At 40.1% G+C, this 288,358-nt stretch overlaps 1 protein-coding gene and 1 long non-coding RNA gene across 3 annotated transcripts; one reads left to right on the forward strand and one right to left on the reverse strand.

The window, feature by feature from the left end:
- Positions 1-286: 286 nt before the first annotated feature.
- On the forward strand, positions 287-131,629 carry Mib1 (MIB E3 ubiquitin protein ligase 1). 2 transcript variants are annotated; one of them, XM_020163561.2, is made up of 21 exons: positions 287-524; positions 23,961-24,132; positions 25,264-25,393; positions 33,665-33,769; positions 39,391-39,457; positions 41,331-41,535; positions 45,767-45,950; positions 53,899-54,043; positions 55,781-55,914; positions 69,880-69,987; positions 77,901-78,098; positions 80,151-80,302; positions 104,654-104,786; positions 108,805-108,891; positions 110,576-110,737; positions 112,960-113,141; positions 114,553-114,745; positions 116,580-116,658; positions 118,330-118,443; positions 121,817-121,917; positions 125,898-131,629. In XM_020163561.2, exons 1-21 carry the CDS (start codon positions 296-298, stop codon positions 126,036-126,038), a joined length of 3,021 nt encoding a protein of 1,006 aa, XP_020019150.2. In that variant the 5' UTR covers positions 287-295; the 3' UTR covers positions 126,039-131,629. The 2 variants fall into 2 exon arrangements, with proteins under 2 accessions (XP_020019150.2, XP_073926245.1); XM_074070144.1 differs by lacking the exons at positions 121,817-121,917; positions 125,898-131,629 and adding an exon at positions 119,171-119,432.
- Positions 86,544-92,388, reverse strand: LOC109686305 (uncharacterized). The gene is made up of 3 exons (XR_012447090.1): positions 92,127-92,388; positions 91,486-91,656; positions 86,544-90,356 (listed from the first exon to the last, which is right to left on the reverse strand). It is a non-coding gene; the product is annotated as an uncharacterized lncRNA (long non-coding RNA).
- Positions 131,630-288,358: the final 156,729 nt, after the last annotated feature.

A 288,358-nucleotide genomic window follows, 5' to 3' on the forward strand; every position in this document is an offset into this window, starting at 1 on the left:
GCAGAGTCCCCGCCCACGGCCCCCTCCTCTCTGCTCGTTCGCCGCCGCCGCCGCCGCCGCCGCCTCCGAGCCGTCGCGGGCGGGCGGCCAGTCCGAGCGTGGGGCGCGGCGGCGACGGCTGGGCAGCGGTCTTGCGCTCCCCAGGGACCACCCCGCCGCCTCCGTGAGTTACTCCCACGTCCCCCGGGGCTCGCTGCCGCCTCCGCCGGCGCCAAGAGTCCGGCCCGGGCCCAACTCCCTCGTGGGCCCCCCGGCGGCGGCGGCGGCAGCGGCGGAGCCCACCGCCCGGGCCCCGATGAGTAACTCCCGCAATAATCGGGTGATGGTGGAAGGGGTCGGGGCCCGTGTCGTGCGCGGCCCGGATTGGAAGTGGGGGAAGCAGGACGGCGGCGAGGGCCATGTGGGCACCGTGCGGAGCTTCGAGAGCCCGGAGGAGGTGGTGGTGGTGTGGGACAACGGCACCGCCGCCAACTACCGCTGCTCCGGGGCCTATGACCTGCGCATCCTGGACAGTGCGCCCACGGGTAAGCGCGGCCACCTGGCCAGGCCTGCGCGCGTGGGAGGGAGGGCCCTCCTGGGAGAGGCCAGCTGGCGGGGTGGCAAGGAAGGGCCACCGGGGATTGTAGACTCAAAACCGGATAAAGGAAAACTTGCAGAAAGGACCCTCTGTCCCCAAGGGGAATGGTGGCGGCTCCACCACCAGGATGCTTGCCAGCCTTCAAGGCACAAAGCGCCGGGAAGACAGCAGACGGGTCCCCTCCTCCTCCTGGGAAAGGGTCTGAGAGGATGTCTAATCATGCCATTGAAATTAATCAGCCACCAAGTGACAACTAAAGGGACGCTTGTCTTGCCATATGGTGCACAGTTGCCAAGGGGCCGTTGGTGCGTTGAGGTAGCTTTTTTCTTTGTCTCCTGTGACACAGAATGACTTAAGTCCCCAAAGGCTATTTGGGAGGGAGTCTGTAAAGTGCTTTCTCATCTAAATTGTTTAATTTTATATCTTTGGATGAACAGAGGAGAAAATAGTCTGCGCTCTTGAGCCACTTCTTTGTGTTAAGTACTTTTTCCCAAGTGGAAGACAGGCATAGGAGACGCCTGTTTTTTTGGCTAGCATCCCATCTCAGTAAGGTGACGTTAGGAATACTATCCTACACCCAGGGAATTAGTGTTCTCGACTCATGGATTTATATGATTATATATTAACTCTAGAGCCTTTTTTAAAAAAATGATACACTGAGGGCTTGCATCAGATTTATTTTAATCTAAATTTTTTCACATAGATTATCCTTGATGTTTGTGTTCAGTAAAACAAAAAGTTCAAATTTAAAATAGGATACTTTCCGGAGTTTCTAAATGAGCTGCTTCTAGGACATTTGATTGAGTTTGGCAAAACCTAACAAATCTTGAAATGTGCTCATAGTTGTTGCTAGTAGCAAGAAAAAAATTAACAAGCCAATTCAGTTTTTGAGCAGATGACTCAGAAAGTTGTTTCTTAGTTTTTTAAACTGAAAAGGAGGTATGTGCATGACTCACAGAAAAGTAAAAGGGTCAGTAGTTAAAAAAAAAGGGGACGGCCATTATTACCAGATTCTGGTGTATTATTATAGACCATTCTTTGCATTGCAAGTACAGATGTGAATTTCCTGAAAATACAAATGGTAATAAGGTATATCTACTCTTTTGCACTTTTGCTTCTTTCACAATAATTCATATTGGTGATTATTTTGTATTCGTACATATGTGTAGGTTTATCTTACTCTTTCATGGCTGCATAGTGTTCCAGGTACTATATGCAGATAGTTTTTTACTTTTTTGCTAGGCATTTATATTTCAGGTCTAAATGATGCAGTGAAAAAATCCTTGTACATATATCCTTGTGCACATGTGCTGAGTACTTCTGAAGAAGTGAGATTGCTGCATCAAAGAATGCATGTTTTCAACATTTTGGTGGATGTTGCCTAACTGCTCTCTGAAGACATTTTACCACTTTACACTCCAGCAACAGTGGATGACACATATATCTGTTCTCACACTTTTAAGTTTTATTGTCCTGCTAGCTTGGGCTAAAGTCTGACCACAGCTCAATAATTTGGAGGGCTCGTTGGGATCAGTAATTGTAGGTTTATGGGGAAACTTAAATATCTTTCTAGGGTAAAAGTAAAGTGTAAGACTCTGAATTATAGTGATTTTTTTTTTTTTTTTAAATCTGAAACATCATTTCTTTGTGGTGAGAGCATTCAAAATACTTTCGTCTAGTTTGTTTTTTTTTTTTTTTTGGCGGTTCTGGGGTTTGAAATCAGGGCCTACACCTTGAGCCACTCAGTCATCCCTTTTCTTATGATGGTTTTTTTCGAGATAGGGTCTCTTGAACTATTTGGCTAGGTTGGCTTGGAACTGTGATCCTCCTGATTGCTGCCTCCTGAGTCGCTAGGATTACAGGTATGAGCCACCAGTGCCCGGCTCTATGGTGATTTTTGAAGGGATAATGTCCATATGTTTTGTAGTTTGGAGTGTATATGTCATAATTTAGCTTAATATAAAAGTATGCATTTTTCGGCGGTAACTTTTAGAATCTTAGTTTAATTTATAAGATAATTTAACACATTTATATGAGGCAGTTCATCTTGTTCATCTGATTCTTGTAGCAAAAATTTTACTTTATTTCTTTGGTGCTGGGGATTTGATCCAGAGCCTTGTGCATACTCCATCATTGTGCTGCAGCCCCAACCTGTCACAAACATTTCAAAAGCACATCTGCATTCAGGACAGGTAGCCTTCATGTGACATGCTTATTGAAATGTATTTTAGTTTCTGTGGTTTAATTTCATCCGTTAAAACTTTTTTTAAAGATTGAATAAATTATAAACTCCTGGTTCTGGTTTTACTCCTAGGACTATAATAGGACTTAGGTATTACTTAATAGTTGGTTTCCATTGATATTTTACTACATTGGGCAAGATTTACTCTATAATATGCATTACTTGATTTTTTTTTACATAATAGTTACAACTTAAAAAAAATACTCATTTTGAAATAATTTCACGCTTATGACCATATTGCAAAACTAGTAAAGAATTCTCTTTTGCCCTTTACCCTTCTTTTTTTTTTTGGCTTTTCTCATACCCATCCTCTTCAGTTGTGATGTCAGTAAGTTACTAACTGCAATTATTGAAAGCAGAAAACTAGCACTAATTCAACAGTACTAACTAGCCCATAGACCTTTACCAATTGTCCCACTAATTATTTTCCTTGCCCAAGATCATACATTGCATTTTAAGTCTCCTTAAGTCTGGGCCAGTTCCTTGGTCTTTGTCTTTCATGACCTAGACACTGGCCGATAATCATGTACTGTCCCTCAAATTGAGTTTGTCTGATGCTTCCTCATGACTAAATTCAGATTATGTATTTTGGGCATATACTATAGAAAATGTTTTGCCCTTTCTAGTACCTTATATCAGGGAAGTACATAATACCCATTTATCTCATTACTGAGGGTGTTACTTGGCTAAGTCACTGACAGTCTTTCCACTATTGCTTTTGTTCTATCTGTGCAACGCTAATATAAGAGAGGTAAATAGTATCTTACCTACTATCGTAGGTATGGTAACATGCGTTATGGGACACAAAGCCCATAAAAGGATGTTGGAGGCTTTCCTAGGGACTCAAGAACCGAACTGAAAGTTACTGCCATAGAGAAAATTTCTCATTGGGCACAAAGAGGTTTGTATATAATGTTTATAGCAGTGTTGTATGCAAAAGCAAAAACTTAGAAAAAACTTAAAGTGTATAAATAGGAGAATGAATAAATGACCTGTGTGTGTTTGTATAGTGGAGTACTAATTGTATAGAAGAGAAAGTTAATGTTAAGCAAATGAAATTGCAGAGGAGAATCTATGTTATGTGGCTGGGGTTAGGGTTGTAGCTCAGTGGTAGAGCATTGCTTGCACTGGCAAGGTCCTGGGTTTAATCACCAGGACTGGAAACAAACAAACAGAAAACAAACCCCCAACTGTGTGTTAAAATACAAAAGCAATACTATTTATTGTTTAGAGTAGAATTTTTAAACCTTGGCATTATTGACATTTTTAGGATAATTCTTTGTTGTAGCTGTGTCCTGTGCTTTGTAAGCCAGCAGTCCTGGCCTCTGCCCATTAGATGCCGTAGCACCATACCTCCTTATGATAATCCAGTCCACAAAAATCCCCAGACATTGTCAGGTGTCGCCTGGGTTGGGGGCAAAATTGTACTGATTGAGGCTTATTGTTTTAGGGATATGTATGAGTGTGGTAAAAGTATGCCAAAAATATTAATAAGACAAATTTAAGGGAGTGGATAGATTGTGAATGGACTGGAGGTACAATTGTAGAAGTCAATCAGAGGCTTTAACTATTTTGTAATGCTGTAGGTCTTAAACTGGATGGAGGGTACATTAGATATGTGTTAGATATTTATATTTTTATGTGTTGTGTGTGTAATATTTTATAGTTAATTACAAAAAAGATACGGTATTACAATGTTTATGAGAAGAATTGCAGTTGGGTTTGATTATTTGTTCTTTGTTCTCTACTTATACCCACATATGAACGGAAAATTTATTGTATATTTGGGAATTAAGAAATGGGAAACTTTCAACATAAAATTCTTTGAAACTTTTCAGAGTTAAGGGTTCTGAAGTGATTGGATTATCATGGATCTTTCTGTTCTCTTTACCACATGTTGGAGATTTTACATGGGAATTGTTTGTAGGGCTGAAATATTTTGCATGTAAACTTTATAATTTTTCTTTCAGGAGATAAGTGATATGTTTGAATTTATGTCCTAGGTTAGTCAAACCTTGAGGAGAGAAACATCTGGTACACATGTACATTTATTTGGCTAATTTGTACTCAGCAGAAAGATTGAAAATACATGGGTCATTATTTAGTTAGTTTGGAGTTAATTTTGTGAAGTTTGATCAAGTAGATTTAGTTGAGTTTGTATCATTTAGGTATTGCTTTTATACCATTTGAGGAGAAATGTGTTTTCCTTTTTGTTTTGTTTTTTTTAGACAGGGTCTCTCTTTGCACCCAGGTTGGCCTTGAACTCTCTATGTAGCCCAGGCTGGCCTTCAACTGTCAGTCTTCCTGCCTTAGCCTCCGGAGTACTAGGAGTACAGCTGTGCCTCACCACGCCCATCAAGAATATTTCTAGTAAGCTCTCAGGTGATGCACATGTTGCCAGTTTATGGACACAGTTTGAATAACAGGGTACTTACTACATGACTGTTCACTTGAGATGCTCAGGCCCTCTGTGTCTTCTCATCAGGTTTCATGTCTTGTTGGTTGGTTGTGATATATGTGTTTTAATTAGACTGGCATTTTCAGTTTGGGAGAAAAGTGTACCCAGAGAAGTAAAGAACATGTAATAGCTTTCTAATATATGTATTTTTTGCAATTGTAATGCTATGTTAATATTTATATCTGGTTCTGTACTTTATATCATATCCCTCTGATTAGGAGCCAGGGACTCTCTTCCACCCTTTTTGATTGCTAGCCAATGTAATTTCAGTACACTTTTTCTTTCATCTGTTACAGCAAGGCATACTGTATTGTAATTGTTTTTTGCACTAAATTACTAGTTTGAGGGAAAGGTGTGTGTATGATCCATGTATCTTCATCTTTTAGAGGAGCCAGGGCTATGAATAAATATTTCTGGCTAATTTTTGCTTTTCAAAGAGCTTTTGACTCAATTGATCTAAGATATGAAAAATATTTTCCTAAAATAGACAAAAGGTAACTGAGGCTCATAGAGATTAAGAAATTTGTCCAGTCAGAAAGCTGAGGAATGGCTGATAATAGGGATGAACAGCCAGTTCATTGCTTTTCCCTTTGTGATTCTCTCTTTCACTTACAGTATAGTAGTTCAGAAATGGTCACCATCTCCAATATTTTTCTATGGGAAAATTGATTATAAAATTTAAAAACTAATTTAGAAATGAAATGTATACTACCTGTTATAAATTGGCAAATGCTCTTTTTAAAAATTGTTTTCTGATTTTTATTTTTATTTAAAACAAGCCTTGCTATAGCAAAAGTGTCAATGCTCATTTAAAAATGTTGAAATAACTGAATCAGGAAAAAAAAAGTTAGATCAATAACAAGCAGTGAAATTGAAGTAACAATAGTCTCCCAAAAAAGAAAAGTTCAGGACCTGACGGATTCACTGCTGATTTCTACCAGACCTTTAAAGAAGAACTAATATCAGCACTCCTCAATCTTTTCCATGAAATAGAAAGGAAAGGAGCACTGCTAAAATCATTCTATAAAGCCAGTATCATACTCATCCCCAAACTTGACAAGGACACAACAAAAAAAGAGAATTATAGGCCAGTCTCTTTAATGAACTTAGATGCAAAAAATTCTCAATAAAATGTTGGCAAACCAAATTCAGCAACATATCAAAACGTCATGATTAAATCGGTTTCATCCTAGGGATGCAGGGATGGTTCAACGTACACAAATCATTAAATGTAATACAGCATTTTAACAGACGTGAAGAAAAAACACCACGTGATCATCTCAGTAGATGCAGAAAAAACCTTTGACAAAAGTCAGCATCATTCGATGATAAAAGCTGTAATGAAAATGGAAACAGAAGGAATGTACCTCAACATAATAAAGGCTATATACAACAAGCCTATGGCCAACATCATACTAAATGAGGAAAAGCTGAAACCATTTACTCTTAAGTCAGGAGTAAGACAAGAGTGTCCATTCTCTCCACTCTTATTCAATATAGTCTTAGAGTTCCTAGCCAGAGCAATAAGACAGGGAAAAGAAATAAAAGAAAAAAATAAGAAAGAAAAGGAAGAAGTCAATCTATCCCTATTTACAAATGATATGATCTTACACCTAAAAGACCCAGAAAAACTCCACCAAAAAACCTAGAATCATAAACACCTTAATCAAAGTAGCAGGATACAGAATCAGTAGTCTTTCTATATACCAACAATGAACAGACTGAGAAAGAATATAGGAAAACAATTCCATTTACAGTAGCCTCAAAAAAATACCTAGGAATAAACAAAGGAGGTGAAAGACCTCCTTTGAAAGACCTCTACAGTGAAAACTATGAACCATTGAAGAAAGAACTCAAAGACTACAAAGGATGGAAAGATCTCCCTTGCTCATGGATTGACAGAATCAATATTGTGGAAATGGCTATATTACCAAAAGCAATCAGCATATTCAGTGCAATCCCTATCAAAATTCCAGTGACATTCATCATAGAGATCGAAAAATCTACCTTAAAGTTCATTTGGAAGCACAAAAGACCACAAATAGCCAAGGCAACACTGAGCAAAAAAGAGCAACACTGGAGGCATCACAATACCTGACCTCAAACTATATGACAGAGCTATAGCAATAAAAACAGCATGGTACTGGCAAAAAAAAAAAAAGATACGAAGACCAGTGAAACAGAACAGGAGACTCAGATATGAATCCACATAGCTTTGTCCACCTGATTTCTGACAAAGGTACCCAAAACATACTATGGAGAAAAGACAGCCTCTTCAACAAATGTTTCTGGGAAAATTGGATATCTGCCTGCAGAAAACTGAAACTTTATCAGTGCATTTCACCTTGTACAAGTATGGACATAAAGTGGATTAAAGACCTTAATATAAGACCTAAAACTTTGAAGCTAGTGCAGGAAAGAGCAGGGAATACACTGGAACTTACAGGCATAGTCAATGACTTCTTAAATAGAAGTCGAATGGCTCAGCAACTGAGAAAGATTGACAATGGTACCACTTGAAATTAAAAAGCTTCTGTACAACAAAAAAAATGGTCACTGGTTTGAAGAGGCTGCCCACAGAATGGGAGAAAAATCCTTGCCATCTATACATCTGACAATGGATTAATAGAATATACAGGAGGCTCAAAAAAACTAAACTGGGCTGGTGGAGTGGCTTAAGCGGCAACAGCACCTGCCAAGCAAGCATGAAGGCCTAGTTCATGCTCCAGTGCTTCCAAACAACAGCAACAAAACCCAAAAAAACCAAACAGAAACCAAAAACTAAACTCCCAGGGAATTAATGACCCAATGAAGAAATGGGCAAATGAATTGAACAGAGCTTTTTCAAAGGAAGAAGTCCAAATGGCCAAAAAAAACCACATGAAGAAATGCTCAGCCATAAAGGAAATGCAAGTCAAAACCACATTAAGATTGGCTCACGCCTATAATCCTAGCTACTTAGGTGGCAGAGATCAGGAGAATCTCAGTTTGAAGCTGTCCTGGGCAAATAGTTCTGTGAGACCCTACCTTGAAAAAAAAAAAAACCCGTCACCAAAAAAGGGCTGGTGAAGTGGCTCAAGGTGTAGGCCCTGAGTACAAATCCCAGTAGTGCAAAAAAAAAAAAAAAAAAAAAAAAAAATTCCACCTGACTCCTGCTAGAATGGCTATCATCAAGAACCTAAACAACACATGTTGACAAGGATGTGGGGGAAAAGGAACACTCATACACTGATGGTGAGAATGTAAATTAGTACAACCACTCTAAAACAGAAAAATAAAATACAGAAAAATAAAAATAAGACTGTTGTATGATCCAGCAATACCACTGCTTAGGGATATACCTGAAGGAATGTAAGTCAGGTTACAATAAAGACCCTGCACATGTTTGTTGCGGCATTATTCACAATAGGTAAGCTATGGAAACAACCAAGCTTCCCCATTACTGATGAATGGATTAAGAAAATGTATTAATATATAATGGAATTTTATTCAGCCATAAAGAAGAATGAAATTTTGTCCTTCAAAATTCACTGGAGAACATCTTCAGTGAAGTTAGCCAGGTTCAGAAAGCCGAAGGACACACGTTTTCTCTCATATGTGGATTACAGACCTAATACAAATACAGTAATATTATGAAAAACAGGTCATGCTAAGGGGAGGTCACTAATGGGAGATGGAGGGTAAAAGAAGGAAGTTAAGGTGAATATGATTAATGTACTTTCTGTACAAGAATGAATATAGAATTTTTAAACCGGTTAAAATCACCATCAGAAAGGGACTACGGTAGACAGGAAAAAATAGAGGGGATAAGTTCTCTGGGCAACTTTTTTTTCTTTTTTTTAAAATTAATGTTGTACTGGAGGTACATTGTGACATTTTACCAAAGTTCTCACAGTATATCATAGTTTAATTCACCCCCTCCATTCTCCTCTATCCCCCCTCCTCTCGTTCTGGAACAGGTTCAACAGGTTTCATTTTTTCCATTTTCATACATGAGTACATAATATTTCCATCATATCCTCACCCCTCTCACTGGTGTGAACCCCAGACAGGACCAGTTTTATCTTCTTGGGAATGTGGAGCTTGTAGATATAGAAGTGCTGGTTGCACTTGTTTTTCTATTCCATTTAGCAGTTAAGTAAATTACTTAACTGCTAAATTAAATTAATTTAAGTAAATATTTATCTGGTAACTTTCCATCTTTAATGATGGTGGTCATTTCTTACAAATTAATTGGAAAGCATTTCACTTTTGTATTTTGAACAAAATCCACTGAATTTAAAATCAACTAAAATTTATCTTGAGGATGCAGACATGAAAGTTTATTGGAAATACAACCCATCTTTTAGCATTGCAAACTGTACAATGGGTGTGGTGGTGCACACCTATAATTTCAGCATTTGAGAGGCTGAGGCAAGAGGATTGTGAGTTCAAGGCTGGCCTGGGTTACATAGCAAGACCTGGTCTCAAAAACAAAACAACAACAACAACAAACAGAAACTCCCCTAACTATAAAATGATGAAGACATTTTTTTTTTGGATGGGACTGGGGTTTGAACTCAGGGCTTTGCACTTGCAAAACAGGTACTTTACTGTTTGAGCCACACCTGCAGTCCATTTTGCTCTAGTTGTTTTGAAGATGGGGTCCCTTGAAGTATTTGCCCAGGCTGGCCTGGAACTGCAATCCTCCTGATCTCACCCTCCCAAGTAGCTAGGATTACAGGCGGGAGCCACCAGCACCTGGCTGGAAACATCTTTAAAATATTTTTTTTTGGGAGCATAAATTAATTGTACAAATGGGTCTCATTGTGATATTTACCATACGTGCATATAATGTACTGTCATCAAATTCACTCATCTATTTTCTTTAACTTCCCTCCCATCTCCCCTCTCCTTTTTGTTTTAAAAGGGTCTCATTCTGCTATTTTCATACATATATGATGTACTTCGATAATATTCACCCTCCCATCACCTCCTTTTCTGTTCCCATCTCCCAGTGGTTCCCTTCTCAAACAAGTCCCCCCTTTTACAATTATGTTACAGTATTTTCTTTAGGTCTAAATTTTGCATCTGAGTGAAAAGCATGCCATATTTGTTTTTCTGAGCTTGGCTTATCTCACTTAACATGATCTCCAGTTAATGATGGAAACTTTTTTTCTTTTTTTAAAGCACTGGGGTTTGAACTCAGGGCCTTCATGCTTGCTAGGCAAGTGCTTTACCACTTGAGCCATGGCCCCAGTCCTGAAAACATCTTTCAGCATCATTTTTCACACTACTTGCTCTGGTTTATTTGAGATAGCATTAATTTTTCTCATTGTCAGACATTACCTATACCTGGAATGGGTAGATTAAATGGGTGTGAGTTAAAAAAAAATCTTCAAAGGCATCACAGAAAAGGTGTGCAATTTTAGAACACTATTACTATTTTATAAAAGAAAATATAGCACTCGTCCTTAATTTTGACTTTTCTTTTTTTTTTTTTTAAAGCTAAAAAACTTATTTATTTTAGCGGAACTGGGATTTGAACTTGGGGCTTCAAGCTTGCAAAGCAGGCGCTCTACTGCTTGAGCCACACTGCCAACCCTTGACTTTCTTAAGCATTTATCTAGAGATAGTGGCACTTTGTTTTGCATAATTAGGATATACTCTGCAAATCTTTCTAAGTAGGCACACAAAAGCTCTAGCATGTGTTAATGTGCCAGAGGCACACAGTGATGAGGGCTCTTGTTAATCTTTCCTGTTCAAACTCCTACTTACCCTCAGTATACTTTGCTTTCCTAGGGACATACTGAGGGTGCTAATGTTAGTTGATTGATTTACTATTAGTAAAACTTAGTTTCATTCTCAGATTTTTAGGGAAGAAAGTAACATAAAAATAAAAATATTTGAGACAGGGTCTCCCAATGTAGCCCAGACTGGTCCCAAACTTGTGATCCTCCTGCTTCAGCATCCCGAGTGCTGGGATTATAATGCCTGGATCAGAAGTAGAAGTTTTAATGGAAGTCTACAACTCCTTATTCAGGATGCTTGAGACTGAGTTTATACATTTACGGCTTTTAGAAAATCCATGTGGTGTGTTTGCCACATATTACATACTTTGAGGGTCATAGTAGCATTGATACGTTAATATTTCTGCTGTGATAGCTGGAGGACTGACTCAAGTGTTAGAGCACCTGCCTATTGAGTATGAGGCCCTGAGTTCAAATCCCAGTACTGCAAAAAAAAAAAAAATCTGTGGTGAAGCATATGAATAATTCTGTTAATGGGATAATGACTGTTTACTGTATGTAGTATCTTGTTTGATCAGATCAGGGTTTACCACTAAGTAAGTTTGTTCTCATTTACAAAAAACTTAGTTTTTTGGGTTTTGGAATTACACACAGGAGATTGTGGATAGATACGGGATGTGTCTTGCATTTCAGAGGATCATCTGTGTGTGCTGGGTCATGCACCTCACTTTGGAAACCATTGCTCTTAAGGCTTTACATAGGAGTTTGTGCATTGTAAGTACCTGTAGAAACTTTCTTTATTCTCCTAAACTGGTTTCTTCACTCATACTTTTGATACTGGAGTGTTCCCAAGTATGTGTACTGGTGTAGTCAATGATTGAAGACCCCAGACTAGGAATTAAGAGTTAAAGCAAGTGCATAGTTTATTGAAAAGTTAGCAAAACACCCTAACGGATGGGACTTAGTGAAAGAGCTAAGTCAAAGAATGGCTGAAGTCTAGGGATAAGGAAGGGTTCTGCCTGATATAGGCACCCCCTACTGTACTTTGAAGCTGCTTCTGTAATTAGCTGTCTAATTAACTTCTTGCTGAACCCAACTCTCTGGCCCCCCCCCCCATCCTTATTGGACTGGAGGAGTTTCCAAAAGGGTCTCTTCGTCCATCCTGTCCTTGGGACCGGTCATATACATTTTATGACTACCATTTTACCACTTGTTAATTTGGTGAGAACCCTACGCCGCCGCCCCCCCCCCCCTGTTTTGTTGTCTTGGGGAAGTTTGCTGTATTAACTTTCTCTAAGGGTTTTTTTTTTTTTTTTTTTGCCATCTCCTTAGATGTGTGGCTTTAAGAATGCTTCTTTGTCTTCCTTATCTAGGAGAAAGATCTGTGCTTTATCATCTGGGTAAGAAGCACACTCCTCACATCTCCATAGATCTTTGCTTTTAAGGATGCCTTCCTGTCTCCTTTATCTAAGACAAAGTTACTTTTGCCATTTGTTTGGTTTACATTCCCAGAGCCATTTCTACTATTTTATTTGCTCCCCTCACACTTTCATATGTCTATGTATGTTTTAGCTTGCCTATTTTACCATCATGTCTGGAGATATGGTTAGAATGATTAAACCAACACCTTGGATGGAATCTGGCAACAGTTTTACCTTTGTACAGCTATAGATTAACTCTCTTGAGTAAACAGATTCTGAGAAGTAGTGTTCCTCATTTATCTTTAAAACTTGGTTTCTAAGAGAAAGGAGTCCTGAATTCTAAGTAGCTGGCATCTAGATGAGCTGTGGAATCCAATCAAGGTAAGGTGGGGCTTGAATTAGTGAAGGAAGTAATGTCATAAATTATGGCAGATAGCAGGAGGCATTCATTTTGAGCTTTGGGATACGATTATTATTATTATTATTATAATTATTATATTTTGAAACAGAGTCTCACTGTATAGGTCAGACTGACCTCAAACTCGAGATCTTCCTGCCTCAGCCTTCTGAGTGCTGGGATTACAGATGTGTGTTGCCATGCCTGGCTTATTTGGCAGTACTGGGGTTTGAACTCAAGCAGGTTAGCCAGGCACCCTTCCACTTGAGCCATGCCTCCAGCCTGATTATTATATTTTAAAAGCAAATTTACCTCTGTAGATACTCGCTTTGGTTAGAATTACTTTATATTCTCAGAGCACATACACGAGTATTTGGTTTTCTCCAGGGGTAGATTTATCTTGATGGTAATTTTGTTTCTTAAAAACAAGAAATGGGGGCTATAGAGTGGCTCAAGTGATAGGGCACAAGCCTAGCAAGCATGAGGCCCTGAGTTTAAGTCCCAGTACTGCCAAACAACAACAAAAAACAAATCAAAACAACAAAAAACCTCAAACCAAGAAATGGGTGGGAACTTTTTCCATTAGGAGAAATCATTATTTGATTTTGAGCATTTTGCAGGGCTTGCGACAGTAAATCATGAGCTCGAAATTGTAATATTTTACATTATGGTGCCTTGTTCATCCTTCTCCCTAAGTCTCAGGGAGTAGTGGAAAACACAATAGCTTAGGACCTAGGGTATGAAGATACTTACTCACTCTTGATTTTACAAAGATAGACTGTCTATGGAGGGCGTGAATTCAAGTATAATGCCACAGTGTACCCCTACCCAGAATGACAACAATAATAATAAAAAAAGATAGCCTGTCTATCTTGGGGACTGGATTAACATTTATTGAACTCTGGTCATGTGTCAGGCACTAAGTGTTTCATATGCTTTATCTCACTTAATCCTTGTAAGAATGTAGTTTGGTAGGCCTCATTTTACTGATCAGATAAAAAGAATTTTACTTGCCCATGACTTCACAAGTAAGTTGATGGTAGATATTCAAATGTCAGTCTTCATTTTTCCATCCCCCTCACTTTGAACCTGAATTCTTCATTTAGAAAAATGAAATCGGAGTAGATCAAAGAGTACAAGTTTTTGTTTCTAAAAATCAAACAATGAGTTTTGGGCCAGTTAGCACAGTTATTGTAAAGTGGATAAGATTTTTATTGTGGTACTTGAATTTGAACTCAGGGCCTTATGCTTGATAGGCAGCTGCTCTACCACTTGAGCTATACCCCTAACCCTTTTTGCTTTAGTTATTTTTCTGGATATGGGTTCTCTCTGGCCTTGGACCAGTATCCTCCTACCACCACACCTGACTTATTTTTGTTGAGAGGGTGGTCTCACTAACTTTTTGCCTGGGTTGGGCTTGAACCTCTATCCCATCTCTGCCTCCCAAGTAGTTGCAATTATAGGCATGAGCTACCATGCCCGGCCATAAAGTGAGTAAGAGTCTTAATTTTATATTTTATTCATTAATTTTTTTTTCCTCTGTGCAATAAATGCTAAAAATAACAATTATATTATTCAAGTTTTCTACTGCACCTAGTTTGACAGCTTTTTTTTTTCAGTTTAACTGTGTGTGGCATGGTTATGATTTTATTATACATGCATGTTTTTATTTTTGTAGTACTGGGGTTTGAACTCAGGGCCTACACCTTGGGTCATTCCACCAGCCCTTTTTTGTGATGGTTTTTTTTTGAGATAGGGTCTCTTGAACTATTTGCCTGGGCTGGCTTCAAACCATGATCCTCCTGATCTTTGCCTCATAAGGTAGCTAGGATTACAGGCATGAAACACCAGTGCCCGGTTTAAAGACATTTTCTTAATAAGAGTTGGTAGGAACTGGGTATGGTGGTGCATGTCTATAATCCCAGCAATAAAGAGGCTGAGGTAGGAGGAGGATGGAATATTCCAAGGCAGTCTGAACTACATAGCAAAACTCTGTTTCAAAACAAAATAAAACAAAAAAACCAAACCAAAAAAACCCTCGTTGGTTGAAAGTAGATGGTGTCTCTCTACTAAACTATTGAAATTAATTTTAAAAGTAATCTTTTCAATATTTAAAATTACCTTTTTGAAATTTATTTGTGTGTTAGAATATGATTTAATATCTAACACTTTAAATCCAGCAGGTTGAATGGGGAACACGAAGCCCTAAGATGTAATTATCTTCAAATCAGTAGTAGGTAGTGAGAGACCTGGTGGAATGAAGCACTCAAGAGGCAAGCTGTGGCTGGTAGAGTGGCTCAAGTGGTAAGAGTGCTTGCCTTGCAAGTGTGAGACCCTGAGTTCAAACCCTAGCACTGCCAAAAACCAACAACCAAACAAAAAGTTAACTAAGAGGCAAGCTTTGTAATCAGAGCCACCTTGGTTTGAATTTGAGCCTGCTACTTACTAGTGTATGACTTCAGGCAAGTTATTTCTCTATGTCTCTGAGCCTCAGTTTCTTCATTAGAAGAAATTCCACTATAAAGTGGAAAGTCTTCGTTCACCTAGAAAATGGGGGATAATAACACCTATGTTAGGACCGATGCTCAGGTCAAGTAAAATGGATGTGGAGCACCAAGATTGGCATTAATAACTAGTAGCTAGTATTACTTATAACAACAGTCTTATCTTCATTAATTTAGTATTTCTCAAGAGAAAGGAATGCATAATATACCATCCCGTTGGCAGGTCACAAAGGCCTTCCCCTCATTAGGAATTTTAATTACAGTTGAGACTCTCAACCAGTTAAGCAGTTTGATGGTTCAAGTTGAATAAGATGGTTTCTTGAGGTGGTTAACTCTTCTTCATCTGTGTAATACTTTCCATTGCATTTGATTTGAGGTTAAAGTTGAATGAATCCATAAATTAGAAATGGAATTTCTTGGTTGGTTGAATGACATCAACAGTTATACCATAATAATTAGTTATATTTGAACAATGTTAGTGACTTATAAATTCTTTTTTTAATGTTAGGTGAAATCTTTTAATTCAGGCAAAAATTTAGTGGATTAGCTAGGTACCATAGTCTACTCAGGATGTTTGTTTTTTATTTTAAAAAAGTCTTAAAATTTATTATACGATATTTAAAATATCCAAGTAAATACATCAATAATATAACAAATACCTTCAAACTCATCTAGAAATAAAGCATTACTAATATATTTCAACATCCTATGTACTTCTTTCCTCTCCTAAGGCAGCTATCAGAGGTTAGTTTTTGTCATTCCCATGAGTTTCTTTATATTTATGCTATGTTTTTCTGTGTCTGTGAACAACCTATAGTACTTTATTTCAGCACTTCTGTATTCTGTGTTCTTCTAATTTAAAACAAATGGCATTATGATTGAAAGATTCCTCTGTGTTGAATTTCATTGCTGTTTCATTTTAGGTATTCCATTGTATACCTAATACATGTATCTGTTTTCTTAATGAACAGTTGTTTATTTTATTCTTTTGCTATTAAAAAGTGCTAATTTAGATATTTGTGTTCCATTTTGTAGCGTCCATTGAAGTACTTGTAAGAATGTTAGTTGTCACTTTTCTATCACAGGTTTAATATAATCAGTTCCTTGTGAATTTCACTTGTTTTTACTTGTTCTGTTAAAAGCTGATGGTTATTGATTTTGAGCAGTATGCTGTATTGTTTTCATAAACTTTCTTACAAAAAGACTTCATCTATGTAAATTCTCTAAGTTGTTGAATTTAGGAGAAATGCCATTAAAACTTAGAGCAGATGGTCATTTGAATTTTAGTAGAATGAGTCAAAAGCTTGTCATCAGATGGTTCATTTAATGGTGGCAGATGTCTTCATAATGCATAGCAAAGGAAAAGAGCATTAACTAACTCTTTAGGGTAATATGGCATTCTATGGCCAGAAAAAAAAAAGCATTAATAGGCTTATTAGGGAATTAAGATTTTTGAAGTGAAAGTTTTAAAAATCTCTTGTGAGGGCTAATGATTCTAGGTGAGAATGTATTGGGTGGATATAGTAAGAGAACACTTAACTGCTATAAGAAACCAGTGAAATGTTGCCTTATTATTTAATGCCCTTCCCTGGGTTTTTGTGTTTTCTTTAAATACCAACTTTTGTTTTGGAATCAATTGCATTCTCATTAAAAATTCTATAGTTCTCATTTTGGTAGTGGAGTGGGTTGCATTGTTTCCTTTTTTCTAGTTCTTAGGGCTAGTCTGTTTCACAGCTGTTCGTTTGCTTTGCTGGTATTTGAACTGTGGGAACCAAAAAAGGATTTACATGTGCTTTTGTGTGCATTAATGGTTTTCCTGAAGTATTCTTTAAATCTGTGAAATGTAGAAGGTTTTTTTTTTTAAACCATTTGTAATAATTTGTTTAAATGATTCCCTTTAAAGAAAGCCTGTATACAGATTATGAGCTCATGAATGTTACCTTTGTACTTTGTGGGAAATGAATTTAGAGATGAAAAATATGTAAATGTAGCTGTAGTTGCAAACTTTTTTTTTTTTTGTCAGATGGGGAGGTGGAGATACCTTTTTACTATCACCTTTCCTCACCTAACTCTCATCTGAAGAACTGCATGGTTCACTCAGAATAAACTTCTAAATGTATAGTAGCTAATGACTTCACTAGTACGTTTTACGTTTTTGAGAGGACAGAACTAAATTAGAGATTTAATTTAGACCATCTTGCAAATACTTACTGTTGCTGGCACTTGATATTAATTCTGATATTTTTTCCCTTGGTCAGGCAGATATGGGTATTAGACTAACTGAAGGATGTGGGTGTACTTGGGTGAAGGTATATGTCTTCTTAAGCATGCTATAACCCAGTGTAAGGTTTAGAATGTAAACACTTGTGAATAGCAGCTATATGCCTTATTACTCTAAAGTAATTAATTGAGAAGTTGGTTTCTGTAAGTATTTTCTTTGGGTCCCTCATATTTTCATTTTCAGTTTTAATTTCAGGTGACATACACAACATCTCTGATGCTTCTATTTCATTTTAGGTGTTCTTACTCAGCTGCAACTTCAGATGAATATACACTCAGTGTAGGAAATTTGGAAAAGCACAACATACTTTTTATGTTTTTACTGGATAGACTTTCCCTTTATGGATTAACATAGCTCACATGTAAATAGCCCCATGTTTTCAACATCAGTTTTTGTATATACTACTAAATTGAGTACTTTAATAAAAATTTAAAAATAGTGTAGAAGTATATTTGGGTATGTGAAACATTTTGCAAGTGTCTTCTGTGGAGGTTATTTTTCTTCTCATCAGTTTCTGACTGGCTTTCCTGACCTATCTTCAACATGAGCTGATACAGTATTTTTAATCCTTGACAGTTTGAGATAAAAATTGTTGTTTCTTGTTTTATTTTTTAAATTATAAATTTACAACATGCTTTCAATAAAAATTTAAACAATTCAGAAACAAAGAACAAAATATGAAAGTGCCCACCCCTCTCCCACCTGCGTTCCTCCAGCCATCAGTAGTTTGATGTAGGTTTTCTTCCTCCTTGTTTTTTGTTTTGGCAGTACTGGGGATTGAACACAGGGCCTCACATTCTACCACTCAAGCCATGCCTCCAGCCCTTCTTTGCTTTATTTTTCAGATACTGTGCTTTGTGCTTGGCTGGCCTAGGTGCATGGTCTTCCTACCTTCACCTCCTGAGTGGCAGGGATTACAGATATGAGCCACCACACTCAGTTTGTTTTTTGAGGTAGCATTTCACTAACTTTTTGTCTGGCTGGTGTGAAACCACGATTCTCCTATCTCTGCTTCCCTAGTAGCTGGGATTACAGGCATGAACCACCACCCTTGGCCCCTGGTGTGGGTTTTATTTCTGTTCTCTAATTATGTGTACGTGTGTGACTTCTGAGGTTTGTTTCATGCTTAGAAGGACTTCCTTAAAATTATAAAACGTGTGGTTTAACTTTTTTCTTTTTTTTGTGGTACTGGTGATCAAATAGGGCCTTGAGCTTGCTGGGTAATTGCTCTACCACTGAGCTATATACCTTCATTCCCAACCTGTTAAATTTTTTTGTGGTTACTGGGGTTTGAACTCAGGGTTTCACACTTGTTAGACAGGCACTGTCCTTCTTAAATTATGTTGCCAACTGTTTTTTGCTCTAGTTATTATGGAGAGAAGGTCTTATTTTTTGCCTAGGTCAGCCTGGATTCTGGTCCTCCTATTTCAGTCTTCCTGCCAATGCTGGGATGACAGATGCATGTCTCCATGCCCAACATTTTTTCTGTTGAGATGGGTGACTTTCATACATTTTTGCGTAGGTTTGCTTGGAACCACCTGAAACCACTCTGGTTCCTAATCTCACCCTGACATATAGTTCGGGATGATAGGTGCAGCTGTTGGTTGAGATGAAGTCTCGCTAACTTTTTGTCTGGGCTGTTTTTGAACTGTGATCCTCCTGATCTCAGTCTCCCGAGTAGCTAGGATTATAGGCACAAGACACTGGCACCTGGCTCAAGCTGTTTTAATTTTTTACTAGTACTTCTATTTTCTTTATTTTTAAAATCATATTTAGCTCTTTATTTTTCTTTTAGAAATAGTATTTTGGTCTTTTATTTTTTGGTACATTTTACCGTAGGGAAGTATGACAAACATCGTAAGATATTTTCAATTTGATTTGTCCCAGTTACTATGGTCACATGAGAAATTACCCTGTTTATATGCTGTAGATGCTCTAGGCTCCTGTGGGTCAGGAATTTGGAGACAGCCAGTGAGGAGTGCTTTGTCTCTACTACACAGTGTCTGGGGCTTCAGCTGGGACAATCAAATAGTTGGGGCAAGTGCGACCAGAGTTCCTGAGGTATTTCTTCATAGTTGTTTTGTGTCTCCATGGGGTCTTTTCTTTGACTGTTTCAGGGTAGGCAGGCTTGCTATGCATGTAGAACTCCCAGTGCATGTGGGTGTGAATCTTGAGGGGAGACATCCAGACAACCAAGAGGCATTTGCATTGGCTTTTATACTCTATTCAGAGGTTACATACTATTATTGTTACTTCTTCACTCTTTTTTTTTTTTTTTAGCAGTATTGGGGTTTGAACACAAGGCTTCACACTTGCTAGGCAGACACTCTGCCACTTAAGCCAAGTCCTCAGCCTTTTTAAAATAGGGTCTTACATTTATGCTTGGGGAAGGGGTGGTCTGGGTTGCTGTCCTCCTGTTTAGCTTCCCATGTAGCTGGGATGACAGGTGCTGACCCGCCCAGCTTTTGTTTATTGAGATGGGATCTCACAATTTTTTTTCTTTTTGCCTGGGCTAGCCTGGAACCACGATCCCTCCAATTTCTGCCTCCTGAACTCCACCTTCTGAGTAGCTAGGATTACAAAGATGAGCCCCTGTGCCCAGCTGGCCACACTCTTACTATTCAAAGCAATTACTAATGTCTACCCAGGTCCAGTGGGAGGGACGTAGACTGAACTTCTGAATGTGAAGTGTCTGTCTTTTACCAAGAGCATGTGGAATGTGTGTAGATTAGCATGGTTGTCTTTGGAAACTACATTCTGGCATACTTCTCCATTTTAAATACATGCTTAGCTTTGCAGTAATATAACTAGTGTATAATGCATGCATAAAGCAGGGTGTACATTTATTTCATTATTAAAATTTGTGAATTTTAAAAAATTTATAAAATATATTGTGATTCTTGCCATTTCTCTCTTAATTGCAGTTTTATGAAAATTCATAATTTAATTTTGATAATTATGAGTTCTTCACGATCTTTGCCGATTTTACAATTTACCTAAAATCTTGTTTTTGGGGAAACTGTAAACTTTTGGTAGTTGTTTTGGGAATAATAATTATAGAAAGAATTAAAGAATTACTCCAAAATGGACATCACGTGGAATTGATTACATACTGACTTAAAGCAAAGTATAGTAAATTCTTACTAATGATTATGAATGTTTAATATAGTTTGTGAATTATTTGGGTACTTTAATTTTTTTCCTTTTTGTGATTAAAGAAAAAAGCCAAACTCTTTTGTGTATATTCATTTATATCCCTAGAAAAGAAGAATAGATGATAGTTGCAATTCAACCCTTGATGTATACTCTAAAAGACTGAAGTATATAAAATAAAAAAAAGACTGAAGTATATAATACTTATGAACGTTGATAGCTTTGAGTTGGGTAGTTATGATTTTGTGGTTTTTTATTGTAGTTTGTGGTCTGTTTAGGCTAGAATATGGTATCTTTTGGGCCTATGGCTAATAATTTTTGTGATTAATATAGTCTGATTTAATTCACCGAAGTATAGAAAGCATTACTGTAAATTTATAATAAGTGATGAGATTTTGCCTAGCAGCTCAAGAGGGAAAACAGTTGAAAGGAACTAAGATAAGTTCCTATGAGAAGCTATAGCTTTGGGGAAAAAACTTGAGCTACAGTAGTGATAAGAGAATAGTCATGGAGAAGGTCGATCATAATTCACACCTGAATGCTTGAAAGTTCTCTGAGAAATTGAGGACTTTAAGTTCTTTGATTTCTGTATAAATATTGCAGAATTTGTCTAGGGTATGTGGTGATTCTGATCACTAAATTATCTAATTAAATGATTGGTATAGATTAAATAATCTATATTAAAATTAAATTAGCCAGGGTAGGGGCACATGCCTGTCATTCCAGCACCCAGGAGGCTGAGGCAGGAGGATCCTGAGTTGAGGCCAGCCTGGGATACATAGTGAGATCCTATCTTAAAAATAAATTAAATGCAGTATAATTTCTCATATTTGCATTTTGCTTTAAAGCCCTTCAAAGTGTGTTTACTTCTATGTCACTTTACTTCCATTTGAAATCTGAGGTAGTTTAGGTTTATTTAAAATATTATGTAACTAGTAAGTTATAGAACTAGGATCTTAAATCACATACCCTTGTTTTTATCATTTAATGTGGCAATATAAATACACAGGTCAGAAATAATGTCTGATCTTGTCATTTCTCTCTCAGCCTGACTGTAATTTTATCTTCCAAGTTTCTGATTATATTTCATGTTCCTTCTAAAACATGAAACCTCTTGGTTCATTGAACACAGTGTTCTGTTCCGTAATTTCTTCTTCCTTTCTTTGAAAGGTTTATCATTTCTGTGAAAGTTTTCCTTTTTTTGTGTGATTTAGTTTTGGTGCTAGAGATTGATCGCAGGGACTTGTGCCTGCTACCTGCTTTACCACAGTGGTACACTTCTAGTTCTAATTAGTGTGGTATTATTTGATTTTGGTTGGTGATTACCTTCTTGACTTGTTTGTTTTAATTTTGTTTGTTGTGGTGACAGGGTCTTGCTGTGTCATCTGAGCTGGCCTCACACTAACAATCCTCCTGCCTCAGCCTTCTGTGTGCTAGGATTACAGGAATGTACTACCATCACTGGCCCTTCTTGTTTTTAAGCAGAGTAGCTCTAGATTGTACCTGATTGTACTGATTAATTGCCCATTCCTAAATATTTTGAATACTTACTGTTTTCTTTTGAAATGTCTCATTTATGGTTTCTTATTTATTCCTTCTATATCTTTGTCTTCTAACCCATAGCCAGTAAGTCCTGAATCACTCTTGACTGTTTCTCTCTGCTTTTCCTGTCCTCACTTTAATTTAAATTACCATTGTCCTACTTGTACTCTTCAAATGTCTCATAACTTGACTCCCTTTCTCTAGTCACTTTTATTTTCTTTCTGTCTCTTCACATTATAGAAAAAGTGATGGGTGAGGCTCTGCTTACCCCTAGTAGGAGTGGGAAAATGGTTGTGAATCAGTAGAGACTTATGACCTCTGTCTTCTCTGCCGTGCAGTCAGAGATTCGTACAGTAGCAAATTGCAGGAGTGTGTATAAAAACATTTGGTGTTGAGGTATTATACTCTCTTTTGCAGTCCAGTAGGTATCCTAATTTCCTTTTAGTGCTCATTCCCTTCTTCCTCTTCCTCCTCTCCTTTTGTTCTTACTCCCACCCCCAGGTCAAAACACAGGCTTATACTTAAGTTTGGCTCTTTGTTTGGAATTTGGTTACCCAGATATAGAAAATGAATAATGTATGTTTTCTTCTAATCAGGAAGTAGCAGTAGTGTGTATTTCTTGTAATAATGTTACTATTTCTGTACTCTAGTTCCTGCATATGTAACATATTCTTACTTGATTTTTAGAATACATGGCCTTACCTTTAAAGAACATACTGCCTTCTCCAAAGTGGGGGAGGGGGGCTGAGGTTTTGAAAATGAAAAAGGCTCCTTTTATTTAATTATGGAAAATTTCTCATCCTAGACAAATTTGAGAATAATATAATGAATCTTCATTCACCAACAAGACAATTTCAATATGGATAATCATGCTTCATCTAAATCCCACTTTACTTTCCCTTTCCACCTCCAATTATTTTGACATAAGTACCAATATTTTTTATGCAAATGCTTCGGTTGCAGTGACTTTTTCATGGGCACAAAGATAGCTAATAACTGAGTCAGAACTTGAATCTGGGAGAGTGTCACTTTTGTGTATGTTATATAGCCCTTGCTTATTGTTGAGCATTGTGCTTGATCATCCAGTTGTATAAACTGGTGACACTGATGTTCACAAGTCACATATTAAAAAATTCTAGTTTAATTTATTGAACAAGCGATATTAATAGCACAGAATAGTAAAGAAGCATTTTCTTCATGGTACTGGGGGTTGAGCTTACACTTGCTTATACTTATACTTACAAGGGCCTTATACTTGCTAAGGCAGGTACTCTACCGCTTGAGCCACACCTCTAGCCCTTTTTCGTTTGGTTATTTTTGGGATAAGGTCTTGTTTTTGGCCCAGGCCAGGGTGCTAAAGGATTCTTACTCGTTTATCTGCATTGAACCTAAATTTCAGTTTATGGATGAGAGCAAGTTAGTGCTACTGAGTTATGTTCTTACTAATGTAAAGCGAAAGGAGAGAACATGTTTAGTTTATAACTTGTATTGGTTAAAATATTTTAAATCTGTGATCTTGAAACTATATGGTACAAGAGGTTTTCCCCCCCACATTATTAAAGCAACTTGTAAAATGCTTTTATTTTTTTCCCCCCATGGAATGCTATGCACATTAATATTTGCAAGTAATGTAAACATGAATCTCTGTTTTAATAGGTATCAAACATGATGGAACTATGTGTGATACTTGCCGCCAACAACCTATCATTGGCATTCGATGGAAGTGTGCAGAGTGTACAAATTATGACTTGTGCACGGTCTGTTATCATGGAGATAAGCATCATTTAAGGCATCGTTTTTACAGAATTACTACACCAGGAAGTGAGAGGTAAGCAGAACAATTTTTTTCTTCAGTCATGACTTCTTGTTTATATTCAAGTTTTATGCTTAGTCTTAAACATAGTATTAAGGAATAGCTTCTGACAGTTTAGATTTAGTATCAAGAGGTAACATATAGGCTAGACATGGATTGAGCTTGCTGAATAATGAGAGAGGAACTCTGAAGATGGATCTATGGTTTTGGAAGATAATCTGGGCTATTCTTTATGTAATTTGGAGACTTGGCACCACCACTCAGCATTTGGAAATACAAGTGCACTCCAGAGAGACTGATTGTTTTCTTCTCACTATGCCTTTTATTCTGTTGATTGCTATCAGATCAACCATGGGGCCTGTTGATTGAGTCAGTAGGCATTTATTAAGACCACATGGCAGCTACTGTATTTGTGATTTGAAGATAAGTAAGAGAATATTCTTAAAGAGTTGAGAAGGAAAGTGGCCCAGATAATTGAGTGTGGAATCTTTTTCAAGGTCCATAATCTTCTCAAGTATGCAGTGCTTTGGAGAAAGTTTGGAAAAGGTCAAATCTAGGTCACATTCTTTTTTACTGGTAGATTTTTTACTTTTTTACTTCAAATTTTTCAGTCATTGCTAACCTTACATAGATTCTTAAAGTGCATACCCCCCAGAAGACTTCCAACACTAGGCTTGCATTAGTTTTTTGGCAACAGATAATGAAACCCGTTAGAGCATGCTCTTGAGTTGACCAGTGTCCTGCCACTAACTCTTGTCTTTCCAAGTCTGAAGTCAAGGACTATTTGCCATTTGTCACTGTAGTGCTATTTTCTTAGACCCTGATTTTAATACTTTTGGGGCAGCTATAGAGGGCTTTGAGTTTGCCATCCCTAAAGTAGTGAAGAAATATAATGATAGCCTAAAGTGGTTAGACTAGGTTCATATTTTGACTCCATTATTTTTCAATTTTTGTGACATTGGGCAAATTATTAACTTTTTTGAGACTCAAACTTTTGAGACTTTAGTTAATTTGTTAAATGGATAAGTTTAGCATTGTCTTTCTTTTAGGGACTGTAACACACGTTATACCTATGTAAGTGCTTTTACAGATAAAGTATTATTACCTATTTTTATAAAAACTTGAAAATAAAAACTTTGTTTTTAGGGTTCTGTTAGAGTCTCGTAGAAAATCTAAGAAGATTACAGCCAGAGGAATCTTTGCAGGTGCCAGAGTGGTACGAGGAGTGGACTGGCAGTGGGAAGATCAGGATGGAGGAAATGGGCGGAGAGGAAAGGTATGGAATTTTCTTACTTCATCATATAGTCTAGGATGTATGTTAAGATTTTTTTTATTGCTACTGTAAATGAATTTGTTGGCTCATTTTTTTTCCTATGCCAATAACAATTTTTAAAATCCTTTACAATCTTTTTTTCTTTTCTGGAAGAAAATGGATTTTTCCTATTTGTTTGTAAGCCTTGGTATTCCATGAGAAGGTTATTAGATAGGTTTTACCTTCCACTCTCAGGCTTCATTCATTTTGTTGCTCATAGTGCCTTTCTGAATATCCCATTTGGGCTAGTCCTCCCTAAGAAGCATCTCATGCTCTTGATTTTCCTCATGTTAAAATTTCATTTGAGGCCCTGTCACGCCTGTAATCATCACTACTTGGGAAGCTAAGATCAGAAGGATTAGAGGTTTCAGGCTAGCCCATGCCAAAAGTTTGCAAGACCCCATCTCTGTAGAGAAAAACTGGGTGTGGTGGCAAGTGTCTGTCAACTCAGGGATGGTGGGAAACATAAAACAGGAGGACCTAGGTCTAGATCAGCCTGGCAAAAAATGAGACCCTTTCTCAAAAATCACTAACACATAAAGGGCTAGAAGTGTGGCTCAAACTGTAGAGCGCTGCCTAGTAAGTACAAAGCCCTGAGTTCAAACTTCCAATACCACACACACACACACACACACACACACACACACACACACACACACAAACACACTTTAATTTATTTTTTATTTTTTATTTTTTTATTTGAGGGACTGAGGATGCAAGTGGCTTAGTGGCAGAGTATTTTCTTAGCATGTTTGGAGCTCTTGTTCAAGACTTAGCATTGTCAAAAAAAAGTCATTTGGATTGGCTTGCTTTATGATCCATTTCTTCAAAGGCCTGTTTCTGAGGCACAGTAGGCTGTTGCTTGTTTTTGAACTAAGTGCCTCATGCATGCTAGGCAGATGTGCTGCCAGCTAGTAGGCATTTACCTGGGCAGTCTGCTATCCTCTCTACCCCTCTTGGATCATGTAGGGGCTACCAATAGCAGTTATCCTGTTTGTGGGTTTTTTTTTGGTTGTTGTTTGTTTGGTTGGTTTTTTTTGAGACAGGGTCTCGCCATGAAGCCCAGGCTAATGTTGAACTCATGATCCTCCTGCCTCAGCCTCCTGAGTGCTGGGGTTATAGACCTGCACCACCATGTCCCACTTTAGCAGTTATTCCATACAGAGTTCTGTATGGCCTATTTAGCTGGGGTGAAATATCAGTGGTGTTTGGGCAAGAGGATTGTTGGTTTGTTTTATTTTGGATCTTTTGTTCGTTTGGCTGATTATTCATTCATTACTTGACTCAAAAAATACTGAGTGTGTTTTGCTAGCTGCAAAAATGTACTAAATGAGTAGCATTTCACGTTTGAGACTTAGATGTCACACCATCAGTTTTACGTTAACCTTATTTTAGAAACTTGTTTTTAACGCTGAAGAATACCAATTTTCTCAGTCTGTGTTATCTGAGAAACTCTTCACAGGAATTTGAAAGCCTCTTTTATACAGACTTGGGGCTTTGTTTACACTTTAAATTTAAGCTTTTTAAATACTTTTTCAAATAGTTTTCTAAATTCGAATAGTTCTGTTGATTTCACTTTTTAAAAAAGTCTGTTTTTAATATTTTAAAGTCAGAAGGGTGTTTCTTAGCCATTATGTTTTAAGTACTTTATTTTTATTAAGGAAAAAGATTTTTGCTTTTTTTATTCAGTAAATTTTATTGAACACTTACATGTAGGGTTCTGTAGGCAAAAGTAAAGACAACAAAGTTCCTACCATCTCGAAGCTTATCCTTTTTTGTTTTTGTCAATTTAATCACAGTTTTATTTTGCCTGTAATAATGTTTTTTTTTTTTTTTGGCACTGGGGTGTGAACTCAGGGCCTCATACTTGCTAGGCAAGCACCCTACCACTTGAGCCACTCCACCAGTACTCTTTTTGTGTTGAGTATTTTCGAGATAGGGTCTTGCTTTCATTTTGCCCAGGTTGGCCTTGAACTGAGATCCTCCTGATCTCTGCCTCCTGAGTAGCTAGGATTATAGGGGTGAGCCACTGGTGCCTAACTGTGTTGGGTATTTTGGAGTTAGGGTCTTTTGAACTACTTCTTCAGGCTGGCCTTCAACCTCAGTCCTCCTGATCTTTGCCTCCCAGATAGCTAGGATTACAGGCGTGGGTCACTGGCGCTTGGCTACTCTAATAGTTTTTAAAAATTTTATTTTATTTTTGAATTAACATGCATTAATAGTATGAAGGGATTTTATTGTGATTAGTCCATATAGGCATACAGTGTACTTTGAACATATCCCCCACCTCTCACTATATTTCCATCTCCTACCTTCCTTGAAGCCGATATTCTAATTAGAGGAGAGAGAAAAACAAAGAAACTCTAAATTCGTGTGAATGTAGTGTGTTGTGTGAGCCAGCATTGGGTCACCTGACAGCTGTGTTAGAAATGTGATAGGTAGTAGGTGCACTTCTATCCAGACTTTCTCAATCATGATCTTCATTTTAGCAAGGTCCCTAGATCATTTATATGCACATTAAAGTTTGAGAAGCATTGCTTTAAAAAGAAAAGTAGAAAAATTAAAGATAAGGGCAAAATAGTTTCTGCCTGATACCGAGGGGGTCTGGAGGAGAGGAAGGGGGCAGGGTAGGTAAAGGAATGGGGGAAGGGGGGAGAAATGACCCAAACATTGTATGCACATAGGAATAAAAGAAAAAAATAAAGAAAGAAAAGTAGAGGAATATGAATTTGGATAAGATGCCACTACTAAATGGGGCATTCCTGACAAGCCAGTGGCAGAGTATAAGGAACCTCTTTGGGAATGGGGGAAGGAACAGCCCTATCCCAGCACATGGGTCCTGACAAAAAAAGCTCAGGCTGAATGCCAACCTCTACTCTTCCTTAGTGAGGGCTCTTGGCAGTGAACAGCATCTATAACATTCATTGCAGTCCTGCAACAGATACACCAAAGAATGTATAAAATGTATGTGTAAGTTTAAGGAATAGTAGTAAAACAAAAATGAATACCTTTGCCCTCAATATACAGATTAAGAAGTAGAATATTATGAGTACCTTAAAAACCTTTGGTGTTCCTTTGAGTGTCCTGTTCCAGTTGCAACTCTCCCACTTGCAAGGCAACCAATACTCTGATTTTTGTGTTTATCATTCCCTTGTCTTTATTGTTTTTCATTTAATGTTGTATCCTGTAACAATTCATTTTTAAGTTTTGAAAAACCAAGTATCAAGCACAAACTTAGCTGTTGTAAGGACAGTATAGAATTGGTCCTTTTAGATGAAGGCTCCCAGGAGAATGTAAGCTTAATAAAGTCAGCAGGCAGAGTCTTCCATGAGTTTTGAGCACAGGGCTCAACATACAGATGCCAGAAGTAGGTGGTGGGCATCAGATAGGAGTATTATCCCAGGGAGTATATTTTTTTGTTTATAACCTCATCATAGCCCATCTCTGAGTTTTAGAAGTAAGTTAAAGCATAACATTCACTTTGTGTATATGTTTGTGTGTCTGTGAGAGAGGGAGAGAGAGAGAGAGAGACAGACAGACAGACAGACACAGAGAGAGACATCTCAGTTGCTTTAGGTGGTAGGGTGGTAGAGGGGCTAGTGGGAATGTAATTGTTACATAGTCCAAACTAGCCAAGTGCACTTGAGATGTGAGTCAGGGTTACATGGGCAGTATGTCCTTAGGCCAGTAAAATGAGACAGTGGCAGTGGGGGATTTTGATGATAAGAGCCTTCAACTTGTCTGGATCTTGAGTCACATGGCTACAGTCTGGATGGGTTTCTCTGCGCCTGGTGCTCAGCAATCATCTTGGAGCTCCCTTTCATGTCCTTTTTCCTGACTGGATTTTATGTTTTCTGTACCCCCTTTTAGCTTACTTTGTTCTTGGTGGAGTTCATGTTCTAGTAACTTCTTTTGAAAGAGTGCATAAGAAGAACATTTTTAATGCTTTTATTCTAAAAAATGACTTTTTATTCTTCCCTATACTTCATGTGGCCAGAGGAGGCCGTCCATGCTTGTTAGGCAAGTGCTCTCCTACTTGAGCCATTCTACCAGCCCTATTTTGTGTTAGGTATTTTTGAGATAGGGCCTCAATTTTGGCCTGGGTTGGCCTTGAACTGAGATACTCCTGATTTCTGCCTCTAAGTAGTTTGGATTACAGGTATGAGCCACAGGTGCCCAGCCTGGAAGTCATCTTTCTAAGGCAGTTGTTATTAAAGTCTGAGGTGGGAGATTAAAAATAAGCATTCTTGAGGCTTTGAGTCATCAGTATTACATTCTTGGTTTGTTATGATTCAGCACATACTACATTTTAAGAACAAAATGAGAAAAATAAATGAAATCATCTTGTACATGTGACTCTGACTAAGGGATCTTGATATAAAAATCTGAGTAATATTCTGTAAGCACATATTTAAGATCAATTGTAATTTTTATGTTTTGACTTTTTTTTTTTGCCTGGGTGCTTGAATGCAGAAAGTTAGCCATCTCCCTTTCTTTTCTGTGCTATGTAGTTTATCCTAGCTGACCTATGTAACCTACATTGAATAGTGCGTTACGTATTCTTATAATAGGAATTCTCAAGCACTAGTACCCATGTCTGTACTTCAAGGCTATTTTTGTTTTATAGGTGCTTTTGAATACATGTCAGTTCAGTGTTTCATATAGGTACACTAGGTCCTGTTTACTTCTTTTTAAAGACATTCTTGCTGGAACATCATATACCAGAGTAGAAAGAATAGCACCACAAATTCTTAGGCACTCATCTCCCATCTTATCAACTTTTATTTAAAAAATGCCATTTATTTGTTGAAATCAAATTCTTTAGGTTTGACTGATTGGTTATTTGTGCTGATTTTAACTTGTACGTCTAGTCCTTGTATTTCCTATAAACTGGTTGTTAGATCTAGAGGCTTGATTAGATTCAGGTTCAATTTTATTTTGGCATGTGTACATTACAAGTGATGCTGTGCATTTTCTTTTTCTATTTTTTTCTTTTCTTCTTCTTTTTTCTCTCTTTTGAGATAGGGTCTCACTGTATAGCTCAGGCTAGCCTTAAACCTGCTATCTTCCTGCCTCAGCCTCCTCAGTGCAGAGATTATAGGTTTGTACCACTATACCCAGATTGGATTTTCTATTCTCTTCTCTCTTTTCCTTTTCTTCTTCCTCTTCCTTTTCCTTCTCCCCTCCTTTCCCCTCCCCTTTCCTCCCCTCTTCTCATCTCTCCCCCTCTTCCTCCCTGGGGCCTTTCACATGCTAGGCAAGTGTTCTGCTACTGAGCTACATCCCCAGCCCCATGCTGTCTATTTTCTGTTGTAGCATATGGGGGACACTTCAAGTCTGATTGTATTAATATTACAGATGTTACATTGATGGATGGTTGTATGTAGTATTGTCAGACCAATCCATTATAGTGTTTCTCAGAAACCTTATACCTAATGGTTTTAGTAGATATACCATACTGTTCTTTTGAGGGGCAGGGGGTAGAGGGGAGGTAGGGCAGACAGAGTCTTGCTATGTTGCCCCAGGAGACTTGAACTCCTGGGCTCAAGTGATCTTCTCACCTCAGTCTCCTGTAGCTAGGATTACAGGCGCACATTAACACACCTAGCTCCGTACATCCCTTCTCCTTTCCCTTTCCCCTCCCTTCCCCTTTCCCTTCATGGTTCTGGGATTTGAACTCAGGGTAAAGGCAAACCTCTATCACTGAGCTATATCCGCAGCCCATACAAGTTTTAAAATCAGGATTGGAAGTATAAAATAGCTGTAGTTATTTTGTTATACCTTCTACTTTGTTTCTGTCAATAGTAAATAACATCATTTTAACAAATTAAGAATTTCATCTAATGATTCAGAATTGATTAATGAACTTGGTTGTATCCCAAGTAATTTGAAATGTAGAGTGACTTTGATTTAAATAAAATTTGTCTTTGTCTTTTAGCTAGTCAAATGCTTTTTTGTCTCTTCTCTAAAAATTCAAACTTATTTATATATTTATCATATATGATACGGTGTTAAGGTGGAACTGGAGTTTGAACTCAGGGTTTCACACTTGCAAAGCAGGCACTCTGCCACTTGAGCCACACCTTCAGTCAGTTTTGTTTTGGTTATTTTGAAGATGGAGTCTTGGGAACTATTTGCCTGGGCTTGCTTTCAACCTTGATCCTCCCAATCTCAGTCTCCTGTGTAGCTAGGATTATAGGAGTGAGCCACCAGTGCCTGGCTCAGAGTATCATATTTTTTAAAATCAGGAATTTTTTTTTGCTAAAAATTGCATGTTTTATATTTCACTAAAGCATTAGAAACTTTCTTGGAAGGCTGTGTATTGAATAGTTGAGCTAAATCATAAAGCAAAGTAAGGCAGTGACAGACTCTAAATTCAGGGTGATAGTTACTTTTGTTGGAAGGCAGAAGAGTGATAGTGATGATATGCAAAAAGAAGACTTGAGAAGAATTGGTAGTATTTTTTATTTTCCTTTAGGCTGGGTAATAATTATGTGGGTATGCATTTTTTTACTCTGTAAAGTTTACATATGCTATATGTTTATAATGTATAATGTATTTGAAAATACACAAGAATAAATGGCTTTCTTTTCTAATAATTAAAAATATTTCTCAAATGATTCATTAGGTCAGAAACAAAACTTTTTCATTTCTACAAAAGCACCATACAATACCTACCTTACAAAACTATTTATTACAGAACAAAAAAAGAAAGGTTATTGTGTATTTTATTTAAAGTAATAGTAGTCTGTTTTTAAGTTTATGAAGGGTTGCTGATACATGGCAGAATGGAGAAAAATAATTTGAACTGCATGTATGCAGCTTTCTACTATTATCTGAAGACTAACTTACTTGAAAAATGCCCAAGTTTGCTTGCTGTATGTCATTTTGAGTAGTTGATACTAAACCCTTAAGCAATGACAGCTGCTTTGTGTGTGTGTGTGTGTATTATAATCATGTAAGTTTAAGCATCAGTTTGGTGATTGTGTGGAGATGGTGTCTGGATGTTCATGGACCGTTAATACAGCCATAATGCCAATCAATGCGGTCCTGCAGACTAGGAGTCAACGCTTTAGCGTTGATGGTCTGCTTATTTGGGGCTAACAGATACTTACTGCTGCAGGAAGAAATAGCTGGAGTCCTCTTTGAAGATTGACACTAAGGATTTTCAAAAGTTTTGTGCTTGGTGGTACGTGTCTGTAATTCTATTTGGAAGGTGGACATTGGAAGATCATGAGATCTGGGCCAGTTCGAGCTACATTGAAAGGCCTATCTCAGAAACAAAATACATACAAGAGAGCTGGGAGTGTGGCTTAAGTGGTAGGGTACTTGTCTAGCATGTGTGAAGTTTGGGGTTCCATTACCAATACTGCCCAAATTTGACTTTGTGCTTGTTAAATTTTAGTTGGTGAGGGAGGTTTATCTTGAATCATTTTGGATATTTGACTAAGATCTTAAATTTTGTATTGAGTAAGTGGTTGAAAAGTATATACTTTTTTTTTTTTTAACCCTTAGTGGGATTGAGGTCTGAACTCATGGCTTCATGTTTACGAAGCAGGCGCTCAAAAACAGGCACGCTACTGCTTGAACCACACCTGCAGTTCATTTTGCTCTAGTTATTTAGGAGATGGGGGTCTCGTGAACTCTTTTTGTATTTGTCCAGGCTGGCCTCAAACTGCAATTCTCCCAATCTCCATGTCCTAAGTAGTCAGGATTATAGGAGTGAGCCACCTGTGCCCTGCTATTCTTATTTTTGTTCTGTGTATGCTATTCTTAAAAGAAACTTTTAAGAATAGAAAGATTGTAAATTTTGCATCGAATTATTCATTTTCTGGTAATCTATTACTGTAATCCCCAATTTAAAATTATAACAGTAGTTTTAGAAATTACTTTGTAATTCTGATGCAAGGTGTGGGGTCACATGCCAGTAATCCCAGGAGGATTTGGGAGGGTGAGACAGAAGGATCAAGAATTCAGTGAGACCCTGGCTCTAAAATTAATCCCAAAACGGAACAAAACAAAAACCCCCCCAACAACCCCCCAAAAGCCAGCTACTTTGTAATTCTGGAAAAATGTGACTTTAATGATTTAATTATATGTTAGAAGTGACATATTTTCCTGATCCTGTTACACAGGTTGATCAAATGATTTTTAAGATTTAAATACAATAATTAAAAGAATTAACTCTGTCTTCCCCTTTTTAAAAAGTTTTCTTTTCTCCAAAACTTGTGATAGGTAACAGAAATCCAGGACTGGAGTGCATCAAGTCCACATAGCGCAGCTTATGTTCTCTGGGATAATGGTGCTAAGAACCTTTATAGAGTTGGCTTTGAAGGCATGGTAAGTAGTGAAGACCTGCAACATGTGAAAGTGTCAGATGTGTGAAAGAAGGAGAGGAATAGCCCTTATTTTGCTCTTTTATCTTTTTTCTTTTCTCATCCCCTTCTGTTAGAGAACAGCCTTCTGAATCATGAATATGCAATACAAGGGAAATCTGTAAAGTAAGGATTTAATAAACTTGCAAACCTTACTTTTTACTATTTGTCTAAACTGTTTAATAATAAATATGATTTTGCCCTTAGGAAATGTTTATATAATTATTCTGTAGAACTGATTCCTTTTTAATCTAAGTTTATTTATTAAAATTGAGCAAACATATTTAGAACCAACTATAAGACTCTCCTTGAGTAGACTTGGAGGATAGTATTATAATGAGGTTTGTGGTATATTTGTATTCTATGCTCTGGCATCTGGTAAAAGTATAAATTATAGTAGGTGTTAAAATTAAGAGGTTTTTTTTTCTGTATTTTTTCACAGTATGGAGTTGGTAATTAAGTGATTAACTTAAAAACACCTAGAATTACTTAAGTGCTCAGGAAGATTGCCCTGTATTTCTGCATTTCATGGACCATTACTCATTGACTTCACTATTTAATTTATTAAATAGTAATGCCTTTTATAGCCTTTCCATCTTGAAAATACTCCCCATTTAAAGAATTCTTTACTACAGTCCTCCACTCTACCAGCTGAACTATTGAAGGGAGCCCAAAGAATTCTTTTTTTTTTTAGGCTGAGAGTTTTTTTTTTTTTTTCATTTTTCTTTTATTATTCATATGTGCATACAAGGCTTGGTTCATTTCTCCCCCCTGTCCCCACCCCCTCCCTTACCACCCACTCCGCCCCCTCCCTCTCCCCTCACCCTCTCAATACCCAGCAGAAACTATTTTGCCCTTATTTCTAATTTTGTTGTAGAGAGAGTATAAGCAATAATAGGAAGGAACAAGGGGTTTTGCTGGTTGAGATAAGGATAGCTATACAGGGCATTGACTCACATTGATTTCCTGTGCGTGGGTGTTACCTTCTAGGTTAATTCTTTTTGATCTCACCTTTTCTCTAGTACCTATTCCCCTTTTCCTATTGGCTTCAGTTGCTTTAAGGTATCTGCTTTAGTTTCTCTGCGTTAAGGGCAACAAATGCTAGGTAGTTTTTTAGGTGTCTTACCTATCCTCACCCCTTCCTTGTGTGCTCTCGCTTTTATCATGTGCTCATAGTCCAATCCCCTTGTTGTGTTTGCCCTTGATCTAATGTCCACATATGAGGGAGAACATACGATTTTTGGTCTTTTGGGCCAGGCTAACCTCACTCAGAATGATGTTCTCCAATTCCATCCATTTACCAGCGAATGATAACATTTCGTTCTTCTTCATGGCTGCATAAAATTCCATTGTGTATAGATACCACATTTTCTTAATCCATTCGTCAGTGGTGGGGCATCTTGGCTGTTTCCATAACTTGGCTATTGTGAATAGTGCCGCAATAAACATGGTTGTGCAGGTGCCTCTGGAGTAACAGTCTTTTGGGTATATCCCCAAGAGTGGTATTGCTGGATCAAATGGTAGATCGATGTCCAGCTTTTTAAGTAGCCTCCAAATTTTTTTCCAGAGTGGTTGTACTAGTCTACATTCCCACCAACAGTGTAAGAGGGTTCCTTTTTCCCCGCATCCTCGCCAACACCTGTTGTTGGTGGTGTTGCTGATGATGGCTATTCTAACAGGGGTGAGGTGGAATCTTAGCGTGGTTTTAATTTGCATTTCATTTATTGCTAGAGATGGTGAGCATTTTTTCATGTGTTTTCTGGCCATTTGAATTTCTTCTTTTGAGAAAGTTCTGTTTAGTTCAGGAGCCCATTTCTTTATTGGTTCATTAGTTTTGGGAGAATTTAGTTTTTTAAGTTCCCTGTATATTCTGGTTATCAGTCCTTTGTCTAATGTATAGTTGGCAAATATTTTCTCCCACTCTGTGGGTGTTCTCTTCAGTTTAGAGACCATTTCTTTTGATGAACAGAAGCTTTTTAGTTTTATGAGGTCCCATTTATCTATGCTATCTCTTAGTTGCTGTGCTGCTGGGGTTTCATTGAGAAAGTTCTTACCTATACCTACTAACTCCAGAGTATTTCCTACTCTTTCTTGTATCAACTTAAGAGTTTGGGGTCTGATATTAAGATCCTTGATCCATTTTGAGTTAATGTTGGTATAGGGTGATATACATGGATCTAGTTTCAGTTTTTTGCAGACTGCTAACCAGTTTTCCCAGCAGTTTTTGTTGAAGAGGCTGCTATTTCTCCATCGTATATTTTTAGCTCCTTTGTCAAAGATAAGTTGCTTATAGTTGTGTGGCTTCATATCTGGGTCCTCTATTCTGTTCCACTGGTCTTCATGTCTGTTTTTGTGCCAGTACCATGCTGTTTTTATTGTTATTGCTTTGTAATATAGTTTGAAGTCAGGTATTGTGATACCTCCTGCATTGTTCTTTTGACTGAGTATTGCCTTGGCTATTCGTGGCCTCTTGTGTTTCCATATAAATTTAACAGATTTTTCAATCTCTTTAATGAATGTCATTGGAATTTTGATGGGAATTGGATTAAACATGTAGATTACTTTTGGGAGTATCGACATTTTTACTATGTTGATTCTACCAATCCATGAGCATGGGAGATCTCTCCACTTTCTATAGTCTTCCTCAATCTCTTTCTTCAGAAGTGTAGTTTTCCTTGTAGAGGTCTTTCACATCTTTTGTTAGGTTTACACCTAGGTATTTGCTTTTTTTGAGGCTATTGTAAATGAAATTGTTTTCATACATTCTTTTTCCGTTTGCTCATTGTTAGTGTATAGAAATGCTAATGATTTTTCTATGTTGATTTTGTATCCTGATACCTTGCTATAGCTATTGATGATGTCTAGAAGCTTCTGAGTAGAGTTTTTTGGGTCTTTACGGTATAGGATCATGTCGTCTGCAAATAGGGATATTTTGACAGTTTCTTTACCTATTTGTATTCCTTTTATTCCTTCTTCTTGCCTAATTGCTCTGGCTAGGAATTCCAGTACTATGTTAAATAGGAGTGGAGATAGTGGGCATCCTTGTCTGGTTCCTGATTTTAGAGGGAATGGTTTTAGTTTTTCTCCGTTAAGTACAATGCTGGCTGTAGGTTTGTCATATATAGCTTTTATAATGTTGAGGAACTTTCCTTTTATTCCTAGTTTTCTTAGAGCTTTTATCATGAAATGGTGTTGGATCTTATCAAAGGCTTTTTCTGCATCTATTGAGATGATCAAGTGGTTTTTGTCTTTGCTTCTGTTAATGTGGTTTATTACGTTTATTGATTTTTGTATGTTGAACCACCCCTGCATCCCTGGGATGAAGCCTACTTGGTCGTGGTGAATAATCTTTTTGATGTGCTGCTGAATTCAGTTTGGCATTATTTTGTTGAGGTTTTTTGCATCAATGTTCATTGAGGAGATTGGCCTATAGTTCTCCTTTTTGGAGGTGTCTTTGCCTGGTTTTGGGATAAGTGTAATACTGGCTTCATAAAATGTGTTTGGCAGTTTTCCTTCCCTTTCTATTTCGTGGAACAGTTTAAGGAGGGTTGGTATCAGTTCTTCTTTAAAGGTCTGATAGAATTCAGCAGAGAATCCATCAGGTCCTGGACTTTTCTTTTTGGGGAGATTCTTGATTGCTGCTTCAATTTCATTTTGTGTTATAGGTCTATTCAGGTGATTAATTTCCTCTTGGTTCAGTTTTGGATGATCATATGTATCTAGAAATCTGTACATTTCTTTTAGATTTTCAAATTTATTTGAATATAGGTTTTCAAAGTAGTCTCTGATGATTTCCTGGACTTCCATGGTGTTTGTTGTTATCTCCCCTTTTGCATTCCTAATTCTACTAATTTGGGTTTTTTCTCTCCTCATTTTAGTCAGGTTTGCCAGGGGTCTATCGATCTTGTTTATTTTTTCAAAGAACCAACTTTTTGTTTCATTAATTCTTTGTATGGTTTTTTTGGTTTCTATTTCATTGATTTCAGCTCTTATTTTTATTATTTCTCTCCTTCTCTTTGTTTTGGGATTTGCTTGTTCTTGTTTTTCTAGGAGTTTGAGATGTATCATTAGGTCATTGATTTGGGATCTTTCAATCTTTTTAATATATGCACTCATGGCTATAAACTTTCCTCTCAAGACTGCCTTAGCTGTGTCCCATAGGTTCCGGTAGGTTGTGTTTTCATTTTCATTGACTTCCAGGAACTTTTTAATTTCCTCTTTTATTTCATTGATGATCCATTCTTCATTAAGTAATGAGTTATTTAGTTTCCAGCTGTTTGCATGTTTTTTGTCTTTACTTTTGTTGTTGAGTTCTACTTTTACTGCATTTCCATGTTTTTAAATTGGTTATTGATTTGCTTCAAATGAAGGCTTAATGTGCTATATGAGCTCAGGTATTTAATAAGTATCATATGTACATTGATGACTACATAGTACTTCTCTATATGGTTATGCCATATTTACTTAATAAGATTTCTTTTGATGTGCACCCATTGCTCCCTCTACTACTGCATGCAGTGTGTCACTGAGTATCTGTCTACGTCTTGCACGTTACGGGTATATGTCCTTAAGATGTATTTCTAAAAGTGGAATCAGTGGATGAAATTATCACTTGAAAACAGTTACACCCCTTTGTCTCTTTGGCTAGGGTTGGGTGATATTAGATGTTCTGATCACAAAAGAGTCTGTGAAAGAGTTGGGGTTCTGTGTACTTATGGGGTGTGTGTATATATGTAAAAAAGGAGCTTCTTTCTTTAAAAAGAGTAAGGTGTAATAGTTACCTACTTACACACATGCCAGCTACTGTTAGGTACTTTTAACCAAATTCACTTTTAAATTTTCACATTTAAAAATAATTGCTCTTTTTCCCTATTCTTTTGTATTTTTTTTTATACCACAGATGTCTCTATTCAGGTACTTAAGTAATTTGTTTTCTTATAAAAGATAGGTGGGAAGGAACTAGTAAGATTAGGAAAAAGTAAGAACTAAAGTTGAAGAAGATAAGGAAGGAACTAGTAAGATTAGGAAAAAGTAAGAACTAAAGTTGAAGAAGATAAGGAAGTTAACTGTGCAAGAAATAAAAAAAGTCTGGATTTGGCAATTCTTTTTTTTCTGCTTTGTACTTGGCTGTCTAGTTTTGGCTGATTTCCTTTATTTTTGTCTTACTTTCCGTATTTACAAAACAAGCTAATATTTGCCTAGTATGTCTTATAAAATTGATTGGAAAGATCAAATGAGATGAGATTTTTGGTAAAAGTACCTTTAAAATTGTGTTTTGTACATTTTTAAATACTAGGTATTTGTTAGAGTTGTTTATTTAGCATGTGCTTTTTAAAAATATTGTAATATTAAAGATTCAGTTTTAATTTTGAATTTAAAATTCAAAAAGTAAAAGTAAAGCAATACCTGTCTGAAGATCAGTTTTATAGTTTTTGACAGGTGTTTTTGAAAGCAGTTTCTAATGTGATTAGTAACCCAAAACTTCTCTTGTTTTGTATGTTTCTGAATGACATTTTTGCCTATTTCAGGTATTGAGCCATATTTGAAGTTTTCTTGGGTGACTTTTCTGGTTTCTTTTCTTCTTAGTCTGATCTGAAGTGCGTGCAGGATGCCAAAGGAGGTTCTTTCTACAGAGATCATTGCCCTGTGCTAGGTGAGTGAGCAGTTAGAGAAAATTTCTAAAAAATTGCTCGGAATTCATGAAATCAGTAAAATGTTTAAGTTGGACTTAAAAAATTAATTGCCATTAAGATTATTTAGAGAAATTCTTTAGTTTTATTTTGGTTTTAAAATATTTGTTCCTTTTTATGATTTATTTAGACTCACAGTTGTCTTGGGAATTAATTTGATGTTTATGTCATAATATATATTTGAAATGTTTATTTTTATTTATTTAGTTTTTTGTTTGTTTTTTTGAGACAGACTCTTGCTAGGTAGCCCAGGCTGGCCTCAAACTCAGATCCTCCTGACTCAGCCTCCCAGATACTGGGATTGCCTGTGCCAAGTGCCATTTATCTTTTAACCCTAAACTGTATCATTGAAAAAATTTGCGTAAGATTATATCAGTGTTGTAACTCATGCACTACTGAGAATAGGATTTGACAGTTTAGTTCTTATAAATGCTATAGAGTTTCTGTAAAATTGCTTTATTAAAATAACAATCCCAAGATCAAAGTAATATAGTAAATATAATTCCATGTATAATTAAAATTTTTTTAAAAAGGGGTAAGATAACTCAAACTACACTCATTAAAAAAAATGTTGGGGCTTTTTGTCAAAAAGTGCTGTTTCCTTCCAGAATATATTAATTTCTTTTTAAAAGGGAAAATGTAGGAACGTTTAAATGAACTCATCCATTTCTCTTATTTTCATAAACTTTCTTTGCTTTGTGTCTTGCCTTCATAAGAAAAATGTGGAATCAACATGTACATTTTGGATCCTTTGCTGTAGTGTTTTATAATCATGAACCCATTATCCCAAAACTAGATTTTAAAAATAATGTAGGGACACTCAATCCGTTTGTTAAAAAATAATGCTAAGCATTTCAGAGAAAAAAAAAAATCAGGGTTTTCTTTTATATTCTACCACTCATTATTGGCTCTGGTGCAGTGATACACAACAAATGATCCAGGCAGGAAAAGTGAATATTTTCAACACAAAGAACTACATGTTCGGACTTAGACTTGAATATTCCTTTGTAGATTCTTTTCCTACTCATTCATTATGAATCATCACATTACTAAAATTGTGTTTACCTGTATGGGTTTGTTGTGTTGGGAATTGAACTTAGGACCTCAAGTTTGTTAGACAAGTGCTGTACCACTGAGCCACATCCCCAACCCACTGGATTACAGGTTTTGAATCTGATGTTTGTTTTTCTTTCTGTATTTTAAAATTTTCAGCTCTATAGTCTCATATCTAGAGTGAATTCTTTTGAACACTTAAGGTGATACCTAAAACTAAAATGTCTAGATATTTTTGTTTAAAAATAATGCAGTTGCAGGGAGAGATTGGCTAATGGGTATAAGGCAACAGCTAGATAGGAGGAATAAGTTCTTGTGTTTTATAGCACTGTAGGGTGAATAGAGTGAACAGTAATTGATTGAATATTTCAGATAGCTAGAAGAGAGAATTTTGACCACTGGGAGTAAATCTTTGAGGTGATAGGTATGCTAATTACACAGATTTGATCACTGTACATTGTATGTGCGTATATATATCTCACATTGTATTCTATGAATGTGTACAATTATTATGGATCTATTTAAAATAAAAAAAATATTCTATGAAAAAAGAAGATTGAAAGGGAATACCATGATAACTGTAGGCCAACAAGTGTGGTAACTAGATGAAATGGACAGATTCTTAGAAAGTATCAAAACTGATTAAAGAAATTGAAACTTAGAATAATCCTATAATAAGTGAAGATGTTGAGTTAGTAATCACACTCATACAATTGCAGTTGCGTACTGTTGCTGACTTTCTTTTTTCTTTCTCCCTTTTGTTAATTGCTTCTGAAATTACAGGTGAGCAAAATGGCAACAGAAATCCTGGTGGATTGCAGATTGGTGACCTGGTAAATATAGATCTTGATCTAGAAATTGTACAGTCTTTGCAACATGGTCATGGAGGATGGACTGATGGAATGTTTGAGACTTTAACTACAACTGGAACTGTTTGTGGCATTGATGAAGATCATGATATTGTAGTACAGTACCCAAGTGGCAATAGGTTGGTGATATTGCTCAATTTTTGATAATGACATAGTGTATAGAGAAAAGAGCCTTAAAGAAGCCAAATAATGTGATATCATCAAAGACTACTAAGGCTCGTTTTCTTAGGTTGTAAATAAAAATCCAGTTATGTTGGTAAGGTAGAAAGGAACAAATAATAAGTGTGTGTGTGTTGTGTATATAGATTTATATAAGTAGACTTATATTATAAATTCTATATACTTTTTATTTTTCCTTCAGAGTAGAATCATTATAGTAGAATACATTAGGTCCAAGTATAGCTAAAAAGTTCTTGGTTCATATTAGACCATATTAGTCATTTGTGAATAACAACATTAAAACTCCTCTGGCTCCAAGCTCCTCTGGCCTATATTTCTAGGGCCATAGCTCCATCAGTATTTGACCACGAAACTGTAATAATCAAGACAGTTAGAAATATAGATTGATGGAATAGAGTCAAGAAATAATCCTTTTCATTAAGTTAATTAAAGTTCAGTGGAGAAAGAATAGTTCTTTCAACAAATGGTGCTGGGCCAAAGGGAAAAGAATATAATTGGACTCCTGTTATATACCATATACAAATCTTAGCACAATTGATCATAGGACTAAATGTAAGAAATAGCTATAACACTCTTAGAACAAACAGGTAAATGTTCTTGACCTTGGATTAGACAATGTTTTTCTAGATAAGACCCTAAAAGCAAAAGCAACCAAAGAAAAAATAGATTAATTGGACTTCATCAAATTTGAAAACTTTTGTGTTTCAAAGGAGACCATAAGAAAATTTAAAGACAACCTGTGGAATGGGAGAAAATGTTTCCAAGTTATGTGATTGTTAAGGGATTTGTATCTAGAAAATGTAAAGATCTCTTGAAGATTCAACAGTGAAAGACAACTAGAAACTGAGCCAATGATTTGAGTAATATGAATTCTGTGGGAATGTAGCTCTATCTAGAACACTCTTGAAAAGATACTTGATGTTATTAGGGAAGTACGAGTCAAAACCACAATGAGATACCACTTCACACATTAGCATGTTATTAGGGAAGTATACAGATCAGAACCCCAGTGAGCTCACTGTGACTGAATCAAAAAGTGTAGGATCAGGCTAGAATCTAGAGGCTAGAATTAAAGAAAAAGTCAAGATAATAAAGTGTTGTGGAGGATGTGGACATAATGGAATTATTATACATGTTCCTGATGGCACTCTAAAATGGTGGAGCCACTTTGGAAAACAGTTTGTTAGTTCCTCAAAATGTTTATTGTAGTTAACATATGACCCAGCAGTTTCACTCTTGGTTATATATATATCCAAGAGAATTGGGAACGTGTATACACAGAAACCTGTACGTGAATGTTTGTAGAGACATTATTCATAAGAACCAAAAAGTAAAAACAACTCAAATGCCTTTTAGCTAATCAGTGGGTGAACAAAATATGATGGAGATATGCAATGGAATATTATTTGCCCATAAAATGGGATAGAGTACTGACACAGTGCAATATAGATGAATTTTGGAAGCATGCTAAGGGAAAGAATTCAGCCAGAAAAGGTCACATAGTATGTGATTTTATTTACATAAAATGTCCAAACTAAGCAAATCCAAAGAAACAAAATATATTATTGGTTATTTCGGGGTCAGGGAAAAGGGTGATCGTAGAGTGACTACTAATAGTTATGGAGTACCTTTATGAGTTGGCGAAAATGAAGTTGGGTAGTGGCGATGGTCGCACAACTCTGTTAATATACTAAAAACCACTAAAGTACCCACTTTAAGTAGGTGAATTGTACGGTATGTGAATTCTATCTCACTAAAGTTGTTTTCAAAAAAGAAAAAAACCTTAAGGACTCCCGGTTAGCATGTTCTCGTTTGTTATTTGGAAATGTTAATACAAATTAGTGTTATTACTTGCAGAATTATTTCTTGTTCAGAATTCTTTCTTGGGAGGTAGAATGTTAACAGTAAATATCACAGTTCTAGAAAGTAAGCTTTTTTTCTTTATTCAGCAGAATCTGTGAAGTACTTTTTCTGCATTAGGCCCTATGATTAATATGGTTATAAAGGCAGTTGAGATGTGGTTTCCTGCTTTGAAGGGGTTTCCCTTCAAAGCTAGAAATAACTGCAATAAAATGTTATAAGTAATGTGATAGATAAGTATTCAGAGTATCCTGAGAGCACAAAAGAAGAGAGGTTATTTTTAAATGGAGAGATAGAGAAAACTTGAGATAGAAAATTATACTTGTGAGTTTAGGAGATGAATTACATTCCACTAGACAGGGAAGCATACCAGGTAAAGGGAGTGAGTTGAGTCCATACTGTGTTTAGGCACTATAGTAAGTCTGGTAAATTTTGGGATATAATTTGGGAGCACTGTGGTTGATAAGACAGAAAATAAAATTTTACGTATCTGATTTTCTTAACTATACAGAGGCAGTGTCTCCTTGTTGTTGCCTTAGAAAAAAAAGTATGAGTCCAGGAACTTGTTTAGTTTAGTAAATGGATTTGTGTATTGTGTGACCACTCAGATTCTCTTAGATGTTAATAACTACCTGAATCAAGGACAAGAGGATAGAAGATGCCAATACTGTAGAAACTTACTTGACAAGGGAAGTTCAGTGTGGCCCTAGGGGAATTGTGTTACACATTGTGGCACATCTGTTTGGAACATTAAGTTGTTACTAAAATGATGGTTATGAAGATGATAGCTGCATGGAGAAATGCTATGTATAGTAGAAAAGTCAAATCCAAATTTGTTTTGATACAGTATTTACAATTATGAAAAATACCTATTTATCTATAAGATTGGCAGTGGTGTGGGAAATGGTGCACTCTTTTAGAGTAGCTTGGGTCTGACAGAATTGTAAATAAATATACACTATGATTAGGTAGTTATTTTAAGCATGGCTAATGAAATACTGACCCTATTAAAAAATTTTTTTTTTAGCACCTGCGTTTGAACTCAAGGCCTTGTGCTTGCTAGGCAATTGTTCTACCACTTGTGTCAGTCTTCCAGCCAATTTTTGCTTTAGTTATTTTTGGGATAGTGTCTTGTTTTTATGCCTGGACAGGCCTGAACCTCCATCCTCCTGTTTATACTTCCCACATACCTGGATCACAGGTGTGTGTCACTGCACCCAACTTTTCATTGGTTGAGATGGAATTCTGTGAACTTTGTACCCAGACTGGCCTTGAACCTTGATCCTTCCAATCTCTGCCTCCTCAGGGATGTTCTTTATAGTATTGTATATTCTTGTGAATATTTGGAAGTAGTTTAGAAAATATTCCACTGGAGAATGACTAAGTACACTAAAGTATGTCCATGCCATACTCTGTAGCTGTTAAGTTGAATTAAATAGATTTATATCTGACATTGAAAAGTAAGATACATTATCTGTGAAAAAAGAAGTCACAGAATAATGTGTGTGTGTGTGTGTGTGTGTGTGTGTAAAATGAACCCTTTTTATAGAAAAGAAAGCAATTCATTAGCTTATAAATATCACTCAGCATATTGACAGAAGATCCATAAGGATGCTAGTAGAGTATTAAAATGGTTTTTTACATAATGGGGACCTAGTTGTGTTTGTGTGCTATAGAGCTATTACTTTCACTTTTCATATTTCTGAAATGTTTGGGTTTTTCAACAATGGTCAATGTATTACTGTTTTTTTTTTTTTTTAATTTTGTTTTGTTTTTTGTCTGTTGGTACGGAGTTTGAACTCAGGGCCTTGTGTTCGCTATGCAGGTGCTCTTATCACTTGTGCCACTCTACCGCCCCATGTATTATTGTTTTAACAGTTGTAAAAACATACAGAAGAGAATCTAGATGAAAGTATTAAAATGTTAATACTGTATTAGGACAATACAAACACAGATGACTCATTTCCCAAATTTGTATGATAAAATTATAAAATTGGAACCAGCTGTGGTGATTTACACTTATAATCCCAGCACTCAGGAGGCTGAGGCAGGAGGATCATGGGTTTGAGTCCAGCCTGGGCTACTTAGCAAGTTCCAAAACAGCTTGGGCTACCTAGTGAGATCCTATCTTAAAAAAAGAAAAAATTAGAATAAAAAATACAAAAAAGAAATACAAATTATTCAGAATGTAACTGCCAAGGATTACTTTACTTATTTGAGGTGTTGCAAAGTTTTTCTTCTGTAGTGTTTAAGAATGTATTAACATTAAGTAAACTTACCAGTTTTGTGTTTTGGCTTTCCTTTTGTTAGGTGGACCTTCAATCCTGCTGTTCTCACTAAAGCGAACATTGTCCGAAGTGGGGATACTGTGCAGGGTGCAGAAGGAGGCACTTCACAGTTTCAAGTGGGTGATCTTGTGCAAGTTTGTTATGATCTGGAAAGAATTAAACTTCTACAAAGAGGACATGGCGAATGGGCCGAAGCGATGCTTCCAGTAAGTAGATAAAATAGGGTAATTAGGTTATGCTTGCATAGCTTTTTTAATTTTAGAAATCAAATTAGCATAAACCTTCCTAGATTGTACTTTCCACTGGCAGCTGGACATGCTCGTGCCTTTTGTTTTCTTATTTATTCCAGTCAAATTAGCTTGTGAAGGAATTTGGTTAATATTGATGGCACTGTTAGTAGAGAATGTGTTGTCATGTGGGGGCAGCAGAGGTCTTCCTGGCACGAGATGGGAGCATGCTCATCCAGAGTTGTTGGTCCACTGCAGTTTTCATGCTTCAGAGACCCATTTCTGTAAAACTTGAGTGTGTGTAAGAGAAGCTGAAAATGATTTTCTGAGGGTGGCTTTGCTCCCAAAGAGTACAGTTTAATTTTTTATTTTTTCATTCAATAACTTTTCCATCAAATGTTCAGCAACAGCAAACAAACTTGTTTATTCTGCTCTGCCTTTATCTATCCTACTCTTTACTCATGTAATCTCTCTTTCTGTCCTCTGTCTCTTCCTATACTACTTCCCTATTGCCTCCTCTCCTGTCCCCATCCTCTTCCACCTTGCTCTGCCCTCCAGTTCAGTGTCCACTTTGCCCCCTCCCCTCTATAGTCTCATCCAGTTCCAATTCCTATTCTGCTTGTTACCCCATTCCCAGCTTGTTCATGTTCCAGTCCTGTCCCATTGTACTTCCTGTCCATCCCATTTAGTATGCTGTCACTCTCGCACTGTGCTGTCCAGTTCTTCTTTTCTGGATAGTGCCTTCTTTTTTCTTTCCTATCCACGTAGCCTTCCTAGTCTAACTAGCCTTCACCTATCTTGTCCAGTCTCTTGTTCCTGCTCTTCCTGTTGTGTTGTCCTCCATCAGTTCGTCCATCTTTCCTGCTTCACTGCCTCAAGGTATTGTAGCACATAGAATGTACCTATAGACTGCAGGGGTACCATAGTAAACAAAACAGAAAAAAAGTCTCTTGTTACATTGCTTTCACTCAGAGACGTTTCAGTTTGCAGCTGCTGTACACACACATACCTGTATACATACATACAGGTACAAACTTTTTCTTAACAATGTTACAAGTAGTTGTTGGTATGGCATCCTAAATTTTAAAGGTAAAGAAGTCAGAGCTAAGATTCTAAACTGAAACTTTGAACCCTGATCTGTCTTACTTCAAAACCTAAGTACTCTTTCTGCCATATTAAATTGTTATGTAAACAAAATCTCTAGAAAATTCCTAGGAGGGAATTCTGAGATTCCAGTAGTGGTGATGTATATTTTGAATCCTTTTGAATCCTCTTGATAGAAATAGGCAATTATAGTGTTGCAGGAAGGCTCAGACAGAGACTGAGAGGGCACCAAAGCTTTTGGGAAGCAAGTTTATTAAGCAAGCTGGCAGCGACTCACTGGACTCTAGTCCAAAGGCTGAGAACAAAGGAGGCTTTCCTTATATACCATTTAGAGCAGTTTACAGAAATGAGGAGGGGGTAACAGCTTGTCCCATATATAATCACATGTTATTTCATTGACTGCTTTAACATCTGGGGCGAGGTGACCCTTCTCTGGTCTCCAGGTAACATATCCCAACTCTGGTTTTTCTTTGTTTCACTGTGGCTCTCCTCTCTTCCTCTTTCCTGCCTTCTTCTCCTCTTTGATTCCCAGACCCACTTCTGGGTCAAAGAGCAGCATCTTGATCTAGGGCTTATATTTTTATAGTGCCATTACATGAGCAGCTGTCTCTCTCTCTCTTTTTTTTTTTTTTTTTGAAATAGTGGGTTTTATTACAGTCCTGAAAGACCGAAGTACCAAGGAGATTTTGCAGGGTACTATCAGGCATGGTCCTAAGACAAGGAACATTGTCCTTACTAAGGTCTTGAACCCACCTAGGGTTCAACTAGCCCCTGAACAGGTCATTGGGACCCTATCCTTTTCAGGTCTGTACAAGGATATGGGCAAGTTTTTTTTTTTAATCTTGTCAATCTCTTTAATTACCTTTTTTTTTTTTTATCATTAATCTGTAAGCAGCAGTTACTCAGACTGAGATTATTCCAGGCTATTATAAACTTAGGGAAGTTAGACAGCAGGTGAGTTTGGGGCTCTTGTGTGATTGGGAGCTCCCCACCACTGAGTCTCCTGTGAAGCATCATTGTGAAACTTTTCTCCTAATCAGATCAAGTCCCCTTCCGGGGTGGAGAATTTTGGCCTTTAAAGTGGTCTTGAGGGTTTAGCTCTTTGGCCTCCCATGGCCATTGGGCTTCCATATTTGTTTCTCCATAAATATAATGCAAAGTTACCTTCAGAGTTTGTTCTATGGACTCAGCTAGTGAGAGGAACAGGTTTTTGGTTGTAACTGAGATAGGAAACTCACTTTGTATCTCCTTGTAAAAGGAGTGAAAGACCTGGTATGAGGAGCTCTCATGAGTGATCATGGTGAGTTGAAAATGCAGCAAAGTACTGGGGTCTGTTCTCTGTCCATTGATTAAAATGCCAAACCTTTCCCCAACTTTTTACCCTGTTTCATTGAGGTTGAAAATAGAGAAATTTACAGGGTTACAGACACTAAGAGTGCAGTCGGGGTTTGCTTCCCCCTTTGTAAAAGAGCGGCAGTTCCATGTGAGGTGTGGACCTCCCTTTAAAGCCAAGTTGTCTACCTTTCTCAACCCCAATAAGGGCAGTAGAGTTGTTCATACTGTGCACAACTGGATGTCTCATTGTCATCGTTTGGGCATATATACTTCTCATTTAACCTATAGTTCCTTTTCCAGGCTAACCCCCCACAGTTTTTAGCCCAGTGTTTTTTAGCTATTGTGGCACACACATCAAAGTATATGGACACAGATTTATTGAGGTCATTAACCTGGGTGTGATTAATGAGCTTCCCAGTGCTGGTGAAGCTTCGGACCTCTAGCTATTGCTTTCAAGGGGAATAGATGGGGTTAAAACAGATACACTGACCATCATGAAAGCACACTGAGTAGGTGATATGCTTATGGGTGCATGACCCAACAATGGTGCCTGCACAGGAATGGTAAGTGTGGAAAACCAGAGTTTTGGTAACAGTACTGCCCACTCAGGTAGTGCACATACATGAATCACAGTCCAAAGCCTGGGGGTCCCCAGGTAGAGAACTGACCGAAATTAGCAAGAATACATGGAACGGACTCATCTTCAAAGGTAAGATGGGCAACTTCTCAAGCTTCTGCTGTGTGTAGACTAGTCAGCTTCCAGAGGGACTACAGCAGGGCTGACGTCTCATCATCTGTGGTGTCCTGTTGTCTCCTGGGAAGTAGGGTCCTGCTGGGGAAGGGTGCTGGTGTTTTGAAGGGTGATCTTGTATGATGAGGCTGGGTCGGGGATGCATTCCTGTTCGAGGGAAGCTGGCTTCACTCGGCTGTGGGGGATCCAGGGAATGATCTCTGCTTCTTTAACTGCATGGGGATGGACAAAACAACAAACCTCCAGTGGGGCTTTAATGGTTGAACATTCCATTCCTTTACCCAGACAGCATCCCTGGTTTATAAGGGTGCGTGGGAGTTGTCAGGCTAATGGGGATTCTCTCTCTTACCTGTTTATCCAGTTACTGATTTTCAAGAGAGTCAACCCAAGGGCCTTTATCTGCTGTCTCAGACTGAGATCATCACCTGTTTCCTTAAGGTCCCCTCTTAGGCCCTTGACTAAAGGGGGTAGCTCAAAAAGAATTTTAAAAGGGGAGAGACCCGTCCATTTGGTGGGGCTTGACCTAATCTTGAGTAAGGCTGTGGGCGCTAATTGATCCCATTGTAGATGGGTCTTTTGGCATAGTTTTTTTTTTTTTTTAATTGCAGTTTTAGAGTCCTATTTATACATTTTACTTTCCCTGAACTCTGGGGGCAGTAGGTCATGTGTAGTTATTTTAGTCATGTGTAGTTATTTAGTCATCAACTGTACCACCTCAACCACAAAGGTTGGCCCATTGTTTGACCCAATAGATGCAGGCATTCTGAATTGAAGGATGATTGTCCTTAACAGACCTGGCCACTTCTCAAGCTTTCTCAGTTCGAATGGGGAAGGCTTTCATCTGTCCTGAGAAGGTGCAAACAACAACAAATATGTACATCTTGGCCCTTGTTGAGGATTGTTTCTGGCACACAAACTGCACTTCTCACATATTGTCCTACTTACTTGGAGAGCTTGGGGACAAGCTGTTCCCCGCTGAGTGAGCTCCTTCAGGAACTGCTTGACAAATGTGGGAGCTAGTGACTCAGTAAACTTCCACCATCTGTCTGTTAGAAAATTTTCTCCTTCAGTCCCAAACTAAGCCTGTTTTTGTGAAGTCTACTGTGGGGTCCCATTCAGATTAGGGGCACCCGAACAAGGCAGCTGCTAGTGAGGCTGGGGTTTGTCATCCTGTGAGGGCTGCTCGCTTAGTTTCCTTAGTCTTTTGGTTTGCCCAAACAGCTGTTGTCTCCCACTTCTGGTGCTTTTGGCAGTGCATGACCACTGTTCGCTTAGGGGCCCCTATAGCTTTTAGTAATTTTAGAATTTTTTGTCCATATTTAATACTTTTTCTCCCAAGTAGGAGGTCCCAACTGGCATTGATTGTGTTTCAGTGACAGCATCCAGAATCACTACTATGTATCTGGCAAAATGCATGCCGTCCTGGACAAAGCTGCTGCCATCTGTGAAATACTCAATGTCCGGACGACTAATGGGCTGGTTGGTCAAGTCTGGCCAGCTGGAGAACACCTCATCCATAACTCTAAACAGTTATGCTCCGGTGGGCCTGAATAATCATGGGGCTGGGTTTAGAGTCTTAACAACCTTTAGCCGGACATGCGGGTTTTCGCATATCATGCTTTGATATCTGACCATTTGGGAGTTTGTTAACCAGTAATTTCCTTTATATTCTATGAGAATCAAAACAGTGGGGAACTTGGACTGTGAGTTCTTGTCCCAAAGTAAGTTTGCTTTAGCCACCAAGATGGCAGTGGTTGCCAGGGCACACAGGCAGGGCAGCCAGCTTTGGGAAACTGCATCATGTTGCTTTGATAAATAGGCCACTAGGTGGTGGTGGCAGGAACCTAGCAGCTGGGTCAAGACTCTTACAGCTGTCACCAGTCTTTCATGTACATATAGGAAGAATGGCTTCATCACATCTGACAAACCAAGGGCAGGGTTGTTTGTGAGCTCCCTCTTAATTTCTTTAAAGGCCTTTTTTCTTTCTTTTTTATTTTTTTTTTCTCCTTTCCCCATACCATGGGTTCCTGTTCTGTCCCATTTGTGACTTCATAAAGAGTTTTTGCCAAGAGAGTAATTGGGGATCCAGATCCAGCAAAAACCTGAAGCTCCTAGGAATTCTGTAATCTGTACAGTGTTACATAAGGGGGTGGGAACTCCTTGGGAATCCCTCACTAATATGGGTGGATTTCTCTGGCTTTTTACATTTTTCCCTGCACTTGGAAGCTGCTGCCGCCCTGGCTACTATAAGCCTATATGCTTTTTCTAGGTGGAGCTTTAGCCATGTGGACTGACTGTGGACTGTATCCTGCCAGAAGTCAATATAAGGAGTCATGTTCCCCTACAGCCACTTCAAAAACTCTGTTGATTATGACCTATCTAATGACCCCTCTGAGAGCCTTCCTACACCAAAAGCAGACCAGTCTGTTTCACAGAAGGTCCTAAGCTTGCCAGGAGTCAGTTTTTAGTTTCATTTACAGGCTTGAAGCACTAGTATTTTAAATTCAAACGTTAATAGAGAGGGTAAGGGTGACACATGAATGCCTAATTCCTGTATTTCACATATTAGGGAGCTAATAGACATATACTCAAATGTGTATTTTTAAAGGGAGAAATAAGGAGATTATATATGTGTGCATATAAACGTATACATATGTGTTTATATAATGGTATTAGTGTAAACATAACTATTAGGACAATAGAAAGTTTGCATTAAGCAATGAAAGGATAAAGCTTGAAGTTAAAAAATGTTCCCTGTATGAACAGGGAGTAGGGTATAGGGGACAAAGGTTAGAAAGGGACATCTTTGAGTGTTTTATAAGTTTGATTTGAAATTACACACATTTTGTGCAATAGTAAAATAATACTAAAATTTTAAAAAGAAGACACCTAAAAGTGAAAAATAAAATAAAGCAAATTAAATGTATTCCTTGTTGGCACAACCATATAGAGAGAAAAATTCCAAGTGAACTTTTTTATTATTGGCACATATAATTATACTGAGTAATGAGTTTCATTGTGATGGTTTCATATATGTATGTAACAAGTTCTGATCATGTCCCCCTCTCTCATTATTCTTCCTTGCCCTGTAATTTGTCTTTATCCTTATAGGAATAATGTACCCTAAAGAGCTGCACAAAAAAGAAATTCTTAATTTTCAGAAATGTCATTGTGCATGTTAGGGTTGGTACTGTTGTTCTGAGATCAGTGTAAGTGGCAGAAAAACAAATGAGTACTTCTATTTATTTTTTTGGCAGTATGTAATTTGAAGTCAGGGCCTCATGTTTGCTAGGCAGGCACTGTTACCAGTTGAACCATGCCTTCAGCACTTTTGTTTTTCTTTGCCTTTGACTTATATCTTGGATAAGGGCTCACATTTTTGCCTGCCATGTACCTGGGATTACAGGAATGAACCATCATTCCTAGCTTATCTGTTGAGATGGGACCTACCCAACTTTTTGTTCATGCTGATCTCCCAGAGTAGCTAAGATTGCAGACATGAGCCACCATGCCCGGCCCCTGCAAATGAATACTTATGGGATAATTCTAATTCTGTTATCTCATTGACTTTGAGAACCAGAATTAACAGTGAGAAATGGCACTATCTTCAGATACCTTATTGTTAGAGGTACATGAAATAATACAGGAGTGGAGAATGGGTAGGGTAGATAAAATTAAGAGTCATAAGCCAATAACTGTGTGTGATTGATTGCTGGGTCCATGAGAATGCAGTATACAATTGAATACTTTTGTTGGAATTTCCTATGATAAAACATTAAAGCGGAAAAACAAAAACATTAAAATATTTTACATAGTGTTTTAATAAAGTATGTGTATATGTGCATATATATCTGGCAGAAAGTTTAGACTCTTATCCAGAAATTGAAGGAATAGTTTCAGAAAGTTGGAAACATCAATGCCAGTCTCTTTTCTGTGCTAGGAAATAGTCAAATGTCACTATTTCCACCTGTCTTCAAGTGTTGTGATTTGCTGCTCTATTGTGCCTAAGACAATGAGTTTTGGACCTGAGTTTGAAATGAGGTTGTAATAGTTCCTGTTTCAGTAGTATATGTATTAGGTAAGTCAAGTTCTTAGAATAGTATCTGCCACTATTTTTTTTTGTGGGACTGGGGTTTGAACTCAGGACCTCATACTTTCCAGACAAGCACTCTTACCACTGGGCCATGCCCTTAGCCCCTTTTGCTTTTGTTTCTTCCTCAGAGGTCTCTTTTTTTGCCCAGGCTGGCGTTGACTACAATTATCCTATCTTTGTCTTCTGTGTTGCTGGAATTACAGGTGTACACTATTATGCCTGGCTTATGCATGTCATTTCTACACTGACTTCTATTTTGGAATCAAGTGTGATTCAAAAAACAATTTAAACTGAGAGCCTTTTTGTGATTAAGTAGTTTTTGTTTTTAGAAATAAGATTTCCCTTTATAGGCCATATTGGTAGATTTTAGACTTGCTTTGAGTTGCAAGTTCTCAAGATATATCTTACGGGTTCAATAAGGAGGGTCGAGACTCAAAACAAATTTTCATGAGCATTTATTAGTAAGATAAGCTTTATCATGATTTATCTTTTATATTCTTGTGGAAGTATACTATTAAAATGTCTTTAAAAGTTACTCTTTTTAAATTGAGAACAAGTAAAACTGATAATTTAAAATATAAGAACTGGTGATTTTATGATTATATAATTTATACTTGGAAACATGAATCTAATTTTTCTTTAAGACTTTAGGTAAAGTTGGCCGAGTGCAACAGATTTATTCAGACAGTGATTTAAAGGTGGAAGTTTGCGGAACATCTTGGACGTATAATCCAGCGGCAGTTTCCAAGGTGGCGTCTGCAGGATCAGCCATTAGCAATGCATCTGGTGGTATGTTTGTATTGCGTGTCTTTAAAGATAATGTGCTTTACCTGATTCCTCTGTTCTCATGCACATGTCATCTCCTATGTGTATGTTGCTTTCTCCCACGTTACGTTGGCTTGCTTGACTATTAACCACCTTGTAAACGTTCACTAATAGTTTTTTTTCTGTCTCTCTGTCTCTTTTTTTGGGGAGTGGTATGGTACTGGGGTTTGATCTCAGGGCTGGGCAGGCACTCTACGGCTTGAGCCACTCTACCAGCCCTTTTTTTGTGTTGTTTTTAAATAGGGTCTCTTTTTTTGCCATCGTTGGTCCCGAGGTGTGGTCTTTCTCATCTCTCCCTCCCAAGTAGCTAGGATTACAGGCATGAACCTGGCTTTTTTCTTTTATTATGGGATGAATAACTTTCATTCTGGTTGAGGAACCCCCTGGAAATGTTCCATTAATATGTGCTTTTCCTTGGGTATATGAGCAGCCTTCTCTATACTCAATTTGAGATTCCTGAAACTTAACATACTGTTCTGTAGTCAGACCTTTCGTTTTCTGCCAAAGACCCATCACTTTCTTAGGCTGCTTTATTTTTTATTCCCATCATTATTGCTAGCAGATGTCTTTTTTCTGTATATCTTTATATATCAGCCATATTTTTTCTCTTACCTAATAAGAGTTATGATACATGCCATACCAAGTTGAAAACCATGTTAAGATGTGAACTTGCTGGGTGCCTGCCCCAATAGACTTGTTCCCAAATTCTTTCCTTCCTGTGACCCAGCTTTATACAGACTCAGTTCATTGCACAACATAAGCTACTGTATACATATTGTTGTCATCCAGGAATAAAGGTAGAACCATACTGTAAATGGAAAGATACTAAAGAAAAGCATTAGATTTATTTTTGTACTACCTTCTACTTTCTGTGTTGCCTATTCTTTCAGAAGAGTAATTTGCTAGTGCACTTAAAGTTTAAATGAAGTAATGTTTTTTTTACTTTGAGCCTAGATGGCATCACAATAGGTTGAACCCATGTAAAAAACAAGAATGAAGGATAATTAATATCCTAATCTCAAATAATGTGGTCTTGGCTTCTTTGGTGATTTGTCTCTAATTTGTAATTTCTCTGCTTTTCAGTAAATAGTCCAATAATAAAAGAGTAGATCTTGGTACTTCTATTTTGATTGATAAAATTGAGAAAAAAAAATCTTATAAAAGGGCTAAATATACAGTACTTACTTTTCTCAAAAATAGTCGATTGGAACTTAACAAAGTATATTATTGCCATTTAGATCTTCATCATTTTCAACTGAAAATTGATTTGCCCCTAACGCCTGTCCCCAGACACTACAGATACTGCATTATTTTTGAATCATAACCATCGATATCGTAAGGTCTGTAGTACTGACTTCTGAGAGTCTCTGGTGTGCTTAAAACCTAAAGGAAGTTTATATCATCCCAGTGTGGTCATTCATGATATCTTTGGTATGACTTCTAAATCTTGAATTATTTTTAATATGTAACTACTTTTCCCACAATTATAACTTAAAATACATGAATTGGAGAAAATTTAGAACACTTATGGGCTCAAATTTCATGCAACTTGCTATAGTAGTGATTATAACTTTCCTGGGTAAGTATCTGCAGCACAGTACAAATATAACATTGGCGAAAGAAATAATTAGGTAGAAAAAGATTATAGTAGTTAAAATTTGAGACCCTCCTATATTAGCAGCTTATGTTGATGCTTTGCAGAAAGACTCTCACAACTCCTGAAGAAATTATTTGAAACTCAAGAATCTGGTGACCTCAATGAAGAATTAGTTAAGGCTGCTGCCAATGGAGATGTTGCTAAAGTGGAAGATTTGCTAAAAAGGCCAGATGTGGACGTGAGCATTTTGAAAATTATTTTGAAGCATGTAAACAATAGAATAGCATAATTAACTTTATACTCAGCAGTTGCTAAGATTGTGCCACATGTGTTTCATCTGTTCCTTCTTTCTTGTTTTTCTGAGGTACTTTAAAGCAGATACCAGCCATTATCCTTCAGTGTATATTTAAAAAAAACTGACATTTTCTTATTTAACATTATCGCCTTTTTATAGTATTGTGTATTTCATATATTTTCAGTATTTTATGACTGACAAAACTTACATTTAGGTTTTTAAGTGGTTCATGTTCTTTTGGGAAATTGAGAATATCTTTCCCATGTAAATGTCATTGTATGAATCCTTTAAATGATTTTAGTAAATTTTATGAGCAATTTTTAAACTTTTTAAAACATTTAGGCTTTTTGCCCTCCACTCCTATGAAAGTTGGCCATTTCACAATTTATAATGTGTGTGTTGTCACATGTTTTGTAACTCCTCATAGCTTATGCTGTACACTGTATTATAAGCCCTTTTTTTTTTTTGGCCAGACCTTTTATGTATGTTTGTTTTTCAGTATGCTGAAGTTGTATCTATAATTTTAAGATGTCAATGTCTCATTCTTCCTGTAAGCTCATATGACATTTTAGCTTTATCAGGGTGATTATCAATTGCAGCAACCCAACACAGGAATTTCTGGATTGGTTCAGTCACAAATAATTTGTCTCTGATATTGAAATACTTTTTTTTTTTTTTTGGCAGTGGTAGGGATCAAATCCAGGGCCTTGCACATACTTGGCAAGTGGTTTACCACTGAATGCACATCCCTAGCCCTGGTTTTTTTTTTTTTTTGAGACAGGATCTTGCTATGTAGCTCAAGCTAGCTTTGAACTCGCTATGTTCCTCTGACTAGCCTTGAACTTGTGATCTTCCTGCCTTAACCTCTTAAGTGCTAGGATTGCAGGTGTGCACCCCCATGCCTGACTTCAAATGTTTTTTGTGTTTGAAAGATAGTCAGACTTTCTTTGTATTCAGTTTCTTCAGTTAAGCAGATTTAAATTTCATTGCATTTAATCTTGTTTTTGCATTTAATTGCTAGTTTATTTAAAGGTTTAAAATTTCCTTTTTTTTTTTTTTTTTGCCTGACCCCTAGTTTTAATTTTTTGAAGAACCCCTGTACTGTTTTCCACTGGCTGTACTAATTTACATTCCCACAATGTATAAGGGTTACTTTTGTTCCACATCCTCTCCAGTACTTTTGGTTTTTTTTTGGTGCTGAGACTTGAACCCAGAACCACGCATATGCTAGGCACTCTGCCCCTGAGCTATGTCTCCACTCTAGGACTTGTTATCTTTAGTCTTTTTGGTAATAGCTGTTCTTACTAGGGTGAGGTCATCTCGTTGTGGTTTTGATTTGCGTTTGCCTGATGATTAGTGGTGATGTGCATTTTTTCATTTACCTCTTGGCCATTTGTATGAGTTATTTAGAAACATTTTTTAAGTCTATTGTCCATTTTTTTTTTTTTTGTGGTACTGGGGTTTGAACTCAGAGCCTCACACTTGCTAACCAAGCGCTGTACCACTTGAGCCACTCCACCAGTTCTTTTTTATCTTGGGTATTTTAAGATAGGGTCTCTCAAACTGTTTGCCCAGGTTGGATTCAAACTATGGTCCTCCTGATCTCTGCCTCCTGAGTAGTTAGGATTACAGCAGGGAGCCACCAGCGCCTAGCCATTTTTAAATTTTTTGCCATTTAGTTTTTGGACTTTATATGTTCTGGACATTAACCCCTTCTCAGATGTATGCAAATATTTCCCCCCATTCTGGAGGTTCTTTTATTTCTGTTGATTGTTTCATTGCTGTGCAGAAGCTTTTTAGTTTGATGTAATTCCATTTATCTCTTTTTGCTTTCATTTCCTCTGCTTTTGGGGTCTTGTTTAAAAACCTTGTCCATTCCAAAGTCCTGAGCTGTTTCCTATATGTTTTTCCTAATAGTTTCATAATTTTTTGTCTTAAATTTAAGTCTTTAATCAATTTTGAGTTGATTTTTATAACTGATAAGAAACATAGGGTCTAGTCTCATTCTTTTACATGTGTTGATCCAGTTATTCCAGCCCTGTTTGAAAAGACTGTCCTTTTTCCAGTGTGCATTCTTAGCTCCTTAGTTCAGCATCAATTGGGTGTAGATGTAGGAGTTTACTTCTAGGCTCTCTCTCCTGTTCCATTGGCCTTTGTGTCTGTTTTTGTGTCAATACCTTGCTGTTTTAATTTTTGTAGCTTTATAGCGTATTTTGAAGTCAAGTAGTATAATGCCTCCTGCTTTGTTCTTTTTGTTCAAAGATGGCTCTGCTTATTTCGGTTTTTTTTTTTTTTTTTGGGAGGGGTTGGTTGGTTTGGGTTTTTTTTTTGATGAGTCTATGTAATTTTTAGGATTGCTTTTTTCTTGTTTTGTGACGAATGTCATTGCACTTGAATGTAGATTGCTTTGGGTAGTGTGGACATTTTCACAATATTTATTGTTCCAATTTGTGAATATAGGATATCGTTCCATATTTTTGTGTTCTCTTTACTTTTTTTCTTAATGTGAGCAGTATAGACACTGTTCACTTCTTTGATTAAATTTATTCCTAAGTACTTTATTTATGTTTGTACCCATTAGAGTAGAATGGCTTTCTTGATTGCTATTTCAGATAATTTGCTATTGGTATATAGCAATGCTACTGATGTTTGTATGTTCATTTTGTATCCTGCTACTTTGCTTACTACATTTATTAATTCCAGTAGTTTTTTGTGGACTTTTCAGGATTATATATATAGATGTGTGTGTGTGTGTGTATATGTGTGTAAGATCATGTCATTTGTATACAGTGACAGCTTCCTCTTTTCTAAATTGGATGCCCTTTATTTCTTTGCCTTTACCTGATTGCTCTGACTATGACTTCCAATACTGTGTTAAATAAATGTGGTGAAAGATTTGTCCTAAATCTTTGTCTAAATCCTAAATTTTTAGCTTTCCCCCATTTTAGCATAATGCTAGTTGTTGCTTATTGTATATTTTCTACTTTGTGTTGTGGTACATTTTTTCTGTACTCAGTTTTTTCAGAGTTTTCATCATGAAGAGATGTTGAATTTGATAAAATTCTTTTTCTGCAACTATTGAGATAATTATTTGATTTTTCTCTCCTTGTAGTGTATCATATTTATCAATTTGTGTATTTAAATTATCCTTGCATTCCTGAGATGAAGTCTATTTGATTTTGGTAAATAATGTTTTTAATATGCTGTTGGATTTGATTTGCTAGTATTTTGTTGAGGATTTTTACATCTATGCTCATCAAGGAAATTGATCTGTAGTTTTCTTCTTTGGTGTGTCTGTCTGGTTTTCATATCAGGGTAATGATTGCTGTGTAAAAAGAATTTGGATGAATTCTCTCCTCTCCAATTTTTTGGATAATTTAATAACTGCTATTAATTCTTCTGTGAGTATTTTGGTACAGTTCAGCAGTGAAGCAGGCTGTTCTTGGGCATTTCTTTGATGGTAGTCTTTGTTACTGATCAGTCTTACTACATGTTTTCTATCTTGTGAAGTTTAAATCTTGGTGGGGTGTGTGTGCCCAGGACTGTGTCCATCTTATCCTAGGTGATCACTTTGTGGACATGTAGTTCATAACCACTGTAATGACCCTTTGTGTTTCTGTGGTGTTGGTTGCAATGTCTTCTTTTTTGGCTCTGATTTTGTTTGAGTCTTCTCTCTTTTTCTTAGTCTAGCTAAGGATCTTTCATCTCCTATATCCCACCCGACTACAACCACACACACTGCAGCGTTCTTCTGTGATTTTAGTGCACTGAACCAGTTATTTTTTTCCTTGATCTTTTGTATCTTTTTTTTTTTTTTCTTTTTTAAGTTTCTATTTCATTTATTTCTGCTTTGGTCTTCTTTCAGCTTGCTATATATGCCCCAGGCTGGCCTTGAACTCATGATCCTTCTGCCTCTGCCTCCCGAGTCCTAGGATTACAGGTATGTACCACCACTCCTGGCTTCTGCTGCCTTTTTTTTTTTTTTAAATAATATTTTATTTTTACTGCGCTAAGGATTGAACCCAGTACTTTGTGCATGCTAGGCAAGAGCTCCCAACACTGAGCTATATTCCAAGCATCTGCTTTTTTTGGTATAGACTTTCATTGCTATAAACTTTACTGTAGAAGCGCTTTTGCTCTGTCCCGTAGGTGTTTGGTATATTGCGTTTTACATTTTCATTTGTTTTAAGAGCTTTAAATTTCCTTGATTTTTTTTCCCTTGATCCATTGGTTTTTCAAGAGTAAATTGCTTAATTTCTACAGATTTGTATAGTTTCCAGCTTTTTCTTGCTATTGATTCTAGTTTTATTGCATTGTGGTCAGAGAAGAAGAAATTGAAGATGATTTCAGTTTTTAAAAATTTGTTGAGGCTTCGTTGTGTCCTATCACATTATCTGTCCTGGAGAATGTTCTATGTGCTGTTATGAAGGCTGTGTATTCTGCACTTGTTGGGTGAAATATTCTATAAGTGTCTCATAGGTCCATTTTGTCTAAAGTTCTTTTTATTGCACTTTCTTTGTTGATTTTCTGTCCAGATGATCTGCCCTTTGCTTACAGTGGGGTGTTAAATTTCCCTGCTGTTACTGTATCAGAGTCTTACTCTGCCTTTAGATTGACTTAATATTTACTCTGGTGCTCTAATATAAGTGCATGTATATTTATAATTGTTATTTCCTTTTACTGAATTAACCCTCTCATCATTATATAATGACTTTCCTTATCTCTTTTTACTGCTTTTGATTTAAAGTCTGTTTTATCTTACATAAATATGGCTGCTTCTGGTTTCCATTTGCATGAAATAGCTCATTCTGTCTCTTCACTTTCAGTCTGTATATGTCTTTAGAGGTGAAGTAAATTTCTTATAAGCAACATATAGATGGGTACTCTTTTTCAATCTATTGGTCATTCTGTCTTTTAATTAGAGAATTTAATCTACTTGTTTTAAAATTGTGTTTTAACAGTATCAGATATACTAAAATTTTAAAGCAAAAAATACTTCTAAAAGGTTTATTAAAAAAATCCTTTTCTCATTTTTATTTTCTTATTTTTCAGAGGAATTTGTTGTTTTTTCTTTTACTTTTTATTTTGGAGACTGGATCATCCTATACTGGCCAGTCTGGCCTTAACCTTGCTTTAGCCCAACTGACCTTGAACTCATGATACTCCTGCCTCTGCCTTCTGACTGCTGGAATTACTGGCATGACCCATCACACCTGGTCCTTTATTGTTATTTCTTGATTTTCTTTTATTCTGTGAGTTACCTTTTTTTGGGAGGTACTGGGGTTTGAACTCAGGGCCTTACTCTGCCACTTGAGCCACATCACCAGCCTTGTGAATTGTCTTTTGATTTTACTCTGGAAAGTGAGGAATCACCTTCTATTAGCATAACCATACACACACTCTGTACAACTTCTTAATGAGGTTATAGTGGTTTGTAATTTTGTATGCTGTGTAAGTGATTCATATCTGAACTGTAGAGTGTGCTAGATTATATTTTCTATGCAACTTCTTGTTTCCATTATAGTTTATAATCATCCCTTTCAAGAAATTGAGGTATAATTTCCATGCAGTGAAATACTTGTGTTAGTCAATTTTGATAAATGTATGTACTCACATAATCCACACCCATATTAAAATGGAGTGTATTTCTTCTTTTTTTTAATTTTTTTTTTGTGACAGATTTTTTTTTTATTTTTTTAATTTTTTAATTTTTTATTATTCATATGTGCATACAAGGCTTGGTTCATTTCTCCCCCCTGCTCCCACCCCCTCCCTTACCACCCACTCCGCCCCCTCCCTCTCCCCCCCCCTCAATACCCAGCAGAAACTATTTTGCCCTTATTTCTAATTTTGTTGTAGAGAGAGTATAAGCAATAATAGGAAGGAACAAGGGTTTTTGCTGGTTGAGATAAGGATAGCTATACAGGGCATTGACTCACATTGATTTCCTGTGCGTGGGTGTTACCTTCTAGGTTAATTCTTTTTGATCTAACCTTTTCTCTTCATTTCTTAAAGTTCACTTGTGGTCTTTTCCAGCCCTCATTAATCCCACACATAATTTTTTTCATTTATTAGTCATCTGTATTCATATGATTAATTCCTCCCCAAATTCCTCTCTTATTATCTAACCTCTCAAGACGTTCCTTCTTCTTGGACAAATCTCTGTCAGTGCTTTCTCCCATTCTGCATCTGAACAGGTTGCCCTCTGTACCTAATGCCCATTTGTACTGTCTCCTCTTCCATTGGCTCTGAGACTTCCCTTCTTATTTCTCCTATGTTAGATGTGTTCTTTTCACTATCTTCTGTCTTTCTTTTTCCATGTTTAATTTCTCTTTGGTTAAGTACAGTTTTTATTGGCTTCTGAGAAAGTATGCATGGAAAATAGACCCTTTATGTATGATTTTTTTTGGCCTTACAATTAAGTTTTAGTTGAGAATAGAATTCTATGTTAGGCCATTCTGATTCCTCATTCTATGCGTGAGCTGTTTTTTTTTGTTTGTTTGTTTTTTAAATCTTTCTCAAGCTTGAGGATCCTTCTGTTGTCAAAATTCTGAAATTGCACAATGATGTGCCTTGAGGTGGACCTCTTGTCATCTGGTGTTATAAAAGTTTGACCTTTTCAATCTAGAAATTATGTCTTCCTTATCTATCTGGAACTTTTCTGTAAATTTATTAATTGGTGATTTCTTCCATTTTATTTTTCTCTGATCTGTACTATTTCTTGAATGTTATGTATTTTTTTCTCCCCCACTTCCTTCAACTTAATATTCCATTCTTTCTCTTGAAGTTTTCATTCTATTTGTTTTGAATTACAAAGTTTGTTTTTGGTTGGTGGTTTTACTTTTTATGGTATCATGTTGGTATTTAAAGGATGCAGTATTATTCTTCTCTTCACTGAGTGTACTAATGGTAGGTCTCTTCTGTTTCTTGTTTGTTGGTACTGGGGGTTGAACTGAGGGCCTCGTGCTTGTTGGGGAAGGCGCTCTACCACTTAAGTCACAATCCTAGCCTGGTTTGCTTTGGTTATTTTTGAAATAGGGTCTCTCTTTATGCCCTGGCCAGCCTACACTGTGATATACTATTGTTGCTTCACCACATAGCTGGGATGACAGATGTTTGCCACACTGCCATTGGTGAAGTTGGGGTCTTTTGGACTTTTTGCTCAGGCTGGCCTTAAACTGATCCTCCTGATCTCCACCTCCTGAGTAGTTAGAATTACAGGCTTGGGCCACTCCATCTGACCTAGTCTTCATCTTCTGAGTTACTCTTTTCTGTTTGCTTTGCGTTCTGGTTTTCATGTTAAAGTCTATCCTCGCATGTCTGGTGATCCTTGGTTGTCCCATTGTCTGTTTATCTTTAAGAGTAGACAGTAAAAAAAGCTCATTTGTAGGCTTCTGTGTCTGTCAGTGCTAGACCTTACTGTGGGTCAGATGTTTCCTTGTGCTATGCATCCATTTTTCAGTCTTTTCTCTGGGATTGGTTGTGCTGGGTGTACATTGTAGCATTTACAAAGGTTCTTACAATGTATCAGATATATTATACTTGAATTCTACCTTCTTCTCTCCCTCATCCCCCCTCCCCTGATTCCAGGAACAGTTTCAACAGGTATCATTTTTGCATTTACATATATGTGTATACATTGTTTGCATCATATTCATCCTCCTACCCCTTTCCCACTATCTCCCCCCGACTGGTGCCACCCCCAACCCCCGCCGATTTTGTAGAAGGAAAAAAAAAAACCATAAAAGATAAAACGAGAAACATGATGTTTTGCTAGTCTGAGATGAAGATATCTACACAGGGAATTTCCTTGTGTTGTTCCCATGCACTTGTATATTACAGCTCCAGTTGATTCCTCTCTCCAGTTCTCTTCATTCCTCTTTAGTCCACTTCCCATGGCGATCCCAACCAGTTTAAAATTTCTGTGTTCATTACTGTACAGTGAACACATCAGTCTCATTCAAATTTTTGGTTTCCTTCCCTTGTCTTATCCCTCCCTTGCACAGTCTCACTTTAGTGTGACCCGTGTCCCATAATTGGCTGCATTTGTTATAGGTCTGCAATCCACATATGAGGGAGAACGTGCAGTTTTTGGCCTTCTGAGCCTGGCTAACTTCACATAAGATGATGTTCTCCAGTTCCATCCATTTACCGGCAAATGACAAAATTTCATTCTTTTTTGTGGCTGAGTAAAATTCCATTGTGTATAAATACCACATTTTCTTAATCCATTCGTCAGTAGTGGGGCATTTTGGCTGTTTCCATAACTTGGCTATTGTGAATAGCGCTGCAATGAACATGGGTGTGCAGGTGCCTTTGTTATAATCTGACTCATATTCCTTTGGGTATATCCCTAGGAGTGGTATTGCTGGATTGTATAGCAGGTCAATTTCTAGTTTTTTAAGAAGCCTCCATACTGTTTTTCATAGTGGTTGTACTAGCTTACATTCCCATGAGAATTCCTTTTTCCTCCTGCGTCCTCACCAGTATTAGTTGGTGGTGGTGGTTTGTTTTTTTTTTTTTTTTTGGTGGTACTGGGGTTTGAACTCAGGGCCTCATGCTTTCTTAGCAGGCACTCTATCACTTGAGCCACTCCACCAAGCCCGTTGGTTGTGTTCTTGATAATAGCTATTCTAACAGGGGTGAGGTGCAATCTCAGTGTGGTTTTGATTTGCATTTCCTTTATGGCCAGAGATGGTGAGCATTTTTTCATGTGTTTTTTAGCCAATTCAGAGCTGCTCTGAGTGTTTGTCTGTTCTTTTCCTGAGGTTTAATACTTCCCGTCCTTTCGTGATTATGTTTGGTTTTGTCTTCTGCGTGTAAGATTCCTTTCAGAGTCTTCTGTAGTGGTGGCTTGGTGGTCATATATTGTTTTAATTTCTGTTTATTGTGGGAGGCTTTTATTCCTCCATCAATTTTGAATGATAGTTTTGCTGGGTAGAGTATCCTAAGACTGAAACGGTTTTGTTTCTGTGCTCAAAATACCTCTCTCTGTGCCCTTCTTGCTTTTAAAGTTTCAGTTGACAAGTCTGCTGTTTGTCTGATGGGTTTACCTTTATGTGTTATTTGTTTTTTCTCTCTTACAGCCTTCAGTATTCTTCCTCTGTTCTCTGTGCTTGATGTTTTAACAATAATATGCTGTGGAGAGGTTCTGTTTTGGTCAAGCCTGTTTGGTGTCCTGGAGGCTTCCTTTACCTGAATGGACAGCTCTTTCTCTAGATTTGGGAAATTTTCTGCTATGATTTTGTTAAATATATTATGTATCCTTTTGGCTTGAACCTCTTCTCCTTTCTCTAAGCCCATGATTCTCAGGTTTGGTCTTTAGGTGGAGTTTTTGAGTTCTTGTGTATTCTTTTCACAGCTTTTGTGAGTCTTTTGTCTAAGAGTTCTTCTGTTTTTTTTTTTTTTAATATCTGTTTCATCTTCAAGTCCTGAGAGTCTATCTTCCACTTGTTCTAGTCTGCTGGAGTGGCTTTCCCCTGGTTGTTTTTTTTTTTTTTTTTTTTTTTTTTGATTTAAGGAACTTTCTATTTTCAGGGTTTCTGTTTGATTCTTTTTTTCTGAGGTTTTCTGTATCTTTGTTCGTCTCCTCTTTCATATCTTGTATTATCTTCTTTATTTCATATCTCTCTTTTTTTATAGTCTCCTTTGTTTCACTTTGGAGTTTGTTGATGTCCTTTCTGAGTTCATTTAGTTGTTTTTGTGTCTCTCAAATTTTTTATTTGTGGTGTCTTCATATTTCTTGAGTATATCTTGTACTTTCTGGTTACTCATGTCTTTTAGCTTCTCCATGAGTTTCTCAGTGATCTCATCCATAATTTCCTCTGTGAGAGATTTTTTTATGGACATCACTGAGCTCAGTGGTGATACTTGTCATTGTTCTGTTGGGGTCAGGAACTGGGCATTCATTTTCTTCTTTTCCTACTATCGAATTGTTGGTCTTCTGGGAGGTAGGATATCCTGGCCTCTTTCTCCTCCCCATGCTTCTATGATGTGCTGTGCTCCTATGTTGTTGAGTGGTTAGTTGGGGATTTTAATCAACTGTTATCTTCCCTTGACTTCCTGTGCTATCACTGGTTTAGTTGTTAGCTAGGTAGTTCTGCTATTTCTGTTCCCTGACTAGGTGGTATAAATTAGCAATAACAAATTCACTGATTCAATGACAGACCAGTTATTTACAAAATATCTAGTAAGCCCCTTGGTGATATTATCTATAAGTCATGGAGATTAGGGGGATACTGGTTGTTTGAGTAGAGATGGATACTTAGGTATTAAAAGAACTGGTGGTGGAGGAAGGGGCAGGAAGGGGGGATAAGGTGAGAGGGAAGGGGTATAAGGCATGGAGGTTCTAGGGTACTAAGTCCCTAGTGTGTGTGTTGAGGTGTAGTTCAGTTGTTGTAGAAGAGGGTGCTATTGTCAGGGATTGCCAGGGGATAGAAAGGATGGGGTAAAGTGTAAAGTTGATATCCTAGACTATTCAGTGGGTAGTGTGTTTTGAGAAGGTTGAGGTAGTGGGGGGAGAGGAAGATGAAAAGAGATGAGAAAGAAAAAATTGGGGTAGAGAAAGGAAAGTGGGGGAATAGAGGGCTGAGTGAGTTAGTATTAGGACAGAATGGAGAAGGTAACAGTAAGATAGAAGAAAAAATAAGTTAATATTAAAAATTAAAAAAATACAAAACAAAAGTAAAATAAAAAGATGTGTGTGTGTGTGTGTGTGTGTATCTTTAAAAAGCAGTTCATTGAATGTTCTGGACTCTATCCTCTGATTTCAGGTTGAGGTGGTGACACTTTTATGTAGGGGCTTTGGCCAAGATTGTCCCTTTTTAAGGTTGGTATGTTAGGTTGCATGGCAGTGAGTGTTGCTCTTCCCTACTGGACAGCTTTGGGGGTCTCAGCTCTAGGTATTTGAGCCTGGGCTTCCTTAGTGGAGTGGGTCTCTGGAGCAGACAGGTTCTTAGAAGTGGTCCCATGAGGGGTTGGTAAATGAGCAGTCGCCAGTCTGTTCCACTCACAGGTCAAGCTTGTGAGTGAGAAATGAGCCTTTCTCTTAGTGAGACTGTCAGTTTCAGCTTGCTCCCAGTTTCCCCAAGGCAGTTCATTGCTTGGCCTTCCCCACAGGGACTGCTGAGTAGCTCCACCTCCACAAGAGCTTTTTCTGCCCCTCTCCCCCATCCCAGGCAGAGGGCAAATATTCCCTCTGTGTATTTGGCCATCAGTTTTGTCCAGAAGGGGTGCATTTGGCTCCCCAGCTGTGCTAGAATATGTGGGTTCCCTCCCAAACAGTGTGTGTGCTCACCTGGTGGGTTATCAGATTTGCTTGGTTGAAAACGGATCACAGGGCAGCGCAGGCAGGTGGCAGACAGACGTTTTGTGTCCACTTGTGTTTGGCAGGTCCCCATTTTCGCAGCAACTCTCTTTCTGCAGTTGTTGTGTTATTGTTGGCGAGGTTGCAGACACACTAAGGCAGAAAGAAATCTGAGCCAGTGGGTGGCAGTTGGAAGTTCTGTGTCTGCACATATTATGGCAGGTCCAGGTACTCCCAGATGCTTGCAGGTATCTGCCGTTCTCTGCATTGTGTTTTAGCTTTACCAACCCAGGCGGGAGGGAATTAAGAGAGAGAGAAAAAGAAAAGAAAAAGACAAAAAGAAAAAAAGTGGCCAATTGGCTGGGTCTATCTGACCCTGTTCCCAGCTGTTTCCAGCCCGCGAATTGATAGGCAGGCTGCCGCAGCTGCCTGACCCTGTGCCAGGCTGTATGTGCTTTAAAAAGTTAGTTTAAGGGCCCGGTCAATGAATTTTATGTGCCCCCTGTGTGTTGGCGGTATCCTGGTTGGCAGAAAAAAGCAGTATTACCCAATCCTTGTTGCCACGAAAATCTGCAGTAATTATTTGAAATCATGCGGGTCAAGGTCTAAACTTTTAGGTTCCTGGTTGGTGTAGGGGAGGAACAGTGGGGAAACCCAGGGATCTAAATGCTCTTTAAACACTTACAGTCAGTGCATTTGTGATTAGTACACACCACCACATTTATTCACATTCAGAGGTGTTCAACCAATCAGTTTTGAGACTTTTGGGGTTCACTGGTGAATGGATTGCTTCTAAGTGTTTCTTGTGGCAGGTTTAGGCTTGCTTTCTTTGGTCTGCTAAATTGGTTCTATTTGTTCCATCTGCTTTCAAGCTTCCAGTGTATATGAGAGTGTGTGTGTGTGTGTGTGTGTGTGTGTGTGTGTGTGTGTGTGTGTGTGTCCATAGTTTTAATTTTCTTCGTGTTTGAGGCTTAAAAGGAAAAAAAAAAACTTCAGTAAGATGTCAGGAAATAATGAGGATAAAGGTGATTCTTCTTTTAATTAAAATACTAATATAAGAAGGATATATTTTTATGATACTGAAAAACCATGGTCTCTTGCCTCATATCTACAAATCTTACACCTTTTCTAGTGTTTTTTTTTATTTTTCACTTTAGTTTTCCTAGCATGTTCGTCTTGATTTTTAGATGAAAAATATTTGTGAACAACTCTAAGGGAAATTTTTCCCTCAAGTTTTCTTTTTTATTTGTTTCTTCCAGAGTAACTTCTTTCTTTTTTGTTGGGAATTATTTACTATATTTTGTCTTCTTTTTTTGTGTTTGAGTCTTCTGCAAATCTCTGATCCTTAGTTATTTACTTGTATCTGAATGAGACTTTAAAAAGGCAATTGGTAATTCTGTTTATATGGGTGGGACTTGACTAACTTTGCATTGTGGTGATTGAGTGTATGGAGCTTCAGAGGCTCTCTAAATGCTCTCTCCAACTTCTCACTTGTTTTGGGTAAGAAGCCTCCTTTTTTCTGCCTGGAGACAACCAGCAGCTAAATGCAGACAATACAGCAGCTAATCCTCTGTCCTTCATTCAGGGACTGGGCCTGAAGAATGGCTGTTGCACATTAGATTTACACCTGGAGTCCATCTTATAGCACTCTGATATGCTTATTTTTATAGAGTTTCAGTTTGGAGTACCTTATGCTCTTTGACTTTGGCTTCCTCTGCCCTACGAAGTTAATTAACACTTTCCCCTCTGTTTACTTTCTTTCAAAAATGTGTTGGTTTTTCTTTTTACTGATGTTAGTTCTTTCTTTCCCTTTGTTTTTATGGGTTTTTACATCTTAAATTATTTTACTGTAATTTTAGTATGGTCTCAGGCTACCACCCTTAGCCATCGTTTATGTTTGTATGGATGAGAGTGGAAGGGATAGAATTAAAGAATTACACTTCACTTTTTGGGTTTGTCTTTAGGTAAGTTATGTGTATACACAATATCTGAAATGAAAAAGTTGGAAGGTGCTACTTTTATAATATAATATGTATAATATGTATTATATATTACTTATGTATATACAAGTAATATATATTATAAGTAATATATATTATTTATAGTAGTTATATTATTGCTAACTCATTTATGTATCCTTCATGGTAGTTTGCCTATAGTTGGTAGTTGGAATATTTGTTGAATCAAATTTATTTAAACTGTACTGGCTAATACATTTCTGAGTTTTTTACTTACCTCAGTTTTTTTTCTTTTTCACTTAACTATGGTCTCTCAGATTTAATAAACTAAAAAATACACTGTATATACAAAATTGATGTAACTTCCTTGACTCTTTCCTTTGTTCTGTCAGCTCTACAGATTGGTTAAACAGTTCTTTCACAGCTCTCAATAATGAAGGTTTCTTTCTTTTTTTTTTTTTTTTTACAATGCCTGTCTCCTTTAAGTCGAGTTTTTGTGATCTATACTGTATTATATGGCACATCAACTTAAGTTATTCTTGTAGAACCATACACTATGCTAAATTTAAGCCTATACTGTATATTTGTCGACTGTTTCTCATTTGTGATATTTGTTCATTTTTTACTTACTTATTTTTAATTTAGGTAAATGGGCAATGTGCTGGCCACACAGCTATGCAAGCTGCTAGTCAAAATGGACATGTTGATATTTTGAAGTTACTTTTGAAGCAAAATGTGGATGTAGAAGCAGAGGTAACTAAACTAAGCTTGAAAAACATCTTAAGTAAAAATTCATGCTCTGGAAATGATTTATCATTATTGTTGTTGTTGTTAGTGTTGCAGTGCTGGGGATTGAACTGCAGGTCCTTGTGGATGCTAAGCAAACATTCTACCACTGAACTATGTCCCCTGCCCTTTAGAAATAATTCTGTATGAGTTTGGTTTTATTCTTGAAATTTAAAATTACCTGATGCTTTTCTTATTGAAAATGAAAATTTGATAAAAGACAGCATAAAGCATTTCTTGTTTTTTCTATGTTCCCTCAATATTTTAAGGCTAGTCAGGAGAAGGTAGGTTTTGAGTTTCCTGCCACAGTGGAAGAACCACTATGCTGTTGGGAGCATAGTAGGGCTCACCTAAAAGTTAAGCTTGGAATGTTGAAGGAAGGGTACCATACATACTCTGCATCAAAGTCTTTCCTGGTCTCTTTGACACTCAGAAGCTTTTCTTGGTTTTTTCTTCTTTTTTTTAAATCTTAACTTAATTTGCATTTGTTAGGTCTTATTTTTTCTTGACCTTAATGTGGGTCTTTGAAGAGTTCACAGTACATGCTTATCACTCTGCATATACTTACATATAAATGTAATGTATATATGTATGTATATATTTAACTTGACTTAGTGTTTATATATATACACGTGTGTACTGAGGTTTGAACTCAGGGCCTACACCTTGAGCCACTCCACCAGCCCTTTTTAATGATGAGTTTTTTTGAGGTAGGATCTTGCAAACTATTTGCCCCAGCTGGCTTTAAACCTCAATCCTCCTGATCTCTGCCTCCTGAGTAGCTAGGATTACAGGTTTGAGCCACTGGTGCCTGGCTAAAACATATTCTTATAAAAGGGAAATAAATATTTCTTGTTGTCACTGGAGTTTCAATTTGGAATCTGTAAATGTGGTTTGAAGGGTGGTTTGCCTCATTACTAAAAATATATTAGGATTGTATTTACTTTAGTCCTAGTGCTAGATTACTTAGTATAAATCAGAATCTAGCAAATTTGGACTAGGCAGGATGTTGCAATTTGTCCAAAAGGCTCTCCTGTCTGGGGAGTTTGAAGACTTGAATTGATGAGGATTAAGTTGGCAGGCCAGACTTTTTTTTTTTTTTTGTTACTATTTAAGAAATGTTAAGACACATATTTTAAAAGGAAGTCCTTTTTTTTGACTGTACGGTGGTTTGAACTCAGGGCCTCATGCTTGCTAGACAGTCTTTCTATCACTTCAGCCACTACCCTAGCCCTTTTTATTTTTTCATTCCAGGTTTATTTTCTGATTCACCTTCAGATTCTGTTTTCCTTAGCAGGTTACCTACCTTCACTGCAGTAAAAAATAAATAAGTGTAAGGTACTGCTGAATAAAGACCACTCCACGTGTGGAAAAGAAAGGTTTATTGGTCCAGGCCACAGGGCCGTCACTCTTTTTGGGTTCAGAATGAGGTGGCTTGGCTGAAAATGGGTAGTGGGCTTTATAGGAGGGGCCAAGCCATGGGGGAGGGAGAGAGTCTCTGGTCTCTGATTATCTGCGATCACCAGATAGAATAGGTCGACATGCCTGGCTAGTTGAGTAACTGGAAGTTCCTGAGTTGTTTTGGAAGCTGAGAAACAATCAGGCGGGGAGAAACAAGTGGTCCTAAATCAGGGGGTCTGGTTTCGGTGCTAGCCTTGGGACCTTCCACCTGCCCCAAAAATGCGAGGGACCTAACAGTAAGTAGGGGCGAGTGTGGTGGTATACATCTGTAATTCCAGCTATTGAGGAGGAGATAGAAGGATCAGGCTCTGAGGTGAATGGTACAAAGTGAGTGATAAACCCTTTCTTTAAAAACAAACTGAAGGTAAAAGGACTTGGGGCGTGGCTCAAGTGGTAGAGCATTTGCTAGCAAGTATGAGGCTCTGAGTTCAACCCCTGCCCCCAGCACCAATAAAAAAACGAGTTAAGTAAGCTCTGATGCTCTCATATTTTTTCCTTGCAGGAATAGGAATCAAATCCAGGCTCTTGCACATGCTAGGCAAGTGTTGTACCTCTGAGCTACATCCCCAGGCACTTACTCTTACATAGTTCTAAAACAATGATTGCAAGTGAAAATGCAGATCCTTTCTCCCATAATTAGCCCTTTTTTTGTTGGGCATTTTTGAGATAGGGTCTCTTGAACTGTTTGCCTGGGCTGGCTTCAAACCTTGATCCTTGTAATCTCTGCTTCCTAAGTAGTTGGGATTATAGGCATGAGCTACCAGAGCCCTATTAAAGGGAAGTCTTTTCTAGTTTTGTGTTAATTATTTTTCCCGTTCTATACTTGTATGTACTTTGAGCTGTTGGACAGCTTCTAAAGAGCCTATGGTATCTCAGTGGTAAATAATTCATCTTTGATGTTGGACTTTTCTATTACCCAGAAATTAGCATCTTAGACATCTAGGAACCATATGATAGTTTTGTAACTAATGTTTTTAATGAATGAGATACATAACTTGATTTTTCTTTTGCAATAGTAATTTTTAAATTGCATCTTTCTTAGTTGTGAATTTAGGAACTCATATGTATGTTAAAAAGTTAGTATGATTATGCCAAAAAGACATCTTAATTTTACATTTTGTAAATGGAAGACAATTTTGTTATTGTTTTAATTGGGTTTGAGGGAATGGAGTAAAATTTGCTGACTGAATACCTCACTTTTTTATTTAATGAATCCAGAAACTACAATAGTAACACTACTGAAATATCAAGGCCCTTCTATTATAAATAGTAAGGAAAGAGACTGAAAAGCCTTTTTTTTTTCTTGGCAATTCTGGAGTCTGAACTCAGGGCTTTGAGCTTGCTGAGCAGGCACTCTACTGCTTGAGCTACATCTTCAGCCCTGCCTGTTTTTAAAAGGCCTGATTTTTGACTTTATTCACTAAAACTGGCAACATGAGACTACCCATATGTTTGTGTATGTAGAGATTTTTGTTCACATGAGTAGCTCTGCAGAATGGGATATACCCATGAAGTTTGGAATAAAGTTGGTAGTGTTTTTCATGAGTAGATTTTTCTCTTTTTTCCCTACTTAATTGAATTCAAATGTAAAGCAAATGGTTAGTTGATACTATAAACACAGAAGATTGAAGATGAAGAGAGCCTCAGTAGGCCAGATGTTTGTTAAATAACTTGTTATTTAGAGTACAAAGTCTGTTAACTAGAACAGTATGACTCAAAAAGAATTTTGCCATGTTCCTCATTTATATTTCAATTTTCTCCATTTTCTGTTTTAAACCATTGTACAGAATAGTAATCATCAAGAAAGGATGCAGGGTGTGGGGAGAAGGAGTCTTCTACATTATTGGTGGAAATGTAAATTAGTGTGACCACTATGGAAATCAGTGTGGAGGTTAAAAAACTAAAAATAGAACTGCCACATGATCTTGCTGTAGTGCTCCTGGGTATAAATCTAAAGGAATGAAGGTGTGCCTATAATAGAGATACCTGTACACCCATTCTTATAGCAACATTATCCATGATAGCCCAGCTATGGACACCTACCAGCATAGGTTAAAGAAAATGTGGTACATATTTATAATGAAAGAAAAATGAAATTCTGCCATTTGCAGGAGAATGGGTAGAACTGGAAATCATTATGTTAAATAAAATAAGCTAGACTCATACAAATATTGCATGTTTTCTCTCGTGAAATCTAGGACTTTAAAAAAAAAACAAAGAATGACACTAATGTAAAATGGCAGAACTGTTTAGGGAGAGGAGCCAGGGGTGAATATGATTAAAGTACTTTATACGAATGTATGAAAATAGAATAAGGACATTCACTGAAGATTGTTTAAAAAGGAAGGAAGAGAGGAATAAGAAAGAATAGTAGAGGGGATGAATTTGATTATAGAGTGCATTATATGCATGTATTGAAACACCACAAGGGAATCCCTTTGTACAATTAATATATGGTAATAAAAAAGAAAAAAAACCCATTGTAAACATATGTAGTTTGTCTAAGTAGTGTGAAAAGAGGGATGTTTACATGACAGGTTAACTCAGTTGTTAAAGGAAAAATTGCACTTAAAAATTGAATTAAAATATAACTACAGCTTATGGCCCAACATTGACATAAAAATTCATCAGTTTTATTATTTTTAGGATATAAAAATTAACATTGTCTATTAAACAACAGTATAGTGCTGGTGGAGTGGCTCAAATGGTAGAGCACCTGCTTAGCAAGTATGAGGCCCTGAGTTCAAACTCCGATACAATCAATCAATCAGTCAATCAAATAAATAAATAAATTGATAGATAAATAAATAAAACAGCAATATAGTTGTTGGGAGCCTTTTTTCCCATCTGAGGACTTTTGGAAATGCCTGGAGATGTGTTTGATTGTTATACTGTTTGACTAAAGAGGGGCTTATACTGACATCTATTGAGTAGAAGGTAAGAATACTACTAAATACCCTAAAGTGGACAGGACAGCTCTCACAATTACTTGGCCTAAAATGTCAACACTGTTGAAGTTAGAAAAATAGCTATTTTGCCAATGCACTTAAATTTGTGATTCATCATTTGCCAGCTCTTTAAATGATTTGTTTTTATTAATCTTTTTATTTTTGGAAATTTTAAACATTTACTAAAGTAGAGAGCATAGTATAATGAATCCAGTACCCTTCACTCCACTTCAATGATTATTCATGACCTGTTATATTTGTACCCTTTACTTCCCATTCCCTGCATTGAATTATTTTGAAGTAGATCCAAATATCATATTATAATGTTAGTAAACACTTTAGTATGTATTCTAAAAGATAAGGGCTCTTTAAAAATTTTATTATACTTTTTTATCACACCTAAAATGATAATAGGTTGTCTTTTAAAAATCCAGAATTTTTAGTAAAAATTTGGGGTTGGTTGAATAGCTCATTCTGTAACCTTTTTTCCATCTGCATTAGGAAGTAGACTCAAAATGATATGGATCAGAGGTCTTCAAACTGTAACCAGAAGGCCAAATCCAGGCCTCCTCTGTGTCTGTAATGTATTATTGGAGAACAGTACACCCATTTACTTACATACTGTCTGACTGCTTTTCTGCAACACCTGCAGATTTAAGTCATTGTATAGTTTGATAAGAGACTATATGGCCTGCAGAACCTAAAAATACTCTCTGGCTTTTCACAGAAAAGTCTGCTAACTTCATGCATAGATGACTATTGCAGATTTTTCAGTTGATTTAAGATGTTATTGAACTAAATTATGCAGAATACCTGAGATCACATTTTTCCCTTATTTCTTTTTCTTAGGGAGAACTCAGCTATTTTGTAGAGTTGGTTGTCTCCAGGTATAACCTACTGAATACAGTAGAATTACATTTTCTTTCCTCCTTAATATATAAGTCAAGGCATTGAAGATTGTGAGAGCTTAGGTATGTGGCTATAGGTGAGCTAATTTTTGGATCTACCAGGGACTCAGTATTTTTTTCTTGCTGATGAAGTATAATAGTAAAGGTATAGAAGTTTAGATGGATGACTGCTTTCTTTTTTCTTTGGCAGTATTGGAGTTTGAACTCAGGGCCTCATACTTGCTGAACAGAACCTCTTCCGCTGAACCACATCCCCAGGATGACCACTTCAGAAACATATGCCCTTTACAGTGTTTTCAAACAGTGCCAAATATGCCTAAATTATCAGGAAACATGGGATGATTTTATCATTTAAATTTAATGAAAACTACTTTGAGTGGAGAGAATTGGTAGGAGAGAGCAATACTAGACTTTGTCATATAATACAAGTTTTAATGGTATTTTTGCTGTTAGAATGGTACTGGATAGAAGTTTAATTGGTAAAAGATTCAGTTTCCCCAGTAATTTAAGGGGTTGGAATATGGAATAAGGATATAAGTAAGGCACCATTTAGAGTATATGACACCCTAGGAATTTAAGGTGTTGGTTTTACCCGTGTTTGTTCTTATTAAACACTTCTTTCCAACTGGTGGAAGTGAACAGTACAGTTTCAAGAAACATACTTCTTCTGTTTGATTCGGCTTACCTCATTAATGAAAATAAAACAGTAGAATTTTTTTCTAACTGTTAAAATGAAAAGGAAAGGGCAAGTGGGCTTCAAGATTGTTCACTATAAAGGGATTCTTTTGTGAAATACAAATCAATACTCAAAATAATAACCACCAAAATGGCTATAGGTATACATAATTCTCAGGACGGCAGGTGCTGTTAGAGGCCTTCTCATCCATATTGGGTGTGACTCAGTGGTAGAGGGCTTGCCTAGTAAGCAAGAGGTCCCAAGTTAAAACCCTAATGCCACCACCCCCCATCCAAAAAAATGATGCTGTTAAAAATATGGAGTGTCAAACTAAAAAATAGGAGGGAGAGAGAGAAGTGTGTCACATGAGAGGAAGCAAGATACCCTGAAGGAAGCCAGGCTTGCTCTTTTATAGTTAACCTAAACTTACTCTCTTGAGAATTAACCCTCTGCTGTGAAATCTGAACTAATCCCTTCAGCAGGGTGGTGCCCATGACCTATCACCTTCCATTAGGCCCCCACCTCTCAATACTTCATGTTGGGGACCAGTCTAGCATGGTGAACCTTTGGGGGACAAACCACAAGCAGTCAAATTCTCAGTAGATTTGAAAAGATAAACATGATACAAAATATTTTCTCTGACCACAATGGGATGAAGTTAGAAATCAAAAACAGAAGGAAAACAGAAGTAAATCTATAAAGAGGTTTGTTTTTATATAGTAAAGAGAGACTTTGAGGTGTTTGAGACGTAAAATTTGTGTTTTACAGAGTTCTGTCTTTGGTGTGAAAAATTGTTTAGGTTAAGAATGAAGTAAAGACAGGGTGAGCTATGGTAACATTTCAGGAAGCCTAAATTGGTGGAAGAGTTGGAGAAGGGGGAATAGGTTTGAGCATTGTTTGAAGAGTAAAAGCTATGGACTTTGGTGAAGCATACAGATATTCATAGAGTGGAACTAGATGAGTATGACTTATGGTCTGTGGTTCCATCAGCTTATACAGGGGAGACTGGAACAAGAGCAGATTTTGGAGGGTTAAGAGGAGAGAAAAGGGGGTAGGAGAGTAGAAATCAGTTTTATATTTAATTTGAGGCTCCTTTACAAATGGTTTGATAGCACCTTGTAGAAGTGGGTTATAACCTTCTCTATTGAAATTCACATTTGTTATTAGTTGCAGAGACTGGTCATGTGGTAGGTTTATTTGGATTATTTAAAGTCAGATTCAGAAGAAAGCAACAAAAAATTAAGATTGTGGCACAACCATGTGGTTTTCTAGTTTAGAAGAGAAACCTAGAAATAATTTTATTGTATTCATATATATATATATATATATGTATATATATATATTCCATAATCTTTAATTTTTTAAAAATGTTTTTCCTTTTGACATACATACATAGTGCAGTATCAAGTTTTTTAATGTTTGTTTTACATAACTAAACTGGTGATGGAACCTGCATAAAAGTGTTTCAGTTAGTGGTTTTCTAACAACTGTATATATGATGTTCTTTATAAACAGTTCCTATTTTTATTCAGTCAGTAATCTTGAATTGGTGTTTTATTATAGTTTTGGGTTTTGTCTTTTTTTTTTTTTTTTCCTTATCCTCTCCTCTCCCCTCCCCTCTTCTGTCCTCTCCCCCTCCCTCCCTGCCTCCCTCCCTCCTTTCCTTCCTTCCTTCCCCTCTGTTCTGTTGTCTCTCTTATAAACTCATCTCTTCTCTTCCTCTTCCTCATCTTCTCTTCTTAACTCTTCTCTTTGGCAGGGTCTCACTGTGTAGCCCAGGCTAGCCTTGAAACTCCTGCAAGTGCTGGGACAGACATATGCTACCATGCCCATCTCTATTTTTTTTCTTAGCTATTCACTAATTCAGATTTAAATGCTAACATTTAGGATAAAGATGGAGATAGAGCAGTGCACCACGCAGCTTTTGGAGATGAAGGTGCTGTTATAGAAGTATTACACCGAGGCAGTGCTGATTTGAATGCTCGCAACAAGCGCCGACAGACGCCACTTCATATTGCTGTCAATAAAGGTCATCTTCAAGTTGTGAAGACTTTATTGGACTTTGGTTGTCATCCCAGTCTCCAGGTAAGGTTTTTAAGGGAACATACTGAACAGGTATTGCTGGGATCCTGTTTAAAGGGAAGCACTAAATTCTGTGATAAGCATTCCTTTGTGAGGTTTTTTTGGGGGCAGGAGAGTGGGGAGGGTCTGAACAGTCATAGTAAAGGATACCAAAGGTATAGGATGTTATAAAATTGGCAGCTATTTTTCTTAGAAAAGCCCTTTTAAAGAAAATGTCAACAGATTGGGTTTAGATTGAAGGGTAGAAGTGAGGGCTTCTTACAAAAATATCAGCTTATGAATTTACTTGATTTAATTTTATTGATTGTGACAATGAATTTCAGTAGCTTAAAGAATAGGGTGAGCCTGGGATATGTAGTGTGTTCCAGGTCAGCCTGACATGAGACCTTGTCTCCAAAAAAAAGAAAATGAAGTATTAAATAAAAATGGTCCTTGAAACATCATTTAGATATATAATACCTTATTTAAATTGGAAACTCAGTAGTGATTAAAATAAAAAGGTGAGGATCATTATGATATTATGATCTTAATCTGCTTGTAGTTTAGAGAATTCAGAGCAGCCAAAGAATTCATATCTTAGATAATGAAGAAGACTGAGAATAGTACGAGTGCATACTGCAGAAGCACTGAAGGAACAGGAGACTTTTCAGCTATATGGTTGTTATTAGAAAATAATGTTTCTGAATTAAAGCCATTTTGGAACTGATGGAATCTAGGATATGACCTTGTAAGTAGGTGGCAGATTGGAGGATGGAGAAGGAATCAAGGATGTTAATCTATTGAAAGAACAGAAATTTTTATCTATTGACCATTTTTGTTTGCAGTGGGAGGCAAGGCTTTGTGTTGAGAGTATGAGTTGAGGTTGAGGTAGACAAGGGTAATTGAAAACAGTGTTAATGATTTGGACTAGCTACTGTGGGGACCAGAAGGCAGAACAGACCAGGGGCCTGTGGAAGGGTATTCCAGTCATATTAAGAGCTCATCTCAAGTTGAACACTACACATTTTTAGTGCTATCAGGTACAGAAGGATAGAAAATAGATGGTTGGGTTGAACTTGGGTTAGGAATTCCTTATATGGAGGGATGAAGATATACCTGTGATTGGCAAACTTTTTCAGTAAAGGGCCGGACAATGTAGGTTTTCATGTATTTTCTATCACAACTACATAGCTTTGGCAGTATAGAATGAAGTAGTCATAGGTGATACATAAATGAATGAGTATGGCAGTGTTCCAGTAAAATGTAATTTATAAAAATAGGTGACAAGCAGAATTTGGCAACTGTGATATATTGCCAAAAGGATAGATGGTATATGGCATGACTGAGAATTTGTGAAGCTATGAGTGAGGTCTAAATTATTCATTTATGCAGATGACTGGTAATGAATGACTAATAATTAACTTATTACTGAATCAATAGCTTGAAAAAAATAGTTTGAGACTATTAAGTTTTTGTTTACTTTGAGCTAAGTAGCCGTTTACCTGCCCTTTGAAAACACTTAGGCTGTTGGCTCTCATCTGTGGTTGCTTAATATATTCATCTGGGGAAGTCTGAAAAACTACTGAAGCTTGCCTGATATCTCCAGAGATTAAGTTGGTCTGCAGAACAGCCTAAGTATCAAGAATTTTATGAGCCCCCCCCCCAGTGGATTCTAATGTGTAGCTAAGGTTGAAAACCACTGAATTTGAATTCATTGTCCTAGGGCCTGAGAATGACAGAGATTTTGGTGCAGAATTTGGGGTATAATAATTAATGGTATGACTTCATTTACTTTAAAGCATCTGTTGTTTCTTGCCTGCAGTTTTTTTTTTCTTTTTTTTTTTTTGTGGTACTGGGGTTTGAACTCAGGGCTTTGTGCTTGTTAGCTTGAGCCACTCCACCAGCCCTCTTGCTTGCATTTTTGTATTTAACACAGAACATGATCACTTATTGACAGTTATTGGATATGGCCTCTTTTACTTTGTTTAGTAGTTCTGTGTAAGCATTGCTGTTAGCTGTGATGGTTAATTGAAGGAGGAGTAATGAAAGTCTCTTTAAATTTAAAAAAACAAAAAGGATTCTGAAGGTGATACCCCTCTTCATGATGCTATAAGTAAGAAACGTGATGATATTCTGGCAGTTCTGTTGGAAGCTGGAGCAGATGTTACCATTACAAACAACAATGGATTCAATGCTCTCCATCATGCTGCACTGAGAGGAAACCCCAGGTAAAAGTGCTGTCTCTTGGTACTTTAGGTGCGCTTTGAAAACACCTTACTGATGGCTCTCTTCCTGATATTGATAATGAAATCACTTGAGTTAATCTTCATATCTTAAATCATTTTAAAGGTCTGGAGATTATGCCATCATTCTGTAGACTCATTTTATATGATTTTTTTGTTTGTTAAATTAACACAAATATTATGAAGTTATTATTATATATTAAATATAGGTATAAAATATCAGGAATACTGGCTTCTATCTAAAATTTTAATTAAAATAAATTCCATTGTAAGATTTTTGTTTCTTCAAGATCATTCTTAGGGTATCTTCTAATCCCATGTTACCATTTGCATTGTAATTGTTTTTTTAACTTGTGGCTAAATATAAAGTTACCCAATTCCTCACCAATAATGTAGTTACTTAACATAAACTTCCAGAGTTAGGTGAACCCTAGTCACTGTTACAGTAATAGTTTTGAAAAAAATGGTTTGGTGTATAAAGACTGCTTTAGGAGAGGAGAGTTGTATTATTCGTAAAGGATCTGCAAAGTTCCCAGAACAGGAAAATGTTTAGCTTTGTTTAATGTTAAGATTTTTATGAACTTACTTTTGGGAATAATTTTAACCTTATGATATATTTGAGGAAGTTCTGTCTTAGGTGTCTTCTCTTTATAGTTCAACCAAGTCTACATACCTTGACAGAGGAAATTTTCACTTTGATGTTTATTTTGATCGTTATATCTGTCCTGAATTCTTATTCTTTGATTCCTTATTGTATTTTTATATCATGTTTCCTTCTAACTTTCTGCTATTTTTAAAAACTTCTTAGGATCACCACTAGAGGGTGATCTCAGAAAACAAAATGATCTTATTGTTCTGGCTTGTTGGTACCCTTAACAATGTAGAAGGAAATATAATGTAACATGAAATGATACTAATATCCTAGTAATAATAATAGTATCTAAATATTTTAGATCATGTCTTGAATTTTTTTCAATTACAAATATTTAAATACTCCATACATTGTGCATTGTGAAGGAGACAGAGTAGTATTATGTATTTTCTGCCCTGCAAATAGAAGATGATGGTGATGATAGCACTCGCCACTTGATAACCCTTTGTGTATATTATCTCACTTAATCCTTTCAAACAGCCTTTTGTTTGCTTCTGTGCTAAGAATTAAACCTGGGTCTGTGTACCTGCTAGACAAACACTTAGCCGTCGGGCTATATCCCAGACCTTTCAACAGCTTTTGAGGCAGGTATTAAGACCCTCATTTTATAGGTGAAGAATATGAGGCTTATAAGAGATGAATTTACTTATCTGATTAGAGGAGCAACTGAATTTTAGCAAGTTCTGTGTGCCTAGATTCATAGCTCTTAACTACTTTATATTGCTATTCATGTGTTATGGTCTATATGGGAGGCAAGACACATGAACAGTGAGTGATTTATCTGAGCATTAGCAGTGAGTGATTTGGCTGAGAAAGATGTATCAGTGCATTGTTCCCATTGCTGCCTCATTGTTTACACATGTCTTTGACTGCTTTTTCACTCATGTTGAATCCAATTAGTTCTAAAATTCTGCTTATTTTAATATTTCCAGTCCATTCCATTCTTTCCCTTCCCATTGTTGCTGACCTAATTAAGTACTCACCATTTTTACCTAGACTATTACAGTATCTTTCTAATCGCTCTGATTTAACTTTCATACGGTTATTTTTCTAAATGTACAAATCTAATGGCTCCCCTGTTCTGTTCCAAAACCTTCAGTTGTTTCTTGTTGCACATAGTAAAATGCCACTTTGGTGTGGCATTGGAGCCCTTTTCCCTCCCCTCTCCTTCTGTCACCTCCCTTTTCTTCCCTTCCCTCCCCTTCCTTTTCCTTCTTTCGACAGGGACTCAGGCTTTGAACACAGGATCCTCTGGCCTTAGCCTACCAAATACTGAGACTATAGGTGTGTACCACCACGCCCGGCTCAAAGCCCATTTGGATTTGTCCTGAGCCTTTCTTTCTAACTTTTACCTATCACTAATTAAAATCTCTCTGCATGCCTTGCCCTTCAGCTACCATTATACTGCTCTCCTTCCCTAAAATCTGCTTTCTTCCTCTAATTTTTTGAACATTGTCATTCACAGGATGCTCTGTCCCCTACTTTATCTTCACTATCTTTCTTCGAAAGCCTCCTGTGTCTCATTACTGGAATTATTTCCTGTTTGCTGTGTTTCCCCTTGTTCTGTGTACTTTGTATTGCCTGTACTAGAATCTGCTTAATGCTGTCTTGTTAGCATGTGCATTACTGTTTTTCTTTTCATCATGGGTACCTTTCACAATGCTCTGAATATAGTAAGCACTCAAATGTTAGTCTAAATTTGACAGTAAGATCAAGATTTCACAAGCTATTATTTGATTAATTACAGAATGAATTCAATGGAGGAAACTATGTTAGGAGTTCTAATAGAACAATTACTCAGATTAGAATGGTCTGTGATTGACTTAAGGAGTTTATGTTACATAAATCATAAAGTTTAAGATAAACTGGAAGGTGAGGGGTTTAGGAAGCAACATCTTTTAAATATTTTGAATTATTTCATTTTAATTAGGAGTAGACATAGTATAGTCAATAATACTAAATCTATATAGGAGGAGAGAATTTTCTGCTTCTGTTTAACTCTTGAGGAGTCCTCAGAAAATGTGTGACTTCTTCAACCAGGTAATTTGTGTCAGGTGACAGTTTGAAAAAAGGAAAAAAAAATCCACTTTTATTGTACAACAAAGTTGTGTTTTAGTTAAAGGTACTCAACTTTTTTTTTCTTCCTAATACATTTTAGGCAGTTGTGACTGCAGGTTGGCAGATAAAGCATGATTTAATTGAACATTAAAGAGTGTCAAAAGATGATACAATTTATATATAAATCATAATTGCAAGTAGAGATGTTCTGAGTTTTTTCATGTCAAATTTTTTTATCCTTTAAAGTTGACTTTTCTTTCTTATACTGAACTAACCACTAGTATCAAAAGACTGAAGAACCATTTTTAATGTACTCAGAATTAAAAAAAAGACAAAACAAGAACACAGTAAACCTCTTTAGCTTATGCTCTTGTTTTAGAAAATCAGATATGGCACATTATTATTTCCAGAACCTAATGAATTTACCAGTTTGGATAAAAAATCAAATATGATTAACAAATATGATAATACTTTTTCCTTATAACATTTTATAGTTTTATATTTTAGTGAATTTACCTTGAATTGTGTCATTTCAGCTTGTTCTTTGTTTTATGCTGCAGTTATACTAACTTAATATACTTGGCTTCACTGTTAGACTTTCTGTAGAGTCCATTTTAATTGTAATTGATTATATTTAGTTAGTATGATCTTAGCTATTTTGGGGTTTTTCTTTTTATTAGAGTGTGTATGTGTGTATTCTACAGTAAATTACTTCCAATTGTTACTCTAACCTAGCACCAGGTTATACTTGTATTTGCTTAAAATTATTTTCATTTACTATGATTAAAAATGTTGGAAAATATTTCTAAAATTTGCATGTACATATGTATTTTTGTGGAATTTAAGTTTCATTCTATTCAGTGGTTTTACTTTTAGTTAGCAATAATAATTTTCCAGCAATGATTCAACAACACGATAGAGTTAATAATTACTCGGTGTGCTTTTCTGAAAGAAAAGTCAGTATCCTGGTCCTCAAAATATGTCCAGATGTCCTATATTTTTGAAGAATGTACTTGGAAATGCAGATTTCAAAGGTTCAAATCAATATAGATTCTAGATCTCAAAGCTGATGTTTCCTCATCTATGACAGTAACTGAAATAAAGACATTAAGAGAAAAAATTATTTGTTATACAGGAATTTGTTTTCTTTTAGAATATAAGTTGTGAAATATTGTATACTTTGGTCATGCTTTATAAAGTTTGCAGCATTTTAAAGTAGCTGCTACAACATGTTTTAATACAGTAAGGTTGTTTTTGGGGGGTGGGGAGAGGGAATTCTAGAACTTTGGACTTGGTAGGCTGAAGCTCTTCTGCCTGAGCCATGCATCCAACCCTTTTTGCTCTGGTTATTTTTGAAATAGGGTGTCACTTTTTGCCTAGCCTGGGCTGCAAGCCTCTTATTATAAGCTTACTGTCTTAGCTGGGATGACAGACATGCACCACCACACCCAGCTATTGACTGAGATAGGATTTTGTCAATTTTTTACCTGGCCTTGAATCTTTCATCCGCCCAAGTTGTTAGGACTAGAAGTGAGCCACTGGTACGCAGCTTTTTTTCTGTTTTTAAGAGATTTTAACTAAGAATAATACCTTTGGGCTGGTGGAGTGGCTCAAGTGGTAGAGTGCCTACCTCACAAGTGCGAAGCCCTAAGTTCAAACCCCATTACTACCAAAAGAACAAAAAAATCACAGAAGAATACTCTGTATGTATTCTGGTATGGTGTTTATTTACTTGTTTGGTGGTATTAGGGATCAAACCCAAGGTCTTGTACATGCTAAGCAAGGGCTTTACCACTGAACTATCCTCAGTCTAAAATTTGATGTTCATAGAGATGTTTTCCCCTAGAGTTTAGCCATATTGTCTGACCTCTTTTCTATACAGGTAAAATTTCAAATTTAAATCAACAGCAGGAAATTATTTCTGCTGATAAAAATAAAAACTCAATTTCCTCAGGTAAGCATGAACAAGCTTGTTACTTAGGTACTTTCTATGAGGATATTGCATTTTTAGCTGTCTTTAAGTTTTTAGATTGTCTCACAGTCATAAAAATAAATTAGGTAGCAGTATTCTTTACAACACTGGCAAAAAAATAATTGAGAGGTATTTGGTGGGTAGTAATAACAATATAAAATCATTTTATACATCATTATGGTTTTTCTCTAAAATAAATTGAATGTTAAAAGTAATAATAAAATATGAGTGGACCATGCAATGTGATATACTTATATATTCCAGGCATTTTATTAATTAATTAATTAATTTATTTATTTAGTCGGCACTGGTGTTTGAACTTGGCCTCATGCTTGCTAGGCAGGCGCTCTTACTTCTTGAGCCACTCCACCAGCCAACAGGCATTTTTTATTTACTTGTTTCTTTATTCCCACAAATTCATGTGGTAATATTACTGAATATGTGAGCAACTCAGTTTGAAATATGGTCTGGTTAGTGAGACTGTTGAATATAGGAAGTTTTGATAATCTAGACCCCACTTTGGTATTCTGTATTTTTCTTTCTTTATTATTTTGAACATGCTGAGTGCTGTGCAAAAAAAAGAAAGATTATTAAATGGTAGCATACTTAAAGTATGTCTATTTTCTCTGTTGTGTGCTCATGCATCTCCTCTCAAACATCATGTACATATTATATATGTGTACTTACTGGGCTGGCTGATATATAATTAATATGAACATGAACGCCTGTTTGCAGTGATGAGATTTTTATACACACACACACACACACACACACACACACACACACACACACACACACAACCCCCCCCCCCCCTTTTGCCTGGTTTTTCACTTTGAAATAGAGGAGTGATCAGGACTTGAACATTTGGGTTTTTAAACTACTGCCAGTAACCTTTATTAATTGCTGAACTGTTTTTCTCTGTTTATTAAAGAACATTAAATTATCTAGTTTTATTGTAGTTACTAGGAAAATTGGGTGGATGTTGGATCACTTTCTGCTTTTTGTTTCTCTACACTGAGAGACTTACATGTAAATTTTTTGTAAAGGACAAAGAAAACTGTAGAGAGTAACAGAATGTTATATTAGTGGAGAACTTCATTTTACAACAAAGACAGGAATGGAGAAAAAAGTGGTGAGTAAAAGTAGTGATGCTTAGCATTTTGAGCAGTAAAAACCTTTGGTTCAGAGACAGAGTAGATGTTTACTTTAAGTCTCTCCCCATGATAGTCCATAGTGTTATCTCCTTTTTTCACTTTTCGTGCTAACATTCAGTTGAATAGCGGTAAAATCAAATGCTAATACTGTGGGAGGTATTTACTCAGCCTTTCAAGAGTGTTGCTTTTATATATTGTTACAGTTTTCCTTATTTTAAAATGTGCACATACATGTGAACCACATTACAGTGTCCCATTTCCATCAAATTTTTGGGTGGGCTTTAGGTGAATTTCCCAGATATTTCTTCCTTTGAAGGAAGTTGATTTTTATTACGAAATATACTCTACATTTCATTATTATTTTCTGAAGAATAAGTTTAATACCGAGACTATAAGTAAATAAAACCATTTTATTTGAAATCCTTAAGTCATCCATATGTATTTTCATAAAGCTTTTTATAAACATCTTTAGCCACTGTAGTTCTTCCAAATAAAAGTAACAGTAGAAAGTTATGTGATTTTAATTGCAATCTGAAGAGCTTAAGTAAATCTAAACTAGCTTGCATGTAATGGTGCTCCTGTAGTGATCAATGCATAGCTACAGCTGGTTGAAGGGGACCAAATCCATTGAAGAGGCGATTTGGTTCCATTTTACCAGCTTTAGCACAGCATTGCAGTGCTGCTAGTTTGGAATCCAAGATAGTTAAACGCATTTCCTTAAATTGTAAAAGTACTTCTAGAGGTATTAAAAATTCTTGTATCAGTACTTTAGTCACTCAGTGTAAAATTTCAATTTTGAAGGCACTCTTCCTTCTATTTCCTACTCTTATAAGTTCAGAAATTTTTTTTCCTTTAATGTTAATGCATTAAGGAATTATCAGTGTACATACTTGTTTTCAACATCTTTGCTTAATTCTTAAATGTTAACAACAACCTTTTCTAAACCCAATAGCATTTTAAAAGAACAAACAGACCTGGATATTTTTCAGAGATTATTTAAGTAGTTAACTAAAAGTTGGAGAAGAGCAATGTTAGCCACACATTTCTGCTACTGTTGCTTCTTTTGTATTATAGCTGAGGGCTGATAACAAGTTGCTGACAGGGATGGAGGAATATGAGTGGCCTTAGGAAAATACCTCTACCCTTTGGTTTACAAATAGCTCACACGTGTATTCGGTGTATTGCTTGGACATGTGTTGAGAGGAACTACCATGTATGCTAGATTATTTTTCTTTGTTTTTGCTGTAGGTTTACCAGTCCTTTTAAAAGTGTTTTTTTCCATGACTGAATTCTCTTTTTGTGTTTAGATTGCCTAGTTACATCTCATTAGTAGCTTAATACACTGACTTGTGGTTAACCATATTCTGTGAATTTTGAGTATTAAAAATCTACCACAGACTACATTAAATATCAGTCCCTTAGTTTTTGTTATAATGTGGTTTTACTGTTGGTTTCAATTTTGGGGGATGGATATCTTCTCAAAAATACTTGCATAAAATCCAAGTCTAATAAATTATAGTTTGTATGTAAAGTAAGAGCTCTCAGTAAAACACAAAAAGTAAGATATTCTGTATAGTTACTGTTTTGAACTGAACTGGGAGGTCAACACTAATATGGGCAATATGCAAACAATTCTTATATTAAGTATATTCTGCATCTGTTGGTTGGTAAGTGTCATGCTGCTGATAAATTAATGTAACTACCATTTTTTCCATCATTTATTCTAATGGAAGTGAAACAGGTGTTAAATTGCCTCAACTTAAGTGCTGAAGATAGCAGTACCACTGCTTCTATTTTTACTAGTTATATGGGAGTCATTTAGCAGATCCAGTTGCTCAAGTGTGCTTTTGGATGGCAGCTAAGTTTCATATACTGGCCATATCGGGGCAGGGAGAGGCCATGGGAAAAAATAGTACAGCATTTGATAATGTCAGCATCTGTTATCCCTGTCAGGGAGACAGTTGAAATGTTTGAGTTACACCAGTGTCAGCAGATGCCCAGAGTGTAACATGTACTCAGTTAAAAATGAACAGCTGATCTAAGTGATAGATGTGACATTTTAGAGTGTTTGAAAATATTCTTAGGTATGTTAAACTGAACTTGTAAGCATCTGAATTAATTTATAATTTTACTTTATAAAAGGATAGCCTATCATTTCATTTTCTAAGGATTACACATTCTTAATATTATAGCAAAGAAACTGAGTTGCTGGAATATTTAAAAAGAATTATTAAAACCTTTTATATCTATAAAACAACTAATACAATTGTTCATTACAAAATGTGAGTAGAATAATACCCTGAGTAATTTTATAGAGCAGCTTATACTTTTGAGGACTATATTTTTAGTTTTTGGTATTTAGGATGTGTACAGATAAACGTAACAAATGGAACATGAAGCACTGTTATTCTGCTTTGGGGATGATCAGACAGGCTATGCTTAAATAAATTAAGATTTGAACTCATTTCTTTGAAAAACATAGAATGTTAAAATTGTGCTTCTTATAATTTCCAGTAAACATGCAAGAATGTGCTACTATATGAGTAATTCTCTCATTCTTAATAATTAAATAAATGAAAATAACCCTTCTATTTAACTATATCATCAGACAGAGAATTGAATATAGGTAAACTTGTAGTCATTTCTATTCAACTTCTGACACACAAAAATAAAATATTACTATTTTTATATGTGTATAAATATTGTAGTTCAAACAGTATCTTAGTAAGAAATGAGAGTATATCAATACTAGTATCAGTTTTTTAAAACTTTATAATATAGTAGCTTAAATTAGGTACTATTTATCAGTTGTTGCTAAGAATTTTATAACTTATAAATAGGTTATATAAAATAGACCATATGAAATAAAAACATTTTGATATCTGTAACATGCTATATATAGCAGATCTATTATGTCTATAAAAACTAAATTTTAATTGCATAGTACTTATAAAATGGTTATTCTTTCTGTATAAATTAGTTCTTGACCATGTGCAGTTTTCATTTATATGCCCCTACTTCCTTTGGAAAAAGCAGATTCAAAGATAAATACAGTCCTTTAAATATTGTTGATTCCAGCATTTTGTCATTTGTCATTGTTTATTCTTATTGTTTTAATTAATTTTAAGTACTAACATAGTATTTAAAGTAGAGATTGTGTTAAAGACATGACAGACTTGAGAAGATCAGGGGCCACTTGTTTTCAATGTGCACAGTAGGATTTCACTTAAAAAGATAGTCTTTTAGAATTATGACTATTTCTGTCAAAAAAAGAAAACTTAAAAGAATGAAACTTTTGGTTTAGAAGTTCCTCTGATTATAAATATACAAATGTAAAGGATAGTTATTAAACTATGAGTGAAATCAGCTTTTATTGTATATCACTTTTCTTACCATATCATTTGGCCCTATTAATGTAATACACTTAAGATCAAATTATGGAGACAGAAAATGGGTCATATTTATGTCTCATTCTTTTGTGCTAGTAATATTATTTTCTGTGTTTGAGTGAAATTTTAATTATGTGAGTACTCAAAAATGTAAAATGTAGTGTTTAAAACATAAATGTTTAAAAGAATTCATGATAATTTGAAATCTATTTCTATAAAATTTTTCCTTCACAAAGTATAAATCTTAGAAATATTTAGTTTCTAATTATGAGTAGTGGATACTTTTTTTGGGTGAGTTAGTATTGCCAAAGGTCACATACTTGATACTAGGTTAATTTACCATCCGAAGGTCATCCACGTAGGAAGAAGCAGTGGCTTCCTTTAGCTGCAGTTTAGTTACCTCTCGGTGGCTTAGTACCTACCAAAAATACATACTTCTTTACATTCCATAGCATTATATGTTCATATGGGTACATAAAGAAGTATGTACTCTGAGTAGGTTGTTAGCTGTAAAACACAAAATATCTTATTTTCCTCTTTGTTAATAGAACTTTCAGCTTATTGATGTAGAGCAGAAATTTTTATCACAGGCTAAACTTTGTAACACATTTACCTGATCATGCCATTAATGATTCCTTGTTCTTGATGGACATAAGCCTTCCTAAACTTTGCCCTGGTTTAGGTGTTTTTGCAAGAGATTCATAAGCCAGTGGAGTTTTGCATTATATTTTAGAAATTGCTAAAATCAGCCTAGTGTTTCTTCATAGTCTTCAAAGAGTTTTTCTTCTTTATTATAGTAGTTTGCTTCTAGATCCTACAAAAGATAATAATTGTTTTAAACACCTTTACAAACCAGATACTTTATTCAAAATTGAACTGATTAAGTTGTACTTCTAGAACTGACTATATAGTTGAAACAAGGAGAAAACCCCCATTTTTTCAGTATGTGAGGGAAATGAATTTTTTTTTAAATGGTAAATTTTTCTGTAGCCTTTTTAAGGTTACAGATAAGATCTCATGATCATTTGAAATTTTTTTTGTTGTTCCTTTATCTACATCACTTCCTTACTTGAATTTTGTACTTCTGTCCTTCTGTTTGGGTTGAATACAAATTCATGTAGATGTATAAATGTCTAATTTTGGTGAGTTTAGTTCTTTTTATTTTTAAAACCTTTTTAATAATATAAAGGAAAACTATTAAGACAGTCAGCTTGTCCAAAGTCTTGCATAGAAGAACTGAAAGGTCTATGAACACCTGGATTTTAGCTTGATCATTTAGCATGAGAAAAAGTATAATTGACAAGTAGCCTTTAATTATTATGGTATGAAAGGCTTAATTTAAAAGGAAACCTCTAGGAAATTTCAGATTTGGCAAAGGAGGGAGGGGGGGAAAAGCAGGGGTAGTAGAATTTTTGCAGCTTGTGGTAGAATACTAGCACAACTCGTAGGGAGCAAATCAGAGCATCACAGCAGCCAGCCCAGTTCCTACAGCAGTCCATAATACAGCATTGGAATGACACCATGCACTTTCTGATTTATTTTTATGGCTAATTAATGTTAAGCATAAAAAGTATTTTGTAATCTGCCAAATTTCTTGGTTGACCAAATCTTTAAATAGTTCTTAAAAAATAGTATACTTTGGAGTTAGAGGATGCAGATTTACCTGAGGATTCAAAACCATCAATTAACCCGAAACAGTAAAACCTAAATCTTTAATACTGTTAATGTCAGTTGTGGATTTGTACATTTTTAGATTGAGTTATCTGCTATGATATTTGAACAAAATCCCTTTTTTATACTACCTAAGCCATCAATTTGAACTGTGAAATTAGGCTGTACCAAGAGAGAATTTAGTTTACTAAGAACATGTATTAAGTCAATAATAGATATGCATGCAGAAGGTCATAAGCATCCTTAAGAGAACAGGCCTGGTGCTCTGTTACCTGTGAACTCAGTGCCATGCAGTATTTGCAGTGGGAGAGAGGAAATGGTCTGGAGAGTCACAGCGGCAGCAGCTGGCTATCCTGAGTGTTTCTTCACTCCATCAGCTGATTCAGCACTTCTTTTATGAGCTGGGTGACGAAGGGGGTCTATCAGTAAACACAGAACCTCACCTTTTAAAATAAATTGGAAAAATAAATAAATAAGAAACAACCTACTTTTCTCCCCTCATCCCCTTATTAAAAAAAAAACCCAATAAAACAATCAGTGTTGTTCATTTGATTTGTAATGTCATAAATCAGTTATTTCATTTAATGTAGAAAAAGTTAAGTAACCAAGAATGGTTGCTACACCAGTCAAAAAAGTGTACCTAGCTTTTTTGTTGAATGGAAGAGGGGGAAAAGTTGCAGCAGAAGTTAATTTTATAATCTAAAAATATTAAAAAACAAACAAAAAACCCACATCAAAACACACCTCACATCCCTCCAAGTAACTGTAAACATTCACCCTGTTTTCCTTTGCCCACCAGAGTGCTTTAGGTTCTTCTGACTCCTCAGGAAATATTCTGCATCTTTCTTGTTTTGAGATTTTTTTTTTTGGTTTTGAGCTTCCAGATTAAATTGTAGATCTGTAGTGTAGCTACCTTGTCATATCCAGAGGTCAAGTCTGCAAGCAAGGTCAGGACTTCTACATGGTCACTACAGAGGCTAACTTATTTTCTTCTTCAGTGACCACAGGCTAAACTGTTAAAGCTTTATAGGCAGCTAAGCATTTGAAACATGCACTCCCAGGCAAACAGGCTCTCTTGTGCCTCTCTCTTCCCTGACCATATTTAGTCAACCATAGCAAAAAATAGTCTCTCAGTTGTCGATTGTCGATGCAAAAGCTGAGGAAGCCTCTATCTTGCTTTCGGCCTATTGATTGTTCATCCTGCGGTCCAAACACTGCTTTGCCATTTGTCCTGCTCTTTTTTTTTTTTTTTTTAAAGTGCTGCCAAATAAAGCGGTCTCTCATGTTTCCACTTACATTTCCCAGATTTTCACTGAGCTTGTGCTGAGACTAGGAAAGCCTCATGCGGCTGTCACTATACTTAGAAGCACTGCAGAGAAAGAAAGAGAAAAAAAATCACCCAAGACACTCTTTAGACAGATATGGAGCAAGTGAAATCCCTCCACTGCCAAAAAATATTTTATAACTTCACTTTTTTGTTGGTAAAAAAATGTTTTGGCTGTAATATGTTACACAGCTGAAGACCTGAAGGGATTATATAGGGTTTCATTTAGGGATGGTTATCAATATCTCTGCCTTTTAAATTTATTGCAGAGTATTTGGATGAAAATAGAAATGGTAAGTAAAACCTGTATATTGATGGAGGAGAAAGATCACTAAGAAGATAGTAGTGTGTAAGTGAAATCTTGGAAATGCTGCTTAAAACTTGTAGCTTAATGTCAATTTTAGTTAATTTTTTTCTTAGTGTTTAGTGCAAAACAGGGTCCAGAAGTACCAAAATGCACTTTATTGTGAATTAAATTCTATTTTATATTCAAATGTGAAGTGTTTTTCTCTCCTATAATGCCATGGGTCTCTGATTTTCTGAAATAGCATTTAGGTTTTATCATTGCACACTTTACCACAGACTTAAATCATCACGAACCTGTCTATAACTTTGCTACATGGTGTATTTTTCAAAGAAAAAGTACTTCTCTAAATTTTAATAGTATATTTACAATAAATTTTAATATAGAAAATTATTTTCTAACCAAGGACAAAAGAAGTATTAAAGCATTAAATCCATCAACCTCTGCAGGTGTACTTTCAAATGTCATAAACCTAAAAATGCCCAAGAGAAAACAGCCATAACCTATTCTTAATTCAAATATATTCTCTTAAGTGTTGATTGAGTTAATAATCAAGGAAAACCTTATGAGTATTCAGAGCTCATTCTCCTACAGGAGAAGTTGTCCCTGACATTCTTTTTGTCTTTAATGCTTAGTACCCTAGCAATTCAGTTATTTTGGATAGCTATTTTAAAATAATGACATAAGGAATGCTTCTGTAGATTTTTGGCAGTTTTAGAGAACCAGCTTTCCTAGATAAAAAATAATTTTACACATAATGTGAGATAACACACCTCAGATTATAAAATAGTTTCAGTTTCTAACTCCCAAATTATCCCATTTTTGCTATTTTGTAGCAATGAAAATATTTTTTTAGCAAACATATAATGTATTATCTGCCAGATGCTCTTCTAAGCCTTTTTAAAAAATAAATAATAACTCCTTTAATTTTCGTAACAACCCTGTGAGGTATGACCTGTGATTTTCTCACATTTTACAGATGAGGAAACTGAGTCATAGTTAAATAATTCTGGCTATGGCTAGAGTTAGAATTTGAGCCTATGGTAATTTGGTGTCATTCTGGAAGTTCTTCACGTCATGCCATGCTGCTGTTCTGGTTTGTAATAAATGAAATGAGTTAGAGAATTACCAAGCCTGGGGACTCAACAGTCTACCTGAAATATAGTGAATTACTAATATTCCTACCTCAGCAGGGATATCAGTAAGGTGATTGCTTATTCACTTGTTTGTTTCTTCATTATTTACATTCAAGGGAACTTTGATTTGTATAAGTAGGTAAGTAAAGTATACTTCTTTGAAAGAAATATGTTTAAGTTTTGGAGTCACCTTTTCGCATGCCCCAAATAACTTCTGCTTGGTCACCTTTCTTAGTAAGTTCCTTTATGGATTCTGGACTAACCTGCTTTACCTGTTATTTCAGGGATTTTTCATTATCTTAACTTCCAGTTAACTTTATTGAACACCTAGTATGTGCCATAGTGCTATTCTAATTTCTTTTTCCATTGAATAATACCAATATGTAAGGCCTCCATAGTTTACCTGCTATGATTTGTTTGGAAAAATATCCCCTGTCTTTGAAAAAAAGACAGCAGAGACAGTGCCATTTGAATATTACATACCAATGTAGACAGCTGCTTGTCCCGTCTACTTCTTAGAACTCATTTGTTCATTATTCAGCAAACATTGTGAGTACTACTATGTGCCAGGGATTATGCTAGGCACCACTGTTAGTTGTTCTGCAACTTAATGCTTCTTTGGCACTGTTCACAAATGCCTGCTTAACTGGTAGTAAGATCTTATCTTTAAAACATCCATGTCCTTAACAGTTCAGAATTGAAGAAGTGTTTGAGCATTAGGGAAAATATCACCAAATCTCCACAGGGGAGAGTTTGTTGGCTTAATCAGATCATTAATTTATTGAGCTAGTAATACCTTTATTACTGTAACTCTGTGGTCCCTGGCGCTTGCAGTATAACAACTAGCTGAAGGGAACTGCTTGCAGTGCCTTTTTGGTTATGTTGTGTGTTCCTAAAATCAGCTGCCCTATGGAAGGAAAGGAGGCAGACTGTTTTGAGCCACTGTGGGTGCAAGAGAGGACAAACCAGGGACTTTTGCTTCACTTACCCTTTGTTTAGCTTTCAGGCTGGGCCCAAAGACAGGCTCTTTTCTTGAGGTTCTGTGTTGTTTTGTTTAGTTTTTGAGGGGGTAGGCAATTTCTAATTAAGCTAAAGGGGTCAGAAATTAATCCACCTCAAAACTCCAGTACAGAAGAATTCCAAATAGTTTATGTTGATACCCTCCCTGCTCTCAAGGAAGTAGCACATAACTTCCACTCCTTAAGTGTGGGGCTATGCAGTCACTTACTTGGGAAGAATGTAGTATAACAATAGGGAAAAAGAGAAACTTCACAGCAGAGAAATCTGACAAACACTACCTCATCCATGTGATCAGGGTCAAGATCAAGAGTAATAAGCCATGTTGATAGTATGTACCCATGGTATACTGTGCTGAAAGTTTACTTTACCTATGTGACCTCTTCCAAGAACCCAAACTCCAGTGTAACCATGAGAAGAACATCAGATGAATTCCAGCTGAGGAACATTCTATAAAATATCCAGTTAGTGCCCCTCAAATCTAGAGTCATCAAAAACAAGGAAAGTCTGAGAAACTGTCACAGCCAAAGGGAACCTAAGAAGAAATCACAAATATAATGTATTCTGAAATAGAGAAGGAACATTAAGAAAAACTGATTTTTTGTAAATCTAAAATTGTTCTCAAACAGGGGTAGCTCAGAGCTAGAGCACTTGCCCTAATGTGGACAGGGCCCTGGTTTGATTCCAAGCACTACAACCAATCAATCCGTCAATCAATAACAAAAAATGAATCTACCTATTCTTGGTTAGTTAACCCTTGCAGGTTTTTGTTTGTTTTATGAACAGGGTCTTGCTGTGCAGCCCAGGCTGACCTTGAATTTGTGATCTTCCTGCCCAACCTTCTGAACGTTAGTAGTACAGGCTTGTATAACCATCATGTCTGACTTCGTCATGTCTGACTTGCATTAGTTTTGACTGGAGGCTCTCTGCAACATTGCTTTTCAAGTCACACGAGCAAATGGAGTTGATTTTGCTATCTCTGTTTTAAACAAAACATTAAGTAGAGTCTCATTTTCTTTTAAAAGTATGTCAAGTACTAGATATACTTGATAAAATATACCGGAAAGTATATTTTAGACTTTTTAAAATCAATATTAGTGTTATATTTTAAAGATTTAACTTTTGGGAAGTCTTTTTTAGATGAATGTTGATAATGCTGCGGGAACAAATGAATCTATGAGAAACTTAAAGGAAATCAGTAAGTCAGATGGTTGGATGATTTTAAAGTCATTGTCATTAACCTGTGATAATTTACACATGAAGATGTACTGATTATGGGGATAGCATTTTACTGGAGGACAGTGAATTGCCTGTCATGAACTCTTTCAAATAATTCTGGCGTATACTTACAGACTTTTCTCATTCTTTCTCCAGGCTTCCCACAAACCATTTTTTTCCTTTTCTTTTAACCAACCATTATTATCTGACAAAGACACATAATTTTCGTCTTTTTGTTACATTTCCATTCTGGTACCCAACTAAACATCTGGATTTCTTTTTCTACAAATCTTTTTCTCTGTCTGTTACTGCACGTTAATTTACTTAACTGTTGTCTGATTTACTTACCTCATTTACCAATATAACACTTTCTATGGGAAATCCGAAATTACCATTTCTATTAAAAACACCTCATTAGTATTATTAGAATTTTAGATCAGTTTAAAATGAGGCACTTGGTCTAAATAGTGCCACGTTTCTTTGAAATTTTAATTTTATTACATATTTCTTATTCTGTCAGTATTGAGAGGGAAGCAAAGCTTATACCTGTCAGGGATTGGCTCTAGGAACCCCCATACTAAAATCTACAGATGCTTAAGTCCCTTATATAAAATGGCAAATTTGCATATAATCTATGCATATTCCTGTGTACTTGAAATCATTTCTAGATTGCTCATACACTGAATACAGTGCATATGCTGTATAAATAGTTGTTACATGGTATCACTTATGGAAAATGGCAAATAAAAAAAAGTCTTCTTGTATATTCAGTGTAGATGCAGTGTTTCTTCCTGAATATTTTCAGTCCACAGTTAGTTGAATCCTCAAGTTTGGAATCCATGGATAATGGAGGGCCAACTGTATTTTAATTGTGGTTACATTTTAGTATAATTTACAATGTTTATGTAAGTGGGATTTACTAACATAATAGATTATTCTGAAATGAAAACTTGGGCTTTCTGGAAATCTGAATTTTGTGGCACATGCCTGGAATCTCAGCACTAGGAAGGCTGAGGCAAGAGAATTGTGAGCTCCAGGACAGCCTGGCCTACAATTTCCCCCAATCCTCCAAAAAAAAAAATCTGAACTTTGTGTTTTAATGTTGGGATTTTACTTATTTTGTAGAATGCAATCCAGAAGGGAATAGGATAATTTTTGTTCAAAGATAACCTTGGGATTACTATCTGTCCCTTCTCACAATTCAGTTATACACTAAGAGAGGAAAAACCAAAAAGGTACAACATATGGAGAGAGCCCAGAGATAGTAGGCTTCCAAGAGTATGTATCATTTATGGCTGAGTGCCTAAGTAACATTGTGAACCAATGGCTCTTCTTTTCTAGGGACTTGAGCTCTTCTTGCTTATTTACTCATGAAGTGCAAGGCCAGAAGAACATGTAAATGATGGCTCCATCTCAGCAGATGGCCTATGTCAAGACTTAGCCAGGTGCAGGGGTACACAGCTGTAATCTTAGCAGTTAGAAGGCTGAGGCTGGAGGATTGACAGTATGGTATACTTGATGAAGCTGACATGGATTGTACTTTACTACTTAAAATTTATCGTCAGTTTTAAACTTACCATTTGAAACAGAGTGTGTATGTCGGCTAAAAGGAAGAAAGGTACAAATTAAAATGTACCTAGTTAAGTGGTACTATTTTGTTTATAATGAAAGGTAACTGTTTTCTGCTTCATCTCTCTTTACTCCTTTGTTCTCCTCATCAGTAATTTGGAGCTACTCATTCAGTTTCTTAATTAATGTATCAATTAAAGACATCTGGGGATTTTGAGTTATGGAAAATGAAGATTTAAAACTATCAACACCCTCCGTTATTACCATTTTTTTCAATATAGTTATATTACAGTTTAAATTTAAATCAACAAGTTGTTTTTCGTGATGGCATTTTGTTTTTAATAAAACTTTTTTTTTCACATGACTTAATACTTGTGTCTTCTAGAAAAACTGTTTCTTATACAGTCTGATGTGTAGGCCAATAGATAATGTATGGCATTATCATCTGGATTATCCAGACATCAGAAATACAGCATGGCACTAATAATTTTCTCTATTAAGGATCTGCGTTAAGGTGTACATAGTATTTTATTTTAACCCATGGAATGAGGAAGATTAAAATGCTCATTAGTGACTGAAAACAAACTGCTGTAATACAAACAATTTTAGTCTAGTATGAGGTCCATGAATGGGATTTTAGGGGTTGTCATAAAATTGTAGGTAAAGATTTTGATGTGTATGTCTCTGGAGGAAAGTCCATAGCTTTCCAAAAATGTCTGCTACACTTGAACAGTAGTTAGAACTCAGTAATAGCTACAGAAGGGGATCTTTAAGCTACGATACTCAGGATGCTTTGAGCCATAAATCTGTTTCCAAATCTGGGTTAAAAAAAAAAAAGCTGGGTTTGGTGGTACATGAGTGGTGTGTGGTCCTGGCACTTAGGAGGCTAAGGAAGATACCAAGTTGAAGACAAGCCTGGGCTACATAGCAAGACCCTGTCTCAAAAAAAAAAAAAAATCCGATAAAAGTTATAAACTTCTTAACATAAGTTCAATTTTAGAGCTTCTTGGATCCTCCCAACCCTATTCTTGGAACTCTTGAAGTTCCTACATGGGATTCATAGACTGCTGCCATCCTAGCTATTCAGGAGGCAGAGATCAGGAGGATCACGATTTGAATCCAGCCCTGGGCAAATACTTTGTGAGACACTCTCTTGGGTGGGGGAGGGAGGGACAGCCTAAAAGGGCTGGCAGAGTGGCTCAAGTGATAGAGTGCCTGCCTAGCAAGTGTGCATGAGATCCTAAGTTCAAACCCCAGTGCTGCCAAATGAAAAAAAAAAAAAGAAGAAGAAAAGAAACATTCTGGACTGGCAGAGTATCTCAAGTGGTCAAGTACTTGCCTACCATGTATAAGGCCCCAAGTTCAAACCCCAGTACTGCCAAAAAAAAAAAAAAAGAAAAATTCCGAGTCATTTGAGGGAGGCTTTGGTCTCATTATTTTAGAGACTCTCAGTTTCATTTGTGTATATTCTTATCCTGCATCTTCATTTATATCTCCATATGTATATAACATTTCTCCATTTCAGATTTTTATGTCTCACCTGTATCATCTTAGGAAAATCTATCCCAATTATTATACATTTCTTATCCTTTTGTATTTTTGGCATACTTGCCAAAATTTTCTGTTCTTACTGCTTTTTTTTTTCAAAGTGGAGTATGAAAATTAAAGAGTTAATATGCATCACATGCACAATCATATATGCACACAGACATGTCTGTTTATGCAATCATTGTTGTAACATATGTATCAACGCTGTCCATGCCAAGTTTAGCATTCTCTCTGGGTTGTTTTTGGCAGTACTGGGGTTTAAACTCAGGGCCTCATACATGGTAGGCCGTGCTGTAGCACTTGAGCCACACCTTCAGCAACTAGCACTCTTTTTTTTTTTTTTTTTTTTCATTTTTCTTTTATTATTCATATGTGCATACAAGGCTTGGTTCATTTCTCCCCCCTGCCCCCACCCCCTCCCTTACCACCCACTCCGCCCCCTCCCTCTCCCCCCCACCTCAATACCCAGCAGAAACTATTTTGCCCTTATTTCTAATTTTGTTTTAGAGAGTATAAGCAATAATAGGAAGGAACAAGGTTTTTTGCTGGTTGAGATAAGGATAGCTATACAGGGCATTGACTCACATTGATTTCCTGTGCGTGGGTGTTACCTTCTAGGTTAATTCTTTTTGATCTCACCTTTTCTCTAGTACCTGTTCCCCTTTTCCTATTGGCCTCAGTTGCTTTAAGGTATCTGCTTTAGTTTCTCTGCGTTAAGGGCAACAAATGCTAGGTAGTTTTTTAGGTGTCTTACCTATCCTCACCCCTCCCTTGTGTGCTCTCGCTTTTATCATGTGCTCATAGTCCAATCCCCTTGTTGTGTTTGCCCTTGATCTAATGTCCACATATGAGGGAGAACATACGATTTTTGGTCTTTTGGGCCAGGCTAACCTCACTCAGAATGATGTTCTCCAATTCCATCCATTTACCAGCGAATGATAACATTTCGTTCTTCTTCGTGGCTGCATAAAATTCCATTGTGTATAGATACCACATTTTCTTAATCCATTCGTCAGTGGTGGGGCATCTTGGCTGTTTCCATAACTTGGCTATTGTGAATAGTGCCGCAATAAACATGGATGTGCAGGTGCCTCTGGAGTAACAGTCTTTTGGGTATATCCCCAAGAGTGGTATTGCTGGATCAAATGGTAGATCGATGTCCAGCTTTTTAAGTAGCCTCCAAATTTTTTTCCGGAGTGGTTGTACTAGTCTACATTCCCACCAACAGTGTAAGAGGGTTCCTTTTTCCCCGCATCCTCGCCAACACCTGTTGTTGGTGGTGTTGCTGATGATGGCTATTCTAACAGGGGTGAGGTGGAATCTTAGCGTGGTTTTAATTTGCATTTCATTTATTGCTAGAGATGGTGAGCATTTTTTCATGTGTTTTCTGGCCATTTGAATTTCTTCTTTTGAGAAAGTTCTGTTTAGTTCACGTGCCCATTTCTTTATTGGTTCATTAGTTTTGGGAGAATTTAGTTTTTTAAGTTCCCTGTATATTCTGGTTATCAGTCCTTTGTCTAATGTATAGTTGGCAAATATTTTCTCCCACTCTGTGGGTGTTCTCTTCAGTTTAGAGACCATTTCTTTGGTTGAGCAGAAGCTTTTTAGTTTTATGAGGTCCCATTTATCTATGCTATCTCTTAGTTGCTGTGCTGCTGGGGTTTCATTGAGAAAGTTCTTACCTATACCTACTAACTCCAGAGTATTTCCTACTCTTTCTTGTATCAACTTAAGAGTTTGGGGTCTGATATTAAGATCCTTGATCCATTTTGAGTTAATGTTGGTATAGGGTGATATACATGGATCTAGTTTCAGTTTTTTGCAGACTGCTAACCAGTTTTCCCAGCAGTTTTTGTTGAAGAGGCTGCTATTTCTCCATCGTATATTTTTAGCTCCTTTGTCAAAGATAAGTTGCTTATAGTTGTGTGGCTTCATATCTGGGTCCTCTATTCTGTTCCACTGGTCTTCATGTCTGTTTTTGTGCCAGTACCATGCTGTTTTTATTGTTACTGCTTTGTAATATAGTTTGAAGTCAGGTATTGTGATACCTCCTGCATTGTTCTTTTGACTGAGTATTGCCTTGGCTATTCGTGGCCTCTTGTGTTTCCATATAAATTTAACAGCAGATTTTTCAATCTCTTTAATGAATGTCATTGGAATTTTGATGGGAATTGGATTAAACATGTAGATTACTTTTGGGAGTATCGACATTTTTACTATGTTGATTCTACCAATTCATGAGCATGGGAGATCTCTCCACTTTCTATAGTCTTTCTCAATCTCTTTCTTCAGAAGTGTGTAGTTTTCCTTGTAGAGGTCTTTCACATCTTTTGTTAGGTTTACACCTAGGTATTTGATTTTTTTGAGGCTATTGTAAATGGAATAGTTTTCATACATTCTTTTTCCGTTTGCTCATTGTTAGTGTATAGAAATGCTAATGATTTTTCTATGTTGATTTTATATCCTGCTACCTTGCTATAGCTATTGATGATGTCTAGAAGCTTCTGAGTAGAGTTTTTTGGGTCTTTACGGTATAGGATCATGTCGTCTGCAAATAGGGATATTTTGACAGTTTCTTTACCTATTTGTATTCCTTTTATTCCTTCTTGCCTAATTGCTCTGGCTAGGAATTCCAGTACTATGTTGAATAGGAGTGGAGATAGTGGGCATCCTTGTCTGGTTCCTGATTTTAGAGGGAATGGTTTCAGTTTTTCTCTGTTAAGTATAATGCTGGCTGTAGGTTTGTCATATATAGCTTTTATAATGTTGAGGAACTTTCCTTCTATTCCTAGTTTTCTTAGAGCTTTTATCATGAAATGGTGTTGGATCTTATCAAAGGCTTTTTCTGCATTTATTGAGATGATCAAGTGGTTTTTGTCTTTGCTTCAGCAACTAGCACTCTTTACATGAGCAGTTATTTTAAGTGTCTTAAATCTTAAGACACTTAAGAGAGTTTCCCCCAAAAGAACATTTTAGGTTTTCCACATGAAATCTTTTAAGAAAAGTTGCCTCTAATTTTACTTTTCTCTTTTGGGGAGGGAGTAGGCTAGCTTTTTCTTTAAGGAGCATCTTTTCTTTTTCTATTTCTTTCTCTTTTTCATTCTTTTTCTTTATAGGAATCCTTAATAATACAAGGGAGTTTTACTGTGAAAATTTCATAGACACACAGTATACTCTGAACAGGTTCACTTCTTCCATTATGTTCCCTTAGTCCCACTCTCCCCTCCCCCTTAAGCAGTATTTGATGGTTTTCATTATGCTAGCTTCATATATCTAGATGTAATAGACTTGGAACCTCTTCACTCCTGGTACCCTTTGTTTATTTCCCTCCTCCCCCACTGATTCCACTCTCCCTGTAGTCCTTTTACATTCATGTCCCATTTTCATTATTGTCATTACCATTTTAGACCTAGATTCCACATATAAGCAAAAAACATGTGATAGCTGGCTCTTTGAGCTTGGCTTATTTCCCTCAGAATGATGGTCTCCAGTTTCATTCATTTTTCTGAAACAACATAATTCCATTCTTCTTTTTGGCTGGATAATACTCCATTGTGTGTATATATCACATTTTCTTTATCCACTCATCAGTTGTTGGGCACTTAGGTTGATCCCACAGCTTAGCTATTGTATATTGTACTGTAGTGAGCATGGGTGTGCAGGTATCTTTCTTGTATATTGATGTACATGCATCCTTTGGACATATGCCTAAGAGTGGTATAGCACAGTTATAAGGCAGGTCTATTTTTAGCTTTCTGATGAACTTTCAAGCTGATTTTCATAGAGATTGTACTAATTTATGTTCTCATCAACAGTGTACGAGGGTTCCTTTTCCCAGCACCCTCACCAGCATTTATTGTTGTTTGTTTTCTTGATGGTGGCCATTCTGACTGGGGTGAGATGGGCTCTCACTGTAGTTTTGATTTGCATTTCCTTTATAGCTAAGTATGTTGAACATTTCTTCATGTTTATTAAGCCATTTGTACTGCTTTTGAAAACTGTTTAATTCATGTGCCCATTTATTAACAATTAAAATCAGACAGCGACAAAAACAAACATAAAAAAAATCAGAATTTTCAGTTGCATTATTGAACAGTGATCTATATATTCCTCCCCCACCCCCATCCCAGTCCAAATCTTTCAGACCACTCTCTTGAGACTTGACTTTGCAATAGTATCTTTTTGTACTCCTTTTCCAGTATAGGGGCAGAGGCTTTGGAAATCTGAATGCGATCTGCAGTGAAGGCTTTTGAAGTCTGGGTCTTCAAAACCCACCTCCCGCCCAGTCTCACACATTTCTCCCAAAGTCCCAGTGAACTCTAGTGGCAGTCCCGTGTGGAAAGCTGCTGAGCTGTGATCCCCTGAATCTGCTTTGCCTGCAGTTACTGGTGTACTCAAGGGCCGTTGATGGACCAAAACTCTTTGCCAGCTAGCACTCACTTTCTTAGCAGTTCTGCCGGGACTTAGGTGAGAGAAATGTGGTTTAATAGGGTACATCTGTGTGGAAGACGGCAGGTGATGTCACTCTGTCACCATCTTGCCATCTTCTCAGTTCTCAGTATGTACCTCAGGCTGACCCCAAACTCACCTCTTCTGCCTCAGCCTCCCTAGAGCGAGGATTACAGGCATGTGCCACTACTTGGGGGAGAGCATTCATTTCTTGATAGTTCTGCTGCTCTTAAATGCTTGTACTTTTAAATCTTTGAAGCTTTTTAGCTTGTCTTTTTTCTTTTTTTTTTTAATTGGCTTTAGAAACCCTCTATTGCCAATTTGTATATTTTAAATACTACATTATAGTTGCCATTTTATGCATTTTGTTCTAAACTGAATTTAGTACTTATAAATATATATATCAGACTTTTAACTCTGCCATTCATGATAATCTGAATTAATTATCACTCTTTTTTCTTCTTTTTTTGTGGTTGTTGTTGCCTAACTGTTTTTTAACTCTTTCATTGATATGAACTACTGAAATTGAGCCTGAGAGATTTCACAAAGCCAAAATTGTGTTCTCATTATAGTATATTCCTTTCCTCTTTGGACATTTTTCCTCTTATGTTTTCTCTTTGTAGCCTCTCATTCTATTTTGCTTTTATTCTCCAAATAGTGATAGTTTGTTTACCTCTCAAAATATCAGAAGCTTTACATTTGAGAATTAGAATAGTTCAATTTCTCGTTGTTTCTAAGGACATGATTTTCTATAGAAAGGAATATCTTCATTTGATTTCAAGTTTCAAGTATATTTTTTCTAAAGAACATACTGAAAAACAAACACTGAAAATACCAAACTATGAATATAAAAATAATACGAACTTTACTTTCAGTGCGATGCGTGTTTTGCTGTCAAAATTACCAAGGCCATGGATTGTGGATGAGAAGAAAGATGATGGTTATACTGCTTTGCATCTGGCTGCTCTGAATAATCATGTAGAAGTTGCCGAACTATTGGTACATCAGGTAGGGAAAGTGGTTCAATAATTTTTTAAGAATTTTGGAACATTCTCATTCATTAATTTATTAATTCTTCAAATACTTACTTACTAAATTCAGCTATAATTCACATTCTGTTTTCTAATAATTGTCTTTGTTTATTTTCTTGTTTTGAGATAGGGGTTTGCTATGTACCCCAGGCTGATCTTGAACCAATCAATCCTTCTGCCCCTCTGCCTCCTGAGTGGTGAGATTATAGGCATATACCAATATACCCTGCTAACATTGGTTCTTAGATATAAGGTGTGTGCGTCTATGTGTGTGTAAATCACTCAGTTCACAGCGTTCTTTTTGCACAGCCTTCCTGGATTGGTCTGATGAAGTGGACATCAAGTAACAGAGATTTCCCAGAATTGCTGCTACTGTTACGGAAGTATCAGTCAACCATAGCCCCAAGAAATGTCCAATTGATATTTAAGTTAGTGTGGCCAGTTGTCATCAGACTTAAAACTGTGGCCAAGATTGGGGGATTGGGTTGCTAACTGTCGATGGACCGATGGAATTTTTGGCTGGACAACAATACCTTAGTCATTTCATTAATCTCTAAATAAGCTAATTCTTTGTTTTGTGAGATTAGATTGTGGGGTGGGAGTAACCTGTTTACTGCAGTTTTATAATGTTTTAGCATATACAACAATTTTTAAATGCTTCAGAAAAGCATATTCCCTGTAGATACACTGAAGTTACCAAAGAATTAGTTATAGTTCCTGTTTTCAAGGAACTGTCTAGTTAAGATGAAACAATTAGTAAATAGAACATTACAGTAATTAAGTATCAGATTATAAGATGTATACCCCAAAACTCCAGTAATTTAAAGTAGTTCAAATGTTAAATTCCTTCTCTCACCACCCCCCCCCATTTTAAGTCCTTATTGTTAAATTTAGTGCTGTTAGTGATGGTAACCCTTTTTCATTTACATCTAAATGACTGTCCAATACCACACTGCACTGCCTTGGGTATTACTGCTTTGTACTAAGTTGTTTTTGTTTTTGTTTTTTTCATTTTTATTAGGATATATTCATTGTACGGGGGGAATTCATTGTTCCAATTCCAAATAGCCTTACATTGTACATTGGTTAGATTTCTCCCACCATCCCCCCACTTGGCCCCCTCTTCACCCCACTTAAAACAGTTGCATGAGGTTTCATCATTCTATTTCATATATTATCTCCTCCATTCACCCCCCTCACAATTACCCGCCTACACTGTACCTATTTTACAGTCCTGTCGTTCACTGAAATCAGGTAGAATAAATCCTCCAACTTTTTTCTTCTTTTGCAGATTTCTTTTATAAGTCTAGATCTTTTTCATACCAATTTTAGAATCAATTTATTTCTGTTGAAAGGCTGTTGGGAGTTTGCTCTTGCAGGTATTACTTTTTGGATGCTATTGTAAATTGTGTCATTTTTACATTTGTTTCCAATTGTATATTGCTAGTATATACAAATACAATTTTATTTTACATTTTGCCCAAGTTTCTGTGACTTTGCTTAAACTTACTCATAAGTTCTAGTAGATTATTTATAGATTTCTTAGTATTTTCTGTATAGATAATCATACAGATCAAAAGAATAGAGAATGAAGTAGAAGAACCACAAGTGTATAGTCAATTAGTTTTGATGGAGTGTCAAAGTAATTCAGTAAGGGAAAGTAATGTTAGAACAAGTAGATGTCCATATATATATGAAAAAATACAACCTCCAAACATAAATCTTTGACCTTTACTTCATATCTTATAGAAAAATTAAATGAGTCACAGACCTGCCCAGAAAAGCTCAAGCCATAAAACTTTAGAGGAAAACTAAGAATATATTTTCATATGATGTGGAGGCACATAGGTTTTTTTTTTGTTTGTTTTTAAAGGAGGCAGAAAGCCATAATCATAAAGGAAAAAATTGATAAATTGGACTTCATCAAAAATTAAAGACCAACAAATCAGGCACTAGTAGCACACTTATGTGATCCCAGCTATTTGGGAGGCTGAGGTAGGAGGATTAAAAGTTCAAGACCAGTGTGAGCTACATAGTGAGACTCCCTGCCCGCCCCCCCAAACAATACCAGGTATTGATTAGAATATGGAACAATTAGAATTCACATACATTGTTGGTGGGTTTTTTTTTTTTGATGGTAATGGGTTTTGAACTTAGGGCTTTCACACTTGCAAAGCAGAGGCCCTACCACTTGAGCCATACCTCCAGTCCATTTTGCTCTGGTTGTTTTGAGATAGGGGTTTGCTTTTTGCCCAGGCTGGCCTTGAATGGAGATTTTTCTGATGCCAGCCTTCTAAGAAGCTCTGATTAGCATGAACAAGCCACCTATGCTTGGCTTTTGTATTCTCTATTAGTGTTCTGTAGCTACATAACAAATTATTACAAACTTAAAAAGAACACATTCATTATCTAACAGTTTATGTGGATTAGAAGTCCAGGCACAGCTTACCTGGGTCCTTTGCTCAGGATGTCATGAGGCTGAAGTAGATTGTTGTCAAGTTTGTTTTCATCTGGAGACTTGGCTGGGAAAGAATCTGCTTCCAAGTTCATCGATATTGTTGGCAGAATTCATCTCCTTGTAGTTATAAACCCAGGCATGTTTTTAAAGCAACTACTTTGAAAAACAATTGGGTGGTTTCTCACAAAGGTGGGCATGTGCTCACTGTGTGACCCCCTAGTCATACTATTAGGTATGTACTGAGAAGACATATTGCCACATAGATACTTGTACTAAATGTTTGTGGCAGCTTTATTTAGAATAGCTCCTTGCTGGAGCAAAATCTGTGTGATAGAGAAAATTCACTACTGTTTATATTTATATGAGAACAGACATGAAGTAAACTGAGATCAAGTGTCTTGTAACCACAAAGAAACATAAATACTATAACAAAAACAAATCAGAAGCCCCATCTTCCAGAATATAGCATACCATTACTGGAGTTTCAGCTCTACCTGACAGCCCAAACAAACAAACAAAGAACAGGTGACAGATGGAGTTGTAATCAGAGGACATGAAGGTTTTAAGACCTAAACAAGAGTGTATCTTTTGAATCTTTAGCTTTTTTCTTAATTTCATTAAAAAAATTGTGCTAGATATTGTGCTGGGCCATTTTCATGTTATTTTTCTTAAGTCTTACATAAATCTCTGGAATAAGTTGTACTGTCACCATTTTGGAACTGAGTAGATGGGCATGAAATGGCGTAATGCTTGCTAAAAGTCACATAGCTTATAATGGGAGAGTTGAAGCAAGGTCCTCTGAGTCCAAGGTCAGTTCTTGTGCGCCTCAGTCCCTTGTCCCTGTACTTAGGTGTCAGCTGTTCTTGTGTAGTCCGTGGCTCTTTTAGGACTCTACATGTGACTTTCTGCTCTTCATTTAATAGCTATTTTCTTTTCTTTCCTTAATGTTTCCACATTTTTTAGCAGTACTTGGATTTGAACTCAGGGCCTCACACTTGGTAGGCAGGTACTCTACCATTGAGCCAAACCTCCAGCCCAATAACTATTTTCATGTACTAAGTAAACATCACCTTCTTTTTACCTCAAGCAAAGTTTTCTTTCCATTGAATGAGGAAGAGTTCAATTATATAAGGAGAGAAAGTGACCTTACCAGGTTGTGAAAGTAAATCTAAATCTAGTATGAAGACTCAGTAGCTTTTCAGAGACACTTACAATTCAAAAGAATTGATTCTCTCAGTGGAGATTGAGAGTTGTGTTGGAGCTCTGCACTGTGCTTTGTCCTTGCACTACTCCTAGATGGACTTACTGAAATAGAAGCAAGTTTTTTAAACTTGGTGCTTTGCTTTAGAAAGTTTGCTTCCTCATCCATTTTTCTCTGCATCAACAACACTTGTTACTGTGTTACCATGTAAGAATAACGTCATAGCATCTTCAGAGGAGGAGAAAGTTCTCAGTAGTATCCAGTGTTACTCCTCATGAATAGTTTTCATGTTCTTTGTTGTCAAAATTTAACCATTTAAAATTTGTTCTTGTTCAGGGTAATGCAAACCTGGATATCCAGAATGTGAACCAACAAACTGCACTACACCTTGCTGTTGAACGACAGCACACCCAAATTGTTAGGGTAAAGTATTTATTAACATAAATTTTAGCTTGCAGTAATTTCTATTTTTTTGTCTCTCTGTCTTGGTTTTTTTATTGGTGTTTCTGGGGTTTGAACTCTGGACCTTGAGCTTGAGCTTACTAGACAAGCACTCTTGAGCCCAAGCCCCCCTTATAGTATTTTCTTTTTTTAAAATTTTTTATTACTCATTTATTCACTTGTGTGTACATAGTATTTTCTTAACCAGGCTGAGTTTAAGACTTTTTTGAAATTGAAATAAAAGTGTTAGAGTTCTCAAAAAAAAATAGTTCAATGCAAAACTTATTTTTTATATTGTATATTGGTATATTTTAGGCTAATATTTTGTATCAGTTGGGTAAAGAGTTTTAATTTTTTTTTTTCTTTTTTGCAATACTAGGGTTTGAACTCAGGGCTTCATGCTTTGCATACAGACGATGTACCACTTGAGCCACATCACCAGTCCAAGTGTTTTAGTTTCTGATAGCAAAAATCTTGAAATTTTGTGTTTAAGTCTTTATCTTGTTGTTCCTAGATTTGTGAATTCCCATATTAAATGAGGAAAAATTTAAAGTAATGTTTAGTTTTAAAAAGTACATCCCCTCCCAGTGTGTATAATTGAGAGTAAACTATAAATTAAAAACTTGGCTGGACATTCATTGCAGATTCCAAAAGGATCAAAGTATGTATTTGTATTTTACTAATCTGATGATTTTTAAACAAAATAGCTAAAAGAGAGTTGTTTTAATTATTTTTGGAGAGCATTCAATTTTTAAATTGAGGCTGAAGCAGCAGCAGCAGTATCACTCAGAAACTTGGTAGAAAAGTTAATTCTGTACCCTGCTTCAAACCTAAATCAGAAAATCCCTGGTTTACGAGTCACCCAGGTAATTCTGAAACTTGTTCAAATTTGAGAAATACTGTCCTAAGTAACATTTTATAAACATTTTTGGAGCAAAGAAGTAAAAGAAACCCTAATTTGCCAAAGCAAGTAAGACCATATGCTTGTGATTGATTTTATAGATGATATTTTTTTCAGAGCTCCTTGATGGTATTTGCAGAAAAGATAAGGAAATCTGTTAAAGCACCATCAACAAAATCTTAAACTTAACATTTACTGCTTAAGTCATCTATTGAAATATGTCATTTATATATTTTATATAAGAGATTGTAGTTCAGCAGACATTTTTTACATTTATTGTTATTTGATATCCCCTAGCTAAAAATTCTTCATTTACTTTCTTCTAACCATATATTTGGAGAAAATTGGCTAAAGAGAATGAAATTAATAATAACTTTTGCTTATTTGTTTAAATAGTAGGAGAATTTTGAACACTATTATGTGGTCATGGTAAAAAAGTTTTAACTCTCAATTCAGTGTCTATAATTAAAAGGAGAAAAAGACGTCTTATAGTAGATGAATTAAACAACATATTTATTCTCATTTCTTTCTGTTTTCTTGTAATTCAGTATATTTAAGTAACCAGGAACACATCACTTTTTGTAAGGAGCCATCATTCTTTGTAAGGAAGCCACAGGGGTATAGAAGAGTAGGAAGCAAAGATATCAAAATCATTAGCTTTAGTGGCAACTCCTTGTAGTAGGTATAGGATGCTACTTTAGATATGTTATCATTTTTTATGGGTGTGGATACTTTACCAAAGTAAAGCATCTCTTCCTCTTTTAGCTTTTGGTCCGTGCAGGTGCAAAGCTAGACATTCAGGATAAGGATGGAGATACTCCTTTGCATGAAGCTCTAAGGCATCACACTTTGTCTCAGCTACGTCAGCTTCAAGATATGCAAGATGTGGGGAAAGTAGATGCTGCCTGGGAACCATCGAAAAACACAGTGAGTCAAACTCCTTTGAAAAATGAATATGAACTTAAAAATGAAGGATAGGATTGTAAAACAGGTCCTGTGGGAGGTGATAAATGAAGGGGATCAAGGAGGGTGAATATGTTCAGTGTATTTTAAATACTTATATGAAATAGAATCATATAAGTTGCAGTCATTTTAAGTAGCAGATATTTCTCCACATTCTTAGCAAAGTTGTGCAGTTCTTTTTAGCCTCAGCCATTCAAATAGGTGTGCAGTGTGTCTTTTGATTTGAATTTGGATTTCCCTGTTGACTACTGGTAATGAGCATCTCTCATTTGCTTGTCATCACATATATTTGATGAAATATCTGCTCAATTCTTTTTTCATTATTTTTTTGAGCTCTTTGTTTTCTTTTGGTTTTATTTTTTTGAGGTGCTAGAGGTTTGACTCAGGGCCTCATACTTGCTAGGCAAGTGCTATACTACTGAGCTCTGTTCTCTTACTGTTTTTTCAAATTTTTAAATATAATCTGAATATAAATTCATATCACATGTGGTTTGCACATTTTCTCCTTGTCTGTGGCTTGTCTTTCCCTTCTAATTCTTTTTTGAACCATTTTTTGGGTCATTATAATTGACAAAGTGCTGTCTTTTTTGTATAGAAGTGATAGCTTAGTCAACAATGTTCTGGCACACTTTTCAAGAATTAGTACATGTTCTGTAGTTTTCAGGCACTAGAGACATCTTCTCCAAGCACAGTTCTAAGAGGTGTAGGTAAGGCACAGCTGCAAATGCATCAGCTGGATATATGACTAATTCTGATGGATACAGTTATTCTCTTCTTCAGTAGGGGGTGCTCCAAAGTAAATGCTCATCCTTATCACCTTCTCCACAAACACAGACCCCATTCTTAGAAAGCTCTAAGAGACAGTGCTTCAGTTCATCCAGGGTTTCCCAATATACTGGATCTAAATAGTTTTGGAAGTTGAAGTCAAGTGGCTGTATGTGGTGATGTCTTTCTTGTAGGCAGAATCCTGGAATGGTTCAGGGCATGGCAAGAGTGAGAAGTGCTCATGTGTGCATCATCTTTTCCTTCCCTCACTCCTCCCTTCTTACCTCCCTCCCTCCCCTCCTTCCTTCTTTTTGAACTCAGTGCCTCACACTTGCTAGACAGATGTTCAACCACTGTACGCACCCGCCAGCCCTTTTTGTGTTGATTATTTTTGAGATAGGGTCTTGATTTATGTCCCTGCTGGCCTTGACTGTATCCTCCTATTTGTCCTCCCCATGTAGCTGGAATGACAGGCACATGCCTCTGAACCCAACCATTGGTTGAGAATGGGGTTTTCACTAATTTTTTGACCAAGACTGGCCTCAAACCTCTTTCTTCCCAATCTCTGCCTCCCAAGTAGCTAGGATTATAGGGTTGAGCCACCACACCCAGCCTTTATCCTTTCATTTTAACTATGTTTTTCGTTTTTTTTGAGATGAGGTATTGCTATGTTGCCCAGGTTGGCCTCAAAGTCTCGATTTTCATTCTTCATTCTCTTCAGTAGCTAAGATTACAGGCATGTGTCACTATCCAAGCATTTTAACAGTGTTTGGGAAGAGCAGAATTTCTTAATTTTGATGAAGTATAATTTTAACCAAACTATTTTTTATTATTTCTGCTTTTCATGTCCCATCTGAGAAATCTTTCCCAAACCCAGGATCTGTAGGGTTTTCTCTTATTTTGTACTAAAAATTTATCAAGTTTTAGCTGTTGCATTTAGGTATGTGGTTTTCAGTTAATTTTATGTGCACTATGACATATGGATCAAAGTTCATTTTCTCACTTGTGGATGTTCAGTTGTTCCTGCACCATTTGTTGAAAAGACTTAAACCTTTTTCCACTGAATTGCCTGTATGCCTTTATCCAATTAACCATATAGATGAAGGTCTCTTTCTGGATCTTGTATTTTGTGTTTTTGGTTTGTTTTTAGCATCATGATGCCACATCAACTTTCTTGTGTCCATCCCTAAACTGATCACTTAGGTGAGGTAGACATCTGATTGTGCTGAGCCACTTCTCATCCTCTGGAGAATGAGTCAGGTCTCAAACCAAATGCTTGAGAAAATTGAAGAAAGGGAAGAAGAGGAGTAGGTATTAGGACTGAAATTCATAATTATTCACACACACACACACACACACAGGGTAAAAATTGATTGCAGATTGTTAAAGGGAAAATCATGGCTGTTTTCATTTGGTTTCAGTTAATAATGGGACTTGGTACCCAGGGGGCAGAGAAGAAGAGTGCAGCATCTATTGCCTGTTTCTTGGCAGCTAATGGTGCTGACCTTAGCATTCGAAATAAGAAGGGGCAATCACCACTTGATCTCTGTCCTGATCCAAGTCTCTGCAAAGCACTGGCAAAGTGTCATAAGGAAAAAGTCAGGTTTGTAGTTTTTACTGTCTTAATATTCTGTCTTTGTCTTTGCAGTTCCTGTATCTTTGTGTTTCCTCTTTCTTCCCTGAAAAATTTCCTCCAGTCAGAATGTCTGTTATTTTGTGTTATGAGTCCCACATTATTAAGTACACTGCTTTAAGTCTGGTTGTCCAAAAATCCTACATGTGATAGGAATTTCTAAGAAAAGTTTACTAGTAAAATTGCTGTGACTGATAATATAGGTATTTGACTTTTTAGTTCTATATCTCACACTGAAAGCCTGGAGGAGCTCAATAAGTATCAGTGAAGTATTGAAAGAATGAACAAATGAGGAAACTAATTCTGTTGTGGAGTATTCCCTAACCATGAGGGTTTCACATTTGTCTTTTTTTTTGTCAGTGATTTTTATCATTTATGACATAGTTTTCTTAATATAAGATATTGTAGACATACAAAACAGTATAAATCTCCACCTTTTTATCTGAACAGTGCTGTCCTACTGTTACTGTCATTTACAGTCGTTTCTTATCACTGAATATCTCAGTAGCTGTTCCTTGACCTTTGTATTCTTTCATTTCTCTCATAACTTCTGCAGTAATGAAATGACACCACTTTGGAGTTCATGCATGAGCTGTATTATAGGTGACATTAATATAAATGATGTATGTACATTTTTAAGTATATCCCTAAGGAGCATAATATCATTACAGAAAGACAGAATGCATCTGTAAGTAGATATAAGGCACTATAATTATTGCAGTAGTAACAGTGGAATGTAAGATGGAACATTTATGTGTGTTCATGAGTTTCTGAAGCTTGTAGTAGAAACAGTATCTGTTTTCTATAGCTGTAATTAGTCACATAAATGTATGTATTTTATACCTTGTATCTCTATAGTTATAGATATATTCGGTATTTCTGCAATAGAATTTTATACTTCTTAAGGATACACTTATTGAAATGTTAGAACAGCAGGTGAAGTGTCATATTTTTCCGAAGTGTCCTCTTTGTGGTCTCTGAAGATGCTTAGTTTTGTCTTTAAGTTAGTATAACGAACATCGTTGCTCCTTAGGATTTGTGTTTTATTCCTGTGCTGCCTTTGCTTATTCTCTGAAGATAGAACTGTTTGAGTTAAATTTCATTTATTAAATTATTTTTACCTTTAATTTTGATTTCTTTTTTAAAACATTCACCCTTTTCTATCAGTGAGAATTCATTCAGTAAAGATGCAGAGGTATATATAAATAGGAAAATACAGTTTACAGGGTTTCATATAAAGCTGTTAACAAATTTTTAAAATAAAACCATAGTTGTTTTATGTATATTAATGACACTGTGAATTTTTTAAAAACATTTTAATTAATGAATTTGTTGTGGAAATATTTGAATGGGTTTGGTTTGAAATACTTTCTTTTATTAGTGGTCAGGTGGGTTCTCGGAGTCCGTCTATGATAAATAATGATTCTGAAACCTTAGAAGAGTGTATGGTGTGCTCAGACATGAAAAGAGACACTCTTTTCGGTCCGTGTGGACACATTGCAACCTGTTCTTTATGCTCTCCACGCGTCAAGAAATGCCTCATCTGTAAAGAACAAGTTCAGTCCAGAACAAAGGTAATGCATTTGTAATGTAGTGTTGTATCATTTTATAAAGTTCTTTGAGACTGTAATTAATAACAAATCAGAATTTTGTTCCAAATAATTTTTAAATGGGTATATGTTTTATGCATTTATTTATCAATTCAGAATTCCTGAATTTATTGTTTAATCTTACAAATTTATTTTGTGAAGCTCATTATTATCTGGATTTAACTATATTCTATTTTAACCCAAAAGTTTTTTAGCTTTTGTATGTTTCCTTCTTTATAGTAGTTAGGAATAAATTATCTACTGTTTTTCTTTCAAAACCTTTTAAAAATATAGTTAATTCTACTTTATTGTATACTATTAAATTTTCAAACCTACAGAAAGGTACAGAAACTAACGTGCCCATCCAATACATATGCTGAGTTGATTGCAGAGCCTTTGATTATAAAGAAATAGTGACCCCAAGTGGTTAAAGAATAATGAACATCTTCATTGATGAAAAGCAAGTTATAAAACTAGTATTTGGACAACAATAAATAAGAATTTTTTTCTTAGAAGAATCATGTGAATTCTTCGACAATTAGAGAAATACAAATAAATTAAAAATTAAACTGTTTCTGTTGAATTACCAAACACTTAAGTTTTGAAAAAGTGCTAACAAGGAAAGTAAGAAATAGTCACTTTTCTAAACACTGCTGGAGCTGGGAGGCCATCCTGATATCTAAACCTTTATCATAACCACACACTGTGATTTAGAAATTCCACTCCTGGGAGTATAACCTGTGGACATAATCCAGATGGAGAAAAGTTACAGTTAACAAATTATTTTTAACTAGGAGCATAATAAATAAGTTGTTATTAGATCCATTTGCTGTATCACTCTAAACTGTTTAAAAACAATGTTACGTAATTTGTTAGTGTGGAGGTAGATTTTGAATTCAGGAATATTAGAGTAACCATGTTTTATTGCATTATATTACTGCAACTATATAAATCATACATCAATATGTGTACTGATGTATAAGTTGTGAAATTGGAAAGAGTGGGAGGGAGAGAGAGACAAAGAGTGAGCAAGTATGCGGTGTTTGTTCAGGTGGTTTTATAGGTGAAAGATGGTCATCAGTATAATTTTCAATGGCATAAGAGGTGACTAAATATCATAGCGTGTTAGGGAGAACCAGGTGGGAGATAAATGTGAAGCAAGGGTAATGTGGTACAGGTAGAAAGAAGTCATAGTTAGTTTCACATTCAAAGCTCAGATTTAGTGGAGGTGAAGAGAGGAGGTAAAGGTGAGGGAAGTCGTGAACAAGTGTAGAAGATGTGTGGCTCCAGAGACCAGGGGAAGAACTAGGTCAAGGTTCCGGGCCCTGAACATCATGGGAGTTGACTGAGCTCTGCAGTGGGGTGTTTTCATAAAGCATCCCTTACATTAGGCAACAGAAAATTCCCTCTTTGACCTTAACAATCTGATTTAATCTGGCTAGATTTTTATTAATACTAGAAATCTGTCTCTTCTCATTTGTTTCATTTGTTCATTGTCTTTTTAGTTCTCTTTCAAAAGTAAGTTTTTTAAAAAAAGAAAATTGAAGTCTAACCCTATCTCCTTAACCTCAGAGAAATGGGTTTTTTTTTTTTTTTCTGTAGAATTGTTTAGGATACGTAGGGAGACTGAGTACAGAAATAGAACCTGTTAAGGTAGGGGACATAAATATATGAAAATGAGCAACCAGGAGGGAAAGTGTATGGAATTTCTCTGCACCTGGAGAGTTTCCTTACAGATGAAACACACTTGGATATTAAAGTTGCTAGGTGAGAGTTGTTTCTCTGTAATGGTTCACTTTCCTTTCCTTCTCTATTATAGATTGAAGAGTGTGTGGTATGCTCTGACAAGAAAGCAGCTGTTCTTTTCCAACCTTGTGGACATATGTGTGCTTGTGAGAGTAAGTGTCTGTGAAAATTCCTCCACATTGGTAGAAAAATATGAAGTGAAGCAAAAATTATGTCTTTGAGGGCTTTTGTTTTTTTTTCTATTGTTGTTTTCAGATAACCCACAAACAGAAGAGTTGGTTGAGCCTCTAGTGCCTTCCATTTATTTCTACAACAATATCAACTATTTCCTTTGATGCTTCTGAGCACTGGAGAGCACTGGGATTTTTATATCAGTCATGCTAACCCAAAATGATCTCTTTTCACACACAATAGAAACTTTTTTCCAGAAACAAACATGGAAACCTTTGATGTAGCCTTTTTTTTGAAGCATATAAAAATCTGTTCATATTTATTTGTCTTCACCTCATCATTGCCTCTTCCATATACTTTCCCCACTCCTAAAAAACTCACAGCAACCATGTGGGCTACAATTTCTGGCCTTCCATTAACTGTTACATCGAGAGAACTTAAATTGTTCTTTCTGAGGATACTGTTGAAATTTAAGAGAGATTTTTAAATTTCTCCTAAACATACCTTCTTGAAGGCCTTTACTTTTTATATCTCGCTTGTTCAAGTCCTTACATTAATATTCTTTTCTTTGCATTTTTCATTTTATCAATAAAAGATTTAAACAAGTTTGACATCTTATACCTTATTTAAGGTAAACATGATATTTCATATTATAAAATAGTTCAGTCAACAGGTATTGATTTTTAATATGCTATCTGACTGGAATAATATACAGATTGTGTGCTGGTTTAATCTTATTGGCATAGATTTTCTTTAAACCTTAGTTTTTTGGTTTTTTTTTCCTCTTCCTATTCTGGTAGAAAGCTGGTCAAGTAAAGAAAGGGTCAAAGGTTTTTGCTATCCTTGAAGTAACTGTTTCTATTTACCCACAATTGTAATGGCTATCATCAACTGCCAAAAGGGCACAGAGAAGGAGAATTCTGACTTGAGTAAAAGGGATTTAGATTGCTTATATTTTCAAAAACTAGAGGTTGGTAAACTTTGCCTGAAGAAAGATCAAATAGTAAATATTTTTGATTTTGCAGGCCACCTGACTTCTGTATTTACCATTCAACTCTTTCCAACTGCTCAGCTCTGCCCTCTTAGTGTAAAAACAGCCAGGGAAAATATGTAACTATGTTCCAATAAAATTTTTTTTACAAAAAATTGACAACTAGTCATATTTGGTCTTTAGACCATAATTTGCTGACTCCAACCATAGACCAAAGCAATACCTACATGGAACTTTGAAGATGCTTGCAATTACTAGTTGGTAACAATCCCTTGAGCCTGAATGTAATATTTTCCCCAGGAGTCTCCAAAGTTTTTACATGGTATTTTATTTAAAATATTGCAAAGTAATGACTTTTATTGAATTTTTAACTCTGTACTAGACATTTATCTACTCTCATTTATCTTCAAGACAATCCTGAGAAGGAGATGTTTTTCTTCATTTCATAAACATTTGTTTTATTTTTCTGGTGCTTGGATTGAACACAGGGCCTCTCACCGGCTAGGTGAGCACTCTACCACTGAGCAGAATTGTGTGTTGGTATAACTTGTGCATGCTTATGTCAGTGCTATTAAGTTGTAGAAGTTAGCAGAGAAAGAAAGGCAGTACTTTTTTAAATTCATGTTGTCTTGTAAGAAGTGTGTGTGTTGCTGTTTTTCAGACTGTGCTAGCCTAATGAAAAAGTGTGTGCAGTGTCGGGCAGTCGTTGAACGAAGAGTGCCTTTCATTATGTGCTGTGGAGGGAAAAGTTCAGAAGAAGCCACTGATGATATCTGTAAGTGAATTTTCTGAAACCTTTTCTTATTTTGCTTTCTTGCTGGGACTTATATGGTATATTGCTCATTTATATAGCACAGAGATATGTGACTTCCATCAGCAGAGAACAAGAATGGTTTTCTGCTGCTTTTGTTACAGCTTATGTTGTGTTCTTTCTCTTCTTTTCTTTGTTTTGGTATTAGGGTTTGAACTTAGGGCCCGTGCTTGCTAGGCAAGTGCTCTAGGTTGAGCCATGTCCCCAGCCTTTTATGCTTTAGTTGTTTTTCAAATAAGGTCTTGTGTTTTTGCCCAGGGTAGCCTTGGACTGGGGTCCTCCTGCCTTTGCCTCCCAAGTGGGGTCACGGGTGTGTACCACCATGCCTGTTCCAAGAACGTTGTGTTCTTGCCTAAAGAATATTTGCTGTTTATTATTTTTAAGATGAAATTTAGTGTATCTTTTTTTCTTTTCATTTTTTTTCCCCTGGGGATCGAATCCAGGGTTCCGTGCATGCTAAGCATACACTCTACTACTGAGCTATACCCAGCCCAGTTTAGTGTATCTCAAGAGGACCATTATATGCCACATTAGTTTTTCCAATTTGTGAAAGTATTGAATTGGTTTCTTTATGTAGCAGTTTTATAAACTTATTTAAGTAGCTTATATTTTATAGGATAGTAGTTTTTTGGGACAGAGTAACAGGTAGAAAAATGAAGAATAATTTACCTTCAACCTTCCTTTTTTGCAGTGCTGGAGATCAGACCTGGGGCATTGCTCATGCTAGCCAAGCACACTACTACTGAGCTACATCCCTAGTCCCTACCTTCAATCTTTTTAATAGTATAGCTATTTAAAAATATTTTTGTCTTGGTCAGCCATGGTGGCATAAGCCAGTAGCCCTAGCTACTGGGGAGGATCATGATTCCAGGCTAGCCTAGGCAAAAAGATAGTGAGACCTCATCTGAACAAGCAAGCTGAGCATGGTGGTACATGTCTGTGATCCCAGCTGCTTGGGAAGCATGGGTAGAAGGATTGTGGTCCCAGACCTGCTTGGTCAAAAATGGAAGATCTACTGAAAAATAACCTAAAAGAAAAACAGGCTACTCTCAAGTAGAAGAGTACAAGTCCCGGAATTCAAACCCCAGTATGTCCAAAAAAATTTTTTTTGTTGTTTTTATACTAAATTTTGGCTATTGTTTTTTCTTTTTTGGTGGGACTAGAGTTTGAACTCAGGGCTTCACCCTTGCAAACCCTTGTGCTGCTTGAGCCACACCTCCAGCAGCTTTTTGGAGAAACCCCTCTAGGTGGTTTCTTCGATATCGTTGTTCTGTAAATTTTTTGTAAACAGATGAGAAGGGACATTATTGTACTCAACCTCTGTCCCAAGGCTTTGTCTTTTTCACAAATGCAGCAGAATAAAAATCCCAGGGTCAAAGGAAATGCAAATTAAAACCACGCTAAGATTCCACCTCACCCCTTTAGAATAGCCATCATCAGCAACACCAACAACAACAAGTGTTGGCGAGGATGCGGGGAAAAAAGGAACCCTCTTACACTGTTGGTGGGAATGTAGACTAGTACAACCACTCTGGAAAAAAATTTGGAAGCTACTTAAAAAGCTGGACATCGATCTACCATTTGATCCAGCAATACCACTCTTGGGGATATACCCAAAAGACTGTGACACAGGTTACTCCAGAGGCACCTGCACACCCATGTTTATTGCGGCACTATTCACAATAGCCAAGTTATGGAAACAGCCAAGATGCCCCACCACTGACGAATGGATTAAGAAAATGTGGTATCTATACACAATGGAATTTTATGCAGCCATGAAGAAGAACGAAATATTATCATTCGCTGGTAAATGGATGGAATTGGAGAACATCATTCTGAGTGAGGTTAGCCTGGCCCAAAAGACCAAAAATCGTATGTTCTCCCTCATATGTGGACATTAGATCAAGGGCAAACACAACAATGGGATTGGACTTTGAGCACATGATAAAAGCAAGAGCACACAAGGGAGGGGTGAGGATAGGTAAGACACCTAAAAAACTAGCTAGCATTTGTTGCCCTTAACACAGAGAAACTAAAGCAGATACCTTTAAAGCAACTGAGGCCAATAGGAAAAGGGGACCAGGAACTAGAGAAAAGGTGAGATCAAAAAGAATTAACCTAGAAGGTAACATACACGTGCAGGAAATCAATGTGAGTCAATGCCCTGTATAGCTATCCTTATCTCACCCAGCAAAAACCCTTGTTCCTTCCTATTATAGCTTATACTCTCTCTACAACAAAATTAGAAATAAGGGCAAAATAGTTTCTGTTGGGCATTGAGAGGGTGGGGGGGAGAGGCAGGGGGCGGAGTGGGTGGTAAGGGAGGGGGTGGGGGCAAGGGGGAGAAATGACCCAAGCCTTGTATGCACATATGAATAATAAAAGAAAAAATAAATAAATAAAAAAAATAAAAATCCCAGGGTCAGACTAACTAGAATAAAAAAGGCCAAGAATGTAGAGGGTAGGAAACATGACATAAAAAATTTGCTCCCATTTTTGTAGACTGCTGATTATAGCCTTTCTTAAGTTCCTCATTTCCAGTCAGTAACAAGAATATTTGGGCATACCAGCAGGGAGGTCATGGCCCCAGGTCTCTTCATAAGTTGCCTTAGCTCTTAGCTTCTATGGGGCAACCTTTGTTTTTTTCAGAGGTTATATTTCAGGTTCAAAAAGACACATGGCAAAGGCCAGAAGAGTAACTGTACTGGTTTTTATCATCTGCAAAAATGTTAGTGTTCTGAAGATTCCAAATGTCTATATGTGAGTCTCTGATTTTATAATAAGAAACAATTTCATTAAAACATGATACTCTTTCATAAAATTGATAGGTTTTAAGAAAGGCTATCATTCATTTATTGGGTAAATCAAATAATGGAGTTCTCACCATATTTCATTGAATTAGTGCAAAATATACCAAACAAATAAATACAGTATACACAGCTCAGAAAGAAAGAAAGAAAAGAAAATTTGGGCATTAAAATCATCTAAAAGACTTCAGCTGCTAAACCTGTGTTCCTATGGTGTGGGAGCAGAGGAGATAAGCATAAAATGTGTTTGTGAGTTTGTCAAATGAAGTAGGGGAACCTTGGAAAAATCAGAAGTTTCAAAACTATAATTGGAAATTAGTATGCAAACCTATTTGTTTTTGAAGATTACAAATGAAAAAGTTGTAGTAGAAATGTCATTACTATATCTATAGTTGTGGTCTGAAAAAAATTTTTAAAGAGGACCCTAATAATAATCTTGTTTTTAATAAGCAAAATATAGCAGTCTCTTTAGAAGCAAAAAACCAATATGTCAATAACAGTAATAACTAAAAATTTTATCTGTGTTATAGCAAGTGGGAATATTCCAGTGTTACAAAAAGATAAGGATAACACCAATGTCAATGCAGATGTGCAAAAGCTGCAGCAGCAGTTACAGGACATTAAGGAGCAGGTAAGGATTCTGTCATATCAAACAATGATTCTCATAATGCACTTAATATTTTTCTGTAAAGCTAGTAGTGTTTTTTTCTATAATCATGGTGGATAGTAACAAATCTGTTATAGTTCTTGAATGTTTGCAGTGAGTAATAATCTGACTGGGAGATTTAGTTGGGTATTTTTAAAACTAGGAAACAAATGAGCAATAAACATGAAAAAAAATGCTCAACCACATTAGTGTCTGGGAAATAAAAGTTAAAACTACAATGAGGTGACTTTTCAAACCTGCCAGCTCAAGGAAAGTTTTCAGTACTATTAGGATGCAGTGTAAGGCAGAATATGTAGCAGCCATCACTCCTACGCTGCTGGTAAAAACACTAAAAAACTAAGCAGGACGTTGTAAATAAAATCATCTAGACAGAGTTTAACATCAAGGGTAGTGGTTTTCTTGACTGGGAAATGCTGGGAAGGGGGCACAAGGGAAGTTTCTAGAGCTAATTATGGGTTTGGTCAGGTTGTGAACTTTTATGATTTAGTACATTTCTATATAAATGTGATACTGTAATAGAATGGAAAATGTAGGGAAAAATACAAAATTCAGAATGGTATTTATGATGGTGAGAGGTGGACAGAAGGGATTGGTAAGGAACTTTTGGTGGCGGGGGCGGGGTGAGTTTCAGAAGTGAGAATAGCATTCCATACTGGGTATCAGTTATTTAACTGAAGCAACTGAAGCAACAAGATAAAAAGAAACTGGCTGAAACTTACAGGTATACAGTAAGTAAGGCAGTGAGTCTTGAGCCCTTTGTGATGGCACATGCCTAAAGTCCCAACCCTCAGGAGACAGAGGGAGGAGGCAGAGACAGGAGGATTATGTGTTCAGGTCAGCCTGGGATACATAGTGAAATCCTATTTAAACCAATAACAACAACAACAACAAACAAACAAGTCTTTTTTGGCTGTACCTTACCATTTGGCCTAGTGACTTAATTGATTGAAAGAACTGAGCAGCAAGAGTGTGGTTTCTGTGGTTGGCAGTCACCTTAGTATTGTCAGGCACTTGTTGGCGTCATCAAGTCTGAGTTTATAAGAAAGTAAGAACAGCTGGTGACCCAGGGTGACTAATGACTGCTATTACAACTCATTTAGAATTGAATGTATGTATTTATTAGACCTTTAAACTCCCATCTGAAGAGATGAAAGCCTTATGATTGGGCTGGTTTTTCTTTTGAAATCCAGCACCTAACAATTACTTGTTCTATAGGGAATAAGTATGTGTGGCTCAAGTGGTAGAGTGCCTGCATGGGAAGCATAAGGCCCTGAGTTCAAACTCCAATACCACCAAAGCAGTTTCAGTGGTGACTAAGGAGAGACAGATCAGGATTTAAAGGTTCTTAATGTAGATGGAAGCATAGCTGGCTTGTTTTAATAAAAGGTAAAGTGTTTTAAAATTTTTAAAGCTCCTTAGTCTCAGTTCATTTCCCACGAGGCACTTAAAAAAGATGAAGCTGAGTTTTTAACATGTCTTCTATGAAAAGCATTTTATCTTCTGTGTCTGGCTTTGACAAGTATCACACATTTTCTCTCATCTGGATTCTAAAAAGAGAAGGAAAGAGAGACACATGAAAGCAGAATGGTGTCTGTTAGGGAAGAAGTGGGGAGGGGGAGATAACTATATCGATGGGGTGATAAATGCAATCAAAGCATCTTATATACCCGTTATGAATACGTCAGGACAACCCCCACTAATCCACTATTTTATGCAGTTAGTATGCATTAACAAAAAATGTAATGACATCTTTTAAAAAAAGCATTTGGGGGCTGGAGGAATTGCTCAAGTGGCTCCTGGCCTCAGATTGTCCTTAGGATGAGACTGACTGAAGTTTTACTTGGGATCCTAAAAGAATAACTCAGCTGTATTTATATTCAAAGTTTAGCATTTCAAAGAAGTTTATTCTTCCTTAAAACCCAGCATCATCACCAGCCACCAGTGGCTCACGCCTGTAGTCCTAGCTACTCGGAAGGCTGAGTTGGTAGGATTATGGTTTGAGGCCAGCCCAAGCAAATAGTTCAGAAGACCCCATCTCCAAAACAACCAGAGCAAAGTGAACTGGAGGGGTGGCTCAAGTGGTAGAGTGCCTGCTTTGCAAGTACGAATCCCTGAGTTCAAACCCCATTCCTGCTGAAAAGCAACAATGACAAAAATCCCCACATTGTTGAGCTATTCATTGGTAGAACACTTGCCTAGCATGGAGCAAGGCAAGAAACTAACCAACCAACAAACAAAATCCATGCTACTGTAGTTCATTGCTGAAGTATTTAAGCAGTTATAACAAAACTCCTTTTCTGAAGAATGAGTGGGATTTTTTGTAGGGACTTCCTTCAGGATTACCAAAACTGGAGAAAACATCTGAGTAACTCTCTTCACTTAAATTCCCAAACTATCATCCCTGTTTAAGAGACAGTCTCACTTGCTATTAAGGACACATGATCTTTAGGTAACAATGGCACAGGCTGCACAGATGTACTTACTTTTGGAAAAAAGAGTTATTAATTATATTGAGCTCTTCAAAATTTAATGGAAATAAAACTTTTAATGACACTAAAATGGTGGCTTGGCTTTTTAAAAAAAATCCAAAATTATGTAATTTTCTACAGCTTTGCTTCTTAAAACTTTAAGATAGGCAAATGTGACAGTTTGCCTTGGAAGGGACAGCTAACAACTTAGACTACAAATTCCTTTTTTTAAACAATTATCTCTGGTATTATAAATGTTAGTGGTTACATTTCATACAGCCTCCAGGCCTAGGTTTTTGTTTTTTTTTTAATGTTTTGTTTTTTGATTTTTTGAGACACAGTCTCACTATGTAGCCCAGGCTGGCATCAAACTCCTGTCTCAGCCTCTCAAGTGCTAGGATTACAAGAGTACACCACCATGCCCAGTTTAGGCCTACTTTATTAATCTAGACATTCTCATTTATTTTATTTCTATGTTATTTGAGAAAGATATAATTCAGAGTGAAATATTATATTAGGTAAAATGTTTTTATATATACAAAGTGTGTTTAGTGAGTAAATATGACTTCCTAGAGTGTTTTCACAAAAGTACAACTAACATACTTATAAATTCTTTGAGTTCATGAAATTTACACATTAATACGTAACTAGGGCTAAATGTTTTTAGCTCCAAGGATCTGCAGTGACGGTTGAGCAGTGCAGCCCAGTGTTCAAAAGCCATAGGACCTAAGTTGACATTCTGGCTTGCTTCCTTGTGCTTGCTAGGCAACTTGAGCCAGGCCCTCAGCCCTTTTTGGCTTTTGTTATTTTTCCAATAGGGTGTTAGGTTTTTGCTAAAGGCTGGCCTTGGTCAGCCATCCTCCTACCTATGCCTCCTGCATTGCTGGGATTACAGAGATGAGCCACCATGCTCAGCATTTTTGTTGAGATGGGATTTTGCTAATTTTTGCCTGAAAGTTCAGAAAGTCTTGAATGGTAATCCTCCTCCTTTGCCTCTTGAGTGGCTGGGATTATAGCTGTGAGCCACTGTGCCTGGACCCAATTTCCTCATTTTTACAGTGGAAGTAATAAAAGGATTGAGGTTGTGTCATATCTAGCCATAGTGCCTCGTACATCTTTATGATGCCCAGTACATCTGATGCCTGTTGTGGTTCTTGTGCAATAGCAGCTATGCATCTAGAGCTGAGAAATCTGAGTCAGACTGAGCGGGGCTGTTTTCATCCATTTCCCACTCTTGTTTCTTGTTTGCATCTTTGTTTTATATAGTATTTATTTTATGTTGTATTTGTTATACAATCCTGAAAGAGCAACCAATATCCATTTTATAGGCATGATATTTTAATTATTTAAAAATTTTAAGATTAAGAGTATTTGGCTAAAATGACCAAAAAAAATTAATGATATAACAGAGTTGTCACATTACACTTTGAAAATATAAAATGTCTCGCTTTTACTGTTTTGTTATTTGCATTATAGACAATGTGCCCTGTGTGTTTGGATCGCCTAAAGAACATGATTTTCCTCTGTGGCCATGGAACATGCCAGCTCTGTGGAGACCGCATGAGTGAATGCCCCATTTGTCGCAAGGCAATCGAACGGAGAATTCTTTTGTATTGACTGAGAAACAGAGTGTTTTGTTAGCTGAAGTATATGGTGATGAGGTCTTCATAAGCTTTTAAGCCTGTTCAAGGTTCTGATGAATTAAAATTTGTAATTTTGTAGTTTCTTTACTGGAGTGTAATTACATTGTAAATGTACTAGAGCGAAAGAAAAAACCATACAGTGTTTAAAATCATAAAGTTATAAATTTTCTTTTTCTTCCTTTTTTTGCTTGGGAATGTCAGATCCATGGTAACTCATAGGTAATTTACTTTTGGCTTCTAGGGGGAAAGTCCTTTAAAGATCTCCTTTTATTTTCGTTTTTATTGCATTTTCTCTCATAATTTATAAATTTGTTAAACCTCAAAAGACATACTTCCAGGTGATCAATTATCCTTCAGTTTTTCATGATTTTATACAGTGAAGTGACACAGGGGCAAGTCAAACTATTGTGTCACGTGTGTTAAATGATAAAATTACACAGATTCCACAAGTTAAGGAAGTATTGAAGGGAAGATTCTATGTTTAAGATAACAGAAAGTTACCCAAATGCTTGTTTCTGAATTCTTAGCTAAATGGAAGCATAAACTAAGAGAATAATAGCTTTGCATTTAGTTTGTTTTAAGATTTAAAAGGAAAATTGTTTAACTTAATTTATCAGTTTCAGATGACTGATAGGAATGTAAAGGAAAAACTAGTGAGAAACAAGGTGATAGAGGGGAGATAAAAGTTAGCTTAGCATTCGCAGTTGCATTTCTTATATTAAGTTGTACACTGTTTAGTGCAGCCAGCCTTTTAAAAAGATCTTCATCTTCCTGTGATGACTTACCTGGGATTGATCTAATCAGTGCAAAGATTTGGCCCTATTTGGGCCACTAAGGTTCTACTCTGCTAGGATGATGCTTTGTCCAAAGGCAGCAGTCTTGTCTTCTCGGTACTAATGAGTCTGACAGTGTTACCAATTCTACCTTCATCAAAGGCCTTACCTCTGTTCTCTCTCAGATAGTAGCTCTTACTAGAAAGAATAGTCTTTCTTTATACCTACAAATGAAGATTATTTAAACTGCCAACAATATCCGAGATGCAGTAATAACCTAATAATACAGAAAAAAGTTCCAGGACATTTGTAGAAGAATGTCTTTAGATTTTTTGGGAGGATATGGGAATCACACTTTGTCTCTAGAGCATCTAATCATTTTCTCTCCTTTGAGTAATCTTTTGCATATTGGTTAAATGTACACATAAGTGGGATTTCTTGCTGCTTGGTTTATGAGAAACGTCAGCTGATTATAGCACTGTCTACATGTACTGTGTAAAAGCTTACTTTTAAGCATGGTGATCTTTTTTGTAGCTTCTCCCCCTTGAAATCTGGCTAGCTTTTCTTGTTTCGGTTTTTCTGCTGTAACAGCTAAATGTGAAAGTAGGAAGTATCTCGCCCTCATACTGTGTGGCTGGATGTTTATGTGCTACTGCCTTTGCCAGGCCTGGTAAAAGTGGTGAGCTTTACTGGCTGCTTTTGTAGTAAGCAATTTCATGATGAGATGAGATGAGTAACTTTTATCACCTTAACTTTATAAATTTGAAATTTGTAACTTTATTTTGTGATTCTAGTTATCTACTAGGGGCCACTGAGGCTATTTTTAAAGTATATTTTGAAGTTAAAGATAGAACATCTGACCAATGCTGTTTACATAAAGAGATAGACTGTCTTCTTGCAAATTTGAAAACAGAAGTCAGAATTTTCTTTTCCTTCCAATCCTGTAAGCCACCTGTCCCTTTCTACTCTAGTAACTGGTGAAGAGGGAGCACCTGGTTGACTAGCGTGGTTTGGCCAATCCAGGAACCTTGTGGACTAACAGCTGTATTTCACTTAAATCCTTTTAATTTGTCTTCTGAGCTACAGTGCTAAAACTTACATCCCTCAAAGGCAATATCATTTTCCAGACTAGTTTAATTGTTTTCTCCCCATTAAAAATATAACTTACTATTACAGAAGTTGTGTAGTCTCTAATTTTAGTATTAAGTGCTTGAGGGTTTTCTCTATTTGTCTCACTTTGAAACTTGTTTGGTGAATAGAAAATGCTCCTCTTCATGTGTTCAAGCACCTAAAATTATTTTAAATTTGTTTTTGGTTTGTGAGAGAGAATATGATTAAGAACTTAAGTGACTTTCCTTCAACTCTCTGAAACTGCTACCTCTTATTACATGTCTCTTTGCAGTACTTTGCAAAATGGGTATATTTCCTCTTCATAATCTAAACCTCTTTATCCTGTGCCTCAATAGAGATCTTTCTTTTCCTAGAATAATTTTTTTTAAAAAATTACATGCATTCATTAAAACGTGTTTGTTGGACTTCAGGGCTAGATACACAATATTGGGAAAAGAAAGGTCAGCCTCTCTTTTTCAGTATTCCATTGAAAAAAAAGGTCAGCCTTTCTTTTTCAATATTTCAATAGATATACAACTGCCACACAAATTCTGCACACTCAGAATTTTTGTGTGGCAGTTGTATATTTGAAGTCATCTGTGGACAGGAAAAGGGATCCAAAGGTACTGGTAACATTTCTTCCTAATGTTTCAGAAAGATTGCATTCCCTCTCTGTACTGCCTACCCGATCACATTTTTTCTCGTATTCTTCATCTGTCATCTTTGTAACTCTGAGCACACAACTTATCAGATGGTGCTATCCTCACATGATTTAACATTCTTGCTTGTACTATATACATAATTAAGGGTTTCAAGAGAAGGTAATTTTGTATTAGTGTAAGAATATTATATTAGACAAGGGTTTAGATTAGCTGGCTGAGTTGTGCTTAAGGTAATTGTAATTTTAAATTTTACAAATTAACCAACTAGCTACCAAAGCATAAAATTAATTGATAATATTAGAAATAACTTTCTTAAATTTTAATTTTGGATAGCTATAGCCTGTCAGAGCTTTTTTGAATATTGAAATACATGCTGCTTATTTTGTTCAGTTCAAATTTCAAAGCTTGCTGGGTCATTTTTACACACCAGAAACATCCTGTGTAGTTATGTGTTGCCCGGTGGATGTTCCTTGTTTATTCTGAGTTTTGGATGCTTTTTGGACTAGAAGTTAGTAAAACTTATTAACTAAGAGAATTAGGGATGGGCTAGGATAGAGTCAGGACATTGGTGTTGCAACAAATAGGAAACAGAAAAGCAAGTGTTTGAAAATAGAGGAAGAAAGGGTAATGTAGAGTGCATCAGCACATTAGTGGGAAGAGTGTTTAAATTTAGTAATAAAAGGGGTCTGTTAAGTCAGATCTTAGTATAATTTAATTGACAGTATTCTAAATTACAGATTTTAATACAGCTTGCTTTTTTTTCAATCCAAAAGGAAAATCACTTATCCTCTTAGAGTGTCTGAAATGTTTTATAGTAATAATTTATGTAAAAATTGAATTTTGGAATAGACTTTTTTTGCATTTTTCTTGTGGTAAAAAAATAAACATAAAATGTGCTCTCAACTATTTGTAAGTACACTTCTGTAGTTAAGTTGTGTCAAGTACATTCACTTTGTTGTAGAACAGGTCTCTAGAACTTTTATCTTGCAAACTGAAACTTTGTATCCACTAAAGAACTCCCTTTTTCTTCCTTCTTTTGTGGAATAGAATTTTGGCCATATATAAATCAAACACTTGAATTACTTAGAAGAAGTTCCTTTGTGCGTATAAGATCTAAAGTCATGGTAAAGGTCAAGTTGCTAAAATTTAGAAGAGTGGCAGCACTTCTCCCTCTCCCTAAATTGTTAGTAATAATTGGGAGGGTTTTTTCTTTTTATTAGCATACATTAATTGTGCAAAGGGGTTTCACGGTGATAGTTCCGTACATGAATAGAATATACTTTGATTTGGGTTGGATTTACATGTCTGTTAGTTGGAAAAGTTTATATTTCATTTTGAGTCAAAGGGGAGAAACATTTTAAATATCAGAATTAGGTTAGCTTTGAATTTGTACTTAATTGGGAAGGTAATAGATTTTCACAAATTCTATGTGCCTTGTAGCTAAAAATGTCAATTGTCTTTAACTCTACTTGTCAAAATTTTAGAATATGTTTTTCTCTCAAAATGGCAACCTACCTTAACTTGCTTGAATATTATGATAGGAATGCTAACTCATTACTTGATAGTCATATATACATATATACATATATATATAAATATATATATATATATATATATGTACACACACACAACAATAGCAGTATTAGTAATTACAGTTGTACTTCTCTAAAACATTAAATTTGAGGAAACTGTTTAGTGTCGTCTCATCCATGTTACTTTACTACAGTGAAGGGGAAATTCTTTAGACTGAGCATCAGTGTAATGGTAAAAGGCTAGTAGTGGGTGAAACGATGTGTAAAATACAGGCTAGATAGTGGAGCTGATGATGTAAAGTTGTAAGTTGCTACATTGGCATTTTCTACCTCCTTTTCTGTCAGAGTATTACTTTTTCCAGCATTATTATATTTTGTGGGTGAAGTGGAAATGGGAAGCGGGGATTAAAATTGAGATTTTTTTTGTTTTTTGAGAATTTAAGCAATAGGTACAGGAAATGTGACTCGTCACATTAATTTAGTGCCTAAATCTATAAGTTATAATTGACATGTACAAAATGTCTAAGAAAGATGATATTGCTGAATATTTTTTCCTGCATCGTTCTCTTGATTTTTATTTCATAAAATGACTTCTTCCAAAAAGCAAAATGGTCTTGTCATCTTTTCTAAAATAAGCTAACATGCCATTTTGTCTGAGATCCATAACTTCAAGAAGCTATTGAAAGTTCTGACTCAGGGCTTTTTAACAGTTTAAGCAATTGTTAAGTATATTTTAGAAACTCCATCCACATAATTCTTCAGTGCCTTGAAAGAATTAACTTGGCAGCACTATTAAAACTTCATAGAAGGTGGTCTTTAGTGTCAATGTGGTCTTATAGACTCACATCTAAGTCATATTGCTAAGCTCCTGTAATAGCAATACTGTACATGTGCTGGGTTTGCGTAATTTTTAAAGGAAGTTTTCTAGATTTGCACTTGATACTTGCTTTTAAAATAAGTGATTATTAATGCCATGACACTGTTGCAAGAAAAGTGATTCTGTGTTGACATTATGCAAAGTCACCTATAAGTAGCTTCTGGGAAGAGGAGAGAGAACTTAACACAGTTTGCTATTAAGTGTGAAAGCAGGATCAGTTTAGGAAACACCGTCTTCCCCTCAAATGAAAAAAAAAAAAAACCTTTATTCACATGATTCAGTTTAAACATTTTTTAAAAGGCAACCACAAATTGCATGTCATTCTGGATGCTAGTCGTAAATCCATTTAAGTTCAGTGCGCTTATGGCAGTCTTAACTGCAATATAGTCAAATGATAGAATGCAGTTTCATTAGTTCAAAAGTGTTTTGCTCTGTATTTTTTCCAGTGTTTTTGGTCTTCAGTGTTGGATTAAATTCTTGTTTGTGGATATAGTTTCTGTCTGGCAAATGATTCTTGTATTAGCCTTTGTGATAAGAATGCTTAGTAAGAGCTAAGTTTTTAGAAATAAATGCAAACATTTACCATTAATAAAATCTGTGGTGTAATATCATATGTTTTTCTCTGATTTTTTGAAAGCTATTCTTTATAGTAATATACATGATTTTTTTATTTTTAAGGCATTTGAAAGTAAATCTCAATACATCAAAAAAAATCTGTTGTTGGAAAGGCAAGTACCATATCTTTGAGAAATAAGGACATCCATCTCCATAAGAAGTAAGCATCCCCATGGAGGAGGCTCCCACTGCACTTGTTTACACTTCAGACCTCTGTCTAAGGGCCAGAGAAGCTTTGTTTACTTTAGTGTCTCTGCAGTCTTCAGGATTAAGGAGTATTATGAAAATAGCCTGAATAGGAAGAACTTGATAAAAAGTAAATCAACTAGTCAGGAAGACTCAAATTTTTCTATATATAAAAATCTTATTTCTTTTCACAATTCAAATGTATGTATCATTTTTTAAAGGTAGACATTTTACAGCAATGATTTAGTTGGATTTCTTAGTGTTTTATATCAGTCATTGACTAGCTTGAGGGGCTATTTTATTTTTCAAGTTAATAGAAGTACTTGTTTGTGAAGTTATTCAGAGGTTTTCTAATTTTTCAAAAGATGTGTATCTCAGATGTTTAAGAAAAAAACCATCTGAAACAATCTTTTGTTTATTTGAAAAAAAGCATGTATTCCAACTTTAAAATTGTGAATTTATTTTGGATAACCTCCAATTAACTGTATTTTTGTTTATTTCTGTATAATTAGATATTTTATGGTAATATTTTTATTGAATTGAAATTGTATAGGTTTTTAAAATAAAGACATTTTAGAAAATCTGCTTTATATTTTTATCATTGAAAGCTACTCATCCTTCACAGAGGTTTGATTAGTTATAGTCTTACAGCATAGCATTTTCCAAACTTAACTTTTAAATGGTGCATTGTAGGGCAGCCAGTAGGAGTGTATAAGATAATAATGAGTTAAAATGATATGAGATGTAATGATGTAAGGTGTATATGACATAAATATAAGATGTGAGTTAACATGATATGAGATATATGGGTTAAAATAAAATTTCAAAAATGATCTGTCACAAATTGCTGAAGAATGACCATTTGGCTAATTGTTTCTTCCTTTAGAACAAAACTAGTTGATAAGTTCATTTCTGTTTTCTTGGGGAAAGTGGACGACATGTGAAGGAGACTGTTAGGCATGTGCACGATGCTCTGATCCGATGAGTGAATCCGTGCTCTGTGCCCCTTCACACTAGGCCTTGGCATTCACAGACATAGCAACTTCTTGTAAACATTTATTATTTTCATGTAGTTACGAACATTGCCCTTCTTTCGTCTCTCTCACCAGTTAGCATCTTGAATGGAACATTGACCAATAGTTTGAGAAATGCTGTTAGAGGTGAAGTTAACCTGGTTTAGTAAAGAGAAATCACCAGAGAGCCTTTGCCTATTGACCCTAGTCACAGGGCAAACCACTGCTCCAAAAGCTGTAGATAAAGATGAATGCAGAGAATCACAGCTGACTGGAGTGGACACCCAGGAGCAGACACTGCCACAGGAGCCACTGCCAGGGTAGGAAAACCCAAACTGTAACTCATGAATTACTGGAGACTCATTGTGGACAAACTCAAGAGTTAAAAACTAACTGATCAACAGGATCACGGTTTGAAGCCAGCCCAGGCAAATAGTTTGTGAGATGGTATCTTGAAAATACCCATTACAAAACAGCTGGAGTAGTAGCTCAGTGGTAGAGTACCTGCCTAGCAAACGTTCATGAGGTCCTAAGTTTATACCCCAGTGCTAAAAAAACCAGCCAAACAAGGGAGGGCCAGGTGCCAGTGGCTTACTCTTGGAATCCCAACTACTTGGGAGGCTGAGATTAGGAGGATTGCAGTTTCAGGCCAGCCCAGGCAAAAAAAGTTTGCCAGACACCATCTCAATAGAAAAAGCTGGACATGGTGGCACACACCTGTCATTCCAGCAATGGCAGGAAACTAAAAATAGGATGATCATGAAAAAAAAGTCCCTATCTCCAAAATAGCCAAAACAAAAAATGCTGAAGGTGTGGCTCAAATTCAAAACCCAGAACAACAACAACAACAAAAGACCTCAAGGGAGGGCCTTACATAATTGAAGCAAAAGCATGGTTAGCCAACTGGATCTGACCTGATATATCTATAAAATAATCCATTCAACATAGAGCATTCACTAAGAACACATTCTGAGTCATAAAAAAACATCTTCATGAATTTTATTTTACTAGTAATTATAATTTTTTCTTTCTTTTTTTATTACATTCATATGTGCATACAATGTTTGGGTCATTTCTCCCCCTTTTCCCCCAATCCCATACCCCCCCCATACCTCCACCACCACCCCCACTCCCTTCCTTTACATCTCTTAACCCCTCGCTATCAGGCAGAAACTATTTTGCCCTTATCTCTAATTTTGTTGAAGAGAGAGTATAAGCAATAATAGGAAGGACCAAGGGTCTTTGCTGGTTGAGATGAGGATAGCTATACAGGGAGTTGACTCACATTAATTTCCTATGCGTGTGTGTTACCTTCTAAGTTAATTCTTCTCAAACTAACCTTTTCTCTAGTTCCAGGTCCCCTTCTCCTACTCGCCTCAGTTACTTTAAAGTATCTGCTTTAGTTTCTCTGCGCTGAGGGCAACAAATGCTATCTAGTTTTTTGGGTGTTTTACCTATCCTCATACCTTCCTTGTGTGTTCTCGATTTATCATGTGATTAAAGTCCAATCCCCTTGTTGTGTTTGCCTTTGATCTAATGTCCGCATATGAGGGAGAACATACAATTTTTGGTCTTTTGGGCCAGGCTAACCTCACTCAGAATGATGTTCTCCAGTTCCATCCATTTACCTGCTAATGATAATATTTTGTTCTTCATGGTTGCATAAAATTCCATTGTGTATAGATACCACATTTTCTTAATCCATTCATCAGTAGTGGGGCATCTTGGCTGTTTCCATAACTTGGCTATTGTGAATAGTGCTGCAATAAACATGGGTGTGCAGGTGCCTCTGGAGTAACCTGAGTCTCATTCTTTTTGGTATATCCCCAAGAGTGGTATTGCTGGATCATATGGTAGATCAATGTTTAGATTTTTAAGTAGCCTCCAAATTTTTTTCCAGAGTGGTTGTACTAGTTTACATTCCCACCAACAATATAAGAGGGTTCCTTTTCCCCCACATCCTCACCAACACCTGTTGTTAGTGGTGTTGCTAATGATGGCTATTCTAACAGGGGTGAGGTGGAATCTTAGTGTGGTTTTAATTTGCATTTTCTTTATTGCTAGGAATGGTGAGCATTTTTTTATTTGTTTTTTGGCCATTTGAATTTCTTCTTTTGAGAAAGTTCTGTTTAGTTCACTTGCCCATTTCTTTATTGGTTCATTAATTTTGGGAGAATTTAGTTTTTTAAGTTCCCTATATATTCTGGTTATCAGTCCTTTGTCTGATGTGTAGCTGGCAAATATTTTCTCCTACCCTGTGGGTGGTCTCTTTGTTTAGAGACCATTTCTTTGGTTGAGCAGAAGCTTTTTAGTTTTATGAAGTCCCATTTATCTATGCTATCTATTAGTTGCTGAGCTGCTGGGGTTTCATTGAGAAAGTTCTTGCCTACACTTATTAATTCCAAGGTATTTCCTACTCTTTCCTGTACCAACTTTAGAGCTTGGGGTCTGATACTAAGATCCTTGATCATTTTGAATTAATATTGGTATAGGTGATAAACATGGATCTAGTTTCAGTTTTTTGCAGACTGCTAACCAGTTTTCCCAGCAGTTTTTGTTGAAGAGGCTGTCTTTTCTCTATCGTATATTTTTAGCACCTTTGTCAAAAATAAGTTGGTTATAGTTGTGTGGCTTCATATTCGGGTCCTCTATTCTGTTCCACTGGTCTTCATGTCTGTTTTTGTGCCAGTACCATGCTGTTTTTATTGCTATTGCTTTGTAATATAGTTTGAAGTCAGGTATTGTGATACCTCCAGGGTTGTTCTTTTGACTGAGTATTGCCTTGGCTATTCGTGGCCTCTTGTGTTTCCATATAAATTTAACGGTAGATTTTTCAATCTCTTTAATGAATGTCATTGGGATTTTGATGGGAATTGCATTAAACATGTAGATTACTTTTGGGAGTATAGACATTTTTACTATGTTGATTCTACCAATCCATGAGCATGGGAGATCTCTCCACTTTCTATAGTCTTCCTCAATCTCTTTCTTCAGAGGTTTGTAGTTTTTCTTGTAGAGGTCGTTCACATCCTTTATTAAGTTTACACCTAGGTATTTGATTTTTTTTGAGGCTATTGTAAATGGAATTGTTTTCATATATTCTTTCTCAGTTTGTTCATTGTTAGTGTATAGAAATGGTAATGATTTTTCTATGTTGATTTTATATTCTGCTACCTTGCTATAGCTGTTGATGGTGTCTAGGAGCTTTTGAGTAGAGTTTTTTGGGTTTTTAAGGTATAGGATCATGTTGTCTGCAAATAGGGATATTTTGACAGTTTCTTTACCTATTTGTATTCCTTTTATTTCTTCTGCTTGCCTAATTGCTCTGGCTAGAAATTCCAGTACTATGTTGAATAGGAGTGGAGATAGTAGGCATCCTTGTCTGGTTCCTGATTTTAGAGGGAATGGTTTCAGTTTTTCACTGTTACATATAATGCCGCTGTAGGTTTGTCCTATATAGCTTTTATAATGTTGAGGTACTTTCCTTCTATTCCTAGTTTTCTTAGAGCTTTTATCATGAAATGGTGTTGGATCTTATCAAAGGCTTTTTCTGCATCTATTGAGATGATCAAGTGGTTTTTGTCTTTGCTTCTGTTAATGTGGTTTATTACGTTTATTGATTTTCGTATGTTGAACCACCCTTGCATTCCTGGGATGAAGCCTACTTGGTCATGGTGAATGATCTTTTTGATGTGCTGTTGAATTCGGTTTGCCATTATTTTATTGAGGATTTTTGCATCAGTGTTCATTAAGGAGATTGGCCTATAGTTCTCCTTTTTGGAGGTGTCTTTGCCTGGTTTTGGGATAAGTGTAATACTGTCTTCATAAAATGTGTTAGGCAGTTTTCCTTCCCTTCCTATTTCATGGAACAGTTTAAGGAGGGTTGGTATCAGTTCTTCTTTAAAGGTCTGATAGAATTCAGCAGAGAATCCATCAGGTCCTGGACTTTTCTTTTTAGGGAGACTCTTAATTGCTGCTTCAATTTCATTTTGTGTTATAGATCTATTCAGGTGACTAATGTCCTCTTGGTTCAGTTTTGGATGATCATAAGTATCTAGAAATCTGTCCATTTCTTTAAGATTTTTGAATTTATTTGAATATATGTTCTCAAAGTAGTGTCTGATGATTTCCAGGAGTTCCATGGTGTTTGTTGTTATCTCCCCTTTTGCATGCCTGATTTTACTAATTTGGGTTTTTTCTCTCCTCATTTTAGTCAGGTTTGCCAGGGGTCTGTCCATCTTGTTTATTTTTTCAAAGAACCAACTTTTTGTTTCATTAATTCTTTGTATGGTTCTTTTGGTTTCTATTTCATTGATTTCAGCTCTTATTATTTCTCTCCTGCTTGTTTTGGGATTTGCTTGTTCTTGTTTTACTAGGAGTTTGAGATGTAGCATTAGGTCATTGATTTGGGATCTTTCAGTCCTTTTAATATATGCACTCATGGCTATAAACTTGCCTCTCAGGGCTGCCTTTGCTGTGTCCCATAGGTTCCGGTAGGTTGTGTTTTCATTTTCATTGACTTCCAGGAACTTTTTAATTTCCTCTTTTATTTCATCAATGACCCGTTGTTCATTAAGTAATGAGTTATTCAGTTTCCAGCTGTTTGCATGTTTTTTGTCTTTACTTTTGTTGTTGAGTTCTAGTTTTATTGCATTGTGATCAGATAGTATTCATGGTATAATTTCTATTTTCTTATATTTGCTGAGGCTTGCTTGTGCCCTAGGATATGATCTATTTTGGAGAAGGTTCTGTGGGCTGCTGAGAAAAATGTATATTGTGTAGAAGTTGGATGAAATGTTCTGTAGACATCAAGTAGGTCCATTTGATCTATTGTATATTTTAGATCTTGAATTTCTTTATTGATTTTTTGTTTGGATGACCTATCTGTTGATGATAATGGGGTGTTGAAGTCTCCCACAACCACTATGTTGGCGTTAATATATGCTTTTAGGTCTTTCGGGGTATGTTTGATGACATTGGGTGTATATAGGTTGATAATTGTTATTTCCTTTTGGTCTATATCCCCTTTTATTAGTATGGAATGTCTTTCTTTATCTCGTTTGATCAATGTAGGTTTGAAGTCTACTTTGTCAGAGATAAGTATTGCTACTCCTGCCTTTTTTCAAGGGCCATTGGCTTAGTAAATCTTCCAGCCTTTCATCCTATGCCTATGCTTATTTCCATCAGTGAAATGGGTCTCCTGTAAGGAACAAATTGTTGGATCTTCCTTTTTAATCCAGTTCGTCAAACGGTGCCTTTTGATGGGGGAATTAAGTCCATTAACGTTAAGTGTTAGTACTGATAGGTATGTGGTGATTCCTGTCAGTTAGTTGTCTTAATTGTTTGAAGGTGTGATTGTGTGTACCTAATTTGAGGTTGCTCTCTACTTTCTTGCTTTTTCTTTTCCTGTAGTTTGGTACTGCCTGCCCTTTCATGGTTATGTTGGGTTTCACTTTCTGTGTGCAGAATCCCTTGAAGAATCTTTTGTAGTGGTGGCTTTGTGGTTACATATTGTTTTAGTTTCTGCTTATCATGGAAGACTTTTTTTGCTCCATCTATTTTGAATGATAGTTTTGCTGGTTAGAGTATCCTATGGTTGAAGTTATTTTCATTCAGTGCCCAGAAGACCTCACCCCAAGCTCTTCTTGCTTTTAGTGTTTCTGTTGAGAAGTCTGCTGTGATTTTGATGGGTTTATCTTTGTTATTTGTTTTTTCTCTCTTACAGCCTTCAGTATTCTATCTTGAGTCTCTGTACTTGTTGTTTTAATGATAATATGCCATGGGGTATTTCTATTTTGGTCAGGTCTGTTTGGTGTTCTGGAGGCCTCTTGCACATGTATGGGCATAGATTTCTCTAGATTTGGGAAATTTTCTGTAATTATTTTATTGAATATATTACACATTCCCTTTGCTTGCACTTCTTCAATGCCCATGATTCTCAGGTTTGGCCTTGGAGTCAGTGAGTTCTTGCATTTTCTTTTCACAGGTCTTGAGTTGTTTAACTAATAGTTCTTTGGTTTTCCTTTAATTACCATTTCATCTTTGAGTTCTGAGATTCTGTCTTCTGCTTGTTCTAGTCTGCTGGATTTGCCCTCCATTTTGTTTTGCATTTCTGTTTCGTTCTTTTTTCTGAGGTTTTCCATATCCTGAGTAATTTTCTCTTTAATATTGTCTATTTTCATCCTGAGTTCATTTATCTCTTTATTTATCGTGTTCTTTGTTTTACTTTGGTGTTTATACAGTGCTTCTATTGTTTATGTGTTCTTGTGCTTTCTCAAATTCTCTATTTTTGTTGTCTTGGAATTTCTTGAGTGTCTCCTGTCAATTTTGGTTGACCATATCCAGTATCATCTCTATAAAATTCTCATTGATTACTTGCAGGATTTCTTTTTTCAGGTTGTTCTTGTGGGCTTCATTGGGTTCTTTGGCATAGTTTATCTTTGTTTTGCTGGAGTCTGGATCTGAGTATCTGTTTTATTCATTTTCCTCTGGTTCCTGTTTTAATTTATTACTGGGGGAAACTGATTTCCCTCTTTTTTCTGTCTTCCCTTCATTGCCCTTGCTATTGTTACTGTCCCTGTACTGTGTGCAATTAAGTATTTTCTAGTTTGCAATAATCACAATGGTGATACCTAGAATGGAAGGGTGAGAGGAGAGGGAAAGCAAAAAAGGTAAAGAAAAAGGGAAACAAGTAAAAAAAAAGCAAAACAAACAAACAACAAAAAAGCCTCCAGTGTCGAAGAAATAAACAGAGAGAGATAGTGTACTAATCAACAGTAAGCTAAACAGGCATTAGAGAGACAGGGAGAGGATTAAAAAAAAATCCCCAAGTTCAAATGCAATAAAGTTTCAGTCTTAATAATTTTGGTGTTAGTCCCTCAGCCTCCAATCCTGGAGATGGTGTCTCCGAGGTAGTTCTGTCATTGTCTCATCAAAGGGGAAAAATACCAACAAAACAAAACAAACAAAAGAGAACAAAATATCCCAAGTTCAAATGTTGTAGAGTTTCAGTAAGTCAGCATGAGGCTGTAGTTCAGTCATTGTCTCATCAAAGGGAGATAAAAGGAAAAAAAAAAAGGGTCTGGAGACAGTTCTGTGAATGTCCATCTGAGGCTGTCGCTCACCTGCCTGCTACTGTCAGCCTGCTGTTGCTGGAGGCTTTATTGATCGCAGATCTCAGGAGTGAGCATAACAGTCACCTAGCCCCGCAGGTTTTGTTTATTTAGAGTTCTCCTGGGCGCGACAGCCACCGTTACAAGCTTCCCCCTTTCCAAGCACACTGGGGGAGGTGGCGCTACACCCGCATTCTCTGGCCAGCTTGTTTATTTCCAGTTCACGTGGGAAGTGTCCCTTCCCCCCTCTCCAGTGGGGCTTTCCTCACAACAGCCACTGTTACAAGCTTTCCTGCTCCTGGATGCTGGGCGGGCCCGCCGTTCCTGCCTTCTCTGGCCGGCTTGTTTATTTACAGTTCCGGGACGGATTCCCCTCCCGCCCTTGGTGCTCAAGGTGCCTCGCCCTCTTTGCTACATGTCTTTTTTTGTTATTATTCAGTTTGGTTTTTTTTTCTCTTTTTTCCCTGGGTGGGGTCAGTCTTTCCAGGGGGCTATGCTGATCAGGCCTTGGGTTGTTTGTAGGAGTGCCGTGTGCCACTTAGCTCACCTGGTGGTCTGTTTCTCTCGAGCTCGTAGGAGCTGGTGTCTGGTGGAGTGGGAGCCCTCCTGGTTTCTCCATTTAACATGGAGTGGGGGCGCTGTGTGTGGGCTGGGGGTATGGAGGAGTCGGAGTTCTGCCTCTTCTTGGTGGTTTTTCCTGCAAGGTGTGTCTCCAGCGTCTCTCCAAGATTTTACTTTAGGAAGCACGCTTTCTGCCTCTAGTTGCCATCTTAGAATCTCCTCATGAATTTTAAAAGAGGATAAGTCTCAGTAGTCTCACAGACCACAATGGAATTAACTAGAAACCAGCAACAGAAAGATAGCAGGAAAACTCTTTGATGTGGGTCAAAGAAATCTTAGGAAAACACTTTGGTTGCTGGGTGTGGTGGCACACACTTGTAATTCTAGCATTTGGGAGGCAGAGTCAGGAGGGTTATGAGTTTGAGGCCAGCCTGGGCTACATAGCAAGACCCTATTACCTCAAAGTAATTTAAAAAAATACTTTGGACTACATGAGAATAAAAACTCAAGTGATCAAAGTTTGTAGGCTTTTCCAGGAGTGATAGTGCATACCCTGTAATCCCGGCACTCAGGAGACTAAGGCAGGAGAATGGAAAGTTGAAGGCCAGCCTTGGCGGTAGTGAGACCCTGTCTCAGAAAATAATTCTAACATGCAGCAAAAGCAGCCCCTTGGAGGGAAATTTACAGCATTGACTACACAATAGAAAAGAAGTTCTAAAATCACTAAGGAAACTAGAAGAAGAAAATTAAATCCAAAGTACAGTAAGTCTGCCTTATTTGGGTACTTATTACAGGTGGTTTTGGCCAAGCACAGTCAAAAAAAAAAAAAAGTTTCAAAGGCAAAAAAAAAAAAAAAAAAAACCCACATGCATTTTGCAGCTCAAAAAACTAAACTCACAAAGAACCAATGACCAAATGAAGAAATGGACAAATGAACTGAAAAATGCACACTGTCCCTGGCCATAAAGCAAATGCAAATCAAAACCATGTTAAGATTCCAATTCACTCCTGTTAGAATGGCTATCATCAAGAACACAAACAAGAAAAAATGCTGGCAAGGATGTGGGGAAAAAGTAACCCTCATACACTGCTGGTGTGAATGTAAGTTAGTACAACCACTATTGGAAACAGTATGGAGGCTCCTCAAAAAAACCTGAAAATAGAACTGCCATATAATCAAACAATACCACTCTTAGGGCTATACCCAAAGGAATGTGACTCAGGTTACAATAAAGGCACCACACACCCATTTTTATTGTAACATTATTCACAATAGCTAAGTTATGGAAGCAGCCAAGATGCCCTATTACTGATGAATGGATTAAGAAAATGTGGTATTTATACACAATGGAATTTTACTCGGCCATGAAGAAGCATGAAATTTTGTCATTCTCAGGTAAATGGATGGAGCTGGAGAACATCATGTTAAGTGAATTAAGTCAGGTTCAGAAAACAAAGATTGCATGTTTTCTCTCATATATGGAAGATAGACCCAAATACAAATTTTATATATATATATATGTCCAGTGGAACTCTTACAGGAGACTGGGGTAGGAGGGAAGGAAGAAAAGAATGATAGAGAGTGAATAATACTGAAATCCCTCACATAAATGGAGAAACAAAACAATGAAACATACTGAAAGCTGTGGAACCATGTGGGGTAGGGAGAAAGGGCAAGAAGACTCAGAGGAGTTTAGACTGATTACCAAGGCGAAACCCCACTAACAACGAGCAGGTTCTTTAACAATGTATGACGGGAATTTGAACAGGTCATGTGCAAGGATAAATGAAGGGAGGATGAATATGGAACATTGAAACCAAAGTCATGTTAAGAAGGGAGGTTGGGAAAGCGGGAGAATAGTGGAAGGGATGAACCAAACTAGGTTACCTTGTACACATATGGAAATGTCACAACAAAACCCCATGTGCAACTTTAATGTATTAACGAAAATTTAAACAACAACAATACACAGAGGAAAAGTAAATAAAAGGCATACAGATTGGGAAGAAAGAAAACTTTGTTTTTTCGTAGATTTCTACATAGAAAATTCTAAAGAACTGACAAAAAAAAATGCTTCCTAAAACTAACCAACATAGCAAGGTGGCAAGATAAAATGTTAGTATACAGCTGGAGACATGGCTCAGGTGATAGAATACAAATGCAAGACCCTATGTTCACACCCCAGTACCACCAAAAACAAAGCAAAACAAATACGATGTTAATGTACAAAAGTCATCTGCTTTAAACCAGCAATGAAGAATTAGAACTTTTTTTTGGTAGTACTGGGATTTGAACTCAGGGATTTGTGCTTGTTGGGAAGGTGCTCTATCATTTGATCATACCCACAGCCCTTTTTGCTGAGTTAATTTTTGAATAGGGTCTTGTGTTTATGTTTGGGCCGATCTGGACCGTGATCCTCCTACTTATATTTCCCATTCCTATTTTAGCATAGGAATGACCTCAACCATGGAAATGGAGATCATCCGGTGGCTGACCAGGGACAGTGTTCCAAGCCAGAGACGTGATCACCACTGACAAGGCCACCAGCTTATATTTGTTGAGATGGGATCCCATTACTTTTTTTCCCTGGTTGGCCTCAAATCAGATCCTCCTGATCTCCACCTCCCTGGTAGTTCCAGAAGCATACAGGATAGGGATGGTGATACATGCTTGTAATCCTGGCACTTGAGGCAGAGGCAGGAGGATTGGGAGTTCAAGCCACCCTGGACTACATAGTGAGTTCCAGGCCAGCCTGGGCTACATAGCAAGACCCTGACTCACAAAACTGCTGTCTGTATGTGAACTGAATAACAGAACAGAGCTGATAGACTTTGCAAATTGTGTGCAAACTGAAAGATGTGCCTACAGGAACTGCCTGTAGTTTTTAATCCAGTTTGACGATTTGCTCTTTTACTGAGAATGGCTAGCCATTTACATTTACTGTAACAAAGATATAGTTGGATTTCTATCTACCATTTTACTCGTTGCTTTCTGTTTAGTCTACATGTATAACATTCGATTCTCTTTCTTGCCTTCTTGCATTAATCCAACATTTTCACCCCATCTTCTGTACCATGAATTTGTTAAGCATTTTTCTCTTATCTTCAGTGTTACCCTAAATATTATAATATGCATTTCTGAACTTTTGAAGTCTAGTGTAACTAATTACTGAAATAACTACAAACTTAGAAACTTAAAATTCATTTCCTTTCTGGATTAATCCATTGTCTGCTTTAGTTCATTTGTTACAGCTATCACCTGAAGCAAGATCTCTGGAGACAGAGGCACTGATGCAGGCCTTCGGCCACTCCATCCATGTCCCCTCAAGGAGGTCAAGATCATTGAAGGCGAGGTGCTGGAGAGCCCTATGGCCCAGCTGGTGACAGGGACAGGCTCCATGGTGGCAAGCTGACCTCAACCATGGAAATGGAGATCATCCAGTGGCTGACTAGGGACAAGGTTCCAAGCCAGAGACGTGATCACCACTGACAAGGCCACCAGCGAGATCTACAAGCTCAGCTGCTCCTACATGCATGTTGTGACTATGACACCAGGGGCTCCGGGATCAAGTTCAGGCAGTACCCAGATGCAGCTCTCTAGAAACACCAGAAGGTGGTACCCATTGTGTCCCTGCATGATATGGTCACCAACTCCCACACCCAGGGCTTCCTGACTCTCTTCTCGGCCAACACAAAGTGTTATGTCTCAACTTGACATCACCAGGCCATGTTAAACTGCTTGACCCAGAGTGTTTGGGTCCTGTAGAGATAGGATCCCATGAGAAATGTCTTATTTCCCAACACCTGTGCCAGAACACAAGACCTAGCTCCTTGACTACTCCCAGCAGTGTCCGTTCTTGCCATGGGTCTGTGACTGAAACATCCTGTTTCCTAGCCTGTAGCAGAACACGAGGCCCACTTCCTTGACCACCCCTAGCAAGGGACAATGGACAAGCCACAATGGAAAAATTCCCCATCCCTTGCCAAGTCCTTCCTGTCCTATAAAACCCAGTCTGTAAGCGACAGTGGGCTGTAGTTCTCTTGCTGGAGACCCCCCTTCAGGTTTCTTCTCCTGAATAAACCTGTGCTGATGGTGAGCCGTCTCTGTGTCTAACACAGAGGAGATCAAGTCAGAAGCCCAAGAGCAGATCAATGTCAAGATGGTCGAGTGGCCCAAAGAGAACAAGGCAGAGATTGTCCCCAGATCCACGTGCTGGTATTGAGAATGCTGGGATCAAAAGGGTCCTAAACCTGAAAAGGGCTCGGGATAGGAATGAACAGACAAGACACATAATTGAGAGGACCAGAAGGCTGATGACCAACTGGCAAATTTTTTTTTTCTCAGCAAGCTTTATACAAAAGGGGAAGAGACTTAAACATCAAAAATACTCCGACCTAGTTACAACCTTTCTGTTTTGGCCACCCTGCATTCTTACTGCCAGTGTCCTTGACTAAGTATAAACTTCTTTTCAGTCAAGGGAAACCATGTAACATTCCTTCCCACCATGATAGAGACACGGTGCACCTGCAGATTCCGATCTTGTCAGAATGCTGCTAAGCCACAGTGACCTTGTCAGACTGTGGCTTTTGGTTCCCAACATTTCCTCTCTATATTTTTTTAATCAAATGTGGTGAAGGTCCGCTTTTAATTTGAAGAGCTGGTACAAGCCAGTTTGGCAGGTGACTGAAAATAAACACAGAATAAGTAAGATTAGAAGAGCCATTCCAAGCATAATCCAAAATGAGTGTCTTAATATGTTAAAGGTGTTAAAACTCTTTAAAGTGTCTAACACCTGGGCGGCCACATCTGCAGGTTGAATGATAGGCAAATCACTGTTTTGTATGTCTGATATTTCCTGGTGCAAAGCAATTAAATCTAAACTCAGGTCAATATGAGACCATACTCCTTCCAGATGCTGTTTAATACGTTCCCAGCTCCATTGAGACTCATATGGTTTAGCTGTGACACAAATCCATTGGTAGATGAGTGACACGGTTTTTATGGCTTGTACCTCATCCCCAAGCAACACAACTACTGATTCTAAGACATCAAGTCGTGTCTCAGTCTTTTTGTCAATAGCTTCTTGAGATATTAGTATTAAAGACACATTTTTAGTCAAATGATTAACATAATGAGCTGTTTGGAAACTTTGTGACTACAGTGGATGCCACAGCAGAAGCAATAAGTGACACCAGAGCCAATACTCCAGCAATAATAAGGCCAATGACTCTTTTGTACCTGGTTAAAACTTTTTCAACTTCCAGTAAAGCCTGTACTCCTGGATTGTCATACCGAGTACCATTTATCTGTACAGGCAGCATAGCAAAGACAGGCTGTTTCACTATCAGTATCCTTTTTTGATCTAAAGGTCTTGAGTTATTAATAATTAGTTAAAAGACAATGCTCACAGGTAATGTCGTAGTAAGGGTAAGGGGTTCTGTTACTACGTTCAGCTATCATGACATGACCTGTTAGTAAAAGATAAGGTGGAGAGATACAAGCAGTTATATTATGATATACAATCTGATAGTGCTGTGTTGATGACACTGTCACAGGACCCATAGCTGCTACCAACCGCCAAATAGCCTTTTGTATCACTCCATCCTGCAGTTGTGACCCAGTTCCCCTCATGGGCAGACATAGGTTGCCTTTGAGACCAGTCCCAGAGATGTTCATTTGTCCCGTACCTATCCAAGGATCACTTAACAGGTGTTGGGTACGCACAATCCAACCAAGGAGGAGTTCCATAAAACTTCTCATCCAGATCAGGACAAGGAGGAAGGCCCCCAGGTGACCCTTGTTGATTAAGAGAATAATGACCAGGAGATTCCATCTTAATAATGGTATGCCAATGTAATTCAATAAAATCATCTTGTGAGCCCAAGGCACTGGAAATTTGAGTAGTTAATTGAACATCCAAACACACAATGTCATTATTCCAGGATAAACACAGAGGAGGAGAAAATGACCTTGCAGAATAACTGAAGGAGGCCCATTGATAAGGAATATGGGAAGAGTCAGAGCCCCCCAATAAAGCAGTATCATTAGTAGAAATCTTGATGCTGGATGAGAATGGGGGATGGGGGAAGCATGCCCAATAAGTTTCTCCAGAAGTCCCACACTCCTGACAGGAGAATATGGTGACCATGGCCAGAAACAAGGTCTCCGATGTCTGAGGTTGTGATATATCGCAGCAACCCCTTGCCCTCTGTGGCCAACTTTTTGACTTGACCCCAAGTAGGCAGAGGAGAGGCATGGGTATTACGTGCCTTCTTTATAGGACGAGGGGGCAATCTCTAAGTTACTCTAATCCTTTTCACTCCTTGGTTGATCTTGTCCACTGCTTTGGGCATCACCGGAGAACTCATGATGTCTCACCAATTTTTTTGGAATCCAACGAGGAGAATCAGTATCCCTGGGGAAAATACAAAGAAAGCCTCCACCCCACATTAACACAGGGTTGGGGCCCATCCATTGATTTGTCAGTGGATCCTTCCACATGACCAGAGGATGAGTTTGTTTAAAAGGGCCCCAAAATCTTTCTGCTGCTGATCGTCCCTATCTATCTACATTAAAAAAATTTAAAACAAAAAGAATGTGATTACATCTATTAGCAGGAGTGGCATACTCTATTCTCCCTTTTTGTTTTAATAATTGAGCTTTAAGTGTCTGGTGTGTAGGCTCAACAATAAATACCTTGACCTTGAGGATTATAGGGAATGCCTGTTTTAAGATTAATACCAAAACATAAACAGAAAGAAAAAAAAGATTTGGAGGTAAAGGCAGGAACATTATCTGTTTTTATGTATTTTGGAATTTCTAAAATAGAGAAAGTGTGAGGACAATGGACATCCTTGACGGCCTCTCCAGTTTGTGCAATAGCTACAAGGAATTGAGAAAACATATCTAAGATAATATGTACAAATTGCAGCCGGCCAAACTCATGGATGTAAGTAACGTCCATCTGCCATAAATGGCCAGGTAACAAACCTCGAGGGTTGATGCCAAAAGTTGGAACAGAAAACTGCTGTGGGCACGAAGTGCAGCTGCAAACAATCTGGCATGCTGCTTCCCTGGAAAGACCAAATTGTTTTTTTGAGTGCATCAGCGTTTTGGTGATGACGGGCATGAGAATCCTGGGCCTGTTGTAAAACAAATACCTGCTGTGTAGCAGCATCTGTGATGGCATTTCCCTGTGTCAAGGGGCCAGGTAAATTAGTATGTGCACGGAGGTGACCTACAAAACAGGGAGCAGAATGGTGATGAATAAAGGCTTGTAACTGGAGGAACAGGTGAAATAATTCTTCATCTGCAGTATGGGAGATCAGTGCAGTTTCAATAATGCATAATACCTGATAAAGATATTGACTGTGAAAAGAGTAAAAGCATCATTAGAAAGGATTTCAAAAGCAAGCAAAATAGCATGTAGTTCAACATGCTGTGCAGACATAGGAGGGCAGTTCCTAGTGTGAACTCATCCATCAATGACAGCAGCAGCTGCTCCTTTGGCAAGAGCCGTCAGTAAATACCAATTTAGCCTGAGGAATATGAGTTTTGCAAATAATCTGAGGAAAAATGAAAGTTATTTTTGTAAAAATGGATTAATTTGTTTGCTGGATAGTTAGAAGAAATTTGTCCTGGAAAATCAGCCAGTGCTACCTGCCAGTCTTCTGACAATTAAAAAAGCCAGGATACCTGTGTTTTAGTAAATGGAACAACAATAATATCAGGGTCAAGACCAAAAAGATGGCGGGTGTGAAGACGGCCTTTTACAATAAGAGAAGAAATGAGGGTATGGAAAGGTATAAGTGTACAAGACCCAGAAACAGGTAAATGCTGCCATTCCAAGGAGCCATGTTTCTGCCACAGTAGCAGTTGGGGTATGTTCTGTGGCCATTAAGAGCAAATGAAGAGGTTCTGCAAGATCAATCCGGGTGACTTGTGCCAGACGAAGGGCTTTAGAAATCATCTGTATGGCCTCCTTAGCTGGAGGTGTCAGAACCTGTGGAGAGGAGGGGTCAGAGTCTCCCTTGTGGACATCAAAAAGAGGCTTTAGATCTCCAGTAGTTAGCTTTAAGGTAGGATGAAGCCAATTAATGTCACCTGAAAGTTTTTGAAAGTCACTAAATGTTTTAAAATCGTCAAATCTAAGTTGAGGGAGTGTTGGTTTTATCAGGGAACCATTAATAATATGTCCTAAATACGAATAGGGGGCTTGCTTTTGAACCTTTTCTGTGCCAATGCATAACCCAAAAGCAACCAAGGCATGGCGAGTATTATCAAAGATAAGATGTAATTGACTCTCCTCTGAAGAAGCGAGGAGGATATCATGCATATAACGAATGCTGTAAGCATCAGGGAACTGCAATCGGGCAGGAGCAAGAGCCTGAGCACGAGTTTTTGACACAGAGTAGGACTATTAGCTGTACCTTGGGGTAATACCTTCCATTGAAATCTATGCATGGGTTCCTGGAAGTTAATGGCTGGCAGGCTGAAAGCAAACCTGGGAGAGTCATTAGGATGTAAAGGTATAGTGAAAAAAACAATCTTTCAAATCTGTAGCAACTAAATGAAAACGTGAAGGAATGGCAGTAGGGGAAGGAAGGCCTGGCTGCAGAGAACCCATAATCTGCATAGTTTTGTTAATAGCTCGCAGATCCTGCAAGAGCCTCCATTACCTCACTTCTTTTTTATTACAAATATGGGAGTATTCCAGGGGCTAGCAGTAGGTTCCATATGCCCTTCCTGTAACTGTTCCTGCACTAACTGGTGAGCAGCAGCTAATTTCTCCTTAGTAAGGGGCCACTGATCCCCCCCCAGACAGGCTCATCTGACAGCCAAGTAATTGCATCAGCAGTCTGCAGTGGAGGAGTCATCAGAGCCCCTGTAAAAAATGTTTAAACCCCAAACATGTCGATTATTTTTTTGGAGGGGCTTGATGGGCTGAGTTATATACCCTGATGGATGATGACACCCAGTTCTGCCCATGGGTCAAAACCTTGATTTAACATAATTTGAGTGACTTGGGTATTAGGACTAACAAGTAATAGCCCCATATCCTTTAGTACATCACGTTCCCATAAATTAATAGGGAGACGTGATAGGATACATGGCTGAAAGTAGCCAGTATTTCCATCTGGATCCTCCCACTGAAGAAGTGAAGAACTTTGATAAGGAGACTGGTTCTGTCCTATGCCACAGGCTGAGTTATGGCTGGCTGCAAGGGCCAGGCATCAGGCCAATGAAACAAAGAAAGCACTGAAACATCTGCTCCAGTATCAATTAACCCTTTAAATGTTTTACCATTAATTTTAAGCTCTAACTCTGATGAGAGTCTCTGATCTGTTGAATCCGATAAGCTTTATTGGAGGACCCAAACCCTTTTGTACCCCCAGATTGATTGGTTAATACCCTATCCGAGCCCAAAAGATAAGGAATTAGAATTAGCTCCACTAAGTTTTGCTCAGGAGTGAGGGTAACAATGGTGGAGAGAGTACAAGCCATGACTTTAATTTCCCCCTGAAAGTTGGAATCAATCACCCCTGGAAAGACATGAAGTCCCTTCATGGTCATACCACCTCGTCCTAAAAGCAAGCCAACACTACCTACAGGCAGTGGCCCATAAATCCCTGTAGGAATGGCTCGAGTGCCCATTTCAGGGGTTAATACGACTCTGGAGGCGGGGCTGAGGTCCAGTCCTGCACTTCCAGGGGTTGCTCCTTGAAGATCAGAAATCCCCCGTTTGGATTCTGAGCTGGTTTGAATGTTATTGCTGCCATTGTCTGAAGGGGCTGGCAGCCGGGCTCCTGAGGGAGTTTCCCTGCTGTGCATTAGATTGACTGAATAGCTGTGATGGGCTGGTCCTCAGCAGTATACCGAGAGTGACATTGATTTGCCCAATGCCATCCTCTCCAGCATCTCGGACAAAGTGCAGGAGGAAGCAGCATTTGTCCTCCAGTTTCAGAAGGAATAGGCTTGGAGGTACCTCCTGACTTCTGAGGACACTGCTTAGCCAAATGTCCAGGTTTTCCACAATTAAAACAATTTCCTCGAGACTGCTTGCTGGATTGATGAGTTGTTTTCCATAACTGCGGTGGCGTCATTCCCCTCACTGCAGCGGCCATAGCCACACCTTGCGAATGGGAAGGTCCTGTATCAGTGCACAATCTAATGTCATGTGCCAAAGTTCCCTTTTTTCTATAGTGCCAAATGGTCATTTGACAAGCAGCATTAGCATTTTCAAAAGCCAGTTGCTTTACTAAGATCATCCCTGCTTCTCCCTCTACCACCAATCTTCCTACAGCTTGCCACAAATGGGAAACAAAATCCTGATAGGGTTCATCTGGCCCTTGCCTGATTCTACTTAGCTCCTCTCTAAACCCAAAGAAGGAAGTCGCCTCCAGGCCTGCTCAGCCAAAGTATTTACCTGCCTATAGCATTCCTCGGAGAAATCCAGCTGCTGCTGCACACTTCCCCATTGGCCTTCTCCTGCCAGTTGATCAGCAGTTAAGGAGATCTGGGTGCCTGATTCCTATCGGCTTGACCAAGGCATCTATCTTGAAACTCAGATCTCCATAGCAGATAATCACCTCCGAAAGACAAGCCTTGGCTATGGCCTTCCACTCCGCGTGAGGCAAAGGCTCGCTCACCAATGTTTCAACTATTCCCAGAGTGAAAGGAGCAGTAGGTCCATACTGCATCACTGCCACTTTCAGTTCCTTTAAAATTTTAAAGGACAAAGCCTCATAGACCTTCTGACTCCCCCGTAACTGAATAGGGAAGTAATGGAATCCCTTCATAATCTTTTCGCTGCTGCCTAGCCTCCCACATGGCCCCTTGTAAAGGGGACAGATCAAAAGTCTCACAGCCACTTACCACAGGGCCATTATGAGGTGGCTTAAAAGAAACCACTTTTGGGGCCTTGGAGACAGATAATTTTTTAAGGAGGTGCATTAGAGTAGGAGAGTCATGATACCGAGCAGCCTCCTCTTCCGATCCGGCCTCTTCCTCCAGGGACAAGATATCAGAGTCAGATCAAACTCATCCTCTGGAGGATGGCCACGGGGCTCATCAGGGGGTGGCAAACTTAGATCCGAAAGAGAGATGAGGGCAAGTTTGTATTTCAATTTTTCTCTCTGGAATCTCCTCCCGGTCACACCTCAGCAGTGGAATAGTGGTGACCTCGGGCAGTGGGTCAAGGCAATCACTAATCAGGTTCCATAAAGAGAAGGCATCTAGAAGGACTCGAGTAGGTCCCTTGCACTATAATGATCTTTTATTCGCTCCCCCACCCTCTCCCATGTTTTCAAGTTAATAGTTCTCTTATCAGGAAACCAAGGACACACATTTGGAACATAAGACAAAAACCTCTCTAGTTGACTTTTAGACACTTTACAGCCTCTACTACACAACACTGAACATCAAATTTTTGTAAAGAGAACCTGCTCCTTACTTTCTTGTTGGCCCATTTCTCTCTCGATGTTGCTCCATATCCTTGAAAATGAAACTAAAATTGTGTTTGAGCCTTCTCTGGAGCCGTCCTTACCTTAAGCCTCTGTTCAGGTCCCTGTTCGGGCGCCATGTGCTGGTATCACAAGGGTCCTAAACCTGAAAAGGGCTCGGGATAGGAATGAACAGATAAGACACATATTGAGAGGACCAGAAGGCTGATGACCAACTGGCAAAATTTTATTTTTCTCAGAAAGCTTTATACAAAAGAGGAAGAGACTTAAACATCAAAAACACCCTGACGTGGTTGCAACCTTTCTGTTTTGGCCACCCTACATTCTTACTGCCAGTGTCCTTAACTAAGTGTAAACGTCTTTTCAGTCAAGGGAAATCATTTAACATTCCTTCCCACCATGATAGAGACATGGTGCACCTGCAGATTCCGACCTTGTCGGAATGCTGCTAAGCCACCCCAACCTCATCAGACCGTGGATTTTGGTTCCCAACAGAGAGCTTCTCCTTCCTCCACTGGGCCCTGGAGGCTAGCAAGTATGGAGTCCAGCTATGACCTGCAGAAAGGATTCTCCAATTAATTCTCATCCTCTCCTCTTTCCTATTATTCCTCCTTCTCCCTCTCCCTACCCCCTCCTTTGGTTCATTCTTTTACTATTATTACTTTCACCTTTATTTTAACTTCATAGCTTATTCTAATTATTTTTGCCACTTCTTTGCTGTGGTTATTGGTAGTAGAGCAGGTACTTGTCTTTCACTGGTTTTAGTGTATTTCTATGTCTGGTTGGGTTTTGGTGTTGCTCCTCTGTTCCCACTGGCCAGGGTGGTGTGTGAGCTGAGGACTGGGCCAGTCAAGAGTGTGCTGTCAGTGTCAGGGCTGCATTCACTTCAAAAGCATACTAGGAGCCATTCTGTCTCCACAAGCTTTGCAGCTGGAGGGCCTGGTGGGTGGGTTTCCACTTGCTCCAGAGACCTCCCCAGTTTGTGCATCTAAGCCAAGAGGCATCCCCAGAGTGTGTCAGAGAGTGGGAGAAGCAAACAGAGCACTGAGTTCTGCCCAGGAAGGGGGCTTCAAAGAGAATGGGGTATACTGCCTGCCTATCTAGTGCTTTCAGACCCTGCCCAGCAGTGAATCACCCTGTGGGAAACCTAGGCATTCCTTGGACCTGGGCTCAGAGGTCTCCATTCTGTGTGGCAGCAAATCTCAAGGGACAGTGAGGCAGCTCTGGAAGCTGAGCAATGAGCTATCAATGGCCACGTGCTCAGAGCCCTTGGTCTCCATGGTAATCCACCAGCAGTGGAGCTCCATCCTCACCACAGAGGGTAGGGCCCCCACCACTGTCCCCTCTATGTTCCCTGTTTCTTAAATCTCTCAGAGGGTCCACATCTGTCCCTCCCCCTGTCCATGACTGCTGCTTATGATGGGCTCTCCCTCACACACTGTGGCAGGGTGTCCCCAGGGTCCCTGACTTCTGACCAATCCTTGCTTTTTGGTTCCCAGAGGAGCTCAGTCTCAAACAATAGGCCCCTCTTGAGATGGCACCTGGCTGTAGCACTCAGATTTCTCTCCAATGCTGGCTGCAAGTAGGGGGAGTGACTGTCACACCAAATTGCTACAATGGATTTAAGGGTTCTGACAACTGTGGATTTCTCCAGAGGCTAGGTCTGCCAGTCTGTTGTCACCAGGGCTACCTGGCTTACCTGCTGGGTGTGCCTTTAGCTTCCGCTTCCCCTACCCCAGCCAGGGTTGGAGCTGCAGGCTATGTCCTACTTTTCTCTGTGTCACCTTTCTGTTTCTCTGTGCTTTTTAGTGGTTCTGTCACTCCTTTCTTGATTCTTCTTTTTTTTTTTTTTTTGGTGGTACTGGGGTTTGAACTTAGGGTTTCAAGTGTGCTAGGCAGATGCTCTACCACTTGAGCCACACCTCCAGACTGATGGCTGATACTCTTCTCTTTCTGTCCTTGGAATATAGTTTCTCCTTTGTTTTGTTTCCCTATTGTTTTGCAATGTCTCCCAAAGGCTCATGGCTTTTTGTGTTTTTGTTTTTGGGGCTTTTTTTTGGGGTGGGAGGAGGCTGTTCTGAGGGTTGAAATAGGGATCCTTTTTTTTTTTTAGTTTGCTTTTCAGTTAGGGTGTTGTGCAGGCCAGACTTGAACAGTGATCTTCTTCTGCCTCCTTAGTAACTGGGATTGCAGATGCATGCCACCACCCCGGCCCCAAAGCTCATGTTTTAAAGGTTTGTTTTCCAGCCTGTAGCATAATTGTGAGGCTATGGAGCCTTTAGGAGGTGGGGCCTAGTGGGAGGAAGTCTGGTCATTGGAGGTGTGCCCTTGAAGGTGGTATTGGGACCCTGGCCCTTTCCCATCTCTCCTAGCCATTGTGAAGGGACCAACTTGCTTCAGTGCCTGCTCCCCCCATAACATGCTGTCTTGTCACAGGCCCAAAAGCAATGGAGCCAACTGACCATGGACTGAAACCTTTAAAACTGTGAGCCAAAATATAGACCTTTCCTCTTAATAAGTAGTTTGTCTTAGGTATTTTCCTACAGACTAACACAGAGACAAAGAAAAGTCTTGGGAGTTTTAAGGGCAAGATCAAGGAGGTCACGGTCCCTGGCTGCCCTGGTTTGGTGAGCTGGGAGGTTAGGGGTGCCCTGAATCTATGGGCATCAGGGCTGGGGTCCAAGACTGGCAGTTTTTTTTTCTTTTAAAAAATCTACTGGTTTCTTCAGTTTAGCTCTGTGTTTGTTATTCAGTCCACATTTCCCTCCTTGGGAAGAAGCAGCCTTTTGGGCTGCTTGCTGCCAGAGGCAGCAAGTCAGGCTGGTACACTTGCCTAGCACCCTTGTCCCATCTTGTCACAGCACCTCCCTGCCTGTAGAACCCTCTTGGGAAACAGAGGACTTCTTATGCCAGTGTTAGGACCTCAAACCACAGGCTGGGAAAATGGGAGCTGTCTCCTCCCGGTCACAGCAAAGAATATTTACTTCTGAGTAGGATTGGAGGCATTTCCTCTGTGAAGATAAGTGAAGACACACATCAGAGCCAGGGCCGTCCTGCTGGCTGTTCTGGGGACAGGCGCTGCTCTCTGGGCCCCCACTCCCAGCCCCCTCTGGAATTTTGCTTGCACAAGGGATCCCAAACTTTCTAGGCAAGAAATGGTTCCCACCTATGTATATTATCAGACTGTCAAACTTGGGGTCAACCAAAGAAAATTGTTCATTTAACTTCTGTTCTGTGTCTCTTTCTAAAGATGTTCCATATGAGTGTGGAATAACAATAAATATCATGATACCTGGTGAATATGACATATCACATTTAATGATAGTTACATGAACGCCTATCCAGCACCTAGTACGTGCCAACAATTCAATCAACACTGTGGGTTTCATTTACCTATGAGGATCAGGAGGCTCAGAGATTAAACAAATTCTTTACAGGATTCCATTTGTCAGGAGCTGTGCTAAGACCCCAAATTGGTTTTCTTTTCTCTTTCCTCCTCTGCTTCTCTCCTTTCTTTTTTTCAAATATCTCAAGGCTATATTCCTGACATCACACACACCTTCTGTCTTTGATGAGAGCACTGAAGTGTCAGGAAATGAGGTGGTCTGAGAAGTTACTGGAAGTAAAAGTTTCAAGCTGAATGTGAAGACTCAGGCAGTTATAACCTGACTCACTTTCCTGTACTTGGAGTTTTCCTATGGCAGGGTTCCCTGAACTGGGACTCTTGGTGAGGTGAACCAACCCTTCTGTACCACAAGGGGTCAGTAAAACCCTCTCAGTGAATTAGAGTCCTGTGCCTGTCTTGACCATGCCAGGCTCCCTCTAGAGGCCAGGAGGTATTGCATTGGTGAAGGACCTCAACCTTCACCATTCTCTTCTCCATCACGCTGCTTTATTCAAGCTGTACTCGCCCTGCACCTGCACTCCATCTTCATGTTACCATGTGGTGAGAAACAAATAGAAGGAGGAGCACAGTTCCAATTCATGCTTTACTTTTAGTTTAAGTAGAGTTTTAGTTAAAAAATGCTGAACATGAAATGTGGTTATCAGCAGGGTGTGGTGGAACACTCTGTAATCCCAGCCAGTCATGAGGCTGAGACAGGAAGATTGAGAGTTCAAGGTATGTTTGGGCTACGTAGGAAGACCCTGTCTCAAAATAAAACAAAATAAGGTTACAATTGATTTCTTAAAGTTCCTTATCTTGCTAAGCATGGTGGTGTACACCTGTAATCCCAGCACTCAGGAGGCTGAGGCAGAAGGAACTCCAAGAGTTCCAGGCCAGCCAAAGCTACATATCAAGAGCCTATTTCAATGCCCACCTTCCCCACCCCTCAGAAAAAATTACACATTTTGCAATTACTGTGTCTGAGCAAGAAATAATATGTCTAAGGCAGTAACACCATGAGCACGTGTGAAGTGGCTTCTGAGTGACAGGCACCATGAGTCATGCTTTCTGTGGCATTTGAGCTCCGGCAGCCTGGCCCCAGGGTCTCTCCCTTGTGGATTGTGAAATACTTCTCTCTACCAGAGAAACCAAAACCAGTGTCTTCCACAGTTCTGGAAGGATGGCTTTCAGTTGTGTAAGCTAACATGGACATTTAGGAGGTGGAGTTTGATTTTGTGGGGCCAGGAGTTCAAATCATTTCAGTCCTTTCTTTAAGAAAACGACAAATATAAATGTAGATATGAATGTATAATTTTATTTAGATCAGGAAAATAAACCACAACAAATCACAGCAAAAGGAGTACACATATCTCCAAATCCCAGAAAAAAGGCATATTTTTATTAATAAGCTCCCTGACATCCCTAATGTTCCCTCCCTCATGTCTTTGGCTTTAAACCGTTTAATTATCTTTCAGCATTTCGGCGATTTTGCAAACTCTTTTTTTTAAATAAGCAAAATAGATAATTTAGCTATTCTTTCAGCATGACTGTGTGATAATTATTATTGGTATAGGATGCTTACTGCATGGGATTTTACACAGAGTCACGGCTTGCAATTTGGGGTGCTGCTACAGTTTTATCCCATACAAATGCAGGAATTCTGAAAATTCTATTTCATGCAGCCCCCTTTAAAAAGAAGGAAAATGAAGTTATTCATAATTGTACCTGCCATATTATCAAATATAGTCTTGGCAGGAGAGGACTTCAGTTTGACCAGGTGCTAGTGGAATCCTTTATGTGTCTGACAGTTAAAAGAAATTGTCAAGCTCACTTCTTGAACTGCCTTTGTCCTGCACACTTCTGGAGTCAGGCACCATGGGACACAGAGTCATGCAATACCCCCACTCCTTTCCAGAATACGGCCAGGAGGGAGAGTGTTCTCCAGGCTGTCTTCATCAGAATGGCTTCTAAATAGCTTAGGTACTCACATGCAGAAGTAACTGTGAGTCACATTAATGCACAGTCTAACTCAACTTCAAATTAATGTAGTCTCATCTAAAAATCCCCTTGATTCCTCCATCACCACCTCACAGAAGTAGAAAGCAGGAGTAGAAAGAGAAGGGTCTTCACTGATTTCTGCTCTGTTTTGTAATTGTTGCCTCTTTTACAAACCACATGCCCATATGAACTCCCTGCTGGGAGGGACCCTGCACCTTTGACTTCATTGGCTCTAGAGCAACCCCTGTGTCCACCCTCAGACAGCCAATTCGCCTACCAGCCCTAGAGGCTGTTCAGAGAGTGCCACCAGACATGCTCACCACTGCCAACAAGGACATGTTGTCTGTCTACCGTTAGGACTGCTCCAACGGCAAGCAAACAAGTCACAAGACTTCCTGATACCCACTAATACTGCAGCCTCCACCTTGGGTAAAATGGCATGATTGTGGCCATGGGTCACTGTTGTAAGAAAGGTCAGGGACAACTGTAGTGAAGATGAATGTTCAATTGGGAAGGATATATGACCTCCTTGGTTGGCTCAGAACTGCCCACTTTTCCCAGGGGTCAGAGATGTTAAAAGCTTCTCATATTTTAATCGACACAATAATTGTACAGATTTACAAAGGTACAGTATGTACTGTGACAAAATAAATGGACAGAGAGCAAGTCAGGCAATTTATCACCTCAAATACTTATGATTTCTTTATGTTGGAAATTTTCAAAATCCTTTCTTCTGGCTGTTTTGAAATACGCAATAAATTACTTTTAACTGTAGTTACCCTCGTGGGCTACAGAACACTGGAACCTAGTCTTCTTGTCTGACTGTATTTTTGTATCCAGTAACCAATCCTTCTCTTCCCTCCCGTCTCCTATCCTGTAGTAAACACTATTCTGCTCTCTCTATTTCTATGAAATCAACTTTTTAGCTTCTCCATATCAGTGAGAACATGCAATATTTGTCTTTCTCTGCTTGGCTTATTTATTATTTCACTTAACACAATGTCCTCTATTGTTCATCCACGTTTCCACAAGTGGCAAGATTTCTTTATTTTTTTTATGGCTCCATCGTGTACATATACCACATTTTCTTCATCCATCCATTTACTGATGGACACATAAGTGTCCATAATACCTTGGCTAATGTAAAATGGGAGTGCACATGTCTCTTTGGCACACTGATTTTCTTCCATTTGGATAAATCCCCAGCAGTGGGATTGCCAATCATAGGTAGCTCTATTTTCAGCTTTTTTGAGTAGCCTCCCCACTGTTCTCCAGAATGGCTATACTGATTTGCATTCCCACCAACTGTGTCTAAGTTTCCTTTTCTCCTCATTCTCACCAGCACTTGTTAGTTAGCTTTTGGCTTTTTGCTAGTAACCATTCTTACTGGGGTAAGGTGGATCTTGTGGTTTTGATTTGCATTTCTGTGATGGTTTCTGATGCAGAGCATTTTTTATACACTCATGTCCATTTGTGTGTTTCCTTTTGAGAACTGTCTAGTTTGGATCATTTGCTCATCTCCTGGATTATTTGGTTTTTTGCTGTTATTTGAGTTCCTTCTATATTCTGGGTATTACTCCCTTGTTGGATGAATAGTTTGCACATATTTTCTTCCAAGGGATGATCAAAGCCTTGCTTATGCTTTGCTTCTTGGCCTACAGTCTCCCCCACCCCCCTCACCCCACCACATTCCCATCCCAGCCAGAGCCTTCCCGCCAGATCCAGGCCCAAGCTCTCTCCTCTATCTGAACTTCTTCTACAAGTCTGCAAAAACAATTTTTGCAACAAATATTTGTTAAGTACCCATTCTGGCCTAGCCTGCGGTTAGGTTGCATCTCAGTGAGTTGCTTACAAAGCATTTTATGTGAGTAGATCTCTGTTTAGTCAGATTATAAACAAATTGGTGACAAGGAGCAGGATCTCCCTCCGGCCTATCGCAGTTGTGGGCATGTCAGCACTGAATAAATACTTCTTTGATTGATGTGGTCCTGTCTTCTCTCTGAGGACCAAACCTCTTGGCAGCTTCCTCCTAAGCAGCCTGGAGACCCCCTAGCTGGGTGGAGACGGTGGGCTATCGCCTCCAGAAATTCTCATGGACTTCTCCCCAAACCTTGCTGAAGGGCTTTTGGCCACTCTGCAGCCCAGCTTTGAAGTAACTTTTCTTCTTGAGTGAGCTGGTTAGAAGTCCTGATTTTTAACAAGGTGGTAATCCAAACTTAGTCACTGGCTCCCCCACCCCCACCCCAAATTCCTTCCTTAGCGAAGTAGTAAAGCTGGAGGGCGCTTGGAACCAGATCAAAGTCAATATCCCAGAATGCAAAGCAGCCATGCCAGTGTGCCTGGTTTGTCTGACCTTCCAGTCCTGCTGCTGTCCCGGGAGCCAGCATGTGGAGCAAGGGAAGAGCGGGTCATCCCTGAGCTGGGCTCTTAGCCCCCTCTGCTGTACCAAGCTGAGTGAGACCTTGGCCAAGTCACATCACCTCCCAGCCCTGCTGCTTCCTCTGGGAACTGGGGGCACTAACAGAACCCAGCGCCTCTGGCAGTCATGGGATTCTGATTGTGGAAGACAGGGGTGACTTGGTGCCAGGTAGCGTGGATCTCCTCTCTCGTTCCCTCCATCCCAGTTCCATAGGTTTCCTTGTCCTAATGCACCCAACTGCAAATGCAGAGGGCTTATGCTCCAAGCTCCAGAACCCCAAACATTCTCTTTCATCCTGCCTGTGGGCCTTTGGTAGCCAGGGCTGGTGTAAAGATGTAGGAACAGGCTTGGGATTTTTAGGAAGAGCTCAGAGAATTCTGTTCCCATGAGCAAAGTGTGGCCCTGTGACATCAGAAGGTCTTAGAACATTACCTTGCTTCCCACGCAGGTGGACATCTAACAGCAGTGAGAAACCTTCAGACAAAGAGGACCAGTATCTGATTTTGTCAAACTTAGATTTTTTTGCTATGCTAATTTAATTTCAGGCCTGGGCTTATGAGGCCTGTGATTTGTTGCCCCGAAAGGTGTTACGGGATCTTTATCTAGGTCTTAAGCCAGCAAAAATCTTTTATCTGGGGCTGATCAAGCAACCTCTGTCTCAGCTTCCTCATCTGTCAAATGGGCACATTAGTGACACCTGCCTTACAGGGGAGTTTTTTTAAATTTGTGGCCCTGGAGTTTGAACTCAGGGCCTACACCTTGAGCCATTCCACCATCCCTTTTTTGTGATGAGTTTTTTCAAGACAGGATCTCGCAAACTATTTCGCCCGGGCTGGCTTCAAGCCTCAATCATCCTGATCTCTGCCTCCCCAGTAGCTAGGATGATAGGCTTGAACCACCGATGCCCAGCAACAGAGGAGTTTTGTGTAAATGTCTCCCTCATCACCATAAATGGATCTAAGCTTAGTGTCTATATTTCCTTTTCCTCCTCCCTTAAACCCAACCCATTCGCAAATCCTGTCAATCTGTCTTGAAGAAGGGTCTAGAATCTGACCACTGCTCATTGCCTCCAATCCTAGCCTGGCCCAAGCCATCTTCTCTTGCCTTCTTTAGGCAATGACCTCCAAGAGTAATGTGTTTATCACGTACGTCAGATTAAATCTCTCCCCCCGCCCCTCTGAAGGCTTTGATCCAGCCCCACAGTGTCCTCCCTCCCTAGTCTCTCAGCATTTTGCCGGCCTGCTAGGCCCATTCAACTTCTTTTCATTTCTTGAACATTCCAGGCACCCTCTTACCTCAGAGTCCTTCAGTTGCTGCCCCTTCTACCCAGAATGCCTTTCCTGTGGATACCCACAGGGCTCACTCCCTGGTCACTCCTTCCCTAACTCCCCCGGCCCCTTCCTCTTATCGCAGTTTCCTATTTGCTATTTCTCTCACCCAACTAGAAGGCCAGTCCTGTGTGGAGAGGGGCTTTGTCTCTTTTGATTGCAATTATTTCTGCAGACCTCTGAACAGTGTGGGCATATCATCACAGACCTTCATTAAATATGTGTTAGAGACCCGGGTAAGTGCGGCCACACGAACTCCCTTCAGAAACTAAAGGGAACTTCACGTGAGGGTGCCTGTCACCATTTCTTGCTTGTTTACTATGGCCAGTGCCCTTGGCAAGGGTTTACCATACGTTATTACTATTCCACCCAGCCCTCACAGCAGGAGAGTGACAGGTGCTTAGTGCAACCTTTCTTCTACCTAGTATCATTTATTATTTTTTGATAAAAGAAATTATCTTCTTAATAACCGAGGTATCAATGAGAAAGAAGGAGCATGGTGGATTAAAATGTTACAAGAGTACCCAGAGCAACTGCTGACGTCCTAAAAACGTGACATGTGGTAGCGGCCTTGTGTCTGTTTCCCCAAACCAACTTCAACAAACCGGGCTGCACAAGACATTGTGTAAGGCCAATGGTCCCCTCTGAGGTGCGCTGGCCTCTGGTTCCCTTGTCCTTCCTCTCTCCTAAACTTCTAGCAACTTCATTGCTGGGAAAAAGGCCAACAGAGGAAAACCCCACAGACAGCCTGAGAGTCCTTGATCTGAGAGGGCCTTCAGGATCATGCTTCCTGCCCCTCCTCCTTGCTGAGGGGACAGCTTCTTCCTCCCTTCCCTCCTGCCTCCCTGTCTTCCTCCCTTCCCTCCTGCCTCCCTGTCTTCCTTCCTTTCTCCCTCCTTCCTCCCTGTCTTCCTTCCTTTCTCCCTCCTTCTGTCCTTACTTCCTTTCTTTCTCTCTTTTGAGATGAAGTCTCCCTACATTACCCAGGTTGGCTCCACACTCCTGGGCTCAAGTGAGCCTCCTGCTTCAGCCTCCTGAGCAGCGGGACTACAGGTGTGTGCCACTGTGCCGGTGTATCTATGTATCTTGAACTTTGTAAACGATCTGAAGGTTTTAAGGAACAAAGAGTCACACTAGCTCTATTTTTTTGCTGACTTCTTCCTGCAAAGCTGAGCTTGGGGATTTTACTTGGATTCTTGAACACAAACCTTTGAGGTCTTATTATTCTCTTGTGATACACGGGCATTTGTTCTGATGACAGCAAAATAACAGCACACTTGGTTACATGAAGTGCTGGATTTCCACTGCCCAGTACAGTGACATCTCTTCTGAAAGCTGGCTGTCAGAGTCTCTTAGCCTCAGTCAGAAATCCCAGTCTGGGGTGGAAAATATTCTTGAAAAGATTTGCAAGCAGGAGGTAAGACAACTTTGTTCAGAAGGGTAGTAAAGAAGAATGAAAAAGAAAAGAAAAGAAGGGTAGTGAGATTTTCCTTCATCCTCATTTGGAAACTACTTAAGAAAGCAAGAAAGGAAAGAGAGAAAGAGTGAAAATGTTATAGGAACTTTTTTCCTTCTTTGTTTTATTTGTCCACGAAATACAGTTTCATTTCAAAATACGTGCTTGCTATTGTTTTCACCAAAGAAGTGAAAGCACTTGTAAAACATTGTGTCTTTTCAGAATTCTTTCTGATTGCCAGAAACAGGAAAAAATCCTAATTTCCTATGAAATGCCAGTATTGGTATAACGTACCAGTACCAGGCAGTGCGGTTGTGCTCTGCACTTCCTGGGCGTCTGGCTCGAATATTATTTTAAGAAGACATGGAGGACGCTCTGGTGCCAGGTAGGTGCTGCCTGGACGCTTCGTGATGAAGATGAACAGCCTGTAAGTGCGTGTACTGGGCTTAAGGAACATCACACCACAGCACGTAAAATCCCGTGCCAGATCTCACACAGCTGCCAGAGCACATCCGCCCCTGTCTCCCTGGACGATCCTTCCCCAAAATCGAGGCCTGGCACCTTGCCCTGGACGCTGGCCAACTGGACATGAGCAGACCAGCATGGAGAGGGAAATCCAGATATGTTCCCCTATAAATCTCAACCCAAGCCAAACCCTGATGGTGTGTGTTTGTGGGCAGTGGAGGAAGGGCGCATTGAGTGGAATTTGCAGATAAACTCCAACCTTATTTTAGACAACCAGAGGGGGGAAAATCGTTTGCAAGTCTCTGCTTTTAAATGCACCGGTGAAGGAGGCAAGCAGCTTACAACTAACTAGAGTACTTGGAGTCTTTTCAGTCTTACTGGTCTGCTTTCTAGGTGAGGAGTGAATGAAGGGTGAAATGGCCAAAAATGGGTGCCTAGTGGAGCTGGAAAAGCAGAAAGAACCCGGCATTTTCAACTGGAAAATGAATTTCTGTACAATCCATACTTAGCCATAGTTGTGATTTCCTTCATAATTTCTATGCATTAGCATCTAACTGTGCAAAACGCAGAGGTGCTTGAATTAATATTTTAAGTGCCTCATGTTAAATGCCTTAATCCTTCAGATAGAAATTGTATATCTAAGAGTCAGATACTGTATACATCCCTGTAAGTAAACACTCAGACATGGCATAGTAAGACACACACCACATAGCTATTAGGGGTTTCCCTGGGAAGGCAGGGAGGGCTGGGTGGGAGGAAGAGGCAGGAGAAGGGGAGAGAGGGGGCAAAAGGGGGCCCTTTAAACAGTTTTTTTGTTTAAATTTTAAAGTGAGACTACAGATGTTCCTTGATGGATGATGGGGTTATGTCACAATAAACCTGCTGTAATTTGTAAGTATTGTAAGTGGAAAACCCACCCACTATCCCTACCCGACGGTGCCATGAGCTTGGCCCTTGTGGTCACAGGTTCAGTGAGGCCTTGCACAGGCTAGGCAGGCAATTCTACCACCAAACTACGTCTCAGCCCTATGTGATTCTTACATTGCGACAGTGCTTTAAAATTTCCTTGTGTTTCAGTAGTCTTGAAAGTTAGGTGCACAGGCTTTCCTCTGTTTTACAAGTGAAGAATTGTGATAGAAAGATGAAAGGTATTTTTTTGATGTCTTGGGACAGCAAATAGTCAGCAAAGGGTAGAAACTTGTTATGTTTTCAGTTTTTCATTGATGAATTCCTTTTTGGTCTGACTCATGATTGTTACAGCTTCTGACTAGATCGCCATAATTTTTTTGTTCCTAATGTTCAAGAATCTTCGAGTAAAATCTCTTTGCTAGTCAGCACTAGTAGGGAAGTATACCTTCCATCCTTCCAGAGTCTTCTGAAAAGGTTTTCTGTGAACTTCTCAAAGTTCATCCCCTAGAGGCTGACTGGGGCCCTTGACACCAGCCACGAGGATGGTGTTTGGGACCAGAGTGAGTGTTCTCAGTCACTTCTCATGGGTAACAGAAGGTGACAATACAAAGGGAAATGATGCACTGTGTGTGTGGGGGGAGGTGCAAATTGATACATCTCCTTTCTTGACAATGTGGACGTGGCTTTTCTCTGTCTTACCCATTTCAAACCTCATAAATTCAAAGACTGATAATGTTGGAGAAAATTGAATTGGCTTCCCTTAGAACAAACAGTCTATATTTTCTCTTTGCTATGAATTGGGATTTGGAAGAAACATAGCAATATTTATAGTATAGAAGAAATCATGCCAGTCAAATGAAGAAGATACATTTTCTGAAGGCTGCCCCATTGGAGAAGGGGTGAAAATGTCAGTGGAGAGAGAACTTGACAGGTACAGTACAACTTATCAGGCCTTAAAGTAACTGGCTGAGGTTAGCCTCAGTTCAGACATGTCAGAGCTGTCAGAAGCCAGCCCTGAAATCTGTAAGACATTACAGACTGAGAACCCAGAGAAGATGGGGGGAAGGCCTCCATGGGAATCACACACACACACACACACACACACACACAACCACGAGCACACGCGCACACAGACATGCACACACACACGAGCACGCACACACACACACATAGGAGTCTTGAGTGCCTCTGTGCTTTTGGCCTGACTCTTGGTAATACTTGGAGTTTGCTTTTTTGTTGTTGCAGGGTTACTAAATTTGCTGAGTTTTTGTTCTTTGGTTCCTGAACTTGGTCCATTGCACTCCTGGGACAATTCATCAGTGTGCAGCGGGGAGCCGTGGGTCAGCTCTGTAGACAGAGCCAGCACAACCCTCCATGTTGGCCGGGGACAGCACGAGTGCACACAACACTTTCAGAGGCTTGAGGTCGTTAGGACTGCGATTGGGATGTCAGTGGGAGCCAGCAGATGGAACAAGCCAGCTCAAATGTGGCATCTTTCTCTGACCTGCTCACTTCCAGGTGAGAGAGAAAATGCAATTACCATCCACCCCAAGAGGCCGTATAAAACGCCATATTGCAAAGAGATGGAACTTAGGCTTGGAACTTAGTGCCAAGCTTGCCTGTGGCCTTCAGTAATCTACTTAACTACTTTGACCCTTGGTTTCACTGCAGGTCACCTGTTCATAACAGGAATAATTAATTCCTAAGGCTTCTACGAGATCAAGTGGGATAATGGAGGGAAATTAGTTGTAGTCTACAAAGTGAAGTCCCGGTGTTATCATCATTAATAGGAGCAGAGCAGAGTGACCGAGGGATGGGACTGCTGGTGGCTTCCCCGGAGGACTGCAGGGGACGGTGAGATAGAAAGAATTCTGACTGCACAGAAGACAGCAGAAGAAACACAAGTCCCTAATTGAAAAAGGGTCTTCCAGGGCGCATATTTTGGTCTCCTCCTCTCCACTCTTGCCTTGAAGGGGGTCTTACACCCTTATAAAGAGTTGTCTAACAAATCAAGAAATGCTCACCTGTGTGATCCAGGCTGGTGGCGGGGAGGAGGGAGGTTTGGGATTCCCTGGTATAAGTCTTGATAGAGAATTTTTATCCGAAAAAAGAAAATCCTATGGTGTGACATGATGGGTTTATTTCCTGCTTGTGTAGTCTTGGCTTCCTGACAGTTGCTCTTTCTAACTAACGCCCCAGTTCACGTAACTTCTCTTAGACAGGATGACTCGCAATGCAAGAGGCCATGTTTCTATTTTATTTTTAAGATTTATAATCTAATAACCTCTCCCTCTGATTCAGTTCTCTTTGTTTCCGTCTCTGCCTCTCTCTCTCTCTGTCATGTCCTTTCATTTTTTTATCCCCAAATCAAAATTTAGATTCCAAAGTACTGCTTCCTGGCTGGCCCCTGAGAACCCACTGCTGGTTCTGTAGGGGACACAGGTGAGATCAGGAGTCAAGAAGGGCAGAGTGGGAGGAGTTTGCGAGATGGACTCTTGTTTTATTTTCCATGGAGTTCCACGGTGGCTTGCGTTATGGATATAGTCAGTTACACAAAGCCCCATGAAGTGAGGATGTAGTTGACTGGCTTATTTATGCCTAGAAAGCTATACATTTTGTAGCTTAAGATTAAAAATGTTTTGGTCAGGCATGTTGGGGGTGCATCTGTTCAAGAAGATCAAAGTTCAAGACCAGCCCAGGCAAACGGTTAGTGAAATCCTCATCAGGTGTGCACACCTGTGGTCCTGGCCTGGGCGGAAGCAGAAGACCCTATAAAAAGTAAGTAAACAAAAGAAAAAAAGTAAAAATTTCCCCTTTTTTGGGGGGAAGAATGTTCTCTTTCAGTAATATCAACAGACTACAGAGGACATGTGAACCATACAGAAAATGAAACCAATTTGCTTTACTTCTAAAAGTAAATTTGTTCTTTCTTCTATGTGGCCCCAAACCAAAAGGGTACACTACTTCTAGTACGGACATTTTTCTCCTTTGTGCATTGACAGGCCCTCTTTCTCCTCTCTATCTGAACCTCACCATCCTTCAAAGTCCAAGCTCTGGTTCTTCCTTTGTGAAGCCAGTGTGGGTCAAATCAACTCATGAGACTCTGATACCTGGTACACAGTAAGCACTCAGAAAAGCCTGGCTGCCACTCCATCACGGAGTGCTGCAAAGGATTCACCCTTACACACGTACCACTCTTGGCATGTAAACACCTCTTTTATCAAGATTCTGTGTTGGCTACTTTACCCCTGGAAAAGTCTCACTTTGTATGCCTGCTTTTTTTTTTTTTTAAAGCAATAGTAATATACAGTCAGGATTACAAAGCACTGAGTTTTAAAAAGTACTTGTGCTTTTCTTTTCAAATTGTGAATGTCTTTTCTCCTACACTCCCTGTAAAATCCTTAAGAGGCAGATTTACAAGGTCTATGCTTCTGCTAGAGTTTGGGTCTTAAACGTCACCCACAAACTTAAATATTAAAGGCTTGAAACTATCAATAGGTACCAATAAGTTAGGTACCAGTGTCTCATGCCTATAATCCTAGCTACTCAAAAGGCAGAAATCAGGAGGATTGTGGTTAGAGGCTAGTCCAGGCAAATAGTTTGTGAGACTCTATTTTGAAAAAACTAACACACAAAAAAAGAGGGTTGGTGGAGTGGCTCAAGTGGTAGAGCACTTGCCTAGCAAGCGTGAGGGCCTGAGTTCAAACCCCAGTACTACCAAAAAAATCAAAAAAAGGTAAGAAAAACACCTTGATGCCGCTATTGGGGGAGGTTAGAACCTCTAATAAGTAGGGGGGGGGTCTTTAGATCACTGGGGATGTGCCCTTGAAGGTGATGGTGGGATCCTGGCCTCTTTCTCATTCTCTCTTTTTTGCTCCTTGGTCATGAGGTGAATGCTTTTGCTCTGTCAGGTGCTTTAACCACGATGTGCTGGCTTGCCACAGGCCCAAACATAATGGGATTGCTTGATTATGGATTGAAACCTTCAAAACTAAGCCAAAATGAGCCTTTTTTTTTTAAAAAAAGAAAAAGTCTATTTATTTTTCCTTTTTTTGTGACAGTACTAAGGTTTGAACTCAGAGCTTGCTTGAGCCATACACACAGCCCAACTTTTTCACTTTATAAGTTGATTATCTCAAATATTTTGCTACAGTTAAGGAAAACTGACTAACACAGCTTTCAAATGTTCTCCCAGCATCCTGCATTCATAGCTACTTAGTGAGCTGAATGAATGAGGTGAGCATTTTATGTACTGAACTACATCTATAGGGAGACAAGCCACTCTTCATTCCATGGTGAAGTCAGAAATGGGCAGCTGTTGTTATCACAATAAAACATACATAGCACTTTCTCTGCGCCAAGTACTTTACATAGATTGACTTGTTTAATACAACAATCTGATATGATAGTTGCTTTTTTATCCCCATTTGATGGATTAGCAAAATAGGAACTCAGAGAAGCTAAGTCTGCACTCAAGATGAGGCCAGCATTCAAATCTGAATCTATGCATCTCTGTACTTACCAGCAGCTCCTGAGGAGGCTGTAGATACTATAGAGCCTGCCATAGCAGGTGCTCAACAAACATTCACTGGAGGAAAAAGAGGAATAAGATTGATAATAGTCCAAACCTGGACACAACAATTTTTCATAGAAAAAGAGGCAAATCTGGGAAGACAATCCAGGTTGAGTTGTGTGGGATATGTATCTGAGGGACAAGAATGACTGCTACATGGTCCTTTGGGTGTGTAGAGAGAGCCATTCTAAGTCCTGCTTTCCTGGACCAGGCTCTGTTGATGCCTGATGTAATTACAGAGTCTTCTTTTTCACATACCCTGTTTGGTGATAAATTCTATGGTCACCCTGAGTCTAGACATGGTGTGGAAAGAGGCAGGCTCTCTGAGGGCGAAGCAGCACAAGGAATTGTACTGGATTATCTGGTATGCCCTGGAGTATTCCTTTATGGTGTTTAACTAGTACCATGGCTCAGGCTGAGTGGAGACCTGGTCTCTGGCTCGCTCTGCCCCATGGATCCCAGGGGCTCTTCCCTTCTTGGGGCTTCCCAGGAACTCTTCTAAGTTCAGTGACTACATAGATTGTTCTAGAGAATTGGGGTTTCAGTTACTCTGTCTTATTGCCCTCAAAATCACATTTAGCTACATTGTGCTGATGTGTGTAAGGTTGTGTTGTCAACCATAAAACCAGAATCCTTGCCTCAGTACTCTTTAGTTTTGTCATGTTGCACTGGGCATGGTGGTATGAACCTGTAATCCTGGTACTTGGGAGGCTGAGGTAGGAGAATCATGAATTTGAGGCCAGGTCTGGGCTACATAGCAAGATCCTGTTTCAAAACAATCTAAAGCAACTGTCCAAACCCACATGTGAATGAGTTTTGTCACTTTGCTTGCTCTATTTACATGCATAGATCCCCTTCTTTATGAAAAAAAAAAGTCAAATAGCATCAAGTATAATGTTGTACAGATGTGGACGCATGGTAAAGTCACCTTACAGATACAGAATCCCGTGTGGAAGTTCAGAAGGAATTGTGGTAAGGAGCATATGCCAGGGACAGCCCAAAACTTGGGTGATTATCCTCAAATCTAGTTTCCCTAGAGCTAATTTGCTTCCCATGCATCCCTGGGTCAGAAGAGCTTGATGTCTTTTGCAAACTCATCTGAAGGTACAAGTCCCTGAGCACCACAGAGGCCAGGTGTTTTCCACAGAAAGTGGAATTTCCCAGATGTGAAACTTCCTTCCATTTCTGCCCTGCCAAAGTTCTAGACACCCGACCTCCAGAGGTGCCTGACCTCCAGGAAGGCATCTTAGGGCTCGGACTTTGCCCCCTTTCGCACGTCCAATGAGGGAAGGGAGAAAAGGGAAATTTTATTGTCGTGTGTGTCAGAGATTATTATTAAAATCTATAGCTTGCTGATGTAAGAAGTAATATAACTATTATTTGTCCTGACTTATAAGGTAGCAAATAGTGGTAATTAAATTTTATTTTAAAAAATTGCATCAGGGACTGGGTGCTGGTGGCTCATGCCTGCAATCTTAGCTACCCAGGAGGCAGAGATCAGGACGATCGCAGATCAAGGCCAGCCTGGGCAAATAGTTTGCAAGACCCTATGTTGAAAATACCCATCACAAAAAAGGGCTGGTAGAGCATCTCAAGCAGTAGAGCAACTGCCTAGGAAGTGTGAGGCTTTGAGTTCAAACCCCAGCACTGCTAAAAAAAAATATATGAAAAATGGGCTTGCATTCAGTCACTTGACCTAATTTAAATTTAAAAAAATGTATATGTTTAAGGTGTACAGCATGACTTATTGACATACATGTACGTAGTTTGATGGTTACTATGGTAAGCCAATTAATATCTCCATCATCTTAGAAAGTTATTGTTTTAAAAAATCATTTAATTTTAGACTTTCTTTTGTATTTAATTTTTTTCTTTTAGCAATATTGGCTATATTGAACTCAGGACCTCAAGCCAGCACACTAGACAAGTGCTCTACCACTTGAACCACACCTCTAGCCCTTTGTCTGTACAGTATTTTGTTTTTGAGATAGGCTCTCCCTATCTTTGCCCAGGCTGTCCTTGAACTTGTGATCCTCTTACCTCCCTCCATCTGCCAAGTAGCTGGGATTACAAGCACATACCACCATGCCTGGCTTAATTTTAGACTTGTGATCCTTCAAATCTAATTGTCTCTTTTTTCATTTGAAGAAGCTGAGGCCCCAAAATGTCCTGTTCTTGAGGGTTTCCAGTGGATCAGGGTGGGTTAGGGCTACAACCTTGAGCTCCAGAATGAGAAGTGGGTCTTCAGCTGCCTGCACTGTGGGTATGACCCCCAGCCTCCTCCATCAGTGGCATTGACTTCTGTAGCCTGTGGGGGGCACTGTGGACTATCGATTGGGAAGATTGGAGGAGTGGACAGGATTTGAAGAACCCAGCAGTGACTGGAAACAGTTAGGGCCCCTGGGTGTGTGTGAGAGCAAAAAGAAAAAGACTAGAAGAGTCAGCTTTAAGAAGACTTGAAAACTCCATGTCTCCCCCTCCTTTAAAGCCGTCTGCAGTGCTCATTTATGACACTGGTAGAAAGAAAACCAGAGCTGGCCATCCCCAAATCCTTGACAAGGGCCCCTCCCCAGCAATCCCCTTGCAGATGTAAACGCTGCAGGTCACCAGGGTTTAAAGCACCCTTTTCTGCTCCAGTCATTTCCTCCTCCCAGAAGCCCCAAGATGGTTCTGAAGAAAGTGTTTCCAGAGGCTCTGAGAAAGCCAGGGGACCTGCCTGCTCCCCTCTTCACAACCCATCCCCATCTTCACCCCCAGAAGCACCAGCTCCCTGGAGCTTTCGGTTGTTTGCAGCTCCCTGTGCCTAAAGGGCTCCACTTTAGGGGTTGGAGAGGTCTGTTTCCCAGCGTTGCTAGGGCCTCTGCTGCCTCCAGGCCTGTTATCAGGAGGAGGACATTTAAACAGGCCTTATCGCTGTGTATTCAATCAAGGTTTATGAGGGCTGATAAAGATGTCACCTAGCTGCTTCGTGGGTTCATTAAAACTCTATTCCCTGGTGGGATGGAAATGCAAAGGTGTTTGTTTAAAATTTTTAACAAAATTTTTGGAATAAATACATGTTGTTCTTTTGTTAAGGAAGGCCCTTGGAGACAGCTGTCTGTGTGGCCAAAGTCCACTTACAGGGCGTGGGAAGGCAAGGATGGTCCTCCCTGCAGTTCTGGGCATAGCGCATTAGGCCTCTGGCTTCACTGGTGACACACCTCTGTCTTCAATATCGTAGGTTATCATAATTGCTTATTTAATAATTCAATGCACAGCACCCTTGGCTTCAGGGCAGCAATAAGCTATTGTGTGCTTTTAATTTTGTGTCCTTTGATATTACTGGGTCATTATAACAAAAAGGTATTTGCTTTCATCTTTAGTTTTAATAAGAGATTTCTAACTAAATTTGTTTGGCATACTCCTTCTTTCTATGAGTTTCTTTTATTAGAAAGGAAAAAATTAAGCAAAATGGTCCATGTTACCTTCACTAACCCGTTTGTGTGTGTGTGTGTGTGTGTGTGTGTGTGTGTGTGTGTGATGAGAGCTGTAGGGAACTCCGCAAGCCCCGTTCTGAGGGCCTTTGTGTCCTGGAAGCCATATTTATTACTGCTTCATAACGAGACTTAACGTTGGCCTTGAGCTTGTACGTAAAGTACCTCAGTGGGTCTTTTAATGTATTTTCTCTTTACTGCAGAATATAGGGTAAAAAAAGACTTAGCTTTACAGGGTCACCCTCCTCCCCAGTCCAAAGGTGCTACTGCTTGACACCTTCTGTCTTCATACCTCTTGATAATACAGCTCAGCCAGGTAAGGAGACAGAACTGCTACGGGCTCCATGCACGAGGGGACATCCTGGTCATCTCTGATGTATGTTGACCATTAAATATAAGTCTTAGGGGATCAAATTACTTGTTCATTTGATATTACTTAACCAAATTCAATGGCTTGTTTTTGTTTTTTTTTTTCTTTTAATTTGGGGGCACAACTCTCTTCCACCACAGGGGGTCAGGCTCAGTAGAGAGAATTTTCTGCTCATCACATCCCCCTAGGACAATGAGGAGCAAGGGGAAAGGGGAAGCCGAGCTGAGAGTTGGGGGTGGGGGTGGGGAGGCTAGGCATGGACTGCTCAACATTCAGGAGGCAACATTCAGGTTTAAGAAGAGTCCTGACGTGGACTGGAGAGATCCTTATGGCTTTTTGTGTCAGATGATGGCCAAATGCTACCAGGGCCTTGAGTCAAATGTGCTCCCTGTCAGATGCACACACTGAAACCGGATTTGAGTGCTAGTTTATTTGGGAGGAGATTTCTAGAAGCATTTAGAAAGGATATGAGGAAGGAGAGGAATCTATGAAAGGTGGTGTCTTTGAGCAGGCTACTGTGTGGACAGTGAGCCTCACACCAACTGGAGGACTGCCGTTGAAGGGGGAGGAAGCTGGGGTGTTTCTCATAATTTATTTAGGAAAATAAATTAATATTTAATGTATTCATCAATTCTAAAATGCTCTCCCCCCACCCTCCACACACATTTAACACTTCTAAAATTAGACCTCCTCTTACAATCCACAAGACATCTTTCAATTGCTCTGGACCAGCAGTGGCTGTGACAGAGTTTGCCTTGCTTGTGTATGAACGATCATGGATATTATTCATGCTGGCAACCTCTTCATGCTTCCAGTCAAAAAGTACTTAAAATCATTTGGAAGAATAATGTCCTGGCCATTGTCTCCAAAAGGTCTTCCTTTGATAACTTCTGGAAGGAACAAGAAAGTGTTAGTATCAAAACATGGAGGAGAATTATAACAAAAGAACAGTCTTTTTTTTAATGTTGAACCACATGGAATTGCCATTCTGGCTGTGTGTGGTAGTGGGGGTCTGTAGTCCCAGCTACTTGGGGGGGCTGATGGCTTTAGACTATAAGTAGGACCAGCCTGAGCAACCAGCATTGCAGACTTGTCTGAAAGAAGGAAAGAAAAAAGAGGAGAGAGTAAGGGGGAGAGAGAGGAAGAGAAGAGGGAGAGGGAGATAGAGAAAGAAAAAGAAAAAGAAAGCAGAAAAAAAAACTGCATCAGTAACATTCTTGAGAGGACTGTGCCTAGAGATGGGGGTATTGATATGTTTGTCTTTTTGTCTTAAAACCTGATCCAGTCTGTGGGCATGGCTCAAGTGGTAGAGTAATTGCCTAATGAATATAAGGCCCTGAGTTCAAACCCCAAACCACCAAAAAAAAAAAAAGTAATCCAGAAGAACTGGATTCTGAATATAAAAAAGCTAACTGTACGTGGCTGTAGAACTGTAATCCCAGCATCTGGGAGACTGAGGCAGGAGGATCTCAAGTTCTCAGCCAGCCTGGGCTACATAGTGAGACCTTGCCTCACAATAAGAAAGTGACGTTGCAGATATCTTCTACCATTTTACCTTTCTTTTAACTTTGTCTATGCAATCTTTTGTTGAACAGAAATCCCTAATTTTGATGTATTTGAGTTTTTTGTTCTTGTTACCTGATAGCTCATGCTTTAAAGTTGTGTTAAAGAGCTCTGCTTCTAAGTAACAAAAATTTCCCTTTTTTTACTGCATTGTTTTGCTCCTGGGTTCATAATCCATTTTAAGTTCATCTTTGTGGCGCTAAGCGGGGATTGAGTTTTGTTTTTCTCCATAGTGCGAACAAGTTTTCTCCTGGCCACTACTGATCAGACTTTCCACCATTGAATTTTGATACCATCCTTATCAAATGGCAAGTTCCCGTGCACGCAGTCTAACTCTGAAGTCCCTTTCTGTCTGTCTGTTTATGAATACATTACCACACTGTTTCTATTATTGTAATTTTTTCCAGTTTTTTTGAGAAAGGGTCTCATTCTGTAGCCCAGGTTGGCCTGGAACTTACAATCCTCTTGCCTCTCCTGAGTGCTGAGATTAACAGCACATTTTCATATCTTCCTTTTTGATTCTTTTGCTTTTCTTTTTTTTCTTCTAGGGTTGGCAGGGCCTCTGCTCTAGTGTTCAACAGACATGGCAATAGTGGAAAACTTTATCTTGCTTTACCTTCAAGGGAATTCATCTGGAGTTCATTTCTCCAGTGTAATGTTTATTAAAGGCTTTGATATGTTACCTTTACAAAGTTAAGACAGTTTCCTTCTAGTCTGTGTTTGCTAGGAATTTCTTAAGAAAAATAATGAAGTTGTGAATTTTATCTGAAACCTTTTCTTTATCATTTGGGATGATGCAATTTTCCTCTTGTATTGTTCTGATGGTCCATTTGATAGGTGATCACATATTGAACCATCCTTGCATTTTTTTAGATAAATCTTATCTGGTTAAGATCCAATTAGCTATTGTTTTAAGGTTTTATATCTACATTCATAAGTGAAAGTGGCCTGTAATTTTCTTTTCTTATCATGTTCTTATCTGATACTGGAATCAAGATTACACAGGTCTCATAAAATGAACTGGGAAGTAGCTACTTTTTCCCTTTTTTTGAAACAGGGTCTTGCTATATAGCCTAGGCTAGCCTTGAATTCATAATTCTTCTGCCTCAGCCTACTGAGTGCTGGGATTACAGGTGTGTACCACCATCTTTTTCATTTTCTAGAACAACTTGTGCAATATAAGAATTAACTGTGAGCTGGAGGAGTGGCTGAAGTGGTAGGATGCCTGCTTTGCTGGCATGAGCTCTGTGCTACCCACCTCCAAAAAAATCTGTAAGTAATTAACTGTGAAAAAATAATTAACTATGCTTTCAAAGTTTGGTAGACTTCATCTGTAAATCATTTAAAGTCAAGCCTTTTTGTTAGGAGGAGTTTTGTTGACTTTTTAATTTCTTTCTCTTTTTTTGTTTTTTGGGTTTTTGTTGGTGGAACTGAGGTTTAAACTCAGAGCTTGGCACTTGCAAAGCAGGTGTTCTACTGCCTGAGCCTCCAGGTCATTTTGCTCTAGTTATTTTGGAGATGAAATTATCTTGAACTATTTACCTGTATTGGCCTCAAACCATGATCCTCCCAATGGCAGCCTCTCACATAGTTAGGATTAAAGGGTGAGCAACCAACTCTTAGGCTTTTTAATTTTTTTAATGCTTATTGGCTTATTTAAGTTTTCTATTTTTTCTTGTACGAATGTTATCATTTTCTAGGAACTTATCCATTTCATCTGATCATATTTAATGATCATGTTTATAATACTCCTGTTAATATATTCTAACCTATTATGGCTATTACCTATTCTTTCCATTTTATTCATCCTTTTTCCTTCAGCAATCTTGTAAGAGGTTTGCAAGTCTTAAAAGACAACAGCTTTCGGTTTTGTTAGGGTCCCTTATCTTTGATCTCTACTTGATGGATTTCTTCCTTTATCTTTATAATAATTTCCTTCCTTCTTTGGCTGGTGGAGTGGCTCAAATGGCAGAGCACCTGCCTAGCAAGTACAAAACCCTGAGTTCAAACCCCAGTACTGCCAAAATAATAACAATAACTTCCTTCCTTCTTGCTTTTTAAAAAAAAAATGTTAACCACACAGCTTTATCTTTATTTTTTATTTGTTTTTTGTAGTACTGAGGATTAAACTCAGGGCCTCATGAGGCCCCAGTCCCAAGTCCCAGACCTCTTCTTGCTTTTTTGAATTTGCTTCCCTTCAATTTTTTGAGTTGATTTCTTCTTCTTTTCTCCTCCTCCTCCTCCCCCTATCTACATGGTGGTACTGGGTTTTGTACTCAGAACCTCAAGCTCTCTAGGCAGGTGCTTTACCACTTGAGCCATGCCACTAGCCCTTACTGCTTCACTTATTTTTCAGAAAGAGTCTGGTGTTTTTGCCTGGGGTGGGCCTCAGACCATGATCCTCCTACCTGTTCCCTCCTCATAGGTGGGATTACAGACATGTGGCACCACTGCCTGTCTTGTTTGTTGAGATGTGGCTGAGCTCTTGTTGATTTGTGTTTAGCAGGCAAGCTGTACCAAAAAACCAGACCAGAATCATAGTAAGGGATGTATTCTCATTATGAGTTACTACGTAGTACTTAAGGCAAAGCTAAGAGAACAGAAGCTTCTGGACTGCCTGATCATTATCACTTGAAGCATAACTGAAATCTTTTTTCAGCCAAGTGCATGCTCATAAATTCCATGTACATTGTATGTGACTACTGTTGGTGTCCTCACCATAGCGATAGCTGCCTGCACAAACGTATGATTCATCACAAAATCATTTTTACGGTGGTACTGGGGTTTGAACTCAGGGCCTCACACTTGCTAGGCAGGCACTCTAACACTTGAGCCACTCTGCCAGCCCAGTGTTGGGTATTTTTGAGTTAGGAGCTCGTGAACTATTTGCCTGAGCTGGCTTGGAACCTTGATCTCTGCCTCCTGAGTGGTTAGGATTATAGGCGGGAGCTACCGGTGCCGGCTCCAACTCTGATTGTTAATTTGTCTGTTTTCCCTCAGAATTTGGTCTTGACATTGTATTGTTAGATGCATAGACGTTTCTGATAGTTAGATGTTCTTTCAATTTTCCTCTTTTCAGTATATACGATTCTTCTTTTTATCCTTAAAAAGGATATTCTTAGTATTAAGATAGCTACATCAGCTTTCTTTATGTGTTCATCCATTCCTTCCAATGTTTCTGTGTCTTTTTCAGCCTCTGTATTGTGGACAACACAGTTTTTACTCTTATTTGTAAAATCAGCCTTAGAATCTCTGTCTCTTAATAGATTTTTTTGAAATTCTAGGATATCCATCTTCATAATTTGTTCACATACTCCCTGCTTCTCCCTAAAAACAAAATCAAAACAAAAAAACCCAAAAGAACAACAACAATAACAACAAACCCCAAAAACCTTCTCTGGGACATAAGATAGAGATATTTTTCTGTAATTCTTTTAACTTTTAGACACTTTTAACATTAATATGCCTTCATCCTTTCCTGTTGCCTACTGGAGTGTTTCTTTATCTTATTTTGCTAATTTTTCTTCAGTTAATTTTTCTATCAGGTTTCTTATTTCAAAATTTTACATATTTCATATTTATCTTTTCTGCTTTTTTCTTATGATTTTTAATGCTTATTTTTGTCTCAAATACAACTTATTGTTTCCTTATGTTTATGTTAATGTCTATTTAAAATTCTTGGCCCATCTGTATGAAGTTTTCTTTGGATAGTGTGTATTGTTTATTTATTGTTTGTCTGCTGGGCAGTTCTCTGGTATTGGGTTATTTGTGGCTGTGAGTTCATGTCCACCTGGGAACAACAGCTCCTCTCTCTGGTGACGTAGTTGGAGACGGGCTGACGGCCAGGCCCTGGGCTGTGTTCCTTTGTCTGAGCATCAGGGAGAGGGGACAGTGAACTCTGGTGCAGAGCGAGCCAGGCACCATAGAACCATCTCTACCAGGCAACTCTGTTTCAGAGATTTTTCTTTAGACTCTAGGAAATACACAGCACTGGAAGAAGCCAGCTTCCTACTCTGGACCCAGGAGGATGGTGTGGGATGGGTTGCTAGCACGCCTGGTTTTTATCAGAACCTCACTCCAGCAGGATTTCTGTTTTGCTTTTTGTTTTGACACAGGTCTCACCATGTAGCACAGGCTGGCCTTGAACTGGTGATCCTCCTGCCTCAGCCTCCCAAGTGTTGGGATTATAGGTGCTGCCACCACCCCTGACTCCAGCAGGACTTTTGTGCTGTCCCAACATTGTGACATGGATAGGCGGGGCTATTGCTGTCAAGTCCTCTGGAGATGAGGGAGATACTAATGTTGATTTTAATTTGGATTTCTTGATAACAAATGAGGTTGAGATATATATACACACTATATGATATGTATGTATGTACATACAATTTTCCAGTACTATTCATAACCTTTGCTCAGCTTTTTATTTATGTATTTGTATTTTCATTATTTATAAAACCTCTTTGTATGTCAGAAATATTCTTTCTTATACACCCTGCATATTTTCTTTCAATGAATAGCCTTTCGAACTTTCTTTATGGTTTTTATTTATTTGCTTTTTTTGCTAACCAACATTCTTAATTTTTATATAGCTAAATATGTCTTTTTAAAAATTTCTTTTATTCATATGTGCATACAATGTTTGGATCATTTCTTCCCCCCTTCCCCCACCCCCTCCCTTACCCCCCCAACTACTAGGCAGAAACTATTTTGCCCTTATCTCTAATTTTGTAGAAGAGAGAGTATAAGCAGTAATAGCAAGGACTAAGGGTTTTTGCTAGTTGAGATAAGGATAGCTATACAGGGAGTTGACTAACATTGATTTCCTGTGCATGTGTGCCACCTTCTAAATTAATTCTTCTCAAACTAACCTTTTCTCTAGTTCCTGGTCCCCTTCTCCTATTGGCCTCTGTTGCTTTAAAGTTTCTGCATTAGTTCCTTTGTATTGAGGACATCAAATGCTATCTTGTTTTTTTTTTGAGTTTCCTGCCTATCCCTGTACCTCCCTTGTGTGCTCTCACCTCATCATGTGATCAAAGTCCAATCCCCTTGTTGTGTTTGCCCTTGATCTAATGTCCGCATATGAGGGAGAACATACGATTTCTGGTCTTCTGGGCCTGGCTACGCTCACTCAGAATGATGTTCTCCAATTCCATCCATTTATCAGCGAATGATAACATTTCGTTCTTCTTCATGGCTGAGTAAAATTCCATTGTATATAAATACCACATTTTCTTGATCCATTTGTCAGTAGTGGGGCATCTGGGCTGTTTCCATAACTTGGCTATCGTGAATAGTGCTGCAATAAACATGGGTGTGCAGGTGCCTCTGGAGTAACCTGTGTCACAGTCTTTTGGGTATATCCCCAAGAGTGGTATTGCTGGATCATATGGTAGATCTATGTTTAGATTTTTAAGAAGCCTCCAAATATTTTTTCCAGAGTGGTTGTACTAGTTTACATTCCCACCAGCAGTGTACGAGGGTTCCTTTTTCCCCATATCCTCGCCAACACCTTAAACATGTCTTTTATTTGTCAATTGTGGCCCTGGGTTTTATGCCTCTACTTATCTTCAGTATTACAAATAACAAAGCCTCAAGCACCAAGACAAGTAAGAATTTTAAATAAATTTGTCATTGCACTTTCAAATTTTAAAAGTTCCCACCTGCTGATTTCAACAAAGTAAGCAGTTTCAGATCCCTGTAAAGTTCATAGTCTTTTCCTTCTCCAACCTCAGCTTCAAATATATGCACTCAGAGAAAGGTCTAAATTCTCAAATCACTATTGCATAACTTGCTTTGTGAAGAAAACATAGTATTCATAGCTATCCACCTAGGACAATATTTATAACCAAATTCATGCTTTTACACGGATAAATAATATTTTGTGAGATGGATGGCCCAGAATCTTCTATTGATAATATGCCAGTTTGTTTATTTGGAGACAGGGTCTCGCTTTGTTGCTGACAATGGCCTGGAACTTACTCTGTAGTCCAGGCTGGCTCCTCCTACCTCAGCCTCCCAAGTGCTGGGATTACAGGCACATACACCATGTGCGGCAGCCCTCCAGTTCAGCTGATACCCTTGGACCAGCTGAAATGGATGGAATCCAGAAACAGTTCAAAGAATACATAGCAACTTGATATGTCATAAAAATATTTCATTTTAGTGGGAAAAAGATGATTTACTTATAAAAGAATGCAGACATAACTACCCTGCCTCTGTGGGACAAACAGCTCCTTTCTTATACCATGTATAGAAATAAACTCCAGACAGTAAGACTTCAATGTAAAAAACTAAAATATGAGGAGAAAATGTAGTAGACTACTTTTATAGTCTTAGAGTTGACAAGTTTTTAAAGATTTTTTTTTTGAAACCTGGAAATCAGAAAGACTTGCATGGTTAAAAACTAAATGTTTTATGTGTCCATCTGACACAGTTAATTCTAAAAGTTTTTTCTATAGGCAATCTACTTTTACTATTTTTTATTAGCACACATTAATAATACAAGGTGGTTTCATTGCGATAATTCCACAGATACAGAAAATGTACTTTGCGAATGTCACCTTTTTTTTTTTTTGCAGCACTGGGATTTGAACTCAGGGTCTTGCTTTTGCTAAGATAGGTGCTCTTACCACTTGAGCCACTCTGTATGCCCTGATCTGTGATGGATTTTTTGAGATAGGGTCTCACAAATTATTTGCTACGTCTGGCTTCAAACAGTCATCCTCCTGATCTCTGCCTCTTGAGTAGCTAGGATTACAGGCATGAGCCACCGGCACCCACCTTCTATATGCCACCTTAAGGACAAATAAATGTTCACATCCTGGATTTTGTCCAGTATGGATTGGCAAAATTTTATTATAAAGTCTGCATTGCCAGGCGCTGGTGGCTCACGCCTGTAATCCTAGCTACTCAGGAAGCAGAGATCAGGAGTCTTGTGGTTCTAAGCCAGCCCAGGCTAGTAGTTCACAAGACCCTTTCTTGAAAAAACCCAATACACACACACAAAAGGGCTCGTGGAGTGGCTTAAGGTGTAAGCCCTGAGTTCAAACTCCAGTACTACAAAATAAATAAATAAATAAAGTCTGCACAACTATCTCTGTGTCTAACTAAGCCAAACTATGTACTAGTCCCTGCATAACTATATCTGATTTGTTGTAATGGGATTCATTGCAATGGTTATATCTCTCAAAATTATACTTCTAAAATCTGGAAATGGATCAGGCCCAATAAAGTAATTCTTTTTTATTCTCTTTTTCTTTTTCTTTTTGTGGTGCCAGAGTTTGAACTCGGGGCTTTATGCTTGCTAGGCAGGTGCTCTGCAACTTGAGTCACACCTCCAGTCCAATAAAGTAATTCTTTGTTGGAGGTTACTGTGAGGAAAAGAGTTACAGAGTTCTAGAACTTTAGGTTCTAGGACGTCTCTGTCTGTGTGTGTTGAAGTTTCTTTTAGAAGGGATTTTGAAAAAAATCCTTAAGTATCATTGACAGCATAAGAGAATTTAAGAGTAATTAGAGTTCTGTTGTTGGCTTTTAGGTAGCAAAATGTTTAGCGACTGCTGAGGACACATAGACAATTGGATATTTCTTTTTGAGTAAACTGTTAACAGACATCAGATTTTTCCTCTTTTGTTCTAGATGATGAGTTGTAAGTGGAGCAACACTAGTATCGATTTGCCCCACTGACACAATAAAGAAAGGCTCACTCTTTTAAAGCTTTAGAACGACATTTACTGCTGTGATCACTAAAATCAGTGATTGTAAATTACGGTGTTTCTGCCAAAGGTAAGTTTATAACCAGATTTTTGTTTAACCAGGAACCTGAAAGATGATTTCGTTTTGGCTCAATCTCATCTGTAAAATGAGGACACTGGGGCCAGAGGGATTAAGTGACTTCTCAGAGTTAATGAAGAACAAACCTGGATCTAGAACCTTCCCTCTATTGTTAAGTATTCTTAATAGTGAACCAGGGCTGCCAGCAACAGGAGGCAGAAAAATACCAGTGCCAAAGGCCTTGTCTCAAAGGCCCTAAGACTGGAGATGTAACCTACCTAAAGATGTCCTGTGTTCTAGCAAGATCCTCTTCTGGACACTTCTGGGGCAGAAAGCAGATGTTTGCAAGGAAACTTCGCGACTATATACGCCCCAGTCCTGACCGAATGTCAGTGTTTGTGTGTGTTTGGAGGATTGTTGAATGGACAGATAAGGGAAGGGAAAAATGACTTACAGGACTTGACTGGTCAGTGTATTAGCCAGCTTCCATCACTGTGACAAAACAACTTAAAGTTGAGAAAAACAACTTAAAGGAGGAAAGGTTTATTTTGGCTCACATTTTCAAAGGTTGCAGTCCATGACCACTTGGCCCTGTAGCTTTGGGCTTAGTGAGGCAGGGCATCATGGCAGGTTTTATGTGTAGAGCAGAGCTGCTGGCCACATGGCAGGCAGGAGAGAAAGCGGGGGAAAAGGGAGAGAGAGAGAGAGAGAAACACCCTAGTAACCTTCTTCTTCCCCAGCTGGGGCTAAGACTTTAGCACATGGTGCTGTGGGGGTGTTTCAGATCCAGACCATAATAAGCAGAATGAAAGAGGGGATTACTTACTATACATTCATACCGAAGCCATCCTAAACAGACCATTGTACCGCCTACTGAATTTCAATAACGTAATTATCTTAGCAGAATGTACTTAAGTTTCTGATTCAAAGAGACTGTGACTGATTTGCACATAAATTCAAAAGGTATAAAATGGAGCTGAACAAGTGGACACTTAGCGATTTGTGAAGTCCCACAGTGTGGGGTGGAGGTGACTAGGAAGAGGTGTGGCATTGTTTGCATGGGGCAGGGCAGGGAGGAAGAATTTTATTATGTACATTGGCTCGTCCCTGAAATACTATCATTGGTTTGATATTTCACAAGTCCCACTGTATTGGGGCCCAATGACATCCTGTCACCTCATGAACACCACTGGAATCTGACTCTTGCTTTCTATTCCCGTTGTTCTTCTGTATTTCAGTCACTCACCATCTCTTGCTCTCCATTAGTCTCAGCACCAACGTGTCACCTCTCTTCCTCCCCATTTTCCATGCTACCTCTGGTATGATAGAGGAGAGAAATCACTGGGCATGAGCATCTGTGCCAGCCGGATGTTCTTGTAGAGACTTCTGGTCTCTATAAGAACTTAGTAGAGCAAGCTCGAGTCACACACTTTCATGTCATAACTTAACATCATCTGAGGTGAAAAGATTTTTGTTTAACACGGCTAAGGGAATAAGGAAACCCCAAAACAGGAAGAAGCAAAACTAGCCCTCTATCTCCATGGACTCTATCCGGTAGATTCAACCAATGATGGGTTAAAATTATTTGAAAAAAAATTGGGTCTCTTCTGAACATACACAGACTTCTCTTCTTCTTCTCCTTCTCCTTCTTCCCCTTCCCTCTCACCTTCTTCCTCCTCCTCCTCCTCCTCCTTCTTCTTTGGAATAATACAGTAGAACAAGTATTCACCTAACACTTCTACTACCTTGTACGTTGTAAGTAATCCAGAGATGTCTGAAATTATACAGAGGAGGAGTGGAGGCTACATACAAAGCCTACACCATTTTGCCATTTTATATGAGCCATTTGAATGTATCCAGATTTTGGCATCTTGGCGGGGCAATGTCCTAAAGCTGACACCGCATAGACATTGAGGGACAGCTGAATTTGCAAATCCTGCCAGGTGTGGTGGCACATGCATGTCATCCCAGCATTTGTGAGGCTGAGCCGGGAGGATTGGAAGTTCCAGGCCTGGGCTACATAGCAAGACCCCGTCTCAAAAAAAAAAAGAGCAAAAGATTTGAATAGACACTTCATCAATGAAGACAGGTGACTGGCAAATGAGCAGATGTTTGTCTTCCTCAATCATTAGGGAAATGCAAATTAAAACCATGGTGAGAGAGACTACACACATATTAAAATGGTTAAAATTAGAAAACAACCCCCTCCAGCACACCCCCCCAAAATCCCCACAAAACCTTAGCAACACTAAACTCTGGTGCAGAGGTGAGCAACTGGAACTGTCTTATATCTCTGGAAAGCAACGCAACACTGCAGATGCTTTGTAAAATAGTTCAACAGTTCTTACAAAGTGAAACTCATTTACTGGACAACCCAACAATCGCTCGTCTGGATGTTCCCCCAACTGAAGTAAAAACTTAGTTCACACAATAACCTCTATGCAAGTGTTTACAACGGCTTCGCCATGGTTATCCCACACTGGAAACAACTCAAACACTCTTTGCTTTGTGAATGGTTATACAAACTGTATGTCCACCCCGAGGAACACTACTCAGCCATGAAAAGAAATGAACTCCCGGACTGGAGGTGTGGCTCAAGCTTTAGAGTGCCTGCTTCCAAGCATGAAGCCCTGAGTTCAAATCCCAGCGCCACTGAAAAAAAAAAAAAAGAAAGTCACTTCCAACACCTGCAGCAATGAAGGGAGCTCAGACACATTAGGATGAGTGAAAAAAAGTCAGGCTCTAAAAGCTAGGTACCATATGATTCCATTTTGTGACTTTCTGGAAAAGGTAAAACTACAGGCAAAGAATACAGCAATGGTTGCCTATAGTAGGGTGGTAACAGAAAAGTGGTTGAGTACAACAAAGTGTGGGGAAATATTCTGGGTTGATGGAATTGTTTTATATTTGGGCTGTGGGAGTTGTTATATGACTACATATGTGTCAAAAGTCACAGAAGACGATCACTTGAGGCCAGGAATTTGAGATCAGCTTGGGCTAAATAGTAAGACCCCATCTCAAAAAAGATATGTGTGTGTGTGTATTGAGATTGGGTCTTGCTTTGTAGCCCAGGCTGACCTGGAATTCTCTATGTAGCCCAGGCTGGTCTTGAACTGGTGGTGATCCTCCTGCCTCAATTTCCCCAGTGCTGGGATTACAAGCATGTACCACCATGCCTGGCTTGCATTAGTTTTGATTGAGGGCTGTCTATAGCATTGCTCCACAAGTTATGCCAGTAAATCAGGAGTTGATTTTTCTATAATTGATTTCACTCTGTGCTAAAAAGGGTCAATTTTAATCTATGCAAATTAATCTCAATGAAAAACGATCCTTGTTTAGCTACAATAATCAGTGAGATATACATGGACTTTCAGTTTCTTGTCTGTCTCCCTGTGCCATTCTGCATGGAACTGTGTTGTAGAGATGGGAAAATCTTGGGCTGAGGGGTTTTTAGAAGTTATTACTCCTTCCGTGGTGTGTGTGGGTGCAGCACACTTGGCCTATTGACAGACACATTCAAAGGGAGCCCACCTATTCCTACCCAACTTCCATCCACTGACCCCTGTCTCCTGCAGGCTTGGGAGTGTGTTAAGTTATTTGATGGGTCATTTCTTAAACTTGAATCGTAAATTAATTGATTGCCTTTTTTCCCTTTAGTTCTATCAGTTAATAATTCAGATGTGTTTTAGGGATTATATTTTCTTTCAGGCAGAAGCTTTTTCTTCAAGAGAAATTAACTTTTCCTGGGCCTGAGCCTAGGACATCTTTCATGCCCTTGCTGGGTTGCCTGGCTCTTCTTTGAGATTTGGTCTCTACTGAAGACTCCAGAGGATAGACCTTACTGTCTGCTGTTTGAGGATGGCTCTGGTTAGGCCCTCAGGATGCATGGCCACTCTATCCTTAACCTCCCGGGGGTGTGGAGCAGGCAATGGCATTCCAGCGGCGTTCCAAGCACATCTTGATTCTGAGAGAGCAGCCGATCTGTTTTTTCCTTGAGCGCCATCCTATTTCCTGGTGACAGATTTGAATATGGAGGTGTTAGGAATCCGGTACTAAATGAACACACATGTGATTACATTAAATGCTAGGCAGTTAGGGTTGTTTTTTCTGAACACTTTCTTGATTAAAATGAAAAGAGAAGGGTTCTAGTACTTAAACTCTAATTATTATTATTTTTAAGCTTTAATTTTCTCACTTTAATCAAGTATCATGTTAATCCCTTGTCTCTGAGCTGACTTTTACAGTTTCCCAGGATGCATCTGGATTTGGAGCCACTGAAACAAACTATTTCCAATCTTAATTGTTGCGACATTAAAATAGAGTGAAGACTTTTCTGTGAGAGGAAACAAGAGTGCTCCCTGTCCCCAGTACTGCCTCAGAGAAGGCAGAGTGACCTCCTCCCACCCCCTCCGGTTTAATGACACAGTGGAAGGGGAGGCGTAGAGGCCCAGACACAGTATTTCCTGGAGCCCCAAGCCCTGGCTGAAGCTGCCTGCGAGCACTTTCCCTTCCTGTGTGGAAGGCCAGCATTCTTTCACAATTCCACAGCTGACCCTGCTGCACACATTAATTCATTTTTCCTGAATCTGTCTTGTCAAAAAATTCCAGGGTCAGGACTCTCCAAGCCAACCCTTCACCTCTGTGCTTCCCAGGGAATCTTCAGGAAGTGAGGAGTTGTGGGTTGGTTCAGACTAGCTGACTGCATCCACCCAGGACAGGTTGCCGGTTGCTCTCCTGCCACTACTGTCTGATGGGCCACTCTGGGAGCCTAAGGATTGATTGTCAATTAAGCCACTGAGCTGTAGCTGCAAAGGTGTCCACCAGGGCCTACCTGGGTGCTACCGCTGGTCTTCCCAGGCTCCCAAAGCTAGGGTCGCCCATCTCACCAGGTTTTCCCCAAGCGCTGGCTCTCCTGGGTGGTGACATGTTTGCCCTTTAAGATTTAAGCTCCTGGTTGTGTTTCTTTGAAACTTCACCTGATGCCTAGTCTGAGCCATAGCCTGCACACTTGCTCACACGTATCTGGGATTCTTCTGTCCGCCGCCAGGGGCTTGGAGCCTGGGCCTTTCTCATCTCTTTTGCAGTGGGGGTCTAATTTGTGGGTAGGTGATGCCTTTCAGCCTCGGAGGTTCTAAACTCTGTAAGGCCTAACTGGGGGTTTCAGATACTCACCCCTGCTGTGGTTTTAAAGTGTCCCCTGAAACTTCATCCCCATCATTATTGTGCAGTAGGTTCTCCTAGGGGGTGATGAGGTCACTAACGCAAAGCCCTCGTGATTGCTGTCATTTCTGCAGGAGTGGGTTTATATATATATATATATATATATATATATATATATATATATATATATATATATATATATATATATATACAATTTATTCTTTTGTAAGCACTAACACAGTTAGTAATGGAGAGTAACAGGCCTGCTGGTGAAATGGGTCACCTAAAACGGAGATGGTATCAAATTAGTGGTCAAGGACTAACTCCTAAAAAAAAAAAAAAAGGAACTCTTATCAAGGATTAGTTTAATTTGAACAAATACAAGCTATCAATTCACTCTTTTCAACTTGGCAGTCCACCTGTGGTACAACTGCCAGGTAAAAACATACATCTTTACAACTTGATGGTCCCAAGTTAAAAAAAATAATGACATAACAAAGGAAAACAGCTTAAGAAATACACTAATGAGCAAAAATAAATGGGGAAGAAGGAACGTGTGATTTTGACTTAACTGAAGAAACCAAGAGGAGACTGATCTACATAAGAAAATTGCATCCTGGACTGTCAGGTGTGAAAGTTTAGGGTAGGAATCTGTAGGACTTGAATCTCCCCTAATTCCTGAATAAAAGTGACATCTTGCAATATTTATACTTCATGGCTCAAGCACCTACCTCATTTGGCTCTATTCCTTACTTACTCTAGCCTTTACTTAAAAGTCCAAAAAACTTGTGGATATAACTTAAGAAGAAAAATAATCACACATAACATTTTCTGTAGCTACTTTAGACCTGGATTTGTTGCTAAAAAATTCCTGAAGAAAATTTAAATATAAGTCTGTGGCTTTGTTGAATCAAGTCCCCCCAGTTAATATTTAGAAAACATCCACTGTTTGGGTAATGGCATTGTTGGTGGTACCTATTATAGAGGGATAGCTAAACAAAGTCTGTGTCTCAAAACCAGTGTTAAATCAGTCTCAGGGTTCAGAGGATAAAAAGGGGAGTCGAAAATCACAAGTGCAGACATATCTAGGATCCTTGTCCTTCTGGAGCCACGCTTCCTTCAGGGTCTTCATCATTATAAATGGTCTCTGCCATCTGCCACACCTGCAATGTATTGTCTTCTGATACAAAACAAATCACCCAAGGTTCATGGGGATTGCAGGAGAAATCAGATATCTCTGCAGTGTGACCACCATGAGTAGATAACTCTGGTGGGCCATCTTTTGCATCTTCTGGGGATTGCTCCTCTCTAATTTTACTTAAATCCCAGACATTCAGTCTGTGATCAGTAGGAGTGGGTTATTCTAAAAGTGAGTTAGGTCCCCTCTTGGTCTTTTGCTCTCCCCTTCTTGTCCTCTGCCTTCTGCCATGTTATGATATAGCACCAAGGCTGTCACCATGCTCTTGGATTTCCCACCTTCCAGAGCCACAAGCCAAACCAATTTCTATTCATCATAAATTATCCACTGAAATTTTCTGATGTAGCAGAAGAAAATGAACTAAGCCATACCCACTAGGGCTGTCTCCCGGCTCAGTCTGAAGACCCTCTCGCAGATGAACTTGAGCCCCCATTTCTTTGTCATCCATGTCTGTCTCTGTCCCCCACCAGTTATTGATGGTGACGATGATGTCATGGACATGAGGGACATGAGAGGCAGCACCGCGAGTGTGGATACTGCTGAAGGACTACCTGGGTTTGCATTCAAACTCTGTGGCTTACTAATTGGGTGCCTTTCGGCCAGTTGCTTAAGGAAATCTCTGGGCCTCAGATTCTCATTTGTGAAACAGGAGTAATAGTTTCTGTTTCATAGGGTGGCCATGAATTACAAATGAGTGACTGAATGTAAAGTTCTTATGTTATCTATTGTTAGCGTTGGTGGTATAGCTGCCCCATGAATGCTTACTGACAGCCACTTGGAAAAGCACCTCACACAGGTCCTTACAACCGTCTTGTGAGTTGAGTGTCCTTATACCCATTTTATAGGTAAGAGCATTAAGGTTCTGTTGCTCACTTGAATCATTTCACTAAGAAGTGCAGAGCCAGGATTCCAATCCAGGGCTGCCTGTATTTGATGGTTTCTCATGTTAACATGCCTTATCATAGAAGCAGTGCACTAGTTCTTGTAGTTTAACTTTGCTACCTTTTTTTCCTCTGCTTTCTTGACTTCTTGCCTTCCATATGGATGGCAAAATACCTTGCCAATCTTTCAGAGTGAAGGGAAGTGGAGGCGACTGTTGAGTAACAGCTCTCCTGATCTCCATCTTCAGGATGGTTGTGGTAACCAGGCCTCTGTGAAGGCCAGGCTGGGAGAAACCATGGATGGCTTAGTGGTTACACTTTGTCTTGGTTTTCCAGCAGCTTCTACAACAGGTTGATTAAGTTATCTCGAGTGCAAGGCTGTTGACATACCTGATGCCAGCACATCTATGATTTAATTAGCTTATGGTTTTAGACACAGAGTTGGGATTAAATATTTTTTTCTGTACTTACTAGGTAAGTCTAGAAGTCATTTAACCTCTCTGTCCTCTGGAAAGAAAAAGAACACTTGCATTGTCAGACTTGGGGGAAAATTTAAAATGTATGTGCTGTTAGTAGGAACTCGGTTAAGGGTTTGTGTCTTTGGTTCCAGTCTACAGCCATGAGTGTTGGCAGGACTGTACAATTAACAACAGACTTGGCTGGCCATTATCACTGGTACTAGGTAAAAGACAACCCATGTGTGTCCTTGAATGTCCAGTTCGCTGGATGTGTTACACAAGCATTAATCCTCCCTGTTCCTGTATAAGAAAGGGGTTTTCTGCATTTTGCGCCTGAGACAACTGAGCTTCAGGGAAACCATTTGCCCGTGCTCACACAACCAGTTAGTAGCAGAGTCCAGCTTGACCCATCTGACACTCAAACAGGACCATTTTGATACAAAAGGAATAGAGCAAATACTCATTCATCAATGGCTTGCTAATCATTTGGTATGTGCTTAGTGCAGTTTTAGGTGTTTGGTGCAAAATACAAAGAAATATCTGCAGGAATTTACATTCTAGTTGCATTAATAATCGCACAGCCTGAGCTCTGTTCCCCTCTCGGTACAAAACATTTGAGATTCTGGTCAGAGCTTAACAGAAATACTTTAAATTATATAACTGAGCTCATAAAAATATAGAGGAATTACTCAAGGTCTAGAAGGACAAGAAGACACCACAAAACCCAAATGGTGAACATTTGAGCTGATGTTGGCTGTTTTGGAGATAGGGGAGTTGATGGCCTCCCCAGTCTGGGAGCATGACTTTTAATATCCAGGGAATGAGGGAACCTGAGACCTAAATGAATTTGTGACACCAAAAGGGCCACCTCAATGAAGGTTGGAAGTGAGGAGGAGAAACTAACTCCTTAGCAAAGTAGAGCAAGAGAGCCTGACTGAGATCTGGCTGGAATAGGTGCCCTATGAAAACCTACAACACTTGATCCCTCTCAGGGGTTGGGATTTTAAACTTATACTACCCAGGTGGTTCAGGAGCACCCAAAGCCAACTCATAGTTGGCAAAAACAGTGCTTTGATGATATTCTCCTGAAAGGAAGCTGGTAGAAGCAAATGCCAAGCTGATCTGGAGGGAAGGATATACCATCAATGTAGGTTGTCCAGCATTCAGACACTTAGAGCCCCATAGAAGATAGGTTCACAGTCCCAAATCACAGAACACACACACACTGTCTCTCTCTCTCTCTCTGCACTGTGAGCCAGCATCAGCTCACGCAGCTTCAAGCAACAAAGGCTTGAAGAGCCAGTGGGTTGAAGTTTGAAGGCTGAAGAGGCCTGGGGATGGCTGCAAAAGTGGTCTTCTTGGTGTGAACGACAACGTTAGGTTAGTGGTGAGTGGTTGAAACTAGCAGGGGTACACATCTTGTTTATGGTTAGCAAAGAATGAAACTGGAACCTTAAGTTGAGGCCAAATTGTGACAGACTCTGGATATCAAAGCATACAGGGTGACTTGTTCAATGTTTCGAAAAGAAGTCTTTCTAGAATGTGTGTGTGTGTGTGTGGGGTAAGGATGGGGGGCTAGAATATGCAAGACAGCAGTTAGGAAGAAAAATCAGGCCTTATCTGGTGTGGAGGAAGGGGAGGCAAAAAAATAGCTGCCTTGGAACTTGAGCTGGAGGAGAGTATGAATCCCCTCATCAAATCCAGTTCTGAGCTCTGTCCTAGAGCCACCACACTCCTCTGAGGTGTTCCAGGAGGGTCAACATGACAGAATGGTTTACTGATTATAGTTCACACAACTTGGCTTTTGTTTGGAAAAATGATTTTGTAGTTTTGAAAAAACTAGTTTTTTAAAAAGACTTTTTAAGAGCAGTTTTTGGTTCACAGCAAAATTGACAGGAAGGCACAAACAGATCCTATAAACCCCTTCCCACACCTGCAAAGCCCCCCATGACCAGTGCTCCCCTAGATTATCACTCCATGAACCTACATTGAATAACTGAATTCTATTTTATTTTATTTTTTTGCAGCGTTGGGATATTCTGAACCCCGGGCCTCACACATTCTAGGCAAGCGCCCTACCTCTGAGCTATAGCCCCAGCCAAATTTGTATTTTTTATCTATGTATCTAGTTATGTATTTATTTTTGCGGTGCTGGAGATACTGCCCAGGGCTTTGCACACACTTAGGCAAATGCTCTATCACTGAGCTGCCCCGCCCCCAGCCCTAATTTTTTTTTTTTAAAGATTTCATTTTATATTTTTAATGTAAGCCAAAATCTCCTAGGTGAGAAGGAACTGTGATTCCCTGTAGAGAATCAAGCACAGCGAGGAGCTTAACACATAATGTTCTTTAGGAGGGAACAGACAAGCACTGGCCAGGCTCTCCAGAACTCTGTGCAGTGTATTGTCATCTTTGTCATCTGGCAGGTCATCTTTGTCCCCCTCAGATCCACATGGCATGCCAAAGTGTAAAGGAAACCCTCAGGCTGGGCGAGAGCTGTCCAACCACCCAGGGCAGATTGGCATCAGAGCGAGGACTCCACAAATGTCATGGAAAGCAGTTTTGTGTTAGAAATGTCATGATTACAGGTGAGACAGGTTCCCTTTGTCTGGACAAACTTTTCTTTTCTCCCTTGCCCGGGCTGCCATCTCTGCTCTCCAGTCAGGGGAGGGCCAAAGAACTTGAACCTGAGCAGAAGGCGAACTCCGGAGGATTTGCATGTGTTTTCACGTTGGTGTGCTCCGATCTGGCTTTGTTAGGTCCTTGGCACAGGAGGTAAAATGAGCAGCCTGATTATAAAGCAGGGATGTGGGGGAAGTGGGATCTGGAGTTGGGTCGAAACTGCTAGAAGATGCAAATTGATAAATAAACACTAAAACAATGAGGCCCTGCTAATCCTCCCACAAAGGACAAATTGCTAATCTAACCTCACCGCCAGGAAGGCCGCCTCAGTGGAACAAAGGCAGCTTTTATAGCTTATGTTTTATTTGTAAACTGGCATCGCTGGTCAGTTAAATGGATTTAGTCTCACCTGCCTCCGAGCGGGAGGGGGTGGCAGGTAATCCTTTCTTTCTCTAAACGTCTCAGGGAAACGGTCACCTGATCTGACCAGGAAAAGCCTTGGAGGACATGCCAAATTTTAGCCACTTTAGAGAAACTGCCAAGTGGCCCGTCAACAATAGGGCCAGTGTCTAAAGGGACAGGGGCTGGAGCATAAGCCTTTCCAGCTTGTTTCATGGAGGCCTCAGCGTCCCTGCTCTCACCAGACTCCTCAGCCTAGGATTTGAGGCCTTCTCTGGGGAAATGGGGGTTGACAGCTTCCTCAGTAATTCTGAGGCGAATTCTCCGACAGACACCTTGTCTGTCACCCAGGCTTCTTACTGTGGGATCACGCCTGCCTCCCCTGTGGACTCTGCCTGCCCTCTGCTCCCCCAACCACCAAGGACTGTCACCCCTCCTGAAGGTGTCAGCTCATTCATTATTCCAACTGACCTGCAAGAGGACAGTCTGGCACTGAGGTGACACCCCACAGACAGCTAATCACCAGGGCCATTATAGATAAGTCTTAGTCTCCAGTGGCCCCTGGCCTCCTTTACCCTCTGCTCATCCTCCCACTTCCTCCATCTCAAATGGCAAGGTGTTCTGGCAGGGTGACAGGAGACACCCCAAGAGGAGGACATGCGAATTTTGCTGGAGTACCTGGACCTCTTTAGACAGTCCGGGATTGACATGCAGTGCAGAGCTGGGGAGTCTCCTGAAGGTGTTAGAATCCCAGGGCATCTTCACAGTCCCAGGACTGAGGACCAGAAAAGAAGGTCAAAGTCATTTCCAAAATTTGCTACCAAAGCCTCAAACCCATGACCACAAGGAAGGGGTGATTTCAAATGCAGACTCTGAACTTGCCACTAACGAGCAGGTTCAGCCCAGACAAATCCTCTGGGTAGGGGTCCTCTCCACCACGCCTGACATAGCAGCTGGCTTAAAGAAACATGGAGAAAGCAACCAACACCTTTCCTTTTGCTGCGCCCCTTTGACCTGGCACACAGGACATAGGCCATCTGACAGTTACCCTAGGACTACTGGAGAAATTTCTCAGTGGATTCAGATTGCCTAGTTCAAGGCCCCAACTCTAAGGCCACCAAGTGGATCTTGATCTCCAGGGGACAGTCAACGGTGCAAGGGGCTGAGCTGACGTTAATCTGATTTGGTTTGGCTTAATTCACAAAGACCTGTCTCCTCCATGAGGACATTCCCTTTGCTCCCACTGGCTTTTTGAAGCATCTACACCTCCTTTTAAGTATTCCCTTGAATGCTTTCTCTGACAATGACAGTAATACTGGTTCGATATCCTCCACACTCCTGAAATTGCTTTTGTCCAGGGCCTTCTTGATGTCTGCATGACCAAGTTCACTTTCTGGTCTCTATATTCCTGGCAGCACTGGGCAGGCTGACCTCTTGCCTTTGACCTTCTTTCCTCCTGGCTTCTCCAACCCCCTGCTCTCTGCTGATTTTCCTTGGACCCTCTGCTGCTGGCTCCTGCTCCAGCTGTTTCCTATGCATCCTTTAGGGCCCTAATGGAGAAGAGTTGCCTGAAACCTCGGAATCTGCCCAGGGCCCCAAACATATCCCTTCCCTTATTCTCTCATTGTACCTGGTTCTGTCTCTCCACTCATACCTCAACTTATAATTAGCTTCTATTTGTATAGATTTACCCATCTCCTTCCAGACTAAACTATGTGGTAGATCCCACGTCTGTGCTGTTCAGATCATGTCTGTGCTAGACATTGGTGCGTGGCACATAGTAGATACTCAGTAAATATTTGCTGACAGAGTGACTGGATGAAGGAATGCGTCCTTACAATGTACGAGGTATGAATCTAAACCATTCTATATATTGTCTTATTTAATTCTCACATTGATTTTGAGGCAAAGATTATGATCAATTTATAGAGAGGGAGACTGAGGCTTAGAGATGTCACAGGGATTGTTCACAGTTGGGGCCCATGCAGACAGTAGACCTTGAATCTGACCCCAAGCCCAGGACCCTCTACCTCTGGCAGGTGGGATTGCATTCCTCCAACACTGTTTTCATCATATCAGCTCTTACTCAAGACCTGGGTGGTTCCCTATTACGCATTGTATCTGCACCTGTGTCTTTGTCTGAACTTCAGAGCTAGAAACTCACATGCCTCTGATATCCGTTACTCTTTAACGCGGAATTTTAAAACTTCAGATAAGCAAATTTAGGACAGTTTGAACGTGGTACATTTCTATTGTCTTCCTGTTTGCTTAGCAGCTAACCTGCAGGTTCTAGATTCTCAGCCTGGGTTCGAATTCTGATTACACCAGGCCTATGATCCTCCCTCTTTTGTCTTAATTTGAATCTGAGAGGCTCTCCGAAACTGTAACATTACTTAATGATCTCATGCAAAAATGTCACTTACTTAGGAATGTCATGCACATTTTAATCGGGAGGGCTGCACGCTGATAAGTGTGGTATTTCTTAAACCCAGCTTCGCTCTAAAGTCTCTTCCTCAGGCTGGTTTCACTCTTTCGCAATCGCTATGCAGTAGGAACTGGTGTAGGATCAGTAGGAAAATGCAAATCAAAAGCAAAACAAATGTCCCTTCACATCTATTTGGATGGCTATTTGGAAAAATGACAACAGAGAACAGCGCTTTAGGAAGGATGTGGAGAAATCAGAACCCTTGTGCGTTGCTGGGGATGGAATGGAAAATGGTATGGCTGTTGTGGAAAAATTCACAAAAATTCATCAAAAATGAAACACAGAAATAGCATATAATTCAGCAATCCGAGTATGTACTCAAAATAATTGAAAGCAGGCACTCAAAGAAACATTTACACATCCATGAATACAAACAGCATTACTGAAAACAACCCAAATGCCCACGGACAGATGAAAGGGTAAACAAGGTGTAGCACGCACATGCAATGCAATATTATTCAGCATTTAAAAGGAATGAGATTCTAGCTAGGTGCCGGAGGCTCACGCCTGCAATCCTAACTGCTCAGGAGGCTGAGATCAGGAGCATGGTGGTTCCAAGCCAGCCTGTGCAAATAATTCATGAGAGACAATCTTGAAAAAACCCATCACAAAAAAGGGCTGGTGGAGTGGCTCAAGTGGTAGAGCACCTGTCTAGCAAGTGTGAGGCCCTGAGTTCAAATCCCAGTACCCCCCCCCCCCACACACACAAATCTTATGAAAGGAATGAGATTCTGATACCTGCTATGACATGGATGAACCCCGTAACATAGCGCTAGGTGAAACAGCCAGTCACACAAGGACCCATAGTGTATGATTCCACTTATATGAGATCCTTAGGTAGGCAAATTCATAGCGACAGAAGGTCAAGTAGAGGCTACCAGGGTTCGAGAAGAGAGGGGGCCCAATAATTATTGTTTAACGGGTGGCGTGTCAGTGTGGCATAGCGAAAGGTTCCGGAGATGATTCCGCCTTCTGGTGAAGGCGACAATGTGGGTGTTCTTAGCACTGCTGAGTCCCACACTTAGAAATGGTGAAAGTATCAGCACATTTTCTGTTCAGGATTTTTACCACAATAAAAAAATAAAAAATAAATCATGCTGGAAATGACCATATGCCAGACGCTACCCCAAATATTTTCTACGTGTTAAATCATTCAATCTTCACAACATTCCTGTGCTAATAATTAGCCCTAATAATTTGAATATTATTCCTTTATTACTAATAACTAACCCATACAGGTGACCCCGGGATAAATCCTATGTGGACATAACATACTGCTTGAATTCAGTTTTCTAAGACTTCATTTAGAATTTTCTCATCTCCAGCACAGTGATCTCTGTAATTTTAAATGTGAACAAATTGTTTCAGAGTTTTCATTTGCATTTTTCCTGGATTTCATCAATACTGCATAAGCTATTTTATTGCATTTAATTCTCTTTTGCCCACTCACTCTATGCCTGACCCATACTAGTTTGGCCCTGGCTGTCTGGCTATGTCGTCCTCTTTCATGCTAACGTGCCGTCAAAAAAAAGGCTGTTTTCTTTGTCTGAAAAGCACTTCTTTCCCCACATCTTCCAAAATAGTCTTGGCCCCTTCTTTGAGCCTCACCCAGAGGTCACCACCTCCGTGCAGCCATCCTTCCCCAGAAAGAGCATTGGGAGTATCTTAACCCAGAGCTTGCCACGCTGCATGTCAGTTATTTACTTCTGGGGCTTTTCTCATCTGCAGCCCAGTGGCTTCCAAAGAGGGGGATTCCTGGTGGGTGGGGCAGAGAAAATGTCACAACTTCTTTTCATATTGTTTGTCTCATCCTTTTCAATGTTTTCTCTTCCTTCTTGCTTTCTCTCTCTTTTGACACTACTGGGGCTTGAACTCAGGGTCTTGTTCTTCTAGACAGGTGCTGTGCCACTTGAGCCACACCTCTAGCCCTTCCAGTGTTTTCTTTATGTAACTATGTCATTGTATCAGTAGGTACTCAGTATCTATTCAATTGTTTTCTCTCTTTAATGAGTTGACAAATAATTTAAAAAAATTGTTGAGGACCATTATCCAGATCATTCTCTCATTCTCTCTCTCTCTCTCTCTCTCTCTCTCTCTCTCTCTCTCTCTGTCTTTGCAGTACAGGAAACCCACAGCCTCAGGCACTCTACCATTTAAGCCATGCCCTCAGCACCACCCCCGTCCCTTCTGTTGGGCAATGCTGGAGTTTGAACTCAGGGCCTCCCATTTGCTAGGCAGGCACCCTAACATGTGAGCCACTCCACCAGCCCAGAGATGATGGAATTCTTGAAGACTGGGTCTTGCTTCAGTTTGGTTTACACCCTGCACCATGCTAACTGTAGCTGGGACAAGAAATATGCCCAGTATATATCTGAAGGTTGAATGAAAGAATCTGGAAAAACTAGGCACTTGAAAAATGTATGTGTTAGAATTTCTTTGATGTATGGCCAATAAATAGTTCATTATATAGTGATACTCAAGTGGTACTTAAATTTTATTTATTTTTTGAGACAGGGTCTCACTATGTAACCCATGCTGGCCTCGAACTCTCTATCTAACTACCTCTGCCACTTGAGTGCTGGGATTATAGGCTTGCCCCACCATGCCCAGCTTGTTATTGCTATCTTTTAACTGCTAATTCATCAGCACTTATAAGAAATATCCAATTACTGAAACAGGATGCCACATGTAAAGTACAGCAAGTTGTATGACAATAGGAACAATTTCTTCTGGGTGTTATCTGTAGAATTACTGCAGAAGGTGATGTGGGGAGGGGACCTCCTGTAAATGCTATGTGCACAAGTATTTCAACGGGAGCCTATAGAACATAATGAGACACAAAAGACAGTATGACTGGACTCACCTGAGGCCTTAACGTGGCTCCACCATGGATCACCAGATTGAGTTTGGATAGTACACCTGACCCCTCTCACCTGAGTTTCTGCATCTGTGAAAAGGGGGTAGAAAGGGCTGGAGGTGTGGTCCAAGTGGTAGAGCACCTACCTAACAAGCACAGGTCCCTGAGTTCAAATCCCAGTACTACCAAAAAGGAGGGGGTGGTGGTGAAAAACCTTCATCAATGTGCTGTGGAGAAGATTGAGACAGAATGTGTGGGAATCCCTAATACAGTGCCCAACACTGTAGTGTATCAGTTGAAAGCAAAAAAAGGCCCAATGCACACATTGGCTTAAAAAACGAGGGAATTTTTTTTTTTTTTTTTTTTTTTTTTGCCTCATAACATTGAAAATCCAGAGTGCAGATTTCAGGCTTGTTTTAATCTAGATGCCCAATTATGTTACTAAGTCCCTTTAAGATGCTGGACACATCCCAGACTATCTCCCTTCCTCCTGCAAGGTGAACGCTCTCGCTGTGCAGGACTGCATGTTTTCTCACCAATGCCGAAAGAGAGAAAGAGAATGTCTCGCTTCATCATGGATCAAAAAATCTTGGTCTTCCTTCTGACTAAGCCATGTTTGGTCTTCTACTGTGTGGACTCCAGGGGCTTAGAAAATGCCAAGTGTTGATTGGTTCCGTCTGCACTGGAGTGTCTAGCTCTGAACCAATCATGGTGGCCCAGGGGTTAAAATAACTGATTGGCTCAGACCAATCAGGGTTCACAAATATAGCAGGGAGTGGGTAAATCCATCTCAAACTTCATGCCTGGGAGTGTATGTGATTCATGTTAGCAAAACAACCACAGGCCTACTGTAGCAGGCACCCAGCAAATATCAGTATTGTTCTTATTGTAACAAAATAACACATCCTGGAGAATAGCTTTCCTTGTGGCTGAGACTATTTCCTCTCTGCCATGGTGTGAATAGTGACGTTTGCCCAGAATTCATTTGTTGGAACCGAATACCCAATGTGATAGGACTGAGGTAGAATCTTTAGGAAAAAAGTCATGAGGTCACCACCCTTATAAAAGCGGCTGGAGTGAGCGCTCTTGTACCCTTGTGCCAGGTGAAGACACAGGAAAGTTAGAAGCAGAGCGAACCTCCACTACACATTGAGTATGCTGGCGCTTTGATCTTGGATTCTCCAGCTTCCATCGCTATAAACAATAAATTTCTGCTGTCTGCAAATTACCCAGTGTAAGAGTTTTTTGTTTTTGTTTTTGTTTTTTTGGTTTGTTTGTTTTTAAGACAGGGTCTTGTTATGTAGTCCAGGCTGACCTCAAACTCCTATCTTCCTACCTCAGATTTCTGAGTATTAGGATCACAAGCACACACCATCATGTGTAGCAACCTACAGGGACTGACACCCCCTTTTTCCCCTTTTAAATAGTAATTACTGTCTTTCTGGATTCTGAGAAATATTCCACTGTTTTATTCAGGACTATCTCCAGCCACAGATTCACATTCTTCAAGTGCTTCCTCCATGAGTTTTAGGTGGATTTTTAGGTCATAGCTGGCCTGGATCCAAAGCTTGCCTCTCTGTGCAGGTGGTGAAAGTTGTGGTAATATCTCATCCATCTGAAGTTGGGAAAAGCTGGAAAAAATTTGCAGGCCATCAGCTATTTGGACCTGCCACCCAGCCTACTATTGGGTCTTTTATCACTGCGGACTGACTCCATGAAGTGAACATATTACACACATCCGCCAAGAAACATATCGGGGGCTTTGAAGGGGTGCTCATGAAGTAAAACCACTTGCAGACACTTCAGCTGATGGATGACCTGCAGATGGTAGGTGTTGCCAGGTACAGCTGAGCTCTGGGAACCGGGTTGGGAGGAGGAATGGGATGGAGGTAACTTTGAGAGTTCTCCGCCTGAACTTGATAACATTACGTGTGGGACTAGAAGTGAAGTACCTTGGCTTTGACTGTTGCTCCATGCTGATGAAAGGTGAGGATCTCTTGCATTTTTTATGATGTTCAAATCTTGTCTGTCATGTACATTTATCTAATGAGAATCAGAGCTCCATATTCCCCTGGGAGATGGGAATGAGAAAGGCAGGGGCTACTTTGCCACCACGTCTCTCACACCGCATGGGACAACACCGCTTTGTCCTCTGTGGCTCACGGTTTCCCCTTGGGGATTTAGGAGGCATGTGGAACTTGACTGTGTTTCCTGAGAGCATAGCTTTGATGACAGGCTTGCTTAGGTGATGCTGTGTTTTGGATAGAAGATGCGTGTGGTTGTATTAGGTTCCCCGTGCTGCTGTAACAAAATTTGAAGTCACACACTCAATGGCCACAGACAATACAAATTTATTACCTTCTGATTCTGGAAGTCAGAGTCCTGAGATCAGGATGTGCAGGGTTGCTTTCCTACTGGAGGCTCTTGGGTGGAATCTTGTTTCCTTGCCTTTTTTGTTTTTTGTTTTTTTTTTTGGTGGTACTGGGGTTTGAACTCAGGGCCTCGTGCTTGCGAGGCAGGCACCCTACCACTTTAGTTACTCTGCCATTCTGCCTTTTCACGTCTCTAGGCTCTTGGTTCTCTACTTCCGCCTTCAAGGTCACAGTGTAGCATCTTCTGATCTTTCTCTATTCCCCTAACTTCGGCTTACCATCAGCAGTTCTCCTTTTCTGGCTGACCTTCTGCCTCATTCCCATAAGCACCTTTGCGATTGTGGTGACTCATCCATGTAACCCACAGTACTCTCTCTCCATTTTAGCATTCTTGACCATGTCTGCAAGTCCCTTTTGCCAGGTAATGTAGCAGGAATTTGAATGTGGACATCATTGGTGGCCATTATTGTAATAGACTAGTCTAGTTTCTCATCTTATACCTAATCATTATTTTTCCCTTTATATTTTTTAATTTTAAACCAGAATAGATTTAGAGAGGCCACAAAAGAAAAAACACCACAGAAAATATACAAATGGCCAACAAGTCTGGGAAAAGATGTTCAATATTATTAGTCATTAAGGAAATGTAAATCAAAAATATAATGAAAACTGTAGTTTGAATGTATTCCCTGAAAAGCATGTGTTGGCGACTTAATCACCAATGTAACAGTATTAAGAGGTGGGACCTTTAAGAAGTGATTAGGTGTGGCAGTACACCCCTGTAATCCCAGCACTCAGGAGGCTGGGGTGTGAGGGTGGAGGCTTTGAGGCCAGAAGAGCTTGTAAACTGATTAATGCTGTTATAATGGTAGTATAGTCAGTATCTTGAGAGTGGGTTCCTTGGAAAAAGATGTTTGGCTTCTCCCTATCTCTCTCTCATTTTCTCTCTTTCTCTCTCTCCTACCAGGGGTGACACACCAAGATGGATCTTGCCAAATGAAGGCCACTTGCTGAGAAGCGAACTTTAGTTCATTATAAAGTTCCTGACCTCGGGCCTTCTGCTACAGTCACGAAACATGAACCGAGACAATGACATCTCAACTCACACTTGCTGGATGGCTGTGATCAGAAATACGGAAAATAACAAGCATCGGTGAGGGCGTGGAGAAGCTGTGGCTCCTGAAGAAGTTAAACACAGAATTTCTCCATGAGCCTGCAACTCCTCTCCTAGGTAGACATCCAAAAGAACTGGAAGTCAGGGACTCAGATGCTTGTACACCAGTGTTCGTAACAGTGTTGTACACGACAGCCGAAGGTGGCCTTTAACAGATGAATGGATGAACAGAATGAGGTACAGTCCTAGCATGGGGTTGTTATTTAAGGATAAAGGTGGTTGCATGCTAAAACATGAATGAACCTTGAACACCTCTCATGCCAACTGAAAGAAGCAAGACACAGAAGAACAAACATTTATGTGTCCATTGATCTCAACTCTTCAGAAAGGGAAACTCACAGCAACAGGAGATGGGGTGTGGAGCGGGGCTGCTGGATGGGCCAGCTTTGGATTTCCTGTCATGGTGATGAAACACTTGGGGACTTGATAAAGGTGCTGGCCATACAACCTCAAGAATGCACTGAATGCTACAGAGGTGTGCACGTTAAGATGGTAACATTAGGTTGCATAAACTTCACTTCAATATTTAAAAATACTGAAAATAACAAGGTGTACATTGAAAAACAGTGTTCTAACCTCTTCCTTACCCGCCCATCTCCTCCACCCACACACATAACTAACTGCTTTTATTAGTTCATCTGCTGTCCTTTCACTGTTTCCATCTACAGAAGCAAGCAGATGTGAACTATCCTGGTTTTCTTTTTTTCCTCCACCAAAGATGGCAAACTATATATAATTTTTAGCTTTTCACTTAACAATATATTATAGAGTTCTGTCTCTCTCTCTCTTTCTATTTTTCCCATCTGGATAATATTCCATGCTATAGATGAAACATAGTTTCTTTGATGCAAGCATTTGTGCTAGAAATTTCCCTCTTGGCACACTTTTACTTGTGCCCTGGAATGTTGATATGTTGCATTTTCAGAGCATGCAATTCATTATGTATATTTTTATTTCTCCTGGCAAAATTGTTATTCAGAAGCATGCTGCTTAAGTTTCAAGTGTTTGGATATTTCTCTGTCTTGGTTACTAGTCTAATTTTATTAGGATCAGAGAAAATACTTTGTATAGGTTCAATTCTTCCCATCCTTCTCCCTTCCATTTTATAAAGCTTTTCTAATTTTTATTTTGAGATAATTCAGATTTGCATGAATTTGCATGCAGTTGTAAGAAATAGTTCAACTGAGCATCACTGAAGTGTTCCATCACTTGGGAGGCACAGTTTAAGGCCAGCCTGAACAAAAAAGTTAGTGAGACACTATCTCAAAAAGCCAAGTCAAGTGTGCTAGCTCGTGCCTGTAATTCCAGCTTCTTGGGATGTGGAGGTAGGAGGATTGCAGTCTGAGGGTGGCTGGGCAAAAGCGTGAGACCATATCTAAAAGCAAATTAAAGCAAAAAGGGCTTGGGGTGTAGTAATACATTTGCTTAGCAAGAGCAAGTTCCAGAGTTCAAACCGTCTTACTGCAAAAACAACACCAACCAAAACAAAGAGAGAGAAAGAAATAATTCAGAAAGATCCTGTATATCTGTTACAGGCTGAATTGTGTCCCCTCCAAAATTATTTTGAAGTCCTGAACCCTCAGAACGTGAGAATTTGGAGATAGAGGTCTTTATACAGGTAACCAATTAAAAAATGATATTATTAACACAGACCCTGATCCAATGTGACTAGTGTCTTCATAAGATTGAGAAATCTGGACACAGAGGAAACACGATGTGAGGAGACCCTGGGAGACGCCACCTTCTACAGCCAAGGAGAGAGGCGCAGAGCAGGTGTGGCCTTCCAGCCCTCAGGAGGAACTAGCGCTTCTGACCCCTTGATTCTGGACTACTTGCTGACCTCCAGAACTGGAAGACAAGGAAATTCTGTTGTTTAAGCTGTTTGTTACAGTGGCCCTTGGAACCTCATGTAAACCTACACCCAGCTTCCTGATGGGAAAACTGGCACCGTTACGGACAGTCATAATCAGAAATTGATAGACACAGTGATCTCACTCATTTCACTGGCTCACGTGCACTTGTGAGTGTGTGTGCGTTTCTGTCTGCTGTTGTGAGATTTTTCTCATGTGGACATTCATGTGACTATCACCATGGCCAAGGTACCAAATGGTACCTTCTTCCTGTCCCCATGCTCTTCTCAGCTGCAACTTCTCTGTCCTCCACCTTCAAAATTCTATTTCAAGAGTGAGTCGTGAATGGAATCGCACAGCACGCACCGTCTATTCATCCAGCACAGCTCCCTTGCCATTTAGCCACGGTGTTAGGGTGTCAACAGCTCATTCCTTTTATTTGCTGAGTAGTATTCCAAGGTATGGCTGTGCCATAGTTGGTTTGCTGAAAGACAGTTGGGTTTGTTTTCAGTTTGGACTCTTACAAATACTGCTGCTGTAAATGTGCATGGATAGACTTGTGTGTGGACAAAAGTTTTCATTTCTCTAGAATAAGTGTTACCTCCTTTACTTTCAACCTTCCTTATAATTTTGTAAGTTTAGTCATTTAAAAAATCCTTTCTGCCAGTCTTTTTCAATTAATATGATTACATTATTTGCATTTAACATAGTCACTTATATGCTTGACTTTAATCCTAGCATACACCTTCTTTTGGGGTATTTGAAGTTTTAGTATTCTGATTTATTTTACTTTTTAAAAGTATATCACTGTATATAGTATTTTTAGTAGTTGGCCTAGAGATTATAAAATATATTTACATTTTCATGAGATTCTACTACGATGTCAAGTAGAATATAGAAACCTTGTCACCATTTAGCTCCTCACTGTCCCTAGCTCATTTTGTTATTGTTATATGTATGGCCTTTCAGACATCGTCCCAAATAATACTCTGCATGTTTTCAGCCATCAGGCATATTTTGAAGAACTTGAGAGAAGAAAAGTAGTCTATCATATTTATGCCACGACTTTTACTCTTTCTTCATTCCTGCCATTCCAAGTTCTTTCCGGTAATTTCCCTTTTGTTTGAAACATGTACTGTTAGAGCAGGTATGCTGGCAACAAATTCTATTTTCTTTATTCTGAGAAGATCTTTATTTAACCTGCATTCCTGAAGTAGTCTTTTGCTGGATATAGAATTCTGGGTTGAGATTTTCTTTCAGTATGTTAAAATATGCCATTTCCACTTTCTTCTAGTCTCTGTGGTTTCTGAAATGATTTCTTCAGTTATTTGGGTCATTGTGTGCCTTTAAGGAATAAGTCATATTTCTGTGGTTCCTTTTGAGATGCCTTTCTCTCTTTGCAGTACTGGGGTTTGAACTCAGGGCCTCTACCTTGAGCCACTCTACCAGCACCTCCCTCTCTTTTTTTTGTGAAGGGTTTTTTCAAGACAGGGTCTCACTATTTGCCAGGGTTGGCTTTGAACCACGATCCTCCTGATCTCTGCCTCCTGAGTAGCTAGGATTATTGCTGTGAGCCACCAGCGTCCAGCTTGTTTTTAGTTTTTAAGTAAAGTTTGTTTGTAGCTTTTCTGGGAGTGGATTTGTTGGGGCTTATCCTGCTTGGGGTTTCTCAACTGTGGTTTTTATATATTTCACCCAGATTGGAGAGTTTCCAGTCATTGGTTCTTCATTTTCTTTTCCCTGCATTGCACTCTTTCCTTCCTCCTTCTAGCCATCCTGAGGCTTGTTCACCTTCCATTGCCGTCCTTGTTTCTTTTTGCTGTTTAGATGGGAAAAAATTTATTACTGCATCTTCAAGCTCACTGACTCTTTCCTTTGTCATATTTGTTTTGCCCACCTGTGAATTTTAAAATTCCAGTTATTGTATTTTTCAGTTCTGAAACTTCCAATTGGGATCGGAGGATGTAGCCTCTGGGTGCTTACTTAGCATGTAGGAGGCCCTGGGTTCCATCCCCCAGCACCGCTAAAACAAAACCAACAAAAAACTTCCACTTGGCTTTCATTTACATTTTCTGTTTCCTTTTTGGGGCAACCTGTCTTTCCATTCATTTCAAGAAATTTCACCCTTGTCAGAATACACTTGTAATAGCTGCCTTAAAGTCTTTGTTAGGTAAATCCAACATTTGTGTCATTTTGACACACACACACACACACACACACACACACCACACACACACACACACACACACACACACACACACACACACACACACACACACACACACACACACACACACACACACACACACACACACACACACACACACACACACACACACGGAAAGTTACACTGCCCTTCTGTGGGTTGTGGTTTTCAGGACAGTTCAAAGCTGTCTAGCTCTGTCCTGCATGTGCGCCACCTGGTGGCTAGTCTGGGAGGTGGGTGACATACAGTTCCACCTTCAAACCTTTTGGTATGCTGTTTAAGGTCACATTCACAAATGTGCCACTTGAGAATGAGTCCAGGATTCATAAGCAACTTTATCAGGTCACTTTCCTGAGTGTTTCCCCCCATAATGTCCCCATTCCTTTCTGGGCTCCCCTTTTTATTGTTCCAGCCAGAAGCAAAACAAAGAAAGCAGGAGACCTCTCCCTCTCTTTGAGCCTCAGGAAACCCCTTTCCTGGTCCTTGAGTCCAGACCATCTTTCTGGGCTGATGTCCACTTTCAGGTTTCACATGCTTCCTGTCTAGACTGGGAAATACTGAAGCCCAAAATGTGCCAAAGCCACCACTGCTTCAGAGTACTTCTAGGCTTCCCTCCCAACCCATCAGCTACTATTCAACTGAATGTTTTTTGGGTGCCTGGGATGGAACCCTGGGCCTTGTGCTAAACACACACTCTACCATGAGCTACGTCCCCAGCCCTTAAGTCACTGCTGCCTGCGTAGGTCCAGGCTCATTGCTGTGTGCGTGCGTGGGAGAGCAGTGGGGAGTGTGCTGACCGTCCTTCCAGGAACCTGGAGCTGAGTTCTGAACGTCATAGTCTAATTAATGCCTTAGCCTCACACACTGGGTCTCTCCTTCCTGCCCTTTAAGTTGGGCTGTTTCTGAAAATTCTGTTCTCAGTGTTCTGATCTTCTTCTATCCCTTGGAAACTGGTTTTCATCTTGGCTTTGCATTAGAATCACCTAGAGAGATTTTAAAAAGAAATACCCAATGTCTAGACTGCATCTAGACATATAATATAATCTGAGTTATATTCCAGAATCTCTGGGGGTAGAACCTAGGCATAAAGTATTCAGTTAAAAACCATTGCCCACTCCTTTCCCTTTTCCCCAATTTCCAATCCTGTTCTTCCTATAGGACATCCTATTTCATTTAGTATTGTCACCATCCCCCAGAAGCCAGTAAGACACATCGGAGTGGGCCTGAACTTGGATCCTGAATCCTTCACTCCATCCTGCTGTGGCTAACCCACAAATGTCTGCATCTCTACTCCCTTTTTATGAAGCCCACTTACATCTGGATTACTGCATAGCTGTGCCCCAGGCTTCCCTCTCCCTGGTCTGTTTTTTCTTACCAATAGCTCTCACTGCTGCCGGGAGGCTCTTCCTAAAAGCCGACTCCCATCATCTCACTCCCCTTGTAAAGCTTCCCTCCTGGCGCCCAATGGAGAGCCTAAACTCCGCAGCAAGGCATGCAACGCCTGCCATCCCCGGCCTGGACTTCCTCGTCTAACTCCTCTCATCACCTGGGCAGCTCTGCTCCCCACAGCCCGAAGACACACAGACATTCCTGAAATACTCCAGGCCTTGTCACTTCTCATCGTTGCTCCCACTGAAGTGCCTGTCCCCTCCTTTGATGCCTGGTCACTGACATGTTAACCACACTGCAGTGCTTCTAAGCTGATGTCATCCTGGACCCTCTATGTTTCTCCAGCATCGGGGTCATAAGTGTCACAAAACTCCACTGCAATTGTTTGCGTGAATGTTGCTCCCACTAGCCTGGAGCACCTTGAGGGTGAGGATTTATTAATGTTGTCTTTCTGCTGCTGAAGAACTTGGTTCCTGACTCAGAGTAGAACCTCAGTGACCTTCAAACAAATACATGAATACAGAGAACATGGAGGCAAAGGAACACCTTCATGAGATTAGTGAAATTTAAAACAAAAAATTAAACAAAACCAACAAAATTCCTGTAAGAATGCCTGCAAAATGGAACAAGATGGCCAATGTTTCTAAGCTGAAACAACTTTGTTGTTTCTGGTTTTGAAATCAGTCTGAATGTTTTCTTATGTGAAGGAAAAGGAGATACCTAAGAAATAAAATGGTAGATAGAACCCCAGGCTCCAGGGAAGTGGAGGTGTCTCTACTAGGGAAAGCAGCATTGTCTTACCAAACTTAAATTCAATCCCAGCAAGCCACTTACAGCTGGGGCAACTTGGGCAAGTTAATGAACCTCTTTGAGTCTCAATGTTCTCATCTGTGTAATGGACACGGTGCTTCCTACATCATAGGATTGTTTTGAGGATTGAGTGAGTTCATTCATATTTCTAGCATGTATTCAAAGGCCCATTAAATAGTAGCAGTATTTTTATTTCCTGGTGATGTAAGGAATGAGGGGACAGAAGTAGAGAAAAGAGGTGTGTGTGTCCTGCAGTTAGGGTCTGTGTTGTCCCCGCTTCCTTTGGGGGACAGAGCCTTTGGATTCCCAAGTCCTGAGGTTCATTGAGGAGCTGACAGGCCAGCATTCCTCCTCTGGTTTGGGGCCGCAGCTCTTGATCCAGCTGGGCCACTCCCCCACTCAGAAAGTCACAGAGTTGGCAAGGAGCTGGGACTAAAACATTTCATCTCCCATCTGGATGTCCTTGACTCCTGAAAGAAGAGGGAGGTATTGCAAGATGCTACGCCTGGGTAGGCCCTCTTTACCAAGGATATTCTATATAGGTAGGTTTTTGCTTTTTTTTTTTTTTTTTGGTGGGACTGGGGTTTGAACTCAGGGCCTCCCACTTGAAGGACATTCTAAAATAAACTGTTGTGGTTAAAAAGAAAAAGGAGAACCTGCTGATTCTCAAAATCTCTGGAAGTGCTGCTTTCTGAGTTGATGTCAACGCAATAGCCAGACCTCGTAATGTCCTTTCAACTACAAAGATCACTAGCTTATATTTTTGTTATATAGCAATGATGATTTTATTATTGCTACTCCTTCTGTTATTTGTATTTTTTATTAATACATCTTCATTGGTGACCACTTGTGGAAATTATGTTCCCTGATAACTATTAAAGATTCTGAGTAAAACCGTGGAACAAAGCAACCAGTGTTCCTGAAGATGGCCAAACTGTATCTGTTACTGGGCACAATCTTGCCAGCATTGAATGCAGAAAATATCTGTTTCAATGGGAAAGGAAAGAAAGAAAATCAACCTCACCTGCAACCCCAACTCAGGTAAGGCATTTTCTACATCTTCTCATTGAAGCCTTGAAAAAACTCTACAAGAAAATCTTGCCATCCCCATTCTTACAGCAGAATAAGCGGAAACTCAGAGAGATGAAATGACTTGCCCATATTTACTCATCCAACAGGAGGCCAGGCACTGGTGGCTCACGTCTATAATGCTAGCTACTTGGGAGGCTGAAATCAGGAGGATCGTGGTTTGAGGCCAGCCTGGGCAAAGAGTTTGTGAGACCCCCATCTCCCAAATAACCAGAGCAAAATGGACTGGAGATGTGGCTCAAGTGGTAGAATGCCTGCTTTGCAAGTGCAAAGCTCTGAGTTCAAATCCCAGTCCCACCAAAAACAAAACAAAACAAAAACAAATAAACAAAACACCCTGAATTTGGAATCTAAACATTCAGTCTAGCTCCCAGGGAACAAGAGATTTCAACTGAAGCACATAGCCACTTAATGTCGTCATACTTCTCATTGCCTGTCTCCAACCCTTCTGCCCCCACCTCCACCATCTCCCCCTTTCCCGTCTATGTACTTCTCCTCCTTCCTTTCTACAACTAGATAATCCCCCAGCTCCCAGGCAGTGATGTACCTGTAGGAATTCATGAGGACTGGCTTGAGCTTGACAATATGTCCAATTCATTTGTCACCTGCACGTCTAAGGGTGTGTGTGCAGGAGGTGGGCGTGCAGGGAGGCACACAGCTCTCTTTCAAATTTAGCAAGTTGGTCACGAGTTACATTTGCATGCTAAGGACATTTTTAGATAGCCAGACACACAGATAATCAAGCACAGATTAACTGGATCTGACTGTGCCATAATTCAAAGCTCGCAGTGTCTGTGTGGTCGGTGCGGTGAGACATTCCTGCAGCATGGGGAACGTGCAGGTCCCCATCAGCCATGCCCACACCCTGGAGGTGGTATTAGAGTACTTGTTCCTCTCAGAGCCATTGGACTTGGCCTGTTTTTCTCCCTTTCCCAGGGCCAGCTGGGGACCAGCTTTGGAAAAAAAGTAAAATCTCCACCCATGAGGGTGTGGGAACTGTGAGTGTTGGGGAGAGGTTTCTGCTGAATTGAACAGTAGCAAATGCTTTCTCTTGGAAGTGAGGAGGCCAGATTTTCATCCCCCTAAGTGGCCTTGAACAGGCCACAGTGTCCCCCTCAAGAGTGAAATATTTTCTTTGTTGCTATTGTTTGTTTAAATGTTTTTTCCTCCTTTGGCCTAGGGAACCATGAAGGATGGGATGTAGTTTGAGATTCTCTCCAGAGAAGAGTCCTTGCTCATCCCCCAGAGGCCACTGAACCCATCCAAAGGGCCAGGGCACAGGGGAAAAGGGACTACCCGTTTTCCATGCCAGTGGGGTCTTATGGAAAGAGACACATTGGTTACTATTGAGGAAGGAAGCGCTTTCTTGATTGATTAAAAAAAAAATAAGTCAGGGTGGTTGTCTACTTCTAGAATTTATGCAATAGTGTAGCATGCATACAGTGTGCTAGGTGGTGCTTAATAAAAATAAACTGAAAACTAGTTTTTCTTATTGTTAAAAATTGTCTTGTTTGATTGTAAATTTTCAAAAATTTTTTGGGTTTTTTGAAGTAGGTAATTTCTGAAAGGTCACCTTCAGCTCTGAAATTCAGAGACTATAATCCTTTAGGATCAGAAAGAGGAACCCCCCCACCCCCCACCCCACAGGCTGGGCATTTGAACTCTGGGCACTTCCCCAACTGCAGCTATGGGTGTTTGGTCTCTATCAGGGACAGATGCCATCAAGCAAACCCTCTGACTCCTTCAGCTGTCCACATGTCTACTGTATCTCTCTTCCCATTTGTCTTCAAAGTCTCTGACAAATGTCCTCCTCCTCCATTCTCTAAGGGCAGGGCTCCCCAAACCACCAGGGACCTTGTTAAACTGCAGATGGTGGTTCTGTGATCTGGAGGGGGCCTGAGGTGCTGCGTTTCTATTAAACTGCTGGGTGATAGCGATGCTGCTGGTCCTTGGCCTACAGTTTGAGTGGTGTAGGTGTCGGCTGGAGCTGCCATGATAATGTTCCACACACAGTCGGGAGATTCACACAGCAGAAACTTAACGTCTCACAGTTACGGACACTGGAAATTCAAGATCCAGGTGTTGGCAGGGCTGCTTTCTGATGGGGTCTCTCTCCTTAGCCTGGGGACAACCATCTCCTCCCTGGGTCCTCATAGGCCTTTCCTCATCTCTTTCTTTTCTTATGAGGGCATCAGTCCTATGGGATGAAGGACTCACATTTATGACATAAATTATTTCTTTAAAGGCCCTATCTCCAAATATGGTCACACTGTGTGTTAGATCGTCAACACACAATTCAGTTCATAACAGGTAGCAAGTGTCCAGAGCAGCTCTGGCCGTAGACATACTATGTGTGAGTCACATATGTTATCTAAAAATTTCCAGAAGTCACATTAAAAAAGGAGCAGACAAAATTCTTTTTAACATTGTAATCAATATCTTACCCCATGTACCTAAGATATTATCATTTTGGCATATAAAAAATTATTGAAATTTTTACATTGTTTTTATTTTTATTTTCTTTTGCATATTTTTTTCATACTTTTGAAATCTGACATGGATTTTGTTTATTTACTTTTTTGACAGTACTGGGATTTGAACTCAGGGCAGGTACTGTACCACTTGAGCCACTTCGCCACCCTGATGTGGGTTTTATACTTTGAACACATCTCCGTTTGTGTAGCAGTGTGTCCATACTCACTAGCCACCTGGGACACCACCCAGAGTTAATCTCTTTCCACAGTTTGAGGTTCCTGGTATGGGGCCTAGAAGGAGACAGACATGCCTGAGGTAGATTCTTCGTTCCCTTTTTTATTTTATCCCAGGGACCATTTGCCTGTTTGTTTATAATGGAGTTTTTGACACGCACAGACTACTTAGTTTTGCAGGGATGAATTTTTTTATGTTTTGCCGGGGAGCAGTACTCGGGTTTGAACGCAGAGCCTCACGTTTGTTAGGCAGGTGCTCTACTGAAGTCTAAGAAAAGATAGATGATGATTTTGAAGATCACTTGCACCAATTTCAGGCAGTGGTCACAGACTTGCACCATTGGTCCTTGGCCTCAGTCCGTCCTGTCCTCCCTACAGTGGACGACTCCTCAGACACACCAGGCCCAAGCCTGCTTTAAGGCCTTGGCCCTGACTGTTTCTTCCACCCAATACACTTTCCCTGAGGTGTCTGCATGCTATCATTGACAAGTGACTCTATAAACCATTGAAAGGGGATTCTTATTCGCCTGGAAGCCTAAGGACCTTGTGTATGAAAGGTATTTAATGGATGCTGAATGAAAAAAAAAAATGAACATACTGAAATTACTAAATTTTGGCAACCCATAATCTGTAAGGTGCAGGTTCTCAGTCACCACTAACTTTCTTGTATTGTCCTTTCAGTTTCTGTTTCAGATAGGGAGTAAAATAAGAATGTCATAATTTCGTATAAGTGAACTTTCTGGTACCCACTTGCCACCTTCTGGTCTCCTGTTGCTAGGAGGAGGGAATAAGTTTTTTTTTTTTCCTCTCTCTTTTTCTCTTACTGGGAATTGAACTCAGGGCCTTTCAAGGCAAGTGAACTGAACCACACCCCAGGCCTGGTGCCATATTACTTAGGCCAGAGACGTACAGTTAGAGTTTATAAGAAAATTCAGTGTGTGTTAGGAAAATGTGTAATGGGAATGTTATGGCCAGAAAAGGGAAAAATAACAGTGTGAATATAATTAACACATGCAAACTAATTACTTTTTCTGAGACAGGCTCTTGCTATGTAGCCCAGACTGGCCCAGAAGTAATTATATAATTCAGGCTAGTCTCAAATTCATGATCCTCCTGCCTCAGCCTACTGAATGCTGAGATTACAGACATACCATGCCTGGCTAATTCTTGAATTTGTTGTGAAATGCATTATACATATAAAATTCATGGTATAAAATTATTATGATGACTACCAATGCAAGTGGGTTTTATACACTAAAAAGGATTTCCAATAAAATGTATTTCATTTTCTGTATGACAGATGCTTGTTTTAGAAAAAGGAATTAAAAAAAATCTATAATTGAAGTAAATATCTGTGAAAACTGAAATTTAGTGCGGGTCTATGTGACAACGTTACTGAATGAGAGGCGAGTGTGGAGGCTGGGCACTCAGTGTCACACCACCTGAGCTCACCTTCTTGGGCTCAGCTCTCATGGGTCACTTTGTTGTCCCTCTTATCAATGTGAGCTGTCAGCAGGAAGAAGATTTGGAGATGTTCTTAATACCATCATTTTTACTGTTGCTTTTGTCAGTACTGGGGTTTGAACACAGGGCCTCATGCTTATGAGGCTTGCACTCTACCCTTGAGCCATGCCCCCAATAATTTTTTGCTCTAGGTTTTATATTTTTCAGATGGGGTCTCACATTTTTGCTCAGGGCCAGCCTCAGACTGAGATTATCCTAGTTATGCCTTCCAGTAGCTAGGACCACAGGTGCATGCCACCATGCTGGGAGACTGGCTTGGAACTTGTGATCCTCTTGTCTCTGCTTTCAGAGGGCTGGAATTACAGTCCTAAACCATCACACCCAGCATAATACCATCCTTTGGGATGGGGAGTTTTCCATTCCATAGTCAGGAACAGTGGGCTACATACCAGCCTCAGTACTATGGCTTTGCTTACAGACAGCACATTTAATTTTTATGCTTAGCTAAATGGAAACCTTACTTCCCCACAGCAAAGTAAGTTTGGTTTCTATGGCTGCATTCATAGTTGCATATAAGCTTCTCATAAAAATTGGCTTCCTAGGGCTGGTGGAGTGGTTCAAGTGTGAGGCGCTGAGTTCAAATCCCAGCACTACCACAAAAAAGAAAGAAAATTGGCTCCTTCCCTATCCAAATGCTGCATTTCCACTGATCGAGTGATGTACGTGATAGTTGTCAATGATGGAAAAGATCTATTAGTAAGTGGTTATAAAGTACTTGGCTAATCAAAATGAGACCAAATAACCTTTGATAAGGCTGGTCTGTGGCAAACCTTGATAACCCAGGCCTCACTTGGCCCTCTGGCTCTGCGTGAGGTCTGGCCAGGCAGGTGCACAGTGGTTCATGTTGTCTGTGTGCTCCCAGCACTCCACACCAAGTGGATATGAGCAGAATCCAGAAGTCCTACGGGTCCTGCCTCCCTTCCTCCAACTGATCTCACCGTCACGCCGTGACCTAGCTGTTCTGTTTCTATTCGTGTTTGTCTCTTTATTTCGTCATTTATTTATTGCAGGGCTAGAGGTTGAACCCAGGTCCTTGCACATACTTGGGAAGAACTCTACCACTCAGCCACACTCTCAGTCTGTTGGCCCATTTTTATTAGCTTTTCAGATAGGCAAAAGGCAGTTTGTGTGTGCACTGTTGGAAAGCAAAATTTAAACATTTAAAAACAGTAATAATAAAACATGTAAATATAGATTAAAAAATATATATATACATATATATATATTACATACATATTTTTTGAGGTACTTGGTTTGAACTCAGGGCCTTGTGCTGCTAGGCAGGTGTTCTACCACTTGAGCCACACCCCAGCCTTTTTTATTTTAGTTTATTTTTCAGAAAGGGTCTCATGTTTTTGCCCAAGATTAGCCTTGGACTGTTATCCTCCTACCTCTGCCTCCCAAGTAGCAGGGAGCATACAGGCGTGCACCACCACGCCCAGCCCTTAAAACAGATACTTTAATATTCATACACATAGCAATGTTATTTATTGTAGACAAAAGGGGGAAACAAGTTAAATGTCCATGACAGGTGACTGCATAGACGAGAGGTGGTATATATACACAGTGAGCTTAAAAAGTAATGAAATTCAGATACATACTGCACCATGGGTAAATCTGGAGAACATTTTGCTAAGTGAAATACACTTGGATACAGTCCCATATGACTTACTTAGATGAGGTGCCTCCTGCGGCCAGATTCATAAAGACAGAGTGGTTGCAGGGCTGGGAGGAAGGGGAGTGAGGAGATACTGGTTAATGGGTACAGAGTTTCAGTTTGAGAAGATGAAAATGTTCCAGAGACGGATGGTCGTGACAACTGCACATTTTGAATGGACTTGACACCACTGAAAGGACACTAAAAATGGTTTAAATGGTAAATGTTACGCTATGTATATCTTACCACAGTAAAAAAAACACATACATTAATATACGCTAACTCCTCCACACACATACCCAACTACACAAAATATTTTCTGATTTCCATTGAAAATTAAGAAAGCCAAAAACAACTGGGCTCCAGTGGCTTGTGCCTGTACTCAGGAGGTAGAGATCAGGAGGATAGCGGTTCAAAGCCAGCCCAGGCAAATAGTTTGCCATACCCTATCTCAAAAAACCCTTCAAAAAGAAAAATAGAGCCAGTGGAGTGGCTCAAGGCGTAGGCCCTGGGTTCAAGCCCCAGTACTGGAAAAAACAGAAAAGAAAGAAAAAAGAAAAAAGAAAAAAAGGAAGCCAAAAACATTATTATCAATTTGAGCCTCAACTTCCCTTTGCCTCTTGGTGGCTTTGGTGTCTTCTGGTTTGTCTTTGACCTCATGCACAGCAGCCAAGTCAAGTGCAGGTCACCTTGAGCTCCTCTTGCCTATGACCAGAGAAGACAGCTGCTGCAAGGTGCTGGCAGAACAGGGAAGAACAGGAATGGAAGTCCCAGGGGCAGGGCTGGGAGAAAGACCTGTAGGTCATAAGGAGGAAATTCATTGACAAGTTAAGAAAGATGGAAGCTGGTAGACATGACTGAGACAGGAGAGTTTGGGAAGGGACAAGATGTGACCGCCTCGTCTTTGAGGAAGGGAAGGTTTTGTGTGTGTGGTTCAGGGATATGGATAAGGTATCACCACAGAATAAGGTGAGGGGTGGGTGTTGGTGATGCTTAAAATGACTTCGTCTGGAGCAGAAGCAGGCATGCGTACTTCTGGGAGTAGTGCACTCTGGATTTCTATTTATTTATCGCCTTTTAATGTTCAGTATATTTTCTTAAAGTAAAACTGGGCCACAGTCAGTTGTGGTGATGCCTGTCTATAATCCCAGCACTTGGGAGACTGAGCTAGGAGGATCTCAAATTCAAGGCAGCCTGTGTCACACAGTGAAACCCTGTCAGAAAAAAAACAAAGAAGACCCCCAAACCTGAGCCTTCAGTTTCCTATGTACAAATAGGAAAGTTGATCCTGCATTTGTTCTTCCCCCACCACTTAGAAATCTTTGGAAGCTTGCTTCCTGATGGCTGGAGTTAAAGTTGTCACTTCAGTTACCAAACGTCCTGGGTAGAAATTTGAACTTAGCTCTTCTGCTCTCCCTGGAAGCCACAGCAAGTGCCTGGGAGCGGAGGGCTCCTGGCAGGGTCTGGGGAGAGCTCAGGAAGGCACCGGGCCCAGGTCCTGGGAAGGCGGCTGCTGTGGGTGGTGGGCAGGAGAACTTGGCACAGCAGCTCTAACCTTCAGCCTCTGCCAGCCCCAGTCGTCTCACGAGTCACGTCTGTGACTGCTCAGCATGAGGATTACTGCTCGCTGAACTCCCTCTATCCAAAGCAACTTCTTGGAATTCCCTCTCCCCCATCATTTCAATATGAAAATGAATTTCATATTCATTTTCCCTGAAATTTCCATTTCAGATTTAGTATGACTTAGCCTATGAATAAACCCAGACAAGAGTATGCAAGACATGAGCAGGCATTTCGTAGAAAAGAAAACTACCCTTGGTCAGCGATGTACAAGTCAAGTTCACTGGGTCACATCATTGCCCATCTGTTCAGTGGCAAAAATCAAAAAGTCTGACAATAGCAAATGTTGAGAGGAAGCGAATCCACAGGACATCTTACACATGCTTGTAGGCGTGTAACATGCTCAAAAGCTGATTGGAAGCCAGGTGTGTACCAGGTGGTTTTTTATCTTCTTTCTCTCTCTCTTTATGGTACTGTGGTTTGAGCTCAGGGCCTACATTTTAAGCCCACTTTACCAGCTCTTTTTTGTGATGGATTTTTTTCAAGATGAGGTGTCTCCAACTATTTGCCTGGGCTGTCTATGAACCTAGATCTTCTTGAGCTCTGCCTCTTGAGTAGCTAGGATTACAGGTGTGAGCCACCAGTACCCGGCTCTTCTTCTTCTTTTTGCAGTACTGAGGTTTGAACTCAGGGCCTCATGCTTGCTAGGCAGGTGCTCTACCACTTGAGCCATGTCCCCAGCACCAGAGTGGTTCACCATCGTTGTCATTGTCATCCTCCTCCTCCTAACAACATCAACACCAATAATGATCAAACTGCACTGTTCACAAACAGCAAGAGAATGGGTGTAAATATGTACTGGAGTCAGAAGTGTGAACTAGACAATATATAACCATGTGAATAAATCCTAGAAACAAGTCCCAAAAGATTTACATACACGCCGTTCAAGGCTAGCCTGGGCTATATAATGAGACCCCCCTCTCAAAAATCAAAAATAAAACCAAACAAAAAGAAATGATACGCTTTTTATAATTAAACAACTATGTTGAAGTATTCAAGACTAACAGTGTTGAGATGGATCGGAACACAAACATGTCTGAACAGTCGTGATACGGCCAATGATGACTTGTCTGACTTCGAGGACTCCCATTTGGTCATAGCAGGCAAGACGCTGCTCAGTCCTCAGGTTTGGAAGTTTTGCTAAATGGGTTGATACTGTCACGGACTTTCAGGGGCAGAGCACAAAGGAGGCCTTTGTGCCAAGGCCTTACAGAAGCCCAGGAAAGAACAGGGCACGGGAACACTGAGAGCTGCAAGAGTAGCAGAGCTGAATTCTGAGAGATGTGGAAGAAACCTCAGTCACTGTTTCTCAGAAATGTCTGATCATGGGTATGGAGATGGGAGATCCGGTTTCCAGAGCCCACAGGGCACTGTGTGTGTACACACAAGGTACCGTGTACCTCACAGAGCCACTGAACGGTGTTCTCACCTCTTAACCTCGTGAGGGCACACATTGAAAGTGGACAGAATGGTAGAGTCACTGGTGAGGCATCAGATGTTGAATTTGCCACTGATGAAGATGTTATGGCAAAAGACAAAGCTGGTTAATATTTTAAATAGTGACACCTGTAATCCTACCTACCTGGGAGGTGAAGAGTGGGAGGATCATTGTTTGGAGTCAGCCTGGGCAAAAGAGAAACAAGTCCAAAGACCCTCATCTCAATCAAAGAGATGGTTGTGGTTTCCCGTGCCTGTCATCCCTGTTACAGAGGAAGCATAAATAGGAGGATCACAGTCCAGAATGGCTCTGGAAAAATGTAAGACCCTATTCAAAAAATAGCAAAAGCCAGCCAGGTGCCAGTGTCTCATGTCTGTAATCCTAGCTACTTGGGAGGCAAAGATCAGGAGAATTTCGGTGAGAGGCCAGCCCAGGCAAATAGTTCCTGAGACCCTATCTTGAAAATACACAACATAAAAATGGGCTGGCAGAGTGGCTCAAGTGGTAGCATGCCTGTTAGCAAGCATGAGCCCTGAGGTCAAACCCCAATACTGCAAAAGAAAAAAAAAATAGCTAAAGGCAAAAGGTAGCATGGCTCAAGTGTTCGAGTATCTGCCTAGCAAGGTTGAGTTCAAACCCCAGTACTGCCAATAAATAAAAAAATAAACAAAACACTCAACCTAACTAACAGCAGCAGGTTCATGAGCCAATAAAGAGAGCGGGCCACGAACAGGAGTGTGAGGTGTTCATAAATTGACACCACGTTCCCGAGGCTCATCTTGTCCCTGTAGCCCCAAAACCAAACCCGAGAAGCCTCGCTTGGGAGTCAGAAGAAACGGGGCTCCCTCCCTCCTGTGTGGTTTCTGGGGGCGCATCTTATCCCCTCTCTAGCCTGTTTCTCTGCCCCAGGACACTTACACCTCCCACTTGTCCAGATGTGTTTCCTTTTGCTCCATACACCCTTGCATATGGCGTTCCCCCAGGAGCAGCATGTCTGCTGGGTTTCTTCCATTCCCTTTAATGGCAGCTGGGATTTATGGACACACTCTTTCTTTAACAACTTGCTTATGGATGAGCACTTAGGTTTTCCTAGGTTTTTGCTTTTACAAAAAGTTGCTACAGTAAATAAAAATGCTGGCAGGAATCTTGGTCTACACTAGCGTGAGTGTGTTGATACAGTGAATTTCTAGAATTGCTGAGTGAAAGTTACATGTATTTACATTTTGGAAGTCACTACTAAATTGCCTCCAAAATGGATACACCTATTTTGAGAGGAACTGTCAATATGTGGAAGTGAGTACCATTGGCTATGCAGGGAAGCCATCTTTGTGTGACTTCCTGTCCCCTGTTACCCCGGAGTTGGGCTGATAGGAGAAATGGCTCTTCTTGGTGTCCTGGTTGCTAAGAGGCAGAGGTTTGGTGCTTCCCCTTGGCTCCAGCTGGTCCCCTGTGTCCCCTCTGCCCCTCTTACTTCCTCTGCATCAGTGAAGTGGGGGCCTGTCCCTGCTGTACCTGGGGAATGGTGAGAACAGTCTTCCTGACCTGCCTCAAATGTTCTTAGGATTTGTGAAAATCCCTTTGGGATAAAGGTGCAAACACGTATAAATCCAAACTTAGAAGTACAACCCCATAAATAATGGCACTGGGGAAATGCCAAAATACCAAGTTACAAAGTTCTGCTGTTGCTCATTTAGAAACTTGACATTTCTCCTTTTGGATTCAGATTTCCCGAGTCTCAGTTTCAAGCTGATGGCTTTCTAGGTGAGGCCTGCTGCTCAGCCCTGGTTGAGGTGAGGGGGACAGCCGAGAAGGAGAAAGGACCTTTCTCCTCTGCTCTGCAGTTCCTCCAAGGTCATTTCCACCAAGGTCGTGGCAGGAATGATGTTTGCTGTTAGGACAATAGTTTAATGAAATTTGGGGTTAAGCATCCTAAATGCTATCTAACTCTGTCCACCCCCCTGCCCCCCTTAACGGACTCCGCATGAACCCTGTGTGGTCCTGGGTCCTAGGGGTCCTGGGACCCGCAAGGATGGGACAGGCTAGTGCCCTGCTATCTAGAGGCAGTTGATTCTTTGCTCTAGTTTTGTCCTCTGGGACAGTGAAGGAGACAGAGCAATCTGCTGTCCTGCTGGTGCATAAAATATAACGCCCAGCATCAGGAAGCTGAATGAGCCACTCTGTACCGAGTAAGTCTCAGCGGTGGACACCAGGTCGGTGGGCTGCAGCGACTCTGCCCAGGGAGTGACTGGACCCTTGACCCTCTGTGGGCCACCACTCCCTGAATGACTCTACTTTCTGTCCTGTTGCATGGGAAGCCCCAGCGGGTCATTTTAGAGATCAGTGACAACCCAGAGCCCAGAGTTTGTGAATTGCTTTTCTTGGCCTAGAGGTCTATGGTAGAGACAGTGTGAGGTAAAGGACTTTCCAAAGGAGACCCCGATTCTGTCCCAGGCCGACTCAGACACAGTTTCTTGAGCAGCAAAGCAGTGCCTAGAATTGTTCTGAGCATAGGTATAATGAGGGTTTTATTTTATTTTATTGTTATGATTATTTTTTGTGGTACTAGGGCTTGAACTCAGGGCCTTCACCTTGAGACACTCCACCAGTCTTTTTTTTGTGGTGGTTCTTTTTTTTTTTTTGAGATAAGGTCTCGTGAACTACTTGCCCAGTCTGGCTTCAAATCGCAATCCTCCTGATCTCTGCCTCCTGAGTAGCTAGGATTACAGGTGTGAGCCACCAGTGCCCAGTGAGGGTTTTATTTTAATGGAAAAAAAAAGTTTTTTTTGACACAGGGTCTTGCTATGAAGCCCAGGCTGGCCTCAAACTTAGGATCCTACTATCTCAGTTTGCAATTGTAAGTGCTGGGATTATAGACGTGTACAACTATGCTCAGCATGATGAGAGTTTAAATTAAGGAGATGCTATACATGAGGATTTTCAGTGGTGTGGAGGAGCAGTGAGTATTCTCTGGTATGAAATATCCTTTTCTCTCTCTCTCTCTTTCTCTGTCTCTCAACAGGTTTTTAGGTAATCACTACCACTTTAGCTGTGCTCCCTAGATAGCTGTTTACATTTATGACCGTAAAAGCCAAACATGATTATCAAAATAATCTTGTAGAGTACTAACATTTTAGGATAGCTTGAAGAACATAAGCTTGGAGAGAGTGTGGTGGCACTTTGGGAGGCTAAGGTAGGTGGATCGAGAGTTTGAGGACAGCCTGGGCTACATAGCAAGACACTGTCTCAAAAATAAAGACAAAACAGCCTCCCAAAACAAACAAAAAATAATTGCAGCTTGATGATGTGATTAGCTATTCAATTTGATGTTACAGGTCTACAACTAGAGCATCATGTCATTGTAACGTAAAGGTTAAAGTTTACACTATGTAAGTTACACATGCATATTGAGCAATTACTCCTCCTCTAGTACCATAAGGAACTAATATGTGTTGCTTCATTTAACCCATAAAAATGTCCTATAAGATAGGCAAGGGCAGCCGGGTGCTGGTGGCGCACGCCTGTAATCTTAATTATTCAGGAGGCAGAGATCAAGAGGATCGTGGTTTGAAGTCAGCCCAGGCAAACAGTTCTCAAGAGCCTATCTCGAAAAAACCCCATTACAAAAAAGGGCTGGTGGAGTGGCTCAAGGTGAAGGCCCTGAGTTCAAGCCCCAGTACCTCAAAAAAAAAAGCCTAGGCAAGGGCATTTACCCGTTTTGCATGCTATCCACACAGTAGTGGCCAGTAAATAGAAGTAAAATAATAGTAGTAATAAACTGTATTAATTTCATGTTTGTTATATTCAAGGACCTTTGCACATATTATTTTATTTATTCCTCTTAATCCTGCAAGGATATCATTACCCCAGTGTTCCAGATGAGGAAACTAAGAGAGCAGGTAAGCTAGGTGTGGCGGCTCATGCCTGCCGTCCCCGTTACTCAGGAGGCAGAGACTGGGAGGATTGTGCTTCAAGGCCAACCTGGGCAAAAGGGAGACCCCATCTCAATTGACAGTCAGGGCATGGTGTTACTCACCTGTGATAAGGTCTGAGGCCAGCCCTGTACAAAACTGTCAGACCCTACCTAAAAAATAACTAAAGGAAAAAAGTGGTGGGGACATGGCTCAAGTGTAGAACACCTGCTGAGCAAGCCCAAGGCCCTGAGTTCAAATCCCAGTAGAGTCAAAATAAATAATTACTAAATCAAAATAAATAAATAAATAAAATGAAATAGTGTAACTAAAACTACTAAACTAGTAAAAGACTGGGCTGGAAGTTGAAACATGAGTGCAAGAAGTAAAACAAAAGCCATCACTGAGTTAAACAGAAGAAAGCCTAATTTACTTTGAAGCAAAAGATACTGCTTTGAATTTCCATTGTCTTCATAAATACATATGGAAAAAAAACAACCCAAAAAACCCATCATGCCATTGCCTGTTTTACGTTGGGGGAATCACTCTATGTCATGAAGTGACCAGTTGTAGAGTAAATCATGTTCCCCATAGATGCACCATTGTCATTTTGAGCCTTGTTCTGGGCTGAGAATTTCACATCCGATAAATCAAACCAATGACCAGCAGTATGGTGGAGAAGTAGAACCAAGCAATAGAATTATATTCCGAAATCAAAGGATTTCAGAGTTCAAAGGGACCTCAGAGACTTTGTGATAAGGAGCTTTAAAGCTGTTTCTAAAACAGAGAAACCTCCACTTCAGCAAAATCTTATTAGCCTTGTATATAAAACAGCTAAAAAAAAATAGCACTTGCACAAGAAGGCAGGTTAGTGTCTGCCTATACTTGTTCTGGCTTGAGTGCCTCTGTGGCTAGGAGTGAGGGGATCCTTACACATCGTCCTATCATCTTGAGGCTGAATTTTTATATAATACCACACAAAAATCTCTCAAAGGGGGTTGTTTTGAAAGGCGCCAACTCTTTCTTGCTTTCTTTCTCACCTCTCTAGCTCCACATCTATGCTGTGATGTGCGGAGAAAGTTTGAAAGTGTTCTCTGTTCTGTGACTTAACAGCTATACCACAGGTCCTGTCTTTAACTTCATGAGGAATTTCTTTCTCTGCTGAAAAAAAATGACGACACAAAACTCATGTGGTTATTGGGAAGATTAAAGAGCATCTGATTATAACGAGAGAAATCTAATAATTCATATATGTAATTTATAGTACACGTATACTTATGTGATTCAGATTTTAGTAGATGCTTTAGAAAAGGCAAAAAGGTGAAATTAATTTTGATTATTTACTCCGTGCCCAACAGATTATCATTTCAACATGTAATCAATGTAACAATCATTACTTAGACAGCCCACAGTCTTTTCTTCATCCTGTCGTTGAAGCCACCTGTGTGCTCCACTCCTCATGGTTCGTCCTGTTTCAGACCAGCCTCCTTTCGAGTGCTTAGTGGGCACTTGTGGGTAGAGGGTTCAGCTGCAGGTCTACAACCAAGTAGGTGTACTGCCTGGATTTCAACATATACTTGATAAATGCCAGCTGTCATTAATTTCTCCCTTTGTCTGCACTGTCACCTTTCCCCTCCTCTTTGAGCTCTTGCTCAGACCTCAAGACGTGATCAACTGGTCACCTTCCCTGGAAGGCTCTCTCAGCATCCACACCCACTCCGATGCCTGCCTCTTCTGTAGATATTTCATTTGACAAGCTTTCTAGAGTCTAAACTAAAGAGTTATAATCCATCTTTCTTTCTTTGTTTGCTTTAGCAGTACTTGGGTTTTGAACTCAGGGCCTCATGTTTGCTAGGCAGGTACTCTACCACAGAGCCATGCCCCCAGCCCTGTAACAAACCCACTTTTCATTCTTTAAAGTTCTGGACATCACTCAGCGCCTGCTGCTACCTGGGAGGGGCTGAGGACATGACAACCAATGAATGAGAGAGAAACCGGACAGTCATGAACTGCTTGCTCTCTCTCTCTCTGTTATTTAAATTTAAATTTTAATACTGGTTGGCAGAGCCAGTTCCCTCTACCTTCTCAAATGGCCTCTCAAGGTCATTTCCCTAAGCTAGACCAGGCTACAGAGAAGCCATGATAAGAAAAGCAAATGTCTTCGTTAAACAGTGTGAACGTAAGCAGGAGTGCCCAGAGGGACCCACTGCGCCATGCTGTGAACCTCTGTGAAAGGGAGTGAGGACTACTGCTCAGTGTCCACTTCTTTCAGGGATTTGAGCTGGGAGTAAGGCCTGTGAAATGACCCAGGAGAGCAGGAGGTGGTTTGCTGAGGGCCAGCTCCCTGGGAGCAGCTATTGTGCAGGGGGTACCACCCCCTGGTGTGGGGTGTGTGGGGTGTGCCAGCTCAGGTGGGGCCACTTCACCAGGCAGCTAGGGGTGGTGATGGTAAGGAGTCATGTTGCTGTGTCATTTGCACATTCTCTTTTTAGCCCAATGCCCACAATGTCCCTTGTCCTCTTGGTCCTGCCCCTGAGAGGAAGTTGTAGGTGGGCAATGATCATTGAGGCACTTTTTGCACATTTTTCACCTTTTGTCAGAGCTGTGTGTCAAGTTTGGCCGACCTCAGTTCTGGTGCATCTCTTCCTCCTGTAACTTTAAGAGGAGTTGCTGTGTTTGATGTGTCTTAACTTTAACACAAAGCACACCAGAGCTGGTTAATGATCATGAACTGTCATGGCAGCCACTCTGCAAAGGTGACATTGATGGATGAGCCCACAGCTTGCAGGGAGGCGGTGGTTGCAGGGGCAGAAGGTTTATTTAAGCCGAAGCTGATAATGGGGAGCCTGGGAGTCACTAACCAGCAGGACTTTAATGGGACAGAGCGGGAGAGTCCCCTTTCTGCATGGCCCTCCCTCTGTAGGGGGCATGCCTCACACAACTCTCATGTTCCAAATAATAGCATTTCGTGAAGATTCTTAGCTATTTAAATTTTCCAGGAGGAGGGAGAAAGCCCACTTCTGTAACCAACCTTGTCATCTTTCCTGATTTGGCCTCATGTATCTAGAAGTTCATGTTTGCCTTCTTAGCCATTTGAAAAATGCATTCTTAAAGAAATTGTGAGGGGTGGGTCCAAATGAGAATGAATTCCGTTTCCTGACAAGGCCTAATCCTTTGGGATTACCTCTGCAATGTGAGTGGGCCTACCAGTGGGCTCCCCAGAGTTTGGATCAGGGAAAATAGAATCAACTTGAAACACTCAGTCAGTGAAATTTTTATTTCAGTTTAGTTTTTTAGTGCTGGGAATCAAACCTAGAACCTTATGCAGGCTGAGCCTGTGTTCTCCCATTGGGCCACATCACAGCCCCAGGAAACTTTCTTGATTCCCATTTTGGTTTGGGGTTTGCTGATTATCACTCCATCCCGTGCGGTGACTTGGGGCAATCTGTCTCCTCTTAGGTAAAGATCATGATATCATCGCGTGTAAACTGTTGGACTAAAACCTTTGCAATGTGGTGCACCCAAGTTTAGGATCTCAAGCTTCCCTCTCGCTTTGGATGTGGCTGTGTTGCTGATGTTTCATTAAAATAAGCTCTGGGAAATGACCTGGCCACAGCCCTCTCTTTTGGATGGAGATGTCACATGCGGATCACCAGGGGACCTTTTATCTCTGGGGACAGAGGCAGGGAGAGGTTGTGGTGTGAGGGCTAACGCCTGATGGAGACGTCTAGTTGGCTCCACGCTTACTAAATTCAACACCCATGGCCCCTACTCATTGCTGAACAGCATAAACATTAGGTTTTGGTAAATAAACTCAGACTATCGTGTAGCCGTCCAGCATGCACTTAAGCTGTGATTGACAGCTTGCTCTGGGGGACTTAGAGACTAGGGCCAGCGCTTTAGGGTGCAGAGGCTCCAAGGTTCCAAGATAAACAAATCTGTCGGTGAGAGTGACCAGAGTGTTAGGTCAGTCCAAGGGTCACTTATAGGTCATCCTGCTGGGAGCTTGGTCTCTGCTTCGTGTTTATCCTGGGGGGAGAAAAACAGGAGGGGCAGAGCTAGAGGGTTGGGTCTCCACTGGGAAAATATCCCTGGCCTGCTCATCAGGACGTTTAGAATTGGATCAGCACCCACCCTGCACCTGATAATCCAGTAAAGGGTATGGGTACAGGTTTGTGTTTTTTATAGGAGTTGATGAGCTAACTGTATCAAAAATACAGACTATAGTTCTGTATGGATAAGCTCCCCACTCCTCCCCTGGGGCTGCAGAATCAGGAAGGACGTCCAAGACCTAGGGAGAGTTACTAGTTTACTGTTATGAACACATAGCAGACAGCGTTGGAAAAGACAGCAGAGGGAACGGGAAACTGTCTTCCTATGCCCTTTCTGGACCTGACCAATTTCTAGAAAACAGTTCCTCAGGTTTATAGTCCTTATCGACTAGGGGATTTTTGAAGAGTGATCCCAAACTAGCTTTCTTGGGTGCTTGGCTTGCTAAGACAGGTAGATAGGGAAAGTAGGGTGGTGGTAGCAGTAGGAATGCATTATCACCCTTCTCAGTTGATTTTGTAGTGAAGTAAAGACTGACTTCACTAGAGACCCCTCTGTTAGTCATTTGCCATGTCTCTCTCATTTGGACCATCTGGGGCAGGAAGATGTGGCATCAAATGAATTGCTGATGGCATTTTTGGGTTTCAAGTTTGTAGATAAAAAAGATTTTTAATCCAATATTCAGTTCAGTTGTTTGCTCTGGAAAATAGCCCTTTATAATAAAAGTCTAAAGAGCTAAGTGTCTTCAGAAAAGCCAAAAGCTGGAAGCATTCACAAATAAGCCCTTGGGGATATTGGTAAACCACTTACAAGTAAACTTAATTTTTAAAATATGTGATATATTAAAGATGTTCTCAAGGATATATGTAAACACGCTTTTAATGAGCTTAGCATAGTGGTACATACCTGTAATCCCAACACTCAGGAAGCTGAGGCAGGGGGATCTTGAGTTTGAGACTCACCTGGGAGATACACCAAGATCTTATCTCAAAAAAGATGCATTTAATGATATTTGTTGAGATACATTTAAAGATGTGATTAAAAGAACTGAAATGATATTGTGTCTATAACCACAACAGAATTGAACTAGGTGTCAATACCAGAAGGGTAGCAGGAATCTCTGAACATTTAGAAACTAAACGTTAAAAGGAAAGTTTTTTCCTTGGAAGTCTAAAGGGAAATTTTAAAAGCAGATTAAAGTGAATGAACGTGAAAATGCAGCATACCAAGATCTGTGGGATATAGCTAAAGCAGAACTGAGAGGGAAATTTATAGCATGGAGTGCTTATATTAGCAAAGAGGGAAAGTGGGGCAAGGCCTGGTGGCACACACATGCAATCCCAGCTTCTCAGGAGTAGGAGGTAGGCGGATCAAAGTCTGAAGGCAGCCTGGGCAAAAGCACAAGACACTATCTGAAAAACAAACTAAAAAAGTGAAAGGCTGGGGGTGTGGCTCAAGTGTAGCAACTAGAGGTACTGGGTTCAATCCCCAGTACAAAAAAAAAAATGAAAAATAATAAAGAACCAGAAATCAATGATCAATGATCAAAAGCAGAAAAAAAATAGAGACAAATCAATGAAACAAAGTCTAGTTCTTTAGAAAGATCGATAAAACCAACAAATCTCTAGGAAAAGAAAGTAAAGAGAGAAAAAAGAAATACTGGTAACGAGAACGAAACACTGGGAGGACATCAAAGGACAGTGAGGAAACATCTACAACTCTACACTCCTAAACTTAAACCTGTGACAGCATAGATGAAGTAGACCAATTCTTCAAAAAACACAGACTATGAACTACCACAAATGCCCAGTATGGAAGAGATCATTAAATCACCCCATAATTATTAAGGAAATTGAACTCATAATGAAACTCTCCACACACACAAAAAAGAATGAAAGAAGAGAAATCTTTAGGCCTATGTAGTTTCACTTGGAGAATTCTATCAAATGTTTAAGCAAGAATTAACACTGATTCTATATAATTTTTTCCCAAAACAAATGAGGGAACTCTTATAATTCATTTTATAAGGCTAATATCACACAAACAAACAAACAAAAAACCCCCAAAGGGACCAAAATGAAAAATGGAACAACATTCCTCATAAATACAAATTCAAAAATTGTTAACAAAATATTACCAAATAGAATTTGGCAATAGATGAAAACAATTCTATTCCATGATCAAGTGGTATTTACTGGTTTAAAATTTGAAAAATCAATCGTGTAATCCATTACATTTGTAGGCTAAAGGAGAAAAATCACATGATTGTATCAACCCACTGCATCAATGGAGCCATTTGACAAATTCTGCATTCACTCTTGTTTTTTTTTTCTCTCTTTATTTATTTATTCATATGTGCATACATTGTTTGGGCCATTTCTCCCCCCTGTACCCTGCCCCCTTCCTCTCCCCTGCACCCTCCTTGCTTCCAAGCAGAACCTGTTCTGCCCTTATCTCTAATTTTGTTGAAGAGAAGACATAAGCATAATAAGAAAGTCAAAGCATTTTTGCTAGTTGGGATAGGGATAACTATACAGAGAGACTGAATGCAGAGAGATAGCTATACAAGAGTGAATGCTCTTGTTTTGGAGGGTCTACTGGGGATTGAACTTGTGCCCCTGGCCTCACACTTAAGCATGCTATCACTTGAGTCACATCCCCAGCTCTTTTGTTTTTTGAGATAGGCTCTCTCTAACTTTGCCAGGTTGGCCTCAAACTTGTGATCCTCCTGCCTCTGCCTCCTCTGAGTAGCTGGGATTGGGGGCATGTGTACCACACCACTCTTGATAAAACCTCAGAAAAAACTGGGATAAGGAGAACTTCCTCAACTTAATAAAATGTCTGTAAAACAACTGCAGCTAACATTATACTTGATAATGAAAGACTAAGATTGGAAGGTCATTACTCAAATTCAACATAGTGCTCACTGTTCCCTTTAGTGCAATAAACAATAAGGAAATAAAAGGTGTACAAATTAAAAAGACAAAAACTATCTTTCTTTGCAGATAACATGACTGTCTATACAGAAAATCCTAAGGAATTAAAAAAAAAAGACCATCTAGAACTAATAAGTGAGTTTGCAAGGTCATAGGCTATAAGATAAAAACACAACAATTGATTTTATTTTCATACATTAGCAACAAAAACCACCAACAAAACAGTATGCCATTTACAATTTCTCCAAAAGAGAAATAAATACTTAGTTGTGAGTCTGAAAAAACAGGTACAGAACTTGTATGTCGAAAGCTACAAAATGCTGATAAGAGAAATCAGACAAGCTGGGTGCCAGTGGCTCACACCTGAAATCCTAGTTACTTGGGAGGCTGAGATTGGGAGGAAGGAGGTTTGAGGCCAGCCCCTGCAATAGTTTGAAAGATCCCATCTCCAAAATAAGCAGAGCAAAATGGACTGGATTTGTGGCTCAAGTGGTGGAGTGCCTGCTTTGCAAGCATGCACCTGAGTTTAAACCCCAGTTCCACCAAAAAAGAAACCAGACAAGGTCTAGATCGAAATAAAAGGAGAAACATGCTATATTCATGGATAAGAAGACTTACTGTAGCAAATGTCAATTTCCCCAAAATTGAAAGCTGGGTTTAGTTTAGTTCCTATAAAAATTCCAATATGACTTTGCTTATTCTAAAACATATGAAAAGGCAAAGTAACTAGAATAACTAAAGCCATTTTGAGAAAGAATAATAAAGTGGGAGAACCCACCTGCCTTATTTCAAAATCTACATGTAGCTACAGCAGTGGGGATTGCTGGTATTGGCAGGCAGATGGGTACATAGATCAGTGAAGCAGCACAGAACTTGGAAATAGACTTGCCTGCTGCACACAACTAATTTTTATAAATGTACAGAAGCAACTCAATAGAGGAAGGATATTCTTTTATAAATGGTGCTTGAGAAATTGGACATGCATAAGCAAGAAGAAGGATGAGGAGGACGAGGAGGAAGAGGGGGAGGAGGAAGAGGGGGAGGGGGAGGAGGGGGGAGGAGGAGGAGGAGGAAGAACCTCAACATTAGTCTCCCTGTTATGTAAAAATTAAATCAAAATAGATTGTTGAGTCAAAATATAAAGATTTTTGGGAAAAATCTTAGAAAATTTTCAGGATCTAGGGGTAGGCAAGGAGTTCATAGACTTGGCACTACAAAGATGATGTATTAAAAAACAAAATAGTCCAGGTGGGGTGGTACCTGTCAGCTACTGGGGAAGCACAAAAAAGAGAATCATGGTCCAGACTGTCCTGGGCATTAAAGCAAAACCCCATCTCAGAAATAACCAATGCAAAAAGGGCTCACGGATTGGCTCAAGTGGGAGAACATCTGCCTAGCAAGCACAAGGCCATGCGTTCAAGCCCCTGTACCCTCAAAACAAAGCAAAACAAAATGAAGCCAGGTGTGGTAGTGCACAGCTGTAATCCCAATACTCCACAGGCGCAGACAGGGGGACTTCTAGTTTGAGGCCATAGGAAGATCCTGGTTTTTTTGTTTGTTTGTTTGTTTGCTTTTGGGTGTGTGTGTGTGTGTTGTTTTTCTTTTAAAAAGAAGTTGATAACTATACTTCACTAGAATTAAAAAAAAAACTTACTCTATAAAAGACCATGAAAAGAGGATGGAAAAACAAGTTAGGTACTGGGGCAAAATATTTGCAAAGCATGTATCTGACAAAGGACTATACCCAGAATATAAAAAGAACTCTTAAAACTTAAGAGTACACACACCAAACAATCCAATTAGAAAGTGGACGAAAGACAAGAATAATATTTCACTCGAGAGGACATGCAGATGGCAGATAAGTACCCGGCTCCACACAGTTAACTATCAGGAAATGCAAAATAAACTACACCCTATCAGAATTTTAAATCATCTTTAGAGTACTTTTACTACCTAGTACAAAGTAAATGTTGCATAAATAGCCATTAAACTATATTGTTTAGGGACTAAAGACAAAAAAATCTGCCTCTTCAGTGCAGATACAATTTTTTGTGAACATTTTGTGATTGGCAGCTGGTTGAATCCTCAGATGTAGAAGACTGAGTGTATTCTGAAACACACATGGAAAGGAAAATGAAGCCAGACTCCGATGGCTCATGCCTGTAACCTAGCTACTCAGGAGGCAAAGAACAGGAGGATCTCAGTTTGAAGCCAGCCTGGGCAAATAGTTCAAAAGACCCTATTTCAAAACAATTTTGAAAACATGAATGAAAATGGAAAAGACAAACAGAGATTTTTGTTTTACTCAATTCTCCTATCAAAAATGGGTCTACATATTTTTTAATCTAAGGATTCATAATTAGAGGTCTCCGGATAAGTCAGGCACTGGCTGAAATTATCTGATAAATTTTGGCATATGAAATCCTTCTGGAGAGAGTATCCATAGCTCTCAATAGAATCTCTAAGTCTGTGACCCAGAACATAAAAGAATATTTGGATCCAGAGGAGTAGAAAGTACTAGAAATATGTTGGGAAGAACCAATCCATAGCCCAGTTATGGAACTGACTCCCACCTCCATGGAACCCAGAAGTTCAGAGACTGCTGGCTTCTACCATCAAAGACCTTAGGTTGACTCAAGGACTTTTCCTTTGAAGCTTTCTCTGATCAACTCACCTCAGTCAGAAGTCATATCTTCTCTGACCTCTTGGTATCTTTGTTTGCTCCTCTCTTAAGACTCTTGTCACTTTCTATCATATGTGAGTCTAGACTTCATCTCTGTCCTCTGCTCCTGAGCCATTATGGGACTTATCTAAGTAGACAATCTATAAATATTTGTTGGGTGAGTCCTGGTACAACCAAAATGTCAGTGGGCCCTTACAGGATTGTAGCAGCTGAGGTGGGAGCAGTTGGGTCTTTTTCAAGGCACCAACAGGCTATAGGATGGGAGGTGCCCACTGGGAGAGGCACATCATTGAAAGGCATCCTTGGAGCTCCTGGAGCCCGCTCAGCTGTGGCACTGGAAATGACACTTTTCCTTGTCCCAGTTGTCTTATTTGAAAGTACTTAAAACCCCCACCAACCTCTTGACTTCACCTTCTCTTTGGGATAAGTCTGGTCTTTTACGGGAGAGTGGGTGCGAGAGAAGAAGCACAGGATTCCTCGGTCCAGTGGAATTTGCCCCAACCTTGCCTGCAGCCCCAGTCTTGCATTCTTGGCTTTTGAAGAGGGAGCAACCCCTTCTTATCTGGGATTGCCTGCTTAAACAAACGCAGCGGTGTGGCGGTATTGTCCTTTGGAAACTTGGCCTGAGACACTTCACCAAGTGTCTGCAAACATTTAGACACGGAAAACTACCCACGTTAACCCGGAGTCCATTGTCTCTGCGGGCGGGCGCTGCTCTGCCCTGAAAGTGGCTTGTGGTGGGGGTGGGAGGTGGAGGTGGTGAGAGTCCGGCCATGGGGAATCCCTCAGCTGGGGCTCAGGGCTGGGGAATTGTGCTGCTGTTTGTTTAAACAACCTGAGTGTAATTGGGATTGTTTGAGATGCCCAAGATGTTTGGGGAAGTGGGGGAGGGGAGGCAGCTTGCTGGGGACGGAGCCCCAGCAGGGGGTCGACCCGGGTGGCTGGCTGGGTGGCTGGCAGCCTCCTGGTTGCAGAGCCAGTGGGAAGGCTGGTCATCAGGGCCCGGATCAATAGGTTGGACCCTGTAATCTACAAAAATATTAAAGCTAGCACTGGAGGAATATTTCACTTAAAATCAATGATCCTTTTGTAATCCTAGCAACTCAAGGAGAGTGCAAATGCATAGATATTTGTTGGTTGGTTTCTCAGATTGTATTTCAGAAAAATCTCATCCAACTTAGGTTTCAGCAAGGAGAAGACAGTGAGAAATTCTTCAGGAGGACCTGGGTAATCAGGGAGTATTCACAGTCCTAAGGAGAAAAATTAGCCTGGGTTTTATTGTAGGGATCATATCCTTTTGTTTGACCTGGAGAAAAGGACAGAGGGTGTTAAAAAAATGAGAGGAATTTGGGAAGAATAGAAGGTATCTTTGCAATGGTGGGCCTGGCCAACACCGCCCTGTGGGATCCTGCCTTAGGAGAACCATGCTCCTCCCTGGAGGCACGTGGGTAACTGGTAACCCCAGTACAGGTGTGATTACTTATAGGGTGCTTGCCACTTAAAAGATTAGAAAAAGATGGGGCTCCTACATGTGGCAGACCCCAATATTTAATCATCTCTGAAGCCAGCAACATAGATTTGCAGAAAAATACTGTGACTTAGGGTGAATCTAATTTTATCAGCCCACAAAGAGTTCTGATTTGAATAAAGATTTTTTTTTTAAACTGTCCCTCTTTCCACTGTAGCATAAACAAACTATCCTCTCCCCAGCAAAGGAAATGAAAATGTAGAATTCATGACTCTGTGCCACAAAACAAATAATGCCTTTTAAATATTCTAGTAGCACCTTACAGTTCCAGGCCTTCAGCTAGATAAACAAGCAGCAGGATAGAAATATTAGTATCAACAAAACCCTCCATTATCTGATTGGGTGTAGACTATTTGTGGATCAGTGCTTGTCATTTTCATTCTGAGATGGCTATCAGTTTTTGAGATTAGCCCTTTCACTTAGTTAAAATAAAGTTAACAGTTAAGTATCTTGTAACATATTTAGTGGAGAAACATCTGAAAGGGCAAGTTTGCATGAGCACCTCTGTAATGTAAAAGTTGCTTTATAGAGTATAAAACATTTATACTAATATTTTGATGAATATCTTAAAAGAGTGCTTTCAGGCTGAGTGTGGTGGGGTGTATCTGTAATCAACAGTAGCACTCAGGAGGCTGAGGCAGGAAGACGATAATTTTTTTTTTTTTTGTGGTACTGGGGTTTGAACTCAGGGCCTCACATTTGCTAGACAGGAGCTCTACTACTTGAGCCACTCTGCCAGCTCAGATGGCAAGTTTGAAGCCAGCCTGTGCTACATAGTGAGTTCCAGGCCAGCCCAGGCTACATGGCAAGACCCTATCTCAAAACAAAAACAAAAACCAAGACCAAACCAAAACGAAACAAACTCTCACTGTTTGCAAAGAAGAGCACTTCCAATTCTTCCAGGGCAACTGGGTTTTTCACAGGCTCTAAGTGGAAGCTCCTAGCTTGTAGGTCTCATTTTATGGGCACAGGGAACCACAGAGCAAACAGTGGTGTCACACACATCACACAACAGTCACTGTTTTTAAGCTAGTTGGCAACTCTGTTCTCCTAGGCTTTGAGGACTTCTGAAGGGAAGAGCCAAAGGCCTTTTCAAAACCAAACCATGACCATACTTGTTTAGGGGGAGCTGGAAGCTTCTAGCATTTTTGGTCTTTAGCACTGGAACGGTGCCTGGCACCAGACACTTGAAAACGAAAGATCTCAGGGAAGTAAAGGGAATATTTACAATATGGATAAAGGTAAACATGGAGAAGCTGGCACTGTTGGTCAGACAGTGTCTTTTTATCCTATGCAGCTTATAGAAGATGCAGAGGGTGAGCCTCAGGGACAATCAGAGAGACTTGCACTCCTCAGAGCTGCTGTTGAGTTGATGCTGCCAACCGCCATCACGCCATGAAGATCAGTGGGCTCTGGGAACGCACTTCCCACTGGCCATGCTGGGGGTCAGAGCTGGCCATGGGTGGGTCCATTTATTTCCCCCCTCATGAAAATTTCATGCTAGTTACTAATAATAATAGCTGGGAACCAGTGACTCACACCTGTAATCCTAGCTACTTGGGAGGCTGGAATTGGGAGGATTGTGGTTCAAGGCCAGCCTGGGCAAACAGTTTGCAAGGCCCCATCTCCAAAATAACCAGAGCAAAATGGACTGGAGGTGTGACTCCAGCAGAAGAGCATCTGCTTTACGATCACAAAGCCCTGAGTTCAAACCCCAGTCTCACCAAAATAATAATAATTGTCTATATATCAGCATTCTGCTCTCACTAAGACATACATGGATTGTTAAAGGTTAGGAAGTTTGTGCTTTGATTAGCTGGAGGTTCCTTCTATGCTTTTGAAGAATGCTACCCCTCCTCTGACTCCCATCCCTACTCCCCATATTCTAAACTCCAAATACTTGAAAGCTTGAAGCCTTGTTGGTTTTAATGATGGCAGTTAACAATTAATTAATGTTGGTAATGGCTGATCTTTCCTGTAAGTTTGTTTAGAAGTGAAAACAATGTAGCTAGTCCTAAAAGTTTCTATTTATTTTAGGCGGGATAACTCACATGTTTGGGGAAGGATTAGTGCTTGTCAGAGAACAGCACCCGGGGCAGTGTGTGAACATGTATTTTGTGACTAAAGACCAAATACAGACCAGTGTCTTTGGGTGAGGAAAAATAATCACTGTGGTAATGCACTCAAATTCTTCTGCATAGAATAATCACAGGTTAGTTTAAGTAAGGCTGTCTATATTATGATTATTAGTATGTGAAAATAGCCTGAACTAAGATGACTCAGATATTTGGCTACAGTGACCGGTTGCTAATGTCCCCAAGGAAAGACTCTGGGACAAGCTGATTTGTCATGTTTATTTCGTGTCTTGATTATTTCCCAAATGATCAAGACAGGAAAGAGGGAAAACAGATTGCGTATATACATAATATATGGACTTTAGTACTTAAAAGTCACATGCTCTGAAGCCAAAGTTCATGGGTTCACATCCCAGTTTTACAACCTGTGTGATCTTGGATCTGGATTTATCTTCCTGGGTTTCAGTATTTTTTTGGCAGAGAGGGCTCTCCAGGGGTTTGAACTCAGGGCCTTGTGCTTGCTGGGCAGGCGCTCTACAACTTAAGCCCAGCCCCTAGCCATTTTTGCTTTAGTTATTTTTTGATCTCATTTTTATACTTGGACCAGGCTGGACCATGATCCTTCTATTTAAGCTTCCTGTGTAGCTGGAATGACATGTATGTACTATCATGTCCAGTTTATTGGTTCAGATGGGGTCTCAACAACTTTTTAGTTGAGGCTGGCCTCAAATTGCAAGACTCCCGATCTCTGTTTTCCAATCTCAGCCTCTCTAGTAGCTGGGATTACAAGTCTGAATCACCACTCCAGACTGTGTTTTAATTTTCTAATAAATGGGTATAGTTTTAGAATTAATAAAATAATCTATATGAATTTATGTGCTGAGCACACAGTAGATACTCAATAAATGAAAGCCATTTGTATTAGTACTAGCAGTGGCTACAGTGTTTTTTCTCCATGGGAAAAGCGCAGAGGGTTGGGAACGAAGGAAATGGAAGATTGAATTTTAGAGCTGTGACTTACCACCTCTGAAACTTGGAACAAGTTTTTTGAGCCCCAATGTCTTCATTTGTAGAATGGGGATTAAAAAATCTCAATGAAAGTATGCTTATGATGAGAAATACTGCAATTATGCAAAAGGGTCCCACTTGGATGGCTATGCAGGAAATATTTGTTTTTCAAACAGAATCTGACTTCTTACTGAATAATGACTCCATGAAGGAATAAAGTCCCCTGAGACTGGAGGCTGGGAGCAGCCTTTGAAAGCACCCTAGAAGGACCTCTACCCAGGTGGCCTTTGGTCCTATGCCTTAGAAATCCAGAACCCAGACTCATGTCCTCCCAGCCCGGCCCTTTCTTGGCCCATTGTTCTGAGAGGCCTTGCGCTATTTGCTCATCTAATCTATTAGCAAAAAGGCAAGCTGAATATCCTTCACTTGGACACTTGGCTCATGTTCCACAAAGAAGGAAAGGGTCCTGCTTTTGGTGGCAGGTGGCCCCTGTCTTTGTTCTGTAAAGATATGGACAGGGAGCTTTGGCAGGTACCTAGGAGAGGTCCTTGGTGTCTCTGCCTTCTGTTTGGGCTTGGTTCCTTGTTCTCTGATGCCAGGAAGGCCCTGGGACACGATTGGCACTGGAGAAGCTACCTCCTATAGAAAGCCTAGACTATTCCACCCTCTCTTACCACCCCTCCCTTTCAGGAATGTGCTGGACATGGGCAGGTGACCCAAGTGTCCCTTTGACCAGCTCTGGGACCAGGATATGAGTCACCCAATTGTTAATGACCTGGGAGTGAGAGCTAGGCAAGTGCCAGCCACCTATCCCTCTACCTCTCCTTGGTGACATTAACATCCCTTCACCTGGTTATTTTCTTTCTTTTTTTAAATTATTACTTTACACTAGGGTCTGCAGAAAGAATATGATGAAAAATTCTAATCATTCCCAGGTGGTGGTTGATAGTACGTAAGATTCAAACAGGTGTGACCCATCCCATTGTGTACCTATTATATGGGAAGCCAGGGCCCAAAGACACTTTTCTTAATTGTAGAAAGCCTGTCTACTGTTTACTCCTCCAGACCGCCCCTCCTCTAAGTCACTGTCCTACTGCATGTGGCTACACTTTTTAGTGTGACTTGCAAAGGACCCCCAGGTAGTCAGCCCTCCACTTGGAAAACAGCCCACCCAGATTTTTCTGATCTGGCTCACGGTGGAGGTGCCTCCCCAGTGCCTCGGCATTCTGAGAATCTCTGGTTCCCTGTCCACTTCTTGGGTCTCTGATTGGTTGGTGCCTGCTTTCTACCAAGACCACCATTTTACCTAAATCTCGTTCTACCTTTAAGTTCCTGCCAATGTCCTGCCTCCTCACCACACCTTCCTGTCCACCAGCTCCTGGAGCACCTTCTTTTGGTTCTTATGGCATCCACTCCCCACTCACAGGACCACTGCTCATTAAGATCCATGTGTGTAGGGCTAGGTTGTACCTCAGTGGTAGAGCGCTCACATAGGGATCTACGCCCTGGGTTGGATCCCTAGCACTCGAAACAGTGATACACAACATTTTTTGTGTAGTTACTGCTTTATCATATGCATTTTCCATTTGTGTCTTCCTGTTCCTCCCATCCCACAAACATATTCCAACTAGATTTTAAGAAAGGAAAAAAAGGCATCCACCCTGGGACTGGCCTACAGCTGCCACAGAGGATGTCCACCCGCTTAGAGAAGTTAAGGCCACACCCCTTTCTCACTGACTTAGCAATGTCCTGTTTCTACTTTGTGAGGTGACAGTGACTCACACTAATCCTTATGATTACACTTTTACTTTCATAATTCAAATTAATTATGAAATGTCTCTCTTTGAGATTCTGTTTGGGACTCTGTTGCTGGAGAAAAAAGTGTTAGCATCAATAACTTTAATCAGTAGCAGAAGTAAAGTGGGGAAACCCAGGGAAAACATTCAGGAAAGGCCTCCACAGGTCTGCCCATCATGAAAGCAACAGGCCCCCCAAGCAGCAGGTCCCTGTGCGTCCTTACTCACCCTTGCGGATTCCACGTCTACTAAGTGTGGTCAACATGCAGGCCTGAGGGATTTCTCTGGCCATTTATTAGTGTTCATGCTGTTAAAATGAGATGAATGATGAAATATCTTTGGTATCACTAGACACAAACATACACCTATGTGTATGTCCCTTCCCTTCCCTTTTCTCCCTTCCCTTCCCTTCCCTCCCTTCTTCTTCCCTTCCCCTCTTCTTCCCCTTCCTTTTCTTTTTTGTATAGAGCCAGAAGGATCTAGCTGGGCTCAGATCCCAGCTCTGTTAGTTGCTGACTCTGGAACCTTGGTCTCTTAACTTCTCTTAGCCCATTTCTCACTCAAATGAGAGCAGTGTGCCTTCCTTGAAGGGGTGTTGAGAGGCATAACTAAGATAAGGTATACGGTTGGGAAATGCAGAGTCTCAGCCTTCACTGTAGAGCCACAGAGTCAGAATCTGCACTCCAGACACTTTGCATGTGTATTAATGGTTAAGAATTCCTGTCAGCACTAGACACAATAGCCAAGTTATGGCATCAGCCCAGGTGCCCATCAGTGGATGAATGACTAAAGAACACGTGGTGTATATACACAATGGAGTATTAGTCAGCCATTAAAGCAGAATGAAATCATGTTGTTTGCAGGAAAATAGATGAAACTGGAGAGCATTTTGTTAAGTGAAATAAGCCAGACTCAGAAAGACAAATATTGCATTTTTCTCTCATATGTGGAATCTAGACTTAAAAAATATATATGTGAAAGTAAAGGGAAGAGGATCTATTTGGGAAGAGGAAGGGGACCAGGGGAAGCGGTGAAGGGACAAGAGAGGGTAATAGAGGTGTGTGAATGTAACCAAAGTATGTTTTATACATGTATGAAAATGTCACAGTGAAACCCACGATTCTGTATAAGTAATATACACCAAGAAATCCTGTCCCTGAAGAATGAACAATGCGTGGATCTATATGGACAGGGGGAGAAGAGCACCATGTGCACTCTTAAGAGTCCTTCTGAGCCTTTTGGAAGTGATTTGGACTCCAAGTGGTGTTGCTGGTTGGAATTGGGTCTCGGCAATGTTTAGAGAGCTGACCATTAGGACTCAGTGACGGATGGAGTGAGACAAGTCTGAGTGCAGTGATGGCAGGGGGAGGAGGTGAGGCTGTGAACTCTGGTGGCAGAAGGGAGAAGTTGGAAAGGCAGGGAGGACATGAGAAGGGGAATACTCAAGATGGAGGAAGAGCTTTGAAGGTGTTGGGAGCACAGACAGGAGAGACACAATGAGAAATAGGCTTATTTACATAGAACTTACTAGCTCCAAGACTTTTATAAAAAGTCATGATAGTTTATCCATTAGACTTAGTCCAAAGACAAAATATATTCACATATACAGCAGATGGTAAGGAAACAGAAACCTATTTTCAAGTTAGCGTAGATAATATCTGTCCATGCTGGGAGGGAATCTTAGAGGTCACCATTGGTCTTATCCTTTTGTTTTCTGGAGCCCAAATAGTTTAGGATTTTTCATCTGTCATTTACCATGGGACCTAGGTGAAGTGACCACCTTTCATTAAATCTTTTTCCTTGGTTATAAAAAGGAAAAATAAAAGTAACTGAATTTATAGGTTGGTAGGAGGATTCAATGATAATGCAAGGAAAGTGCCCACCCTGGTCTTGATCCCAGTTAACTAATAACAGATAATATTACCATACAATGACCATAGGAGGTAGAGAGGGGGACATTGTTACCATTGTCACTACCACCGTCAATGAAGATGAAGACAGAAAGTTTAAGACTCAAGGGCTTGAACAAATTTTCTGTTGTCCCCAATATGGATAATAGTGATAATATTATAACAATAAAAACCCAACAAAACCACACAATGATTGTAGTGGAATAAATACTAACCAGGGCTAACGTTACTTGGTTATCTGACAAACACTAAACAAAACACTTCACTTGGATTATCACATTTGATTCTTTAAACAGACATGATGTTTATAGTATCCCCAGTTTACAGATGAAGAAACTGAGGTCTAAAGAGATTAGGTGATTGACTCAATGCCCAGAGTTTATAAGTGGAGCTGGAATTTGAATCTAGGCTAACTGGCTCCATAAGCTGTTTTCTTTTTTTTCTTTTTCCACTATGTGAACATCTGTGCTAAAGAAACCAAAACCCAAAACCAAACCAAACAAACAAAAACAATAGTGAACAAAATGACAAAATGCTCTTTCCATTGGTGGCAACATAGGTGCTATTTGCTTTCTGGCCTGATTCTCTTATGTATTTTATTTTATTTTAATCTCTTATGTATTTTACAGAAACTATTTCACTGCAGGATGAAGAGACAGTAGGTCTAGCATGGTCATACACGTGAACACAGTCACCCTCCTGGGTCTCTGTGGTTGTGACCTACATATTTAGTGGTCACAACTGAGGCTCAGAGCGGTTGAGTCACTTGTCCATTCACCACTACACTTGATCTTAGTCAAAAGGCTGAGAAGCAATGACTTGTGCAGTTTATAGGTCAGTAAGACGACCTGGGTTTGAGCCTGGGACCAAAGCCTAACCTAGCTCAATAAATGACCTGAACTCATGACAAAGTTTTACAGGAAGGAAAATGATGCCCTTCCCAGTTTCTCAAAGTCCCTAAAACCTGGTTTTACTTCCAAACTCATCAACATAAAGTCTTCAAACAGTTTGAAGAAACTTCCCCTAGAACTGTTTGAAATCCTATCCTTAGAAAGGCATATAAATCCCCTTTCTAGAAGTATTTGACTTTTTGGCATCCGGTGCACCTGTACCCGATATGAATTTCAAGCAGTTTACAAATACATAACTGCAATCCCTGTACTCAGGAGGTGAGGCAGAAGGACCATGAGTTTGAGGACAGCCTAGGCCACATGAGCTCAAGGCCAGCCTGGGCTATAGAGTGAGATCCTGTCTCAAGAAAACAAAACAAACAAACAGACAGAAAATAGAGAGTGGAAATTGAGATAGGAAAGAGGAGTTCAAGCTAGGAATAAGATTGGTTGCCAAAATATATGTCCAAAGACTCCACATCGGGACTCTATGTCATTTTTAACTGAACTAGATTTATTTTCAGGAGGATTATAAGCAAAAAATCCAAATCACTTCCAATGGGATCCCTCACCAATCCATCGGCCATGTGAATTACTATAGAAAATCAGGAGCTATGTCAAGGTCTGGTCTGGCCATAAGGCTAAAGTTTAGGTTCTTCCTTAGACTGCCTGGTAGGCCCCAGGAGAGACATGGGTTTGGCTGGAGAGCCATAGGCCAATGTTCTGTGGCAACCATATGTCCTCAGTGTCTTTTCTCTGTGCTATTGATTGTGCGATATTTCATTAACACACCTTTTCTATTTTCCTCTTGTGCATTATTTCATTAGCTGTGAAAGCACAGCTCTCACCAGGATGCAAAGACTCTCCATCCTCAGGAAGTTGGAACTCCCTAGCTCTGGGCAAAGGGGCCTGTGGTGTATCCCTCATTCATGGCTATCAGAAAAATAGGGCGGGAGTTAGTCTACACCACCCGGACTCCTCCCTGTGTCAACAGGCCTCACAAACACGGGGCCCAGCAGCCACCTTTTACACCGCCTGGTACTGTACACGGGAACCAGCTCACACGCTCCACAGAAAGGAAAACAAGCACTGGCCGATAACACTGTCCCTTCAGCCAGGGCGCCATTGTTCTCTCCCCTGCGCCTGCCCACGTCCTCTCCAAGCAGCACTGATAAGTCTGTGCACTGGGCAGACTTGTGTTTGAGTTGGGGTTGTCACATCCATTACTCAAAGGGAGGACGTGGACTTGCTTTGGGAAGGGCAAACTCTGGTCTTAAGGACTAGGAGTGAATAACAATGATTTATGATTAACTAAGTGACTACAGTGTTGAGTTTGGTCTCATTCCTGTTTGAGTCCTTTGTGCAGCTGGTGTGTCTCCATCAAGGTCTGAGTTGACAGTGACACAGAGAAAAAGTCAAGCAAGAAATTAGCACACCATGGGCCTTAGAGGAGCCCGGCATGTTGCCACCGGTGACAGGAGGGGGCTCTTTGATTTTCCATGAAACACATCACCCCAAGTGGGTAGAACTGGGCTGGATACTGTGCATGTTGCTAGCAAGGCAGATTAATTTATTTGTGAATTTGTGAGTGAATCTGACATTCTGCTTTTCATAACCAGAACTCTTGAGTTGCTTAATGGACTTTAATCTGTTAGCGAAGATGAAACAAGAAATACAGTGCTTTTGGCTAGTGGAGTGGCTCAAGTTGGTAGAGCGCCTGCCTAGCAAGTGTGGGGTCCTGAGTCAAACCCCAGTAATGAAAAGAAAAAGAAGAAGAAGAAGAAGAAGAAGAGAGAAAGAGAAAAAAGAAAATAGAAAAAGAAGTACAGTGCTTTGGCAGCAACTGATCTTAGAGCAACAAGGGATGGAATAGTCAGTGGTGTGGTAAGCATGGAAGTGGCTGGGTACCCTGGTCTCTCACACTTTCTTCTGTTTAGGCCTTATGGAGGGTACTTACCCCAAAGAGTTATTTTCCTCCTGAGTTGGAAGAAGAGTAAAATGTGTGCATTTAGAAACCTTAAGTATTATATAAAAGGAGACAGTATAACCAGCTGGGGTGGTACACTCCTGTAATCGCAGCACTCAGGACGCTTGAGGCAGGAGGACGATGAGTTTGAATCCAGCCTGGGCTACATGGTGAGACTTTGTCTCAAAACAAAATAACAAAAAGCAGCAATAAAACAAAAGAAAATCCTCCAACTCAGACATGGAAACATCTCCCATATGAAACCTAACATCCTTGTTCTCTACTATGGGCCTCCAGAAAAAAATACTCCCTAAATGTGCATGTTTTACTGGAATGTGTGGTGTGTGTGAATGTGTGTGTGTGTTTGAGTGTGTGTGTGTGTTTGAGTGTGTGTGTGTGTGTTTTGTTGGTGTGTAACTTTCTTCCAAGTTCAAGTTCTAAAATGGAATTTTCCAGGAAAACATTATCACAAGTGAATTCCCCTTGATAGCTTTTGTAATTTTACCTCAAGAGAACCCATAGTTAAACCATCATAATTTGCCCCCCAAAAAAATCATTTCCAATATTATGTACTTTTTGTTGCAAACGTATACGTGCTGCTACAGTATGGGTCTTCCTCGTTTCCTTTGCCCACCAGAGTCGACCTTGCTCTGTTCTATTATTCTCTTTGTTCGTTGGTCATGCCATCAAGCAAACTACTTAAAAAGCAACAGTTTAAACTAATACCACACAGAATCACCACGCCTAGTACCATGACATTCTGTCATGGCCAGATGTGTCCTGCTACTTCATCGGAACAAACTCCTAATCCCGTGATTGCAGTACATAGCTTGGATTTTGCAAGGAATTGAGTGTGCTAGAGTGACCATGTCTCAATAAATGCCCTCTTGGTATCAAAAACAAACAAACAAACAAACAAAACCGTACACGTGCTATGTAGAGACTTTAGAAAAGAGGCTTTATGGGCTTGCACAGGAACTTGACCTTTGTACCACTGTTTCTATTACCAAAGGTATTATAGGGTCCAAAAATTCAACTTCCACATTTTAAAAACACTGACCCCTTGTCAATGGATGTCTATTATTGACGGTCCTGACCACCATTCTCTAAACTAACTTTCCTTATTTCAAGTTTCTCTGGTACAAGGTCATGATTATTCCAAAAAATGTCCACTAAAAAAATGAATGACAGGAAAACACATCAAATGTAAAAACAAATGGAAGATTCCAAAGGTCCTGAAGTCTTTTCCTGATTATTCTAAAATAGTTTCTTGTTGCCTGTGCTCTTGGCGTCCTTTCTTTTAATCTGCCAGCCCTGTAGGCAGCAGCCCCAAGCTCTCTCTGGTCTGTGGTCCTGAATCTTCTGAAAGAAGGAAGAGTTCTGAAAGACTTGTGTACTTGGGACCCAGAGTGACAGGAACTCAGAGATAGAGAGACCTCCCACGTCTCTATCTCGTTGTCACCTCCCCTTCCACTGTGCCCCTTTGGGAACTCTCCCAGTCCTCAGCACTAGCTGTGCATCAAGCTGGCACTCATGAATGTTAATTGATGAAGACTTGTCTGTATTTTTGAAACTCATCAGCACTGTGTTCTCATCTTCAGCTCTGTAGTCTGATTCCAAAACCAGAGATCAAATTTATTCAGTTGTTCACATCTGACTTGAACAAATAAAGTTTTGAGTTATTGCTAGGCCAGCTACCTTTAAACCGGGGTCCATCTTCCTATATAATTTTCCCTTCAGTTTTCTTTGTCAACCCCCCTGCCCCACTGTGATCGCTGTCTTCCTTTCATTATTGCTAAGATTTCCCTCTTCCTTGTGGGCCAAGACAGGGACGGGCCTGCAGGTCCGGTGGGAGCTTGTTTGGACTTCACTCACCGGGCTTCTCACTCTAGTTGATTCATGATAGGGCGGGAGGCCAATGGCTCCGTTTTGTTGTCCATGAAGGAGACTGAGCCTGGATGCCTGATTTTTAGCTCTGCTGAGTGATCCTGATGTGTTTGTAAATCTTTTGAGCTTTAAGTAGCCAAGCTCACTAGATAGCTTAAGCATGGGCCTGGATATCAGTCACTCTCAAGTTCTAATTCTAATATTCCCCATCTAGGCCACAGTGTACCCATTTGTAACATGACTATTAATAATTGCCTCCTTCCCAAGGCCCTAGTAGACATTTTCAGATGGAATCACATGGAATCCCTGGAACCCAGTTTTACATGGAGTAACTTTGCTTTCTTCTCACAAATGTGGCACTTTAGGGTCTTTCCAATCTGACTCCAGCTGATTTACCTTATTTTTATGCTTATAGACTTGTTCTGGCTGAAAGAGACTTCACACTATTTCTTTCTTAGGACCGCTCCACTTTCTGGTTCAAAAGCCTCCCTGTCTAGAATTTAGACCTTCACAGATTGTCCAGTAAGTGCATTCTAGAACCTTGAGATGGAAGGAACCTAAAAGGTTGGAATGCTCTATGATTCAGATCTCTCTTTCTTTGTTTTTTAGGGCTTTTCTTTGAACAGAGCTACAAACTGCCTTGGGATGTAGTATTATGATCGATTCTGTTCTTGTCTTTTGTGTACATGTCCTGTTTCCCTGCTATTATGCTGTAAGAGTCAAGACATTTTAGGTTCATATTTTAAAACAGTGACTCCTAAAAGAAAAACATTTTCTCTCCGGGGTGGGGGGGGGCAGTTCTTCAAAAGTATGAATGAACCGAATGTGCTATTTATAAAACCCTTTGGGATGAAGGATGAAAAAAGTCTTTAAGCAAACACTCAATAATGGAAAAATCAATGGAAATGTTCTTAGGAAAAGAAACAGGCATCTGTCTCTGTGATGTCAGTTCTTTGCTCAAACAGCATGTCTTCCATCTGATAGTGCAACCACTTCTTTTCTCTCATATAGTTCAATATTCTGTGTTTTTGATGATCACCTCTACAGCATTAGGCAACTTTTTATTGATGAGCATCTTAGAGAGTGATTCATGAATATTAAATGGCTTGTTATTTACCATTCCTTGGGAAGATTTCTTTGCCAGGCCTCCACACAACAGTCTCAGATGCTGTAGCCCATGACCAAGGTCAAAGACAACGCAGATGTAGGACCACAGAAGCTTTAAGATGAATATATAATAAAAGTGGTGCACATTAAAGTGGGTGGAGCGCGGGTGTCTGAGAGCGATCTCATTGCTACTGTAGCTCATGTGCATTGATTGGCACCATTGTTTATTTTGTTTTGTTTGTGGTGTTTTGAGACAAGTTCTTGCTATGAGACTCAGGCTGGCCTCAAATTCACGATTCAACTACTTCTGAGTCCTGGCTGCTGGGATGCACCACCACACCTGACTTAGGTGCAAGCTTTGTAGTGTGTCAACTCAGCTAGGTTGAACTACATTTCCCAGAATTCCCTGTTCTGTGTATTTCCAGTTAGAGGAAACCCTAAAAGAGATTGCTACTGTGGGCTTTGGAGGACGGAAGTGAAACAGAAGCCATCTTGTAGCTCCCACACACTGCTGCTTACCTGCTGGTGGCCCATCTTGGTGTGGGGCAGTAACTGGGCCTGTGATAGCTCCACTTCTCTTGAATAATTGTTTTAGCTTTTGTGACCTCTGGGCCAACTCTGAGTCCTTTACTTGCTGTGTGACAAACACACCAGCTTCTCTAGCAGGACACCAACCAAGGTCAGACAGAGGCAGGGAGAACTGACACATTTTGTCTATCCTCCTGGGTTCTAGCATATACTGTGGTTTCCAAACTGTCCTCCACTTTACATCCTTCTTCCTGTGGACTTGAAACTCTAGCATCAGATGTCAGGGATGCTGCTATGTTCTTGTGACAGCCAGATAATTTCATTTGTCTCAGTTAACTGTTGTGGCATAACCAACAACCACCATTTTACTAGCTTGCAATACTGAAGAGCTACCTTTCAAGCCTCTGCTTACATTATGTTTACCTGTGTCCCCTTGGCAAAGAAAAGCACACGTTCAAACATGGTCAGTGTAGGAGGGAATTTGCATGATTCTTTGGAGCCTACTACTGTAACAACTGACCGCATCATCCAATAATTGGTAATCTTACCAATTATTGGATGTACTCCGTCACCAAGAGACAAGGTAGGTAAATGAGTGAGCTTGATAGTACTTCATGCAGGTCATAGGAATTCAAAAACTGCCCTGACATCAGCAAGTCTCAACCACTACTAGAGTGGCAGGGGGCTTAAGTGACAACACCTGTGAGTTCAGCCTGCACTGCACTGGTTTCCAGCTGTCAGGAGAAACGGTAGATGAAACACTCTTGGGTTTATGGGTTTCCTGTGAGGTCATTAATTTATACTTTCCATTCCACATCTTCTAGCTCATGTTATTTCTTTAACAAGAAATTGTTGCTCCCTTGTCATCATGGATCATTCCTCATCCCCCAGCTGCTTTTTAGATTTTCTCTTTGGCTTTAGTTTTCAGCAAGTTGGGCATGATGTGCTTAGCTATCATTTTGATTTTGTCCTGTAAGAGTTTGTAGAGATTGTGGATATGTAGTTTGACATTTTTCCTCAAATTTAGGAAAATTTTGGCCACTTCATATTCATTTTTTTCCTCTTCTAATTATTTCTTCAAAAGCTGAGACTCACCAGGTTCTGGTGGCTCACACCTGTAATCCTAGCTAGTCAGGAGGCAGAAATCAGGAGGATTGCAGTTTGAAGCCAGCCAGGGCAAATAGTTTGCAAGACCCTACCTCAAAAACACCCAGTGCAAAAAAAGGGCTGGTGGAGTGGCTCAAATAGTAGAGTGACTGCCTAGCAAATGGAAGTACTGAGTTCAAATCCCACACCCCTTCCTCCCCCCAAAAGCATGAAGCGCCAATTACCTGGGTGTAGATCACTTGATACTGTTCCATAGTTCATTGAAGTTCTGTTCATATTTTTAAGGCTGCTGTTATTTGTTCCGTATTGACAGTTTTATTGACCTGTCTTCAAGTTGCTAATGCTTCATTCTGTAGTTTCCACTATAGGATCAAATCCGTCCAGTGAAGTTTTCAGTGCAGAATTGGTACTTATTTCTTTTCAGTTCTAGAACTTGTTTTTTTTTTAAATATAGTTTTCATTTTTCTGCTGTGACATCCCCCATTTGCTCACTCATTGTGTCAATTTTTTGTTTATAATCTTTAAACATATTTATACCAGTTTTTTTAAAAACGTACTTGCCTATCAGTTCCAATATCCATGCTAGCGATAAATCTGAGTTCATTTCTGTGGATTCCCCCACCCCCAGCCCCAGGATATGAGTCACAACTTCCTGATTCTTTACATGCCCAAAAATTCATGATAATTGACTTAACATTATGAACTCTTCTTATTGATAGCCTGGGTTGACAAATCTTTTAAAGTGCATTGAGTTTTGTTCTGGAAGGCAATTACGAGCATATCAAGTTGACTTGGCTTGAATTTTTGTTAGGCTAGGGCTGGTCAATCCTTTACTCTAAGGCTAAAGTGGCTGCTTTGCCAGTGTGGACTTTCTGAAGTCTCATTGAAAGCTTGGGATTTCAGTGATTTCTCTCTAGTCTGGCCGGTTAGAACCCTACTCTTCCAGCACTTCCCAATCCCCAGAATCTCTCTCTTTAGCTCGTTCACCCCCAGAGCAGTTCCCTGTTTCATCTTGCAGACTCTGATGCTGTGCATGGTGACTGAGTTTTCAGCTCAAGGAAAACTCAAGGAGACCCCTTTGAGATTGATGGAGCTTCTGCTCTGTACAGTTGCTTCCTGTTACCTCTCCAGGCATATTCAAGCTGCTGCTTCAGCAGCCCTGTAGGCCAATGTGTTTCCTTTTCCAACAAAGATGATTGCTTTCTATTTGCCTCCACTTCCTTATGCCTTGGTTTTCTTCCTTCGTAGGCAGAAAACTGGGATGAACGCAGAGCTCACCTTGTACATTTCCCTTCTCTCAAGGACCACATCCTTGCGCTATTGTCTGATGTCTAAAATGAGTCATATCATACATTTTGTTTATTTTTTAGAGTTGTTTAAGGTCATAGAGTAAGTCCCAAAATTATTATTCAATTGCAACTGAACTGGAAGTCTGTCTTCTACCTTCGTATTTCTAAATAATATGGATATCCTTAATTCATCAACTTTATGTTTTTCCTGGAGTTAATATGTTAATTTATTTTATCTCCTCTATTTCTATTTCTTTTTTATCTTTATTTCTTTGAAAGGTTTCCCTTCACCTACCAATAACTCCCTTCCTCGTAAGTGTAACTGCCTCTGTTGTAGCATTTTCTACTAAGAGCCTTTGACTTTCTGCTTCAATCTCAAAGTCACTCAGTTGGTCTGTGGTTCTGGTCATGGAAACTCTCTGATGTCAGTGGAACTTCTCACTGCTCTCATTCTGGGGATTTTCTTCCTTCTTTGCTATACTCTCTCTTTTTGTTTTGGTGGGACTGGCCTTTGAACTCAGGGCTTCATGCTTGCAAAGTAGGCACTCCACATGGCTTGAGTGCCTCCAGTCCATTTTGCTAGGCAGGCAATGTATTTCTTTTTTTTTTTTTTTGGTGGCACTGGGACTTGAACTCAGGGCCTCATGCTTGCTAGGCAGGCATTCTACTGCTTGAGCCACTCCACCAACCCTGCTCTGGTTATTTTGGAAATGGGGTCTCTCATACTATTTGCTCAGGCTGGCCTCAAACTGTGATCCCCCGATCTCAGTCTCCCAAGTAGCTAAGATTATAGACATGAGTCACTGGCAACCAGCTTGTACTCTCTCTAGGGGGGGGGTTCATGTTTTACCCTTGCTATTTCATCATTTTTGTGAAACATATGCTCTAGTACCTTCCTGAAAAAGTACATCTTTTTTTTTTTTTTTTTTTAGTAGCACTGGAGTTTGAACTCAGGGCCTCATGATTGCCAGGCAGGCAGTCTTACCGAATGAGCCATTCTACCAGCCTGACATCTTTTAAGAGCATTTAAAATACATCTTCATTTTACTCTCACACTTGATTAATGGTTTGTTGGGTATAAAATTCTGGGTAGAACATAATTTATGCTCAGAATTTTGAGACCGTTACTTCATTATACTGAAACATCCAATGATGCTGTTGAAAAGTTTGACTCCATTTCATACATGATCACTTAAATATTACCTATATTTCCTCTCCAAGAGTCCTTAGAATCTTTTATTCATTTATTAGAGAAATTTGATGGTGGTGTGTCTTGACATGGGTCTGTCTTCATTCATTGTGCTTGGGTCTGGACTTTTAAATCCAGACATTTGTGTCCTTCAAATTGTCTTGTATTGTTTCTTAGGTAATTTCTTTCTTTTCATTTTCTTTTTTTAATCCATTTCTGGAATTCCTTGCATTTGGAAGTAGAACTTTCTGGACAGTAGTTCTTTTGTTTGGCTTCTCCAGAGAGCAAATGTCTAGTTTCATCACATGGAAGTAAGGGACAGAGCAATGGTGATGGTGAGGGGGTTTGCCTGACTGCAGTGTAGATGTAGGGATCCGATGACTTATACATGCAAGCTGTCAAGCAACCCCTCTGTTGTCAGCACTACTCTCATACCTAGCTTCTGCATTGATTGCTGCCTCTAACACTTGAGCATTTCTGAAAATTTACAAAGTAAATGGATTATTTCCCAGCCATTTACCATACTTTGCAAATACTTAAATTTGACCTTCCTCTTTAGGATTAGTCACTTAACCATTTTCCATTTGCTTTTATCTTCATATGTAGCCCAGGCTAACCTCAAACTCTTGATTCTTCTGAGTGCTGGGATTATCGGTATACGCACCACACCCAGCCCTTGCCTTCCTTTGTTTTTGTTTAGCATTTTCAGATCTTTTAATTACATTGAAGCTCTAATTTTGTGCTAATTTCTTTTTTCACTTTATATTTTTAGAAGAGAAAAAAATGGCAGTGTCTTTACTTTGCCACTTTGGAATCAACATTTGAAAATCCATAGCTTTCCCCCTCTTCCTCCCTTTTTTCCTTTCTTCTTTCCAGGATGTCAAATCCTTGAGATCAAATTATTCATATACTGCATTTCTTTATTCTTCATGCAGGACATTTCTTCATTATTAGTGCAAGGCCTCTGCTTCATATTGGTTAAATGTGGTAGAGACAAAAGATGAAGAACAAAACACCAAAACAAATAAATCAATATCTAATTGCAAAAGTAAACACTACAGAGAAATCTGGTGCAGTGGTATACACCTGTAGTTTCAACTACTGAAGAGGCTGAGGCAGGAAACTTGAGTTTAGGAGTTTAAGACCAGCCTAGGCAACATAACAAAATCTCATCTGATAAACAAAACAAAACAAAACAAAAAAACACTAGGGGGGAAATGAACATAATGCTGTTGAAAAGGATACAAGGGGAAGATGGGAACATATTTAGTTAGAGCAGCCAGGAAAGGCCCCTCTGAAGAAGTACTATTAACCCTCAGACTTAAAAGGAATTGGCCCTTTGAAGAGGGGTGAGGGTACTTGAGGAGCAGAAAGGAAGCCAGTGAAACTGGAGTGCAGTAGACAAGGAGGAGCGTGGCTCTGGATGAGACTGCAGAGGTTTGCAGGGGCCCAACCATACATAGAGGGTCTCTTTAAACCATCTAAGGACGTGAGATTTTATCTGAAGTGCAACGGGAAGCCATTAGCAGTGGTGGGGATGGGAGTAGTTAAGTAGGAGAGTGACATCATTTCTGTAGTCATAATTTGAAAGCATCACTGTACATGCATATAAAACGGACTAGGGGCAGAGGTAAGAGCTGAAGTTGGGGACAGTGGGTGCTTTTGCCCCCCTTGACAGTGGGGACAGATCTGGTGGCAATAATAATGGCTTTGACGGATGGGGGGAGGTGCAGCAGTGAAGATGGAGAGAAATGGAGTTGGGATTTATTTTGGAAGCACACAAGTCGGGATTTGTGATGGATTGGATGTGAAGAGAGAGGGAGAGGAATGCAGGGATTTGTCGACGGCATGCACATGTGCCCTCTCCCCCCCAATATCTGAGATACTGGTTTCTTTGTGCCAACTTCTGAACTGATTGTTCTAGAGGAAAGCCTCACCCAGCTGTGCGAAGGGAGTAGGAGCTCTCTGGAGTTCTCAGACATGAAATGGGATTTTTGAAAAGAAGTTTACATTTGTTTCAGGGCATTTCTCCCAGGTTGGAGAGGTAAAGATGATAATAAAATGATAATGGTAATAACTAACAATAATAATAAATAGCATGTTTTAGTATGTGCCAGCCACATAACCACCCTCATGTCACAGATCCCAGGCAGCCTGGAGCAAGGATCTATTGTGTTTAGCACTCTAGCTTCAAGTACAGGCAGATCAACCTTGCTAGAAATTGCCATTGAGCATCTTTTTTTTGGATGTGAGCCATCAAGGTCAAGTTCAAGTACAATCAGTATTTGACAAAGAGCTTAGAATTTTAGAAGCCAAATTGAAAACAACCACTACCTCTAAAATCAAGAACAAGTAAAACCTGATAAAACTAAAAAGGATCTTCCCTGGCCCGCCTAAGAAGTAAGGGTGGCAGGTACTATGGGTTCTTCTTTTGCTGGGCCGATCACTTTAACTTTTGGCTCAGGCACTCCTCCACTGGAGGAAGATGAGTCAGCTTCTAAACCTTTAGTATGGGAGCTAATAATTAACTGTTCCCATTTCTGCCCCTCCTGGAACTCAGCTACCACCCATCACAAACAGGGGACCGTCCAGGACACCACCAAACTTGGAGATGGCAAGGCTATGTATAAGTTTTTAATTACAGGGAGATACCCTTATCTCTGGCTGGTCTTTTCTCCATTAATTTACACTTTCTCTTATCTTTTCCATCTATTGTCTCCCTGCACTGAGCCATCTTTTCCATCCAACGTGCCTGCTCTGTCATGGGCATCTGTGTGCAGGCACCCTGTCCCTCCGCTGACCCCTTGGCAGGCCTCATTTGTCTCCCTGTCGGCCCTCCTCATGCCTGACCCTGTCCAGGCTCTCTTTGATCTGTCCCTTGTTCCCCTCTGCTTTCACCTAGAGTTCTTCTTTCCCCTTTTCAGGCAGGGTCCCTGCCCATTCCAGGAATTCTCCTGACTCCAGGAGACAGAGTTTCTGGGAGTCAGGCCCTTTTGTGCCTTCGAAAAGAGAAGGCAAGAATGGGAAGTGGTCATTTGAGCAGCCAGAGGATTGAGGCTTGAGAAATCAGGCGGGGTGGGTGTCCTGGATCCCTAATCAAAGGGACCCAGGAGATACCCGGGGCGGGGTATCTTTAACTGACTCCTTCAAGCATGGGGCACCTTTGGTGTGCACAGTGCCAGGTGATGGGGCTGAGATATAAAATCAGAGAAGATCTGGTCTGATGACTGAGGAAGCCCTCACTAACTTTGGATCTTTCTTTCGTGGCACTGGGGTTTGAACTCAGGGTCTCACGTTTGCCAGCAGGCACTCTACCCTTGAGCCACTCCACCAGCCCTAACGGTGGACATTTCGAAGCAATGATGGAGGAGAAGAAACTTGGCCTTGGAGGGGGAAGCTGCTGGGCACCAGGTGTTGGCTCTGGTGGGCTACAGCTGCAGAAGCAACTGACCCGTGAAGGGCCCTGGGGTCAGAAGCCTGGCTGTGGTTCAGGCAAATGTTCTGTACCCTGGTTTTGTTTTGGCCTGAGCTACCCTCCAAAAGCTCCTGGCAAATGACCTGTTTCTAGCTTGCTTCTGAGTGCAATCTGCAAATCACAGGGAATATTCTGGGCTATTGTATTGCTCTAGATGTCTCTTCAGTATGGAATTTCTCCCTGAAATGCCAACACTGGACCGGCTCTGGGCATTCTGCCACCTACAGCAAATAGAAAAGAAAAAAAAGAGTGTGTCCTTACTGTTGCCACCAATGTTTGCTGTGGCCTATGGGGGAGCCGCAGGCACACCTGCTGGAGGCAGGACTCCAGTGCCCAGGTGGGGGCATCCAGGAGGCCCAGAAAGGCCCTGTTGGTTGTGCATGAGGGAAAGTTGGGCACTTCTAGGATGTTTGAGGCCTCCTTGGGCAGCGTCTACAGCACCCTAATTCCTCACTCGTTTGGAAAAAGGTTGAGATTAAAAAAGAAAAACAAAAACGGAACTCTGGAAAGATATGTATGCATAACTGTTCCCAGCAAGTGCCCTAGACCAGGTGGCTGGAGAGGAGGGGTGACAGATGGGCAGGGAGATCCAAGCCTTGGGAAGGACCTTGGGTTTGCTTTGTGTAAGCTGGAGGTTGTGGGAAGGTTGCAAGCAGAGAGGGACCCAGTCTGACTAAACTTGTAAAAGAACTACTAGGATTACAGGCGTGAGCCACCAGCCCCTGGCCTGACAGTCTTTTTAGATGGATTGCATGTGGCATAAGAAGGAGGTGGAATATGAAAGCCCTCCAAGGGCATGGGCCTGAGTACCTGGAAGCTAAAAAATAGGAAATCATTTTTATCCAGTTGTCTGGTCTCTGATCCTCCAGGAATGGAAGCAAAGGAGGGAGGAAAGTTGCCTTTGGCCTCACACATTGTCAACAAGCAATGTGGAAGCCATAGAAAAAAGTGAAAAAGCACAGGTGAGGAAATATTTGTCTAAAGGTGTCTGAGCAGATGTGGGGCTGCTGAGGACCAAGTGGTCCCTCCTGCTTAGAAGAGGGGTCAAGGAAAAACTGGGGGTCTTCATGCGTGCCCATGACTCTTGGGGATTCTCTGCTTAGTGTCTGGTCTCTGTAGCCTCACTTAAAAGTTGTAAAGCTGTTATGCTAATGCCATCTAACAACAGCGCAGCACAGAGATGTTGTAAAGATAAATCAGGTGCTTGATGTGGCTATGCATGTTTCTGAACATAGTCTAGGGTAGGTGCCCTACAGGAGCAAGGTATTATACTGGGGACAAAGTGCCCTAGGTCCTGGCCTCACATGTTGGGAAATCTTAGCTATTTGAGATATGCTTGAAGACTGGGAAGTCAGCAAAGAAAGAGTGGCCGTTGAAGTTCAGAGACTTTGCTAATCAGAGCGGTTCACAGATGGTCTTTTGGAGCTGGGAAACTCTTAGTTTAGAAATGTTTGTAACTGAATTTTTTTTTTTTGGTGCTGGTACTGGGGCTTGAACTCAGACCCTTATCCTTGTTAGGCAAGCACTCTTCCACTTCAGCCATGCCCCTAACTCTTTTTGCTTTTAGTTTTTTGTTTTTTTTTTTCTTTCAGATAGTGTTTCATGCTTTCGCCCTGGCCAGCTTTGGATCACGATCCTCCTACCTTTCATAGCCATGAAACACCAAGCCTCGCTTGTTTTTGAGATCGGGTGTCACTGACTTTTTTTTTTTTGGCCTGGACTGGCCTCTAACTGTGATTCCCCCTGTCTCAACTTCCTTTACAACTGCTCCTGATTATCTGGTAAAGACGGGTACAACAGGAACCAGTACAGCAGAATGGTCAGTTGCATGAGCTCTATCTAAACTTGGACATCATAACTTCCCCTCCTGCCTCACCTGTGAGAACAGGAGCAAATTAATGTACCTCTCCGTGTTTAGGTCCTTATTAGAAATAGGGATAAATAACAGTACTGCTTATAAGGAATTTATAAGGATTAAATTAAAAAAAATCTTAAAGTGTTTAGCACAGTGCAGGTCCATGGTAAATGCCTGCTAGATAGGTGTGAATATTATTGTTATTATCATCAGCAACAGCAGCAAAGTAGGTGTTATGAATTGGACTGTTGAAAGCAATGTTTAAAAGTTACATCCTAACATTGAGGGGAAGATGTAAAGAAACTATTAAGAATGTATACAGGCTGGCAGAATGGCTCAAGTGTAGAGCGCCTGCCTAGCAAGCATGAGGCCCTCAGTTCAAACCCCAGTGTTGCCAAAAAAAAAAAAAAAAAAATATATATATATATATATATATACAAAAAATTCCTTAGAAACTGAGAAGAATTCGGTGTCTGTGAGAGGAAACAGTTGAATGCACTTCCACAGAACCTCGAGCCAATATTTGGATGATGCTGAAGTATAATCATTATGACATTTAACACCCTAACTCATCAAGATCACGTTCAGCACACACTTTGCCAGACACAGGAGTGCACGGTTATACTTTAGTTAGAACAAAGCGTTTATGCAGGCACCTGTAAGCCTGTACTACCCGCTAAATGAAACCCCTCATTTGAAAATGTCCGGGGCGTACATCAATGATGACTTGAAACATTTATTTACATGTAGAATATGATTGCTTTGGGAAAAGTACACTCAGTTCACCCTACTCTCCTTACACAGAAGCCAAAGAGATTGTCTCAAGTTTTAAGTTGGTCAGGTATACTGGTACAGAATTCTCCAAATGTGACACATCCACAGTGTCACCCAATTAGATGGGTAGAATTAAGGGAAAGGTGTGGTGTATATACTTTTGGGGCATACGTCAGAGGAAGGACTGGTTAGAGGCAAAAAAAATTTTCTTTGGCAGTCCTGGGGTTTGAAATCAGGGCCTTATGCTTGCTAGGCAGGTGCTCTACCATCTGAGCCACTCTGCCAGCCTAGAAGCCATTTTTGTTCTTGAGGCAAGGTCTTGCCGTGTAACCCAGGTTGTTCTCAGACTCCTGGCTCAAGTGACTGAAGTAGGAGATGTTTGAACATGTTAACAACACATACGGTCACACACCCTTCCAAATTATATTCACTCTAGGAAACCATGTTTTCAAATAAGACATTAGGATAGATGAGCTAGGTGTGGCGGCACACGCCTATATTCCTCAGGAGGCTGAGGCAGGAGGATGGTGAGTTTGAGGTCAGCTGGAACTGCATAGCCAGACCCTGTCCCAAAAAAAGAAAAGGAAAGAAAAATTAGGATGGATGGCTTGAGAAACACTAGTGTCCTCAGGAGGCAACAGAATGGAACAGTTACAACATAGAACTGCCCAGGACTCCTCAGGCCTTTCATTCTCCCTGGCTGTCCCTCTGCCCTCTCCCGCCCCCGCCCCCCCCCCCAATCTGAACAGAACTTGGGCTCTGAGGGCCAAATGGTCCCTTACAGTTTGGGACCTTGGTCTCATTTCTTGCTCTTAGTCTATTCCAGTAATTTCCTTCTAGTCTCTAGGTAGGTGACTCTTTACTCTCTGTCACCTAAAATAATCACAAGTTATTTGTTGGGGATGGCTCATCCTCTTCCAATGCCCCTGTCCTTGTCACAAGCTTTGGTTCCTAGGAGATGTTTACTGAATGGGATTGAGTTAGCATGGGTGAGAATTCACAGAGCCCTCTCACTTCCTGGGCCACCTGGATTAATACCTCCTGGAGGGCCTTGACCCAGACCACCACGCTGGCCTGCAGTTGGCCTTATCCTCGGTGCCTGCGGGTGCCAGGCTGGCTGCCTTCCTCCTCCTGGGGGTGCTGGGCCTGGCTTTGGGGAAGGTACAGCCAGGCCTGCCTGAAGGCCACAGACCCACTGAGCACTGTTGATTGCCCTGAGGCAGCATTTTCCCAAGGCTTGGCTGTGCTAATGATTCCTCCCCCTTGCTGTGAAAACCTTGGACCAGAAAATGAAATCAAGGGAGGAGGTGAGGAAGGGCAGAGGGGAAGGAAAGGAGTTAATAAGCCAGCAAGGTCACCATCTGCTGCCGTTCTCCACACGCCCTTATCTGTGACGCCACCAGCCCCAAGGTCCCTTCTTTTTCGTTAAAACAGTTCAATCACCAAAAATGATAAAAGTAACTACATTCTGGCCTCTGTCTTAGACACAACAGAGCTTGCCTTGATACAGAGGCTCGAGCTTCCCTGGTTCATCCCTGCTGTTGGGGAGAGGCTAGGGACGGCAAGTCTGCAAGGCTCTGTTTCCTGGGCAGGTGAGAGACAGACTAACCAGCCCTTGCTCTTTGACAGGGCTGTGACAATACTTTGTCATTCCACACCTCTGTAGGAGACTGGGGATGAGCTGGCCAGGATCACCAAAGCCAGGAAGCCAGAGAGCCTCAGAGGTGACACCACTTTGGTGCTGGGTCACTGCATGATGTGTGTACAGTAAGAGATACAGAGAGAGTGAATTGAACACTTGCATGTTTTATACTTTGAAAAAAAGTTTGAGACCTCTTCCTTCCTTGTCATTTTGAATCCCAAGAGGATCTCTACTATTTTCTGCTTTATGTAGTTGTATATTTTATCTAATAATAAAGAAAGAAAAAAAAAAGAGAGAGAGACACAGACAGAGGTGCAGGTAATAAATACCCACCTTGACAGAGGTGATGTCAAGGGGTGGAAGGATTTGGTACCACTGGGTCACACCTGGGAGTCTGTGATCTGAGCACATGTCTCAATTTCTGCAACTGTGAAGAAGGAATAGTAACCAGGGCTAAAGAAAACTGTACTGTGTGAGGTTCTAGCATCTTCACGGCAGGTCGTTGGTGCTCAATTAATGTTTGTTCATTTATTCTTAAAACAAGTCCACTGTATAAATATAAATATAACCACCAAAAACGCAGCCAAGAGACCAAAGCAAGAAGTCAAAGCAGGAACAGGGCTGGCCTATAAATTCCTCCAGGATACTTTACAAAACACAAAGAGAAGCATAACCGATGCTATTATGTACTGTCCATTTTTCTATTTAGTGATCCATCTTGGATACGATTTTAAATCAGTACGATACATCTGCCATGTTCTTTTTTTAAAAATGACTGCTTGATGGTCTATCAGAAGGGCCTCCACAGATTGACAGAATCTTATGCTATATTCAGTGGTATGCCCATGAATTTCCTTGTGCTTGGAGCACACGGGTCAGTGAACCCGAAGCCCTACACCTTCCAACGCTTTAGTCACAATCAACTTGGGTGAATACATAGAGAGCACACTTCTAAATTGCGCTAAAAAGTAGAGCTAGTGCAATCGGTGGGCAGAATCCGTGTCAGCCTGTTAGGCTTTCACTTAGTCCCCTGTTCACCAATGCTCTGCCTCACGTCTTTGCCAAGTGCAAGATATTGTTGCAGACCCGGGGTGCACCAACGAACGCAGCCAATGAAGATAACGTGCGCTGGGGAGGTGGTAAAACCCGTAGGGAAAGACAGACAGCGAACACTACAAATGTCAAGGAAACTTCCTATCGTGTGTTGGGCTGGGAGGGGCTTACATGGCAGCGCAAGCTTGAGACCCTGGGTTCCATCCCCAGTACAAGAGAGGGGAGAAAGCGAGAGAGACAGAGACACACACACACACAGAAAGAGAGAGAGAGAGAGAGAGAGAGAGGGAGAGGGAGAGAGAGTTATGGAAAATGGCAAAAGGTAGGAAAGTAGAGCAGCGTTTGAGAACCCTGAAGTCCTGGGGCAGGGGCTAGGCTTGCAGCTCAGTTTTACCATAGATCTTGAGTGTGGTACAGTATGGCCAAGGACACATTTCAGATGGAATGAATGAAATTTGGATGAGTTAAAAGTTCTCTCTCTGGCTAGGTTTGCAGACCCTCACTCTCCTGGCCACCCTCCTCTGAAAGAACTCCAGTGCCAGCAGTTCATGTCGCTGTGTCACTCATAGAGTGGGTGAGGCAGAGGCTATTTGTGTGGAGGGTGATGTCATGCTTTTGTGCCACATTGAATTCACGGTTGTCAGAAGCCCCTAGGGTAGGTAAGTCACTTGTTTTTCCGGAATAGCTATTAAGCCGAGTTACCCTTATTCTGTTTCACTTAAGCTTTTATTTTTCAACCATAATGCAGGACACTTGTGACTCTATTCCCTAATAGTTTTCTTTTTACATTGTATTTTGTTTCTATTCTGTTGAGATGCTAAATATTGATTCAGAGTAAGCAGCATTGTTGGACTCTGGAGGACATATTTTAATTTTAATTTTTTTTATTGCCAAACTAGAGAGTGTGGACTTTATTCTGGGGGCAATAGAGAGCCATTGGAGAGGAGGGGAGTAACAAAAACAAATTTGTCTTCTAGAAACGTCATCCAAGGAGTGGGTGAGGATTCATTAGAAAGAGGCAATGTAGTATGGTGGGTGGTGGGGGAGCAAGCTGCACTGTGGAGAGAGGAGATGGGGAGGCCTCAGCCAGGGCAGCAGAGAGGAGGAGAAGGAGGAGGAGGAGAGGGGAAGTAGAGAGCAAAAGGAGAGGGGTGTGGTTCGGTTAGGATGCTCCCTGGGTGACTGGATGAAGCCTTTTACCAAAATGAAGACTCACGGGTGGAAACACAGTAGAAGAGGTCAATGAGCCAGACTCTGGCTGGGGGGGGAAGTGGGAGGAGAGTGGCTCTGTGTGAGATGCAAATGAAGCTGTCTCCTGCAGCACAAGAGTGGACAGGTCTAGCCTGGGAACCTGCATGTGGAGGTTTTCAGCTTACTGAGGGGCCCAGGAAGATCACTTGCATAAAAGAAGCATAGAGTGTGCCCTGGGCAGCTCCTGGAGCAAAGCTAAGATGGAAGGTGGAAGACATGGGTCTGTGGTTTTTAGGGCAACTGCAGAAGAATTTTCCCAAAGGATCACTGCACCTATTGCAGCAGTGGCTGAGGACCACCCGCACTGTGGAAGAGGTATTTGCCAGAGATGACATGCTCTGTCCCTGTTCCCAAGTGGTTCATAATCTTATAGAAGATCTCAAGATCTCAGAATGCAAATGGACTGTGTGCTCACTAGGAGCTCAGACCAAAGACAGATTAACACAAAGTAGGAAGAAAAGGATGACTTCTCTCTGATGGGTAACGAAGAGGTGATCTCTCAGGTTTCTAAGGATGAGGAGGGGGTGTGAGGAACAACCAGAGGTCAGTTTACAGCCCAATTAGGTCAGATCATGAGTCTGCTACCTTCCCCCTGGCCACACATTCTGCTTGGGTGTCTCTCAGTACCTTCCTGCCCCAGGGCCTTTGCGATCGTTATTTCTGGTGTCTGAATATTCTTCCTAAAGATTTATACACGTCTTCTCCTAGTCCCTTGTTGGATTCCTGCTTAAATGTTGCCTTTCATGGGGAGCCCTGACTACCCTTCGTAAAACAGCACCCATAACTTCCCTTTGCTCTCTTAATTGATTTTCAAAGCACATATTACCTTACATATTATGATGTTTATATGATTTCTGTCTGTCTCCCCCAACTAGAATGTAAACTGCCTGAAGGCATGGCTTTATCTCCTTTTTCACTGCCTAGAACTGTGTCCGGCTCAAAGTAAGCACTCTGCAAATATTTGTTGGATGAGTGAATGAATGAGGGAACATGCCCATTGTCCATACAGAGGTGTCATAGAAGATGAAACTGTGTTGAGTGTGGGTTGTCCAAATATGGAAGGCCTGACATGGAAGTCTGGACAATATTGCTATGGTTGGGTCTTGAGTGTCCCCCATAGGCCTTCTGTTGAAGGCTTGGTCACCAGCCTTTGGTGCTATTGGGAAATGATGGAACCTTTAGGAGGTGGGGCCTAGTGGGAGGAAGTTAGGTCATTGGGGGAGTGCCCTTGAAGGGGATATTGGGACCCCCCCCCCTTCCTGTCACTCTCTTTGCTTCTCCGCCACCATGAGTGAGCAGCTTTTCTTACCATGTGCTCCTGCCATGATGTTCTGCCTCACTACAGGTCCAAAAACAACAGAGCTAAGTGACCATGAACTGGAACCTTTAAAACCATGAGCCAAAAGAAATCTTTCCTGCTTTTAAGTTAATTCACTTGGGTCTTTTGTCTCAGTGACAGAAGGCTAACACACATACAATATGGTTCAAGCTATGGAAACTTTTTTTTTTAACCCTTAGACAAAATGAAAATTTTGTTTTAAGAGGAGAAATACATTAAGAAAAAGAAAGCAACTGAGAACCAGTGGCTCATGCCTATAATCCTTGGGAGGCTGAGACTGGGAGGATTGTGGTTCGAGGCCAGCAGGGGCAAATAGTTTCTTAGACCCCATCTCCAGAATAACCAGAGCAAAATGGACTGGAGGTGTGGCTCAAGTGGTAGAGTATCTGCTTTGTTCAAGTACAAAGCCCTGAGTTCAAATACCAGTTCCAACAATAACAACAACAAAAAAAGCAGTTCTCTAAGAGGAACTGGATTGACTCCCTGAAGTCATGGAATAGCTGATGCATTTACCAGTGCTACTTCTCTTATAAATTTTATTACAATTGGAGCTTAGCTTCGGTTGCACGATTTTCCAAGGGCCTGCTCTGCTTCAATCCCTGCTGAGTTTTGAGGGAGGCTCTGGACATAGAGTGGTTGTGTAAACCTTCAGGAGACAGTGGGCAGACCCCTACCCCTTGCTTCCCACCCCCAGAGAGCCTGGACAAATGGGGACCTGAATTCAATGTTGAATCAATGAATGAACTTGTGTTTTTTTGTTGTGGAGATAAAGCCAGCATAGGGGAAAAGGACTTTATTAACTCACAAAGCAATGAATAGTGTGAAATTATTGCTGGGGTTCAGAAGAATATGCATAAATTTTGAGGTTGTATCTCCAGAGGCATCGTGGCTAAGGGAATGAAGTTGAAATCAGACATTTTGGGCTTAAATCACAGCTGTACCAATACTATCTGTGTGAACTTGGGTATTTTCCTTCTCTGCCTCAGTTTACTAATCTGCAAGATGCGTTAATGATAGTACTTCTCTCATAAGATTCTTGTAAGGGTTAAAGAAACACAGGTGAAGGCCTTAACCAGTTCCCAACTTCACTGTACATTTATACCTAGATACACGCAGGTTTGAATCCTGAGTCAGAGTTCAGATTTAGATCATTTTTCTTTTCTTTTTTTATGGTGCTGGAGTTTGAACTCCGGGCTTTGGGCATGCCAAGCCCACGTCCTACCGGCTCAGACAGCTTTTCTAGCTGCTAGGAATTTATTTTCTTATGTATCAAACAATAGTAATAATCCTGCCTTGCAGGATTGATGTAGAACTGAAATAAAATGCCTTGTGTCAGTGCGTGGCACCCAGTGCACGCGAGATAAATGCTTGCTGAATGAATGACATGTTTGAATTACTACCGATAGTGGATTTGGAGTTAGTGAGCCCACCAGGAATGTAAGCAACGGAGTGCTGGGGGTGTGGAGGCGTGACTGGAGTGTTTGCTGAGAGAACATTCCAGTCAGATTTTGAAGGACAGGTCAGCAGAAAGGAGAGAAAAGGCATTCTGGGTAGACCAAATAGCATGTGGAAAATCTCCAAGGAAAGGGTGTTTAGCTGCTGGAAGGTGAAAGAAAAATAGACCTGAGGTGAGGGGTAGAGCAGCTTTTCCAACACTTTGAAGGTCAAGAATTCACTGTAATTATAGCCCCCCAGCAATATTCCCCAGGGCTGTGATTTGTCCTTGCCTAACTAGATCCTAAAGCTAATCTGTCACCAGCACAAGCCCTGTATGGTCGGCAAAGTATTGCTTCCTAATGTACTCACAGCTTTGGGCAATACTTTTTTGGGGGAAGGAAAATGGCTTTGAAATTGCAGACAAGCTCCCTGTGACTCTGGGAATATGTTTTTCACATAGACTAAAATCCCACGAGAAACACCAAATCCATTGTAGATGACTAGGCCTGAGTAGGGAACACTTTTATGATTTAAAGATTCTCCCCAGAATCTTTCAACATGAACACAAGCACCTCATGGTGCATATTTGGAGATGCCATAAGGGGATTATGTGAGGAAGAATGATTAGAAAGTCAAAAAACCTTCTAGAAATGAAATTGGACAGTCTCATACCTCCACCCCAAGCTCCTGCCTCAAGTCTTCATGTCACCACCCAGATGCTACTGGGGAAGAGGAAAATTTTAGGCTGGCTCTCCCACCCTCTCTGACTTCATGGGTGATACCCTCTTGGAGCACTGGGGGCCTGGTGGCCCCACCTCGGGCAGATCTCCAGGCTTACACATGCAAATTTGCTGGTCCTGCCCGCAATGTCACAGGCCAGGGTCCTATGCATGGGTCTCAGTTAAAAACCTATGCTGAGGTGGCCATACCTCTACAATCCCAGCGCTGGGGAGGCTGAGGCAGTAGGGTTGCACCTTTGAGGCCAGCCTGGGCTACAGAGTGAGAACCTGTCTCAAAAATAAATGAATGAATCAAAGAATTAATAAATAAATAACCACACTCTTGTCTTTATTGTTGTTTACATGCTTGTCCACAATGGATTACAATTTTTTTGACAATGGGTACTAGATTTTATATCTTGTCATTTATTCTCTCTAGCCTTGACACAGTTCCTGGCCCAGTCTGGAAGCTCATTAAATATTTGGTGATTTGAATCCCCATTTTAACTGTGAGAGGAGCTGCTTTCTTTCTAACAGTAAAACTAGACTTTTTTTTTTGTTCCAAGTGAAATTAGTATACCTCAAAGAGAGGAAAATCCAGGTCTGCAGGTAAAAACAGCCTACCTCTGGTGGGGACAGGCACACACAATAAGCCTTTGCTTCTGTTCTCCAGACATGGGATCCCCACAAGGAAACATGGCCTTGTGACAAGGTGATCTTTAGTTTTTTTTTTTTTTTTTTCTTTTTGCCTCAACCCTGAACACTTGAATAATCCTGGTTTCCGGAGCACAGACTACTGTAATGATAATCCAGGAAGTAGACTGCCCTTTGAAAAGCAAGGAAGAAACCAATCGACTAAATATTTATTTATATTTAATGCTTCAGGGCTTCTGCTTCCAGCTTTGAAGCGTTCCTGGCAAGTGCTTTTTGAAGTCATTAATCCCAGAGGCAAATCTGAAGGTCTTGCAGGCCAGTCCTGGCCCTGGAGCCTGGCACACTGTGTTTATAACCCAGGGCCCTTTCTTGAACCCCTGGTGTGGGGAGGAACCAGCGGGTGGTAGGGAAAGAGAGAGAAGGCGATGGCTTTGTTTTGAATCTACATTGCAAGTTTTGATCAGATAGGAACTCTCTAGAATGGATTAGTTAGGTTTTATCGGATGGGGCTGACTTGCCCACCTCGTTTTGCCCTGCAGTCAGGCAGACTCTGTAGCTGGTGGCACCTGTCTTCTTCCAGTTTGTGTCTGACATTGCCTGTTGAGTGGCATCAACTGTGTTCCACACCAGATGACTGGCTCCAAAAGCATCTATCCATTTTATTTTTTTTATTTACTTATTTATTTTGGTGGGACTGGGGTTTGGACTCAGGGCTTTATGCTTGCAAAGCAGGTGCTCTACCACTTACTTGAGCTACACCTCCAGTCCATTTTGTTCTGGTTATTTTGGAGATGGGGTCTCGAAGTATTTGCCCAGGATGGCCTTGAACTGTGATCTTCTTGATCTCAGCCTCTGAAGTGGCTAGGATGACAGGCATGAACCACTGGTGCCCAGCCCATTTTATTTTTCAATAGTGTCCAAGAAATTTTTGTTCAAGGCAGAAAAACTGGAAAATTTAATCAAACAAAAATAAAAGAAGTCCTACAAGCTGCCCCCTCTTAAAGATAACCATGCTTCCCACATTTTATTTACACACATGTACACTCACATATAAACAAAAAGTGTCAATCTATGCATATTATTCTAGTAACATGTTTTTGTCAGTTTAATATTTTATTATGGCTCAGTAAATATAGATCAATTCCCTCGAATGACCATGTCAAATGTATTTAGACAAATCTATTTGGTGGTTTATTAGCTGTATCGGCTTGCTAGATTTGCCATGACAGAGTACCACAGACTGGGTGACTTAACTAGCAGTATCTTGGTTCCTCACAGTCTGGCAGCTGGAAATTCAAGATCAAGGTGGGTTCTCCTGAGACCTTCCTCCTTGCCTTGGGGCCTCTTCTCCAGTGCCTTCACCTGGTCTTCCCTCCCTGTCTGTCTGTGTCCTGATCTCCTCTTCTTATAAGGACATTGATTAGATTAAATTGAGTCCAATTTAATGACCTCATTTTAATGTGCTTACTTCTTTAAAGACATTCATTCCAAATACAGTCACATGCTGAGGTATTTCAGATAGGACTTTAAGATATGAATTTAGAAGATTGGGAGTAGTGACTCACACTTGTAATCCCAGATCCTTAGAAGGCAGAGATCAGGAGGATTGTGGTTTGAGGCCAGCTTGGATGAAAAAGTTAGTGAGACCCCCTATCTCAACAAACAACCAGGCCTGTCATTCAAGCTATTTGGGGGTGTAGGAGGATTGCAGTCCAAGGCAGGCCCAGACAAAACATAAGAGCCTATGGGAAAAATAACCTGATGCATAAAGGTTTGGGGGCATGGCTCTAGTGGTAACGTGCCTGCCTAGCAAGCCCAAGGCCCCGAGTTCAAACCCCAGTACCACAAAAATCCAAAACAAAAACCAAAGATGCGAGTTTAGAGTGGAAGGGACACAATTTGGCCCACAACAATAGCTAGTACTCTTAGAACGCTAACTCTGGTCCAGGCACCATCCCTAGGCTCTGCATAACTCACCTCATCTGATTCCTTAACATCCCTAAGATGTAGGTACCATATTATCCCCAGGCCACAGATGGCAAAAGTGTGGCACAGAGAGGATTAGTGACTTACCTCAAGGTCACACCGTAAGTGGTAGAGCTGGATCCCACCAAGTAGACTGGCTTGAGTGTGCGCTTTTGGGAACTGTTATACCCTACAAGTTACCATTTTTACCATTATTGCCTGTGCATTTGTCAATGATGAAGTTCAATTTCTGCATGGATGCATTTGAGTGGTTTTAATACAAATTGCCTTCCACAAAGCCTGTGTCCACAGCAGTGAGACTGGGGCTGTAAAAACGCCTCTTGGTTATTAGATACAAGCTCTCTCTCTCTCTCTCTCTCTCTCTCTCTCTCTCTCTCTCTGTGAGTGTGTGTGTGACAAAGAGAGAGAGAAAGAGAGAGAAAATGATTGGCTCAGGTGAGGCACACCCCTGAGAGAAATAAACTATCTGAAAGTCATGTTGAGTTCATCGCTGAGACTTCCAGACTCATTTGTCCATCCTTTTGTGTACAGAAGAGTACAAACCCAGTGAGGTGGGCAGTTTGGTGAACGATGTACATAAATAAATTATCTTAGGAACAACCCAGACATGTGCTTTCATGGGGTATTATTTTTCTAAGTCAAGTTTATCAAGATATAATTTATGTAGAGCAAAATTTGCTACTTTTAGGCATGGCCCTATGAATTTAGGTATATACATACTACTGTGTAACCACCACCGCTATCAACCTTTGTTCCCTTTGTAGTCAGATCCCACGCCTAGCCCCAGGAAACTACCAATGTGTGCTCTGATCTGACAGCTTTGCCATTTCAGGATGTCACACAAATGGAATCTTATGACATGTGGCTTTTGAGTTTAATGTCTTTTGCTCCGTATATGCAACCGAGAGTCATTCATCTCATTATCTCATTGCATTCATCTGTGGTTGTTCTTTTTTTATGGCTGAGTAGTATTCTGTTATATGGATGTATTCCAGGGTTGTTGTTTTTTTTTAAGTCCATTCACTAGTTGAAAGAATTCTTGCCAGCTTTTTTTTTTTACTATTATGAATAAAGCTGCTATAACTATTCTTGTACATGTTTTTGTATGAACACATGTTTTAACATTAATCTGTAGAAGTAGAAGTACATATGTATGTAGAAGTAGGGTTGGTAAGTTATCCGGCTGATAGTATGCTTAACATTACAGGAAAATGACAAATAATTTTCTAAAGTGGCTGGGCTGTTTTGTCTTCCTACTGTCACTGTATGAGAATTCCAGTGCCTTGGCATCTCACTCACACTGGATATCAGCAATTTTCCTTTCAGTTGCTTGGTGCGCAGTGGTATTTCACTGTGGTTTTAATTTGTGTTCCCCTGGTGACTACTGATGTTAGTAGTTTTTTAATGTGTTCCTTTTCCTTTCACATTTCTTCTTTGGATGAAGTATTTGTCCAAAATTTGCCAATTTTAAAATTAACTTTTGTTTCCTTATTATTGAATTTTGAGAGTTCTTTATAAATTTTGGGACTGTAGACGAGGATCAAGTGGTAGCGCACCTATCTTGCAAGCATAAAGCTCTGAGTTGGAATATGTTTAAATATGTTTAAATATGTTGGAAGAGCACATATTTAAAATTTTGACAAGGTCCAATGGATAAACTTTTAAAGAGTGACTAGTGTTTATTGTGTCCTGTCTGTGGATTTTTGACCTAATCTACAATCACAGAGTTTTTCTTCTATGCTTTCTTTATGAAATTTTGTAGTTTTCAGCTTTCTGTTTAGGTTTGTGCTCCCTTTCAAGTTAATTTTCGTATATGGCAGATAGGTCAAGACTCATTTTATTTTTTGGCATAGGATATCCAGTTGCTCCAGCACTATTTGTTGGGCTGTGAAGGCATCTCACAACGTCTAATTCTTAGTAAGTCAGTAAAGAATGTGAACCATTTCTGCTGGAGTCCAAGGGGATGAGGCCTGGAGTTGGCTGCTGAAACTTTTAACAATTATTTATTTATCAAAATCTGTTGTAATTTTAATTGGTGGAGATGAAATTTTAAACTGTTAATTAGGAGAATACTTGCTTTGTATAAATTCAGCATATATTTCTTTCAGAGTGAAAATGGAAAAATGTCTATCGGATGTGTTTTGTGAATGATAATTTGCAGAATTCAAGTTACAATACTGATTTTCAAAAACCCAATGCATTGCCTTCTTTTTCAAACATCAGAGCTTGAGAAGCAGAAGAATAATGTTTTATAAAGTCTTAGACAACCAATTCAAAACAAAAATTTTTAAGTCAGTAATGTCCTGCTGCAGCCTCTTAGCAGTTACCAAACACTACTTACATACATTTAACTGTGGAAAGCTTTCTTAAAAAAAAAAAAAAAAGAATTGAAATGCCTGGGCACGCTAAGCAAGTGCTCTACCACTGAGCAACACCCCTAGCTGTCCACCAGAAGCTTCGACCCCACAGAAGTCCTGAGGGCCCGCTACCAATCCTCCTTGCCAAACGGTGCCCAGTGGAGGGTCTGACAGCTGGGACACTCATGAATGCCTTTCAGGGGCTCGCGTTTTGGTTCATTAAAGATGACAACTGAGATTGAGCCAGGGTTGGGGTCCCGGGGACCAGTGTGGGATTCAGTGCTGCCATCAGGGCTGAGTGCCAACTACTCAGGTAGCCGCACCATGTGTTATCTGCAGGCCTGCTTTATTGGTTGCAAATGCTCTTCTTCAGGGCATAGCAGTAGAGGGCTTCAGTGTGTCTGCCTGTCTATTTGTCTGTCCCTGGTTGTACCCATTCACCAGCATCCCTCTGCCATCCCTGATCCCTAGTCGTATACAAACCTCCTCTGTGCTTCGAATGAAACCTGAGGTTGGGAGACCCAGGCACCTGCTCAAGGTCAGGGAGCAAAGTTGGTTCTCCTGCAGGCTAGAACATCCCGCCACCTTCCCAACCTCCACTGAAGGGGCTCTCAGCTCCTCAAATGCATCATGTCCAAATCTGATTTCATTCTTCTCCTTCCTGCCCTTGTCTCTCCATTCCACACCTCAAACTCCTTTCCCCTTGGATCCCCTCTCTGTAGATTTCACCAACTACCCCACTGCCCAAGTGGGAAACCAGGGGAGCAGTTTTCCCACGCTCCTTTCCTGCACCTTCAGTGCCAGACCAATGTGTGAGGTCAGTGATGCCGCCTTCCAAGCACTTCTTGAATTCTGTGCCTTGCTTCCTGTCCCATCCTGGCACTCTCTTGGTTCAGAAAGCCAACCCAGATCCTCTGGCCTTCTCAATGTCCTCCCCTTGGGTCTACCTTCCTCCCCATCTTCTTTAATTATGCTGTTGTCTGCACAGCTGCCACAGCAACCATTCTGGAAAAAACCATTTCTAGAATGTAGTCTTGATGTCACTCCTCAGCATAAAACTCTTCAGTGGCTTCATGTTTTGCGCCAGATAAAGACACAGTCTTCGGCTTGGCACTCTGGTCTGTGTGTTGGCTTGGGCCACATGTTCCCTTGCCCTTTGTACCTTAGCGATGGAAAAGTCTTCTCGTAGGTCTGGCTTCTTCCACCACAGGATGGCAATCTCGTGGGCACACACTGCACACATCTGTCTTCCTCATCTGAATGGGAAACACTGGAGGGCAGGCACTGTGTGTTGCTTGTTATTGCCTATCACACAGGGCCTGGCATCTAGCTGTTCTAGTCGATCACTTGGTAAACATTTGTGGAATATCTACCAGCTCATGTCAGAACACTAGCATGTATCAAGATGCCATAGCAAGCTGGGCACAGTGGTGCAGTTCTGTAGTCCTAGTTACACAGAAGGCTGAGGCAGGAGGATCAGCTTCAGCCCAGGAGTTCAAGATCAGCCTGGGCAACATAGTGACACCTGACCTGAAAAAGAGAGAGAGAGAGAGAGAGAGAGAGAGAGAGAGAGAGAGAGAGAGAGAGAGAGAAACAAAACAAAAACAAAAACAAAAGCCTTGTTGTCCTTTTGCTAGTCTCTTATTTATTTATTTATTTTTATTTTTACCGTGCTGGGAATTGAACCCAGTGCCTCGAGTATGGCAAGAACTCTACCACTGAGCTCTCTCCAGAGCCTAATAATTTTAAACTGAAGACTAGGGGTACCACATTCTAGGATGGTATTGAATGCTGACCACTCAGGAGTCACTTTTCTTTTTTGGTGGTACTGGGGCTTAAACTCGGGGCGTTGCATTTGCTAGGCAGAGGCTCTATCACTTGGACCATTCCCCAGCCCTTTTTTGCTTTAGCTGTTTTTCAGGTAAGGTCTCCTTTTTTTTGCCTGAGGTAGGCCTCACACCAAGATCCTCTTACTTACGTTCTCCCACATAGCTAGGATCATAAGTGAACAATACCACACCTGACTTATTTGTTGAGATGGGGTTTTACTAACTTTTGCCTGGGCTGGCCTTAAACTGAGATTCTCCTGATCTCTGTCTCCTGAGTAGCTGGGATTACAGGAGTGAGCCACTGCACTTGGCTAGGAGTCACTTTCCAAAGTGAAGAATGGCTATAAATGAAAATGCCAGCATCTGAGATACCCAAGTGAGCATAATTCTATTTGCTCTTGGGAAGTGTGTAGATCAAGAAGTGAGGTTTTTCTGAGCACCTGAGAGCAACACAAACACTGTCCTACCTCCCTGCTTTTGTACGTGTCAAGCCCATGACCTAAGTGTGCTTTAATCTGTCCTTGACTCAGTAGGTTCCATTCCACACTCATCTGCATATGTGTGTGCACGTATGTATGCATGTGGATGTCTGTGTTTTCACTTGAGTGCAAATGCCTCCTGTATGGAGTTCTCCAGGGAGAACCACTCCATCATTACTGTACCTCATTCAGACACTTGTGTCATGATTGTTTCCTTGTGCAGATGGAGGGTTCCCACAGCACAGGGGCTTATTTTCCTTTTCTTGACAGGTATGTCTCACCCTAGCATAGTGGCTGGCACAGTCTGTGCCTTAATCAATACACAAATGCTACTGTTACAGCCGCTTGCTCACTCAGTCCTCACTCACTCAGCCACTCAGTCACTCCGTCACTCAGTCACTCAGTCACTGTGCTCAGTCTCCTCTGGGCCAATGGCTGTTTGTCTTAACCTCTTTCTGTCCAGGCCTATGCCACCCTGAACCACAACCTTCCTTCACTTGCCACCAATGCTCCACACTCCTTTCTGAACAAAAAGATTGCTTCTTTCCCCTCTGTCATTCTTTAAAACACCCTTAAGCCAGGTGTGGTGGTGCATACCTGCAATTCCAGCATCATGAGGCTAAGGCAGGAGGATCATGAGTTCTAGGCCTGCCTTGGTCTTCAAGCAAGATCCTGTCTCAAGCCGGGCGCTGGTGGCTCACACTTATAATCCTAGCTACTCAGGAGGCAGAGATCAGGAGGATCACAGTTTGAAGCCGGCCTGGGCCAATCATTTGCAAGACCCTATCTTGAAAAAAAACCCATCATAAAAAGGGCTGGTGGAGTGGCTCAAGGTGTAGGCTCTGAGTTCGAGTCCCAGTGCCAAAAAAAAAGATCCTGTCTCAGACACACTCCCTCTCCCTAAAAAAATGTTACCCTTTTCTACCTATTTGGACTTGCCTTGTATAAAATCTGGTGTCTTCTGAGGTGTGACCATTTGGGGAAGGGTCATAGAAACGTTCTAAGCTGAGCCCCTCTGTCAGGTCCAAGGCTAGAGTTTCCATGTTAAGGAAAAGTCTCGATGCTTGTGACTTTTATTTAGCAATACCATCTCTTCTTCCAAAAATGGGTAAGAATGCATTTGAAAAGAGGAAAGACTGGGTTGGAGAAAAACCTAGGTAAAATGAGGCAAATTTGAGAACCAGGGGACAAGGCCATTCTAAGGCCACAAATAGGAGGAGGCAAGAGGACTGGGGGGTTCTGGCCACTTTAAGGGCCAGTGCTGAGATTCCACAGCTGTCTGGGGGTCTCCCACTCCTGTTGACTTCAGGCTCCTCTCAACTGTCCTGATGTTTACCCCTTTCCTCCTCTAGTCCCAGGAAGGACCAGTACACCCTCCCCTTTCCCCTTGCTGCCACCAACTACATCCTGCCCATCCTCCATTCTGTCACTGTTCTGTCTCTCACTCCTTCACATTTTCTCTAAGCTAGACCTTGTTTCCACCTCCTACCTCTTTCTATCCTTGACACTGCTCTCTGTCCTGTGCAACTGCTTATGCGTGTAGCCTTCATGGTGCAGCATGCGTGTCCTCCTGTCTATATAAACGGTCTGCTTTCTGTATCTGTGGGGTTTGCTTCTGTGATTTCAGCCAATCACCAATAGAAACGTATTAAAAAAAAACTGCATCTGTCCTGAACATGGATAGACTTTCTTCTTGTCATTCTTCCCTAAACGGTACTGTTTAATAACTATTTATCTAGCATTTACATCGTATCAAGTATTACAAGTAATCTAGAAATGATTTAAGGCATACCAGAGGATATGCACAGCTTTTATGCAAATACAAGGCCATCTTATATAAGGGACTTGTGCATCCTTGGATTTTGGTCTACAAGGGCATCCTGAAACTGCTCCCTTAGAGACACAGAGGGACGATCACACTTGTTTCTTACTCCACCTTAAAAGAAACTCTTGGACACAGTTGATGGAACTGTCTCCAGTCTCAAGGGAGTACTCTCCTCTCCTCCTTCCCCGCAAATGACTGACATCACCTGTGTCCTCTCCACTTAATTTGCGTCCCCACATCCATTAAAGTTGCCACTCCAGCTCAGTGATGTCTCCTGGCTTGCTGGGAAAATGTTACCAAATCTGTTGCCATCAAAATGATACTACTTTCATCCAGAAGCCTTTGTGACATTCACAGAGCCATGTGTTCTGCTGCCAAATTGCAAAAAGCAGATGAGACAAAGTTAAATCCCTTTTCTCTCTTTCTTTCTGTCTGTCTCTCCCTCCCTTCCTTCCTCTCTCCTTCCTTCTTTCTTTCTCTCCTTCCTTCTTTCTTTCTCCCCTTCTCTCCTTCTCTCCTTCTTTCCTTCCTCCTTCTATCCCTCCCTCCCTTCCTCTCTCCCTTCTGTTTTTGTTTCTATGGACTATTTATTGTGGTTTTTGCTTGAATGAAATTTCTAAGGGCAAGAATAGTTTAGCACAAGGCTGTTTTCAAATGATCTCATAGATATTAGTTTTGTCCCCCCAAATTTGCTGCTGGTGTGGGTGGAGGTCCCAGAATCTCTCAAGAGCTACTCAGGGCTGGAGGGAGCCACACTCACTCAACATGCATTAACTGATTTATTGAGTTAGTCATTTAGTCTTTGCCAAACATTAATTTACTGCCTATGGAGAAGGGTGAAGTAGACTTTACTTCTCTACCCAAACTGCACCAAAATCCAATGAGAGCCGCCCACCACCTGAAAGAGGGCTCTGACAAGTGAAAGGCACCTGGGAACAGGTTCAGCAGCCTCCGGCCGCCCCAGGCAGTGCCAGGCCCAGGGCTAAGGGAACTTGGGAACGGACTCAGAGGTGCACTGGCCCTGTGCTATTTGCACAGCCGTGGCTTCCTGAAGCCTGGGTCTGTTGGTGGGAACTGGGCCTTACAAAGTCAACAGAAGGCTTCTGGTGGATTGTTCAGGACACTGAGCTGCGTGGCCCTGAACGAAGATCGAGAACTTCCTGTCCTCAATTTCCCAGCATGGGCGTCTTGGTTTGGCTTCACCACCTCAAAGGCCTGTGCTCAGGGCTCATTATTAACTAGAGGGACTTCCTTGAGGGAAGAAGTTGGTCACCCATTTCTGTAAGGGGCTTCTTATGCTGCTGTGGGATTGGTCTCACCTTTCCACCAGGCTGTAGCTCCTGCACTGAACCCCAAGGCCTCATGCAAGTGGGCAAGTGGACTCTGAGGGCAACAGGAAGCTACTGAGGCAGAGGAAGGACTAGTGGGGATATTTATTGGCAACAGAAACACAAACGTACCTTCAATTCAGGTTTAAAGGCCTAGTCAATGATTACATATTTTTATTATTTACCTGGTAGAAATTCCAGAGAGAGAGAGAGAGAGGGAGGGAGAGAAGCTCGATTTCCCCCTTAACTTTTAGGGTCTCTTCTGTGTTTATGTGGCCACATGGGTACAGCAGGGCTCTGGCTTCTGGGTTGGGCTCAGGGCAGGTAGACCAGTCCAGTGAGTCTCGCAAACCTTGCCCTGGGACAGGGTCTGTTGGAAGCAGAAAGTTCGAGATGGCAGGGAGGTTTCAGGCCAGCAAGGTAATTCTCCCAGCCTCGGATGACAAAGGTTGCATTTACACCTGGCCAGGAGGTTTAATCATCTACCATTTCTAAACACAGCAGGCTAACAACCGGCTGGGCTGAAAATCATAAATTGGAAAAAAAAAAATTTCACCCACAAGAGACAGCACTGCAGATAGAGGGAAGAAGTAGGTCTGTGTCTTCATTCTGGAGCAGTAGAGACTTGAGTGAGGGGCTCCGGTGGGGCCTTGGGAGAGAGGCTCTGAGTGGGGGGTGTCAGGCAGAGATTGAGTTAGGGACCCTAGGGGGACTTTGGTGAGGGACCCTTGGTGAAAGCCTGGGTCAGTGTTACTTAGACAAGCACGAACAACCCAGTTGCCATGAGCCCCTTAAGAAAAATGGTCCCCCCCATGGGCACCAACCCATGTTGACCTCACCATGGCTGAAAAGAAAGAAGTCTGCCATTTAAGGGGCCTGTAGGGAGAACTGTGCTGTGTCATTTGTCCTTGTATGTCACTGCCTTATTGTTAGAAGAGGCCAGGCTATCTTTTTGTCACCAAATCAGGCAACCCCTCCCTCCCCCATTTTGTGAGACTGCCTGGGCTTGTTCTAATCTCAACTCTACCACTTATTTTTGGCTTTGAGAAAATAACTCCAGCTCTCCATACCTTGGTTGTTTCCATCTATAAAAGAGGGGTGAGAATAGCACTTGCCTTATAGAATACTGTCCAGGTAAATGAGGTAGTGTGGCGTGATGAGGTAGTGTGGCATGATGGTGATTTCATGGACACGGATGCTGTTCAGGGGCCCAGTGCCTAACTTCAGCTGTAGATGATGGTGTCAGAATTCCATGCATGTGAACCAAGAAGATGACAGATTTCTATGTAGAAGAAACCTCGGAGACGCTGGCATCTAGAGGACAGTGATTATGTTTTATTTTTTCACACACTGATTTGGTCAAACCAAGAGAGCCATGCAACCCATCAAGAAATAAGATCTCTAATCGACTTTTCATACCAGCGGGAAGACCGATCCTTTAAGTAATTAGCAATAAATATTATCAAATGTCTGCTGTAGATAAGACACTGTGGCCAGTGTAAGGGACAAAGCAGAACTGGATCTGGGCCATTTCTCCGTACATTTCCAATCTTGATCAGGGCACAAGACATGCATGCAGATAGATAACCGATAACTCAAGATAACATATATCAAATGCCAAATGAGCTGAGTCGTAGACCAAATGGATTTGTGTCTTATCTCTTCTGCTCACTCTGTGAAGGCAGAAGGCACGTCTTGCTCACTGCCATATGTCGTCTGCCTGTGTCTGCATTACAGCCGAGACTTACTGGGTACGTCTACAGCCTGGTCATGTTCTGAGGCCTTCAGAGGCAATAACTCCTTTAAGCTTACCATGTAGGCCAAGGATGCATCCAGTTATAGACTGGCAGGAAATGCGGTCTGAATTGCATCACAGACCAACAGCTGACTGCACTGGGACAAATGTCTGGAGTCCAGAGCAGTGGGACGGCAAAGCACCTCTTCCCCAGGAAGCAGTGACTTGCTGGATTCTGAAGGAGCCAGACGAGAATCAGCAGGAGATATGGGATCAAGATGGAAAGGGGGTGGGAAGACTGACCTGCATGCCTGGCAGCGGGCTCGCACCAACAGACTGGCTGGACGATATGTGCCAACAGGCTGTGGCTGGGACAGTGAGAAAGGTAGATTGGAGACAGATTATAAAAGTCTCCGAATGCCAGGGGAGACCCTGAAGGAACAGACTCCATAGAGATGAGCCGGCCACTTCTTGAGTGCTAGGTCTTTAACTGGGTCCAAACATTTGATAAGCCTGTCCTGGCCTTTAATTTTTTTCAAGATACAGTTATATTGGATTACATAATATCTTTAATCAAGGCTACTGGAAAAACACACAGCATTTGTTCCATATGCAGAAAAATGCCAGTGTCCTTCTTCCTTCCCTCCCTCCCTTCATCCTTCTGTTTTTCTGTTCCTTCTTAATAAAACATTCAGAAGCTGTATTGCCTGTGGTTGGGGAACTAGAACAGATGAGGATGAAGGTGCAGACCTTGTGGAGGAAGAGCAGAACTGGGTACTGTGCACAACTGCTCTCTGCCAGGTGCCCTCGGGTGCCAGGCCCACAGCTATCTCTTCCAGCTGCAAGTGACCTTTCACACAGTTCCCTATTCTGTTTTTTTTTTTTTTCTTTTGAGACAAAGTCTTGTTATGTAGCCCAGGCTGGTCTTGAACTTTCTATCCTTCTGTCCCTGTCTCCTGAGTGCTGGGCTTACAGGCAGGCACCACCATGTCCGGCTCTACTCTCAGTTTTCTTTTTCTACCTGTAGAAAAGAGGATCCCAGTAATCCAACTTCCTTTGCTCACCTGGACACAGCGATAAACAAGTTTGCTGAAGGCCGATGGGTACCTGGACATCACATAAGCACCTGAATTGCAACTCTGGGTAGCACTCGGATGCTTGTAGCAGGTCTCTATGTGTGCCCATCGCAAAGCCAGGGTCTTATCCAACTCTGGGACCCCTCGATCTATACTCATAGTGAGGCCAGGACGGGGGCTGGGCTTGGGGGAAGATGACAAATGTGTCAGAAGTAATACAGACACCAAGACAGATGCTGCTTGTGTTTTCTTGGGGTTTCATATTTTGTGTGCAGGGTTTTCTGGACAGTAGTAGAGTTTAAAAAACATTTGTAACTTCAGTGCATATCAACCTTGCCAAAGAAAATGGGAGGTAGTGCTGTCAGTCGGTATATAGCTCTTTTAGCACAGAGTACTTTTAGTTCAGAACTCTTCTTTTTCATTTATTGTAGGAAACACTCTGGGTTTTTGTTGTTGTTGTTTATTTTTCTTTTAGGAGAAAAGATAGAAATAGCTCCTTAAGCCACCAAAACTTTTGTTAAAAGGTCCTTAGTAGCAACTGTGGAATCTTTGTTCCTTTGTGGTAGTGACGACGGGGACCTAGCACCCCAGAGGTCCCTGTCATGGAAAGGAGCAAAAACTCCGAAGTGTACATGGCGTTAATTGTGGGTGGTATGGAACTTAGAGAGAAGAACAGACCGAGCAAAATCTGTTTGGGATTTTCTTCAAAACTCCATGTATTTTCCAAATGGAGGTTTCAAACTCTGATTAAGCTAGCCAGCCCTGTTTTCCTGTCCTCTATCGAGAGTCAAGCCAAGTCGGCCACCCACTGATACGAATCTGTAAATACACTAAATCCTCCCTTTGAACGCTCTGGTCCCTAACTTGCTATCTTATGAAAATGTTTGGGAGATGACCACATCACAGGGCTCAGCAGAGACCAGTGTGTCTGCCCTCTGCAAGGAGACCCTGGAGGCTCTAGGTCTTTTGGAGAAGAAAGGGAGGGCTGGGCAACTATAGAACAGAAAGTCAGCCTGTAAGGAATCTAGAGTCCCCCGCCCTCCCTCCCCACCCTGTGAGAGCATCTCCTGCTGACTCCAGAGGTCCATGTTTCCGTTAGCTGGGGCCTCGTGGTGGGAGGGAGAGACTGGAGGAGAGTTGAAATGTGTGTGTCTAAGTGTGCATTTAATGGCCTCCTTCTTTGTTCACTTCTTTCTTTAAATGGATCCTTTTGACTGGTGTAGTGGCTCATGTCTGTAAATCCTAGCTACTCTAGAGGCAGAGAGCAGGAGGATTGAGGTTCGAGGCCAGCCAGGGCAAAAAGTTCACGAGATCCCTTCTCAGCCAGGTACACACCTGTCATCCCAGCCAGGTTCAAATGGGAGGATCATGGTCCAGGATGGCCTGGCATAAAAGCGAGACCCTGTTTGGAAAATGACAAAAAGCAAGAAGGGCTAGGGGCATGACTAGCCTAGCAAGGACAAGGCTCTGGGTTCAAATCCCAGTATTGCCTGCCCCTCAACAACAACAACAAAAGAATAGGAACTTTTCTGTTTTCAGCTCTAGTTTTTCTAATATTATTTCATTTTTTTGTCTATTTCCTAGTTTTTCTCTTTCTTTCCTTCTTTCTGTCTTTTTTTTTTTTTTTTGAATAGTACTGGAGTTTGAACTCAGGGCCTTGCACTTGCTTAGGCAAGCACTCTATCACCTGGATCACACTTCCAGCCCTTTTTGTTTTAGATGTTTTTCAGATAAAGTCTCACTTTTTTTTTTTTTTTTAGCCAGGGCAAAGATGGTGATCTTTCTACTTATGCTGCCAAAATAGCTACCATGCCTGGCTTGTTTGTTGAGATGGGTTCTTACTAACTGTTGCCTTGATCCTCCTGATCTCCACATCCCAACTGGCTGGAATTACAGGCATGAGCCACCACTTCCAGTCCCTATTTCTTTTAACTCTGCTATAAAGTTTTCTTACTATTCACTTTCCCCAGGAGCTATAAGAACTTGAACTTGACGTAGAATACAGTCAGAAGTACCCGTTATTTTCTGTGTCTCTGTATAATTTCTTCTTCTTCTTCCTCTTCTTCTTCTTCTTCCTCCCCCTCCTCCTCCCTTCCCCTCTTCCTTCTCTCCCCTCTCCCTCTCTCTCTTCCTCCTCCTCCCCCTTCCCCTCCCCCTTCCCTCCTCCTCCCCCTTCCCTCTCCTCCTCCTCCCCCTCCCCCTCTCCCTCAGGTTCTCATTGTATAATGCAGGCTGTTATGGAACTCACCATGTAGCCCAGGCCAAACTTGAACTTGCAATTCTTCTGTCTCAGCCTCCTAGTGTTGAGGATTATAGGCTGGAGCTACTATACCTGGCTCCTGTTTCTTTAAAAGCCAGCCTGCATCTAGAGACTCATGGAGTTCATTGCAGCACATGTGCCCAGGTTGTGAATTTCTGAATTCTGAACTTGTTTTAATAGCTGCTCACGAAATAGAAGGGCTAGCTTTCTATCATTGGTGAACAGGCAAGGAGCCAAAGAACCAAGTGTGTGCCGAGTTGGAGAGGAGATTCTGTTGGCAAAACAAACGAACTACTGTGTTCCCTTTCACAATGCAGGTGAACCCATATTTTCTTTTCCTGGTGGTTACAACAAGGATCCCCAGAGTTTCTAAATCTGAAATGAAGCGTTGGAAGCAATTTATAAAAAATGTGAGAGCTGCAGAAAACGGGGGAAGTCACCATGTTGGGGATCCAAGCATCTGGAGAACAGACAGCTAAGCTAAGAACGGTCTGACCATCTTTTCCGCATCCATCTTCAGCCTCCCTGAAGCCCACCCCGACCCTGGCTGGCTGTCCAGCTCCCAGCTTGGCATTGCTGGGAGAGTGGGAGCCTTAGTACAGTGGTTAAGGCCTCTGCCGTAAGACTAGGTTCAAATTCCAGCAAAACACCTTCCCCAAGGCTCAATGACCTTACTTGAACATAGGTACAATGGAACCCGTTGTTAAAGCAGATCCCATGCTAGTCTTTGGCACCATGTCTGATGCTAATAAGTGCTCAGGTTTCTCTCATCCTTACCAACTATTGAGGAGACCCAGGCTCAAAAAGAATTAGTGGAGAACTCCTCGTGCACATACCCCCTTCTCTCACAGAGGGTCAAGAAACAAACCATGCAGCAACGCACAGTGACAGCTGTGCTTCCCGGGCTGGAGTCCTCCTGATTCTACCCATTGCATAGTAGGCCTGGAACTACTTTGAAGAGAGATGACAAAGGGTCTTTCCCTATCCTGTTTATGTTTCTCCTTTCCATCAGCTCTCTACTGCTGTGTAACGAATCAACCCAAAGCTCAGTGACCTAAAACGATAAGCGTTTCTATTTACCCTTGACTCGGTCACTTGCCAGCTTGGGTTCAGCTCAGTTGTACAGTTCTGCTGGTCTTACCTGGGTCAGCAGGCTTGCTTCCCATGTCTGACAATTGGTGCTGGTGGTTGGCTTGCTATCTAAGGAGACCAGAGCAGAAGCTAAGGCCTCTTGAAGCTAAGCTGTGGATGCTGCACAGTGTCACTTCTGCCACAATCTATGAAGCCTCCTCAGATCTTAAGTGTGGCTGGCAGGCTCTACCTGCTGAGGGAAACCCTAGCAAGGTGAACCTGCCAAGGCGTGTGAGAATAGGGCTGGAATTCTATCTCTGCAAGTAATCCATGCCAGTCCACCTCAGGTCACAGTAAATCACATCCCTCCTTTGTGACAAACAATATCCCCGAAGACTCTTCTCCCTAGCCCATCAAGTTTGAAGCCAGGATGCAGGTGTTACAATTAGGTCCCGATCTGGATGAGGCCCCTGAGACACACCAGAAAAGAACCACAGTGGGTTTGGGGCAGAATGGTGCAGACAACCTGCACTTTTAGTTTACAGGAATCTGCATTATTCTGATAGGATGTTGAGACGGACCAGCCAAGCCCTGCAGGCATTCCTATTCAGAAGGATCAGGACAGCACTCATGGCCCAGGGCAGTTCTCAAACCCAGCTGGGCACATTTCCAGGTCCCTTTTCTCTAAGGGCAGTGCTACATTTCGGGTGAGTTCTCCCCATAACCCAGGTGTTATAGACTTGATCCCCAGCTTGGCACTATTGGGAGGCAGGGGAACCTTTAAGAGGTGGGGCCTACTCAGAGGAATTTAGGTCAGGGGGGTGTGCTCTTGAAGGGGACATTGAGGTCCTGGCCTTTTTCTCTCCTTCTCTCTCTCCTTGCTTCCTGGCCACCACAAGATCCATGGCTTTACTTCACCATGCACTCCTGCTATGATGTCTACACTGCCACAGGTCCAAAACCACAGAGCCAAGCAATCATGAAACAAAAAGAAATCTTTCCTCCTTGAAAGCTGATTTACCTCAGGTATTTGTCACAGTGACAGAGAGCTGACTAACACAGGCTGACAGTTTTTCTTCATTAGGGCCCAGTTTTGCTGCCTGGAATTGGTTCCTTGGTCCATTGCCCTTGACTCTTTGTTTGGCCTTCTGCAGAATCACCTTGACCCTTGGCTCCACCATCTGAGCTGTCCTCTTCTCTAGGAATTGCCCAGGTTTTCACATGAATAGCTTTCTTAGCCTGTTTCCTGCCCATAGAAAGTAGGAGACCCAGGAGCCTCACTTCATTTTTTATTATATTTTAGTCTAATATAATACAACTCCTTTACAAACTGGGTAGATTTCCAGTGTATCAGATTGCAAGCCACTCCAGTAGATAAACATTTCTTTACTTTGGGTGCTGAGTCAAGCAGCTGTGGATAAATGCCATTAAGACTGAAACACTCCTTTGTCCAGCTGAGAGGGTCTACTGGGCTTCTTGAGGTATTGACAGAGGATAGAAAAGCCATGACTTTGGTTTTACCTTTTCCTGAAGACATTTATTACTCTGAGAAGATTTTGCCAACTAGAGAGACTTGGAAATGGAAACAATTTATTTTCCATTCGGTTCATTTATTCATTTTTTTGTATCCCCTCCAAAAGCACAGCCCCTAATGACCTAACTTCCTCCCACTAGGCTCCACCTCTTAAAGGTGCCCCACCTCACAATAGCTTCTCTCTTCTTCTCCAGAGCATAACTGTCCTTAGATCCATGATTAATTAGGTACATTTTCCACTTGAAGTTACTGCAGGCCACTTTGAATGTCAGCATATAAAATACATTCTTGTTTCCCTCATCTATCACAGTTTTCTCACGGCATTTGTAGCTAATGGATTCCTCATTATTGTTCCAACCTCTGCCCTCCACTTGGTCCTAAAGCCATTGCCACTCAGCTTAGTTTATTTATGGCAGTACCCCTTCCAGCACCAATTTCTACATGAGTTGCTTATTGATGTATAGTAAGCCTCCTCAAAATAAAGCATTTCATAATCTTGTGGGTCAACAATTGGGGGTATCTCAGCTGGGCAGTGCTCCTATTGGTCTCACTTGTGTGACTGCAGTCGGATGGCAGATGGACAGGGACTGGCTGAGTTCATGGACTGGTGTGTGGCTTTTCCCTCCACCGGGTCTCTCATCTTCCAGGCTAACCTGTGCTTCTTCAGTGGGCAAGAGGGGAATCTGGACAGCATCTTGAGAGTGGTATTCAGAAATGTCCAGTGTCATTGCTGCCACATTTGTTGGTCTAAGTAAGTCACAAGGTTGGCCCAGATTCCAGGGGTCAGAAAATAGACCTCTCTCTTAATGGGAGATGTGGCAAAGTCAAACTACCAATGGTTGTGAATGGGAATGATTCAGGACTTAGTTCAGCCATTTTTGCAAATAATCTATCACAATCACAGTCTTGAACGTAAGTCCACCCCTTCTTCCACAGTTCTGTATATCTCACAGGGTATTAGTCCTCCTTAGGTTGTTTTGTGTTTTTCCCATTCTCTTCCCTTCCATTTCTCCTTCCTCCCTCTCTCCCCCCTTTTCCTTTCTTTTTCTCTCGTTTCCTTTCTTTTCTTTCTTGTGCTGGGGATTGAACCCAAAGTCTTGCATGAACTAAGCATGTGCTGTACCACCAATAGCCCCTCCAGCATTTTGTACATAACTCCTCAAATTTGCCAACCTGTATGCCATTGTCAGATTCTCCCACTCCACCTCCTTATTCAAGTACTCATGGCTTGCCTAGTCTAAAAGTATTCGAGCATAACTTAGAGCCAAAAACCCCTCTGTTTCTCCCCGCTCCACACCTTTCTCACGAAAAGCCAATAAAAAAGGTGAGGCCTGGCCATAGTAAATTCTTTTGTAGATACTCCTGTCTACTTTTCATGTGATTCTATACACACAAGTCACTGTTTAACTTCCCAGGGATTATATTTTACTGTCTGATGTCTTAGTCAAAGTCATTTCCAGCATCCTGAGAACAAAGTTGGGAGTAGGTAAGAATTATTATATTATCCCTGACATACTGACGAGGCTGGGGCTCAGTTAGAAAGAGAACCAGCACTTCTGACTCCCATTGTCTCTCCCATCCAAGTTAGAACATGGATAAAAGGAATTAAAGATCGCTTCCAGTCAGCTCGCCATGGCTCATGGCTGCAATCCTAGCTACTTGGGAGGCTGAGATCATCAGGCAAATAGTTCACAAGACCCTATCTCCAAAATAATCAGAGAGAAATGGACTGGTGTGGTTCAAGGGGTATAGTGCCTGCTTTGCGAGTGCAAAGCCTGAGTTCAAACCCCAGTCCCACCAAAAAAAAAAAAAAAAAAAAAAGAAAGAATTGCTTGAACATGTCCTGGGTGTTCTGCTAATTACAAAGTTGACCAGCCAAGAGATACTTAAGAAAGCTGGTTTACACCATGAAGCTACTTTCTTATGGTATAAAATAAATTCAATATGATAATTAAAAATAAAATATTCATAAGAAAATCCTCTTTTATAAGATTAATGATTTCATAGCTCAATGGTAGAGCACTTGACTAGAATGTCTTGGTTTTGATACTTAGCATCACGAACAAAACAAACAAAACATAAGCCTGAAGCTGAGATGGTTTGGGTGACTCATGCCTGTAATCCTAGCTACTTGGGAGGCTGATATTGGGAGGATCACAGTTCAAGGCCAGCCCCAGCAAAAAAGTTCATGAGACTCCATCTCAACCAATAGCTAGGTGCAGTAGTACGAAGCTATTATCCCAGCGATGTCAGGAAGCATCAAATAGGAGGATCACGATCTAGGCTGGTCTATGCAAAAAACGAGACCCTATTTCCAAAATAACTAGAACAAAAAGGTCTGGAGGTGTGGTTCAAGCAATAAAGCACCTGGATAGCAAGCATGAAGCCTGGAGTTCAAAACTCAATACCACCAAAACCAAAACTAAACAAACAAAAAAGCCTTGAAGCTAGGCAGAGTGGTGTATTTCTGTAATCCCAACTACCCAACTACTTGGGAAACTGAGACAGCAGGTCACAAGTTCAAGGTCTGCCTGGGTTACATAAGGAGGTCTAGGCCAGCTTGGGCAACTTAGTGAGACACTGTCTACTTGTCTAGCATACCCAAGGCCCAGGGTTCAACTCCCACTAACAACAACAAAAGATTAAATGTCTTTATATATATATATATATATATATATTTTTTTTTTTTTTTTTTTGCAGTTCTAGGGTTTGAACTCAGGGTCTCATGCTTGCTAGGCTGGAACTCTACCACTTGAACCACCTTCCACCCACTAAATGACTTTGAACCTTAGAAATGACCAGAAATTAGCTGGGAAATTTGTAACATCACAAGAAACAATGAAACAACAATAACACACACACACACACACACACACACAATAAAGCTTCCACCCAAAGCAGTCTCAGTCCTGCTCTTTCGGTGCACTCTGTCCTTGGTCCACATTTCCAGCTGTTTTTTTGTGATCCAAATGTCTGTTTACTTCCAGAAGAAGCAAGCAAAAGGAAATGCTGAATAGCACCTCTTTCAACATTGACCTTCACGAACATTCTGGCTCATTCAGCTCATCTTCTCTTTATTAAGAGGCAACTGGACACCCAGACCCCATAAAGGGTTCAGGGGCAGCTACAGGTGTGAGAACAATTAGGGAACAATGCTGTGCAGCTTTTACAAATAGCCTCACACTGCACAGCTCTACAAAGCAAAGGTGCTGAGTTAGCAGCTCGCATTTTGGGGCAGTCATGCTTACGAGGTGACATGGTGGATGTTTAAGGTCCTTCTTCTGCAGTGTGACTGCCTTGGTTTGAATATGGTAGTCTCACCAACTTTCTCCTGTTCAACTTTGGACAAATTGCCTAAACTCTGTTCCTCCATCAGTAAAATGAGAAAATCAACAGTTTTTCCCTCTTTGGTTACCGTGAGGATTGATACTGACAAATGTTAGATGCATTTAATTAAATAAGTAAGAAAAGGAAGAGAAAATTTAAGAACCCTTTTCGGAAGCTGGGCTTGGTGGTACATGTCTCTGATCCCAGCATTGAGGTAGGAGGATAGTAATTTTGAGGTCAGCCTGGGTGATATAGCAAGACCCTGTCTCAAAAGCAAACAACCTCTTTGATAAATCTGTATATAAGGAGATAACACTGACACATGAAATACCTGATGAAGGAATGCCATGAAGGGGCATCTCCTGGTGAGTGACTGTTTTCTGAGGCTTACGATGGGGATATATAATTATTATAAGATTATAAAATATCATCTAAAATATGGACTATTTAGCCAGGTGCAGTGGCTCACACCTGGAATCCTAGCTACTTAGGAAGTGAAGATCAGGAGGATTTTTGTTCCAGGCCACCCCAGGCAAAAAGTTTGTGAGACTCCATCTCAAAAAATAGCTGGGCTTGGTGATGTGCACCTGTCACCCAGCTGTGCAGGAACTATAAGGAGGAGGATCATAGTCCAGGCTAGTGTTGAGAAAAGAACTATTAGTCCTTTTCCTCACCTGATCTCTCCCACCCCCATTTCTCCACAGGAGACAGTATCACTTGTGTTTAGGCACATGGGCTTCCAAGAGGGGGATATGTGTCCTGACTCAATCCTTGAGGTTTGTATGAGTTGAGGCTTCCTCCTCTGTAAAATGGGTGTAAGGTTTAGTAGAGGATTAGAACAGATAGGTAAAGCGCTTAGCACTTGGAACAATAAAAATTATTATTTATATTATTATTATTAGGAATATTTCACTAGCCAGGAGTCCGTGGCTCATGCTTCTAAATCCTAGCTACTCAGGAGGTAGTGATCAGGAGAATCTCGGTTCAAAGCCAGCCTAGGCAAATAGTTCACAAGCCCTATCTTGAAAATATCCAACACAAAAAGGGCTGGGGACATGGTTCAAGTGGTAGAGTACCTGCCCCTGAGGCACTGAGTTCAAGACCTAGGGCTGCCAAAAATAGAAAAAAAAAGTTGTACTCATTCCCAGTTTACATGATCCAAACTGAAACTGTGAGAGTGGGTACTTGATCTGACTCTCCTCCCAGGGTTCTACACTAGGCATTTGTGACAGTCAGTCAGTTATAGTTGGTGATAATACAGTAATGATGGATGCCAGAATTTCTGGAAGTTTTTTGTAGGACCAAAGAAATAAGAAAAATCCTGACTAGGAACATTCTGGAAGATCCATTCTGTAGCCAAAAGAAAAATATAAACTTGAGCTTTCCGTATCCAAAAACTTCTATAGTCCAGAGCCCCATTTTTTGATTTTGTCTTTGAATTGCTGAGAAAAATTGCCTGCCTTCTTTTGGGTCCTGGTTTCCTTGTTTCAAAGTTGAGAGGTGACCCTTTGCCTCTGAGATGCTGGGGGAAAACATTTGAGTTCCAGATGGAACTGGTTCTAGCCGGGTCATCCATCCCCTCACTATTAGAAAGGAAACCAAACAGAGCCAAAATGAGGAATCCCCTTTCAACAGATACCTTGTAATTATGCTGATTCTTGGCCAATAATCAGCCTAAAGCAAATCCCACCTGACTGGAATTTATAAAAGGATCAGGAAATGGAAAAGAGAGAAGCATGTTAGCAAGCTGTTTGATTTAAATTAAGCCCGTTTCTCTTCACCCTTTACTACTTTGTTAGCTAGAGAGGATGAAGAGTTCAGCCATTGGCTAGCTTTCATGCCTATATTTAATTTTTCTCTTCATGGCTGGTGGTGAAACTGACCTGCTTAGTCAAAGGGGCTCTTCCTTCAGTCACAAGACTGAGAAGCTCACCTGAACACGTCCTGGGAAGTGGCCCTATGGATACTGGAGTGACAAGTGAAACCTAGCTTAGGACAGGACACAAGGGCTCTTCCAGTCTCAATCCAGAAAAGGAATTTGACTCACAGGGGTCTGGGGGCTTAGTACCTCAAGGCATCTTTTACTTTGTTCTCATTTTATTTTCTTAGACTACTGCAAGTTCCAAATAATTAAGAGGTGTCAAAGGAAGCCCCTCTGAATCTGATTAGCATGTAGACAAGCTCATCTGACTTCTGTCTCGGGGACTGAGTGGATAAATACATCAACCAGCGCTGCTGTCGATTGATCGAATGTCAGCCACATCCAAATCTGCTCTCTGAGATTTGGCTCAACTCTGGGTCAAGGTCTCTCACACAAAAACAAAGTGTGTTGAGCTGGTGGAGTAGCTCAAGGGACAGAGTGCCTGAGTTGCAAATGTGAGGTCTTGAGTTCAAACCCCTATTACCCCTTCCCCTTCCAAAAGCCAAGGTGCTTTGAAAAGGCTTTCATTTTTGACCTTTTGTTTTAACCTCAAGATCGTGAGAAGATAGGAAGCTAATTAATTTTAAAATTGTGCAGCTCTCCAATGTGTTTAAACCCCCTCCCATGTGTGAAATAAATGTATCTTTATAACAGTTCTCCAGAGTAGCTCCTGTTAGCACACAGTCACCCTTGGTATCCTCAGGGGATTTGTTTCTCATCCTCCTGCAAATACCAACATTGGCAAATGGTCAGGACCTTCCTTCCTTCCTTCCTTCCTTCCTTCCTTCCTTCCTTCCTTCCTTCCTTCCTTCCTCCCTCCCTCCCTCCCTGCCTCCCTTCCTCTCTCCCTCTTTCCCTTCCTCTCTCCTCCTTCTTTCCCTGCTTTCCTTCTTTCCCTCCCTTCTTCCTCCCTCCCTTCCTCCCTCCCTCCCTCCCTCCCTTCCTTCCTTCCTTCCTTCCTTCTCTCTTTTTTCTCTCTCTGTGTCTTTCTCTGGTATTGGGATTTTGAACTCACCTTGCTAGGCAGGCAGTCTACCACTTGAGCCACTCCACTAGCCCTGTTTCATGCTTTTTTTTTTTTTTTTTGGTGTGTGTGATACTGGAGTTTGATACAGGCCTAAACCTTGAGCTACTCCACCAGCCCCACCCCCCTTTTTCTGTGATGGTTTCTTTCAAGATAGTCTCTCTTGAACTATTTGCTTCAGCTGGTTCTGAACCAAGATCCTCCTGATCTTTGTCTCCAAGTAGTTAGGATTACAAGTGTGAGCCACCAGCACCCACCTTCAAGCACTTTATATAAAGTGGCATCATATCTGTGTAATATTTGTGCTCACACAGTCCTCCCGTATCTCTAGATTACATATAATCCTAACACAATGTGAGTGTATTAATAATTATTATGCTCCATTATTTGGGGAATAATGATAAGAAAAAACAATTTTATGTGTTTAATACAGACACAACTTTTTTCCCAAATATTTTCAATTCATTTTTGGTTGGGTCTGTAGATGTAAAACCTTCAGCTATAGAGGGCTAACTGTACTTCTTTTTTGGATGATTTATTTATGTACATTTTATAATTTTCAAAAAGCAACTTTAATTCTTGCAACAAATTTATAATGTGGGCATTAATGTCACTTTTTAGGTTTATTTATTTCTTCTTTTTGTTTTTCAGGGATTAAACCTGGACCCTGCACATGCTCCGCCCCTGAGTTGCACTCCCAGCTCATTGTCACTCTTTAAATGAGAAAACTGAGATTTGAAGTTGCAGTGGCTTCCCCAAAGTATGCCGCTACTCAGGATCCGTTTACTGTGGACCCATTGTGCAGTTCCCAGCTCATAAGATGCACCCAGCTGGACCACGTCCTCCAGAACCTGTGCGACTGGGACTTCAGCAGCATTCTCTACTGAAAACCTACTCATGCTCTTGTTAAAGAGAATACCTGATAATATTTTAACTGCTTGCTTGCTATTTAGTTTCTCCCCCATATTTCTTTCTT

Source organism: Castor canadensis, chromosome 4 (assembly GCF_047511655.1).
Source record: "Castor canadensis chromosome 4, mCasCan1.hap1v2, whole genome shotgun sequence".
NCBI classification, from domain to species: Eukaryota; Metazoa; Chordata; class Mammalia; order Rodentia; family Castoridae; genus Castor; species Castor canadensis.

Bases quoted from the DNA above. Each gene is read 5' to 3' on its own strand.
- Mib1 (XM_020163561.2), top strand. From the start codon at position 296: ATGAGTAACTCCCGCAATAATCGGGTGATGGTGGAAGGGGTCGGGGCC. The intron at 25,394-33,664 runs GTATGGAATTTT...AACTTGTGATAG, and splicing joins GAAATGGGCGGAGAGGAAAG to GTAACAGAAATCCAGGACTG. The intron at 41,536-45,766 runs GTTGGTGATATT...TCCTTTTGTTAG, and splicing joins CAGTACCCAAGTGGCAATAG to GTGGACCTTCAATCCTGCTG.